The 288,358-nt window shown below is 33.4% G+C and overlaps 2 protein-coding genes across 2 annotated transcripts; one reads left to right on the plus strand and one right to left on the minus strand.

The window, feature by feature from the left end:
- Window positions 1-11,415: 11,415 nt before the first annotated feature.
- Window positions 11,416-125,351, minus strand: LOC124365792 (neuroligin-4, Y-linked-like). The gene is given in 10 exon segments (XM_046821813.1): window positions 11,416-13,233; window positions 13,235-13,539; window positions 14,120-14,238; window positions 14,690-14,841; window positions 18,581-19,323; window positions 24,884-25,084; window positions 28,094-28,249; window positions 30,157-30,516; window positions 33,955-34,132; window positions 125,238-125,351. Coding segments are annotated over 9 exon segments (2,694 nt in total). The 5' UTR covers window positions 34,022-34,132; window positions 125,238-125,351; the 3' UTR covers window positions 11,416-12,642.
- A 29,305-nt stretch (window positions 125,352-154,656) lies between these two features.
- On the plus strand, window positions 154,657-159,946 carry LOC124366518. Its single transcript, XM_046823106.1, has 3 exons — window positions 154,657-154,775; window positions 157,726-157,832; window positions 159,538-159,946. The coding sequence occupies exons 2-3, from the start codon at window positions 157,740-157,742 to the stop codon at window positions 159,892-159,894; spliced, it is 450 nt and encodes a 149-aa protein (XP_046679062.1). The 5' UTR covers window positions 154,657-154,775; window positions 157,726-157,739; the 3' UTR covers window positions 159,895-159,946.
- The last annotated feature ends 128,412 nt before the right edge of the window (window positions 159,947-288,358 follow it).

Raw genomic sequence — 288,358 nt, forward strand, 5'->3', positions numbered from 1 at the left:
GGATCATAGAACTAGACTTAGTGTGTTATTATTTGTCGTACAGATTATGAACAAGAATTTTAGTTTAAGGTTGAACCCTTTCTCCCTGGGGGGAAGCGTATTACAAATTCATGGGGTCCTCACACCTCATGGGAGAGTCAGCCGGCGGCCCGCTCACTCTCTAACTCACTTTGTTCAAAGTCAAGATCTCCCAGGACACTACTAAGCTCTCATGTTCAACACTAAGTTAATCTTCGGCACAGTTAATTTATTCTAACGACAGTTTGTAGCCTAATCTTAAACTCACTTGTTTACATTATAGTTCCCATCTTAACACTTTTTTATATCTAGGTCATGGATGTTCACTAGGTAGATGTATAAACTCATAGATACTATAGGAATTTGTAGGTAACGTTCAAAAGAAATAGTTCATACTTTATCATTCATTTAGTTCATGGGTTTTTATACACTCTTAGATATTACAGGAATTTGGGGTATAATTTGAAACTGTCTGTAGTATAAGGAAAAAATTACAGTGTGTATTACTATATTTAAATTCAATTATGTAACAATATAAAGGTCCCTTCTTTGACATGCACAATCTCTACATTAGCCAAATAATAATACAGTGTATTCAAGGTAATCATTCTAAATCTAAATAAATCCTCTACTTTTGTCACCATAACGTGTTTTTAAATATATTTTGTAGTAATAAATAGTATACGTTTACTTGCAAACAAATCCATGAAATATATAAAATGCCTTAAACATTCAGAAAACCACTAAGATATTGCGTATACTATTCACATTCACACATTTTTATTTAAGCGTTACATATCCTAGGCTAGAATGAGAGCATAAGGAATGTTACAATTCCTCATAGATTGATCAGAGACATTGTTAATTTGCAAGACACAAATTAATATAAGTGGTTCGCAGCCCAAGTTAGTTAAAAATAAGTGATCCTTGTCTTGGTGGTCACAGGGTTTATAAATCATAATCGATTGCTTACACAGAAGATCACGTGTTCTTAGATAGCAGTAAACTACACTAGCAGTAGGATTCACACAGAACCTCAATAATCTGTTCCTCCCAAAATGAAAATTTTTAATTCAACAGGATACTTATGCAGAATTCCAGGTGGCAGTTAAAAATTCAAATAAATTGGTGCATTCTTTGTTCAAAATGCAATGAAAAGTTTGAAAGTTAAACAGGATTTTCCCCATTTATTATCGTTATATTTTACAAAATTGTTTAACGCTGCGTTTCAAAGATTATATCTGCTCTAATCTTCAGGGGAAAAACCCTGGACATAAAAAAATAAAAATATAGCAACAGTGTGCCCATCAAAGTCAAAGTAATTAAGTAGTATATTCATCCTACAGCATAAAGTCCACACTGGAGAGAATGGACCCAAGCGATGTCGCTGCAAAGGAGCCAAGAGTGCAAACATCAGTTCACACCCGAACTGATGAAAGTGAAGCTATGCCGAAGAACTCCTGGTCAGTATTTCGTGTGATATCGCGCGCGTCTTCTATAACAATAGGGGTTAAGCGTTTTATTACCTGAAGAAGAGTAAACATGGTAAAAGATAATTGGATTTCAATTCTCTTAACATAGTATTATACTTTTTGTAACATATAAATATAGCAAATGCCCAAAAAATATTATTATTTCAAAAATTTTAATTTTTTCACCATCATGCAAAATACTTGTAACCCTAAAGAGTGTCCCTATTTTAGAGACAATTGTATTTAATAAATATTAAAATCATAAATCATACAGCCGGCTGTAACAGTAAACTAACAATTAATTTAATTTTGCTGTGTAAATAGAAATAAGACATAATCTATACACTTCTTTTACATCCTTTAATCCATAAAGTTATAACTGGCAGTTGACTGCAACTTATTACGATGACAATGAGATATTACTTCATATAATAAAGCCAAAGATTGTTCATATGTTACCTGTCCCGTTTACTATACATACCCTATTAAATTTAGCCAACATATTCCCTATAACATAAACACTCAACATTTACTATAATATGATAGCGGTTCAACTAATGCACGCAATTACAAATTTAGCACCAATATGTGTATGTTACTCGGAGGAACCAAAGTGGACATTAATAGATTGCAGCTGCCGCACCGCAAGTTCAACACCGTCATCCTTACATCCTTACCACTAATATCCCTCTGTGGTGTGCAGCACATGTGTGTGTGTCTCTGCAATGTCCATGGTTGAATTTGATTTACTTTACCAACTGTATCGTGTATTAATGGCAAGCAATCAGAGCAAATATTACAATACCTTTCGTGTAGAGATTATTACGATAAAGTACAGTAAGGGGCTTTTAATTACATGCTAAATAATAAGGCACGTAATAGTTTCATGATATATAATTACATAATAGTATTATATAACGTTAGTTTTGTAATTCCTGATAGTATTATATACTGTTGTAAAAATACCTGATATCATACACGCACTTGTATCGTTGTAATATCAATGATACAGTAAACTTCCTCTAGCACTTCTATTGCCATATATAATGAAACTTTAGGGCAATAAAACCAATTTCTTTGGATTAATTTCAATCCACAGGCCAGCCGTAAAATTTTAATATAAGACCTGTTAAACTAAGGAATCCAAATTTTAAATTTCAGTTTGACAGCGTGCAAATACCCGGGAACTGAAGTTCCGAGACGCCAACCATATTTTTTCTCCTTCTTGGAGAAAAAAGAGTGCTCGACACAACATGTATCATTTCTCACCGAACTTCATTATCCTAGGAGTAATCTGAAAAAAGGTGCAGCCTTTGATGATATTAAAATTACGATAAAATTTAAAACAGAAGAAAAAGACGTGTTGCATATGTTATAATCACAGAAGGTATCTTTGACTTTCTAAGAAGTCTATTTTGAAGAAATGTACAGTCGCGACAGTAAATGATGCCATCATTGTGTGCTTTTAGTGTGAGAGATCCATTCAACGGGGCTTTGGTTTAAGTGCGCAAGGTACTTTATCTGTAGCGAAACCTTTTTGTAACATATACACATTTATTACACAATTCATAAACTGGTCCACCTAGTCATTAGTTTACAATGATTGTAATAGCATTTTTAAATAATTTCCATAATATTCGACAGATGAAGCTTGGGTGAATTGCTCGGCTTGTCATCCGTACCTTAAAGAATTTGGAACCACTTTTCAATATAGTTGCGATATTCTGATCAACATAAAAAACACAAATTTCTTTTTAACAGTCACGCTTATAAAATTTTCTTATTGCTTATAAAACTGATTTTACTCTTGATACATAATATCACCAGAATAAATAAACGTTATATTTTTGTAAATGTTATTAATATTGTACTAATTTAAAATTTCTAATCGCAGAATACGATATATATTTTTATTATTTTCTACAATTCTCAAAGAAAATTAATGGAATTAATACCGATAAGCACCGACAAGAAATGATTTTTGTTATAATTTTGGAATACGTAGATTCCAGGCAACATGATCACAGATGGTTGCAATGGAGGCATTACATTTAGAAAATCGTACACTAACAGAGCCAATTTAAGCGATCATATATCTAGGTACTTAAATTGTGGTGAGAGCAGCTCAGATCACTGCCCTCCCCACATATCTCTAAGTGTTCACGGTGGTTTCATTACACAGCAGTATCATACAGCTTCACTTTCTCTTCGGTATGATTCACGCATGTTTAAATTAGACAATAAGGAAAAATTTATTGAATCATATTTATCAAATTTGACTGTAACTAAATATAAAATGTTTTATGCCTACTTGGGTTATGTAGATATAATTCTTGATCATTCCATTTTAACTTATCATGGTTCGGACCAATATATCTTTACAAGTACTTGTAGGAGCTCGCCTTCGATGCGAAATGTATGTAACTATAAAGGTTAAATTAATAATTTACAAGGATTAATCTGAGCTAACTTATTAGTTATGACAAGGAGAGTAACCCTAAGATAGCATTCAAAATTATGTGAAAAGTGAACACCTGGAATAATACAGATTTCATGTACAAGGCTTTTAAGCGTAACAACAAATTGAATCCTTCCATAAACAGTGTACCACTTCCTTCAGCTTAACCATTTTACAAGCATAAGCAGATCTTTAGGACTCTGTATGCCTATAAAGTAGAACATCATTATGAATGAAGGAAAATGTAGTCATACTAATTCAGCATTGAAATAATTCTCTTAGTGTTTTTTTTTTAGTTACTGTTATTGCAAGTATTTGAAATTGACACATATTCTTGTGTCTATATTCAGTTTAGCTCCAGTGCACCTTCCTCTTAGTTCAGCGTCTGGAATCTGACACTGTGACAGACTTGACTCATGGAGTCTAGAGTCATGTTCACCGGAGGACACGAAAAAAAATCAGCGAGAAGAAGCTTAAGATGAACTCATCACTATTTTGACTTAGAAACATCCGGACTACAAAATTACACTAAATCTTGGTTAGATGGAAACTCTCTTTGTCTCATCACCTGAACATCGTAAATTTATAAATAAAGAGGTAAATTATTTTCATAACGACGCATATTTAATATAAAAGGTTACCCTTCATTCAACCCTAAAACGCACATTACAGTTATCCAAGGCTTCGTTCAAGGGGTAGTAATGTTATAGCAATAACTTCGTCTCTTAATGGCTGTGCGTTTGTGAAAAGGGAGAAAAATTCATTTCTGTCTGTCCGTTTTTCTAGTGTATGTCTGTTCGCAAGATATCTTTAAAAACGAACTGACCGATGGAATTTTCTATAAAGCTTCTTTTTTATATGAGAAACACTGAGTACGATTATGGTGCATGACACTCCTTGAGATGTAGCTGAACGATATTATACATTAACACATATTAACACGTGTAGTCTAAATAATTACCCTTGAATAATAACATCATTGTATAGTGACTTAGTGTGTTAACGTTTATTATACAAATACTATAATATGATATGAAGCAGAATTTAATGAAAGATATTTGAATGTATCATTCAGCTAAATATCTCAGAAAATAATTTATCTGTTACTTAAACGTATATTTATTCATAAATGAGTTCTATAATATTGAGTGGCCTTTTAAACATCATTCTGCCCGTCCTCACCTTTTTCGAGCTATTGGTCCATGTAAGGATTTTTTAATACAGCATAAGTAGGAGAGTCGATACAATACAAGGGCGTTGGAACTAATCAAATGTCGTGCAGTATCAGAGATAATTGAATCCAGCGCTATATCTAACACAGATATAATGTCTGACCTTAGACCAAAGGCACTTAGATCAAAGGACCGACGCCTTAGGCGATGCTGCCTTCGGCTCTCCCACTTCGATGGATTGTAATGATTCAGTAGCCTATCAGTACCAGAGCTTCTCCCGTCACTCTGCACCTCTGTTATATTCTCCTCCTGTCAAACTTCATTTCTAAACATTCTAAACGCAAACGCGTTTGATGATAAAAATAGTCTAATAATAATCAGATAGGGTCCAAATTGGAGTGTTAGGAAAAAATTTTAGTTTAAAATAAATACTCCAATCAATACAGGAGTGTTAAATTAGTACTATGATCTCCTTTGTAAATGTTTGTGTTAGTAAATAATACACATATCGTAAATTATTAAATTGCTATAAAATATGTATTATTACTAACTTGGTTTCTAAGGTAAGAGTGCCCCACACAATTGTCGCGCAGAATGCCCCATTAATTTTTCGTTAAAGTCTTTAAAACTACAGCTCATTTCATCTGAATACACAGACAGGCAATAATTCAGACATTCCACCTCCCCTAGCGGCATTCAAAAGAGAAAAGAAGACAATGTCACTCAGCCAAATTCCATGTTTTTACTTTCACCATTACAAAACGCATTATTGTTTATGTAGAAATTAAGTTCCATGCAACATTTTGTATTCTACAAATTAAAACTTTCTCACAATATCGTTATTCATAATGCACTAGCACGCTGTTCTGTTTGTTTTGTTTTTACTGTATCCTACGCATCCAGTCACCAAAAGAGTATGTAGAATTTGTTGGAGTAGTTAGGCTACTTGTTCTAAAATGCTTAACGTTAAAATGTATTTATTCTCTATTTTCTCAATGCAATTATACTTACCCATACGACGAATGTAAAACTTGTCACTAACGCTCAGACATATCACAAGTGGTTGCATGATCCATCATCGATATCAGAGTTGGCTATGTAGAAGTGAAGACTCAAGCTAAATTTAAAGTCTTGAAGTCGGTTAGTTTTCTTGATGTTTTGTAGACAAACAGCCAGACGCTCATCCAATAATCCGCCTGATTGGGATAATGACCCACGCTCAGTGCTAAGTTTTCAAATTGTAACAAAATTAAAGTTATAAACTTCTATTCACTCGCTGGTTTCACTGACAATACATTGTGTTCTAAATGTGAAGAAATTCGGGAAGTTCTATTTTCCAAGATTGGAACAGACGATGGAGGCTATGACAGCAATAAGTTACCACCTCCCCACCCGACCTCCTTCTTCCATCATCCATTTCCCACCCCCTCCCCATCACCAACACTCACCACACTCTCGGATATTACAAGGTCTTCACTCATATCCATATCTGCTCAACTTGCCTCTTCCATCCCCCTCTCCCATAACCTTCCTGAGAATCATATTTTGTACTACCTCTCAGCAGTAGTGTTATACTCGTACATTTTAATTGACTCAGTTTGATAACCAAATATATCAGTTATTGGTATAAGCGCTGAAAGTTACTATTTATTCCGTTATTTACAAACCGTATTATGATAACTATATATTTCTTATTTTAAATAATAACAAATTGTAAAGGGCTCAAATAAATCACTTACTGTGTCTAAATCTTTATTATGTTGTTAGCTGGTTTGTAAATAAAAACTTGAAATTATAGAATGATCTTTCCTAAATGACTGTATTGGTCTTCTTAGAGCAAATACTATTAGTATTAACATTTACAAAAGTCTATGAGCGAGTAGTGTACAACCAATTTGCCTCTTATCTAGAATCTAATAGTTTATTTGACAAGGAACAGCATGGTTTCCGATCTGGCAAGTCTGTGATTACAGCTGCAACTGATTTTGTGCAGTCAATAATTGAAAATATTGATAAAAAGAAAAAAGTGGCTGCCATTTTCCTTGACCTGAGCCGAGCATTTGACAGTGTCTCACATCCTAAATTACTACAGATTTTGGAAAACCTCAATATTGATAAAAAAACAGCTGCTTGGTTCAAATCTTATTTAACAAACCGCAAGCAATATGTTGAGATAACAAAGCAAAATGGAAAACAAATCAACAAAATCCAATCAAGACAACAGTTCATAAAATATGGCGTCCCCCAAGGTTCCATTTTAGGCCCTTTGCTGTTTGTTTGCTATCTGAAGGGATTGCCCAGTGTGGTCATGGGAAACGGGCAAATTTGTTTATATGCAGATGACACTAATCTTCTTGTAACAGAGGACAATATAAAACAGCTTGAATTATCATCTTTTCTTAATATTTCCAATCTTATTCAAAATATGGCCCAAAAAAATTTATTAGTCAATTATGAAAAAACACACCTTATGCAATTTTTCACAAAACAAAATTCAAATAAAGAGACCAACCTTAAAATCCTAATAGAGAATCATGAACTGGATCAAACAGACAGCACAAAATTTCTAGGGTTGACGATTGACAAAAATTTAGACTGGACAAACCACGTAAATAGAATTTCATCCAAAATATCATCTGGATTATTTGCTCTGAGAAGAATGTCAAAGCTGAGCAATCTCAAAACATTGAAAACAATTTATTATTCACTCATTCATTCTCACATAAACTTTGGAATTAGCCTATACGGGGGGACAGTCAAAGCAAATCTCAATAGAATTCTGAAATTACAAAAACAGGCTGTCAGGATCATGTTAAATCTTAGATGGAGAGACTCAGTTAAAATTTATTTTGCTCAGCTACAAATTCCAACAGTATTTGCCTTATATATTACTGCCACAATCTTAAATGCAAAAGAATGTATTGAAATATCAGATTATCCTACTCAAAAATACAATACCAGGAATTCCAGATATAGAATAATTGGGCATCATAATCTTGAGTTCTATAAAAAAAGCCCAACCTACGTGGGACTAAAATTTCTTCAAAGATTACCTTGCCACATTAGATCGGAACAAACCTTGCCAAAATTTAAGAAAAAATTAACAAGTTACCTGACAGCAAAGGCACTTTACTCAATAGATGAATTTTTATGAATCAGAGGGCCCATTAGTTAGTTCATTAATTTGAAGCTTATTTTTAATAATTTAAAGTTCTCTTTAATTTGTAATATGAACTTGCAGAAATATAATGTTTATAGATTAACCATTATATATTATGTATGGCTATTTTAAATTGGAAAATATACCCAGAATTCTAATTTGTTAATGTAAAGATTAGTCAATTATATTGTATATACAATGCTGACACTATTCATGTATAAAATGTATACAAATATGAATAAAGAGATTCTTATCTTATCTTATCTTATCTTACAAATGTTATCTTACATCAAATAATACTATAATAATTTTTACTACAGCAATGAAATAATTATTTTTTGTAATGTCTAAGGTGAAATTAAGTTTCAAATTTATTTAAATATTTGTTTTTATTTCAAATTTATAAAAAAGCATAAGTTTAACATTATATATATGTTTGATCTTATTAAATGTTCAAAAACATATAATTCAAAGTAAATTACACGTTGCTGTTACGGAATAAAACTGTATAATTTCCAGGTTAAATATAAATTAGACATATTTTAGAAATATTCAATAAGATGGAACATGTTTGCCACTACTAAAATGATTTAAGAAAAAACAGTGTAGTTTGGGAGCCAAATGTAAGTACGGGAGGATGTTGAATAACTGTAACAGAAAGTACCGCTATACCACGAAGGTTTATATAGGTAATATATCCCTCTTATAATATACTATCATTCACTTCTGAATTCTCCCCACTTTTCTACACCTGTAGCTCTTGCTTATATTAAGTTGATTTACTGAACACATAATGTTTCTAATCATTTAATGTACGTCGGTAGTTTCCTGTATTTTAACATAGTTTATTGCCATCTTTCATTGATTCCCCACTACATGCTCATCACATAACACCTGTCACGACTAAATAGTTTGCATTGTACTTGTTTAATCTACATATAAAAACACAATATTTCTGATGACAACATTATGAATATGATATACTTATGAACCAAGTATAATATTTGAGCTTAGAAATTCTAATAACCTTCAATGTCGTGCACTCTGTAAGTGTTTGGCCACACCAATTATTAATAAAGAAGCTCCAGTTCAATACTATTCGTATTTAATTTTATATAGCAATTAGGAGATAAGCCTTGTTTTATAACCCAAAAACGCATCCTTTGTTGTAGAATATAAAAACCAGAAAGTGTAGATCATCTAAAATGTTAATTCCATTAGTCTTCACTATTTTTGGCTGAGCGTTATCAAAGTCTATCGCTTGAGGGGTTGAAAAATTGTCATATCGGTAGAGTTTGTCCAAATGATATTCCTAAAACGAACTGACCAATATATTGGAAATTCTTTACTATGCAACTTTTAGTTTGCTGTTGGTTTATGTTACTCAATGGATTTTGGCTGAGCGTTAGCTAACTTTTTTTAAACTTATTGGTCTTATGGGAACCATGATGGCAATGAGAAAATCAAACACTAAACAAAGTGAGTAAAATCATATGAAATTTTAGCATTTGACATTGTAACATATACCGCTTAATTAAATGAGCTGTAGACTCGAAATTGTGCAGGCAACTTGTGTAGCGTACTCGCACCTTATTTACCTCTGTTAGAGGTATTTTGGAGAACCTGCAAGTTCTCTGGGCATTTCATATAACATTACTTGTGTTTAGCTTCTTCTGTTACACAAATATTGCTATCTTCTACTAAGATTGTCCAGTCCCTCATGAGATTCTAAGTGGCTCATTTTCCAAAACTATTATATTGTAGTAACCATCTAGTAAAATGTATGAAAATATATATATAAAACAACAAACATTTATCCTCTTGTAGAGTTTTTTGAAAGAGGTGTGGATTGTTAATACCACAAAATGACATAAAAAATGTAGAGAAATCCTAATTAATGGAAATGCTTATCTGACTTCAACTAAATCTAAATTTTTTTAATGTGCGCTATTAATTTAACGCGTCCAACCATTAAAATTTGAATCTAAAAAGTTCTTTAGATCTTTACTATACAACATATCTCATTTAACTAGCTTTAATATAAAAGGTCTTTCCCTAGACAACATTTAAACATGTTTCAAAAACTCATGAATTATAAACTCAGTATATACTAATAACAACGTATGTATATCATAAATCACAATTTAAGGAAAATATCTCCACGAAATATCGAAGAGAATTCTACCCTAAAACACTTTCTATATACGATTAATTTAATACTGAGGGAAAAAATTCACCATCTTTTTAAATCCAATTCTCCAATGAATAATTTTTAACACTTACATCTATTGATATGAGGTAAGAAATAAAACCACTCAACAATAATAAATCATTTATTTTCATATTTACAAGTTTTACACCAGTTGGGTTGCAACAAGATAGGAGGAAACTGACTATAATAAACATTTAAGAAGCAATAAAAACCATACATTAGAATAGAACTATTCCTTGACGATTTAAAATTTAATTAATCATAATAGTTATGTTTTCACGTAATTAGCTAAGCATAAATTTCTAATGATGATAGCAAAAATATTCCAGTTACATAGTGTAGCGGTTCAGCGATTATCGCCAGAATATCAAGTAAGCAACGTCGAGCGTGGCTGCTGCTTGGGTGGGTGACCGCTGAGCGATCCTGTCCTTGCAAGCAGTCCACCTTCCCGGCTATTGGCGGTGGTTCAGAATTCACCATTACGCCGTTGTCCCCCATGCTGTGTTAGAGAGAGCTTCTTATCCCTAACTCCATTTGGTAAAAAAATTATTACGATATTAAAATTTGGATTTTATTCCCGGACATCCTCTACAATGAATTCTTTCCATAAGCTTAGCTCCAGATGTAAATCTTTATAAAGGGTGTTTTTTTTAAACAGGTATGAATGCTAAAGGGAAAAACCTGGTATCTGTTATTATAATGGAAAATTCTTATTTTTACGTTGGGCTTTGAACTTTAGTGATCTTTAGTACATCTTACATTACACTTAAAAACAATGTACATTTTGAGCTAAGCTTACGTAAAATATTTCACCGAACGTCTTGTTGACCATCCTTCATTGGATGTGAAGAGTCAATGAAGGATAATAATGGGATAAAAATAAGGATAATAATAAGGATAAAAATGCCCTTAATAAATATTTCATAAGTCCAATATTCATTTACTAAGTTTAACTTTCACAACTTGTGCCAAAATAATAAATAATAATGATATACCATCTAGAACAGGACCTACATTTTAAATGTTTCAAACTTTAAACTAGCATAACTTTTTAAAGAGTGAACCCTTTGAGGTTGGAATTATGGCATTATACTCTACTACCAAAGACTTTTAATTTGATGTATTTACCCAAAAGATTTCGTTTAAGATTTCCTTCTGACTCATTGCGGGCCATCCCCCTGACAAAACAAATATATGGTAGTTATTTCAAAAAGAACATTTATAGGTGCAGTAATGATGTACCAAGTTTTATTAATTTACCTGTAATCTATCTGGAATGATCAAATCCGTGCGAAACATTTTAGACTCTGTATAGTTTTCTTCAAAGTAATACAAATCTGTGACCTTATAATTTAGGTTATTTGTTATTTATGTTTATGAAATACTGAAGTACCACTACCACAAAACAAGGATATGTTCAATGCAATGGGCAACAATGTCTCAATAAGTAGTCCTTAATTGTGAACAAGTATGTATTATAGGGCATTTTGCAAAATTCCTTTTTTTCATTTTCTCACATCAGTCTTTTTGTAAACAAGGACTAGCATCATCCTCAAGAATAGACCAAAATATAATATGCTGGTCTTTTTACAGGGAATATAGCTCTTAGCCAATTACGGTTCATAAAATAAATATAGAACAGACATTTTTAGAAAAAAAAACAAAGAAAATATTTTATAGTTGTAGAGTTTATTTACAGCAGTCAAGTTGCTAACCAGTTACGTTAAAAATTAATAGACATGAAATTCATAGTGATGTTATATTATTTTAAAAGAAATCACCTATATGAATAATAACAATTAACAAGTACCACATACAACAAAATAGAATATTAAATGTGGAGTTTTATTGAGTATCTGTTTGTGTGTTTTTTACTTGTATTTATTCAACGAGTTTGATTTAGTTCAAATGAAATAAGATTACTTTACAATGTCGATAACAAACGGAATACGTGACATGAGCACCGTACAATTGTAATAATAGCTTCACTATGTTAACCATAAGAAGAACTACATAGTCAAGGTACTTGTTACATATGAGTATGTAAATTGACGAGTATTATATAAAATGTGTATAAATAAAACACAGTTGTAACAAAATAGTTGAGTTATTTACAAGATATATGGGAGGTCGGCAACTGTCTGCCACCACTATCCGATCATTTCACTGATAGCAGCCGCCGGTACCTTGATGGTATTGACGGTGTTGCTGGCCAAGCTGCTGGGAGGGTTCACGGAGGACGAGGTCTCCGGGATACTTCTACCCTTGGGTGGAGGAGTTTTCGGGAGTGGAACGGAGCCGTTCGGAGGGCCCACCAGATCCATGCTATTCTTGAAGGTCGTGTTACGGGGCAGAGTGGAAGAGAGGTTAGGGTGGACGTTGGAGGCCACGGAGGGTTTCACCAGATGCAACCTGGCGAGCGATTTGCTCCCCGGGGAACTAGTCCTGGGGAGCGTCCCGTCGGCGAATATGATGGTCGAAGCGTCCCTTTCGATGTCAACGATGACACTGGCAGAGGAAGCGTGATGGAACTTCCCCAGTGAGTCGAAGTTGCCGTAGCTCCTCTGCTTCTGCAAGGATTTTATTTCTAGTTTCGTCCTGTCACGCTGATAGTAGACGCCGGCGAAGATGAGGACGTTGAGGATGAGGAGAGAGCAGCCGATGGCGATGGTCACGTTGAAGGCGGTGGAGTACGCCGCGTACCCGGCAGCCTCCATGTGGGTCACCGTCTCCGAGGAGTTTCCCGGGTACGGCGGGGTCGTGACGGACCACCACGCTGACACAGGTGGTCGCTATCGGCACAGCGGTGGTCATCGGGAGAACGACCTCCGCCACCGTCAGGTTGCCGCGGCTCCTGATGTCCTGCAGGCGGCTCAGAGGGTCGGGCCGTACCACGCCGTCGTACAACCTCGGATCCTCGTGGTCCCGGAAGAGGTTGTGACGGGCCACCACGTCCTCCATGCCAGCCCTGTGGAGCTCGGGAACAAGCCTCAACCACACGGATAGTTGGTGGGCTCGGTAGTGGTTCTTGACTCTGGGCTTCATACCTGGACACCACACAATATGTTGATCAGGAGAAAACATGAAAAAGTTTTAAGAACAGGAAGTTTCAAAAATCTTTATGTTTTCAATAGTTTATCTTGATCAGTGCCTTGGCACACAATGCTCAGGGATTGTTGGCCCTTTTAGTGGATATACTTATAATGTAATATAATGCAGCTTTATGATCCCTTATATAATCCTATTTCAGACTGAAGTAGGCATATATTAGGTACCCCTGCAGTGCTGCCAAGTAAACCATTCTATAGAGTTAAAGTTAGACCGGGTCTTTAGAGACCCTGTAACACCAATTGGCATCTATGCAGTGTTACCGATCATTGAAATCTTTAAAATTAAAATTATAACGGATCTACTCTAGACTCTGCCGAAGTAACTGGCATTTCTGCATCGTTGTCGAGTACGAATGACAGGTTTCAGAGTGTTGGTTGAAACGGTTCTAGATAATATTCTATCAAAGTATCTCAGCAGTGTTCCCAAGTGTGAAATCTCCAGAAGTAAAGTAGGTCTGTTGTACTATTTGATATATTAGAGTCTTGAACATAAAGAAAACATGAACTTTAGACTTACTTATCTCCAAGTACTTTTGATGGACAGGATCGTACTCATCCCACGTGATCGTGCGAAACCGGTTCTTCTCTTTGGAGACGGCAAGCGTCACTTCCTGTTTATGGAAAGCGTTTGGGCTCCTAGAAACAAATTTTAGTATAAAGTAGATATCCTCCTTGCCTTAAAGTTAAAATGGATGGTCAGACATGAATATTCATAGATTACAAAATATTAAATTCGTCTGACAACAGTTCACTTAAGTTCACAAGATTATAAGCAGTATTTGTAATACTCAGCCTGGTGAGAGGCGGTTTCTGAGTGGCTCCTAAGCCCTAGCGACGGATAAGTCTTAGTAATAGATAACACAGCTTCCATGACCTGTGACCTGGCTATCACTATCACTGGCTATGTCACTTGTCACATTTCCAATGAGAATTTTCTTATTTTTCTGAAGACAATGCCTCTCTAGAGCTACTATTACAAAGACTAAATTTACAATACCAGGTGGTTTTAACATGCTTATACGTGGACTAAAGTACACTGTCCTTAATGTATTATGCATTACCAACTGAACCATAACTAAGAACTGACCCGCTCCGGACGAAGTTGCTCAGGTAGATGATGACGGACTCGGACAGTGCCACCTCGGTCTTGGTGTAGTTCTTGGGGAAGTGAGAGAAGCCGTCCACCAGCGGCGCGCCGAAGAAGTAGGGCAACTCTTCACCATGCGCCGTGCCCAGCTTCTGCAGAAGAGTCTTACACAGTTTTATTACAAGGGTGTCCGAAGCTGATATAAAAGTGCTACAGCAAGGTCTACATATTGAGACAGTATGGTACTAGTGTATATAAAGGTATAAAAAACTCTTTCGAACTATTGAAAATTGTTTCATCAGTTGCAAAATAGTTGATCGTTAATACGGGTTGAACTATTTTTAGGAATTCATAAACTTATGTCTTACACGATATTTAGTTGGAGGAAACATCTTCACCAAGGTTGCTTTCACATTTCTAATGACTTTAAGACTAAGTTCTATCTAATATTCGCTTCTGAGTCAAATAGTGAAACAACTCAGAGAGTAGTAAAATAACTTACATTTAATTTATTAACAAAGTTTACTAAACAAAAGCAATAAATTTGTATATTGGGTTTATAGTTAAACTTAATAAAACCTAATAATTTTTTTTTGACGTGACAACGTCTTAAATTAGGTTGCGGCTCGGAGTCACTCATGAAAAAGTGTAACGCCCGGTAACGTTACGATGCCCATCCAGTGGGTCCGCCGCACGGGATCCGCACGGGATAAAGCAGATAACTGTGGGTCCGCCGCACGGGATAAAGCAGATAACTATGTTTATTCGTGAAAATGTGGAGTGCTTAGATTCGTCATTTACAACAACTACAACAATAAAGGTAAATAATTGTACACTGATATTTCATTATCGTAAACTATGATTGATTGATTAATTGTTAGATTGACACAAAAGTTGAGAAACTGAGTTTATAGGTTATGTCATACTATTGACAAATGTTGATAGTGTTAAGTAAATTATTAGTTTAAATCACTCTGCAATCAATCATAATTCAGTCGATTGAGAAGAAACAGCGCGTATTGCTAGTCAAACATTTAAAATAACAAATTATAACCTCTAACCTGTCATAACAGTGCGACCAAACAAACGAACTAAACCGACCAATCACCACGCGCGGAGTTAGAATTTAACTGTGTTTAGCAAGAATTTCAAATTCTAATTTTAGTAAATGTTTTATTCAACTTTACCATTTACAATAACAAATTTTAATTAATTTCAAATTATGTACAATGTTTTAGTAAACAAAATATATTTCTATAGTTAAAATTTGTGCAATTCTTATTTTCATTCAATTCCTTGTTCCTATTGTGCAATTTAATAATATTCATATCAATAAATATTCTACCGAGAAAAAGACGTTGTCACGTAAAATCTTCGCCCGTAAAACCGAATTTACAGGCAACCATAATTTTTTTTTTTTTCAAAAAAATTGCGTACGAATGTCTGTTTGGACAATACTTAGGAAAAACTTTGAGCTGTAAAACCAACTGTGCACATCAAAGTCTTCAAATTAGAAAAACCGCTAGTAACCCATAGGATCTTATGGACTTTCTCTGTAAAATTTTATGTAAAGAATTATGTTATAACGTATGATTGTAAATTATATAAAAAATTGTAAATATATAATGACTGTATTTTAAGCACATGTGAAGCATATGTGAAGTGTTAAAAAGATTTTTTTACAATGAAGGTTCTCTACCACCAAATGATAATAGTAAAAGGATATTTAAATTTAATTTGCTATAAATCTAAGGTGACCACTTGTTTTTATTGTGACATTTAAGAGTGTAAAAAGTTAAAAAAGATTAAGTTCAGGTTATTGCAAAAGACGAATACACTTTATAAAGAATGAAATTTAAACTTAGTTATGAGTAACAATAAAAGTACTAATTTATAAATAAAATGATAGCTCTTAAATTAAAAACGTCTAAATAAAATATTGAAGAATGTTACTGACACAGAGGGACAGAATGAATTTTAAAGTTCATGTAAATGTTTTTAATTAGATCAATTACACGGATAAACGTCCAGCAAAACTTTATTTCATTTCACCTCTAAGAGACGGCAAAATCATCAATACAGGAGGAGGGTAGGAGGGTTGTGGTGGGAAGATGGAGAGAGAAGGAAGGCTCAGAACGCTTATTGGGCACTTTAATTAACTAGACAGAGGATCTCTACATTGGTGACATTCATTACACTAACTGGATAGCGGCTGCCCGGTCCGTCCCTAACACTCTACACTCTACACTGTTGTGAGATTAGAGTGTTTTATCCTTGCAAACCAAGAGCTCATTATTTGGAGTAAGGCTGTGAAAATATATCATCCTGCGTGTCACGCTGAAATTTTTGCTCGTTTTGTTACATTTCTTACCCCTTCCTCCTGGTCTCATCTGTAATATTACTTAAAACTCTGATGTAAATATACTCACTTTAAATTAAATGGTAAGAGTCCTTTTAGCTCGCATGAAATAAGTAAGTAAATTTTGTAACCATGACGCTTATTAGACAAATATTTGTTTCGAAATTGTTATTGTTCATCGAATAAATTTAGTATTTTTTAATACTTGCATGTACTGTATATCTCAGAAACAGTACGTTTGAGATACAACCCGTTTTGATAGTTAAAAGTGTAGGAAATATATGCATTCCAAACACGTATCGGGTTTTCTCTTGGGTAATAAAAAAAGGAGTTGCGAATTTAAAAATCAAACTTAGCCGTCATACTTATATCGTACATTTTTGGAGGTTGTTTTCGAACTAAAGGGGTCATGTTCGGTGAAGTTATGTAGAAAATACCCTTAAGTGCTTGTATGACAACAATTGCAATAGGCCGTCATGTATACTTTATCCTTATAAAATTAGTACAACTCCTATGTTATAAAACGTACACTAAATACAACAGATCTAATTTCAGTGAGGAGTGGAAATGACAGCGGCTTTACATGTTTAAAGATAACGGCAGCAGCTTTGATGTTCTTATATTATATACTTTTTCGAATACAAATGTACTCGATTAAAAATAAGTGTTAGATAATCTGTATTTGAATACAGATTACCGATGCAGATATTTGAATACAGAATTTTTGTTGAAGAGGTTAAATTTTCCCGAATTAAGTTTGGATGTAAATCGAAATTAGGTATCAGCGTCATCCAGAAGAATGAACATACTTAAAACGATGAATTTCAGGCGTCACGATATTCTTACGATATCCGCCGTTCCCGCTGCACTGCGCCCTTAGCCTCTATCTTTTCGTCAAAACGATAACTTTAGATATAAGGGACCTCAAGGCCTTAAAATTATTACATAGTTTAATCTTCGTCTAAAGGAGGAACTCTATCAGTTTTAAGATGGAAATTTGGTAACGGAAGCTAAAAAACATTACTATATTTTGTATTTTGGTTAACCATGATGGCAACAAGAAAACCGCACAATAAATGAATTTGTACAAAAATTGGTAAAATCACTTACTATTTTATTATGTCACTTAGTAATACTACTATTTTTAGGCAGATATTACTTCAGTGGCTGATGGATTTGACCTAATCAAAACTCCATCAAAAATTAAAAAATCATATTTATTCATACAAGTTGTGTCAAAAGTGCTCATAAATGTAAAACAAAGAGAAATTTATTTTTAGTTATATCTGAAAAAGGTAGACTGGTAAAAGGGAAGAATACGTACATGGATCATCTTAGTTGTATATTGCACTCTCTTTGCTTTCATTAACGATTAGACATGCATAAACTTATAAATACAGTATATTATCACTCAGTATTATTTCTGTATATATATATATATATATATATATATATATATATATACATATATATATATATATATATATATATATATATGTATAATACTGTGTTTTAACGTACTATAAACGTACCTGAGGGTAGTCCCCATCCTTGGTCTGGTAGTCGAAGACGTAGAAGAAGGACCTCGTGGTCGAGTGGTGCTCCCCGACTGAAGCAGGAGGCTTACTGAGGAGGTCTCCAGTGAGCACCAGGGGGGCGACGTACTGAGCATCCGACAGTGCTGCTACAGTGGCGTCCCTAGTGTTGATGGGGTGAACTACAGTGCGTTCCCAGTCCGTGTACTCATTCACCACCGTGGAGAGAATCTCGGAGAGATGGTAGGTGTACGCGTTCCGCACATAAGTCCTGAGGATCTTGTCTCTCCTCTCACTTCCAAACCCGGATTTGATGTCGGCGGAAGGGAATCTAGCAAGTGACTCTCCTGTGACCACCCCTAACATCAAATCGTACTTGTTCCTCCCGAAGAGGTTCTCACCGCGCTTATAGTTGAAGACTGAGGTACCCGTCAGCCCTGGGAAGTCCGGGAGGTAGTTGATGAGCAGCTCTTCCCTGAAGTCGGTCCGGATGACGACGCCGTCCACGCTCGGCCCGAAGGCGCTCAGGTAGGAGGGGGCACTCGTGTCGGCCTTAAGTAGCTCCTGGAGAGGAACGTCTCTGAGGCAGTCCACGATGTCTTCGTTGTCCCTGAGCAGATCCTCGGGCACGGAGCAGTTCACTTGGCGAGCCAGCCGTACGGCGAAGTAGACAGGATCTTCCACCAGAGCCCAACTGCTCAACGCCGACCCTGACAGCAGGATCGCTCGGTGGAACAGCCCTGAAAGACCAGACGTACAATTAAAGAACTCCTTTTGACTAATAGTGACTAACAGTGAATTTATAATAATAATCACAATATAGTTTCGATGTTGATTATCGATTTAAGGAATTCAGAGGTCTTAAAGTACAAATTGAAAGATATAGAATGTGAGGATTGGAAGCATAAATAATACAAATTTATCTTGGTTGCTTAAAGGTAACTACAATTACTCTCCATGGTTCTCCCTTTAGCCCCACAATATTTATTATTATGCTCAATAGGCTCAATACTAATCCAAGTGCTCTAGGTGGGGACTCAGATAGTCTATTCATCCATAACTTTTGGAGGGAGAGGGGTTGGTTAAATAATAAGTTTTATGGGTACTAATTGTGTGTGTGTGTGTGTGTGCGTGCGCGTGCGTGCGTGCGTGCGTGCGTGTGTCTGTGTGAGTGTGAGTGTGTGCATAAGCGCACGCGTTTCGGATTTGTGGTTCGGTGGCCTGGGGGCCAGGTTGTTGGATGTTGCGGGTAAGGTTGATTAGGGTGAGGGTGGCTAGAAGGTGCCTCAAGAATAAATGTCTTGGGCTGGCCATCTGTCCTGTGTTAACTCGCCTGCCTACATCCACCAATAAGAATGTCAATTGATTGCGTCACTTTTATAACTTCATGGTGTATTTTCGTCTTAACAACAATGATCTTCACTTTTCATCATCAGTGATTTTGTTCAATTCTGGAAATACATGTTTTAACTGTTTTTTATTAAAAAAATGTTGGATCAACATTATATTTTTCCTAAGAAACTTTATTTTAATACATAGGGCACATTCTTTCTGGCACAGACGTGGTGAACCTATATAAGGATGTAATTTTTATAATATATATATATATTATATTAGCACTCAAAACCTCCTCTTTTCTAACTTATAGTTGAGATAAAAACTGCAAAAATTTAAATCTAATCGAACTGCTGGGACAAACGGCGAATAATCCATGAATAAAGGCCATTAAATAACATCACCAGAAAGAACTACAGGATTGAGAATAAACATACCGCAAGAATAAACATGAACAGCACTTCCACTAACCTCTAGAGGCAGGCTGCGAGTGGCGGTTATCTACAAAACCAACAATAAACAAGACTGCGCGGCGGTAGTACGAGATAATATTCCACTATCTCGAATATACTTCATAGGCTGTGTATTTTCCTGCAGCTCCGACATCCGATCAGACTACTACTATATCACAAAATTTCTTCTTTAAGTGTCAACTAGTAGTTACCCATGGTTTTGTACGATATTTTCAAAATCGATGGACGTAATAATTTTTGTGTAAGCACTTATTATGTAATATGGAGCCCTGTACGTTACAAACAGAAGTAGGGATTTCGTAGTAAGTATCTCAGTGCCCATGGTCATGAGATTCAAAAGTTATTAAAAAAGTCTATTTCTGATCAACAACCTTTCTGGTGCTGTAATTAGTTCTTATTTCTTTCTCCGATTAAAAAAATATTTACGTAAGCTTACAAAAAATAGAAAAGCAGTTCTTATAACGGGCTTTGAATTTTTTTTATTTAAATGGTACGTTTCGTTATTATTAAATGTTTATTTTTTTTAATATTATGAGGCACTAAATTATTTGACATAAAACGTTGTATGTTTCTATTATTTCTATACATATTTTTGTTATATTTTTTCCCTTTTATATATTAAAATTATCAATGACTTCTAAATATTAATCTAACAAATATTTATACATGTTATTTGCCATCATTTTTTTGTTTTTATTATTTGGTCAGTATCGTTTTCACTACAATTTGTATTTTCAAAATATATGCTTGATTTTCATGAAACTCTAAAAGTGAAATTATAGGTTTATGATAACTGAAATATGAAATAACAATTCTGGAAAACATTTTGTTACACATTTTTTTAACACGCCATCTATTATTGTTCCATATCTCGTTTTTCTCATTTTTTTAAATTTTTGTTTGAAATAGTTCATTTCATTTAATTTTTCTTTTAAAAATTCAATTAATGCTTTTGAGGTTTCTCACCAAAACTTGCATTAAAACCTGTTTTTTAAATATTTTACGTTTTAACTAAATATTAAATAAGGACCAATTTAATTGAGTAAAGGTTATAGGTATAATCAACAGAAAAACTCTTCTTCCAGGATTAAATTACACTACAGCTTTGTTATCTATAAAGATCTAATCAATTTATTTTTAATCGTTTAAACATTCACCCAAAGCCTACCAAAAGAATTAGTGACTTCAACAAAGGAATAACGAAACTCACTGATATACAAATGGCCGCCATAGTCGCGCCCCTACCGGCTACAGAGCGAACAAGCGTGATGTTTGACGTGACGCGAAACGAAAGTGCCCCCCCCCCCCCCCGTGCAAAACATACATCCACCAGTATGTATCCACCAAAAGAAGTAGTCACTTCAAAAGATTATTTCTGTTACTAACCACCTACTTGCATTGTTAGTGTTTTGCTTCCCTTATTTAAAAGAGGACAGGAAAATCCTTCAAACTAAATTCAGGCATCATTTCAAAGTAATCGTTTTTAACAAAATTGCGTGATAGGGGTCTTGTTACTTATCGGACTGTAAGAATGGCTCATCGAGTCTGGTCATACACCCGTGTTCCTTTAAGCTACAGTAAAAATGTAAAACACAATTTACAAGGAGCCAATCACTCGTATACATCCTATCTGCTTGTTTTTATTAACATCGGTTATCTACTTTGGTTATTACATTAAAAATATAAAATAAAAATACTTAGGTACATTATATTTTTAATATGGTTTAGTTCTCTAAAGGTCCTTGCTTCGACTGGCATACAAAAAGAGTCTAGACAAGCATGTACCTTTAAAATGTATTGAAATTATATCAGTTATATTAAACAAGGATCAACATTAATAGATACCAAGCAGAATCCAGTTATAAGTAGTTTCACACGAATCCTAACTGTAAATTTCTGTCTTAAGGTGAAATAAAGTACGGTTGATGGGTATTTCACCTCGTAAAAGTAAAAATGCTGAAGGGTATAAGAGTTACAAGGGAGCGGTGTAAAACACAGGAGTTGTGATAGGACTGCCCTTGGTGAAGTGCCAACTGTTCTTGTACAGGACATTTGTTTTCTTTTCCTCTCTTCACATCATTCAATAGGATTTTCCTTACGATAAATGCATTTTGTGCAAAAAATATTTAACGCAAAATAGAATTAACATAATTGAAGTTAACTAACTTTTAAGATAACTCTATGTGTATTCTTTAAAAATAATAATATTCAAATAAAGTTATTTAATAAAAAATGAATTTTTAATTCACAAAACATGTTCATTGATTAATATGGTATTGCCATCTTTTAGTAACAGTTATTTCAACTAAAATATAAATACAAAAATACACAGGTAAAACATTAATGTTAATTTTTTTAACATATACATTTACTCTAATATTCTGTTTTATATAACTCCTTTTTTAAATATACAGCTTTGGATTGAAATGCTTTATTAAAACATGAAGAGCACAGATAAAGTGAAAGATTTTGAATCATGACTCTTCATTTTCACTAAATTAATTGGATTTACATTGATACTGTCCAGTTGAGAGGCTCTATAAAATATATGGCCATCGAGATAGTAAAATTGGAATTAAGAATTTAGAACAAATTTGGAAAAAAATGTTTAACGAATAAAGTATTTGGTATATCTGGGGATGGGTGTCAGTAAGACTGTCATTCTCCATATGGACAGACGATTTATTTATTGTCTCAAAGGTTACTTGATTCCATTTCCTAGTAGTCTCACATGAACCGAGAATCACAGCACGGAGCGGCTCGGCTCTCGGTCACATAACCGAGCCAATCAGATTGCCAGCGCGGGCTCTGGGGGTTTTCCAATCATTGGCTCTTGTTACACAATCACCGATATCGAACATGACGGTCAAACACCGCGCGGCGGAATGGCAGTTTTCATTATTGGCGAATCGCGTGAAATCAACTGTTGGTATGTCCCCAGTAATTATTTTCGACGGATTTCGTTATGTGCGGAATGAATTTAAAACTTTTCAGAGTGAAGATCTGTAAAGGAATTCCATTAATGAACAATTTTGTTTATATTTAACGTTCCTGAGTTTAGGAATGTTTCATCGTTTATTGATTTCCATTATAGGCTGAGCTAACGCGAAATCACACAATTGTTCCTTTGTTGCAACATAAACTGCAGAGAACTCATTAACAATATTTAGACGAATATCAATATAAAATTTATACTACCAGTATACACATTACTTTATATTGTAAAAAGAACATAGTCGAAATTTCTATCTTAAAATTAAATTGAAGAGGGTAAAATATAATTAATTATACTTTTCCTCACAAGTAGTAATACTGATATTATATTGCACGATTGATATATCAACCATTTAGCTGTTCTGTTATTTACGCTGTATATCACAATTCATCGTAAATTATAATGCTTTATGTAACTTTTAAACCAGTATAACTGAAGGGCGCCAATATATAAACTAAGTCTTGCCTAGGAGCTTAATGTTTAATATTTTATGAAAATCCCTTATAGCTATAATAAAAATTTTTACTGAATTTTTGCAATATTGATACGAGTACTCGAAAAAGTATTAGCTGGATTAAATAAAATTGTGTAGTTTATTGGAACAATAAACAAACACAAAACAATACAAAAATATACCAATCAATAACATGAATTAAAAAAATTGAATTTCTTATATACGTATTAAAATTAGATGATTATTAATTATAAATTTGAAAATATCCCTCTCACAGATACAACCACCCATAAATAAATTTGGAGGTGAAATTATTTATGTATTTCAATATTTAATTCTTCTTAAAATACAAGTATAATATAATTTGTTCATCTTTTACTAATAAATGTTTTCAAGTCAGGCTGCGTAGTTAGACAAATGAGGATGAGGGTTGGTTTATTCCTAAATTCTCTTTCAGTGAAGTACATCGATTTCAGAAAAAAAACCTTTTGGTATAACTATTTTCCACTTGTTGTAAAAATTACGTTATAAATCTATTTTTTTATTCTACACTTATTATTTCAAGTAGTATGGTTTGTTAAAAAGTTATAAGTTTCAAGAATTGAAATGTAGTAAAAATCTCCAATAATTAAAAATGATTATGACCTACAAAGTGCGGCAATGGACTGCGACTCAAATTTATAATTCTTTCCTGACTGGTAAAAAAGGAATAGGTGTTGGCTTCTGTGCAGTGACGTCGCTCGGATTCTTTCTCTCCAGTCTGGCTTTGTGTTGTTCCTCTACAAGTCAGCCATCAAATATAAATTTGGGTGGTTATCAAACTTTTTATTTTATGCGTTTTTTATTTATTAGGATTTACACCTCAAGAAGAGTGTTGATTTCAATCCTCAAAATGTAGTGTTATATCTTTTGTGACACACAACGATGGAAAATGTCCGGAACCCTACTATCCTCTAAAATCATCCATCGCCAATAGCTCATTTTGAACAAATAACTGTATTATAAAATGAACTGTAAACCGTCCTACGTGAAATCTGACTTGCCTGGCATGACTGTGGGAGAGATGATGAGGAAGTTGATGCAGGCGGCGCCGGTGCTGTGGCCGGCCAGAGTCACGTTCCTGGGGTCCCCGCCGAAGAGTGCGATGTTCTGTTGCACCCAATGTAGAGCTGCTACCTGGTCCATCAGTCCATAGTTCGCCACCCGAGGACTCGCGTTGGGCGCCACGTTCGCGTTCAGAAACCCTGCAAGAGAATAAAATGTTACCTTCCATAGTTACTTTCACCTTAGAAGTAAATATTCTTGTTCTTATTATTATTATTATTATAAACAAACAAATATTATAACATTTAAACGTAAATGTGTGTTTCGCTGATATACAATGTTTTAATCGATTTCAAAACCGCTGTAAAACCAATTGGAAATTAAAACAATAAGAAAGTTTTGCGTGATTTCCTCCTTTTCATGGTATGGTCACGCTACAATATTTTACATAAACAGACGCTTAACTGTTTTTATAATAATATATATTATTTATTCTGCAGTTAGTTCAGAAATATATAGTATTTAGAGCTTTCTATTTCCACTTTCAATTAGGTGGATCAAGAGTTTTGAGTTTAGGCAGCAACAGTAGCCTAATTTGAGTTGATGTAGTTTCCATTCCACCGTTAAACGTCATCAAATGTTATTTTTACAAGAATGAGGTCTATGATGTTTCATTTATGTGTCGATTTCTGTATGATTGATTGTCCACCTGTACGCTGGAGATCTCAAAAATGGGATGACCTATTGAATCTGTATGGCCTCTCAAATACAGGCTGTCTAGCTTTTGACGAAGAAGATATACGAATCGATAGATTAGAGAACAAAGAAAGTATCGATACACGTGTGGCTCCTGTTATGTAATATAAAATAGCGTAAAAGCAAGAAAAAGGTGAAATAAATACCTCGAAAATACTCTCTCACAAGAGTATGCACAATGTAAAGGGAACATGTCCAACAGAAGCACTCAGGGGAGTTAATCCCTTAGACGCAAATCCTATTGTGAAAGGGCATCTTTTCCTTCAACATCTCTAAGCCCTTTTATAGTTTTCTTGGTAAAAGAATGTACATCTTTTATCCAAACATTTGGAATTCAAATTATATTAATAATAAATACATCCTTTAACATTGTTTCACATGCATGCTTTTTATCTTTCCTAGTTTATGCCATCTCCTGTTTTAGTTTATATAACATGGAATATTTAAATAATGGATTTATGGAATAAATATGGTATGTCTTGTGGATTGATTAGAGGTTTTTAAAATATAATCATAATATAGTATAACAGATTTTTAAAATCAATACTATCAAAATGCCGCAATGAGTATACATCGCAACTGAATTAAAATTAAAATGTTTAAACACAAATGACTCATACACTTATTTACGCCGGATATACCGTGAAAACGTTCTTATATTACCTGAATATGGTGCTATTTCTAGAAGAGAAAGATGTTTTCAGTTGTAATCCGATTTATGGTGGGTGGATATTAGTCCGACTTGCAAGAAATCGTTCTTGCTCAAACTTCAATTCAGCTTGAGCTTCAAGTTCCTGACAATATTAACAGAACATGGAACACTATTTAAACCGTATACATTCTTACGTACGCTTCAACTAATGGCAGTCTGTTATTGAATTATTACCATAAACGGTTTCTTAAACGAATAATTAAATCAGGTAAATAGCACTTGTTGGGCGAATCGGCAATTTAGAGGCTCAATGTAGCATTTACAAATTGATAGTTCAACTTGTACAGGATATTTTAAAACGTTTAAAGAAATTTTTTTCAATTAAGTTTCTAATAAAATCATATGAGGATGACAGAGTTCAAAATAATATGTATAGATAAATCGAAGGATGATTGTAATTTTCAAATATTCAAAGATCGTTTGAACAACGCGTATCATGAACAAATTTACTTGGATGAATTGAAGCCTTTTCAATGAGGTGTTCAATAACACTCACTATTCAGGAGTGACAGGAGTGGAAGTGTGGGGGAAGTGAACTCGAAATTTCCAGGATCATGGAATGTGAAGCGTCGTTAAACGGTGTTAATGAGCACTTTAGTTTTCACTGATTAGTATTCGTTTATAGAGCAAACCATTCAAGACTGGTGAGGCTTGACACTGAAGTGGAGGTTGACAAATCCTATGTTTAAATATGAGCTAATTCAACAAAATGGATTTCAAAATTCAATGGAAAGATTTCCTTGTACTTTTATATGGGATCATAGCATTAGATTTAGTGTTTTATTAGTTGTCGTACAGTTATCGAAGAATTTTAGTTTAAGGTTGAACCCTTTCTCCTCTGGCGAGGGGGCGAGTGGTGGACATGTGTGTGTATTATACATTCATAGAGTCCTCACACCTCATGGGAGAGTCAGCCGGCGGCAGCTCACTCTCAAACTCACTTTGTTCAAAGTCAAGGTCTGTCATCGCACTACTAAGCTCTTGCGTAGCTAATCTCTTCTTATAACAGTTTGTAGCCTAATAGAAACTCACTTTTTAAGATCACAGTTAACACCTTAGTATTCGTTTATTTCAAAGTTATTTGTTTTCAATAGGTCTAATACAGTAGGTTCTTACATTCTTATACATTAAGTAACGTTAGAAACTATTAATATTACGAGAATAAAATTCGAAAAGGAATATATTATCACTTGTGAATTAATAAAGAAGAGTACAAATTCTATCATCCTAATAATCATAACAAATATCATCCTCATAGAAGACCTCTCTTTAACATGCATGTTCTATGTAAAAGCTAAATAATAATACAGTTGTATAATTTTCAATTCAAGGTAATCATACAAAAATGTAATCCTCTACGTTTGTGAGCATAATGTGTATTACTTGAGGATTAGTAGTACAAAATAGTATGAGTTTATTTACGATGAAAAATACCAAATGCCACAAGTCATTCAGGGATCTTCATGCAATTGAATCTACACATATCCTGAACTAGCATGAGTGCTGGAAGAAAATTGCGTAAACAACTTAAAATACGTGGTTAGTAGCCTAAGGTAATTAGTCATATTTGACTCGATAGCCACTGGCCATTAATTCTACTGATTTACTGAAATCATCGAAGATCACCTGATCGTAGATAGCATCAAACTTCACAGGATACACAGTCACTTTTCACATAATTAATAAAAAAAATATATCAGTTCCTTCAAAGAAGGAAAATTTAAATTGGGACGAAACTTACCCAGAATCCCCAAGCGATAGTTGATGGTGACCACCACCAGGTCAGAATAGCTCGTGAGGACGCTGCCGTCGTAGGGAGTTGCAGAGTTCCAGTCGAAGGACTCGCCATGCACGAAGATCAGCACGGGGTAGCGGACGGTCTTGTCTCGCGGTACAGCTTTAAACAATAAAATATGCTTGATACTTAAATACTGCATCTTTGACAAGACTACCTGAGTAGATTGCGTCATATGACTTCATTAATAAATACTTTTTAAAATAAAACTCTAGGCAAGATGGCGGTACCACATGAGAGTTGAGTCCCTTCCTCCACCTAACAGCAAAAACACTCATCAAGAGAGTAGAATGATTAGGAGAATAACCATAATTTAATTTTGACTTCATATGCAATTTTCTGCAAACATTGAACGGCCACAAGCATTTTCTTAAACATCCTGAGTGCCAGCACTGGGAAACAGTCTCTTGCCTTACTAAGCCGGCAGTAGATTAGGTCCCTGTTGATTAAACCAGATCGTACTAGTGTGAGTACGTTTTATATTGGAAAGAGTCTAAGTTCTCTCTTATATAAACCAGTCTCTAAATAATGTAGGTCTGGATCCTGTCTCTGAAAAATTGGAGCTTATTGATCCAGATAATCGGCGGATTTAAATTATACAGAGTATTTTCTTCTGAGGAAGAAGCATAGCCCCACAGCCCGCCGCGTGACCCCAGAGCAACAGTCCATATCTAAGTTGACTAAACAAACAAGGCAAAGTAGATCGTGACCAAATTTATCTCAGATAGCATGTTTCTAAGATATATTAAGAGGAAGGTTATTCTCGCGAGCTTTTTGCAGGAATTATTGATGTGGCCACTCCACGTCAGCTTTGCATCTAGAGTAAAGCCTAGTTTTTTTACGCAAACTTTGGTATCTACATTTAGTTTCAGGCTGCATATCATAAGTTGGGGTTTTTATTTTTTAAGGCAGAGCTTATTTGCAGAGAATCAGTCCACTGCCTCTTCAAAGACAGCATTCGCAAGGCTAATAGATTCTTCTGGTGTCTTACCCCTGCGAAAAAAATGTAGAGTCGTCCGCAAACAACCCCCTCTCAGACCTAGATCATTTATTAGGATGAGAAAAAAGTAATGGTCCTAATATTGATCTTTGTGGAACACCATACTTCACAGGTAGAGGTGAAGATGTTTACTCCTCCCACTGTGAGAACCTGCATTCTATTCTAGAGGTAGGACTTTCTAAGATGTACCCTGCCACTGATTCCAGATCTGCCCAGTTATTTTAATAGGAGTTTATGCGAGACGCAGTAAAAAGCCTTTCTTAAATCAGCCAGAGTACTTTACCTCTAAAAAGTAAGCATAATGCAGTAAAACACTCAAACGTTAGGTTTAAAAAAATTAAAAATACGTAATTTAGTATTAATGGAATCATATTACAAAATAATATTGTAATGCCCTTCAGTATTTTACTCAACATCGTGTTAGTTGTGTTTGCACACCTAACCGTACATTTAAATATTCGTATCAATTAAAGAAAAATCTTTGAGTGATGAAGCGTTCATTTTTATTTCAATCTTATTAGGTCGTAGAAAAACTAAATGATAATACGATTCAAGAACATTGTCATCGTTATATAACAAAAATAAATAGTTTTATTGTAGCAAACTATCATAATTATTATGTTATACTTTTTAAAACCACTACCCTTCATGTTTGAAATGGTCGTAATTTCCAAGTGGCCACCGCATATCATAACTGTACATCCTTAGCTCAATTTGTTTCTACGAAAAGTAAGTTTCTTTGATTTGCAATATTTTGCATTAAGAATAAAAATATATATATATATATATATATATATATAATTATCAGTTTCTTCCTTGTATTTTTATTTTTTGTATGATAGTAAACAATAGAAATATTAATTTATTACTATATGGGGGTAACGTATAGAAACATTCCTTTGAAATTAAGTTTAATCATTGATAGAGGCTTTAGTCTACCATAAGCCAGAAAAACATCAGTGACATTCTTCCGGTGAAGCCTTTAAATTCCATTTTCTGAGATAATTACCTTGTATAGGGGCAAATATATTGAGGTAGAGGCAATCCTCACTCTGGTTCCCCAGGAGGGGTATCAGTCTCTTCAGGGAGTCCAAACGACCGCGGGGCATCCTCTCCAGGGCTGCCGTCTCATTAGTGAGGTCGGGGAGACGCTGGGGGCAGGCCGGTCCGGGCGTCGTGGAGAGTCGAACGCCGTCCCAGGGCATCGCGGCGCGGGTAGGGGCGAACCTGTTGGAGCCTACGGGCGGTGTCGCGTACGGCACCCCCAGGAACACCTCTATTGGCTTCAGGCTTCGAGCAGGGTTCATGGTCCTCACGAATCCTTGGAGCTTGCCGTACCGCGTTTGTACGATCCTGGTCAGAGTGTTTCCTAAAAAGGAGGATTCTTTAATAGACGTCTAGCAAAAAAAGCTCTCCCTGACTTTGAAAATAGAAACTCAATTCATTTCTTGGATAGCGAGTTTGAAAACATACAATGCTTCCTTTAAATTCATGATGAGAATTATTTGATTCCGGAAAAGCGAACCACTGTGTTGTAGTATCCTAAGTCAGTGGAAGAGATCAGAGATATGGTAATAGTTATTTACGTTACTGGGAGTAAAGTGTTTTAACGTTAACCATATCTTCTATTCTTGTAAAACTTGTACTTTATACTTCAACATAAATTGGTTTACATTAATGCCTATTAAGTGCGGAAAACCACAGTTTAAAAATAATCAATGCTCTAATTCCATCTATTATATGGCGCTCAGAAATATATTTTGAAAACGTGCGTATCAATTAAATAAGCTCAAGTATTGCCAAATAGTCAATTAATTTGAATTTCATCCAACAAAATCATAAAATTAATTAAGTACATTCATGACGCATGTTTCATATTAAAATTTAAAATGCTTGGTATTTGAAAAATTTTATAAAAATAAACAAAACCAAATATTATAATTTTAAGATATTTCCTTAAATTTTTATGCTTCTTTAAATTTTTACTGCAACTTACAATAAATTATATAAATCGTGAGAAATTAACAACGATTTCAACATGCCTGAGAGTCACATAATGTGCTTTATTTAGACCAAGTGGTGTTTCATTGTGTAAACTCACATTAGTACTGAAATAAAATAATAAATGTACTACTGAAGTCCTTTCAAGATTCTTCAACGAAATAAAGTAAGTATTATTGTTATAATGCAATCAATGGTACATGCAATTTAACAAGGCAGTACACAAAATTACGTGCAAGATTTTAAGTATATAACTCATTTTAATCTTCATGGTTAACATGTTCTACAAACAGATGGGCAATCATGAAGAAAATAAATATGTATATTTACAAGGCAGAAAAAATAGTAATTGTGTTAGTCTACTGCGTGATGAGCTTCAATGACGCATCAGCAAATGAAGTTGCACGCAAATTTGTATCTAGTTCAACATATTTTTCCAAATGATAAATTCACATTTTTTTCGTTGTTAGTTTTCGTAGCAGTGGTTAAATGATAAAAGTCTACACATTAAGTCAACAAAAGATGGTGTTCTATGTGTTGGGTTAGTTAACGGTATATATTTTACTACAGTATGTCGCATGTTACAATCTCATATGATTCTACTTAGTTTATTGACAACAAAATTTTATTCTGTGATTTTTTCATTGCTATCACAGTTACGCATAAGACCAATATACAAATGTTTACTAATGCTAAACCAGATTTCATGGAGTGGCACACGCCATCATCGAACTTGGTGTTGCCCATAAAAAAGAAACTTCATGAAAAATGTCAAGTCTTCAGGTGAGTTCACTTCGAGATATCTTGCAGACAGATAGACAGACAGACAGACGGATATAAACATTTTCGAATCCTTAAAGTGATAGACTTTGATAACAAATTAGTCAAATAAATCAATAAATTAGTCAATATTTCTTTAAAACGATATGATTATCAATTTATGGAAACCCACAAAGAAGATTAATTCCATATCTGCTTATCTGGTTCAAGATCATCAAAGAGAAAGACAAGTCAAGTGAGGTCACTTGATTTGAGTGATATTATTTCCAATTCCTACGAATCATCTATGTCATATAAACGCAATTTTATTGACCCGACCTGAAAAACATACTCAGAACCCAAACCCGTATGTTATAACGTATTGTATTTTCCACACCAATTGCTTTCATGGGCCAGTGAACCTAAGACTTATTGTGGACTCAGCCCTTTATAATTTTTAATTTGCTATTCAATGCAGAGAGCATGCGTTCAGGATTGCAATATAAATATAACCTGTCAATTTAACAACTATCAAAATTGTTATCTTATTAAGTACATTTTAATTAGACGACTCACAGAATGATTAGCAAAAAATAAATCTGAACTTATACATCTCATTGCGATACGTAACTAGGATTATCCAACAGGATTCGTTAGTGTTGTGCTAAATCATGTCAATAATAGTATGAGGCCTGACCGTCGCTGAGCTATAATAAACTGTTTAAATGAGACAATCCTACGTTTAATTGTTCTGTTTTATATTTTCCGAATGATACTAACGACCATTGCATGTTTTACTAGCTACACCACTTACTCTAAAAAAAACCGCCAATAAAACGATTGTGTAAATTTTAATGAAATCATCCTGAAAATATATTTCTTTTCTTCCTACCCAACATCATATTTTCTAATTTATTTAGATGGTACCATTTAACCCCTTCTATATTCTGTTCCTGAACCTCTGATATTCACAGCTTTCTTTATAGTACTTTAACTGCCTTAACTAAGCGTTACAGTTCTCTATATAGAGTAATAATATTAACTTTAATTTCTACCTAATTCTGTTAATTAAGTTAGAGTAATTGTAGTTTGTCTGTGTTAATTTTTATCGATTTTTAATAAAGTATTTATGTACATACCATTTAGATACATTCTCTAAAAGAAAATTGAAACTGATTTAAGTCAATACGCATAGAACTGTGAACATTGTAATCAGATCGACAGAAAACAGCTAATGAGAAGGATATGAAATTTTGCTGTAAATGTGTCAATTATTAATGATAGAATCGCTTATGTGACATTCATGACATTTTTTATTTGTAAAAAAAATTTAGTTTCCTCAGTATTTTATTTATATAAACATCTTATATGTTCGTTTAAATTTCATCTTAGCGGAGTTTTCTTAAAGGCTGATTACTGTAAATCTCAAAATAAATTAACTCATTGAATACTGATCGCACTACTTCCCACTTAAAGGTAATGTTTACATCCTGTAAGAGTAACCACTTTTAAACGAACTTCATGATCAAGAGTCCAAGGATAATCTGGCTATTACACTCTGAGTAAGACTCTTAGCAGATACGTACGGTCTTTAGTATGTCTGTGTAAGATCGTTTAAGGAGGTCTGCTCAGACCTTTAGCAGACCTGTGTACGGTCTTTAGGAGGTCTGCGTAAGATCTTTAACAGGTCTGTATAAGACCTTTATGAGGTATGTGTAGAACCTTCAGCAGATATGTGTAAAATCTTTAGCTGGTCTTTGTAAGACTTTTAGCATATAAGCGTAAGACCCCTAGCAAGTATGTGTAAGATCTTTAGCAGGTCTGTGGTAGATCTTTATCAGGGTTGTGTGTAAGATCTTCAAGAAGTATGTGTAGAATCTTTAGCAGGTTATGTGTCAGATCTTTAGCATGTCTGTGTAGAACCTTTAGCAGATGTAAGTCCCTCAGGAGATCTACAAAAGATATGCAAGTTAACTTTGACTTTCCCTTTATAGGTCTTGAAGGGTTTTCTTAGGAGTTCCCACACTGTTACTTATAGAAATAATACCTCCGGTGCAGGAGTCGACTAGGAGCAGAAGGACGGGCAGCCACAGCAGCCGCTCACTCCTCACCATGGCGGCTCATGTCGGCGGTGCTCACGGCAGAGAGGCGGGGGCGGGGGTGGCTCTGGGGGCGGCGCGTGGTGCATCACAGCCCGCCAGCTTCCGCCTCTGTCTCACCCACATCTGTAACATAGAACCATGTAGGTGTTTAATGCTTACAGATATAGTTAACCAAGAACAAGGTAAAAATGTCTTCACAATACCCGTATGTGAGTTGTTGGAAGTCTGAATCCGATAGCCTCATTATATATGTCGTATGTTGGTTCATAAAACCAACACCAAGCATCAGGAACTTAGCCGGCGAGGGAGTTCAAGGGGTCCGGACCCCCTCAATTTTCAATAATTGTTTTATAAATGATTATTATTATTTAAATAACTTCAGTATTACTGACATGTACTGCTGAAAGATCGTCCTCAACACAGATACGGGTCAAGAATTTTTTTAAGGAACAAAATGGTGCCTTTACTTTCTGTCCACTTTGGGAAAATATCAGTTGTCTTGATCTCCCCCCCCCCCTACTTTTTTCCTGGCTACGTTATTGTTGAACATGGCGGTGCGGCAGTTACTTTACTGCGACCAAGTGTGAGGGCTAGTCCCTAATACGTACCTACCTTCACTAACCGCTTTGGACGTGAGAGAAAACAATAATAAGGTCAGTATCATTGTAATAATCAACGGTCATGCAGGCAGGAATGTAATTTTATAGAACTGAAAATGATAGATTGAATGAGAAATGGAAAATTTCAAAATCGAAGCTCTCGTAGTGTCATTTGCAAGGTCTTCATAGTACTGATTGATATCTTAATACCATCAACCAATGAAAGATTGGTGAAGGTAGATCCCTGTAGGGTTGGTCGGAGGAGATTGATATATTCAAAGCTTCATACAATGACCTTAATTAAGTCTTGCCGAATACAACTCCCACTTAACTCGATTTAATTTCGAATAGCTTTTAAAGGTATTTATTCGCTAATAAGTTTTGTATGTACCAAAAGGTATTGAACAATATAATTATAACAATATGTTATATGATCTTATTCACATAAGCAGACAAGCACGAAAACGTGTTTACTTCAACATTTAGCAAACATTAATCTAAAAGAATTTCAGCCATTTGTAAAAAATTACTGATTATTGAGTAAAAAAACTGAAAACTCTTATATGTGACTAAAACAGCACATACATATGTATTTATACCAGTTTATTTGACAGTTTTCTTCTTTGTTGTACTATAATATTCATATACCGTAATCTTAAAAGTTAAGGAAGATACTATTATTTGCTTTTTAGAGTGCTATTGTGTTCACTTGAATTGTTTCTGGAAAATTTTAGTCGCACTGTGTAAAGATACAATTTCTGAAGAAAGAAATAATATAAAATGTACTTGAATATTCCACAAGGAGTGGTAGGCATTTAAAGCAGAATTATGTGATATCTTACAATAGGGCCCGAAGAAAATCATTAAAGAGTAGGATCTAAGCCCTTTGTAGTATATATATACAAAATTAGTAGAGTAAATTATACGAATTTATTTTTGACAAAAATGAGTTCAAAACCGTTATTAAAAATTCTAATTTCTGAATCCATATTTAATGTTAAAAAGTAGATTTTCCTTGAGTCTTGAAAGAACGAAAACATGTCACTCCCTGAATCTTTAAATCGTGGATACACTGTAAAAATGTAACTTTTGTTCTTCTCTTTTGTTATTTTTATTTGAGCCTGATTACAAAATATCCCAAAGTTTGTATGTTATAAGCCTTTCATTCCTAATAAAGAAATCAGAAGAGATTCTTTTGTATTTGATCGATGTATTGGTATGTTTGCGCTTAAATATAAAAAGATAATAACGTTACAGCAAAATTAGTACTAACAATGAAATATGGTCACAAAAACCTTTCTGGCAAAAAACTCATTATTCTGATTCAATGGTTTTTTTAAGCAAGTAAAATTCCAAATAAAAAATAATTTTGCCAGTAAAATATCGATTGCACCACTGATTTTAATGTTTTGGATTGGTGTTTTATACATCTACACTCATCCTATTAATCATAATCTTCTTACATGTGTACATTTGATGTGTCCATCATGGGATAAAATTGAATTTAATCGCACTTCCATTTAACTTGATTATGTTATGTTATGTATGTTCACTCACTGCAATGTTTTCTCCGCTAATTCGTTTCACTAATGGATGTCAAATAAACTTCATTACACAGGTGGTAAGTTTTGCAACAAATTTGCTCTTTTAATTTTATAACTACATATAGTACTCTTCGTTCTTAACAGTGCAACGTTCTGATAAGTCTATTAGACTTTGCATTTTCTACTCATTTACCTTTGATAATATTTTACCCTAAATTTAGCGCATCGACGTCAATTTCTTATATAGGGTACGTTTCGCTTCAGAATTTACGAAAATTAGGTTCTATTTTTTGTTAGCTTTCTTCTCTCGGTCTATTTTGCGGAGGTAAATTTGTGGCTTGGAAATTATTTTTAATGTTCAATTTTGGTACTTTGGGATTATACCGACCACACCCAGACATGAATCGTTATTTAACATTTTGCTTCTACTGATTACTAGATTAGCGTAGAAGACTATTTCGTCAGTATAAAACAGGAATTGTCTTATCGCAAACCCCTCCCCATCCTCAGACAGAGGTCAAAGTCGAGCGTCTAGTAGATAACGTGATTGCAGAGCCTCGCCGCCCGTTCAGCTGGTGCATCGCTTTGTTGTACTTTCGTGTTTTACCTCTACATTTCTCCAAACACAAAAATTTAACAAAAACAAACATTTACCAAACTAAACTCTTTATTAAAAAAACACTCAAAACTTGTTTTTATTCTTGATCACATTCCGCCACCCAAAATGCGAGTGCCTCCGGCCATCAGCGCGGGCTTCGACAGCACCTTCGGTGCTGCCCCGCGCTGATGTCGACGAAAGAAAAACATCCCTCGAGATAGTACCTATCAGTAAAATATCAAATTCTAGAGGGGCTAATCAGAAATATAAATTGAATTGAAATGGAAAGGCAATTATGTACCGTGCAAATCACGTGATGCCGCGCGGCCTGCCGTAATCAGGATTCTCGAGAAAGATAAGATAACAGCGACAACAATACCGATCACAATACCTGGAAATGCTTGTAAGTTTGTAATTTTGTAATTGAAGAGTTGTTTTTTTCGTTCTATCATGTTTGTTTCTATAAATTTCTATTTTTGTGTTCTTCATACTGGTGTGGTCGGTATAATCCCAAAGTACCTCAATTTTTTTAATAAATGATATAAAGAAATTACTTTTTATAAAGAAAGTGGCATTTTTCTTACTTTACAACATTAAACTTATATACAAATAAAAGACAATTCAACCGGAGTTACAACTCAAGTATTGCTGAGATTTACAATTTTATCTTCAACAACTTTTTTGGACCTACTTACAAAATGACAGATCAAGATATAACTTAATGTTTATGAATGTAGTTTGACTTAGAAAGACTAAATACATTTTTCTAATTTATATTAAAAAAGTAAATTAAACTGTAATTTAAATCTTGAAATAATTATATTAATTTGATTAATATATTGTTTTTTGGAAAATAAGATTGATAAACAATAACCACTGAGGCTTGACTTGCGATACGGATAGAGGGGACCCTAATATGTAATTAAATAGAAAATTAAACATTACTATTAGAAAATTTAATTACGTATTACGAGGTCATTTAATATTATTAAACACTTGTATCATGCTATACTTACATTACCATCAGCGATAAAGTGCAATTAAAACATTAAAATTTAATTTACTAAGCAGAATTTAATGTTTCCGGAAAGAGAAGATTGCATAACGAATTATGTACTTCCTCTAAGTACTCAAAAACCACAAACTTAGCTGGAATTGGGTCTTTATATCGTTCGTGAAATTAGCACAAACGTTTTAAAACCACAGTGGTCGAGGCTGAGGCGAGAAACACCTATAAAACACTTTAACACCGCCTCTTGCAGTAGCCCATAAAGCACCTCTTGTAAGTTGAGTCGTTACCTAAAACTCGCACTTAATTACTTTAACTAGTAGCAAAACTAAAGCCATTAACACAACTACACAGAACTACGCTCACACTGCCTCGTTTAGTTGGTCAACTTGTTTAGTTAGGTACTTTGAATCTAGTTGTGGTCCTAATGAAGTCAATGGGCATGATTTTATTGTTCCTATTGTATTGTATGTATTTATTTAAACAAACAATCACTCCACTGCGAAAACTACTTAATACTAGTGCACATTTCAAAAGCTTAAATGTATACTTGTATTGGAGAGGTTTAAACGTTAAATTAAATTGTATAATTTTTAAAAGAATTCACTGTGGAATAAAAACAATGTACGAGTCAATAATTTTGAAAAACTACTGTTCGATGTTTGTACATAATAAAACATAGATTAGCGTTTTGGCCTTTTTAGGTTCATAGACTAAATGTTATAATTAAAAAGATTTTTACAATAAAAAGTTTGTCGCTCTCGCTCGATTTATCAATGAAGAAAAATATTTATATTGAGAACAAAATTTCGATATGTATTGATAATATTAACTACGGTATTGACATATATTCTATAAAATCTACAAACATAAAACCTTGATTTTCTTATTCATAAATAAGGTTGGAATAAATGCTGTTACAGACAACTAAATATTTTATCAACATTATAGAAACTCGTGCAAAAATGAGTTATTATTTATTTTATTTTCTAACGAACTTACCATTATATGATTGTCAGTGGAGAAATTTTTTCCATAAAAGTAACTGAGATACCATAAAAAGTACAACTACATGAACAAAGATATTGCGGGTCTCTTAAAAAGTGGTAAAAACTATCTAGCAGATTGTCAGTTGAGGTAGGTAAATCTTTTTTGCGAAATTATACTTAAACTAAGCAACAAAGAAATGGATTTTCCACCAACTCTTAACAATTTTCTTAAAAATGTCCCTTATTATTTTATTTGACATTTGTTGGATTCAATGACACAAGGAAGGCTCCTATTTCCTTCTACTATAAACATATACAAATTTTAGACTTATTGCAGCGATATTCTTTCCCATATAAACTACAGTCTTTATTTCACCACATTAGCCTACTAATAGTAATACACTCACCGACACAAAATGACCGACAAAAATGTCGGTCTTATCTGCGACTCCGTTTTTTGCAGCTTCGAGCAGTTGATGGCCTTGTTTGGTCGACCTACGATTTTAGTTATTTCTTGTCGTTTGAATATCTGCCATCTACGTTAGTCCTGTGGAATATATTTTAGACGTTTTATTGACTGTTGGTACTAATCTATATTCCTTTAGTGTAGCAGGTTATTTTGTAAAATAATACTGCGTATATTCTTAATAGTTCCGGTCCCTTTCAATCCTGCATCGTTGAGAATACGTTCAATATTATGAAACTGTAAAAGAAACTATAAAGGGTATGATTAACTCTTACCAATGTTTTGTAATAATCGGTAAAATTATAAGACAGTCTAATACAATTTTGAGAGGAGATTTACTCGTTTGTCATTCAAGAAAGAACAGCTATAACATCACAGTGCCCATTAATATGCTTGGTAATAATAAACTAAGACAATGGCATATGAAAAGAAAAACTGCAAAACGTAACGAAATACGAGTTAGTTATCGTAGTTATCGCACAGACGGGCTGCCCTTTGAACCTTTAACTGAAAAAATAAACAAGGCTTTTCCTTGGACAACGAGGAACCACTTGTTAAGTTTCAAGTCTCTATGACTTTTCTATCAAGAGTTTAGAACGGACAGACGGAGAGGTTGCCCGTCCACATTTTGAACCCGAAGTCAACACACTTCTTCTTTGGTCAAGCAATACCAAGTTTAAATAAAGTATCTCTACCTTTCAATCAAAAGTTTGAATAAGGCTTAGTAGGGTCCTGAAAAAGTATTAACGTGAACCTAACGCCACAGGCAATCCGTTCACGACTGCAGTATCCCGAATATTGAGATGTCCCGACCACTCCACAAGTACGGTGCAGCCGTAGTGAGACATTGCAGAGAGGTGTTAATACGGACCTTGTACAGTACAGTATAAACTTGACCTGCTTGTTCCGTGTGCCCTTGATTACTCCGCCTCCACTGTTTCAGTTGCAACTTCCGGCCGCTCGGAATAATTGGATTAGTTAGAAATTATATTTATACGCGAGAGACCCAATTAAACCTTAGCTGAAATTAAAGTTTACTAATGTAATCTTATTTTGATGGTAGTTTTAGTTATAATCAAATCTATGGTAATAAAATCAGAGCCGAATATATCGTAGTGTTAATATAACTATAAAAATGTTTGATAGTTCAGACCATAATAATCAGGAGAGAGAGGTACACGAATACATAAAGTGTTCTGACAATTGAAGTTGCATATTCAAAAGGGGGTTCTTGTTATGCTAGGCACCTTTTTATGATCATACAAAACGTTTTATGAGAAGACGGTACAAATCCATTTGACATTTTTTACTAACCTTCTCGGGAATCGAAACTGTGACTTCTGGATTGGAAAGCCACAGCCTTACCTCATCGCTATGACTAAATATGGAGACTTTTAATGAACCAGGTCAGTTAAGATTTACGTTAACATAGATATTTTTAACGGTTAAGTTCTCGTCGTACTACATTGACTCCTCATGGTGTAGTTCTCTGTTATGCTCTTTCTAATTTCATTTAGGCTGCATAATTAGTATTATATATTCGTATTATCTGATTTAATATTCTCTTATATTATTTATTACGTACGCAAATATTGGCCTAGGGTATTATCGATATATGACATGTTCGCGTAACATTACTTGTATGGAGACACCTAGTGATTGGCGGATCTATGAGAAGAGCACTGAAATTAAAAATGAAAATTGTATAAAATTAACTAATTTATTAAAAAATAAATTAGGGGGTTTAAGGCTAAGTTTTAACTCGTAGTTCTATCAATTGGGACTAATTAAAATGTGTATTCAAATTCAGATTTAATCGGAGTTTTCCGATCTCCCGGTGTAGTGGGCCCCTCAATCAAATTCACCCCTCCCCTCCAAAATTAAGTCCTAGTTACGCCACTGCAACTGAAACGCATTGTAGCCTTAAGTTTTAAAACACATAACAAAGTTACAGCAAGAGATTGAAATGACACGAAACTCTGTCTGTGCCTACAGTATTGTACCATGGTATGAAAGCAATATCATACTTTACATTTGCAATAGGTTATTTTTTATTGAGACCTTTCTTGGCCAGTTGTATATAGTAGAGGATTCTAGTTGTCTGGAAAATACTTTCAAAAACGTTAAACATTTTACTTTTTCCAATAACCGAATCAGACACTAATTCGCTTAAATGCAAAGCAAATTGCCCAAGTTGCAATACGTGTAAATAGTTATGTATAATATACAAGTGAATCACTTAACGAAATCATAAGGAACACATCAGGATGGATGCCAAGCGTAAATTTCAAAATCAAAAATTGGCTTTCCCGGTGTACGTTTATACTATATGTAAGCTTTTAAACTCATGTTACGCACTTTAAATTTGTTTAGATTCATATTCAGAAAATAAGAAAATATAAAAATTTTCCACCCCACCAATAACTGAAGGCACTTTCAATGCATCTTAAAGTAATAATTTATTTATATTATTTAGTTTTAATAAATTAAATTCCATTTATATTTATAAAGCTTGGATATAAACCACTAAGCACATGTCATTTTTAGAATTTGCATATGTGCCCTTTAAATATACACTGTTAATAACAATATTTAATCATCAACCATTTTCATTGGGCCTGATTTAAATATTTTTTTAAATAAACTTTTAAAAACTTTATTTTTTCATATCAAGGCATAGTTATCTTAAAAAACTAGGACTATATTTTTTCACTTCAGGACATACCTACTAAATCATCTAAAAAAACACAAAATATGTTCTGCAGGCTAGTATCGGTTACATTTCTCCCTTAAAATTTCGGTGCTGAAATAGTGTCTTCAATATTAATAATTCTTAATATAGAAGACATATATTTAAGCATAAATAACCAATAACGGTTTTATTATGCTTAAAGATTTTTGTCAACATTTCGTTAAATTTATGAAATACAACCTTAATATCCATAATATTGAATGTAAAAATCTCGAATTTTACAAATGGAGACGTACGTATGAGGGCGGACGGAGACTTGGGTGTACGCGAGGGATTCGGATCCAATTTTAGCAACCCTGTTTACGATATACTTCCGCCCATATTGTATTTGACGATGTTTGCCAGCTTCTATCGCATCATCCTGCTCCTTCATATCCTTTTAGCACAGCTACCCCTCTATTGGCGGTTTCCTAATATAATTCAATGAGTGAGTTTCCGTTCCTCCTGTTTTATCATCTAGGGATATTATTGATCATTCCTACGACTAAAGTTTCTGAACAACACTTACTTCTCTTTATTAAACCAACATCCTTTATCTTCTACTAGTTTTATTGAGTTTCATTGTTTTGTGTAAGCCGACACAAACATCTGAGAAATATTTCAAAAAAAGGAAACCGATATATGGAGATTTATATTTTTCAAATAAAATCGATTCCAGCTGAAACAATAACAGTTACAGAGACGAAACTTGGTTGATGCATCATAACCAATTATCTGTTAAATTAAAAATACTAAGATAATATGTGGCTCAGCGTTAGCAAAGCTAACCATTCGAAGGCTGGAAAATTAAATTTATCTATATATGTCTCTCTGTTACACGATATCTTTAAAACAAACTGATGATAGCAACGAACAAATCGAGAACTAAAATCTTTTTACAAACTGAGTTAAGTCATGTGACATGTAAACATGTGACTGAATCAAATTGTAGCCTAAATAACTATAGACTGAGCTATAGAATTAAACTATACACGTCACCAAAATATTGTTATGCGACATGTGGTATGTCGTTTTCCTACCTTACACATTTTAAAATATAAATTATATGGAATGCTTAAAACTAGGCTAGATGTCAAAACATTTTTCGAGACAGTTATAAGAAGATAAAGTCGTTCAGATAAAAAGTTACCGGACGGTTATCGAGTACTTTATATTAATTTATACAATCAAAACATACTCACATGTATCGTAAAAAAATTTAAGAAATCATTTTTCTACAGATAACGTTACAAAAATAAAACAGCTCTTTTGTGAATCTTTGAAAAGAAGGATTTTGAACGTAATGACGTATACTGCGTGTTCACTAAAGCTTATAAACGCAGGTTCAGTTACCTCGACCTATGAAAAGTTCGTATTGCTCACAAATTTATACGTAATTCACCATATGTCCAGATAAAAGCAGGTTTTTAGTATCTGGCGAGTTTGAATATGAAATCATTATAATCTTTTCCAGGAAGTTCCTTTGTAAATAACTTTACATAATTTTTTCAGTGGTTCAAAGTACTCATACCTTTGATTATATTAGTTACGCAGTACAATCAAAGGCCATACAATGTCGCATTTACGGAATCCAAGAACTACTGAAATAGGTTGTTACTGAACATTTTTTCTATTTCCAAGTAAGAAGACCAAAACTAAAGACTTAATAAAAAATACTTAAATATTTGCTTTAAAGAAGCTATGAAGATGTCGAGGTTTAAAAATTTGAACTATTTCAAGAATTTTCAAGAGTGGAACCCAAAATTATTTCTTAGCCAGATACTTCAAGCAGGATTTAAAATGGTTAAAGCAAAATCCAATGTGTCACTTACATATAGGTAATCCAATGTATGCCTAGGAGTAGTACATCACTAATTTTTGGGCGAAGGGATAATTTTATCGATATTACTAATCTACAGTAGAAGTTGATGGTTGTAAATGGGAAACAATTCTAAAGTTCTTTAGAAGCCTAAACGAAAGAACAATCGTCCATTGTCTTTGATTAGTATAAACTGAAACATATCCATCCTTTTACCATGACAATATGGCGTCCACAATATCTTCTCACGATCATTGTAATAAATAAATATTGACAGCAGGTGGCCTTAATAGCTCACATTTACCCATACTTAAGGTTCGGTGGTAGAGAGGACTTTATAGTCCTAACTTCGCCTCTAATAAAGACACATCTACAGTAGAAGTTGATGGTTGTAAATGGGTAACGCGTCTTAAGTTCTTTAGAAGCCTAAACGAAAGAACAATCGTCCATTGTTTTTGATTAGTATAAACTGAAACATATCCATCCTTTTACCATGACAATAATGGTGTCCACTATATCTTCTCACGATGATTATAATAAATAAATATTGACAGCAGGTGGCCTTAATAGCTCACATTTACCCATACTTAAGGTTCGGTGGTAGAGAGGACTTTATAGTCCTAACTTCGGCTCTAATAAAGACATTTTTCATTTCATTCCATTCACTTAATATCTCGTTACTCTGGAAGCCACGGAGAAATCCTTATAGCAGTATTATCAGTAGTAAAATTACTCTTAAACATAAGAACATCCTGTGCAAAACAATGTTATATAAATTCGTTTGATAGTACTAAATATTTTGTTATTATCAACAGTGACTGGTATTTCCGCTTCATAACTATATATTATAATGTGAGAATCTGTTCAGCAAACAAAATGTAGCTTCACAAGAAGGAGAGATTCAAATAACAAATTTTGAATCGCCAAACCTCTCCTTCGCATTATATTGCAGTTGTCCACCACCGCACTCCAAGCCCAGACAACAATAGCTACGCTTTCCGGATCTTTGTACAACTTTGATCCTTGTCCTCCTCAAAATACATTCGATAAAAGTCATCCTTACAAGTTATTCTTGTTGAAACACGTCTATTGACATCTTTACAACCCATCGTTCACTCCAATGGCCATTCTTCCTCGTGGTTCAAATGACTTAAAAATGAAGGATGCGTCATATTATAATAACATATAATGAGTAAAGTTCAAGGACATTTAATATTATATTTTTACATTTTTATCGTGTCATACTCACAGTACCATCAGCAATAGAGTACAATTAAAACATTACAATGCAATTTACTAAGCAAATGTCAATCTCTCAGAAAGTGGAAGACAGTATCACTAATTATTTACGTCATCCGCGTAATTAATAGAGCACTAACTTAACTAGCATAATATCTTTATACCGGTCGGGAAATAAGCACGGATGTTTTTAACCAGAGTGGTCGAGGTTGAGGCGAGAAACACCTATAAAACACTTTAACACCGCCTCTTGCAGTAGCCCATAAAGCACCTCTTGTAAGTTGAGTCGTTACCTAAAACTCGCACTTAATTACTTTAACTAGTAGAAAAACTAAAGCCATTAACACAACTACACAGAACTACGCTCACACTGCCTCGTTTAGTTGGTCAACTTGTTTAATTAGGTACTTTGAATCCAGTTGTGGTCCTGATGAAGTCAATGAGCATGAATCTATTGCTTATACTGTATTTATTTCTTTAAATGAAGAACCTCTCGACAGAGAAAAGTTACCTAACACTAGTGCACACCTGAAAAACAATAAAACATAATTGTGTACTAGTATTGATGACTTTGATTGTTTAATCTTTGGTAAAACATTTGAAGTATTAATCACATTTTTAATAATTATTATAATTTGTTGCAAGATACACTCTCTGTACAAGTCAATATAGTTGATAACGTACCGTTGGTTTATAAGTATACATATACTTAAATGTGTTAAAACTTTTAGAATTAGTTATATCGTTTAGAACATGTTAGAAATAAAAATAAAATGCCGCTCACGATCGATTTATCAATGTTGATCAAGTAAAGAAAACGGAGTGACAACGTAATTTCTATATGTATTCATAATAGTGAGCATGTAGCTACTGGCATATTTAATATGCAATCTAAGTAAATCCTTCATAAATCTCATTATTCATCGATAATGTTGGAATAAATTCTGTCGCAGATTACAAAAAATTTAATTAATAAAGATAATGCTGTTGGGTGTTGTTGCAGTCCAATTCTAAACAGAAACTTTTGCGATAATATAAAGGTTAGTTTGTTTTATTTTCTGACAGACATGCCATTATATTATTATCGAAGAGGAAATGTTCCCCTTATAAATAAACAATTGCATTAGACACACCTGCAACTCAATAACGCCAATCAGTGAATGCTAGAATTCCCCTCCCAATGTAACTTCTGTAACTAAAGGAAACCTTCATATAACGTTTTCTCTTTTATTATTGTTGTTTTAGATTTGTTGCAGCATTATTGTCCACCATATAAACTGAAGTCTCCACTTCACCACTTTACCAATAGTAATCCACTCACCGATATAAAATAACCGACTAAAATGTCGGTCACGTCTGTGACTCTTTCTTACAGCTTGGAACAGTTAATGGTCTTGTTTTGGCGACCTACAAATTTGGTTAGTGTTTATCGTTTGAATATCTGTCATCTTCGTGAGAATCTCTTAATCACTTAGCATAATTGTTTGACTATTATTACTAGCCTATATTCCTTTCGTGTGATCCGTTTTCTTGTAAAAATAAGATTGTGCATGTTCGTACCATATCAACTCCCTCTGGATCCTCCATTGTAGTAACTCCATAAAGTAATATAGTAATATAAACTATAGTGGGTAAGATTACACCAAGGCTTGCACAGTGTTAAAAATATTTTAATATTAAATCTTATTTATTATTAAAATTAGAACATTTATCACGTTGCAGTACCAAATGATGTGCTCTTTAATTATAATCACAAGGTAATAAAGACACAAAAGTGTATCAAAACATAACACAGAACGTAACGTAACAATTATTGCACAGGTGGACTGCTCTTTGACCTTTTGATAAAACAAAATCCAATACGGCTTTTTTAGACCAAGATAAATCCACGTGCCAAGTTTCAACTCTAATTTGATCTTTCTGTCAAGAGCTATTTTACAGATAAAAACAGATAGGCTTGGTTAGGCCCTTAAAAATTTATTAAATAAACCTAAAGGCGCTGGCAACTGGAATATCCCTAAAATTAAAATGTTCCGGCCACTCCACAAGAGCGGTGCAGCCGTAATGGGACACTGCAGATGGTGTTAATGTGGCCCTTGTACAATATAAACTTGACCTGCCTGTTCCAAGTGCCCTTTTTTACTTCGCTACCTCTGTTAGTTGCGGTGTTTCAATTACAACTTCCGACCACTCCACAAGTGTGATGCAGCCGTAATGGCACACTGGAGATGGTGTTAATGTGGCTCTTGTACAATATAAACTTTACCTGCCTGTTCCAAGTGCCTTTGTTTACTTCGCTAACGCTGTTAGTTGCGGTGTTTCAATTACAACTTCCGACCACTCCACAAGTGTGGTGCAACCGTAATGGCACACTGCAGATAGTGTTAATGTAGCCCTTGTACAATATAAACTTGACCTGCCTGCTCCAAGTGCCCTTGTTTACTCTGCTGCCGCTGTTAGTTGCGGTGCTTCAATTACAACTTCCGGGCGCTCGGATTAATTTTGCGTAGGAAATTATATTTCTGTGCGAGAGACCCAATTAACGCTGACTAAAATTATGTTTGCGTCATTTTGTGTTAACAGAAGGTTTAGTTTTCAAATCTAATTTAATCACGTTAGAACTAACAACCTATCGCGATGTTAATGCCAATATTAAGATGATGGTTCACACTGTATTGATTAGGGGTTGAGGCACGCGGTGAATAATATCTTTCTTACAAGCGCGGGCTTTTTATGCTAGGGTTAGATTAATCAATAATTCTAAACTTTTAACGTGTATGCTACAGAAATCCATTTAGATTTTCTATTAAGGTTCTCGGGAGTCGAATCCGTGATACGTGAGTTAGGAAACCATAACCCACATTGGTGTTTTTAATTTTCCACATTCTTTTTTTAGTAATAATGTGCTTAATATAGTAAATATTGATCGCACGTTTTGAAGAATTTGCTGAATGCATATTATGTCTAGGTAAGTATTACCTTATTAAATATTCGCATACTGTAAGTAAAAGTCGCACATGTAAGGTAATATTGACATATGTATGAAGTTTTTGCGTAGCAGTAATTGTATGGTGATGCCTTATCAGTGCAAATACTTTAAAGGCTTCCTCACGACTAATTTAGGTCACGATTTTTCACATTAAACTTTGAGTGTTGCAAAAGCGGCTCCAATAAAGTCAGTTTTCAATTTTGAAATCCCCAAATAAGAGGCTTACTATGCATTAAAAGATTTGTGAACAATTTCGTAGAATGTTTCTTACGTTATTAGTGTCCATAGTATTAGATCTAAAAATCTTATGGAGGGATAATAAGACTGGAGACGCATATACAAGAGCGGACGGAAACGTGAGTGTACGCGAGGGATTCGGATCCAATTTTAGCTACCCTGTTTACGATATCCTTCCACCCATATTGTATTTGACGATGTTTGCCAGCTTCTTTCGCATTATCCTGCTCCTTCATATCATTTTAGCATAGTCACCCCTCTATTGGCGGTTTCGTTATATCATTCAATTAGACAGCTTCTATTTCTTATTTCCTGTGAGTTTTATTTCAAAATTAATTCTTCCGTGAAAGCCGGCACAAAAATCTGGAAGAAAAGTTAAGAAAAGGAAATCAATGGGAAATTACTTTTCCTCCAATAAAATCACTTTTAGTAAAAGCAATAACAGTTTGAGAGACAAAACCTGATTGATTCATCTAAAACAATTACCCGTGAAATAAAAAAATACCTAGTTAAAAATTGGCTGAGCAGTAGTGAAGCCTATCATTCGTATAGCTGGAAAAATGTCTGCCTGTCTATCACAACGTGTCTCGAAAACAAAATAGTTTCTAATATATATATATATATATATATATATATATATATATATATATATATATATATATATATTCACTTCGGGTGTATAAAAAGCAGAATTGCTCTACTATATCAATATTAGACTTCTTGATATAAAGTTGCTTTAATATTTCGGCTTTTACCGTTTTCAAAAAGGTATAATAAAAAATAACAACACAGCAACAAAATTTTGTAAATTTTTTAATATAACTATATATATATATATACTATATATAAATTCGTTCAGTGGTTCGTTCGCCTTAACGTAGGATTCAATCGGTCTTTGCCTTTGATTAGAAGTCGCTTAAATATATAGAACCATATGTTATCAATGGCAGAGATATTGTCTACTATATCTTCTCACAATGGTTGTAGCAAATTAATCTTGGTAGGAGGTGACCTCATAGCTCATCCTTACCAAAACTTAATATTATGTCCCTCCAAAAACAACGCTGGAAATCTTATAGAATTAAATGCAGTGATAGCTTTCATCTCAGAAGAATAAAAATATCAGATAGATAATTAAATGCTGTGTAAATAATATTATATAAATTTGATTAGTATTGCTAAATATGTTGTTACTTTATTACCAAAAAATGTGGCATTTCCGCATCAAAGAAACTGTCCAGTTGATTGAGTGACAAAATAGCGTAAAATGGACTTCACAAGAAGGAGAACCCAAATAATATATTCCGATTCTCCAACCCCCCCCCCCCCATCACAATATATTGCCGTTGTCCAACACCGCACACCGAGTCCAGACAATTGTTACGTTTACCGGTTCTTTATAAAACGTGGTGCCTGTCAAACTTTTCTGATCCTTGCCCTTCACACAATACATTCTATAAAAGACACACTTACACGTCATTCTTGTGAAACAGGTCTATTAACTTACTTACATGTGATCATTCACTCGAATGTCCATCCCGTTTCATGGTTCATAGCAATTCAACTTGTGCCATATTACAATCACAACTTCGGATGAATTTTGGTATTTACTCTAACAGAATATAATTTATTTACTTACAGTTACTTTTCTTAAATAAATGGACGAGAAGGGAACACCTGGAGCCCTGGTGGAGGTCTATTTACGAAATACCTATGTGAGTGCCAGGGTGGGGGCAAATACAAATGTACTAATATAATTTGACTCAAATAACTCATAAAAATGTCTAAAGGTAAAGAGTACGCTTTAGGTGGTAAATATGATTTTAATTTTCTTCTTAGGATGCAGTTTTATCATATGTTTAGCACACGTTAGAAATCCATGGTTATGATTATTCGCAGCACAATTTTTAACTCCAATTCAGGAAGATAAAAGTCACTCACAAGAGTTTTAAAGTCACTACGATGATGGATGAGCAAAGCCTATGACTCGAATTGTTATAAGCATTTCATTTCCGTATGTCACTTTGTCTGTACACACGATATATAGAAAACGAACCTACTTATAGATTTTAAATTCTAAGCATTAATCCTTAAAAAAAACTTGAAAATGTGACACATTGACACATGTAGTCTAACTATTACAATACATACGCTATTTATTTAAAGTTTATTTTTCGTATTCAAAAATTAATCCCTAATTATCGCAAAGTGATAAGATAGCTCTATAAGCTTTCAACTGTAAACTTTACACTTTGCATACAATTTATTTTTACTTAGTGAAAGATTAGTTCAATGATATTACATGTCCAACCATAGAACTTGGCTGAGTGTTTTGAAACCCATCACTTAGTAGGCTAACTACATTTCTTTTTTGTTTGTTTGGGGTTGTAAAAATGCTTTTACCGTATTATTGTCTGTCGTTCTTTCTGTCAGATCTCATCGAAGTCTTTCACATATTTCCTTGAGGGATATTTCGTCAACATAGAATAATTCGGTTTGAGCAACAGTTGAATTTGAGTTTTATAAATCCATGGTTTTACTTCACAGAGTTGTTCATGACATCATTACATTTACATCATTAACCGGTTTTTGTAATACAACTGTAACATAATATATACAGATATGATATTTACTTAAATAAAAATAGATTGCTCCTATACCTTGTGCTAGTCTAAACTCTTTTTACAGTCATTGACTCTGGATAAATTCAATTATTAATTTGTGTGAAGACTAATTACCACAGACTCTTAACGCTATTCGTACTCAGGTTTTTTGTATTTGAATTAGGAACAATTCATAATTCAAAACGGTAATAGTTTATACAGGATGAGTCAGAGATATGGTAAAATATTTTAAGACGTGATTGTACAGCTAAATATAAGAATAAAATGTTATATAAAAGTGGGTCCGGAAACGCTCCATTATTGAGTAATTTTTGGCGAAAGATTCTGCTTTGTTTTCAGTTCACCTGATGAAATTAAGTGAATCTGAAATATTTTGTCATTACCTTTTAACTCAAATAAGGTGGATTTATAAGGAAAATCACCTGAAAAATCAAATAAAACCACTCTAGAGGTTGTAGTGTAAACATTTTTTGAGAAACAGTACAAAATATACTATATATCACATTTGCCAAAACTCTAATAACAAAAATACCGTCTTAAATGTTTGATGTGCAATTACATTGTTAAATGAACAATAAACAAATTGTTTTTCCTAATACAGATTGCAGAGAATTTAATTATGAAAACAACCATAATAAGCAAAGGTAACTAAATGTGTAAAAAAGTTATGAAATTGATTCCTCACGTATTAAACTACACAGCAAACTTTTGCTGCTTTTATAATAAGGAATGAGTAGCTAATCGCTTTAAGTCTCACAGGAAGATTAAAGATGATGCTCAAAATGACCTCCGTTATTCAAAATGCACGCGTTCAGACGTCTTCTCATCGAGTTTCGGACACGTTCAAAAACTCCAGGTGTCTGCTTAATGGTTTCTATTCCATTAGAAATGTTTAATCGGAGTTCTTCAATGGTATCTATTGGGGAAGAGTAAACTAATGTTTTTAAATGTTCCCAAAGGTAAAGGTCCAAAGGATTTAAGTCCGGTGATCTTGCTGGCTATGAAACTGGTCCACCTCGGCCATCTTTTTTTATTTTAGCTCTAAAATCACGTCTTAAAATATTTTACCATATTTCTGATTCACTCTGTATATCTGGCCATGAATAAGCAATTAAGAGCTGAGGTAACTAAACACTTTTCAAATAAGTTGACTCAGTTCAATATTTTAAGGCCTCGATAAACAAAACCCCTTGAACAAGGTAAATTTTGCACATATTTCTAAAACTACAACAGTCCAAAATCTTTGAATATCCATATAGAGATATTATTATTCATTCATACAAACAAAAATCTAATTTTAAAAATAAACAGAGCTAAACAGTTTTGTTTCACATATCCTTAGTATTTCGAGATAAATCCTGTACATTATTAACCTTTCGCTCTCTCAAGATTAATTTTAAAGGAGTAGTTACTTTTACCAACTGTTCATGATAAAATTAGACTTAAAACTTTAAACTTATTTGATTCATACTTAGTTGATAGCATGACTGCATTAACTTAACATCATAAACTGGAATATTAGGCGTCCTGGAGTCGCATGCAATGTTAATATCAACGAACTGGAATGAAAGCACGTTGAGGAGATTTAAGATCGATTAAATAATTATTATTACGGCATGGCATGCGACTTATTTTTACGTTTACTGTTACATCTGCCAAAGGCAAACTCTCCCTCAGAATGGCTTGGTATCTAATTTTTTATGATAATTGGTTCATTAAGAACACAAGTTATACCGAAGAAGTTTTTGTGTTGTTGTAAACGAAAAACAATCCCAAACACCATGGTGCTTTTTCGCTTAGTATAATACTTCAATATAATTTTATCTAATGATATATTATTGGCATTATTTAAGTTTTTATTCTTTAATTAAAACATCTTAAAGACATTTTAATTTGGAGTTACTTATTTTTAACTTAGTTATTTCATTACATATTTAGGACCAGAAAAGTCCTTCTTAATGTTGCATTATGTTCCCAGGCAGGTGTTTATTACAGACTTGCCGTTATGTAATTGGCGATCTATTTTTCCGTCTGTGATATAATGGTCCTAGAGTATTCACATTTGGTACATAGGTTCTTCTTGAAAGAGGTATTATCAGGAATAGAAGTTCTCAAAATAAATATACTTCTCTCAAGGAAGAACTCTATTTATGTTGAGGTTGAAAGGTCAAAAGCCAAGCCTTCAGTGAGATAAATCTTGATATAATGGGCCTAGAGACTAAGACTTGGTTATTTGGTCCTCTAGGTACGTGGAATGATTCTATTTATTTTAGGGTTAAAAGGGTAGACCGCTCATTGGCCTATAATATCTGCTTTTATAACTATATGCATTTACACAGACAAACTGTGTGAATATTAACACTTGTCTTCCAAATTTTTGTGCAGGCTTTCATAGAGGAAGTAATTTTAAAATACAATTTACAGGAAATAAGAAATGGAATCTCTGTCATTGAAGGAAATAAGGAAACCGCCGATAGAAGGATAGCTATGCTAAACGGATATGAAGGAGCAGGATGATGCGATAGAAGCTGGCAAACATCGTCAAATACAATATGGGCGGAAGGATATCGTAAACAGGATAGCTAAAATTGGATCCCAATCCATCGCGTACACTCAAGTCTCCGTCCGCCCTTGTATGTGCGTCTCCAGTCTTATTAGCCCTGAGAGATTTGTATATCTAATATTATGGACACTAATAATGTAGGAAAAATTCCACAAAAAATTGTCCACAAATCGTTTTAAGCAGACTAAGCCTCTTATGTGCGAATTTAAAAATAGCTTGATTGGTGCCGCTTTTGCAACACTCAAAGTTTAAGGGGAAAATGGTTTTAATTCCTCACATTAGTTGTGAGGAAATAAAAGTCATATTCATTTCTTTTTACGTTAACTCTGCTTTGATAATATAAAATTAATAGCTTTTAAAGTATTTCCACTTATAAGGCATCACCATACAAATACTGTTACGCAAACACGTCAAGTATATGTCAATATTACCTTACCTGTGCGTCTTTTATCAGTAGTATAAGAGAATATTTAATCAGGTCGTACTTACCTAGACATAATATGCATTTTTCAGCTTATACAGATTTGCATAGAGGCTGACATAATGAATAACTTGGACAAACTCCAGTCCCAAGTTTACCCACTCAAAATCTACCAGTTTAGCGATAGTGCGGTCAACATAGTGCGATAGGAACATTATTGCTAACATGGACAATGAAAAAAAAACCAATTTAGATTGCGGTTTTATAACCCAAGAGTAACGGGTTCAACTCCTAGAAGGTCAGTAAACAATTCTGAATGGAATTGATTTCTATAGTACTCGCGTAGAATTACTAAATAAACTACGCCTAGCGTAGAAAACAAAAGTTTGTAAAATTGTACCTCACTTTGTAAGAAAGGTACATTTCACCGACACGATTTGACAAATATAATTTCAGCCAGCTTTAATTGGGTTTCTCGCACGGGGATATAATTTCCAACGCAAATTAATCCGAGCTGCCGGAAGTTGTAATTGAAACACCGCAAGTAACAGCGGTAGTGGAGTAAACAAGAGCACTTGGGACAAGAAATTCAAGTTTATACTGTACAAGGGTCACATTACCACCATCTGCAGTGTCCCATTACTGTTGCACCGTACTTGTGGAGTGGTCGGAAGTTGTAATTGAAACACCCCAAGTAACAGCGGTAGCGGAGTAAACAAGAGCACTTGGGACAAGAAAGTCAAGTTTATACTGTACAAGGGTCACATTACCACCATCTGCAGTGTCCCATTACTGTTGCACCGTACTTGTGGAGTGGTCGGAAGTTGTAAATGAAACACCCCAAGTAACAGCGGTAGCAGAGTAAACAAGGACACTCGGGACAAGAAAGTCAAGTTTATACTGTACAAGGGTCACATTACCACCATGTGCAGTGTCCCATTACGGCTGCACTGCACTTGTGGAGTGGCCGGAAGTTGTAATTGAAACAACGCAAGTAACAGCGGTAGCAAAGTAAACAAGGCCACTTGGGACAAGCAGGTTAAGTTTATACTGTACAAGAGTCACATTACCACCATCTGCAGTGTCCCATTACGGCTGCACCGTACTTGTGGAGTGGTCGGAAGTTGTAATTGAAACACCCCAAGTAACAGCGGTAGCGGAGTAAAAAAGGGCACTTGGGACAAGCAGGTCAAGTTTATACAGTACACAGGTCACATTAACACCATCTACAGTGTCCCATTACGGTTGCACCGTACTTGTGGAGTGGTCGGAAGTTGTAATTGAAACACCCCAAGTAACAGCGGTAGCGGAGTAAAAAAGGGCACTTGGGACAAGCAGGTCAAGTTTATACAGTACACAGGTCACATTAACACCATCTACAGTGTCCCATTACGGTTGCACCGTACTTGTGGAGTGGTCGGAAGTTGTAATTGAAACACCCCAAGTAACAGCGGTAGCGGAGTAAAAAAGGGCACTTGGGACAAGCAGGTCAAGTTTATACAGTACACAGGTCACATTAACACCATCTACAGTGTCCCATTACGGTTGCACCGTACTTGTGGAGTGGTCGGAAATTGTAATTGAAACACCCCAAGTAACAGCGGTAGCGGAGTAAACAAAAGCACTTGGGACAAGCAGGTTAATTTTATACTGTACACAGGTCACATTAACACCATCTACAGTGTCCCATTACGGTTGCACCGTACTTGTGGAGTGGTCGGAAGTTGTAATTAAAACACCCCAAGTAACAGCGTTATCGGAGTAAACAAGAGCACTTGGGACAAGCAGCTCAAGTTGATACAGTACACAGGTCACATTAACACCATCTACAGTGTCCCATTACGGTTGCACCGTACTTGTGGAGTGGTCGGAACATTTCACTTTTTGGGATACTGTGGCCCCTTTAGGTTTATTTTAAAAATTGGTAAGGCCTAACCAACCCTTGTTCAAATTGTTCTGTTAACCGTCTGTTTGTATCTCTGTAGTAACTCTTAACAGCAAGATCAAAGAGAGTTGAAACTTGGCACGTGGATTTATCTTGGTCTAAAGCCGTATTAAATTTTGTTTTGCCAAAATGTCAAAGAGTAGTACATCAATCAATGTGATAATTGTTTGGTACGTTCTGTGTTATGTTTATATACACCTTTGTGTCCTTATTACCTTGTGATTGTAATTAAAAAGCATACCAATTGATACTGTAACATGATAAATGTTCTATTCTTATTAAATAATGAGATTTTATATTAAAATATTTTTTATCGTTGTACTTAATTCATTAAAATCTTACCTATTATATTTTCTATTACTATTTCATTTTATAGAGTTTATTTTTACCGATGGAGGATCCAGAGGGAGTTGATATAGTAAGAACTTGCGCCATCTTATTTTTTAATGAAAACCGAGTATATCAGTGGAATATAGGCTAGTATTAACAGTCAATACAATTTTAAAAAATATCCTAAAGGGCTTCTAACGCAGATGACAGATATTCGAACCTCAAACAATAACTGAGTTTGTAGTCGACAAAACAAGAGCATTAACTGTTCCAAGCTGTAAGAAACAGAGTCGCATACGTGACCGACATTTTAGTCGGTTATATTATATCGGTGAGTGGATTACTATTGGTAAAGTGGTGAAGTGGAGACTGCAGTTTATATGGTGGACAATAATGCTGCAACAAAAGTAAAATAACAAGTATAAGAGAAAACGTTACTTGGAGCCCTCTTTAGTTGCAGAGCCTGTCAGTTATATTGAGTGGGGTAATTCTAGCATTCACTGATTGGCGCTATTGAGTTCTAGGTATGTCTAGTGCAATCGTTTATTTATAAGGGGAAAATGTTACCTTCGATAATCATATAGTGACGTGTCTGTAAGAAAATAAAACAAATTAATCTTCATTGTAACGCATAAGTTTACGTTTTGAAATGTTCTGCAACAACACCCTACAGTGTTATTTTTATCGATGAAATATGTTTGCCATCTGCGACAACATCCCTTCAAATATTATCAATGAATAAGGAGATTTAGGTGGGATTTACCTGAATATTATATATGCCAGTAGATACATGATCACTATTATAAATACATATAGAAATTATTTTGTCAATAAACTGTCCTTACTTGATGTACATTGATAAATCGATCGTGAGTGTCATTTTCTTCTTATTTCAAACATGTTCTAAATGATAAAATTAACTCTATAAGTTTTTAAAATATTTAAATTTATGTATAATTACTAAACACGGTAAGTTTTCAACTGTATTGAGTAGTACAGAGTTTGTATCTGCAACAAATTACGATAATTATTAAATATTTTACCAAACATGAAGATTAGCCTAAGCAAATAAACTCATCAATACAACTACGCAATTATGTGTTCTTGTTCTTCAAATATGCACTAGTATTACGTAACTTTTCTGTGTCGAGTGGTTCTTCATTTAAAGAAATAAAACACAGTATAAACAAAACATTTATGCTCATCGACTTCATCACTTCATTACTTTTTATGGTCTCTCAGGTACTTATATGAAAAATTTCTCATTGACAATCATATAATAGTAAGTTCGTTAGAAAATAAAACAAATAATAACTCATTTTTGCACGAGTTTCGATAATGTTTATAAAATATTTAGTCGTGTTTTTACTGCATTTATTCCAAGCTTATTTATGAATAAGAAAATCAAGGTGTTATGTTTGTAGATTTTATAGAATGTATACTAATTTTTTGCACGAGATTTGATAATGTTGATAAAATATTTTAGTCGTGTGTGACTACATTTATTCCAACCTTATTTATGAATACAAAATCAAGGTTTTATATTTGTAGATTTTATAGAATATATGTAAATGTTTAATATTATCAATACATATCGAAATTTTGTTCTCAATATACATATTTTTCTTCATTGATAAATCGAGCGAGAGCTACAAACTTTTTATTGTAAAAATCTTTTTTACTATAACATTTAGTCTATGAACCTAAAAAGGCCAAAAACGCTAATATATGTTTTTATTATGTACCAAAATCGAACAGTAGTTTTTCAAAATTATTGACTCGTACATTGTTTTTATTCCACACTGAATTCTGTTAAAAATTATACAATTTAATTTAACGCTTAAACCTCTCCAATACAACTATACATTAAGCTATTGAAATGTGCACTAGTATTAAGTAGTATTCACAGTGGAGTGATTGTTTGTTTAAATAAAATACATAAAAATATAATAGGAACAATAAAATCATGCCCATTGACTTCATTAGGACCACAAATGGATTCAAAGTAAATAACGAAACAAGTTGACCAACTAAACGAGGCAGTGTGAGCGTAGTTTTGTGTAGTTGTGTTAATGGCTTTAGTTTTGCTACTAGTTTAATTAATACATAAATAAATTACACGACCGGTATAAAGACACAATTTTACCTAGGATAGCGCTTTTTAAATACTTAAATGAAATAGATAATCCACGATACAGGCTCTCATTGCCGGGAACAAAAACACTTAATTGTTTAATTACATTGAGATGTTTTAATTGTACTTTATTTTTGATGGTACTGTGAATATGAAACGATTAAAAAGTGGTAAATTATAACCAATTGTCTAATTGTAAGTGTTTATATTTATATTTCAATGAGATATTTAGGGGCTCTCTCGAGCGCCTAATAGGCCAAATTCAGCTCCTGTGGTTGCTCATTTATCATTATTGATTTTTTATTGTACCAAAGAACGTGATGCTTTTAAAAATAAAAAATATTGTTCAAGCAAATTTTGCAGTCATCATTGTAAGTAATAATGCCAGACTATTATATGAATTCTATGTAAGCTCTTTGTAATAGGTCTGGAGATACGAAATCTCTAGGTATTCAAACTGCCTGCGTCAGTTAGATTCCTGTGTATAGCCGTCAAATAATGTACTGTATATCTGAAGTGACGATGGTATTGATATTAAAATATTACTGTACAATAAGAGCAGTATTTATACGGCACGGATTCCAGGTTTAAACGTTACTTAGTTATTAGTTCAACGTAACTTGTTAATAATTATGTACCAAGTTTGGTAATAGATCCTTTACATACCTTGAAGTTTTATTTCAGTTAAACCTACTTCAGGAACGTTTGAAGCGTTAAATAATATTTACACAACATATTTATCATATGCATTTCCTAATTAAACTAATGTGAAATATCTGCGTTCAAACGCAAAATTTGAAATATCTGCGTTACAGTTGGAATTACACTGATTAGCGTAAACATATAGTTAGTGTATACCTACAGGTATATTGCAGCATGTAATTAAGATATGGTATTAACCCTGTAGGTGGATTAAATTGTAGTGAAACTGTGTAAGGCATCTTCACCTAAACTACATGAAGCTAAACTATTCTTTAATACTTCCATACTTAATGAAGTTATACTATAGTTGAAAAATATGTAAAAAGATAGTTCTGTGTTATTGAATTGAAATTCATCGGATATATTGTTGACCTCCTCTATGGTCTATTTGTATAGGAACTTATTGCTTTTGAATTTTAATGGGATTATATAAATGTATTTCTAATGTGGTAAAATAAAAATACACTGTTACAACAATATAAAAACTGCACCTTTAACAACATGGATGGTGTAATCCATTTTAGGGTTGGAAAATATTTTATGCTAAATTTATAAACTAACTTATGCTAATTTATGTTAAATAATGCCTGAAATATAAAGGAATTAGAAGAATTTTTTTAATGTAAGATATAATGTCAGTAAACTATAGGTATTTATATCTCTTGAATAGCTGGAAAACCGTCTGCCTGTCTGTCACAAGATATCTCTAAAACAAATTGACCTATAGATTTGAAATTTTATAATAAGTTTAATTTCTAAAAAGATAACTTCAAGTTTGTTGATGGTGTATGTCACTCAATTTTAGAGGTATAGTGAGTGACCATGATGACAACAAAAAATTGTATTATAAATAATCTTTTAAAAAAAACTAATTAAAATCCTGTGACATGCTAACATGTGAAATAGCACAAAATTTAGCGCAACTAACTATGGAACTGTAGAATAGAAATACATACTTTAGCGAAGTTTGTTTTGCATCACGTGGTTTTGCATTCTCCTACTGTACTTTATTTAAAAATAGAAGTGGCATAAATAGCTAAAACTAGGCTTAGTATTACAAAACTTTAATGCACTGAGAGAAAGGTTAAGTCTTTCATATAATAATTGATCAGACGATAATAAAGTACTGTACATGAATGCTTACAATACCAAAATACTATAATGTATCTCAAAACAATTTATGGTAACATCTTTCTACAAATAACGGTTTAAAATCAAAAAATCGGTTAATAAGCAGTTGTTTGACAAATATTTGAAAAGAAGAATATTCTCAACATAATGACATGTACTTTACGTCTACTAAAGCTTCGATATTATTACATTCTTTTCAAAGTAGTAACCTTTTTTAAAATACTGTATATAAACTGGTTCAGGGGTTATGAAGTTTTTTTCAAAGCTTTGATTGTATAAGTTACGCAAGTACGTGGGATGTTCAATAAAGACTGACAGTACTCTTTCAACACCTTTAATACAAAAGTTTAGACTGTAACACTTGTATCTCCTTCTAAGTAGTCGCCATTTAAAGCGACACATTTGTTCCACCGCCTCTGCCACACCTCGAAGCCTTCCTTATACAGAACCTTCAAAATCGCCTCTAAAGTCTTAATAGCAGCAGTATCAGTTGGAAATCGCCGGCCTTCGAGCTCCTTTTTGGCCTGAGGATACAGAAAAAAATCGTTTGGAACCAATTCAGGGCTGTAGGGTGGATGTGGCAGAGTTTTGATTCAATCTTTAACTAGAAACTGAAGCACAGTATTGGCAACATGAAGACGAGCATTGCCGAGATGCGGTTTCCAGCGTCCAACGAGGTCCAGCTGCTTTTTTGGGATGTAATATTTGATTAGTTGCTTCAACTTCAATACTAAAATGTAGTAATCCCCATCAATTGTCTGACCCAGTGTTACTGTATGGGTGTACACCATACCACGATAATCAATTGCCAATGGCGCAGTGTAGTGGGTACGGCGGTTATCGCAAGATAACCAGATCAAGCAACGCCGAGCGTGGCTGCTGCTTGGACGGGTGACCGCTGAGCGATCCTGTCCTTGCAAGCGGCCCGCCTGCCCGGCCATTGGTGGTGGTTCGGAAGTCACCTTTAAGCCGTTGGTCCCCAGGTTAAGTGTTAGAGAGGGCTTCTTAGCCCTAACTTCGCCTGGTAAAATAAGACATTCTTTACTTTACTTTTTATTTTTACTTTATAATCAAAGAACGTAATCACCATTGCCTTTGTAGGAGACATTTAAACATGGCGTTTTTTGCAACGGTCCACCTTTACCCACCCACTCTGTACTCTGTTTTTTTGTTGCAGGATCATAAAAGTAAATCCAACTTTCATCAGCAGTAATAATATTTTTAAATCATGCATCACCTTCTCGACGCATGCAATGTAAGCAAAGTTGGAAAACTTCAAAGCGATTTTGTTTCTGAACTGGGATTAACATACGTGGTATCCAACGAGCACAGACACGTGACGTATTCAAATGATCATGCATGAGTGTATGGACACTGCTGATTGATATATCGAGCATTATAGCAAGCTATATAATAGTCAAATGTGGGTCAGTATGAATAATAACACCCCCAGGGTTGATGGTTTCTTCCGTAAGGGCAGAAACAGGGGCGCCAGATCCACCTTCCAACTCACATGAATCCCGTATATTTTTAGTCTTTATGCCACCTAACACAGGTTCTTTAACTCATTACATCAATACCAAAAGCTATTTTAAAGTCACTTTAAGTATCTGTAGCACTTTTCGCCAGTTTTACACAAAGTTTTATCGCATATCTTTGCTCACGAAAACCAGCCATAGTAAATTTATAGGCCAAAATCTGCAACTGTTTATTAATCGGTTGACATGACAACAAAAATACGCAATAATGTTAACAGCTTATTTGGTTGTTGCTAATACTTCAATTTTTCATACCAACTTGAAAAAAGAATTATTGTACTTTGTTTGTTTACATGTACGCGACTGTCTTTATTGAGCACCCCTCGTACAATACAAAGTCATATATAACAACTTTGTAGTTAGGCATACGAGCTATATCGAAATAGGTTGTTATAGATCAAGATTTTTATTTTTTAACTACTTCTAAATGTTGTATTTTTAGTGTAACCACCGGTGGAAAAATTGAAGAGGAGCTGAAAAAGAAGAGGAATACAACATTAATTGTTCCTTCCACCATTTGCCTTAAAACTTTGCGAAAGTTTTACTGCTTAGTACTAACACAGTTAATACAAAATATGGTATAAATCTATATCTTTGCATTAGGACGTGGAAATTAGTATTGCTTCCTTAAGCTTGGTACATATAACACAATAGTTATTTGTTTACAAGATCTTCAGTCCAAAATTTAGATATAAAATATGAAACAAAGACTTCATCACAAGTAAACTAACTATTACTGTTTAATCAACGGATGGAGGACCCTTGCTTTTTACGTCTTTAATTGCAGTTTTTGTCGGGTAAGACCCAATAAAAACTGTCTTTCATTAGTTTGGGAAACAACAAGGTTTCAAGTGGACTTTCATTCCTAAACTTTGACCCTCTTCAGAATAATGTATATGGAGAAAATCATGACCCATTTTTCCTACATTTGCTATCCTACATTTGCTACGACCCCCAACATCTATTTTTAGAGAAGCTGGAAGATCTCGGGGTTAAAGAGACCTGGACTAAATCACGATTCTACATGAGTGGTTTACAAAACTATCAAAATCTAAGAGATGCTCTAAATATAACTTGAAGTAGAATGGTTACAACAAAATCCTATCTTTAGTTTACATCTGCGCAACCCAATATAAGTCTAAGAGGCAGATAACTAATATTCAGACAAAGAGATCATAGATATTATAGATCTTACTGGACATGTACTTACTGGGGAGGATGATGATTTGAGCAGGGTTTTTAATTTTTAAGTATTCTTGCAAGCCTTGACGTAGGATTCAACAGGTTTTTGCCTTTGATTAACAGGCGCTTAAATATATACAGCCATATTTTATCAATGGCAGAGATGGCATCCACTATATATTTTCGGGAATGTTGTAACAATGAAATCTTCGCATGAGGTGACCTAATAGATCACTCTTAACAAAATAACAAAACGTGAGATTATGTTACTCCAGAAGCCACGCTGAAATTATTATAAGATTAACTACAGTTATAAAGTTACAAAAATTTATTGGTGGTGCTAAATATGTTGGTATTAACAACAGTGACTGGATTTGTTATTAACAACAATGAATGGCATTTCCGCTTCATAAATATAGATTATAAGACAGCTTGTGGAGAAAGAAACTGTTCACTTGATTGAGCGACAAAACGTAGCGTGAAAATGGATTTCACAAGAAGGATAACTCCACATAATACATATACAGTATTCTGAATCGCCAAACCAACACTTCACAATATATTACAGTTGTCCATCATCGCATCTCGTGTCCAGACAACAATTGCTACGCTTTCCGGCTCTTTGTATAACTTGGTGCTGTCAAACTTTAGTGATTCTTGTCCTTCACACAATACATTCTATAGAAGACATCCTTACAATTTATTCTTGTTGAAACAGGTCTATTTACACACCATCAGACACTCGAATACCCATTTCCACCTCAAGGTTCATAGCAACTTGATTTTGTGAACTTTGCCATATTTTAATTGCAAGTTCGGACGAATATTTGTCTTCAATCTTAATCCAATAATCAAAACAAATTAATCAAATTCTTAAATAAATGGCAGCTCCTGAAGTCTTAGCGGTATATTTACGAAATACTTATGTAAATGCCTGGGGGAGGACTATATACAAATATATTTACTCAAATAGCTCATAAAATTATCCAAAGGTAAAATGTATGTTGTGGATGCTAAAAATGATGTTCATGTTCCTTGTTGGATGCAACCCTATCGGATGTTCAGCAGACTGTAGAAATCCATGGCGTTGATTATTGGCCGCAAATTTCTAAACCCCAACAAAGGAAAATTAAATCACTCGCAAGAGTTTTAAGGTCGCTACGGTGATGGATGAGCGTGAGCAAACACTTTTCGTAGTGTAAGAAGAATTTCATTTATGTCTGTCTCTCCGTCTGTCCGCACGATATTTCGAATGCGAACTTTTGACATATAGACTCTAAATTGTGCGAGAAGCATAATTTCCCCATATGAGGAACACTGAGTTCAATGAACGTGCATGCCACACTCCATGGGATTTATCTTACGGGAAATCATGATGGTGATGAAATAGCAGAATAAATAAAATTGTTTACATTCATTCTTAAGCAATTTTAAAATGTGAGATAGTGACATAACTAGTCTAACTATTGCATGTGGATTTGTAGAATTTAAAAATAAATTCCTACTATCACAAAAATGACAATGTGTTATATCAAAATAATTTTGAAGGAGTAGTTACTTTTACCAACTACTCATGGAAAAATACGAATAAAAAATAAAATTACAAAATTAAAATTGATTCAGATTAGAATAGCATGTCTGCATTAACTTAACATCATAAAACTGGAACATTGAGCTTGCAGAAACGACATGCAATGTTAATATCACCGAACTGGAATAAATCCATGTAGATGAAATTTAAGATCGACTAAAGAATTATTATTACGACAGAAAATGCGATGTAGTTATACATTTACTTTTACATTGTCAAAGGCAAACTTTCACTCAGAATGTCATTGCATCTAATTTTTAAATGATATTTTTTTCATTTCGAACAAAAACTGTACCGTTGAATTTTTGTGATGTTTCCGTTGCAAACGTAAAAATAATCGCAATCATCAATGTACTTTTTACGTATAGTATTATCCTTCAGTATAATCTTGTCTAAAGTTGTATATTATTTAAGTTTAATACGTTTTTTTTTTCTTGAATTAAAACATATTGGAGGTATACAATTATAATTTTTCAGTTACTCATTTTAACGTAGATATCTCATAACAATAGCTATTTAGGACCAGACAAGTCCTTCTTAATGTTGTTTAAGCACCCTGGCAGGTAATTTATTAAGATCTTGCCGTTGTCTGAATGGCGCTCTATATTTTCGTCTGTGATATAATATGTCCTAGAGTGTTTTCACATTTGGTACAAAGGTTTCTTCTCATTGGAAGAGGTATTTTTAGAAATAGAAGTTCTCAAAATAAATAGAGTTCTCAAAATAGATAGACTTCTCTCAAGGAAGAACTCTAAACAACAAAAAATTTTTATGTTGAGGTAAAAAGGTCAAAGGTCAAATCCGTCCGTCGGGCAGTGCGATAACTCTTCATAGAATGGGACTAGAGCCTAAAACTTCGCTCATATTATGTCCTCTAGTTATATGGAACGTCTCTATTCATTTTAGGACCAAAAAGTTAGATCGTCTATTAGCCTACCCGTAGCTGTATTTATAAGTGTGGGTATGTACACAGATGTACGGCGTGAATAATAACAATTTTGCCCATCGTTCACTGACATTATATCTAACATAAAAAACATTCTTATATTTTTATTTGTTATTCAACAAGTTTTATTAAACGTCTATAAATTAGCATAACATATGCTTGAACCCCAAAATAAATTACATCATCTTTATGCTGTTTAAGGTACAATATCTATTTTGTCTTAACAGTGTATTTGTAATTTTAAACAAGTAAAAATACATTTATATCATCCTAATTAAAATTCAAATACGAGAATTTCCACAAACAAAGAGACCATGAAAAGAGGTCAACAATATATCCGATTAAATTATGTTTCAATACACAGACAATGATTTTTTTGCATTGGATAACTTCAACTATAGTAAAACCACATTAAAGAATGGTAAGAAAAGAAAATACTTTAGTATAATATATTTAGTGTTGAAGATGCTTTACAATGAGTTTCACATCATTTTATTCCACCCATAGGGTTAATACCATATCTTAATTACATTTGCAATATACCCTGCAGGTGTACACAAACTATATGTATGAATGGGGGGGGGGGGGGGGGGGAGGGGAACACGCTGATCAGTGTAATTCCATTACATGTTGACACAACAACTACACAGATATTTCACATTGAGTTTTAATTAGGAAATCTATATGATAAATATGTATTGTAAATATTATTTAACCCTTCCCCACTTTGCTAAAGTAGTTTTAACTGAAATAAAATTTCATCACTTCCATTTGAATAATCTATTAATAAGCTTGGTACACGCTAATTATATAACAGTTTACGTTGAACTAATTAACTAATATTAGAGATGTAGCTCTAAATTTGTATGTTGATAAATATGTATAACACAATATGTATAAACACTTTTAAAAACTTTTATTTTCATACTATGTACATTTCGAAATCTTGGATTTCATCTTCATACTAAGCGATAAAAACAAATATCTAACACAAATCATTTATTATTACAGAAATTTTGATGATATAATATGTCTATTCAAAGGAAATGAAGAGACAAATAGACATGTTCAAAAACTACTTAAAACCAAATCCATCATAATCTAAATTTTACCATTTGAAAATTGAAGAAAATAATGCAATAAACTACCCTTGATTTGACTATAACCAAGGCGGGGGGGGATCAACAGAAAGCACAAATTTCAAAATTTACAGAAAACCGACATACACAGATTTAGTTATTCCTTCCTCCGTCGAATCACCCACATCACCAAAAAATGGCCGCATTCAAATCAATGATCGACAGATTACACAAAATTCCTATGAAAACTGAAGATTTTTATAAAGAATTAAACATTATTAAATACATCGCCCAAAATAATTGGATATAAACCAAGCATGATTGATGTATTATCGAAGAACTACTCAAAGAAAGAAAATAAGAAGATAAGAAGAAAGAGACATCAAATACATTCAATCAGACTACCTTGGTAAACATTGTCACAAAATTAACAAATCATTTTAATAAACAAAGATATCAATAGGCTTTCTAAAACCTCAAAAAACCTCGGACTTTTAATCAAGAACAAAAGCTAATTCAACAGAACCAAAATCAAAATTCAAAATTCAACAGTAGTGGAGTATACAAATTAAATTGCAACGATTGTCAATCCCACAATATTGGACAAACAAACCGCCGATCCTTCAAAATTATATTTAATGAACACGTTTAATGAAAAGCATTGAAAACACCATCAAATTCAAAAAATATGCAGACTATTTAAATAACACCGGCCATACATACACTAACATCGAAAACAATCTTGAACTTTTTACACACAAGCAAAACAAGTCGCTTATTATGTACTTTAGAACATTTTTTGAAATTTACAAAAGTTTCCAAAACTAATCATAATATATTATTAAATGACAAATATTTATCTAATACAAAAACTTATTATTCCATAGACTTTTAAACAATATAAATTGATCAAACATGAAATTAAATACAACAAATTTAGCCACCAAGGTAAAGAAAAAAACACATGAAAATTGGTTTTAATAATTTATTTTCATAATTAACTTAACCTTAGTACCTGAATATGAAATCCCAGATTTTGAAATGCACATATTATGAAAAATAAAAGTTTTTAAAAACAGTGTTAAAAGGTTTATACATATTGTGTTATACATAATTAACTAAGTAACCGTTTAACCTGGAATCCGTGCCGTATAAAAACTGCTCTAATTGTACAGGAATATTTTGATATCAATACCTTCCTCGATTTCAGATATACTTTTAATGACGGCTTTACACCAGGAATCTAACTGACGCAGGCAGTGGAATACGTACAGATTTCCCATCTCCAGACATGTTACGAAGAGCTTAGATAGAATTCATATAACAGTCTGGCACTATTACTGACAATGTCGATTACAAAATTTGCTTGAACAATATTTTTTTATTTTAAAAACATCACGTTCTTTTGATACAATTTTAAAACATCAATAATGGTAAATGAGAAACCACAGGAGCCGAGTTTGGCCTGTGAGGCGCACGAGAGAGTCCACTAATATTTATTTAAATATAGACATAAACACTACAATTAGACAATTGTTATAATTTACCACTTTTATCGTGTCATATTCACAGTACCATCAACAATAAAGTACAATTAAAACATTTCAATCTAATTAACCAAGTAAGTGTTTTTGCTCCCGGCAATGAGAGCCTGTATCGTGGATTATCTACTTCATCTAAGTATTTAAAAGCACTATCCTAGGTAAAATTGTGTCTTTATAACGGTCGGGTAATAAGCACGGATGTTTTTAACCACAGTGGTCGAGGTTGAGGCGAGAAACACCTATAAAACACTTTAACACCGCCTCTTGCAGTAGCCCATAAAGCACCTCTTGTAAGTTGAGTCGTTACCTAAAACTCGCACTTAATTACTTTAACTAGTAGCAAAACTAAAGCCATTAACACAACTACACAGAACTACGCTCACACTGCCTCGTTTAGTTGGTCAACTTGTTTAATTAGTTACTTTTAATCCAGTTGTGGTCCTGATGAAGTCAATGAGCATAAATCTGAATTGTAATTATTTATTTAAATGAAAATCCACTTCACAGAGTAAAATTACCCAACACATGTGCACAGTTTATTGGCAACTATATTTGTATTGTGTAGAGTTTAAATGTATGTTTAGCTAAATTTGTTAAGTTATATTACACAACCTTTAATCGTTTTTATAATTTATCTTACAATAAAAACTGTGTAGTAGTAAATGAGATTGAAAAAGTATGTAGTTACACAATAACACAAAGTATTACTCAACAATTTAGAAATATGTGCAATTAATCATATCGATAGAAAATTATTAAAATAAAATGTCATTTTCTGTTAATTTATCAATAACGATCAAGTAAAAAAAGTCATATTGACAACATATTGTATTTATATGTATTGATATCATTGACTAGTAAGCTAAAAAAGCGTTTTATTCATGGATCAGGTTTGGATAATTAATGCTGTCCCAGAAGAACACATATATCTATATTATATGTGTAACCAGTCACAGTACTGTAACCAGTCACAGTACGTCTAATCTCTGAACATGCTTTCTCAAACACTATACAGAGATTCCTTAGACTAAGATAAAACTACCCATCAAGTTTCAAGTCTCTATGACCCTTTCATCAACAGCCCGAAATACCCATGTTGGGTATTGTTGTTCCTTTGATAACGGAAGCTTGTACCAGAAAAAGAAATTTTATTTATTTATTTTCTGACTAGCTCATTTCAAAAATAAATGAGTCCCATGTAAAAAAAGTGTGGGCGACTATAAAATGTACTTCAAGTTAGCAAGGATAATGTGGGGATCTCAAAACATTAGAATACCAGGAGCTGGCAATCCCAGGTGGAGATTGTTCAGTCCTCCTTGCAAAATTTTACTTACCCTAAGCCAGAATGAAGTAGATTTTTAATAGATCACTAACTCTTTTGATCACTTTGAAAATCGAGAACGTCTGTCTTCGTAATAGACACATCGTCATCAAGAACCAATAATTCCAATCAGTGAATGCAAAGTCCCATGATTCTATGACCTCCCTGAATGACTCCATGTAAAGTTTAAAGGTTTATATGCAGTGATACTCTCCCGTACAAAAACTACAGTCTACATTTCACCACTTTACCAATAGTAATCCTCTTACCTACATAAAATGACCAACTAAAATGTTGGTCACGTCTGTGACTCCGTTTCTTACAGCTGCGAACAGTTTATTGTTTTTTTGCCAACATACAAATGTCGGTATTGTGTTGGCGTTGGGTTACTTATTCCTTTAAAATATATTTTAAATAATATATGGACTTTTAATACTAGCCTATATTCCATTTAGTTAACAGATTTCTTGAAAAATAAGATTGGTCATGTTCGTAACTTCGTAATACATTAGCTCCTTTTCAATGATCCATCGTTAAACTGAATTCCTAACAATAAAAGAATCTATAATAGGTATGATTGTCCAGTGGGATGTATTTATAATATTGGGCAGAATATAATTTAAATCAAGCAAATTATGAAAAATATTTAAAAACTGACTCTCATTTATCATATCTAAGAACCAATTTATATGCTTTTTAAAATAGTCCGACTCAAATTTGTATCTAAAAACTCACAGAACATGAATCCGTTAACGCACGGATGGATTGCTCTTTGACCTTTTGACCAAGAAGTAGGCGAACGTACATGCTAAGTTTTAAGTCCCTACGATCTTTCAGTTAAAATTTATCGCATATATGGGTAACCAGTCATAGTACGTCTAATCTCTGAACATGCTTTCTCAAAAACTATACAGAGATTCCTTAGACTAAGATAAAACTACCCATCAAGTTTCAAGTCTCTATGACCCTTTCATCAACAGTTATTGCGCAGATATAAATGAATGGAGAGAGAAATAATTTGAAGAAGGCCCGGTCAGGCCCTTAAAAATTGTTAAAGTAAACCAAAAAGCACTTACAACTGCAGTATCCCAAAAAGTGAAATGTTCCGACCACTCCACAAGTGCGGTGCAGCCGTAATGGGGCACTGCAGATGGTGTTAATGTGACCCTTGTACAGTATAAACTTGACCTGCTTGTCCCAAGTGCCCTTGTTTACTCCGCTACCGCTGTTACTTGCGGTGTTTCAATTACAACTTCCGGCCGCTCGGATTAATTTGCGTTGGAAATTATATTTCTGTTCGAGAGACCCAATTAACGCTGACTCAAATTAACTTTATGTCATCTGGGTTTCATAGCAGTTTTAGATTTTAAATCTAAGTAAATCAAATCAGAGCTGAACCTATCGTTGTGTTAATATTACTATTAACATGTCTGATAGTACAGGTAAGCGGTAAAGATGCCGTACTTTGAAAAAATCCAATCATCCAGCATGTAGTGCATTTGCTCGTCTTGAAAAACAAGCCCGATCTACAGGATCTTTGGCTCCTGACCTTTCTCCTTTGGATTTTTTCTGTGGGGAGCCATAAAGGATAAGGTGTACCGCACGCCCCCTACAACTCCCGAAGACATTCGTGTAAGGATACGCAACGAGTGCAGCTCAATTGGCGAAGACGTTTTAATCAGGGTACAAAGAGTGCATGTGCAACGACTCAGAAAGTGAATTGAGACAGAAGGGCAGCACTTCGAACATTTGATTTGAACTTGTAAAGTTACTAAGCTATTAGAACTGGTCCTTTGATTTGGTATTGTATTAAATTATAATAATAATTTATAATTTATAATAATAAATTATAATAAGTATTATAATAAAAAACCATTACAATAATAATTTTTTAAATGTGTTCAATAAAATATGTATTCTTTAAATGTGTTTTTTTAACTGCGATCTATCTAAGTCGCTGCTTCTGAAATATTTTTTTATCTCAAATCTTTTTTTACTAAACATTTAGCCGAAAAGTTAAATGAATATCAAAGCAAAACGATTAATGCTCAGCGTAAAATATATCTAATATCAAAACACATACAAACTACACACATAACAAAACACTGAAAACACATAAAACTAACATAGATTAAACGTGCTTTAAGTGTTCATGCCACTGATGATGAAAACTTCCAGTCCACGTAGCTCCTGAACCATTAGAGATATAGAAAAACTCTCAATTTCAAAAATGTCTTATTTTTTAGATTAAAATCTAAAAACAACATAAAATACAGGGTGTTCCATAAAATATTTTAAAGTTGGCCACAATATTGAAAAATGGTGGCCATTTTCAAGAAATTAGAAAGTATATTCCTGAGTGAACCTTTTGAGCAAGTTTCAAATTTAAAGTGTGGTGCTACGTCGTGTAATTAAAAAGTTAGCTATTGGATCACTTTAAAAAAACACACCCGGTATATATACTCTGGGGATATTGGTCAGCATTTCACCCTAGAAATTTGGGACAAGCGTGACTTACCATTGTTATTTTTTCAATTAGGGAAATTCACAAATAGAGGTTTTATTATGCTTAAAATATTTATATACTATTTCTTTAATTTATACCATACATTCTTAATAGCCATAACATTGGATCTACAAATCTCTCAGGGGTAATAAGACTGGAGACGCACATACAAGAGCGGACGGAGACTTGAGTGTACGCGAGGGATTCGGATCCAATTTTATCAACCCTGTTTACGATATCCTTCCGCCCATATTGTATTTGACGATGTTCGCCAGCGTCTATCGCATCATCCTGCTCCTTCATATCCGTTTTGCATAGCCATCCTTCTATTGGAAGTTCCCTTATATAATTCAATGAATGAGATTTCGTTCTTCGTGTTTTATAGTCTAGTGAAGACCTAAAGCTAGGCTAAATATAAAACATTTTACGATTCAGTTACAAGAACGATACAATCCTTCAGGTGATGACTGACCAGACGATAATCGAGTACTGTATATGAATTTCTACTACCGTAACACACAAATATGCATCGTAATACAAATCGAGGTGCATTTTTTCTACATACCACAATTTCTAAATTTACCTTACTTATTTCAGAAATATTTCATAGGAAGGATTTTCAACGCAATTACGTATACTTCGCGTCCATTAAAGCTTATTTAAAATATGTAGATTTAGTTATAATTCGGGGATAATTTTTTCAGTGTTACTAATCTATAGCGGAAGTTGATGGTTTGGAATTGGAGACGCTTTGTTAGGTTCTTTGCAAGTCTAAACGAAAGGAACAACCGTACCTTGTGCTTGATTAGCACACGCTAAAACTGATAAAGCCCATCTTTTTTTCTTTGATCGAAATTATGTCCAGAATATCTTCTCACGATGATTGCAAATATGAAATCTTGACAGGAGGTGACTGTAATAGCTCACCTTTACCCATACTTTGTATCCTGTTACTTCAGATTCCACGCATAAAAAGAATTAACGGAAGTGATATCTTTCCTCTTATGTGAATAAAACTACTTTGAGAAAGAACATACTTTGTAAAACGATAATATAACTATGTTTGTAGCACTACATATTTTTTGATTAACAGTTATTTAGTGATACGTTTGCTTGGTATAAATATTAAGACAAGAAACTGTTCAGTCGATTGAGAGACAAAATATTGCCTGAAAATGGACTTCACAAGAAAGAGAATTCCGAATAATATATTCCGAATCGCCAAACCTCCCCTTCGCAATATATTGCAGTTGTCCACCACCGCACACCGAGTCCAGACAACAATTGCTACGCTTGTGCTCCACTTTGTACAACTTGGAGCTGTCAAACTTTGCTGATCCTTGTCATCCACACAATACATTCTATAAAAGACATCCTTACAAGTCATTCTTGTTGAAACAGGTCTATTGACATCCTTACACCTCATAATTCACTCGAGTGGCCATTCGTCCCCATGCTACGTAGCACTTCAACATGTACCCTGTGCCATATTATAATCTGAGGAATGTGGGTCTTCTCTCTGTCAGAATATAAATTTCTTACAATTACTTGTGTCTAACAAATACGAGTGGATGAGAAGACAGCTCCTGAATCACTGATAGTCCATTTACGAGTCATTTATGTGAATTTTCGGAAGAAGGAAATATAGATTTATTTACTTAAATAACTTACGTAAATGTCCAAAGGTGAAGAGTACACTGTAGATGTTGAAATTGATGTTCATGTTCATCATGGGATGCGACTCCATCAGATGTTTATCAGACAGTAAACCTCCGCGGCTGTGATTGCTGCAGCACCATTCCCACTCCCAACCCAGGAAATTGAAATCCCTCACAAGAATTTAAACTCACTTCATTGTTAGCTGAGCATATCACTAGAGGAGATAGTAGAAACTCATTTCTGTATGTCTTTCTATATTTTTACCAGCACGATATATCGAAAAAGAACTAACTTATAGGCTTGAAATTATGCGCAGTGCTTCATCTGTGTATGGGGAACATTAAGTTTGATTATAGTGCCTAACTTGGGATTCAGCTAATCAATGTTGGTAGTAGTCTTATGGGTAACCATCAAGCCAACGAGAAAATAAGAGAATAAACATTTTTTTTTAACAAAATCAGTAGATTTATACTATATTTTAACATGTGATGTATAAACATATGTAACCGAACTTCCCCACACAAACAATTATTAGTCCCTTAATGTTTATAATTTATACACCAATATGAAACCCAACTTAATTTTAAGAAATCTTCAACTTTTGCACATTTTTTCAAATTAACATGAATGAGTTATATGATGTTGCATTTACAACCATAGAATTTTTTTAACGTTATTGAAACCTATTACGTATTAGGGTGATCCATTTTGTTTTACCCGGGGTTGTAAAAATGGTTTTTTCTCTATGGTAGTCTGTCGTTCTATATGTCAGTTATGATATGAACTATATAGACTTTATATTGAACCTCATCAAAGCCTGATATGTGATACGAGATGTGACCTTGCCTGCCCTTGAAAGATCTATTTAAGTTTGGAATAACTCCTTTTAAACAACAATTAAAGTGATATTTTAAACCACCATCGTGCCTTCACCTTCATCTTGCCTTCACACCTGTGCACTATGATCGTGTACATGAATAGCCAATTTTTTTTAACTGTTACATAGTATATACAAATACACTATGTACTTAACATAAATACAGAATATATCGCTTCCTAATTCTTATTATTGACAGCTATTTACACTCCTTTATTTAAGAAAAATGATTAATTGTGAACTGATCTAAATTAGGTAAATAATTACCTCAGGCCATTTACGCTATTCATAAACATATTTATTTTATTATAAGTACAGAATTCATAATGCTAACCTTTCCTACTTCCAGCCATGAATAAATATTTAAGGACAAGGATAATTAAAATTCAATAATAGGTTGATTCAGACTCAATGTTTAAGATCTAAATAAACATAAACCCTTACTAAAATGGAAAACTTTACACATATTCATAAAAACCGCAACCATCAAAAGTCTTTGAATGTACATAAAGAGTTACCTGCACTTTTTATTCAAACTAAAATATTCACAGAAAAAATAAACATAGCTCGAAATTAGTGTAATACATGTCCTTGGTGTCCCAAAATAAATCAACACTTTTTACCCTTCGCCCTCTCAAGTCATTTTAAAAGTGTATTTTATTTAAAGAACTCCTCGTTATATAATTTAACTTAAAACATAAACGTTGTTGAAGGAGATAAAGATAGCTTGCTGATATTGACTCAACATTATAAATTTTGAGCGTGTAGGAATCGCGTGCAATGTTAATATCAACGAACTGGAATAAAACCACGTTGAAGAGATTTTAAGATCGATTAACGAATTATTATTAATACAGTACACGCGACGTAGTTACACATTTATTGTTACATATGTCAAAGAAAAATATTCACTCAGAATATCTTGTTATCTGGTATATATTCATTCTGATCATAAGGTAGTAGTAAACAGGATTTTTCCGGACATTTGCCATTGTTCAGTGAAACAAAAAATCAGTAACACTACATTTCGAGATCTGCAATCTTCAGGTAAATAACTAACCTAATACATAATTACAAACTAGGTTACAATAATCAAATCATAGCAAAGCGTTGTGGTACGCCTAAGTCAGGAATCACAATCACCATGTTGTGTGTCAACTTCACTTACTCTAAAAACATGCACTTAATAAAAAACACCAATCATTAAAACTGAATTACAGAATACAGGTCACACAATACGTCTGCATTCGTCTACCAACCACCTACGATTGACTAGAGGCTAATAGCAAATGGCAATCGTCACGGCAGAAAAAAATTAACTGAAAAAATAAACTTCAAACAAAGAGGTAGTAGTCGTTTTTCGTGCAATAAATTACTACATTGTATTCTTGTTAAAGTACTCTTAATGGCATTAATGACTTTTCATAAAACCAAAATATGTGTTACATTAATAGAATTTAAATTTGGATTCATTAATTTCTAACGTAGCTGTCAAATATTAGTTTCATGAAAATTGTTACGTTCCTTCTGCTACTCTTTCAAATTTTCATTATCCAAAATTATCAAATTCAATCAAAATTATTCATCACCGAAATCATAATTTCGTATAGAAGACTCGTGGTCTTTATGTAAAGTCTACAATTTTAAATGAAACAGTCCCCTACAAATATTCATATACCAAACGTGTACACATATAAATACGAATTCCGATCAAAATACAAAACCACATGTTCAAATATTGGACGAATATAACAATGACTTTATTTGGCATAATTGAAAGCCTATCTGAAGTTCCGAGTAACATGACAAGCGAAGGAGGGTTTCTCCTACTTTTTCCTCAGTTTTAGGGTTTGCTGTATGAAAAAGTACACACTAAATAATGAACTGTGTTAATTTTGCATTACAAACTATATCTAGGTCTTATAAACCGAAGTAACAAATATACATATAATACAGTCTTGAAGTTTCATCGGTGAATTTTTAATACAGATCTTACATTAACTAACTGTATTCAATCATTTAACTTATTCCTGAGTAAACACGAAGGAGAGTTTGGTATTGCATTGTACAAAAAAGTTGAAGAAGGAAAGTATGATCAGTTTTAGATTAAAACTCCGGTCGGTACCGTATAAAAACCGAGGCAATTAAGATAGCTGTATCAGGATGTAACATTTACCTTCTCGTCTCTTCCCATTACCCCTCACCCTCCCACCACTCGTTGCTCCTTCCCTCCTGCATCCTGGCCCTACATTCACCTTAACTAATACTCAGATACAACCACCTAAACGTACCTTGCTGCACAGTACAGTGTTTCATTTGCCATATAAACACTAAATATTTTACACGGATGCAAGAGTTTTAGTTATAATTTTCTTGTACCGACGACTAAACACAAATTTCATCTTGAAAAAACTTGATAGCTTTAATATTAGTGGAGGTTGCCAAAGCTTATTTATCTTAATAAAAAGTAATTAAGTATGAAAAAGTATCCTATTTTGATTTTTTACAAGACGTTTTCAGGGATGGAAACTAAGTACATATAATGATACTTACTTGCGCATTAAAAATAATTATGGAAAAATAATAAAAACTACATGAGACCTTTGTAACTGATAGAGCAATTACCACTCTGTCTCAGAACAACATATTGTGTAAGTATATATACCTTATACCTTCAACGCCACTTTAATTAACCGGATGACTTCAAAATATGCAAAAGTTCACGTAATAAGCCTGAAACTCAATAGTAAACTTAAATATTTTATTTTACAATCTAAAAAGAAAAACACTCTTTTCAACTAATGTCAAAAATTTACATAAATATCTGGGTTTTAATGTATAACATCACCAATTAAAGGATCAAGAAAAAGATTATGAATCATGGTCAATAAATTTTAACACTCTTAGCTATGTCCTGTAGAACCTGGATATTTGATATTGCTTAAAGACTAGAAAAAAATCACTATTTTTGGTAGTGAAAGGGTTAAAATTCAAATTTGTTTAGTGTATAAGCTCAAAATAGTTTAAACAACTGCTTTTCATATTTCATGATATAATACTCACTGTAGGTTTATAATCAAAATAACGTTATAACATTTTTTTCTTTCTGGTTCTTTTCTGATTTGTAAATGGTGGCATTTAAATGAGGAAATCTAATTTAACAAACATAATAAGCCATTTTAAATGTGTTAATAAATATATCAATTACTGTTCAATGGCAGTAACTTATAAACATTAGTTTTACGTGAATATCTAGAAAAGTTATTTATCGCTAATAATTAATTATCTAAAAATTCCAACAATAATATTAGTCTTTTTTGGATTAATTTATAAAGAAAAAACGATACATTTTCGAGAAATGTCATTATTTAAAGAGGAACGTCCAAAATACCCATTGATTAAATGTTATTATTTGATCACAACAAGAATCCATGACCTCTACGATCCATTTGACCTCTATGATCCTTGGTTACGCTGTTACAGCCTTACCTCTACAGTAGAGATCTCAAAAGTTTGAAAATCTATGATATATTCAATATATCTCAGTTAAGTCATCTATAAAAAATGATAAGTTCCACGTAGGTAAAATTTAAAGCCTCTCCTTCTTGTTCAAGAATTTGAACAAGAAAAGCTGATTCAGATCTATAATTAATCCTCCCACTCATGCAGTAATTATGCCATACTGTTACCAACTTGTGGAACACGTTAGCAACCAAAGGTTACTGAAGCAGTGTACGCTTTGTCAGCCAACATCAGACACTGCATCGCTCGGTAGTCATAGTGTTAATTGCTCAATAACCCATTTAATCCTGTATCTTTTGTTGCTTTAGTGCTTACAATAAACCACATCTCACCATAATATGTAGGGTTACTAACTAGATTGATCGAATTTTTTTGGAAGAAAGTTTATCTGATATTGTATTTTCTTTGTTCGTAAACAAATTTGATCAATCTGAGAAAGTGCAAAAGATGTGTGGAATTTAACGTTACAGGAATGTGGGATGGATTCCAAACCTGCAAGTGAAAATGTTTTGGTAGTTTATTTCGCTTGGAGATAGGAAGAGACCACAGACATGACTAATGGTCATAACATAGGATGTACAGCACATGACTAATGATCATTAAATGGATGTACAGCACATGACTAATGATCATAAAATAAGATGTACAGCACATGACTAATGATCATAAAATAGGATGTACAGCACATGACTAATGATCATAATATAGGATGTACAGCACATGACTAATGATCATAAACTAGGATGTACAGCACATGACTAATGATCATAAAATAGGATGTACAGCACATGACTAATGATCATAAATTAGGAAGTACAGCACATGACTAATGATCATAAATTAGGATGTACAGCACATGACTAATGATCATAAACTAGGATGTACAGCACATGACTAATGGTCATAAAATATGATGTACAGCACATGACTAATGATCATAAAATAAGATGTACAGCACATGACTAATGATCATAAAATAGGATGTACAGCATATGACTAATGATCATAAAATAGGATGTACAGCACATGACTAATGATCATAAAATAGGATGTACAGCACATGACTAATGATCATAAAATAGGATGTACAGCACATGACTAATGATCATAAAATAGGATGTACAGCACATGACTAATGATCATAAATCAGGATGTACAACACATGAATAATGATCATAAAATATGATGTACAGCACATGAAATCTTTCATTTAAAAGGGAATTCGATATTACCATGATATTCTATATATTTGCATCCATTTGTGAGCTTCTCCAAACTGAAAGATATTGTTTGGGTACTACGAAAAGCTCTCCTGTGCCCAACCTGGACATAATTAGGCCATGGAGTACTCCAGTAATGAGTATGTTAATGGGTATGACATAAGTTCCTTATAACGTAAGCTGTATATAACTACATTAATTAGATAGAAAAATATTAATAGAATTAATTTCAATTCTTTCGTAGAAATAAATTCTAAATAACTGCCCAAATAAAGTAACTTTCAACATCACTTGAGCCTAAAATAAAGCGTAAAGGGAATTTCACTAACGTATCACCACTTTATAAGTATTTTTAATGTTCCTAACAGTGTCCTTAGCGACTGGAAGTTTCAAGAGTTGGGGTTAAAGTTACTGAGGTCTTTGCTTCAGTATAAGTAATGGAGCTATAAACTTGGTACAAACGCACTTCACCACTAAGAAGTTCCTTAAGTTTAACAAGATCTATCTCAAATGCTTCGATGAAGTTTATGGTTCTATTAGTAACATTTCAACATCAGGATAAATGTTTTAATTATTGTTTAATAACTTTACCTAAATAGATCGTCAAAATTATACATTAAACAGGAATACATTACAAGTAGGAATTTATAAAATAACATAAAATACGAATATAAGCTTTTCTAAATAAAAAAGCAGTTGTTTATAATTGTCAGCAATTATCCATAAAACATGTACTACTCTGCCTATATGAAATTGGTTACTATAGGAATATTTAAAGCACTTTTTTATAAAAAATGCAGCTATATTTGTTCATCCACAAAAGAGCTCAGAAATTAAATTGCCCTTCTCAAGATTACCCTATGTCAATATAGCCTAAGCTTTGCAGTGTTATTGATTGTCATGAGACTACAAGGGACTTATAAATCTCCCTCTGCTAACGAGTCTACATAGCTTGGGTACAGAAAAAGTGTTCAAAGATGGAGGTGGGACCGTTGAACGTTTCGTTTGGAATTACTGAAAATAAAGAAGACATAAGTCTCACTAGAACACTGTCCATACCGCGATCTCACGTCTCGTCAACACTAACGATTTGTTTTGACTACCCAGAGTGTATACCTCAGTGAGACGGTTAGTTTTGTATTACACAAAATATAGGACACTGAATTTTGCTCAAATATTTTTATTCTTAAAAATTGTGTAGTGATTGGCTCAGTTTTTATCTTTTGTGCCTTCTAAAACAACACAAGTTATTTTATGTGTAACGTTTTTTCATCGGTAATAATACACAATATTACATACAACTTTTCAGCAAGTTTCCTGAAGATAAAATGTATACGTTGCTCTAAGTAATGTTCAATTAGTGTTACAAAACAATGCCTCAGTAAAATAGCAATAGCACGAGGGAAAATTAGTTACACAAATAAATACATAAACTAAAATGTGAACAATAGTCCATTTAATCTGACATCCGAATAGTTTCCCCGCTTTGTTTCAGCTGCTACAATAATTAACACGCTATAAACCCCTGAACTGTAACCAATTAAAATAAACCGCGGCCAATTTTTTCGCACGTAGCTAACTAAAAACACATTGGTCTGTCACAAAATTGCGGGAGGCGGTCAGTGCTACTGGATCAGTAATAATGTTTGTGTAAACCTTTATTACACAACTTGAATATTAACTTTAAAATATTAAACATTCATTCTTGTTTGTTTAGTGAGCCGGCTTTTTGTTAATCCTCAGTGATACCTACCAACATTTTAATTATTATTCGAATTTCAATAGGGGTGAATTTCGTAAGTCTGTAGAAATTTGTACGGAACTGCTTTGCTGATATACTTGTATCAAATGTTTAATTTTACTCATTAAATGTTTTTAAATTAACTTTTACAATGTGTTGGTTGAAATATGATATGAATTATATATAATCTGCTACATAAAACACATAAACCTTTTATTACTGTGTTTAAAAATGATTTACGCAGTCACACTGTTAACTACGTTTTCATTGTTAACGATTTAAACTTTAATTTTCTTGTGGAAAGAAGTATAACACAATAATATAAACTTACCATATCACATATAATGGACTATAATCTGGGATAAATACTCCCAAGTGAATAACAGGTTGGTCAAAATGTACGTATCTGTGAAAAGAAGAGAGAATGGAAAATATTGATAAATGCATGGTGAATATTTTAAAGAGTACAGAAATAAGCGAAATTCAGACACTCGAATATTAAAAACAGTTGGTACTGCAGCCGTTTGAAAACAATTAAGGTAATTTAAAAAATCAGGAGCCTTATAAATTAAATTCCAAGATTACAATGTTATTAAAATTATTATTAATAAATAATAAGAATCAATAACTTTTTGATAGAACTTTTGACAAATAAAAATTTGTCTTAACAAATATTAATTTATTTAGGACCCGTATCTGAACAAGACGTATTAAAAGTGATACGTGATTTGAAAACGGAAAATCAACTGAAATTCTCAGAGCTAGATCACAAACTATTAAGAAACATGGCAACAAAATTGTTCATAAATAGACTTTAAAATATTTTAATTTATATTTTGAGAAGGGTGTTATTTCAAAAAAGAAGAAATAACCCGTCCTTACAGCAGAAACATAAAAATTTAATAGCGCAACTCTAGGCCAAAATCTCTATTATCACCGTTCTTCAAGATAATTAAGACATTAATTAAGCAACAACTAACATATTTTCTAGAAAAAAATATTTTGGTGCCATTTAGTTTATTATTCTAAAGGCTTGCCATAAATGCAGTGTAAGAACCTTTAATTTATATGGAAAAGGGTTGAAACAGTATTAATTGTGAAAAGAAAGTTATTTGTCTATTCTTAGATATTACTAAAACATTTAACATTGTGCGTCATTTTACTTAAAAATATATAAATCTGTAGACTGATGGGGAGATTTATAAATGGTTTAACAGTTGCATACAAAGAAAGAAACAATATGTATTAACCCTTAAGTTAATGGAATTGTTATTAAAATAAGAAAAATTAAATATGGACTACCGTAGGGTTCAGTATTAAGGGTACTATTTTTTATCAATATAAATTACATTTGTAATGCCAAGTTGCATGGGAAGGTCACATAATATGCTAATGATATTTGCCTTCTATGTACCAGCAATAATTATAGAACTGATATAGAAACGGATAAGGATACACTTGTACATGCTATACATTAGTGATTCACCAAAAACAATATTGTTTGATTTTTTACAAAAAAAAAAACCCTTATTGTAACAAACTTCATTCTGCTAAGAGAAGTTAAATTTACAAACAAAATTGTTTCAAAATGCGTAGAATGTGTATGTAGTAGTAAAAAGAGCTGTGGAATATGAAGACCTGTAGATAGCATAAAATATTCAGGAGCACATTGAGATAGGGAGCTTACGTGCAAATCCCTCATATATATTCTCAAACAAACACTTGAATTTTATACAACTCTTCTTCTTTTTTATTATGTGTAACGACAAGCCACTAAGAATGTTGCACATTAAAATGGCATTCCTAAATATCTAAAACAGTAACATATACAATGATATACCCAATAACCATCATACCACCAAGAGATATGTTTGTTTACAAAGGTTAAAACTTGTTTTATTCCTGTAGCAGAATAAATGGAGTGTTCTAGCTTAAGACTTTTAACTTTTATTATTAAGAATGTATAACTTAATACCAAGTAATATTCACAAAGCAACTACCATGATATATTTAAAGCAAAATTAAAATCATGGCTTCTTTAGAGAATTAGGACAGCATATTGTAGGAAATATATATATATATTTATATATATATATATTTGTATTGTTCTGTATATGCTTTTTATATTATACGTATGTTGGCCGAGCATTAGCGAAGCCTATTACTCACTTTGTTTGAGTAATCATTTGAATAATATATGTCTGTAGTCGGCGCGAAATGGCCTATAGACTTGAAATGTTGCATGAAGCTTAATTTATATATGAGGAACACTAAGTTTTGTAATAGTGCATGTCACTCCATGGGATTTGGCTAAACGTTATAGAATATTTTTACTTTGGTCTTATGACTAAGAATGGTGTAGGCAAAGAAAAAACAGAACGAATAGATTTGTTAAAAAAGTGTATAAAATTATATGATACTTGATGTCAGCACAATCTTACGATGTAGTACCCTGGCTAACTTAAAGGAACGTTTATTTGAACACTGCTATACGAGTAAAACATCAATATTATAATATTATTTCACTTATAAGATTTCAAGATTATGAAGTTTCTAATTTTTTTAAGTGTTACGATTATATTGACAGTTATCGTTCATTCTCTATTTTGAAAATTACAATATAAAAAGTTCACTTGAAGTGTTACTCAAAAACTGAAGAAATATCCGACATAGCAATGTATAGAGAATAAATCTTTCAAAATTCCTGATTGATTTTAATGTTTTTTTGACGTGACAACGTCTTAAATTAGGTTGCGGCTCGGAGTCACTCATGAAAAAGTGTAACGCCCGGTAACGTTACGATGCCCGTCCAGTGGGTCCGCCGCACGGGATCCGCACGGGATAAAGCAGATAACTGTGGGTCCGCCGCACGGGATAAAGCAGATAACTATGTTTATTCGTGAAAATGTGGAGTGCTTAGATTCGTCATTTACAACAACTACAACAATAAAGGTAAATAATTGTACACTGATATTTCATTATCGTAAACTATGATTGATTGATTAATTGTTAGATTGACACAAAAGTTGAGAAACTGAGTTTTATAGGTTATGTCGTACTATTGACAAATGTTGATAGTGTTAAGTAAATTATTAGTTTAAATCACTCTACCATCAATCGTAATTCAGTCGATTGAGAAGAAACAGCGCGTATTGCTAGTCAAACATTTAAAATAACAAATTATAACCTCTAACTTGTCATAACAGTGCGACCAAACAAACGAACTAAACCGACCAATCACCACGCGCGGAGTTAGAATTTAACTGTGTTTAGCAAGAATTTCAAATTCTAATTTTAGTAAATGTTTTATTCAACTTTACCATTTACAATAACAAATTTTAATTAATTTCAAATTATGTACAATGTTTTAGTAAACAAAATATATTTCTATAGTTAAAATTTGTGCAGTTCTTATTTTCATTCAATTCCTTGTTCCTATTGTGCAATTTAATAATATTCATATCAATAAATATTCTACCGAGAAAAAGACGTTGTCACGTAAAATCTTCGCCCGTAAAAACCGACTTTACAGGCAACCATAATTTTTACATTAAGGAAGAACTTCATTAAGTTTATTTTTAACTAAAGGAGAAGCCGATCGTCTTTTATTCCTTTTAATTTTCTATATAGGTGGTGGGAGTGGTGAAGCAATAATGGTAGCCGTGGTTTATACTTTTTGAGTTACTGTTATTTTGTTACAAACTTAAATAACAAAATGTGACTATATCATGTGGAAATATATCTCGAGAAAGATTTCATCCCTACACTCTGAATATTTTATAAAACTTCGTTTCTACATAGACAAGAATGAGTTCTATGACTGATCCATGTCCATTGTTCAACCACGGAATTCCACAATGGAATTTGGAATTTGTTCCACGAAGATTAAAGGTTTTTTTTTTTCAATAATATATTCCTTAACTTGAATTATTATTACTTGAAGTTAATAATATCCACCTTTTAAACATAACAAAATTACACTTTCACTTATTATCTGGTTTTATAATAGTTTTAACATAGTTAGTTAAATTTTTTATATTTTTACTATAAAAAAATGAAAAATGTGTGTGTTAATTATTATGTATATTTAAGGTGAAGAATATAAAAAACTATGTTTTATGTATAAGATTTTTCGTTACTTGTTATAAACATACATAGAAGTTAAGATTTGCTCTGAAGCTTTGCATTGGAGGTATTTTTATTTCTTAAAAGGGTGTATTTTTCATTGTACTCTTATCATTCTATAATTTTGTTACATGCATTCTTTTTTTGCATACTTCATCTTAAATTCAATGTTCCGCAATGATAAAATATTTATATTGTAATTGTAAATTATTTGAGGAATGAATATTGAAATATTATTTTTCATTTAATGTATAGAATTTTATAACTTCTTCACTGCAAAGCTTTTATATTTAATATCCTTTCCAAATCACACTATCTGAGGTATGAAATATTTGTTTGAAATTAATAATATAAATTTAATTATGAATAATTAACTAGTCAATACCAGGCTAAGCATTAGCAACAAAACATAAGTAACTTTCTGTTCATAGGACATCCCGAGATTCTGGCCTATCACTCAGAGGAATATCTCTAGAGAGAAACTTAAAGTATAGACTGGAACTATAGCAAAAAAATCAATTTCAACATTGTGAACGTCGAGTTAACATTTATTGTAAAATTGCAAGATAAGTTTATGCATTTCTTGGAACTACTTAGTGGTAGGTCTAGCTGGAGAAAAAGATCGGATTTCATACAGAGCAGACTGCACGAGGTAAAGGCTCCGTATGAATAAGTTACATCCGTTACTCCTGAGCTTTAGTCCATCAATCAATCACACCTTACAGGATACGTGTAGTTTAACACCTTAGGGGCTCCTTACATCATATCAATCATTATTACCTGTTCATCATTCATCCTTCCTGGAAATTCTCAAAAAACGTGCAATAATCTTATTTGTCTGCTATGCTATATTATATTTTCCTGTAACTGTTTATAATTACAAATTGGGAGTACGCTGCACTAAACGTCTAGTAACAGGCTTGGCTGAGGTTGTATGCAAGATTTTAAGTTTGATAATATACACCTGCAAGTGAACTTGTGTTAATATTTGTTTCAAATTACTAAAATTAAAACACATTCTTCTTATGAATGTTGAATTAAGCTTTACTTCTTCTTCGTCCTCACCGACCACTCAGAGGAACATTACTGAAGATATGTCCAGATTCCAGGAGTCAAGTCTGTGACAGCGTCAGAATCCAGAGTCCAGACGCTGCACCAAGAGGAAGTTGAACTGAAGTTAAATTCAGAATTCATATTTCATAAACCATTCCTTCCATAGCTACATTCTTCCTTTAAATCATTTATAAATATCATCTTTAATTTGTAACTCTTTGTAACAGTTACTGCAGGAAAGTATGCATATAGAACGTAAGAGAACCTTCTAAAACATAGCAAATGTACGTCCAATTAAACATATTTTACGCAGGAGGAAGTATAAATTATTGTACTAGTAGTAGATGAAATAAAATAAAAGTTTGTGTCGTGATTATTAAATAAATAAGAACTTCACGTAATGAACACTAATGATGGATAAAGTTCGAACAAACATTTCGTAATTAATCCGCTGGCGGGGATATCGCTACGTCACCTTATAAACAATACAACACAAACTAAATAGCTAGATTTCTGTTTTGGTTTGTACGTTCAGGTGTAAACAAATTTTAATAAACTAATAATCTATTATTTACTCTCCCTTTCGCATACAATTTCATTATGAAAAACAGTAACATCCTGATTCTTATTATATGTCGTTCCAAAATAATCCTAAAATAAGTGATAGTCACTGAAATATATTCCAATTTATTCATCCATCTTAGGTTGAAGTATAAAGATAAATCCCTAAAGCTGGAATTTTATTCTGAAATTTATCAATTTTCTCCCTGATTTTCATTATATATTATTAAATATTTTATGCCATTGTGGGGAAATCTACAGGGAAACTAAAGTATTTAACTTTTTAGTTAACACACTTTTGACGTAATGAATGGTGACATTAATTTTAATTCAGCTGATTAAAATCTCAATCAAACTAACCCAGATACATTAAAGCTTTTGCGTTTAACATGGCATTTGACGGACGAATAACAAAAAATATTTACTACCACTTGTTTAAATGTGTATCAAATGTAATGATTTGAAAAATTGAAATGATGATGACTTTGAAATATGGTTAAATACTCATGCACTATCTGGTATTTAAGCCAAAGAGGGAGTTTTCAAGACCAGTTAAAAGTAGTCCAGAGGAATTTTTGAAATAGGTATAGGTGTATATGTTAACCAAGAACCCTAAGAATGTCCTTGTAATATTTCAGTACAATCGGTCAAGGTGATTGAGTAACTGACACAGACACACACTCACACACACACACACACACACACACACACACACACACACACACACACACACACACACACACGCACACACACACACACACACACAAATACGCTATTAAATTTGTATATAAAATTGTAGATAAATAGCATAAACCATCTAATAACTGTCCGATAAGATGATCCTTCCGTTTGAGCGTATCTGATATCCGTTAGTTCATATTCTCGAAGGTAAGTTGACCCAGCACATTTAACATTTTCGGGATTAATTTATAAAACAATTAATAACGTCAAAAAATACCTAAAAAAATTAACATATCACATGTTTAAATATCATATAATTGTACTTAGATAATAGACATATGTAAAACTAAATGTTAAAATTGTCTGTAACGCTCAGCCCATTGAGTGACATGCACCATCATCAAACTACGGTTACCTGCTCAGAAATCTAGCTTCGTGCAATGTCAAGTCTAACGTCAGTTCGTTTTAGAGATAACGTGCGGTTGGAGAGAAGTGAAAATTTTCCATGCCCTTGAAACCTCCACTTTGCTAACGCTTACACAATTAACTAAATTTTAATCTTTAACGACCGATTATGTAATAGAGAAGCGCAAGTTAAACAGTTTTATAACTTAGTTCTAAGATCATAAATATTTATAACTTCCGCAAATGTTTCGCTTTACCGGCTCAGCTCAAGCCGAGGTGGAAATAACGAGGCTGTTAGGAAAGGCGGGTAATTTGGGAGTAAAGACGCGCTGCGCTGCTTCTTCTTATTCTCCCGAGGCCTGGGAGTATTCTTGGAAGAGAAATCTGCGATTCGCTGAGGTAACTTTATCTCATGTGTTGGTAACATCAAAGATTCATCTAGGTTCCTCTATCTCCTTGCTGTCCTATCCCTTCTACAACATACTATATTAAACACGATGTTTACATCGAGTACTTCAAATTTATATACATATTCAAGAGTTATAGTTTCTACACAATGCATATTGATACATTATTGATATTTCACTATCCGGTAGTTTTTGTACGATTAAAAGTATAAAGCAACAAAATATTTGTAAATATAAGCTGCGATTTAAAGTTTCTGATGTTATAATATTACACAAAACAAGATATATTTTTAAAATTACTCATAAGTACGTATAGACTCCATTTGTTATCATCTACAATTACGAGAGAATATTTTAAACCTCTCACAATGATCTCCATGTATTTTTAAACGTAAGAATTTTTATTCCTAAATTAAATTTAGTTTTTTCAATAAAAAGCTTAACATCGTGTACAACAATATTAATTTACTTGTTTCCAAAGAATACAGTATTCAATAGATAGTTAAATATTTCGATCATAATCGTCTTATATAACTAGCACAGCTGGAGTTCTTTACTATCTAGTCAGTAAGCAAAGTGTAGTGAAATCTTCCGCCAAGAAAGAAAGTTACACTGTCCTTCAGCCTAGAATGTGTTTAATGAGTGTAAATGAACTGTCCAAAACCGCCGAAAATATTCTACCAGAATCGAAAACTGTTGTAAATGGGATACTTAAGTACGCCCATAAGCCACCTATGTTAAATTGTATAACTTTATGTTCCTTTTCTGAAGGAACTGCTTTACATATCTCAATGAAACTTTTACCACTTATACAATCTATTACTATAAACAACCACTACCACTTTTAAACTTTTTTATAAAAAAATAAATGTGTTATGACATTTCTAAATTTCTACATTTTTAATATATTTTTTTACTATAAAATATATTTTTTTTTACCCATTTACAAACTTAGAGTTTCAAATTTGCTAGGGGTTGTGTGTATATACATACATCATATATAAAAAATTCCATAAAGACTGGGCAAATGGTTCCTGAGAAAAAGGAACATTTGTATGAAAAATGTCAACTTTCGGGAAATCGCAAAAACATTAGCCTACTATAAAAATTACTTATTCTCAGAAAATTCCGGCTTCATAATCTGGCTCCTTTTCATTTTCCTCATCCAGCAGCTTCTTTCTTATCATTCTAGTCCTCTTCCTGGCTTGTTTTTTCTCTTCTTTAGCTGCTATTTCAGATTTTTGGATTCGGTTGATATCAACGGCGCGGAGAGTTTTTGCACAGTTTTTACCTACTTTGATACTAATGCCCTCCAAAACCTGAAGTCTACCTTTATTTCCCTCATGGAATGTTACCACAGCATCGAGTGTTCCAAATTTTAAGGAACAATTTCCATACTTTACTAATCACGATTCACAATACTGAGTTGTTTGTAAACAAAACAAAATACAAAAATAACCAAATGAAAACTGTCAAATAAACAAAGTAATAGCAGGTTAGCCAACACAACAATACGATAAACATTAGCAGCACAGTTGTGTGTATGTATATAATAGTGCACTTGCACACTGGATTATTCAACCTCGCATGGCAACTATTACAGTGCTATTTTATTCCTGCTGACAGCGATCAGTTATTTTATAAAAATGTTTATTGTTACCAATCAACGCCCAAATATGCATGTATTATATATCACTAGACTTGGAAAACTCCATAGTTTAAGAAAAAAATATATAAACATTTTTGATTTTTTTATGATTTAGGCGTACATCTCCCCTCCAGTTGTCATGAAATGTTTAATGAATATTGTAAAGTAATACGTAAAGCATATTTTACATTAAAAATATCAATACATTATGTTTGTAATTGATTTCATTGAGAAGTAAATATATTTCTAATAATTTTAATTTATTATTAAAAGGCAGATTTTTCGAAACACTCCAATATACGTTATAGCCATCTTAGTAATCAATGACTAGATATATTCGCAGTGTTGGATAACTATTTCAGAAGAACTTTTTACCTTTTAAAAAGAAGAGATTACGGAAAATATTTAATTAAGTAGATGTGACTTTGCTTTAAAACTATGTTGAGTAGTTTTCATCACGTTTATCTGCTTTTTGCCTATTGAATAGTATAATTTTTACTATTATTTATTTGTTTTGTTCCTATTCTGCATTTTCTGTTTTAATATCCTTATATTTCAATAGCTTCTAAGTTACATAATATCCTGGTTTTAATGCCAGCCTTTGAAACACTTTTGTTTTTGATACTCCACATAGGCTACATTAAAACATAATACAGCAACTGAAACTCCAAGAATTATAATGTATAGGCTTGAAAAAGTCTTTTAAAAAGGCAAGAATAAAAAAACTCTCTTTTGGATATAGGGCCCTTCTGGGAAACACAGTTATAGAAGTTGTGTGTTACTTAAATCATTGCATAAAGGTATAAGTTCGGCAATAACTGTCTCAGGTAATGGGTTTATGGTAGTATGTGTCTAAATTTTGTTAAGTATAGGTTCATTGCATTTACACTAACTTTTTAGTTTTCGGGGACAAAAACAGTATTGCTGCTGTTGGGCTCGTACTTAGAAAAAATAATGCAAGCGTTGCGTCCATTTTAGTGGGATGGATTGTGCTGAATAGTTTGTATCTTAGCAACAGATGTAATCCAGCAGCGAAATGTTTGGCTCAATACAGTAGTTTCACGTGGTCCTTTACCGGCACATAATACAGGTAGTCTAGATGTGCTTGGTTAACATCATATATTATAGATGGTACATGTTGTATTTTAATACAATATTAACAAAAGCATTGCCTGAGAGGATGGTTAGTATCGATTACCTCCTCGATTTACAGCAGTGAAAGTTTATTTCCTCAAGGGACTTTCCTTTGTCCAGGACGCTCGCCTTGAATCCTTTGACATTGCTCAGTGTCGTGTGAACTTCAACTTACCAAGAAGTCCTGTAACTGTTAAAGGATTGTTTTATAAATGTCCTGTGATCTTTATAAAACTGCTGTATATTAAATCCTTTAAAACCCACACACTTTACTCAAAATACAACTGAGCGCGAGACAAGTTTATCAAAGATTACATCATAAAAGTAATATTTTATGTATTATATGTCTGTTTGGGTTTTGAAATGTTGTTGAATTCTAGAGTAATTAATGATAGTTATGCTTTATTGTTTCAATAAACGTTAACTCCTCATCTATATAAAATAAGTATATTATCTCAAATTGTTGTGGTATTAAGTTTTTTCACAGTGAAGTGATTTCTATACAGTGGCACAGCTTTATCTAAGGTTAACATGATAAATCAAATGCTCTTTACTGAAGCGGAAATGCCTTAATGTTCTTAAAAATACATTGGCGTATATAAGGAATCTAGCGGCCCCCGACCAATATTTGAAAGAGAAACATTAATACTGCACACAGTATTATGTTTTAGCTAAGTTCAACCATTACCCAGAAGAATGTTCCCAAGCCACTATTTTCGAAGGATATTTTATACTTACTAAACAACTCTGTGTGTCACCCCTCCACTCATCGAAATAATTTTCTTTATACGCCACTGTAAAAAATTTATTTTTTGTATCATACCAACTTATATTGTGTTTTTTATATATCTTTATGGAGGGGGTTTTATTCATCTCAGATAAGGATGTTTGTTAAGTGATACTTTCAGTTTTATCAAACCCTGATTAGAAATCAATTCACTTCCGTGTTGTATTTACAGTAGTAGTTTTAATCGTTATTCAATTCAATTGTGAACAGCACACAGTAAAATATTATGGCCAAATAAAATCAGAAAAAACTATTTTTATGGAAACTTTTTTGCAAATTCTTAACTGAAACAAGTGTTGTCTATACAATATAACGGTGAATCCAGAACTGGCCTAAAATAACGCCTCCCTTACTGCCCGGTTCGTTGCCATTACAATGTAAACCTTTAGGTTCAGTCAAAGTTTTTAGTCATAAGCTTAATTTTTATTATTTTCAGTGTTATTATATTTTATGCTGAAGCCCAAACACAAATTCACCAAAGATAGACCAATAAAGTTAAAATAAATTGTATAATTCTGTTTAACTGTTTAAACGCTAATGTTATTTGAAAACGTTGAAAAGTGAGATTAATGAAGTATACTAATTCTCTTGTAAGTCTACATTTATATTAAGAAAAGCCTTTTTCTTTTTAAAATACTCATTTAAATTTTAAATTTCATGTTATGATAGCTCTGAGTGTTATCTATCAAGGTTTTTGTAATTAGTAACAGTGACTGGTATTTGCGCTTCAAATGTATATATTTAAATATACGAAACTATTTATCAAAGTGAGCGACAAGAGGTAGAGTGAAAATAGACTTCACGAGAAGAGAACTCCAAATAATATATTCCAAACCGCCAAACCTCCCCTTCGCTACGTATTACAGTTGTCAACCACCGCACACCGAGTCCAGACAACAATTCACACTCTTTACACAACTTGGTGCTGTCTAAGTTTGCAACTATAAAAGACATCCTTATATTCATTCTTGTTGGAACAGATTTATTGAAATATTTAGACCTTACAGTTCATTCAAAAGGCCTTTCCTCCTATGGTTCATAGAACTTCAACATGCAACCATATTATAATCACAAGTTCAGAGGAATTTGGGTCTTCGCACAATCAGAATATAATTGTCTTATAATTACTTCCATTAAATAAATAAACGAGATGGCTGATTCTGAAGCCCTGTTGGGCCATTTACAAGATATGTATGCGAATGCCTGAAAGAACTTAGTACACATGTATTTATTCAAATAACTTATATAAAAGATGAAGAGCATGCTGTTGATGATAAACTTGTTTCTCATGTTCCTTGTAGAATGCGGCTCTATCGGGAGTTTATCAGACGGTATAAATCCACAGCTATGATTAATGCAGCCCCACTCTCACCACAATTTAGGAAATTGAAATTAAACAAAAATTTTAAGAGATAGATCTACTCTCTGTATATTGCTTTGCAAAATGTTTCTCAGTTATTAAGCAACATTTCAAGTGAAATTTTATACATTACTTCCGGCTCAGCTCAATCAGAATACAGGTAGATTTCACATGTGGCCGTGAACTCTAAGTATCAATTTGAAGATTAAATAATAGTTTAGATGTTTAATTTTCAAAACAGTGATTGGACAATAACTGTCAATATTGCCAATTCCATATAATCGTAACACTTTCAAACATTTAGAAACTCCATAATCTTGAAACATTATAAGACGTATATTATTATAAGCGTCATTTGTAACGGTTGAAGTGTTTACTTCTATAACGTTAAAAAGCCACCATCTTGAACCGTATAGTCCTTATTAACTTGTTTAGAAACCATTTCTTTTAAAAAATTTGAAGGAACTTGTCACCATAAAGGTTAAGGTAATAAGTCAAAGAATTAAGGTGGTTTACAATTACCTAGTATATTTATATAATTTACCTTTTTGTAACTGTAATTAAAAGTGCTCTAAATAACATTTTTGCTCGAAAGAGAATAGCCGCAATTTTGTGAAATGTTTTAGTTAAGTAAGTCTAAGGAACTCATCCAAGCTACGTAAAAGTACAGATTTCATATTTTTCTCTTCAGTTGATTTTAGTTGGGCTGATTAGAGAATTGACCAAATTTCCTACGTTATACGTCTAAATTTGTTGTTTAGACGTATAACGTAGACAATTTCAGTGCAGTTTCTTAATCTATTACACCACTGATTTTAATGTAATCAAATGCTGTTTTATACCTTACCAATAATCCTATTAATTATATTCTTCTTTTATATGGACAATCGACGAGTCCATCATGTGATGAAACTGAATGTAATTATGTTACTTTTAAACTTGTTTATATTTCCACTCAATATAATGTTTTATCAACTAATTCGTTTTACTAATTAGGGTCCAAAAAAACTTAATATCAGAGGGATAAAGTTTGTTAAAAGTTTATTTTTGTATTTTTTAATTACGTATAAGTTCACTTCGATTTGTCCACTATAATGATTCTAACTGACCTATTAAATGTCGTATCTATAGACCAAAAATGAAGATCTTTAATATCATTTATTGATATTTAATATTTAAATACATTGAGTTTAACTACTATGATAAGTACAAAATATAATTAAACCATATTTATTATTTTGAAATCATTAGATTATTTTTTATTTTATTGAAAATTAAGACTGATAAGCCGAGTTTTGCCTAAGATACGCACAGCGGAGTACCATGATATCAATTTTAATAGAGAGCGTACACAATATAGTACATAGCACTAACTTAACTCGAATTGTGTTTTTATACCAGTCGGAAAATAGGCAGGGACGTTTTTAACAACAGTGATAGAGGCCGAGGCAAGAAACACCTATAAAACACTTTAACACCGCCTCTTGCAGTAGTCCATAAAGCACCTCTTGTAAGTTGAGTCGTTACCTAAAACTCGCACTTAATTACTTTAACTAGTAGCAAAACTAAAGCCATTAACACAACTACACAGAACTACGCTCACACTGCCTCGTTTAGTTGGTCCACTTGTTTAATTAGGTACTTTGAATCCATTTGTGGTCCTGATAAAATAAATGTGTCGAGTTCTTAAAAATTGTTAAATAAAACATAACGCCATTGCCAGTTCTTTCACTATTGCATTATCCCGAAAAGAGAAATGATCCTACCACTCCACAAATACGGTGCAGCCGTTATGGGAGACTGCAGATGGTGTTAATGTAACCCTTGTACAGAATAAACATGACGCGATTGTGTCAAGTACCCTTGTTTACCCCGCTACTGCTGTTAATTGCGGTGTTTCATTGCATCTTCCGGCCACTCCATAAGTACGGTGCAACAGAGATGGGATACTGCAGATAATGTTAATGTGGGCCTTGTACAGAATAAACTTGACCTGCTTGTTCCACGTGCCCTTTTTAACTCCGCTACTGCTGTTACTTGCGGTGTTTCAATTGAAACTTCCGGCCGCTCCATAAGTACGGTGCAGCCGTAATGGGACACTGCAGAGGGTTGGTAATGTGACCCTTGTACAGTATAAACTTGATCTGCTTGTCCCAAGTGTCCTTGTTTACTCCTCTACCGCTGTTACTTGTGGTGTTTCAATTGCATCTTCCGGCCGCTCCATAAGTACGGTGCAGCAGTAATGGGACACTGCAGGGGGTGTTAATGTGACCCTTGTACAGAATAAACTTGATCTGCTTGTCCCAAGTGTCCTTGTTTACTCCTCTACCGCTGTTACTTGTGGTGTTTCAATTGCATCTTCCGGCCCCTCCATAAGTACGGTGCAGCCGTAATGGGGCACTGCAGAGGGTTGGTAATGTGACCCTTGTACAGTATAAACTTGATCTGCTTGTCCCAAGTGTCCTTGTTTACTCCTCTACCGCTGTTACTTGTGGTGTTTCAATTGAAACTTCCGACCGCTCCATAAGTACGGTGCAGCCGTAATGGGACACTGCAGATGGTGTTAATGCGACCCTTGTACAGTATAATTTGACCTGCTGGTCCCAAGTGCCCTTGTTAACTCCGCTACTGCTGTTACTTGTGGTGTTTCAATTGAAACTTCCGGCCGCTCCATAAGTACGGTGCAGCAGTAATGGGACACTGCAGGGGGTGTTAATGTGACCCTTGTACAGAATAAACTTGACCTACTTGTCCCAAGTACCCTTGTTAACTCCGCTACTGCTGTTACTTGCGGTGTTTCATTGCATCTTCCGGCCACTCCATAAGTACGGTGCAACAGTAATGGGACACTGTAGAGCGGTGTTAATGTGGCTATTGTATAGTATAAACTTGACCTGCTTGTCCCAAGTGCCCTTGTTAACTCCGCTACTGCTGTTACTTAGAGGTGTTTCATTGCATCTACCGGCTACTCCATAAGTACGGTGCAATAGTAATGGGACACTGTAGAGCGGTGTTAATGTGGCTATTGTATAGTATAAACTTGACCTGCTTGTCCCAAGTGCCCTTGTTAACTCCGCTACTGCTGTTTCTTAGAGGTGTTTCATTGCATCTTCCGGCCACTCCATAAGTACGGTGCAACAGTAATGGGACACTGTAGAGCGGTGTTAATGTGACCCTTGTACAGTACAAACTTGACCTGCTTGTCCCAAGTGCCCTTGTTAACTCCGCTACTGCTGTTACTTAGAGGTGTTTCATTGCATCTTCCGGCCACTCCATAAGTACGGTGCAATAGTAATGGGACACTGTAGAGCGGTGTTAATGTGACCCTTGTACAGTACAAACTTGACCTGCTTGTCCCAAGTGCCCTTGTTAACTCCGCTACTGCTGTTTCTTAGAGGTGTTTCATTGCATCTTCCGGCCACTCCATAAGTACGGTGCAACAGTAATGGGACACTGTAGAGCGGTGTTAATGTGGCTATTGTATAGTATAAACTCGATTTTGCGTAACTTTGAGATCGCCAAAGTGGTGAAATTTGAGTGTGAGACTTTGGGGAGTACAGTTTTTTCAATTAATTCACTCTTACAGTTTCTTTCTTTTTCCATTTTGGCTATATAATGCATTATGTCTTGTAAATATGATAATAAATGACGCAAGAATAATAAAAGATAATAAAAGGAACCCCCCAAGAGCCTTAAACTAAAAAAACGTATAGTAGCAACCCAAATTATTAAAAAAATGTTTCGCTTTTAGTTAGGCCCACTACCAGATTATGGTAAATAAAATATGGTAAATTACACTATATTTTAGTTTTTATACACGTGTTACGCACTTTAAGCTCTTTAAAATACACATCAAGAAAATAAGAAAATATTAATTTGTTTCATCTCACAAATATATCTCAAGGTATTAACAAGGTTTACGAAAACGTTAAAAAAATAAAGGATATATATTATGTTTATCAATGTTGATAGAGATAAAATTATATTTTATTATTGAAATGTAATTTCCAAGAGTAATAATATATTTCATATATGTAATTTTCATAAATGTATTGTGCTCATTATGCTTATGAATATTTGTGAACTATTTCATTGAGTTCTTCCCATACATTTTTAATAGCCATAATATTAGATCTACAAATCTCTCAGGGGTAATAAGACTGGAGACGCACATACAAGGGCAGACGAAGGCTTGAGTGTACGCGAGGGATTCGGATCCAATTTTAGCTATCCTGTTTACAATATCCTTCCGCCCATATTGTATTTGACGATGTTTGCCAGCTTCTATCGCATTATCCTGCTCCTTCATATCCTTTTAGACTATCCCTCCTAGCTATCCCTCTATTGGCCTATAATTCAATGAGTGAGATCCCATTCCTCCTGTTTTATTATGTAGTGTAGATATTCCTACAACCCAAGTTGCTGAATGCACTTACTTCTCTTCATCAAATATAAATCTTGTATCTCCAACTAGTTTTACTTGAAATCTTCTTTTTTGTATAAGCACAGAAATCTGGAAAACAAATTCAAAAAGGAAACAACAAAGAAAGATTACTATTTTTGAAATAACACCAATTCCTGTGGAAACAATTACAGTCCACTAGATTCTAGAACCATCAGTCGAAAGAATAGAATATTTTAATTTCTGTCTCTATGTATGTTAAAACATATCTAGAAAACGAAATTGACCTATAGACTTGAAATGTTGCATGAAACCTTATTTATACATAGGCAAGAATGAGTTCTATGATGTTGAATTTCTAACCATTGAATTTGGTAAGCGTTATTTAAATCTATCACCTATTAAGGTGACTCAATTTTTCTTTTATTTGCCGGGGGTTGCAAAAATGTCTTTTCTTCATGGTTGTCTATTTTTCAGTTACGATATGTAAAATAGAGTTTACATTGAGCCTCATCGAAGCCTATTACACAACACAAGATGGGGTCTGACCCTACCTCCTAAATTGATAGATCGGTCTGCTTTTCTACAGACTGCCTTGACGGATCTATCGCCACTATAAAATAACTGGTTTTGAGCAACAATTGAAATTACATGTTACAAAACCTTCACAGAGCTCTGCACGGCATTATTACGCTATGGTTGTGTATATTAATAGCCAGTGTTTTTTATTCGGTAGCATTATTTATACAAATGTACTAAAAATTAATTTAAATACAGAATAATAGCTTTCTATAAATTGTGCTGCGCACTTCTTTACAGCCAAAATATTCAGGCAAAATTTAATTATAAACGGATCTAACATAGCTATAAACTGATTACCTGAGTGCCTTAACGCAATTTATACTCAGATATTTAATTGTGGATAAGGACAATTCACAATTATTCATATTGCTAATTTTTCATACTTCGGGCTTTGGATAAGTATTAAAGACCAAGGGTAACTAAAAAGGTTCAAATAAACAATAAATTATAATCTCAAGTAAAGATTTAAAGGTCTCAAATATCTTAACGCCTTATGGAATGTAAAGTTTTACATACATTCATAACAATTCAAGCATCAACAGTCTTTGAATTAACATTTGCCATTATTTGTACACTCTCTTACAAAAACTGTATACTTGGAAAAATAAACAGAACTGAAAATTAGTGTATAACAAGTCGTTAATACTCTGAATAAATTACTGTACGTTGGCCCTTCACTCTCTCAAAATTTATTTTAAAGGTGACCTACTTTAACGAACACCTCGTGATAAGATTAAACTTAATACTTATACGTTGATGATTTAGATAAGAGAAGCATGCCCACATTAACTTAACATCATACAACTGGTATAATGAGCTTGCAAAAGTCGCGTGTAATGGTAATATCAACGAGCTGGAATAAAAGCACGTTGAGGAGATTTAAGATCGATTAACGAATTATTACTATGGCAGGACATGCGACGTAGCCACACATTTACTGTTTCATACGTCAAAGGCAAATTTTCAATCAGAGAATCTTGGTATCTAATTTTTTAATGATGGTTCAATACGAACATAAGATAATAGTAGTTTTTACGTGTAGTATATTACTACATTGTATTCTCGTTAAAGTACTCTTATTGACATTCATAACGTTTTTTCTTAAACCAAAATACTTGTTAGAAGTATGGAATTTCAATTTGGAGTAATTACCTTTTAACGTAGCTGTCTAATATTAGGTTAATGACAATTGTTAAGTTACTTATGATTCTCATTGCATTGCTTAATAAGTGGAATATACATGTTTAATTTCATCAAAACTGTCCATCATTGAAATTATAATTTAGTATAGAAGACACGTATTCTTCACGTAAAGTCCACAATTTTATTTTAAATGAAACAGCCACGTATTCATGGACCAAACGTGTACACATATACATAAGAAACTCCATATAAGATCCACTTAAGAACATATTTTAACATATTGGACTAATATAAGAATGACAATTTGGCGTAATTTCAAGCCTATCAGAAGTTCCAAATACACGACTAGCAAAGAAAGGTTTGTCTTCATTTTCCTTCCGTTTTAGGGCATCTTTAAAGTATGATAAAGCACTCACTAACTGAAACTGGTTAATTTTGCGATATGAAGAGTATCTATATCTTCTAAACGGAAGTAACAAAATAAATAATACACTCTTGAAGCTTCATCAGTGAATCGTTAATACAGATTTTACCTTAACTACTATTATTCAATTATTAAACTTAATCCTGGTGAAACACGAAGCAGAGTTTGTTATAATATCGAACATATACAGTAAACTTGAAAAAGAAAGGTATGATCAGTTTTAGATTAAACCTGAGGTCGGTGCTGTAAAAAAACAGAGGCAATTAAGATAGCTGTATCAGGATGTAACGTTTACCTTCTCGTCTCTTCCCATTACTCCCTCACCATCCCCCCACTCTTGCTCCTTCCCTCCTGCATCCTGGCCCTACATTCAACTTAACTAATACTCAGATCCAGCCACCACAACTATCTTGCTGTACAGTTCAGTGTTTCATTTGCCATTTGATCACTAAATATTTCAAAAGGATTTTCAGATAATAAGCCAGTTAAACAGTTTATGAATCATGGTAAACATATTGTAAAAACCAGTACTGTTAAACTATGACCTGCAGAACTTGGATATTTAATATTTTCCGAGGAGTAGAAAAAACACTTTACTGTTCAATGGCAGTAACTTTAATAAATGATTTTTATGTAAATATCTAGTATTTATATTAATAATTAATTATCCAACGATTAAAAAATTAATATTAGATTTTTTTAGTTATTTCTAAAACAAAATCGTTACATTTTTAATGAATTTCATTAAATATAGGGATCTGGCCAAAAAGCCTTATTAATTAATTGGTATTATTTTCTCAGAACTCGAATCCAAGACCTCTACGATACATTTGACGTCTATGATCCATCAAGTCCATAGTCGGAGCTTACCCTGCATAAAAGAGATCGGAAAGTTTTGAAAATCAATTATATTTGCAATGTTTAAATGTTTTAGAGATGAAATTTAATATTACGAAGAAATTTCATACATTAAAATTAAAGTATGCGGCTCTCCAACTGAAAGAAGTTATCCAATGACAAACCTGGACGTATTTTAAGGCAATGGAAGAATACTCCAGTTAGTTGGTTCATGAGTATGATGAACCAGATTGAAACAAAATATAAGAGTATCTATTCAGGAGCCAATAAAGAGCTGACTTTATACAGCAACAATCCAGTGGCGTAAATAAAATATTATTTTAGTTGGACTTGATACATCATGTGGTCAAGAAGTTTAATACTTTAAAAAATATAGAGGCTATGAAACCTCCCACTGAAATTTTTGTTACTTAAGACCTTATAAATTTGTTTTACCTTAAGAACTACGGGTGCAATTTTAATGTATGACCATAAAAATTTTGGGACACTTGAGCCCCCTTTATATACGCCAATGCAACAAATTATACTAAATCTTTTAGAAGAGTATGAATTGTTTAAGATATAAGATCCTTAAAAAGTAAGCTATTAGGATCTAAATTAATTAAATATTAAAAGATTAACAAAGGTAAATTTGAATTCTTTAGTGGAAACTCCTTTAGATACCTGTCCAAATAAAATACTTCTCAAAATATCTAGAGCCTAAAATAAAGCGTAGAGAAAATGTCAACAACGTATTTTCTCTTTCACAAGTCTTTTTAATCTTCCTAACAGTGTCCTTAACAACTGGAAGTTTTAAGAGTGAGGGATAAAGTTACTGAGGTCTTTGCTTCAATATAAGTAATGGAGCTATGAACTTGGAGGGCAAACGCAATTTGCAACTAAGAAGTTCCTTAAGTTGAACAAAACCCTTCTCAAATACCTCCATGGGTTTTCTGGACCAATTAATAACATTTTAACATCGTAATTAATTTTTTTAATTATTTATTGATAGTAAATGTATATGAACAGATCACCGAACTTCTATATTAAAACAGGAATACATAACAAGTATGAAATTATAAAATAACATAATATAAGCTTATTTAAATAAACAATTCTCGAAACACAACATCTTTCTTAACTTATAGTGATAAAATTGGGTTTACAGTTATGTAATTATTTACAAGAAACTTTATTATTTTGCCGTTGTGGAACTGCTTACTGTACGAATATTTGAAGCAGTGTATGATAAAAAGCTGAAGCTATATTTCTTATTCCACAAAAGATCTCTTACGTGACCAAACTGTAAAACCTCACTATATAAGATGTTAGAACGAAAATTAATTTGGGCGTACTCAATATTAAACTATGTCGATATATCCTAAATTTTTCATACTTTTGATAGCCATGACCGATGACCACATTTGGAACTACCATTAACGGAACCAAGTGCATTACTAGCGAATTCTGTTGCTAGTTATACTTACTAACTTTCACGACATCTGAGTTTTGATTGTCTATGGTTTTAGTATGATGTTATTATTTACTCTTCATTTTGTTGAAATATATTTATAGTTACACATTGCACTAGTGATTGGATTAATCTTTATCACTTATGCGTTCAGTGATAACCCAAGTTGTAATGTTCCGTAAAACATTGTTTTCAACAATAATGATACACAATATGTCATACAACCCTTCATCAAATATTTTATCAATATAAAATGTATACGTTACTCTAAGAAATGTTTTATAACTATCAAAAAACAATGGGTACGTAAAATAGCAACACCAATGAATACAATACCTATACCATTAATTTTATCTCATACATCAATTTTAGAATCAGATACATAACCTAAAATGTGACGGTTCCACCGTACAAAATAGACCGTTTAACCTCACGCCCGGATAGATTCCTCGCTTTGTTTCAGCTGCTACAATAATTAACACGCTATAAACCCTCGAACTGTAACCAATTAAAATAAACGGCGGCCAATTTTGTCGCACGTAGCTAACTAAAAACACATCGGTCTACCACAAAATTGCGGGAGGCGGTCAGTGCTACTGTATCAGTAATATTGTTTGTGTTAACTTTTATAACATGACGGGCATTTGAAATATTGAACTATCATTCTCGTTAGTTTAGTAACCCGCTTTTATTTATGCTCCTTTGATATCTGCCAAAATTATATTTAAAATAGTATATTGGTATATCTGTCAACAAATGAATTCTGTTAACATTTTTACCAATTCAAGGCATCTGAATACAGAAACTAAAAAACACCGATATACTCCACTTAAGACTACTATTAATACTAACAAGTCAATTTACCCATAAGTATAACTAAATATTATAATGCTGTTTCCTCAACAGACAAATCTATAACTTTTCATCCTTGTAGGCTGTATCCCACTAGTATCCCACTATGGCCTATGCTAGTGTGATGTGTGATTGTGATTCTCGTACTTGTGATTTATGTTCAGGAATTGCGTCCTGTGCAGTGACAACGCCTAGACCGAACGCTAAGCAGCTTTTGGGTATGTTTTAATCCTTTTCTTTCCCTTTTTACGTCTTTCTGTTCTTTATATTTGCATGTATCAATACATCCCCCACCTGACGAAGAGGATAGATTCCAATCCTCGAAACGTTGCGTTATACCTTTTTTAACTTAAAACTATGGCAAATGTCCGAATTCCTGTTATACTTTTAATATAAATTAAATACGGGGTCTCATTGGGTACAGTATCGGGGGCAGTACTCTTTATATATAATATACATGACCTTTGTAATGCCAAGATGCATGGCAAGGTCACATCATATGCTAATGATACTTGGAGTGATATAGAAACGGGCATGGATACAGATTTACATGCTATACAATAGTGCTTCACGGAAAGTAATATGCTTTTAAGTTCTGGAAAAAACAAATTACAAAAACTTTATTTTACGCGGAGAAGTTCAAAATGCATGTGTATGTAGTAGTAAAAGTTTTAACATAAGCTGTCCAAAGTTAAGACCTGTAGATAGCATCATCAAATATTTAGATGTACATTAGGATAAGGAGCTTACATGCACATCTCCCGTATATATTCTCAAACAAACACTTGAATTTTCCCCGACTCTTCTTTTTCAGTGTATGTAACGATGAGCCACTGAGAAGTTTATATATTTCTTTGGTGAACATTCGGTTGGATTATGCAGTTTATTGCTGTAGATGAACTAACATACCTGCAAATCTACAACGGTACAGACGTAGCATATTATTATCGCACCTGAAAATCATACCGCCAAGACACGTGTTTGTTTATAAAGATTACAAATATTTTAGTCCTCTAGGAGAATATTACAGACTGAAATGAATACAGAACAAAACTACACAGTGCAACTTTTTAGCCAAAGCCTTTTAACACTTACTTAACTAATACTTTTAACTATTTTGTATTAAAAATACATTGCATAATACCAATTAATAATCACCAAACAAATACTAACATATATTTAGCAAAATATTGAAATTATGGCTTCTGTAGGGAAATCGAAAATTTTGTTGTTTTCTTTACATCAATAACAAATATACATATTTATATATTTTTATGTAGTGATGCTTATATTATATTATATCACTACATATATATATATATATATATATATATATACTACACAAACACAATACATACACACACACATATTATATACATATATTATTATTTTATTAGCTGACCTTTATGGAAGCCTATCAGTCGTGGCACTGGAATAATCGCATATCGGTATGTACAGGTATTTAGGTCCCCACGAAATTACCTATATACTTTAAATTTAGGATGACGCTTTATTTATATATTATGAGGAATACAGAGTTCGATGATGGTGCATTGATTTCCGTGGTATTTGGCTCAACGTTAGCGAACATTTTTACTTTAGTCCATAAGTTAAAAATGGGGGGTGAAGTTGTTCGCGTCCGTAGCTTGCTACACGTGCTCCCTGGGTAACGCTAAACGAACAGCAATTTTTGGTAGCTGGACCGTCACTCTTGTGATCTCCCAGTTATGGCAGCTATCGAAGACCAAACAAACGGTCCTTCTCAGGGCCAAACAAATACTGATTTTTAAATATTGGCTCTCTTTTAAATATATGTTATTTTAACGCCGAGGGTCTGAGCAGATCTAAATGTGAGTGCCTAAGCAAAATTATGATAAAGAACAACGTCGATGTCCCAGCACTCCAGGAGACTCACATTGAGAATTCTAACACCTGTGCAAGAGGCAATATCCCTGGATATACACTGGTAGAAGCCATTGGCACAGAAAAATACGGAGTGGCAACTTATGTTAGGCAGGGCATCGATGATGTTCCCCGATTTACAAGAGCTGTGATGACGATATTTTTGTACTGGGTGGTGAAAGTGTCAGAAAACAACTATAGTAAATGTCTACAAACCACATAATAGACAATGGTTCTGACACAGTACTTCCCATATTTGGACACCCCGTCCTTTACATTGGGGACTTTACAGTCATCACAGCTCGTGGGGATACTCATCGGATGACGACAATGGTACGAGTTTAACTAGTTGGGCTGAAAATAACAACTTAATATTAATACATGATGCCAAAGACGCCCACACTTTTTATTCAGCCGCTGGCGTCGTGGTTATACTCCAGACCTATGTTTTTGCTCTTGTGCCGCTCTCTTAAGCCTTTAGCAGTTGGGAGGAAAGTTCTTGGTGCCTTTCCTCATTCTCAGCATAGGCCTGTGCTTATTTCAGTCGGAATCAAGATTCCTCTTGTAAGACCCTTCCCTCGGCCTCGCTGGAATTTTAACAAAGCTGATTGGGAAAGTCTTTACATCTAGACTTGATGATGGCATCAGGTTCATCCCTCCCACGATAAGAAACTATGACCGGTTCACAAAGCTAGTCCCTGGCTACTGCTAAACTGTGCATTCCACGAGGATTTCGAAAGAGCTATGTGCCAGGTTGGAGTCAAGAGTGTGAGGACCTTTACAGTGAGTTCAATGACACCGGGAACACAGAAAACAGCTGATCGGCTGCTACAATCTCTTGACAAAGCAGAAGAGAAAAGTGGGTACACACAATGGAAAATCTTAACTTCACCCATAGTAGCCGTAAAGCTTGGTCCCTCTTGAGAAAGCTCTCCACCGGCAAGCCTTCGACGAACAGTTCTTTGTCACATCCGAAACCCTGTGCAATAGCAAAGCGTATTGTTGCTTTGTCCAAGTCAGTTCGCCACCCATCTGACAAGCTGGTTAACTACAAGTTAAACGAATTTAAAAGCAGTCGGCAAGCTCCGTTGGAAATATCGAGAGCATTTGAACTTGATGAAATTGAAGTGGCCATCTCCGCTCTGTCAGTTTGGGAAGGCAGCCGGTATCGATAATGTCTTCCCAGAATTCCTAAAGTACTCAGGAATCAAAGTTAAATACTGGCTTCTTACAGTGTTCAACGAAATACTGGCTACAGGTAACCTGCCTGCAGCATTTAAAAGATCTAAAATAATCGCAGTTTTGAAGCCCAACAAAGACCCAGAGCGTATTGAGAGCTATAGGCCCATAGCCCTGTTGAGTGTGTGTTATAAGCTGCTGGAGAGGTTGATCTATAATAGAATATTTCCCATTCTCAATGCCAGCATTCCTATAGATCAAGCTGGCTTTAGACCTGGTCGTAACTGCTGTGACCAGGTGCTTGCGCTAACAACTTTTATTGAGAATGGTTTTGAAAGGAGAGCAAAAACCTCTACAGCCTTTATAGACCTTACTGCAGCTTACGACACTGTCTGGAGAAAAGGCCTTTTAGTAAAGCTCTATAATCTAATTCCTTGCCCCTTTCCTTCTGCGGCTTCTTAATTTCAATGATTAGCGACAGGCTTATAAAAAGTATGCCTTGGCCGTGAGGAAAGTTCTTTCAGGCAACTTAAAAACGGCCTTCCACAGGGCTCAGTACTTGCTCTTTTGTTGTTCAACGTGTACTCTGCCGACATCCCAACAACGTTATCCAGAAAGTTTATTTATGCGGATGATATTGCCTTAGCCTACCAACATAATGACATAAAGAAAACAGAACAGGCACTCACTGATGATCTTTCAGTCCTCGCAGATTATTTTAGAGCCTGGAAGCAAAATCCAAATCCTAATAAAACTGAAGTATCATGTTTCCACCTAATAACAGACTGGCGAACTACAAGTTAAATATAACTCTTGATGGTGTCAAATTGAAACATAATGAACATCCGCAGTATCTGGGAGTTACCTTAGACCGATCTCTCACTTTTAAAAGTCACCTTCAAAAGACAGCAGCAAAGCTGAAAACAAGGGCTAATATAGTACAGCATCTTGCTGGATCAACTTGGGGAGCCAACGCTAAAGTACTGCGTACCACTTCTTTGTCCCTTGTGTACTCCGCTGCTGAATATTGTGCTCCTGTGTGGCTTAATAGTGCACATGTGCGAGAGGTCGATGTCGTTCTTAATAGGGCCATGAGGACAATTACTGGAACTCTCATGGCAACACCAAACACCTTGGCTCCCAGTGCTGAGCAATATAGCACCACCTGAGATTAGACGCAAAGAGGCTCTTCTGAGAGAGTTCAATAAGATCGTGTCCATCCCGAATTGCCCGTTACGCGCGACCTTCCTCAGCAAGATAGCCGGCTCAAATCACGCAAGCCATCACTACGAACAGCATCCCAGTTGATAGAGGAGAACTTTACGCCTAATGCTAACTGGGCGTCATCCTGGGAATCATTCGATGGACGGAACAAGTTCTTGATATCCGATCCTACGAAAGCAGCGGGTGGCTTGGAAATTCCTCGAAAGGAATGGGTTTTATTGAATCGTTTTCGAACTGGGGTTGGGAGAAGCAATCACTGGAAATTCAAGTGGGGTGTTTACTGACGACCAGACGTGTGATTGTGGCGCAAACTCTCAGACAATTGAGCACATTGTAAACGACTGCCCTTTGCGATTGTTTTCTGGTGGTCTGGCTGGTCTGAGTGGTTTAGAAGATGGGTCTCTAAACTGGCTCAGTCATTTGGATTTAGCTTTGTGACGGGAGATTTTAATATTATTTTTAATTTATGACTCAAGAACTTTTTTCTTACGTACTTTTTAATAATTGTAATTTTTAATTTATTTATTTATGGATAGCTGCCTTTGTCCCCCATACGTATATATATATATATATATATATATATATATATATATATATATATATATATATATATATAGTCCATAAGTAACCATCATGTACGCAAATTAAAAACAGAATAAACAAGAAGTAAAAAGAAATATAATATATTGGAAGCGATGTGAAAATTCGGTCATAATATTTACCTTTAGCGCGCTTTTAATTTGTGATACCTTGCTAGCTTGAAGGAACATTTATTTAAACACTACTATACGGTAAAACCTGATTTACATAACAAAAATGAATGTATCGTATGGCAATATATCTAGAGAAATATTGCATCTGTACACTTTAACTTTGGATCGAACTTCGATTCTAAATAGACAAGAATGAGTAATGGAATTAAGAAGTTCATAAATTAAAATTAAAGGTTTTTAAGTAATATATCCGTCACTTATAATTATTATTACGTAAAGCTAAGCATAATAAGCATTACACTTTGACTTTTACTTACAGGTTTTTATATAAAAGTTGTAAAATAAATAATTACGTAGGTAATATTTTTACTATAGCTTATTACTATGTATACCTAAGGTGTGGAATACTAATAACCTAGTATGTGTAAATTATAAGTTTGTTTCGCCACTTGTTATAACTGTACACAGAAGGTAAGACCTGTTCTCAGAAGAGTATTTGCCTCATAAGTATTTATATTTCTCAAAAGAGTTTATCTTTCATTCTACCCTTAACTTTCTATAAGTTTGTACATGGTATGCTTCTATTTTATGTTCTATACTGCACGTGGCATATGTCTTACAGTATTTAGTACAATGTAAACCCAGTATATTGTAAAATTATTGTACATTATTAAATAAATATATAAAAATATTATTTTCTTTTCAATTGTAAATATTTTTATAGCGTCGTTACTCTATGTTTGATATACTATCCTAACCACCCTGTATGAGATATAAAATATTTGCTTACGAGTAATAATATAATAAAAGTACTCATAAATAATTAACTAGCCAATATCATTGGGTATATAAGAGATGGTTGATAATTCGTTGGTTAAGCGTTGGCGAATATTCCTAGCTGTCCGTCCACAAGATAATCCCAAATACACGATATACGTGTTATTATTCAGCTTCAGTATTTAGTTCATTAGATTGTCACTGAAATTAATTAAACCACGATTGGTAAAACAGCCTTAGTTCTGATTAAGTGTAAAAATTGTAAGACATGTTTATGTATTTCTTGTAACTACATACTTCCTGATGGGTCTAGCTGGGGTAAAATATCGGATTTCATACAGAGCAGACTGCACGAGGTAAAGGCTCCGTATGAATAAGTTACATCCGTTACTCCTGAGCTTTAGTCCATCAATCAATCACACCTTACAGGATACGTGTAGTTTAACACCTTAGGGGCTCCTTACATCATATCAATCATTATTAGCTGCTCATCATTCATCCTTCTTGGAAATTCTCAAAAACCTGCAATAATCTAATTTGTCTGCTATGGTATGCAACATTTTCCATTAATCGATTACTATTACAATGTTGGAATATGCTACACCACGTGTCTAAACAACAGGTTTCGAGGAACATTACTAAAGAAATGTCCAGATTTGAGCAGTCAAGTCTACGTCAGCGTCAGAATCCAGAGTCCAGACGCTGCACTAAGAGGAAGGTGAACTATAACTAACTTAACATTCAAATAGAATACACCATTCCCACCACAGCTGCATTCTTCATTTAAATAATTTATAAATATAGTCTTTAATTTAGTATATCGTTTTAAACTTTACTGAATGAAAGCATGCTTATAGAACGTAATAATTTAACTTCTAATATACAGCAGCGTTTACGTCCAATAAAAAAATACACAAGAAGAAGTATAATTAATTATACTAGTAAATGGAATACACTAAAAAATTTATTTCATTACTTTCTAAGGGAAATTAAAATTCATGGAATAAGTATTGATAATTGATCTGACTTCATTATTGAAGTAGTAGCTTTTAATTAGCACATGTCATGATGTTTCCGATATGTCGAGTTTGAGAGAAACATTCCCTAATTAATCCGCTGGCGGGGATATAAGCACTGTATCACCCTATCAACAACACACACACAGTGGTGTGATATATTTTTTAGTTTGTATATCTAGATGTAAAAACTCATATTAATACTATACAATTATTATTCGCTAACGCCAATTAACTAATTTCAATCTTTAGAATAGAATAGAATAGAAAAACTCTCTTTATTGCAGGAATATACAAACTCAATTTCAAATTGAAATCAAACAAATAACATATAATTAAACCAGTTCATAAATAAACAATAATTACTTACACCTAACAACAATTACTACTAAAATATATACTATAAATAAAAAAACCCGCAAAAGGTAGCCCTTACAGGCATAAAGCCCAATTATAAGGGAACCCCATGCTAAGGTTTACCTCCCCGGTAAAACGAAAATTAAATAAAATCGTTATATCAAATTGAAGAAACAACAACTTTCATAATAAATTTAATATATATGTAAAAGAGTCTGCACAAACTACAAATAATAGTGGTAAAATTAACACAAACTGTTAATTTTACCACTATTATATCTAGATGTAAAAACTCATATTAATACTATACAATTATTATTCGCTAACGCCAATTAACTAATTGTAATCTTTAGAATAGAATAGAATAGAAAACTCTCTTTATTGCAGGAATATACAAACTCAATTTCAAATGAAATCAAACAAATAACAAATGATTAAAACAGTTCATAAATAAACAATAATTACTTAAAACTAACAATAATTACTACTAAAATATATACTATAAATATGTAAATTCCCGCAAAATGTAGCCCTTATAGGCATAAAGCCCAATTATAAGGGAACCCTATGCTAAGGTTTACCTCCCCGGTAAAACGAAAATTAAATAAAATCCTTATATCAAATTGAAGAAACAACAACTTTCATAATAAAATTTAATATCTATGTAAAAGAGTCTGCCAAACTACAAATAATAGTGGTAAAATTAACACAAACTTATTGCTTTTATCATAAAAAAAAAATTATATACATATATTATAATATAGTACTTAATTTTATATTAACAATTTATATAAATGTGCCATTATATTGTATTTTAAATATACTAGAGCTACATAACATTTATAAGAATTGCGAAATAATATTAAAACATTTTCTCTTAAAATCTAATAGTTTTTAAAGATATATCTAAACTATTGGCAACATTGTTTATCAAATTAAATGCCGTCAACATTGGTGAAGTGGCATTCCCCACCGTTCTAGCATACTCCACGTAGAGCAACCTACTTGCTCGGCCTCCTCGTCTCGGCACATGCCACGGCACACACGCCAGCAGCTCGGGGTCATCCACGGACCCAGACATGACACCCTTAAGAAAAACAAGGCTTGCGACCTTTCTCCTTACATCCAAACGATGGAACTTAAACATCTATCTCTAAGAGCTCAGCATATCTGACTGTGTAAATAGGATAAATACGGAATCCAAATACCTTAAAATACATAGTTCTTAAAAAACGTTTCTGAACTTTAAAGACTGGTTTAAAAAAAATAGAATCACAATTAATCAGGTTTATTACACAAATCTAAGATCATAAATACTTATAACTTCCGCAAATGTTTCACTTTACCGGCTCAGCTCAAGCCGAGGTGGAAAGTAACGAGGCTGTTAGGAAAGGCGGGTAATTTGGGAGTAAAGACGCGCTGCGCTGCTTCTTACTCTCCCGAGACCTGGGAGTATTCTTGGAAGAGAAATCTGCGATTCGCTGAGGTAACTTTATCTCATGTGTTGGTAACATCAAAGATTCATCTAGTCTTCCCTCCAACTGCTTGCTCGCATTTACAATGTACTTTATTAAACGCAACTTGTATGCAGAGTATTTCATATATTATATGTCATAATTTGTAAAAAAAATATTTAGATTGATGTTAATTTTTTCATTTGATTTATATAATAAAATTACAACCAGAGAATATAGCAACACAATAATTGTAATGTACTACAATTGATCATGTTAAAAGAATCAGTGATTTGTCACATTTTACATTTTTTGCTGAATGAAATACAACTTAAATTACTGCAACGTTCGTATGGATTCCACTTGTCAGCATTTACAATTCTGAGAACTTTTTTAACCCTTTCATTATAACCTTCGACGGTAAGTAACAGTATAATTTTACAGTCTAGCAAATAGCTTAGGTAAGGCAGTAGAAAGACGTTCAACACATAATGTAAGTGTGTAAGTGTATGTTGGAAAATACGTGTTACATTTAAACAATTTTAAATTCTATTTTTAATTATTTTATAAAAGCAACATTTTTCTATTAATTGGAAATTATTATTCAAACGATGATAATCTTAAAAGTACTACGTATTACCTGAATAATCATTGTTCAGAAAACTCATAGTTTTTCAATAGATGGCTCAGAAGAAGATTGAATCTCAGTTTGAAAAAACAAGGTTACTGAATTCAGACATTAAGTACAGACCTTTGCCTACCATAGTTAAAAATCATGTTTATCTTGATTTTGACCCTCGAGTAGCCACCTCCTCATCACTGTACTTTTTGTGTTTGTTCCTCTACTGCCTTTTCTGTTTTAATACCCCTAATTTTAACACACTATCTAGGTTTTAATGTCATCATTAGAACGAGATTTGTTTTAAAAAAAACCTTAATTAATATTTCATTAAGCATCTCCTACACAAAGAATTAAAAGTTTTATACTTAGAAATTTTAGGTCTTTCAAAAATGCAAGCATTAAAAAACCCTCATTTGCATTTTGTCTCCTTCCGTAAATCTTAGTTCTAGGAATTCTATGTTAGTCAAACTATTGTATATAGGTATAGTTTTTGGATGATTGGCTTAGGTAATGAGTTATACTTGTATGTATCTAAAATTATTGTTAAGTACAGTTTTGATACAGTCGCACAAACTTTTTGTTTTTTTTTTCAGACAAAGAGTAAAATTTGGCTGGTCGGGTCGTACCAAAACGGATGTAAGTCTCCCATCCGATTTTATTGACCTTCTGGATAGATTTTTTAACGTAGCAAAAAACACACCCTGGGTGTAACAGTGAAAGGGATATCCCATTATAGTAGACTCGTGTTGTCCTTTAACGTCACAGTTACATGTTGCACTTCAATACCATACTGACAAAAAAATTGCCTGTGAGGATAGATAGTATCGAATACTTGTTTGAACTACCACAGTGAAAATTTATTTCCTCAAGAGATTATCCTTTGTCCAGGACGCTCGCTGTGTATCCTTTGACATTGCTCAGTGCCGTGTGTGCTTCACCTTGTCAAGAAGTCCTGTAGCTGTTAAAGGATTGTGTTATAAACGTCATGTGACGTTTATAAAACTGCTGTGTTAAAGTCTTTGAGTCCTACTTCCTTTAATCAAATATCAACTGAGCGTGAGCAAGTTAATCAAAGTTTTAATGAGAGAAGTGACAACGATTACATTATAAAAGCTTATATTTTACGTCCCGTATTTTTATGTGGCTTTTAAAACGTTTTTAGTGTCTAGAATAATTCATGATCTGTTTATACTTAATTGAGTCAATAAACGTTATAGACAAAAACTACTCATCTACATAAAATAAGTATTCTATTCACAAATAGTTGTTGGGTTAAGTGATGTTACAGTATAGTGATTGCTTTATAGTGACAATGATTAAAATTTAAATGTTCAAAAAGAATAGAGGAACCTAAAATTTTCGTTCTTCAGGCTGCGTTGAAGAAATATCGTTTACTTGAAATACATAGGTAATAGGATGACAAGATGCAACACGATTGACTCTTAAGATGAACATGGGATAGAGACCCGAAGTAATTCCACCTGTAATATCTGAGGTTCTGGTAATCATATTACACCATGTCTAGTGTATGGCTGTTTCAAGAAGCCCTACTCGATATACCTGTAAGGTGTTAAGATGTGAGACCCAATCTCATCAAAATTGGAGTGATCAGAATCAAGACTAGTCTAAGGTGTACGATGAGATATCGATATTTCTAGGTTAAACATTACTTGCGAGACATATTTTCATTACTAGCAATTTTAAAAGTCTATTACACACAAATTGACGGCTATTACATTATTTATATAGGGGTTTATCCAAAAATTATTCAAAAGTAATATTTTGAAAGTAAATTTAGAATTTTGAAAGTTAAAAATGTAAACTCCATCATGTAATATTCACTTGAACAATTGAATCCTCCCGATCAGAATAAAACGTTTAATCATACACCAACCCGTCTGGTTATAAATCGATTTGTAGCTTTAATAATTGGCAATACAATACAATAAGTTGACGCTACTTGATCATTGTAGTCCTTTTTTTATCTCATCGATACCTCCAAATATTGAGGAGTAATCAACGTAATTAGGATCAAATACTCATATCTGCCTCTGGGAGAACAGAGGAATAACCAAATACATCTCTATGTCTTAAGTGTTTGTTCTGAGCTTTGTTTTTGCTAAGTGCTTATAAGAATTTGTCCAATTATTGAATAGGATAATCATAAGTTAGAAAGATGGCCTATAAACCTAAACTGAAAATAGCTGGGCAATATCTCTTCGAAGAATTTGCATCAGTCTCATCCATATTGTTATTTATAACACTTGTATAGTTGAATCATCTTGATTAATTGAAATTGAATCGTTGTGATAAATTTGTTTCCAACAGTCTCAGCTGATAAGAGATGTATTACCGTGTATATGGGTCACACATAATTTTAATAGCGCACACCCGAAATGAAACAAGTTGTACTCCCTAATAAATTATGCACAAAAGCATAGAAAGACTTTCTTCATCCAAGAAGTTTGCAAAGGATTGTTGAGTCTCCACACATCCTTTTGTAAAAAAAGAAAAATCATATTATGCGTTATTATTAAAGTTATTGGAAACATAAGCTGCAAAAAAGCAAGCTGCTAAATAAGTGACCTACAAAACCCTTTTGTAATTACAAACCTTATATGAAGTTTTGCTTCAACGTCAAAGAGGGTATAACATGTCAAAATTTCTTCTATTTTTCCCAACATGTCCCCAACAAAAATAGCTAAGACAGGAGAAATGTATTTGAAAGAGAAGAAAAATTGGGAGCAACACTGAATGAACTGAATAACACTAAGAGCAGACTTGTAAAAGAACATAGTATATGCTAAAGAATGTAAGGTTTGGTTTTTATTTCTCCGTACCTATTCAACTCTATAAGTTTGACACTGTAAAATAACAAAGGAGAATTTGAACCAATGAGATCTCTGAAACCCATTCATAAATAACAAAAGCTGATTGCCAAAGGCTCATACGCTTGGATAGTCCTGCCGGCCGACGTTCAGAAGGGAATACCGCTGCCGGAGTTGGCGTGCATACCATGCAATACACTCACACAATGGTACAATACAATCATACTGCTCTGGTCTGATCGTAATAGATTTTGCGGCAGCCTCAACCTCATTAATTCCCGTCAGGGCTTGGACAAACCCATTGTATGACAATTATCACTGTGTAAACCACGTCACTGAATATTATGTTATTCAAACACAGTTGTAAATCACTTATATTCTGTACTGAATATTGTGTTGTCCGAGTTGAGTTGATTTACATTTCATATTCTGATGAAGGAAATTAGTTTGCACATTGTATTGTACCATTACTGCCTTCGTGAGAGTATATATTTATTAAAAGCTAGCGTCCTCTAAAATATGATTAGGCGCAAGTACATTTTCTTTCCTTTTAGTTAATTTTAAGAAAGTATCTTAGTAAATACTTTACAATTTATAACTCCTGTATTAAAATATGAAAATTAACTAAATAATAAGTACAATATATAAGTGTACAAAATATATCATACGGTTTACATTAATATTTCTACTGTTTTGTTCCAATTATAACACATTTTTTCCCAGATAATAGGAAAGTTATGAGGTTAAATGCAACATTTAAACTTGCAGCACAAAGTGAACTTCATGTCTTTATGCATGTCTTTATAACTCACTATATTGCTCATCAAGTTTCTGTGTAGTTTGCATCATTTTATATTCTCTTTCACTTATGTTTATGTGGTGTTTACTAAATAAAATTCTGTTAAACCGACATAACTATGATGGGATATTGGTTGTTACGTCTGCTGTTTTGCGTGAAAGACAATAACATTAGCAGTTGTCTTGAATAACTTATACTGACATCTTTTAGTGCTAGGTGACAATGAAGAATTTTATCAGGTAATATTGTACTTGTCAATGTAGGAACTGCCCAGTTTATAAGAATGAACTGTAGATCAATATTATAATTGGCCGTTATTTTTCAAAACTTTATTTATATAACAGGATTTCGGAAATTTGCCATCGTTATAGGTTATGAAAGGTATAAAACAACGTTTCGAGTATTGGAATCTATCCTCTTCATCAGGTGGGGAAAATACTAGTACATTAGTAACGAACAGTATGTATAATTGTATGTATTAGGTCTTACCTCACCTCATATATATATATATATATATATATATATATATATATATATATATATGTATATATATATATATATATATAAAATTGCTATGTATATGTATTTACTTTTCATTGTAGAAGGTTTATATGCTATGTCCATTGATGTAACTCACCACCTGGCGATGCTGCTAAATATAAATTTAACAAAGCGCCTGCACATTATAAACTGCAATTACGAGATGGTTACGTATATAAAATAGCATAACATAATTCGAAGGCGCTACGTTTTGATGTATATTTTTCTTTAAATAGGAATTTCTTATTGAACTTCAAGATTAGGTGATAGATCACTTTATAATAAAGTGCATGTACATGTACAATGGCTATAAACATACACTTTTGACAAGTTTTCGTGATCGTGGCAACAAGGTAAACTCTAAATTGGAGTTGTAAATATAATTCACTTGAACCAGAAGTGCTCGTACACGGGCAAAGCTTACGAAAAGTGTGCGAAGCCGTGGGAAACAGCTAGTTTTATATAAAAGACAAAGTTGCTATCTAACTTTTGCTATAACTTTGAAGACTGTGATAAAACCCAGCATGTTTAAGTAACTCCCCTACATGATTGTATTTCGCAACGTTGAACTGAAAGTATCACTTATTCATACTGATGCATGTAAACCACTTAGGCTCCAGTGCTGGAGAAGCACTACTGATGCGACTCGCTCCAGCCCATGTTACGACAGGCCATTCAAGAAAATTATCCCCCGCTCCGGAATAACGGTAAAAGCTTGAAGAGGCTTATAAGAAGCCATCTTGGAAATATTCCAAGTTACAGATTCTATTTATAACCTTGAGACTCTTGGCGGTTTTCCCAACACACTGCGTATTTGGGGAAAAATGGCTAGGGGCTTGCATTTATAAAGCTGTAAACGGAGGGCCGTTTAAAAATAAATTTTAATATATTATACGGGTACTATGCTGTAAACTTAGTTTACCAAAATGTAAAAAGTGTTGTAAATATATATGGAATACAACTGTTTTGTTAACAGTATAACGTTAAAACTTTTTTATATAAACTGGATGTCGTAAGAGAGTACTATACTTAAGAAAATTTTATTTTTTGAACTTTTAATTAAAAAATCTGAAACGTAGTATCAGTAAAAATAAAATAAACTACTATTTTAAATATGTTTAGTTTGAAATATATTTATGTGCATCTTTTGCACTAAATTAAGTAATTGGTTAAGTTATCCTGGTCTTCTCAATACTGAACATATCATTTTTGTGAAGTTATACCACTAGGTTACATGACAAAAAGGTCTATATAATTTACTGCCATGACAATCTCTTATTTAGATTAGCCTCCAGACTTCTTGTCGACAATATGGTCACCTCAATATCCTGGTGATGTGAGGAGTAACGTATCCTCTTGATGAAGTTATATATCCGGTTAAATAAATTACTTAGAAAACTTAATCTACTAATAAACTTCTTCAATAAACATCTATCAACCCTCTGGCCGACTCAATATCCTTTTGAACTTCATCTTCTAACAAACGCAATGAACTAAAAGTATTGTCCTAGCTGACTTCTTGTTCAAAGTATATGTTTTGATATATGAACCCTCTATGAAAATTAACTCCTTAATGTAAGATCACTAAAGGCACAGAGAAAATAAACTCACACCAAGAGAATTGTTACTAAATGAAATTTCGGATTGGGAAAATTTTGTTCACACATATTTGAATTCTGTCGTTAGCGGAGGTGTAGGCAAATCTCAAGTGTTCAAAATCAAGACTGCTCGTCAGCCAAAAACTGCAGATTTCTTTGGTGGTGCCTAAGGTATCTTATTCTACAGTGACGATATCATGGTGTGAGCATTTTACATATATCACTGAAATACTCAGTATCCAAGTAACTGTATTTACAGAAAATCGCCGGTTCGTAATTATATACAAGATACCCTATTGGAAACTATTATGTCACTACACAAAAGGTAACTGAGAAATATCTCTGACCGCTTTGCCGGATAATCTTGATTCACTGTACTGGCTTGTGTCCTCGGATTCTGCTGTCAGAATATTTAAACAACAAAAAACACAGGTAACAGCATGTTTCTTTTTAGATGCTACTTTATCTCACCATGCTTGTTTCATTATTGGGACCGTATATTGAGACTTTTTCGAAAGCAAAGGAAGTCATCCCCAACTCAAACAATTTAGATTATTTATTCTACAACATTTGATATGCCCTATACTTTTTAGTCTCTGTGCATATCCAACCCCACAGTTCTGAATTCTTTATGAATATTCTGATTCAGTTATAAAATATATGTAGTTCGGTATAAACTCGAATATTATGAGTCTGTAATTATATCACATTTTAAAGCGGTTTTGGCTCCCGGTCTTCAAATATTTTCAACTGAGAAACTGAAGATAAAGTACTTTTCGTTTATAACGACGTCATTTTGCACTTTGATCTAGATCGTTTGTTCCGAGTCGGATATGTGATGTCTCGTTGGAAAACTATAGAGGAGCTCTGCAACCCAAGGTATGAATCAGCTCCTTGGGACATCTAATAGTGACGTCATTGCAATTATCTACTAGGATACGACAGTTTTGGATGTTTGGTCAGGAGCAGTGTATGAAATGAATATTTAATATAGTCATCGTTATATCATGCTGACTAATTTAAATCTGATTTATATAGTTAGTATTTGATAATAAAATTATTTTTAATTAATTAAAAGAATTTTTACGTTATATTGTTGTAATACAGTGTCTTCCCAATTACAGCTCCTTCGGAAATAGTCCATAAATTCGTTATAAAAAAACTCTCCTTAAACTCAGAAACTCCTAAATATAAATTTTCCCACACTCCTATGTTTGAAGTTTTTTTTAAAGGATGGAAAGATTGTGAAGGAAACATGATTTTTCCAGATATTTTCCATCGTTCAGTTATACAAAAAATCAGTAACACTACGTATAGAGATCTTCAAACTGATCTCTTCTTCAGGTAAATGACTATCGTAACATATAATTAGAAATTAGGTTAAAATAAACAAATCATACCAGAGCGTTATGACACGCCTAAGTCAGGAATCACAACCGCCGTGTTGTGTGTCAACTTAACTAACTCTAAAACATTCACTTAATACAATCTAACCACAACACTAATTGTTAAAACTGAAGTACAGAATACAGGGAGAAATAGATTTCCAGTAGCCGACCAACCACCTACAACTCAATTATTGAAGGACGGTTGCAATATTACTAAAATTATTTTTTTTTTTATAATCAGATTTAAAATTTAATCTTAAAAGTTATAATCGAAAATTCTTATACGGATTCTCTGGAAATTTGTACACACATTCCAAATTTGCAACCTTAGGACAGTGGTCTTTAAGTTAAAATATTCAATGCAAATATTAACAATTTTTTAATATTCACAACTTATAACGCAATGAAACCTGTGTTATCATGTTACTTTGTAGATACTAACTAAGAATGGTTTTGCTCAACGAATTTAGATGTCCAAAAGATTGGTCTTGAAATGTAGACGTTCCAATCTCGTAGGAGTTCAGAAGACGGTAGTATCATCCACTGGCTTGTCACGGAAGATTGTTTATGACTTTGTAAATGACACTGGGGTAAAAAGCCTGCAAAGAAACTGGAAACAAAAGTAGTCTACAAGATGTCGAAACTTAATAAAAAATAGTTAGAGCCTTTTGAAAAAACTGATTGTTTAAATAATTTTGTAATATATGACCTAAGAACATTAGATTTTATTGGAGATATTCACACTTAGAAATGTAATTTACACCAAATCAGTCGATACATCAACAGCATCTTTGCTGGTGAACCAAACTTAAAGTTCCATCTTGTATAAGGATTTAAAGAAACTGTTCAGGCAAAGATGCCATTCTTTTTATTTTAACACAATAAAAAGTATAACAACCCAACAAAATTAAACTTTACTGGGTATTAACCAACGACTGTGCAGTACATCTGCACAACAAATTTGTTTTATTTAGTGACGACATATTCATACATGCATATTGACATTTTCAGGATCCCACGCCTTGACTTCTGATTCCCAGTTTTTATACTGAAAATCTAACCCACGTTCTCCTATACAACACATAGGAGAACAGTAATACCTTACAGTTACTTGGAAATGTCGGAATCGATATGAAGCTAGTAGAACGAGCGTGCACAATGTCACACAATAAAGCCCTACCCTACCCCCATCGACATCCATGTTCGTACATTTTATTTCACAGCGCTCTTTCAATTTCAGTTGAAAGAACCAACGAGATCCCTTGCCTCTAAATTGGCGGAGCGAATGTAATCTACTAACATAGACGTACTAAAGAACTCCACCGGTTTTTCTCTCCACTCAGTATATATTGAATCGTGTATAAATATTATATTAAAATATAATGTATAGGGCATTAACAAAAGGGTGTAAAACATTTATGTAACTAATATTACCCATTACCTTAAAAAAATCCTATAACACGTAGAAATGTGTATTTTCAGCCACTAACCACCATTTCATATTCTTTATAACAAATTTATTTCTCTAGAACTAGTAAGGGTATATCAAATTTTGCACGCATATAGTTTTAAGACTTAAAAATTTTAGTGTAATTAAATAGTATTAAAAAATTGCGCCAACTGAAAATTTATAACTCAAGTAACATAAACAACAGTAAGTTTATAAACATGAACAATTTACCAACTATTTTGTAATGGAAACAGGAATTTTCCGGACATTTGCCATCGTTCAGTGAAACAATAAATCAGTAACACTACGTTTCGTTTCTCGTTTCGGGGTCGTAGGTGGTTAGTAGACGAATGCAGACGTATTGTTACCTGCATTCTGTAGTTCAGTTTTAATGATTAGTGTTGTGTATGGGCTTTTATTAAGTGCATGTTTTTAGAGTTAGTGAAGTTGACAAACAACATGGTGGTTGTGATTCCTGACTTAGGCGTGCCACATCGCTTTGGTAGATTTGTTTATTTTAACCTAGTTTGTAATTATGTATTAGGTTAGTTCTTTATCTGAAGAAGAGATCAGATTGCAGATATCGAAACGTAGTGTTACTGAGTTCTTGTTTCACTTGAACGATGGCAAATGTCCGGAAAAATCCTGTTTCCTTCACAATCCTTCCATCGCCAAAAATAACCTTGAAACAAAGTATTTTGTAACGTTTATAACAATACCAACGGTGCTTTTTCAATTAAATCTGTCAGCGCAGAAGCGAGCACGACCACTTTAAAGGTACGCTTGCACAAGCCGGGAGCAACAATCAGATGATGCCTCTCAACTGTGATACGTTTGCATATGTTTACTATAGGAATATTTTCGTTGTGTAACACACCTGAAGAGATAAATGTTGCACCGCGGGTCTCTTTCTCAAAGACAAACTTAATCCGAGTTGTATACTACCTGAAAGGTCTTAATGGTGCAAAATCATCTGCATGAGACAAACAAATTGTGTAAAACTCCAGAAATATTAAAGTTATTTGAGAGATACACACACACACACACACACACACACACACACACACACACACACACACACACACACACACACACACACACACACACACACACACACACATATATATATATATATAAATCATTTTACTTAAGTATGAAATGTTAAGCCTTTTTATGTAAGGATTCCTTATTTGTTCTGAGAGTTTTTATTGAAAAGGAAACAGTATATTTCGGATATTTTCCATCGTTAATTGATACAACAAATCAGTAACACTACTTTTCGCAAACTGCAATCTGATCTCTTCCTCAGGTGAATAACTAAAACCTAACACATGACCACAATTTTGGTTAAAGTAGGCAAATCTTACGAGAGGGTTGTGACACGTATAACTCAGGAAATGTTGCACCATTAGTTCTTGTTTGTTTCCTTCACAATCCTTCCATCGTCAAAAACATACTTCAGGCTAAGAGTTTTGATATTTGGTATCTTTAGCTTGTAGTTGCTTATTAAATCACTTCAGGGTTGGCTATCATTTTTTAGCGTACACAAATGTTTGTGTGAATAAGTATTCGAATCCGAGTCTGTGAAGTTTTGGACAATATAATCTCAGCTACTAGAGTCAGGGGTAGTATAGCAAACACTGTGATTATCTCGAGATAACCGAATCAAGCGACGTCGAGAGTGGCTCCTGCTTGGATGGGTGTTAGCTGAGCGACGCTGACCTTGCAAGCAGCCCGCCTGCCCAGCCGTTGGCGATCTCGAAGTCACCTTTAAGCCGTTGGTCGTCGAGTAGTGTTAAAGATACATTATTATTCTTAAACATAAGACAAATTAAAATAAGACGTTATAATTTTAAGCCTTCACGAATGACTCATATACAAATAATGTCCGTTTAAATAGTAAATCGTTCTTTTAAAATTAAATATAACTAATTGTAAGTGAAATTCTGCATGGTTTTAAATTTCCATATGGAGCAACGAAATTAACAATGGAAATCAGGTTGTTCTATAACTGTAAGTTTGTAATTGTTTTAAGTCTGTACAATCCATAAAACCCTTGTAGCCATAGACTAATTATTTATAAATAACTCTCTAAGCAAATATTATCGAAAAATAAACGAGTATTTTAAGACGACAAAGGACATTGTAAGTTTCAAAACAAGAACGAACAACTAGACGCCTTTACTGCATTGTTCATTTGTTTTTCTACTATAATGAGACTGCTCTCTCTAATGTCTAATTAATCATAGGAACAACAAACTTTCAATACTTGACGGATTTTTCACAACTTAAGCATGGAGTTCTAGCTAAGTACAGTAATCAGATAAGACGTTCTGCCTATTAAGAAAACATGCGATTCCTAATACTTTGCACTACCGATTATTTTAACTTTCGTTTAGGATTCTTTTTCTTATTATAAGATTTGGAATATCTTCTTAATATTCAAGGATCTATGCGCAATGAAGCCCTAGCTGTTCATAATTTCTGTGGAAACTTACCATCCTTAACCAAGTATCCAAAAATGAAAACACAGCAAACACAGACCATTCGAAAAGTGTTCCGCAACCTCGTCTTGCTCATTTCGTAGGGTACACACTACATTTGTTCTCAGATAACCATGTAATTTAGCCCACTTTACAAGAAGATAAACATATTTTCACCACAATGGCCTATATATAACATTATTTCGGGAGTGACAAGAAGTACAAGACATGGTTCAAAACTAGGGTCTCGGTAATCTTCCCCTGGGAATTCGTTGAACTTAAAGATCTTATAAATGTGTTCTAGGCTAAAAAAACTAATGAGTCCAACTTTAATGGTAGTCTTTCAAAATGTCTATGGCACCTTGAGAACCCCAAACTCCTCCACTCTTATATACACCTCTGCCATCAGATCTGTAAGGCAAGGTGAGTAAAGAACAATCTTACTCATTCAAAATGCAGGCAATACTCTCTGTCGTATAGTTTATCCAGAGTTAACATTTATTGGTTATATCCTTTTTGGACACATTGGACAAATTAGTTAGGTATTCTTGCATGCGTCAAATCTAAAATCGACCAATGAGATTTACCCAGAGTTATCCAGAGTTAATCCAGTTTGTTACAGCTCTAATTGTTATCCAGAGCAGTTTAAGTCCTGCCATCTTCAGTGCTGAGGCTAAGCTTGCCCAAATTCCTTCATTTTCCAACACCATTTTATGGTTCTGAACTCAAAAATGGGTAGTGGTATTTATTTTACCTATAAATCCACAAATTATCTCAGAACTATCGCAGATATGTTTTTGCCGACACACAGGACGTCTTCAAAACCGCCTGAATTTTGGTGAAGATTTGTGTAATCTTGCCTCTAAATTGCAGCAAAAACGTTAATACTTAATTTTGTTGGAAACCATGAAAGAACTATATGTACATTATCTAGGTTGATTTAATTTATTTGTAGTTACTCTAAGATTCTCTTGGTAGTCTTAGTCTCTAACCCAGAACCTATTATTAGATTATTTCAGGCTAGGTTTTTACGATTATTTATTCACATGTGAAAAATAGTTTCGCTTACATTGAGTCTCAAACGCCAGACCCCGCGGCGATAGGCTTTTGCTCTAACCACTCAGCTATCAGATACATACGGCTTGAAGCTCTAATATTACAATCCTAATACTCTAAATAAACAACTATCTGAACACATCATTTCGTATTAAAAATCTTAACATCGTTAAGAGTGTATAAAACTACTACTTTAGTTTTCTATTATTTGTTAGTAAAGTTGGTAAATGTACGGTATTAATGCTTTTCAGAATAAAGGATAGTTTACTTATTAGTCTAAGGAATAGGGAATATTTTTTTTTACATTGCTCAGAGACTAAAAACTGAATCTCACATCATTTTAATTTGAATAATAATGTTTATATGATATCCGACAATTATTGTTACGATTATTAAATTATTAAAGTATTATACTTTAGAACTAACGTCGACTTAATGTATGTAATAATCCAATAACTTCGTAATACTTAATGATTACTTGCAACAGACATAAATGGCTGTAGATATAGATTAAATTGATTTCCCATTATGTAGAAATTGCGTGGATTTAATATGTTCTGGGTATTTATCCCATCAGCTGGCTTGATTGATAGGGGGCACGAGCAATCAATCATTTACCTATTTACCTTACAGCGTTCAACTGACAATAGAGGCTTCGTTCCACTATTAATTATTTTTAAACTCGTTGTTGAGCTAAAACTGGATGCAAAAATATTTGTTTTTAGTTGGAACCTAAAAGCATCGGAAACATATAACATTATATAATAGAGTATTAAATAAAAACCAACGAGGAAGCTCCCAAGTATTACCTTATACAATGTTAATTTGGTTTAATTATTCCAAATTTGTATTAAATTTGAATGCTTACCGATAATAATTGATCTTAAATATAAAATAACAAAACATTTAATGAAATGGGTCACTTTTGGAGTTCCGCATAGTGAAACTTTTACTTTTCTAAAATTTCAGGAAGTTTAATTTTTTTCACTATAATCCCTTTATAGAGGATTGATTAAACCTATTAAGAGGAGAACGCGTTGCCGTAATGGGCTAAAAGTCACTCTTAACACTCATCGCCCAAACTTTTCATAACATCGATAACGTCACAAACTTGTTTCTAACACAGGCCGAACCACGTCTACCATTAAAATGCTCTGTCAGAAGTTCCACTTACGTGCAAATAAGAGGTTAATCCATCGAAAGCCTGACAGGAACACTGGGTGTGCAACCACTCACTCACACACGCACACGCGCGGTCACGTCCCGACTGAGTTGCCGTCACCCACCACGTCTCTGGCGGGACTGAGGGATATCCACCCTGTGCGCACGCGGGCACGATCAATAGGGCCGCCCTACCCGAGCCCTATTTATATTCTAATCGTCCCTTTAACCGGCCGTTATCCGGACAAGGTATTACCGCATTAACCGAAGAGGTTACAACCGCACATTAGCAGTCGGTCTTCCGGTTTCGAGTTCACTTTATCGCGTTGTAAAGTCCGCAATGACCCACCTGCCAACACCCCGTTTCCGGTTTCTCCAATAAAGCATCGTCACTTTAATAAAGATTTTATGCAAGCTTTATGTTGATACTTCGATCTGAGTCGATTGAAAAATTTACGCCTCTAATAAACGCTTAACACCTCCTTTATCGGTTGTAAGGTGGATGTTATATCGGTTATTCCAAGCTGTTACGCAGGTAGTAAAGCTGATGGAAATTGTTTTCATTAATTTTACGATGCCTGAGTTTTCATAACAATTTCCCGGTGATGTAAGTGTTATTTTTACGATATTCACCAAAGCAGACGATAAAAAATTGTTCTTTTATTACAATCGTATCTCTATCCACTTAACTTCATAACAGTAGCATTGACCGAATTACAGGTTTCAATACTAAATAATAGTTTTTTTCTGTTGATTTGTATTTGGGAAATTATTTTTATTTATAACTCTGTAAATAGTAGTCCCTGAATACAAAATTGTATAAAAAATACCATTTTTATCACTGAACGTAAAATTACAGGCATTAAAAAAGAGCGATATATGGCTTTTTTACAATCAAGCCATCAACGGTTGAAGAAAAAAAGTGAAATATTTAAAGTACGTACATCACCTTTTACATGATTATAACAATATGTATTTACTGTGTTGTGGAGTTCCTTAATTTTAGGGGTGGTGGGATAGTGGTTCTTATAGGTGCTCGTTGAGTTTTTTTTTTTTGGGAGGGGGGCTTTGCCTTCGGGCCTATTATTTGCGGTTGATAGTCCAAAAATAGGCTTACGTGGAATTTTCCATGGCGATGGGCTTTCTCGGTTGCCTAATCTTTGAGAAGCTACAGTGCAGATGTTTCGAGCGTTTTTCCTTGGTCCTAACAAATTCCTAGATGGTTGTTAGTCCAGTTGAACGACAGATGACTGCGTTACTGGAACTATGGGAAGCCCGAGAGAAGACTGATTGTCTTGTTTTGGAAGGACTACAACAAGACTTTGTCGACGGTACAGTAGCAGGAATCCATGCAGGAGAAGGATAAATGGACTGTAGGTCCGCGTCTTAAAACTGTCAGGTCCATTTCAGAGACTGAGACCCATTGTCCGACTCTTTGAAACTACGGAAACTTCGTGAGAAGACTAAGTGTTTTGCTTTGGAAGGATACCAACATCTTCATTGTCGACAGTGGGAGTAGCAGGAATCCATGCAGGAGAAGGATAAATGGACTGTAGGTCCGCGTCTTAAAACTGTCAGGGCCATTTCAGACACTGAGACCCACTGTCCGACTCCTTTAAACTACGGAAACTTCGTGAGAAGACTAAGTGTTTTGCTTTGGAAGGATTCCAACATCTTCATTGTCGACAGTGGAGGAGCAGGAATCCATGCAGGAGAAGGATAAATGGGCTGTAGAACCGCGTCTTAAAACTGTCAAGGCCATTTTGGTCTCTGGCACCCAATGTCCAACTCACAGGTTATTTTGACAAGGGGTTGACAAGGGATCGTACTAACAATTTTGTACTTGAAAGGGTGTTTTTATACCTATAGTTTTGAGCAAAATAATAAATATCAAATGACTTTTACATTAATGGCATGCAAAATCGTTGCAGTGGACACCTTCTTCAACTTACCAGCATTACTTTGTTTCAAATACTAATTCTACTTATGAGTTTGTTAGTTTAGATTGTAATCACTCCTGAAAAATGTATTGGTAATGTGATACAATTTATCAGTACTCATGATAGTAAAGCAAAATGCCAATACCATTTAGGAATATTTGTAATATTTTACTTGTAGCAACGGTCATTATGTTTAGTTACACAGGTCTAATACTCAATTCTTTCAAAAACCCTAATTAATGGTGCTTGATAAAATAGTTTTCAGGTATATTCTGCCAATATTATTAATAATATTAAACAGTAAATTTATGTATTGATAGACTACTATAAGTAAATAGTATTACCGATTAATGAAAAGATTGTTTTGAAATTACTGTTACTTCAACAAAAGGTTGCAGTACACAACATCACTTAAATATAACAGGAAGGCTTGAAAGTTGCATGAAAAATTTCAAATATATAACTCATTTTATTCTCGAGATGTCCAGTGGACGTAGCGCAGATAATAATGCATTAGTGAAGTTTTTACTCCCCCCTGGCATATAAACAAAATAGCGTCGGCCTACTGAGTGATAAGCTTCAATCACGCTCAGCCAAATTCAAAGGATGGACATGCACCATTAAATAATTCACTCTTGACTATATTGAAGTTGAGTTTCATGCAAAATTTAATGTTTGATGACAGATGAAATATTTATCGAGATATCTTGCCACATGATACATTCATTTATATACTTTTCTACTAGGTTAGATTGCATAGCAATGTTATAACAACGTAAGAGCTAGGGAGGGTTCTAGTACGCAAGACTGCACTGAAGTTAATTATTGTCACCAACTTTTAACATTGACTTTCACTCTATTATTTTTCTTTTACTCTATGAATAACAATTTTATAAGTTATAATCTCATATGATTGTACTCAGTTTGTTTTTTACATTTATTTCTTAATTATGGTATTTTTTGACATTATGGCTACCCACAATAACGATGTAAATATATTCACTAACTTCATCCAAATCCCATGGAGTGACATGCACCATCATCTAACATGGTTTCCTTTATATAAATAAAGTTTTAAGTCAGATAATATTCAAGATATCTTACCGATGGAGAGACTGAAATTATATTTTTCCAGTTCCTCGAGTTATTTGTTTACATTCAGCCAATTATACCAGCATTACATATCATTATATTATTATAATTTACGTATCGCGTTATCTGCTACGGAACACTTCATTTACAAATAAATAGTTTAGAATTGTTATGCTTACGCTACATAATTACATCGTAATATTTACAACAATTATAATATCAAGATTAGATTTTCAAAATTTTACTACATAGTTGATTCAATACTAATGAGAAAAAACTTTTCTTACCTGCGAGAGAATACCTTACTCTGCCATCTATGATTTAGTGTACAATTAAATTATAATAAAACAAATAAATCTGAAAATATGCACTAGTTGCCATTTTGAATCCGAATTTGAATTAGTGTATGCATTTAAGTTGTTTTATCATTTATGACCTCACACTTTTTGTATAAATTTATATTATATTACTGATTTCAAATCTGAATTCCATTTGACTAAAATAGCTATTGCAATAGGATATAGTTTTTACTGTTTTAGACAAATATCTTATGACATGATGTCCTATATAATAGCTAAAATTGTATTCTGCGACACCCTGAAATTATAGGCTACCCTAAAATATCGTTAGGCAACTTTAAGGCTATTATAAAATGTTTCTTTTTTCTGCTGTATAGAAAAATATTTTAGAAGTACTATCAGAAGTGCTTTTATTCAGTATCAAAGAAAACATACACTCGTTTCACTTAGGCACTGTTAACTATAAAAAAACTATCTGATGTGTTTAATTATTGTGCTTCTCACTCACAATATAATGGCACAAATTTTAAATTAAAAATGTTCTAATAGATGTAATTAGGATTTTTCAGACATTTGCCATCGTTAAGAGAAAAAACAAATCTGAAACACTACGTTTCGAGATTTACTATCTGATCTCTTCATTAGATAACATAATATAACAACGCTCTGGTATGACTTGATCATTTTAACATAGCCTGTAATTATGTGTTAGGTTAGTTATTTACCTGAAGAAGAGGTCAGATTGCAGATCTCGAAACGTAGTGTTACTGATTTTGTTTGTATCACTGAACGATGGCAAATGTCTGTAAAAATTCTGCTTCAATCACAATCTTTCTATCGTCAAAAACAAACTTCAAACAAAAAGTATGTAATTAGTTTTATTTGTAATTTATTAACTTGGACTGTTATAGATTGCATGTTTCAGAACATAGATTAGATCAGGAGCCAAAAATGTATTCAATCATATTCAAGTTGTAAATCGAAAGTTAACTCATATTTTAGGTTAATTTTTATATACAGTTCCACTTTCATTCGTAAATGCTAAATAAACATGTATAACTAATTCAAAAATAATAGTTTCATATGTGGGATCATTATTAATTTTCAAAACTGTATAAAATAAAAATTGTTGATACTGAAGGCTTGTTATTTTACTAAACATAGAAATAGTTTATAACACAAACTAGAAAGTTTATTTAATCGTATTATATTTCTATTACAAATTTAGTTAGTAATAATCTTTAGCTCCTGTTAGACATTTTAGTACTTGTGTGTGTGTGTATTTATTTTATATAATTCATTTCTTTGTAGACCGAGAAGTTTTGTTTAGTTTTTGGTTTACATATAGAACGCCACCAATATAGTAATAAAATTATTGGTTTCGCATTCTGAAACGTTATTAAGGAAATAGAATAGATTGAATTTTTTATTATTTTGTGTTGCAATTTTGTAGTTTGTGTTTTTATAAACCGTTTTGTTGTTCAGTTTTGTTATATAAAAATTGTTACATCCCTTATTATTAATATATTTTGATGGATTATATAACTGATGTTACAGCGAATTTGATTCATTTTTTAAATAACGAAATGGCCGCAGAGATCGCAGCAATATTTTATTTATTGTGAAAAAATAAAAAAAAGTTAAACACATTTCACAATTAAGGCAAATTAAGTATGAATTTACAACAATATGATTGTAACTATATATTATACTGACTTCTTTGTGTTTGGAAAACGCATTGCAAGTATTAATTCAACTCTTGGATTGAATCCTGAAAAAAAACCATTACGAAATATCGTAACAGTCTTTTTAAGAGTGGCGTAATTCACAAATTCAGATATTTAATCATATAGTCATATTCAAATAAATAGATCAACTAATAAGTCACGTAGTGACAGTATTTCGTATACGAAATTTAAAACTCGTAATCAATTTATTTTTAACGGTTAGCGTAACATTAAGGTAAATTGATGGATGGATTTAAACTGGTTGACTTATATTTGTGGTGTAAAGTAAGGTATTCACAAAATACAGGGACACTAAAACTGCAATCCAGTCATTGCTATATGTTTAGCTTGTAGTTATATTTTAACTATCGCATTTTTGTCATTGTACGACGAATTACGTACGCGTACGCTTGAAACCAATCCCACCAACATTACAACGTATAACAATGACACCATAGAAAACTCTTGATTAAATGGCATTCCAGTATATGTCGATACAGTCATTAGAATATGTCATTTTCGGCTTCCGAAACCCGAATTTCATTAATCCAAAGTCAAACATGTCAGAATTCTGAACCCGAATAGCGAAAAACGCTCCTGTGCATGTCTATAAAATATGCTATGCCGTCAATTTAAAAATTTCATAAGATACTAGTACTTATCATGTTTAGGTAGATTTGCTATACACAATCAGAATATTGCTGTTCATGATCGCCATAACTTTACCGGACAGGACACTTAGTGCCTTTAATTACTTATAAGTATTGTGATTCACACTCATAATATATTTTTAATAAAATTCACAACTCCATTATATATAAACCAAGAGAAAAGGCAAAATTTTTCTGGAATACCTACAGCAATTCTAAAACATTTTATAGTGAACAAATTATTTTTACCTCAAAAAGTTTTGTAGATATCGTTTACGTGTCAATGCCATAAGAAAGTTCCGATTACCAAGAACTGGCTGAAACAATTTAAATCTTGTAAATAAATGTATATCTCGGTTAAATTTGTTGGTTAGGTTTTGCCATTTTGTTTCTTTATGGTGGAGTTTACATATTTAACAAAATTCACAGACCCGTTATGTTTAAATTTAGATAAAAAACTGTATCATGAAATATGAAACTTTTATGTTTACAAACATTAGGCCTACCGCCGTAATGTTTGTATGTTTTTTTTTATTTTTAAGCATTGACAACCCCATGTGGAATCAATTTCAACCCTTTGTAACCACCCGATGATGGAACATTCATTCCGAAACATTTAGTGGAAATTATGGGTTATGTTCCTATCAGGGTTCGATGGATTAGAACTGTTCTGATAATATTTTAGTTTATTATACAGTGCAGTGCTATAGACCATGCATTTTGGTGCAGTACCAGTTTTAAAAAATAAATCAAAACCGGGTTATATTATAATGATAGTAGTAATTGGTTCAATTAGGTATTAGTTCCAAGGAAAACGTCTTTCAGGCCATGCTTTAATGACAACTTGTGACTGATTCAAGAGAGAATATCTAAAGAGCGTTGCAATTGATAGAATCAAAACCGTCTTCTAATGAGAGAAGCAATTAATTTAGTTCAACTCCAGTTCAAATTATAGTTTTAGTTGCATCTAGTTTACCTTTCGACAAGAATTGTAATTGATTCAATTTAGTCATATTCAAGTGACAGTGCAATGCATGCAATCAGGTTATTCAGTTCTTATTCAATGAATACTATTTTATGTAGGTTTGACGGATCCAATTAAGGCAATATTCTAATGAGAGTTTTAATTGATGCAACTCGTGTCAAATTAAAAAGTAAAGTTATGATGAAATCTGTTTCCAGTTGTATTAATGGTTATTCAGGTCGTGTTTTAATGAAATTTGTATTGAAAACAATTCAGGCCATCATAAAATCAGAGTCGCATTGAAACAAATTAAGATCACTCGCTTATTGTTTAGTTATATTATTAGGTTTTAACCTGTGCAATTCAGATAATATTTTTAATGAGAGCAATAGTTAATGGAATTAAAGTCAAGTTAAAATTAGAGTTCGAATGCAGTCACGTTTCCTGTAATTACATGGAATTACATTTAATGCATATTTAGGTCAAGTTTCAGTTCGGTTTATTGTATCTATTGAATTCGAGTCATCTTCCAATGAGAGTTGCAATTGGTGAATTTTAGGTATCTTAATTATTACTCATATTAAATTCTATAATTATTTTTGAGAGTTGTAATTCAGCTAATTTTATAACAAAAGCTGTTTTAATTGTTTCAAATTAGGTCAGTTCAAATTAGATTTGTAACAACCTATGGCAACCTATGTTATTTTAATATTATGTTCCAATTTCATTTGTAATTAACGGGTGTTTACTCTACCCGTAATGTAAAACAGTGTACAATAAGAATTCCTAAAGTGAACAAAGAAATGTTTAGGCATTCCTTCCAATACCTTGCTCCTAAATATTTTAATCAACCACCAATGTATTTTAGGACTTGCAATCCATTTAAAACAAATTGTGCTAAATTTTAGCTGGCTTTTGTTGCAGGAAGATGTTAAGTTTTAAATTATGTCCTCAGATAAAATATAGTTCAGTTAACATGAATTTGTATATTTACATATTATTATATTTATATATTTGTTATTTCATTATTTATTTGTTACATAGGTTAAATGATATATTGTTGATTTGGTACGGTTATTTTTATTGTTGAAATGTTATTGTAGTTGTTAAGATTTTCTTGTTGTTATTGAAGTGTTACTGGTAGTTTAATTGTTGTTATTCTGCGTTGAGTTATTAATATAATGAATACCGACATATATATATATTGTACATGATCTACAGTAAAATGAGTTAGTGCACTCAGTAACAAGAAGGAAGGAAAAGTTAGAATTTGATTAGCTTACCCACTAATAGGTTAGTTACACACAACACAATACTTGTATAACTTGTATTAATTACCACACAATCACAACTATTAGTTTTCAGAACACAGCCGCTTGTGGCAGTTTCAACAAAATATAGGAAAAGACAATGTGGATAGGATAGTAAATTGTAAATGGATTGTTTAGTATTTATTTCTGCTGAATTGTGTCACTGAGTATGCAGAATAATGCCGGCTAATGCATGACTGAGCCCGGCACAGTTTAGACATACCTCTGTCAGAGAGCAAAACTGAACTTAGCTCTCTGAACAGTTTGGGTAACCAATGAAAATAAAATCACTGTTGGCCGACGTTATTCACCAATATTTGGGTATCCATACAAACCTATCAGCTCTGGTTCATGTCAGTAGTATTAAAAAATCAATAAATAAACAGAAAACACCACAATTGGAGGTTCAATTTTAAATAATTATTTAAGTTTCTGGACTCTAGATTAAGTGTATTAATATTATTATTAAATTACATAACTGGTCACACTACTAGTAATAGTGGTCAGTAAATTCCGAAAAAAATTATTATGAATTATACTTTGTAAATTATTGATGGAATAAACAATAATTATTATTAATTATGAAAATTATTATTATTATTTGTTTAGCTCGAGTCATTTTCAAACTATCGTTGTAATTGATGTGAAAAGGTCACTCAATTGTTACTAAATTATAATATTATTTCGGGTACAGTTTAGGAAATCATATAATAAAATCAATCGTAATTGAAGCAATTCAGGTCAAGTTCAATTGTTTTTTGGCAATCTAAATCATGTTCCCAAAAGACTTTCAATTGATGAGTGTTTGCAATGAGTGTTGCAATTAATGCATATTCAGATTGTGTTTCAATTAAATTTTAAATTTATGTAATTCATAACATTTTCTAATGACGGTCACTACTTATTCAAATCATGTCAAGTTCACTTTAGACATTTAATTCTAATCTAGGTCATTTTTAGAAGGAGCTGGTAATAGCATATGTTCAGTCATATTCCAGTGTAGGTGTGTTTTAGTTTTGATCACACAAAGATTGTGAGGGATTAATTTCAGGTTACCTTCACCGAGTAACTGTGTAAGGTAAACAGTATTCTAACTAGAGTAGTGAATGATGTAAATTAGTTCAAATTTCAATGAGAGTTGTAACTGACGCGATTCATTTCCAGTTGCAGTTGAGAACTGTAATATCCTGCAAGTAGTTTGGAGTTAGTGGAATGTAAATTGACTCCATGTTCCAACAAAGCACAGCTTAATTTAATTTCAGAACCGGATTATAGCTAGGAGTAGTTGTTTCAGTTGTAACTAAATCTTTTAGAATGTCCGAGATCAATTTAGAGTAGTTGTATAGATAGAGACGAATATACATCAAGATTTGTAATATATTTGGAATTCAGACAGCAATTTACTTTAGTGCCAAAGCCATGTCGCTGAATAACTTACGATGAATAATATGTTCAAACCTATTTTCTCTACTAAGACATAAAAATTATAAAAACACTACAGAACTGAACTAAAAATATAAAGTAGATTTAAGCTATTACCAGAGTGTTAGCGAAGCTCATAACTCGAGTTATTGGACAAATGCAATTTCTGTCTGTATACCTGTCTGTCTGTCTGCGGTATTTTTCAGAAACAAACTGACAACCTATAGACTTGATTTCGCTTGAAGCCTTTATACATTAGGAACTCTGACTTCAATAATGATACATATAAACCTATAGGTTTAGCTGAGCTTTATCGAATATTATGTTTACTCTGGTCTTATGATAACCATGATGGCAACGAGAAAATAGCAGAATAAATGAATGTGTAAATAAACTGAGCACAAACCATGCTGGGGGTAGTAAAAAATTTGCTATCTGTGTGATTATCTGCCTGTACAGTAGAGTCCCGTTAATCCGACCTAATTGGGACCGAGCCCTATTCGGATTATGTGATTGTTCGGATTAGCCAGAATTACAGAAAAATACGGTTTTAAACTTGAGAATGGGTCTATTTTGTTATAGAATTTATCAACATTGTTTATTAAAACATGTTTTCTGACTGTTGCATTGTATTTCTTGACAAATAAACGTGTTTGCGAATACTAAGCACATTTACCGTATTTAGTGTGAGAGTTTTATTGTTAAGCAATGTGAGCGTACTGGATATTGTACGGGTCCACGCGTTCAATAGTTGTACGAACTACGCGTCATCCAATAGACTCTCTTTAATGCGACAAAAGACAATAACTGAATTTATGTCTTTTAACAATTAATATTGTACTCAATAATAATATCAGTACTGTACGTCCAATTTTTGTTTGATTTCACTTCTTAACACAGTAATTTAACTCATACTTAACCTATAAGTTTCAATTTGGTACTGTATTTAACTTCATTATTTATGTACTGTACCGTACACAATTTGTCTTAATAAAATACTGTATGTCTATTTAATTAAAGTTTTCTTTGTTTATGTACGAAATGATGCACCCATTTTCATTTCTTAAGTAATTAGTTCCTATAACTGTTCATTATCGTTATAAATAATTCCTCCTGGACCTGTTCGGATTAACCGACGTTTCGGATTACACGTGTTCGGATTAGCGGGACTCCACTGTATGTTCAAACTCAACAATGAAATAGGCTATACACTTCTAACTCTGCATGTTATCTCACGTGAAGCGTGTTGAGCGACAGGTGGTGTGACGCAATCCTACCTTGATTATTATCAAAGCACTTTCTTTGGTGTCATTTGTTGAAAGATACAAAAGTGGAATGTCCAATAGTCAAATTTATTAAATGAATTGAGATTTCCATTTAAAACGCTTGCTCATCTTTAGGAAAGATTGTAATTTTCGACATAAATTACAAACAAAGTATTTCCCTTTTTCTGACTCTGTATCAATAGATTGCAATATATGTCTTAGGGGTTTCTACACAAGAAGTTTATGTTCGTACAACTAGACTAGTGTTTTGAAGGTTTTCAATAAACGCAAATAATTTTATGCAGCAGCACAATAAAATTGTTCGTAAAAACATAAATACATAACAAATTACAAATGTATAACACAATGAAAATTGCATATATTAAAGCTAAATAAAATTACAGTCAGCTACTTCTCTCAAGGTTTCATGTTTCAATCCGAAATTTAATTAGTCCAAAATTATACTAAATGGAACGGAAGGTTAAAATTGTACATTATAAGGAAATAATATGGAATCCGAACCACGAAAATATGGAATAGGTAAGGGAGCGTGGGGTAGGGACAAGAAGGCGAAGAAAAGACAAAGGATAACCTCACCACCTTTAGGGGTGTGGTGTGGTTTAGTGAGATTATTCGTCAAGGGAGAAAGTTGGAACTTGCTCTAGTTGGTCCAGGTCATCAGTTATAAGCTTGAGCTTCTTACTTACAGCAGTTTCAGTTGCTAAACATGACTTGGATATGTTAATCAACACAAATTGTTTTGTTTTTAGTTTTCTAACTTATTGTCTTAAGGTTTTTGACACATGAAGAAGAGGATGGATTGTAATCTTCATGATTCGTTCCATTTTTGTTCTTCCTTTGTTGGAAAACGCCCCGAAAAGTTATTGTCCTTAAAAATCATTCATATGCAACGAAACAATGTAAACAAAGCAAGAACTAGGTTAAATTTCTAGCTTAAGATGAGGTTATAGTATTTATAGATTAACCCTTAATAGCCTAGATTGTGAAGTGAGAGTACGATATAAGGGCGTTTTACTGTGCATGCTAATTGCTACGCAAGGCTATTAAGTAATAAGAAATGTATGTATATTCTAGCTAGTATAAAATACAACGCTATGGATATTATTGTATTAGATCTTACGAGTACAATATACCTCTTTTAGGAATAATAAAATCATTAAATATCTCAGATATTTTTCTACGCATTAATAAATCTTGAGTGTAATTGTCCATCTGAAAGAAAAATATTCTTCACTATTTGGTACAATAAAAAAAACAATATTTTATTACTGCTCTGAAGCAAATACATCGACTGGAACGTTTTAAACATGCAGGGGTAAACGTGTGAGCTCAACCTATAAAAGCGGTGTAAACTACAGTTTTATCTCAGTTTTTTTTTTTAAAACAGCATGTTAGCTTGTGTTGCGTATATATCCACTTTTTTACGATCAAACATCGTGTCGGGGATTTTGTTTGTTCTGCAAACACGTGAACACACGTGGATACACAATAAATACATAAATCCAATCTGCGATATAGTATGTCGTCGTGGCTGGCGGTGGTTACCGGTAAACTTGCATATGTGTTTATTACATGCTTCAGAACGTTGGGTTGTTATAATGGCGCCATGTCCCTAACTTTATTCTGCTACAGTGCTTATAGTTGAACTTCTCACTGGTGCTATGAACAAATTGTGAGCATTTCGTGGTAAAAACGTACTTTTGAACAAAACAAAACTCAGTAAATAAGTAGCGCCGTATAAACTAAGAAGCGTTGTAACGTTAAGTCACACGAATCAAAGGATAATAGAATTGCGGAAAATCTTTTCCAAAGGAATAGAATATCTGGAGGATCGTGGGCTATTATTTCATTGAAAAGTACCTTCATTACATGATATCCATGCAATTTGTGCAGTATTAACAACTAAAGAACACGTCAAAACATGTAACGCATCCTAAAAAAGAGGATCTAAATCAAGTATAGCGAGTTGGAAAAACACTTTCAGTGATTATTCCAGCCTCGTGTGAACTACCACAACGACCACTAAAACGTTTAAGATCTAATGATAATTTAAGGGATGAACTTCCTTAAATTATCATTTATCAGCGTTATTCTCACCATTCCTTCTATTTTCCCTCGTATATCTCTTATTCTCTAGTTTATTACTCCAGCTATCTCTAAAATTGTATAACTACAATCAGTAAAATTCAGTAGGTACTTGTGATTTTTTATAGGTGCTTAACCTATATTTCACCAAATAATCTTGTAATAATGAATGTTTTCTATAGCGATGCTAAAAATAATAGTAAATAATAAAGAATTATAGTAGAAAATGTTTTCATGAGTCAAGAAGTTACAGATAGAATGCAGCACGTCTAACTAAATGTTTCGTTGATAAAATGGTAGTAATAAAATAAAATATTTTAAAATATTAATTATGATCCTTTGTACGTATTTTTTTACAACTTTATTGCCTTGCACTCTTAATATTTCGTTAATAATAATACTAAAAAGTAAATAAAACCAAATAACTATTCAGTCATACAGTTTTCATACGGTTCTTTTATCTTCTATCTATTAGTTTCGTTCAGTTACTAAACTACCTAGAATCGTTCATATTGTTCTATTTAACCATTTTATCCTAATATGGCTTGTAAACATCCGAGGAACATCTATTTACAAGTATAGCTAGTAATTGTATTTTTCCTATCTCCACTTTCAAAGTGTACGGCGATCCCTGGCTACGTACTCTCCAAATACGGTCGCATCAACACGACAACGCGCAAACAATATAGTACATTATTTAAAAATATTATTCTATGTGTATTTACTGTAGAACTGTCTAAAACGCTGGCCGAGCAGAGTGACGGGAGTAAGAGGTTTACTCGTGACAAGATACAGCAAAGTCCGAAGTAAGCCTTGACATGGAACGTGCTCTAAGTAGGACGTTGGCTCAATACATTTTCTACGTGACTATACGGTATAGTCAGGTTCTCACAAAGTTGTGCCTTTATCTTTATTCAAAGGCTGTAGTATCATCGTTTTGTAAAGTAAAATGCGGGCAGTCGTGTAGTATATTGTATAGTAGCATATACATAGTAGGCTTTATCCAAAATAACAATAATATCATTCATTTTATTGGATTATATTCGCAACACTCACACACTGTTTTTCAAAATCTTCATTAAAACATGATATTTTACAATATATCAAGGGGAGCAAAAACTAAATATCTCTTTTTCTATGTATTTTTCCTTCCCATCCAATATTTTAAAATTTAGCTTGTAACCATCAAGGGAAATATATTTACAAGTTCAGCCAGTAATTTGGTTTGTCCCTCCCCCCCTCTCCAAGTGTACGGGGAATCCCTGGAATGGACGCTCCAAACACGACACCGCACAACAATGACGTCATAGGCAACTCCTAATTAGGCATTCAGTATTACTGACAGTCATTAGAATGTCATTCACGACTTCCTAATCACAAAATTTCATAATCGAAAGACAAAAATGTCGGAATCTTGGAGTTGGAAGCGAAATGTTAGCAGGTATAGATATCTATATACAGATTCCATTGCATTCATTTGGACATTTTGAAAGACTTCAGTACTAATCATTTTTAGGTAGATTTTTTTCATACAAAATCAGCCTAATGCAATTGTCATGGTAGAGTTAAAAGAAAATTTCCCTCTTACTTCACCGAACATTATCTCCAGAGCTCCAAATAACCCTATTTAAAGGGGTGTATATGCATACTACATAAACTAGCTTTTGGAAACGATAAATGTCTCAAAGCAGAAATTATCTATGACATGATTTAAGAATATCTATGATCTAAGATATCTCAGCTCATTTCTTTGCCCACCTTGGTCCACTATTACGTTTCAATATGGCGGCCGTTCATACTGTAATAACATTTACAACTCTATTATTTATGAACCTAGAGGAAAAATCCAAAACTATTCTGAAATGTTTAAACCAATTCCAAAACATTTTGTAATAAACAATTTTGTTCATATCTTAACCAGTTTTTTATATATCGTTTACGTTTTTAATCGCATAAGAAACTTTTTTGTTAGTCAAGAACTGGCTGAAATAAATTGAAGATTGCTTAAAATAAATATATCTCATAAATACTTCAGACAGGTTTCACTGGCAAGATTGATATGCCATTTCGTTTCTTTATGGTTTCCTGTTAAAAAATAAAAAAGATTCATAGACATTTATTAATAAACTTAAACACTTCTCTGGAATGTGTATACAAACTTTAGGCCTATGTAATGTTTGTTTGTCGAATGCTGCTATTTATTTTGTCCCTATTTACTTTAATCTTTGACAACCCTTTTTGGTGCACTTTTTACAACTTTTCAACTACCTTTGGATTGAATTTTCGTTCCGAAACATTTATTGTAAATCTACAACATTTGGAATGGTACTGGCAAATTATCGTACCCTATATTAGTTTATTAAACAGTTCCAGGACTATAGGCTGTAAAATTTAATTTGCTCAATTGGTATTAATGTTGTCATGAATATTGTTATATCTGACGACACTGCTGTCGATTTAAATTTTCCTGATGCAGTACAATGACATCGTGAATCATTAAGAGTAGCTTTTTATAATAGAATCCCCCCCCCCCACCCCCCCCCCCCCCCACCCCCCCCCCCCCCCACCCCCCCCCCCCCCCACCCCCCCCCCCCCCCACCCCCCCCCCCCCCCACCCCCCCACAATCTTGGTTATTTACACTTTACCTTGAGCAGGACTCTTATTGCAAAATTAAATTTTTATTTTGTCAACACTATATTCTAGTCTCAGCTTAAAAGAAAAAAAAAAGCTACTTACTGCTCACAATTGTTTATTATAATTTCTATTTGAACATTGCTCACGCATATGTATGCATGGTTTATGGTTACTGTCACAACACTACCATACTTTACCACTGACAGTTTACATGTAGTATGTGCTCATAATGTTTCCAGAGCCTCTGCTACATTATAGCTGAATTTAGCACAACAATAACCTTAAATTGTTGTTTATTATTTAATAAAAACTTGTCTTGTTTACGTTTTTCCATAATAACAGTGTATTTTATTTTCTCAAAACAAAACTATATTATAGGCCTATACGAGCCTACTCTACTTATTGCATTATTATTGAGTTTTTACCTCAAAAAACTAAACAATTGGTACCTGAAGATGAAATCAATGATTTCGAAATGTACATAGTAACAAAAATAAAAGTTTACAAAAAGTGTTAAAAGGTTTATTTATATTGTATCATAAATATTTTTGAATTGTGTTTCATTGTATTATATTGTTTAGATACTTCTTATTTCTTGGGGAAAATACTTCAGAGGAAAATAATTTAGTTTCTATTTTTATCACTGTCTCAATTCAAGAGGACAATATTTTGTTTACTTTTCACCTTTGAAGTTTTACTCAAATTTATTAATTTTTACAAACACTTTTCAACATGGCGATGTCTCTTAAAGTGGCCATTGCAAAGCGAGAACACCTCTTTTTCTCAGATACAAAGTATCTATGATTTAACTAAGAAGACTTCCGATCCAAATATACTTCAGCAGTTGCTTGTCAGAGCTAAATCTATTCAGAGACTTTAGACAGGAATTTTCAGCAATATTAGACTTGTGCCACGAGTTGGAATTAAAAGCAGATGCCGACTATACACCTAACTATTCCGCAATTAGCGAGCGTGGACGAGTTAGTTGATTACGTCTCTGCTAACGTGCTTATGATTGAGACCAAGAGACAAGCTAAAGCTAATAAAAGCGAAACTATTCCGCCTGCCTCCCCTCAAGTCAACGTCCGGCTACCGAAATTGGAATTAAAAACTTTTGACGGAGCTTGCCTTGGACTTCTGTACGTTCATCAACGTTTATGAACAAGCCGTACACAACAATGCGCACTTAAGCGATGTAATGAAATTTCAATATCTCTTGAGCGTGCTTTCAGGCGAACCACTCTCTCTGATAAAGTCGCTAAATATAACTGAGCAAAATTATGCAATCGCTTATCAGCTGCTGAAGGATCGCTACCATAATACTAGGCGTCTACTCACACTTACATTTGAATCAAATATTTAGACCTTCCTGTCATCTCCAGCACATCTGTGAAGAATATCCGTTCTTTCCTTAAATCTTTTTCACGAACATACGCAATCACTTAAAGCGTTAAACAATGACATCACTAGTAACAACCCACTTCTCTCAGCCTTGTTATTACGCAAGATTGATAATCGGATGGTCACACGCCTAGAACAGTTTCGAAAAAAAGGAAGAGCTTCATACTTTACCCTCGGTTGAACAAATAATTGAGTTTCTCAACCTGGAATGTAGCCACATTGAGGACAGTAGTCTACATGACAATATTGTGGACCCCAAGAACGCTTCAAGTTCTTATCTTGGGTCAAAACCCAGATTTGATAAACCCAAATCGTCTCTTAAAAACGTGAGCTTGTTAGCGGCTTCCTCTCCACCCTCCTCGGCCTATAAACAAGGCCCATCATGTTTTTATTGCCATCAGAGCGGTCATAAAATTTATGGCTGTCCCAGCTTCGGCCAAAAGACACCTCAAGAACGGCACGGGATTATTAAAACAGCACAACCGCTGTTCTTCTTGTTTGGGGACGCACAGATTAAGTGAATGTCAGTCTAAATTCACGTGTCGAACATGTCGTGGTCGTCATCATACCTTGCTACACTTCACTGATCGGCCAACACGGTCCAGTGTTAGTACGTCGGACCGCGTTCGTCCCGTTGTGGAGAACGGGCCGTGACGGCGGCCGGCCTGCAACACCTACACCTGCTGGTCCGCCCTCCGCCTGCGACCACAGCGCTCTCACTCCTAGCCCGGCCGAACACACCACACTACACGCTCATGGCACACTGCATCAAGACCTCGCCCCTAGTACCACGGTTCTTCTGGGTACTTCTCTTGTCAAGCTCACCGCCTCTAACGGACAAGCTTATGTCTTTCGTGCCTTAATTGATTCAGGAAGCATGCTAAATTTTATTAGCGAGAAAGCCTCCCAACTGTTGGGTACACAGCGCCGTCCGGCCACTATTAATGTCGCCGGCCTTTCTCAAACCTCTGCTCACACACGCGGATTTTTAACTCTGGGCGTGGAAACTCTTGCTGGCCACCCAGTTGCCGCCCCGCCACTCGTTCCACATATTGCCACAAATCACTGTAGACCTCCCACGAGTACAAATATCTCAGGAGGTTCATGAATAAGGTTAAAAATATTATACTGGCTGATCCAACCTTCCACCTCCCTGGTGGCATTGACAGTGCTTATTGGTGGAGCGCTATTTCCACATATTCTTACTCACGAGACCTACTCTCTTGGTTTCAATTTACCTCACGCCCTGGGCACCTGTTTTGGTTTCGTGCTGATGGGGACGGCTCCCTGCACACCACTGATGCAGTCTGTCTCTACTATGGCTGTCTCTCTTCTCTCGACTGCTGAGGTGGACCTCCACGCCTCTCTGCAGCGTTTCTGGACACAAGAGGAACTGCCTGCTCCCAGTAAAAGGTCTGCAGAGGAAACTCAATGCGAGGAATATTTTTCTACCACGCACTCCAGGGACCGTGAGGGTCGATATATGGTCCGCCTCCCTTTCAAGAACACCAGTACTCATCTGGGAAGTTCCAAAGTTCATGCTGAAAGTAGACTCTATTCACTCGAGCGCAAGCTCCACGCTCCCACTAATGTGGAGTATTATAATTTATATTCTGATTTTATACATGAATATCTCTCTCTAGGGCCATATGCAGGGCTGCCCTACTCCTGACTTAAGCACTCCCCACTACTTTCTGCCACACCACGGTGTTTTTAAGGCACAAAGTAGCACCACCAAACTACGCGTCGTTTTTGACGCCAGTGCCAAAACCAGTTCCGGACTCTCTCTCAACGACACTCTGTTGACCGGACCTAAACTGCAAAATAATATTTGTGACATTCTCCTGCGCTTCCGCCTTCAGAACGTAGTGTTCTCTTGTGACATCAGACAGATGTACCGCCAAATCAAGGTGCATCCTGACGATCAACATTTCCAACTGATCTTATGGCGTACGTGATCACCCCACCGACTTGATGTCCACGTTCAAGCTCACGACAGTTACCTACGGCCTGAACTGTTCACCCTACTTGGCCATCAAAACGCTACATCAATTGGCAGAAGACGAAGGTCACCGCTACCCCCATGCTGCTGAGATTCTCAAGCACCAGAGCTACGTCGACGACCTGATCTGCGGAGCTGAGACTGAAGAACTCGCCGCTGAACTTCAAGATCAACTCATTAAACTCCTTCGGCTCGGTGGCTTTGAGCTCCGGAAGTGGGTCTCGAACTCTCCGAGACTTCTGCAACACCTTCCTGAAGATCATCGGGAAATCCCAGTTTTTCTGCAACCCTCTCAGGAGCCTCATTTCTCTATTTTGGGCCTAAAATGGACCCCTCTGACTGACACTTTTACGTTTAACTTTAATTTTTCTTGTGAAAACCCCACTAAGCGTAAAGTGTTAAGTCTCATTTCTCAAGTCTATGACCCCTGTGGTTTTTTGGCGCCTTGTATAATGCTCGCAAAAAATATTATGCAACTCTTATGGATTTCTGGCATAGATTGGGATGATTCGCTCCCTCCAGAAATATACCAAAAATGGCACGCCTTTTTATTTGAACTTAAGCACGTTGCTACTATTACAATTCCTCGTGCTATCCCCTACTCTGCTGCTACTCACTGGGACTTGCACGGTTTCTCTGACGCCTCAGAACTAGGCTATGCTGCTGTAGTCTACATCTCCGCTCTACACCTCCAATGACACGGATGCACGTAAGCCAAGTTATGGCTAAAACTCGCGTCGCTCCTCTCAAAAAGAGTGACGCTGCCCCGACTGGAAACTATGCGCAGCTCATCTCCTGGCCCAACTTGTGAAATATTGTGTTACTCAATTAGCTCCCACCCGCAAGTTTGGTTCTATTGTTTGCTGGTGCGACTCTACTGTGACCCTCGCGTGGATCAAAACACCTTCTTATCGCCTCAAAACCTATGTGGCTAATCGTGTGGCGCAAACTCAAGAGCTTGTGGCTGTGGATTGCTGGCGCTACATACCCAGTGCTTCCAATCCTGCTGCTGACTGCGCCTCCCGTGGAATCCTTCCCTCTCAATTGGTGGATCATCCCCTTTGGTGGCATGGACCCGACTGGTTGCGTCTCCCCTCCTCGACCTGGCCAGATACTGATTCCAGCCTGGACTCGGTCTCTCTGGAGGAGCTAGGGGAGCTGAAGCATTCCACTCCTGTCACAGCCTTGGCCACAGCACCGCCTACGTGGGACCTCCTCATCCAGTACTCTTCCTGGAGGAAATTGCTGCACGTGATGGCCTACGTCTTGCGTTTTATCCACAACTGTCGTTCACCAAACCGCCACTTCGGACCTCTCTCCAAGACAGAACGGGGCTCCGCCCAGCTGCGAATTTTCAAGACCGTGCAAGAGGAAGCTTTCACTGAAGATCTGGCTCTACTGCGGGACCGAAAGACGTGTTCTACCAGACTTCAACGCCTCGCCCCATTCCAGGGTCCGGATGGACTTCTCCGCGTCGGCGGCAGACTGCGCCACGCTGACCTCCCGCCGAACATGTCTCACCCGTGCATCCTGCCCAAGAAGCACCCTGTCGTGGACCTCCTCATTGACCATGTCCATGTCAAATATCTCCAGACTCTTCAGCAGCGCCTCAAGTGGAGCACTTCCTTCCGCAACCTCCAACCTGGAGACCTCGTCCTGGTGCATCAGGATACTCCCGCTCTCTCTTGGCCCCTTGCACGGGTCACTGATGTCACTCCAGGACAAGATGGTACAGTTCGAGTGGTACATCTCAAGACCTCAAGTGGAACTCTCACTCGTCCAGCAGTGAAGGTGTTTCTTTTACCTCATCTCTATAATTAATTAACTGTCTCTCTACCACCGCCTATAACCTTTGTAATTTGAGCCTATATTGCTCTTTCTCTCATTGAATCCCAAGGTGATTCAAGGCGGCCGGTATGTTAAGTATTATTGCGTAAATAACTTGTTTTTTTTATTGCCTTATATGAAAAAGGCTACTTTCATTGAATAATAGTTATGTATATATTGTTGGTGCAACTTATACTCTATATTTGCCTTATTTTATTAAACTGTATATTACTACATTAATCCTATATCTCTTTCTGCGGCCTAGTGCCTACAATACCATTCCTTACTGGATTAAAATATTCATGTACAGTGACAGACCAATGAACCATTGTTTCCCGAATCAGCTGTTTACTGTACACTCACCAACCAATCACAACGGTTGACTTATCAATTGACCACCTTGCAAGCGACGGCACGCTTGCTCATTATACTCTCGGTCCCGCCTGGGGCACTTATGTACTCTCTAGCCACTGCTTACCATACTTACTCTCTCCCCCATGTGTTACTCTCTTATTTAAATATTAGTTTATTTCTATTTGTTGTACATTTACATTAACATTAAAGTCAGTGCTCTGGATTGGCAATCTCTACCAGAACGTCTCTGCTCCCGGACACACCCGCGGGTCTACCGTGCTCTACAGGACTGGCCACAGTGTTATAAAACTATTCGTTTGCGGTCGTACTGTGCGTGAGTGAATCCGTGAAGGACATCTTCCGTCTTCACGCCTGCCTACAAGACAGCAGCCTATTTCCAACACTTACTGATCACAACCTGGCCCTCAACAACAGCAGACTACGGTTAGGTACCTCTCATGAAAATAAAGGTAACTGTTTATTTTATACACTTTATTTGAATATGCACTGTTCATAAACTCATTATGTGTAACCTGGTGAACTCTTGTTAAAATCAGTGTGTTCGGCGTCTTCACTGCCTAGTGTGAAGTGGTCCTTCTTAATCGAGCCTCTAAAATATTATCTAACGGTTCTCATAACCAAATTCCATTCTTTTCAACAGTATTACATTGAAATACATTTTAGTACATTTTTTCCATTTTATGTGTGTGAACAATGTTTTGATTCTTAACACTTTACAAACAGAAAGAGGTCATCTTATATTGTAGCTACGGATATTTCCTGTGCGAACATTCATGGATAAATTTACTTCCTAAACTTTGATCTTTTATTATGATAAGTTTGTAATATTCCCTTACAGTCATTATTAATTTTTTATAATTTTAAAATTGACTGAGTGAAAAGATTGTATTGTACTTTCAAAATATGCCTGTTGCATTTTCATTATGTTTGGAGACATTTATTAACATCCCCTTTCTTGTGTGATTTTTAAAGGTTTTCGTTAGTGGATTATAAATCTGTTTTCAATACGCCCAATTCAGGTGAAATCGATTATACCATACACTCCAATAATTTGTTATAACATTCAAATTTAAGTCCATTCTGTTAAGTTCATAACAAAGCACAAACTAGTCATTGGTCACATGTAACACATTTAACCTCAAACAAGATGTTTAACATGTGCAGTACATCATTAATTAGACACGTATACACTTTGCTGTATTGTACACAAGAACATAGTACCTCACAGTGACTGACACAAGGCATTGTTTCGGTCCACATTGTACTAATGTCCTGCCCACAACTGCTGTTGACACATTCATCACACCCTAGAAATTAGCGTATCTCTAAAGGCAATTAAAATATCGTGTGGAGAGAGAATTAATTACAGCTGCTTGGCGGTATTAAACAGATGAAAGTTGGCTTTGGCGCCGAGGCGCGAAATTGTTTATCTGTCCGATACAATATAAACAGCAATACATCAAACAAGCGCTAATTCTATTTTCTGTATTTTGTATGATGTTCATGACAGTACATTTGTTTTTTTATTAATGATAATCGTACTGAATGGTGATTGCATTGCTTTGTTTCCTTCCTAATCAACGAAGTTTCCAAAACCATTAGTTCTACAAAAACTTTAATTAATTATTCCTCCCTGATAATTAATCGATGTTACAGTTTCATGTGCGCTCATGTTCCAACTAAGTAGCACAGTTCTCATCATACTATGACAGAATTACTTTATTTATATATACATAATGTTTACAAACAGTAATTATGATCGAGTCAGTATATATAGTTTTGACAAATGCTTGAAATAATTACACAATTTTATATACTCCAAAACATACGTAACAATTAAATTTAAACATAATTAAAAAGTTTGAAAGACAAATATCCTACCAAATTTTGAAATCTGCATCGTTATAAGTTATTGATACATCAAGCATGAGTTGTATCGATTTAAAAAAACGACACTCTAGCTAACGAGATGAAAGAAAGTTCTTTTTTTTATGCAACATGTTATAATCTTTGTAAAATAGGCCTGCACGTACAGGCCAGCACATTCATATTTAGAGTCAATCGTTAGTTTAAGTTACTTAGACGTTTGTTTACGTTTAACAGTCTTGAAAGAAAACTTTATAGTAACCTGCAACTTTAAAAAAATAACAGCTTGTTAGTTTATAAGAATTTAAATTTAGTTTACAATTTTAACTAAGTCAAATTTGGTTTTAAAACCCGATGTGCACGCTTCCTTTCCTTGTGGCTTGTGCCTGGAAAATTATATTGTACCGCATTTACCTTTTATTTGGTAAAAAAAATATTTCACAACGTCGATATTATAAATTATGTATCGATATCGTGATAATTTAAAAGAAAAATAAAAGAACAGAATGAACGAATTGTTTGTAGTTAAAAAGTAATTTTTAAATACAAATGGTTATGTATGACTAGGAACGATTCAGTAGCTCCATAACTAAGGCATTATGGATAGGATATGACGTACCATCCTTCTTATTTCCAGTTCACCTTCCTCTTAAAGCAGCATCTAGAATATGACTCTGTGACAAACTTGACTCATGGAATTTGGAGTCGTGTTCGTTTGAAAATATAAAAGAAATTGACGAGGAAGAAGCCGAAATTAAATCTTTACATCGTTTCGCCTTCTGAGACACCTAGAATGCAAATTAATTATAGTTGATGTTACCCATGTAATGTAGTGTAATGAGAGTCCGGTTTTATCGTACATTAATTAAGGGGATATTTACCCTCAATTTCTTTCACTAGAGACGGTTTCAAAAGATTTAAGTTACTAATATTTGAGCATATTATCTTGTAGCTTATCATTCTGGGAGCTTAAAATACGAAAAAATTGATTAAGGCAAAACGATGAGGGAGCTAGGAATGAAAATTAGGTGCAGATGTGTGGCTGTTCTGGAGGATTGAATATTAAATGTTTTACATAGTACAAAATAGGTAAGAACAATAATAGGAATCAATTTAGTTTAAATATTTTAAAGTTTAGGATGGGCTATCTCTCACTAATGAAATTGTTTAAGTAATGAAATTTTTCATGTTGAGCAAGTTACATCTCTCTGTCTTCTAAATATTTATATAGGTATTGAATTAAGCCGTTTACTGAAAACTCTAACGAATTCTTATATCCGTCTTCTACTCAACATTATTTATTTTTTAAATTATCTGCCAATATAAAACGTTAACGTAAGAGATCTTACTAGAGGGTGTGTTTATGGAAGGTAAATGGCCATAAGGTTACAGCAGAATATAATCGTAAACGTATAAACGTAACGATAAAAAGTAGAGATTTTCACATAACGCAACTTATGGTGACATTATTTGATTCATGTGAATGTTGAGTTCGGCTCCAATCTACCTTCCTTTTAGCGACTGAATTAATCATTTCCACTATAAATATGTTATGTGTACAAAAATCGGTTTTCTCCACAGTGCTCAGAGATCGTGTCTATCCCATGGTATATCACTCAACTGTATACGTGATGAGACAATGAGACTACCGCTTCGGCTACTTATAGGTGTCTCTAAAGTCGAAACGATGTAAATTTTTCGTTTTGATCTCCTTCATCACCGAATGTTTTGGATTTATTCAGACGAACTTGACTCCTTATTCCAGGAATCGGTGACGGCGTCAGATTCCAGACGCTTCACTAAGAGCTGAACTGGGGTTAAACACATATAAAGTGTGCGTGATTTACTGTTAAAAATTATTAAAAAAAGATTGAGCAAGAAAATCTTAATGATTGTATAAAATTAAAACTATTCAAGCACCCATCCTAAAACCAAAGAATACTTAAAATATCCTAAGTTTTATCCTTAGAACAAAATTGTTTATCAAATAAATCTTCTTTTAAAAAAACGCAAATTTTTTATTTATTATAATTGATTTATTTTCATTAAACACCGTATTGAAATAGCTGACTCTAATTAGTACTAATGTATGTACTTGTTTATCAATAATTCAGTTCTTAATGTATATTACATAATTTGTTGTTAGTATTTTCGACTGCAGTGCCCAGTCCAGTAACGACCTGTTCCCACACTCACAAATTACCATAGAGATGGCTTTGGTGGCGTGATTAAGCCAGGCTTAACTGCTGCTGAATACCCCATAAACTGCTTGTAAAATCTGGTAATCACGTGCTCGTATACGAGCCTGCTAGGGTCCTTTTTACGATGATAATTAGCATGATATTATTTCATCCCTAAGTATAATTAGGCATGGGGATGGCTCGACCGTGCTAATTTCCAAATTTTAATCAAGGTTCAACAACTGATCAAGGTTCAAATCTCTCTCACTTCTTCCTATACTAAGACGTCAAATTTTGAATCTCAGTTGCAGATTCAAATCCTCTCTGTGACGGTAAACACGGTATCAGTTACATCGACCTTGTATTGCATCGAATTTCCACTTATCCTGTTTGATAATATCCTCGCACAAGCCAGTGGCTAGTGATGGAAGAATCGAATACTTGAAGGAATCGAATACTTCAAAGAATCGAATACTCGGAAGAATCAAATACTTGACAGAATCGAATACTTGGAAGAATCGAATACGATGTATTCAAAAGCATCCTTGTATTCGAATGTTATTCGAATACAATTATTCGAATACTTTATCCGTGTTGGGCATTTCTAAGAGACAAGCCTAGACTTACTTCCTTCCCATAATCCATTATTTCTTGATCTGCCAAAAAGGTGGGAAACTCCTTTGCCTTTTGGTGCCTCCTACAAACATGTCTTACCCATGATTTATGAACTTCAGAAAAAAATGTGTTTACCTGCTACTTCAGTTCCGTCTGAAAGATTCTTTTCTACTGCTGGTATTGTCACCAATGATCGTAGAAATAGATTTAAGCCAAAAACCTCAATCATATTTTGTTTTGTATTTTGTACACAACAACATTAAATAAACATTCATTTTTTCCTTTATTGTTTACAATTGTATCTATTGCTAATTGAGTATTTGTAAAATTATACATTTTGTCAATATATATTCATCTAAAACCCTCCAATGAGTACTTGTAAATGAATACGAAATACGAATACAGCTCATGAATATTTTATTTGAATACTATTAGTCCAAGCGAATGAATACTGTAGATTTGAATTAATTTCTTTCAGAAAAATTTTATTCGTTTCAAAACTATTCGAATATGTGAATACCCGGGCTGTAGTTGAATAATATTCGATTATGCATTCGATTCTCCCGTATCAACATTATTGTTTTTCTTCTTTGATTGAACTAATGTTACGAATTAAACAAAAAACTAACATTTCTACAGATATTTGCGAGGGATAGTAAATTACCTCAATGAAACCCCACTACGATATTGAACTGGTAACCAATAACTCTAACTCACGTATGCAAGACCTCTCTTTTTATTCCAAAACAGGATGTTTCTTTATCTCTGTTTCACAATATTTCTTATTTTGGAGTATAACTGAATAACAAGCTGTTTCCTTTATTAATATGCTTTTAAATATATGTCTATTTTTATTGAAAAGACTGCATATTGTATTGTATAAATCAGTCAGGTGGTAACACGCAAATAATCACATTATACTCTTCAACTAATATAAATTAATTTTTACAAGAGTAGAACACGCAAACTAGTCCGATAGGAACTATTACATGTTAACATTATTCTTCGAAATTCCTGGATATGAAGCGTCTAGAGCAGCCTACACTAAAATAGACCAATGGCATTAGAATCAGTGTTGCCATATCGCTGCTGACAATCAGCTTTTCCCTGATTTTTATACTGATCGGTAATTTTCATACAAGTAAGACTGGCAACAGTATTACACGCGTGGTGTAGAAGAGGGGGGGGGGAATTAACTCGTAATAACATTGAAACAACTCAATAAGTGAGTGTAAATGTAATAAATATAGAATTATCAAAGGTTGTTATCAAATAAGATCTATTGAGGTACTATACTTCTATTCTTTGTATTTGAAAAACATTTGAAATCCTTGTTTATTGAAAATAACGTATGTTATTGATCCACTGTACGTATTTTACACAGCAGTCGAAGTGTTCCATGAAAATCGTGTATTGTAGTACAATAAATTACAAGTTGACACTTTATAGCAACATGTGTTCATAAGATAACTACTTATATCGCCTGTACGATAAATTGCAGAACCGTATCTTTAACTTTCTGTAAAATTCAAAGTAATTGAGGTAATTAAAAATAAAATATGATCTGTTAAAAGCAACTCATTAGTTCAAACCCTCACGCGTATACTTCGTCTGTACCCTAAATATAAAAAAAAACTTCAAAGAACAGCTTTACCATGTAACAATCCTAAATTTAATTAAAAACACAAAAAATGCTCATCATAGTTTAATAGTTTTTACGCTTTAAAATGTTTTATTATTAACTAGCTGATTCCCACGGCTTCGCACGCGTTTCGTAAGCTTTGCCCGCGTATGTGCACTTCTGGTACGAGTGATTTAATTTCCCAACGCCGATGAAGAGTTTTCCTTGTTGCCACGATCAAGAAAGTATGTGTATCTACTTTGCACACATCTATTGTACACGTATCTTTACTTTATTATAAAGTAGTCTAACACTCAAGCTTTAAGTTCAACCAGAAATTTATCTTAAAGAGAAATTCCCATCATAACTTAGCGCATTCAAATAGTATTTGGTTTTATAATATACGTAACTGTCACGTAATTGCAGTTTATAATGTGCAGGCGCTTTAAAGACTATTATCTTTTGCTCGCCAAGGGGGCGAGTTACATCAATGGGGATAGCATATAAACCTTCTCCGTGGAAAAATACATATACATACAAATTTTTATAATGATTGGTCTAGTAGTTTACGATTCCATGAAGGACGAACATACAAACATTCATTTATATATATATATATATATATATATATATATATTATTTGTAGTATATTACTTTATAATTAACACAAAGTGTTTTTAAAACATTGGCACTATATTTCGGTGAAAACCGTCTTCAGGTGCAAAAATTGTATAAAATATAAAAATATAAAAGAAAACAGTACAAACGAAAGTAAATAAACAGTGAATAAGTAATAATAATAAATACAGATGACATGAACTAAACAATTGTTCCATATGTTGATTTCAAATTTAGACGTTTTTGGCTAAGTTATCTGATGTTGAGTCCATGTGGAATTTTTCTCTTTAAAACCAATTGGTGTGCTTGTTCTAATGTTCTGAGGTAAATTGGGTTTGAATTTGTATGTACTTGCCGAATAGGTTTGACTGAATATGTATTTTCAAAAGTTTCATTGTGATTTATACCATGAGTCACGACAGTTTTCTTTAAATCTTGGTGTTTATAATCAAATCGGTGTCCTGTCATTCTTGTCCTCAAGGTATTTGTTGTTGAGCCAATATAATCTGCTGGACATTTTTTACATTGAATTTGGTAAATCACATTTTTAGATTCACAAGACAAGTTGCCGATGATAGGATATGTCTTGCGTGTTTTGCTACTAGTGAATTTTGAAGAATTTGGTAACATTTTACAAATCAAACATCTTGGTTTATTACTGTGGCTCAGCCACAGAACGCAAAATTCCAAATTTTAAACTAAATTTCCAATTTAATGGCCCATATTGGGGTTGTGGAGTTTGTGGTTTAGGGGTTCTGGAGATCATCTTCGGCGAAGTTATCCATAAATTTGAGGTCTTGCCATGAGGAACATAAAATTGCAATAGGCTGATTTGTATACAAGTCATACCCAACAATAGACACGTAAAACTTAGGCGGCTCTTTCCTAAATTTTCCTTATCTAGTTTCGTGGTTGGCGACTCCAATGAGGCGTCGTTTCTGATAGGTCTGCAGTTCGACAGTTTTGATGACGTTTTTCGATACAACCATGAGAGGTGCGGCTAACCTAACTTAACCTAACCATTATATGAGGTCAGCCAAGCAACCTAATAGTAAGTCCTCAAAAACCCTTCAGTCGGATGACACATACTGAAGGACATTAGGGCAATAACTTTCGAATTGAATAAGTCATTTGAGACATTTTTATCGGTATCGATTTTTATTTCGGTTTTGATTGTTCTGCAAGCGATAATTCACAAATAAGCACATAATGATAACGTTAGTTAATTAAGTATTGTTCCCGTAATTAAAAGTTGATTAAAGTCACGCTACATAACTTTTATTTGACACGTTATCAATGGTTGCTCATTCTTCTCAACAGAAACAGCGGAACACAAATGTTACGGTACATAAATATTATTTGACACGTTATCAATGGTTGCTCATTCTTCTTAACAGAAACAGCGGAACACAAATGTTACGGTACATAAATATTATTTGACACGTTATCAATGGTTGCTCATTCTTCTCAACAGAAACAGCGGAACACAAATGTTACGGTACATAAATATTATTTGACAGGTTATTACTTTGGTTTCTGATTCTTCCCACTCGAGAAGAACCTTCCCACACCTCAGAGCAACATTCAACACTGCAAGTTCAACTAGACAACATCTTTTCCATTTTACTGGACCCAGGTAAGTGGAATAAGTTTTTACATTGTAGTATACCAAATGATTGTAAAGGGCATTTTCATTTTATTCTTTTTATTAACTCTTTTGATTCAAGCTGCTTTTTAAGTACCCTCTAAATATCCATCAAAATGTACTGTAAGGGATCTGATAGGAATCCCTGCACTATTTTATCCATTTTGCAGACTCACATAGATGTATTTATTTTCACCAACTTTTAACACATTTTAAAGATATAAATTACTTTTCGTTCATCATAAAATATTCTTAATTATAAGAATTGCTGGGAAAATTTTAATTCTCATGAATTGACGTTACGTAAAATTGAAAGTGTGCAACTACGTCCAATTTCATTAAGTGATATCAAAAAATAAGTCAAAGATACAATTTTCTATTAATGTACATGTTTTTCAACATAAGCAAGGTTTCTTAATTTAACTTAAAGTAAAAAGAGTACTCTAAGGAATATAATTTTATGTTTAATGTAAACTATAATACAAAATTAAAATCTGTAAGCGACTCGATATTTAAGTGTTTGATTGTAAAAATATAAATAGTTTAAAATGCTTAAAATCAAAAGATTTAAGTCATGCAAAAAGAACTCTCTATTTTATAGATTCTAGGTACTCAATGCTATTAAGACTTTAAAAATTTTCCATTGATTCAGCCAAGACGGATAGTGCGTATAAAATACATGTATATATACATATATATATATATACATATATATATATATATATATATATATATATATATATATATATATATATATATATATATAATACTAGGCAGAGAGAGATTAAAATTAATATAATACGAATAATATTATATAAAATGATGATAGTGTCTCTCTGTGTGTTTGTATGTGTGTACTCAATCACGTAAGAACTACTTGACCGATTGTACTAAAATTTTACATGGTCATTCTTAGGGTGCCTGGTTAACTCAATCGTATATTTCTATTTCAAAAATTCCTCTGAACTACGCCCCACTGGTTTTGAAAACTACTTTCTTGGTTTAATCAGAAAATAGTACATGTATCTTTAATTACGTATCAGATTCAAAAATAATAAATATAGTATAATGTTTTATACATATTTAAACCGGTAGTAGTAAATGTTTGTTGTTCTTCATCTATCAAAGTCAGTTACACTTTACAAATGAGTTGTTACGTGCAGAACCTATTCTTTGTCTGAATTATTTTTATTGACGATTTATTCAACTATTGTTGTATTATTATTACTATTGAACTATCAAATACTATTTCATTAAATGATCATTTTATTATCTCATTAGTGAGTTAACTGAAAAGCTAAGGACTAAGGTCTGCCTTTAGGGTTAGGATTTCACCACACTGGCTTAAATCAGTTATATTGGGACAGAAACCCTGTGAGCTATTTAATAAAATATCGTGACATATTGGAGAGAGATTAGAGAAATTTCAGAGTTACTTATAAAAACCATTTTCCTCTCTAACTTCAGAAACCCTTTCTTAAACGTAAGTATAAAGTGGATTGAGGTTCATGCCAGTGACTATCGCTTATCTCAGGACTGTTTGGAATGAATTTAAAAAAGAATTTGAAAATGTTGCCTATATTTAATTTTTTCAAAACGCATTTAACTAAAAACAACAGAATATTTTTAATAAAAATTAAATAAAAGATTACTTTACTTATATTTCAGTTATGTGGGTATGATGATGTGTTCATGGAACACGAAAGGCCTCACAAAAATAAAATATCATAATTATTGGAGTGTTTGTTCATAAATTAAGTACTTGATTCCAATAAGGAAAGCTGGTAGAATGTAGTTTATTATTTATTAAATCTTTTTTGGACTTATGAAGCACGTAGCATACGTGTCAAAGCCAGGCCTAGATTCAATATTTATAGTATAATGTTATAAGCTCTTCGTCACCTTTAAGAATTAATTTAAATGAAAATGGAAAATACGCTACTTACTATAAGTTTTAAATAAGCGCAAATTAAAAAAATGTATACAAAGTGACTACTACTCGTATTCAAGAAATCTTGAAAGTTGAAAAATATGTTTTAAAGTTTGGTAGTTTAAGCCCAGATGGATTTAGCAGAGCAATCTTGCAATCTTACCCGTGTTTATAAAAAAGAAAAATATCTGCCTATCATTTTCAAAATTTCCCCGTCCTAAACTGTGTCATCCAGTTATCTTATAACTTCAGATTTACAATTTTAATAAGTAGAGTTAAGCTCCAGGTCACCTACTTTGCAACGTCTGGAACCTGAAGGTCACTGACTCCTGGAATTGAGAGAAATGTTTGTCTCAAGTTCATTTTGGGCTTCTTCGACACCGCCATTTTTGGATCTCTTGAGTCAAACATGAATCTAAATTCCAGGAGTCAAGTCTGTGATACCGTCAGATTCCAGACGATGCACTGAGAGGAAGGTGAACTTGAGCTAAACTCAACATTCAGATTGAACCAATCCTGCCAACCATATACTATATCTGTATCTGTATTCTTTCCGCTTTTTTCTGAAATGTCAGATTTTAACCCATGGGCCTTTAAGTTGTTAAAAAAAATACCAAACATCAAGGACGAAGACAAAAGATAGCAAATGCTTTTAAGCTTTTTTGGTTGGACCGACTGGATCGGAAAATATATTGCTCCCCGCTTCGACCGATTACTTTGAGTGACAGGTGTGAAAATTGAACTTTCTAAACGGTTTCTTCATACTTATTGACACAAAAAAGTATTGGTGAGTGAGAAATGAGTACTTATGGGCAACTATTCTATTGGAGTTTTATGTTGGTACGCCTAAGACATTCAAAATCACAATTCTGGGAAACACAGAAACGATATTGATACAGACACTTTATAATGGATGTATTCTTGGGTATATTTTAGAAACCATTGACGATTCAGTGTCAGTTGCAGTGTAATTTTCTGTATGTTAAATGCTGTCATGTGTTTTTATTTCAGAAAACTGTTCAAACATGTGGATTGTTGTACCTTTGGCAATATCGATAATCGCTGCTGGGTCGGGATATTTGGAAACAGTGGACGCCCAGCAGTACTGGAACTATCAGGTAAATCCTAATAATATGTTCCAGTATATTTTGACTATATTACGAGCCGTACGATTAATATTGTGGCCATTTGGCTTTATTATTTATTAGTAATATAAAGAGATCTGAATAAACAATTTGAATTCTGGTGATATCTCAAAAATAAATCCTCTATACTTATGCAAAATAAACAATATATGTCAGGTTTAAGTGCATTTAAAGAACAGTTGTTTTTGATTGGTTTTTATGTATCATACTATAGTAAACAAACTTATACAGTTATGAATAATTCCCATGACCTAGTTAAACGGTTATTTGTACTTAAATCCATATTAGGAACTGGAATCCTGTGAAAGTCTTTTTCAAGGGGCCACAATGTAGGTACTGGAATGTACATTCCAGGGTAAAAAGAGTGTGGGAAAATATTTTCTATTCAGAAACAAATAAAGTTTAAACTTAACCCGTGAGGAACCAATGTATATAGTTTCAATTACTATTAATAGTTATCGTATAAACGGGCAGATGGAAAGATAGAATATTTTTGGATCTTTTGACTCCAAAATTATACGAGGATTTGCTTGGAATCTAAGGAACACAAGTACCAGATTTAAAATGTCTTGGATCTTTCTATCAAGAGATATCGAACAGACAAACGGGCAAGTGGAGATATACATAACCCCTTCTAATTATCCCTTTCAATTTAAAAGCCTACAATTCGCAGGCAAACTCGGTTTTTCTAAGATGGTGAATGAAGTTCAAGGGCTTGTTAAAAATAGCGACAGTGGATTTAGGGAACCCGTATTTTTCCGTTTAGGAAGGGTTGATTCAATTAAAATTGAGTTAAGCTCAAGTTCACCTTAGTTTTATAGCAGCGTCTGGTATCTGCCGCTGTCTCAGACTTGACTCCTGGAATCTGGAGTCATGTTCGTTTGAAGATATCCAAAGAAGGTTGACAACGAAAAGCTTAAAACGAAACACTTACATCGTTTCCTTTTGTACCTGACGAGACTATGACGAGACTACCACTTCACCTATTTATAGGTGTCTCTGATGTCGAAACGATGTAAATGTTTCGTTTTGAGTTTCTTCGATTCCAGGAGTCAAGTCTGAGACAGTGTCACATACCTGACGCTACAATAAAAAGAAGGCGAACGGGAACTAAACTTATAATTCAACACAGTAATATTTGAGACTTAAAAAACTAGACGAAACAAGTTTATATTTTAATCGCGTAGTAAAGTACGGCTATTCAGCTAGTAAGTAATACTCCCATTTTCCATCACTTTCGAATTACCTGTAATCAAAAACCTAATTTGAATTGTTACGAGCATTTTAAAACATAAAAGGCAAATATAGTTATGCGATTTCCAACGAAAAGGTTTTGATTTAAAATGTTGCAGAGGAAAAACATGGTTCTTGGGTTCGGTATGAGTTAATTAATTATGTCTACATTTTAATCTCCATTTCCAGTTATCCCTTAACGTTGGTGGTAATAGTTATTTATATATTTAACATCTCCAATATATTACATTTTAAAAATCAAATCAATAAAATATCAAATAATATTTTATTGCATTTTACAACTTTACATTGCATTGCAAGGCAATGAGCTGTGTCCAAGGAACGGCAAAAATCAAGTAGATCAAATCATAAATATATATTTGACCAATCATTGTTAGTTTAATACTTCATTATAGCAACATGTAACATCCTGTTTTGTACGCAGGATTATCCTGAGAGTCCCTCCTACAACACCTGGAGTGCTCCAACTGGGAATCAAGAGCATGGGTTGCTACAAATGGTTTCCAAACTGTGTCCCAACTGCGTACAATCGGGTGGAATAGATGAGGTCTCCGGCATTCCAGGTTTAAGAAATGCCATTGAATATTCATATTACAACACGATAAAGCCATCCATAAATGAAATGTTTTACAAATACGGAATCGATAGAGGAGCCACGTACAGATACGCTGACAGTCTGTGTAACAATAATTCACAAATGATATCATTCCTACCCGGTAATGACGTGGTGAACATGCTTTGCTCTGATATTCATGAGACGGTGCAACAAGAAAATTTGTAATTCTACTATATTGGTGTTTGCTGATGCTGGGTTTCGCAAATTATAAATGATTAGCTCATATAGAATTTAAACATTATGCTTGTTTGTATTTCCTTCTCCCATCATTTAATAATAGGTATACGATATTAGCGTGATCCAGAAAAGTAAAATCTCCAATTCCGAGAAAATGTATGCGTCAACAGCTGTATTTAAGACTTTGAAACGTTATATTTTGTATCATTTGTTTTATTTGAAATATTTGATTTTGACATTTTAACCTTGAACAATTTAAAATTGTAATAACTTAAGCATATAATGCTAAAAAGCTTTTTAATTGGTTTAACAACTTAAACAATTTGGTGATACTGTTGAGGGCAAAGTGTGGGCTCCTCATTAATAAATGATTTTCTAAGGGTGTAATAAACGTTTAGAGTTTAAAGTATACTAGTCAGTATACAACCCGTTTATTAGAGATGGTACCTATTACGCTGTACTCGTATGATCGTCTAGTCGTGGAAGGTTGTCATTTTATCCGGTCTGAGAGAAGCAGATAGTGGGAAGAGAGATTGGCTGTGGAAGGTTAGCTGTAATGAAGCCGGAGGTTGACTCATGAAATAATGAGGACACAGCCAAGGTCAGAAAACTGAGGGCTGTAGTCACATGAGGGCCGGCGCACTTTATCTCGATGCGCTGTTGATGGCATGTGTTAAGAAATAAGCTTAAGGATTTATGATACTGGAACTATTTTAATGTAAGAAATTTGCTTAGCTGAGCGTTAGTGAAGCCTATCACTCATGGCCTAAAAAAATCCAACTGTATATACAAAATTGAAATTTTGCACGAAGTTTCATTTATATATTAGCAACTCTGAGTTCTATAATTGTGCATGTCACTCCATGGGATTAGGCTGAGCGTTATCAAATATTTTTCCATTGATCTTATGTGTAACCATTATGATAAAAATAAAATATATTCATTTGTCAACAAACAGTACAATCTCATGAGATTCATACAAGGGGTATTTTTTTTATAGAGTGTAAAGAAAAAATAGTGGATTAGAAAGTCAGTAATATGTGACGCAAGTAAGTTATATTTATGGAATTAAACTGAAATGAAAATGTTTTAGTAGAATATTTTAATATTGTAACTCTTAATGTCCCAGATATTAAAGTGAGAGCACCACAATTATTTGAACATACTGTGCATAATGCTGTGTACATAGAGGCTAATTATAATTAGATGAGGTTGGCATTCTAGGATTGCTAGTCAGCCAACATTCGGTACGAGCATTATGCTCGAGGAAATTAGTATTAGATATTTGAAAGATTCCAAAGTTATAGTTTTAAAAATAAAAGGGGAAATACCTCTTGAACTTTGAGATAATAATGAGCAGGTAATTTTAAATGAATGAACAAGATCCGATGAAAAAGGAAAACACGGACTTATTTCTCTGATAATATTGATTCAAAGTAACATTATAAATATTTATGAAATTAGATGAGGGCAGAATATTAATTCTATGTTGGCATGGGCACCTTTAGGTAATCTACATTATAAACATAGTTTCATCTCTTTACATCACGTGAAATGAATATACTCTATTCTATTCTACTCATAATATTTTTAACTCAAAGTTTATGATTCTCGGGAAACTGTTTTACGTAGTACAAGTCAAAAACAACTCACTCGTGTTCAGCCATTACGTACCTTAAAGACTATAATATATTGATTATTAGTTCCATTTATTAGACACTAGGGCCTACAGACATGGTGGTAACAGGCACATTCACTTGCAAGCTAAGCAGTCCTTGATAGTCTTTGATATTCATTGTAAGAAATCTCAAATATTACTTGTTCAATGTTTGTTATTGCGGCAAACCTTCCAACGTGGCTGACGTTGTAAATCTCCATCAAACGCAAGGTTGGCCAAGAAGTATCCTTAAGGAATAATCGTCTTCTTTGCGACTCACCTTAAATCAATGTACCTGGTTAGATCTCAATACAAACGTATTCTGGAAACCTTACATTTACATTTGACTGCTGAATAGCCCCAAGCGTGCCAAACTCTGTGAATATAATCGGGTGAAACTAAAATGATCGTACTCAATCACTTTTCAGAGTACAAGGGAATTTGCAACATCTAAAGAAAATGTAAAAAAACTCAAAACCATCCATTTCCCCCCAGGAGGGTTCACTTCTGGCAGGTTGAACCCTCAGTGGGCACAGCAAAAAACCGATGTGTCACTTAAATCTGGGCAACCTTAAGGATGTCTAGGAGCGGCACATCACTAACCGCAGATGTTGAGGTTCTGGGCGCAAGGGTAATACGATAGGTCTAGTCTACTGCGGGAGATGACTGTTGGAGTTGGTGGGGTTTGTTCTATATGAATTAAAGCTTCTTTCCAGCCTAGACATAAGGGTGTGCCACCCCCTGCCTGCTATATCTAGAGAAGCTGGTTCAGACCTGGCGTCCTCTTAATTATTGGAGGGGACATGACTTGAGATTAGTGCTCTAAACTCTACCTCATGCATCTCGATATGAGGTGACCCCTACCCCCAACCTTACCCATCCAAAAAATCCTGTCACTCCGGAAGCAGCGCAAAGGACCCTATAGGGCTAAGTGAAATTTTCTAAGCTTCTTGCCCTAAGACAACAATACAAGCCATCCCTTCCCTAGCAGTTATAGTCATTTTGGTTTTTTGCAAGCAGTATTACATCTACAAATAATACAGCCTTTTGAATTTGAGTCAATTTTGCAGGCCCGCTAAAACGGGAGCGACTCATAAACAAGTTTTTCTTCCGGGATTTAGAGCATAATTACTACCAAACTTCCAAACACAATTACTAAATCCAAATTTTCTCACCGCCTTTTTATTCCATTCTATCCTGAAAGCTTATGATCTTTATCACTTATACAGATTCAGATGCTGCACTAAGAGGAAGTCAATTTTTCTACATGAACGTCTTACATATTTTCAATGTTCATGCTACATCCAGGAGATTTGGATATTTCTTTTTAAACGTAAATGTCTGCCATTCACTTTATTGATTTGGGCGCCTATGTTATCACCACCGTTGGAACCGATTCTTTTCAGTTTCGTTCTGTACAACTAAACGGAATACGTTAAAATTTCTGGCTGCGACAGCGCACCTGGAGTGGCCCTCGCGCTTACTGGGGGAACAATACACTTTTTATACAGTCTAGTAGGCATACACCCAGAATAGGTAAAATCTGAAATATATGAATTGGTATGGCTTGCTGCCAAGAAGTGTTGTTACTGGTTCAGTTAAACATATGTTTGTGCTGTCATATTACAATTTTTACACAGAATAATCACATTTAACAGACTCTTACATATTACATAACTTTAGAGACCAAGATGGATTTTTTGCTGCTTTAGAGACAAGTGGTGCGTAGTCTAGAGTGAGTTTTAAAATAAAAATAGCCTTATGTTCATCCCAAGGGCCGTAAAAATGTCCATGTAAAATTTCATTATAACCGATTGAATAGTGAACGCGTGAAACCAAAAACAAAAAAAAACAATCAAATATAATGTTATTAGCATACAAGTGGTTCGATAGAGGTTCACTAATATAATGTTATATATACTTAGTTTTAAGTATAATTTGAATGAAATAATTGTGAAGTACATCTTTGATAATGTTTGCAAAGATCTGCTGAAGACGGTCGTACCCATTTGTACATTCTACAGAAAGACCTTTCAGCGGAAATGAACTGGGAATAAGGAAGCGGAAATTGTGTATGCAATTTCCTGCAATGTCTAACTGTTGGAGGTTGATAAAGGAACTGCGTACTTCAGTACCTGTATTGTGCTGTTGTCAATTTGTAGTGAATGAACACAATCGGATACATGTTACATTGTGGTGTAACTCAGTTTCGTGGTTATAAATTGTATTAACTATCTCAACCCTTACAAGGAAAGCAAAGCCTCGTTTCTTAATGCCGGTGACATTTATCCTCAGAATTTCATTTCATAGAAGTATTTATATTTTAAATTTGTCTTTTTTACTCAACTAAATACTCTTACTATTTTCTTATACTCTAGTATATAGATATAGAAGAATGTAACAGACAATATGTAAATTGAACATCAATTTGGAATTGGTGTTTAAAAATTATGCATTTATTATTGACCAAAAGAAAATGTAATGTATGTATAAAATTAAAATGCTTTAACTATGAGAATATCTGTTTTCTGTATAAACTTGATCGCATGTAAATTATATAATTATTACAATCATTATGAATACTCAAAGGTTCTCTTTTCAGAACAAGCGTGTGCCTGCATTTCTATCTTCATATAGTTCCTAGTTAATTTACTATCAAAGTTAATAATATAGGATTAAGTAGTACCGTGGATACCTTAAGGTTATAATCTAATGTCGTAAAACCAAATAGGAGTTTTAAAAGTATAGCTAGCAGTTTCAGAGATGTTAAAATGTTGTGGTTTGTAACTGCAAAAATAAACAACTTTTAATCTGATCGTAATTTTATGTTAGTTAAGGAGGAACCTGTATATATATTAAATTTTTACTTAAACATTTTACAACTGATTTAATAATTCAAAAGTTAGTTCCATTTGAAATATTTACATTAAAAACGTGTTTGCTCTATTACGTCTGTGGAGATGATAGTAAAAAACTGCAAATAATTTTGATTTTCAAGCATAACTAATCTGAAAACCTTTTCCGATTGTAATGTGGAAAAGAGAAGGTAAGATTATATAAACACACAAGGACGGTCTATTTCAATATTGCTATGAGTTAATGGGCACCGAAATTAAGTTTGGAATATTGACACTAGACCTTGAATAATATATTGAAATTTTGGAAATGGTCTTTTGTCAGCTATAAAATATTATTTTGAATGTCATATAGGAGTATATCTACTATAAAGGTTAGAAATTCATGTTCAGTTAATATAAAGCTGGTCTTACTGTATTTAGAACTCTACTAATTGCGTGTGAAATAAATAAAAAACACAATGCTTTTTAGCATCAAATTCATGAAATAACTATGCAATTTGTTAAAAATCACTTCATATTCAAATTGTTACGGACTTCTAACAAGTAGCATTGGATGGTAAGCTGACCATAAGTTATTTAAAGTTAGTTTATTATACAAAGATCCATTTCGATTTAAACCTTCTCGCTGTTGTTGATCCTCAACTTCATGAATTCAACTATCGAGAAACCTTCCCTAGATGTCCTTCGTGTTAAAGAGAAATGCCTTCACCTCCAAAGTTCCATCCTTGTCTCAGTTCCAACGCTTCGGGGATTCAACAGGAAGTCACTAGATACTTTCTCCCTGATGCGAGACTCTGAAGTAAGCAATAAAAACTAGGATTACTACTCATATCTGCAGGTCCTTTACAATTATTGAATTCGGGAGGAATTCCGTCTTGGTACACCAACTCGGAAAGCTTCGACCTGTGCCGGGAATCGTCGTGGGGAAGCCACACATTGATGACATTACACTACTGATTTGACTATCACAAGAGCAGATCAGAAACTGTTGTATATTACTACATTTCTGCTATGCAACTGGTATATACAATCATGTAATACGCGCACCTATGTCTAGAGGGATTAGTTTAGCCCGCCGGTTAGGATGCTTTTTGACCTCAAAATCAATTACATTCTTCCTTAAATGAAGAGGAATCTGCCTACGTGCCGTTTCAAGTCCTTTGGACCTTTTTATCAAGCATAATTTCACATGCTTGTATACGGAAAGACATACAGACATATGGATGGTCATTTGTCCGATTGATCTTAAAATCAATAGGATTTTCCACTGTACGAAGAAGATCCTATGCACCAAGGTCCAAGTTTGTAGGACCGTCCTATCAAGAGTTATCGCAGATAAATGTATACGGACAGATTTACAGTCATGGGGACAGCCTTTTTTCATGTGAACCATAAAATCAGTAGGGATCTTCATTGAATGAAGATATCCTATGTAGCAAGGTCCAAGTTTGTAGGACCGTTATATCAAGAGTTATCGCAGATAAATGTATACGGAAAGATTTACAGTCATGGGGACAGCCTTTTTTCATGTGATCCTAAAATCAGTAGCGATCTTCATTGAATGAAGATCTCCTATGTACCAAGGTCCAAGTTTGTAGGACCGTTCTATCAAGAGTTATCGCAGATAAATGTATACGGAAAGATTTACAGTCATGGGGACAGCCTTTTTTCATGTGATCCTAAAATCAGTAGGGATCTTCATCGAATGAAGATCTCCTATGTAGCAAGGTCCAAGTTTGTAGGACCGTTATATCAAGAGTTATCGCAGATAAATGTATACGGAAAGATTTACAGTCATGGGGACAGCCTTTTTTCATGTGATCCTAAAATCAGTAGGGATCTTCATTGAATGAAGATCTCCTATGTACCAAGGTCCAAGTTTGTAGGACCGTTCTATTAAGAGTTATCGCAGATAAATGTATACGGAAAGATTTACAGTCATGGGGACAGCCTTTTTTATGTGATCCTAAAATCAGTAGGGATCTTCATTGAATGAAGATCTCCTATGTACCAAGGTCCAAGTTTGTAGGACCGTTCTATCAAGAGTTATCGCAGATAAATGTATACGGAAAGATTTACAGTCATGGGGACAGCCTTTTTTCATGTGATCCTAAAATCAGTAGGGATCTTCATTGAATGAAGATCTCCTATGTACCAAGGTCCAAGTTTGTAGGACCGTTCTATCAAGAGTTATCGCAGATAAATGTATACGGAAAGATTTACAGTCATGGGGACAGCTATTTTTCCTTTGATCCTAAAATCAGTAGGGATCTTCATTGAATGAAGATCTCCTATGCACCAAGGTCCAAGTTTGTAGGACCGTTATATCGAGAGTTATCGCAGATAAATGTATACGGAAAGATATACAGTCATGGGGACAGCCGTTTTTACTGTGATCCTAAAATCAGTAGGGATCTTCATTGAACCAAGATATGCTATGGACCAAGGTCCAAGTTTCGAGGATCGTTCTATGGGGAGTCCCTGTCTATTCCTTAATTTCTGATATTTAGAAAACTTGGTACTTAATGCTTTCCTTTTAGCTATATTATACAGGCTTACATTCTATTGGCTTTGAATATACCAATGCCAATATTTATGCTACATTATTATTGCTGAAAACCACCAGTTCGCAATACACAAACAAAACAACTGTAGGAAAACTGTAGTAATATTAATAACTCTGTTTGTCAATATGAACTTTGTACAGGCTTTGTACACAAAGCTTGCACAAAGGAACAAAAAGTTGATTAATATTTCGTGTATATTATTTTGATAAAAGTGTGCTCTCTGTTGATTTTTCAACGATAAGGTGCATACTTTGTTCAGTTTATACTTGTATAAAAATTAATTAATTCGTACGTTAGAAATTAACCTATTATTTGTACCCTCAAAAAATTAAACAAATTGCATAGTTAAATGAATTACAACACTGATTATAAACATTATTATTTAATATTTGTTTTTTTCACGTAAATTCAGAACTTAAAAACAACTGGTACTGTTGTCACAGCCTTATTTTTTACAGTAAAAAAACTAATTGTTAAATTTCATTTATATAACGTACAAGCACAAACCATCCTAAATAATTGTTTATTTAATACGTTAAAAAACTTAGATGTTTTACTTTGATAACGTTACGGAACAAATATAAAGTTAGAAACAAAAAGGCAGTGTTATATCTTAAGTTAACTAAGATACCACCGCACACCAGGCAAGACAGATGGAAGTAACTCCTATCTGTCAACAATAATTGCTGTAGTTAGACACACCTGGGTGTCCAGTGCTGCCAGCTTGTGCAACTCACATTATGTGGTGTGACTGCCAGTAAGTATGTCAGTAAATTAACTTACCGCAGACTTTTAGTGCTTCCAACATTAAAATGGATTTGGTCACTTTCATTTTCTTTGTTATAATTTAAAGTAAAAAAAGGTAATGTCTTATGTTACCGGGCGAAGTTAAGGCTACGAAGTCCTCTCTATCACTTAAGTGCTTGAAGGTAGCTTTCGAAACACCACCAACGGCCGGGCAGGCGGGCTGCTTGCAAGGACAGGATCGCTCAGCGGTCACCCATCCAAGCAGCAGCCACGATAGACGTTGCTTGATTCGCGATAACCGCTGTAAACTCTACGCTGCGCCATTGGTATAGTTTGATTCCTTTTATAAATTGTACCTTGGTCGTCTACATTTTACATGGTTTCTTCTTATACATTTATACTAGCGTCTTGCTCTGTGACATTTGAAAAAAAAAACGCTCAAATATTTGAGACATATAATTTTCTACAACAAATTTGCATACACGATTTGATGCTGTGAGTTTCTTTTTCTTTTATGGGTATATACATGTAGAATTACTTTTTTTTTTGTAGAATCATCCGAACTTTAATTAAGTATAGTAAACCACCAATAAACACCTAAGTTCCGTAATACAGTAATTTTAGAACTATAATTGATAGATGTATTTCAGTGTGATAAATTGAAGCTTGTTGTTGTTCGGCGTTAATTCGCTGAGAGTTAGCGAAATCTCACCCGTGGGGCTGAAAAACGTTCATCTCTGTCTGTCTGTCTGCCCGCACGATATCTAAAAAACGAACAAACCTATAGACATTATGCATTTATAAATGAGTAACACTGAGTTAGATTAAGGTGGATACGCTCCATGGGATTTGGCTGAGCGTTTACGAATACGTTGCGATCGTGGTTACGCGTAAAACCAATATAAAGAGCACGCTAACGCTCAGCCAAATCTTATAGAGCGAAATGCACCTCACCTCGATGTTTCTCATATATAAATGAAAGTTCATGCAAAATTTCAAGGTTATACTCGTAGGTAAGTTTATTCTGGAGACAAATAAATAAAGAGACAAACAAATAATAACTTTCAGCTCCAAAAGTGATAGGCTTCGCTAACGCTCAGCCAATATATTAGAACGGTTTTTTAGAAATAGAACTTTCTTACGCACCAAGTAATAACATAAGAGATGAAATGAAACCGCTAAAGTTTGCAGAACCCTAGAGAAAAGGAGGAATCAACTATTAAAATATGAAGGAACATTCTTTGTTTGAATGTTATTTTTTACGATGGAAGGATGTGAAGGAAACAGGATTTTTCCGGACATTTGCCATCGTTCAGTGAAACGATGAAATCAATAACACTACGTTTCGAGATCTGCAATCTGATCTCTTCTTCAGGCAAAGGACTAACCTAATACATAATTACAAACTAGGTTAAAATAAACGAATCATACCAAAGCGTTGTGGCACGCCTAAGTCAGGAATCACAACCACCACGTTGTTTGCCAACTTCACTAAATTTAAAACATGCACTTAATAAAAAACTATACACAACACTAATCATTCAAACTGAACTACAGAATACAGGTCACAATACGTCTGCATTCGTCGACCAACCAGCTACGACTGTTTCCGGACATGTATTTAAATGAACCTTTTTTTATTATTTTGATGGGAGGAAACCACCTGAGAAGTTTGTCGGGTTACTCGTGGGACACCCTGTATACTCGTATTTATCTAGTAAGCGATGTAGCAGGTATGATTGAAATAATGGTGTCACCATAACCAAAAACAGTATTACCACTGTTTACACTACCTCTACTGTGAACCTAACAGACTCTGAGTCAACTTTAAATGTTCAAATACAAATTATTAGTTCAATTTCCAGTAAAAGTTTATCAAACGGAACCTCCCCTTTGTATCGCACAGTTTCCCAGGTAAATATTGACAGACACGCAATGTGAAACTGCAGAGGAAAATTGTTATTGAATCCAATCTTAATACTGATATTTTTGGAATATTAATTATTAAACTTCAGGATTTATAAACTAATTAATCTTATATTAATCCAATAGATGATGCATTGAATGTTAAATTGTTAGTTTTTTTCAATAGTGGAAGAAATAAAATAATGTTTGTTTACACGAACATTTCATTATAATTTAAGGTTGATTTTTTTATTATTTGGTAAGATTTGTTTATTTTAATCTAGTTTGTAATTATGTATTAGGTTAGTTCTTTACCTGAAGAAGAAATCAGATTGCAGATCTGGAAACGTAGTGTTACTGATTTCTTGTTTCACTGAGCGATGGCAAATATCCGGAAAAAATCCTGTTTCCTTCATGAAGGACAAACTCGATTTACTAAAAGCTTGAAAATATTTGGCCGTTGCAAAATATATAAAGCAAACTGTCAGGGATCCTTGATAAGTGACATTTCTTTCGCTCTAGGTGAAATGTAGTAAAGGTATTTTTGAAGGGCTTTCACTAATTGGTAATTCTATTCAAAAAGACTGAAGACATTCTTTCCTATTACCGTGGGTAATGTAAAATGTATTTATTTGTTGTATATTGCAGTAATACTAGTTGTTGGCTGAGTTTACATACAGAAATACACCATAAATAGGCTAATATGACACTCTAAAGTAAGTAAGTTCAAGGTAATTTCGGTAGTTTTCCGTGATCCTTATTAAAAAACTTACTATAATAAATCAATTGTGATAAATGCAATTGGGTTTTTATATACTAAAAAATCACATTTCGTCAATAATTGTTTTACATAATATATTACATAACCATATCAACTATTGTAAATAAATATTTCTGTTTCATTACCTAGGCTGTTTAAATTGCACTCTGAAATCTGGCATCTTTCATCACTACTAATTAACATTACAATGATTATATGATGAAGAATTAGAAATACAAAAACAACCGATTGATTAACTTAGGTCTGAGAGAACAGCAATTGATAATAACTTGGTATTGGTTTTAATGTGTTAAGTGAACATTGATTACTTGTTAGATTAGTAGTAAAACTGCTAAGTGATATATGTTCTATCGCCGGGAAATGCAGTCAAAAAAGAGCACTGAGTCAACTAAATTTTTATGAAAATTCAAAAATATATAAAGTATAAACATTTTTAAAATATGTTGGCATAATTTACCAAAGGGTTTTATGGGGTTAACGAAAACTTGACACGATCATTTTACGATCCCTACTTACATAAACAATGTTCTGGCTGTGTTATAAAGTCCCGGAACGGAACTGTTTTTAATGTTTTAATTATTGATCTACCTGGAATTTTTAATCTATTTTAGGAGCTGCTCTCTTAAGAAGTTGTAAAAACTCTTAATTGGGAAGATATTTAATGCTGTCTATAATGCTAAAACATTATTGAAGTGGATTTTATGTTAGGAAGTGATATGAGGAAAATAAAAGGCCTAAACGTTGTTCATATTAGTTGAAACTCAGTCGTTTCATCAAGCCAGCCAAAGCAATTTTTTTTAGCAAAGTTTTAAATTTGGTGTTATTTTGTGCTCGCGTTGTGTTCAGTTTCATAGCAAAGTCATAAATACGTTTATTATCAATAAAATAGATTACTTTACAAGAATATTCACTTATAGATATAGGGAACGATATGTTATTAAATAATTCCCTAATTAAGAAATTAAAGATATATAATTAGTCAAAATAATAGTATTGTATTTACAGAGAGAGGATGATAACTCTATATAATAATGACCAAGACAAAACAGGTGGTCTATATCTTTTACAATATTAAAAATAAATTATATTTTTAAATCAGCTGACACTACATGAGCCCCCTAGGGAGACTGGAAGTCAAGGATGAAGCCGTAAACGCACATTGCGACCAAATCTGGTAGCGTACTCTGGTGTTGCGTTGTCCGGATCTGCAGCAGGTTTACCGATGCCCTCCGGTGTGTGGGCGCTTCTTGGTTGAGGCTGTGGGAAAGGGTCAGGTAGGATGTAAGCAGGCTTCACTCTGTCAATGCTTACTTTAGAGCTTCTATCTGCGATCTGGATGGTCATAGTTTTGTCGTCACGGCTGAGCACTTTGTGAGGTCCGCTGTAGGAAGGTTGCAGGGCTCGGCGCACAGTATCGTCACGTAAGAAAACATGAGTGCATGTTGATAATTCCTGGAAGACAAATGTCTGAGGTTTGCTGTGAGCTAAGCCAGAGACAGGTTGAAGGCGAGATGTTTGACGTTGCAGCCTGACAACAAGGTCAGAGATGTCTTCACTGCGTCCCAACCCCGGAGGGCTGGCAAGGAGTGATCCAGGTAGACGTAAGGGTTCTCCGTATACTAGTTCAGCAGAGGACGTTGTTAAATCTTCTCTGTATACGTTTCGGATACCAAGCAGGACTAGAGGGAGGGCTTGGAGCCAGCTTGATTCCGGGTGACAGATGATGGCTGCTTTTAGATGACGGTGAAAACGTTCGACCATACCATTGGGTTGTGGGTGATAACTGGTGGTCCGTAGACGTTCAATCCCAAATGTAGAGTTGAGACGTTTGAAAAGTCCAGATTCGAATTGACGACCTTGATCCGTTGTGATACGTTCTGGGCATCCAAAACGGGATATCCAACAGTTCACCAAAGCTTCGGCGACTTCCTCAGCAGTGATTTGCTGAAGTGGGTGAACTTCTGGCCATCTGGTAAACCTGTCAATAACGGTCAAACAGTATCGGTACGGGCCAGCTGGTGGGAGTCGTCCAATTATGTCTACATGAATGTGACGAAAACGAGCAGATGGTGGATTGACTGTTCCAAGTGGACTGTGAACGTGGCGTGAAACTTTGGCACGTTGGCAGAGCTGACAAGTTCGGGCCCAAGTGCGGCAATCTCGCTGAATATTAAGCCAAACAAAACGTTGTGATATGAGGCGAGCTGAAGCTTTGATGCCGGGATGACTTAAGTTGTGTAGAGAGTCAAAAACCAGTCGTCTGAGAGGAGCAGGTACAAATGGTCGGAGTGAAGGATTAGAAGTGTCACAGAAGAGGTCAACGTTTGAACCAGGGACTGTGATTCTCTTGAGCTTCAATGCTGTGTCACGGTTCAAAAGATCTTGAAGTTCAGTGTCCTCTCGTTGAGCCTGCGAAAGAGTACAGTGGTCGACAGTTGTGATTCCTGAAACGGCATCGACACGTGAGAAAGTATCGGCAACGATGTTTGCAGATCCAGATATGTGCTGGATTTCAGTAGTGAATTGGGCAATAAATGATAGTTGATTGACTTGAACAGGAGGAAGTTTATCTTTTCTCTGTTGGAAAGCAAATGTCAATGGTTTATGATCAGTGAATATAGTACAACGTTGAGCTTCTAAAATGTGTCTAAAATGATGTACTGATGAGTAGACGGCATAGAGTTCACGGTAGTAGGCGGGCCACTCTATTTGTCTTGCAGTAAGTTTTTGAGAAAAGAAAGCAAGTGGTTGCCATTCATTCTTGACGAGTTGTTGAAGGCATGCCCCAACAGATGAGGTGCTGGCGTCAGTGAAAAGTCCGAGTGGAGCGTTTGGGTCAGGGTGATTGAGCAGAGTTGCTTGAGAGAGATTCTCCTTGCAATTGATGAAGGCCTGTTCTAACTCGGTGGTCCAGGTTATCTTCTGATTTCCTTTTAGGCCTGCAAGAGCAGAGTGAAGTGGTGCTTGGTGTTGAGATGCAGAAGGAATGAATCTTCTATAAAAATTAATCATGCCCAGAAAACGACGTAGTCCATTGGCAGTTTCCGGGCGAGCGAAGTTCTGAAGAGCGGTGATACGATCGGGAAGAGGTCTAGTACCACTGGCAGATACTTCGTAGCCTAGAAAGGTAACTATTGGAACTCCAAGGACACATTTTTTAGCGTTGACAAGGATTCCATAGTCTGTGAGTCTTTGAAAAAGGATACGGAGGTGATCTTGATGTTGTTCGGGTGTTTGTGAGAAAATAAGTATGTCATCAATGTATGGGAAACAAAAATCAAGTCCTGAAACCACTGCGTCGATAAATCTCTGAAATGTCTGCCCAGCATTTCTGAGTCCAAACCCCATGAAGGGAAATTCGAACAAACCGAAAGGTGTGGTTATGGCCGTCTTAGGGATGTCGTCAGGGTTTACTGGTATTTGGGTGTAAGCTTTTACTAGATCAATGACCGAAAATGTTGTGCACCCACGAATTTGATGATTGAAGTCATGAATGTGACGTACCGGATAGCTGTCAGGAATGGTTCTAGCGTTTAGAGCACGGTAGTCACTGCACGGTCGCCAACCATCAGTCTTCTTAGGAACTAAGTGCAGAGGAGACGACCAAGGTCCATCAGAGCGTCGGGCAATCCCCTCTTGGGCCATACTATCGAATTCGGCTTTGGCGATTTTAAGGCGATCAGGTGCAAGACGGCGAGGTCGGCAAGAGATTGGAGGGCCAGGCGTCGTCTTGATGAAGTGTAATGTATTGTGCTTCACCTCACGAGGTGTTCCAGCCGGACGAGTGAGGGTAGGAAACTCAGCAAGCACAGCGTGGAATAGAGAAGACTCGGTGAGGGTCTTCACACTAGGAACAGAGGCATCAGAAGTTTGACATCTTACTGTTAAATTAGTTGTTGAGTCAATCAAGCGTTGATTGCGACAGTCAGGAAGAAGTCCGTAGTGAGCAAGAAAATCAGATCTAGTTATGGGCATGGTGACATCAGCGATGATGAATTTCCGTGCAAAGATGCGTCGCAAACCTAGATTTAGACCAAAATTTCTAAAACCGTAGGTGTGAATTTGTGATGAGTTCGCTGCAACCAAGTCGTAGTCCACGCGTTGTGGTCTGTTTTGTAGTAGGTGACGTGGGTAGCAGCAGAGATCAGAACCAGTGTCTATGAGAAATTTAGTACCAGTAACCCGGTCACTGATGAGAAGGCGTCGTCCTCCAGTTGAGCAGCCAGTAGACGCCATTATTGACTGCTGTTGAGAAAATTTACAGGGCTTGATACATTTATTAGCTTTTTTACCATATTTAAAATGATACCAACATATATCGGAGGAGCTAGATAATGATTTAGACCCATCCTGGCCGTGTAAGTCTGAGCGAGACCCAGGATGATGAGCTAAGAGTGCTGTCTCGATCTGAGAAATCCTATCCGTCAATTCCTTTATGACCAAGGTGAGTTCTGAGTCAATATTTACAGTTTTACGGTTGAGAGAACACACTGTAGATGGCAAAGTAAATACACTTACATTCGGAGTTGCGGTGCTTTGAACTGTACTCAAAAGGAATTGATGGGCTTACCTCAAATATCATGTCAGCAACATGAGCTAGTTGCTCTAGTGACTGTTCTTGAGGTTGTGCCTGCAGTATTGCTTGGACTTGGCATGGTAGGCGAGTGATCCATAGTTGACGAATAATATCCTCATGTACTGGAGTGTTACCGGAAAGCGATGGTAGATGACGAAGGAATTGAGATGGTTTACGAGATCCCATTTCTTCCTCCGTCAGAATTTGTTTTAGTCGTTGATTGGTACTGAAAGAGAGCCTTTGGATAAGTTCGGTTTTGAGACGCGTGTAAGGGTTGGCTACAGGAGGAGCTTTAATTATATCCCTTACCTCATGAGCGTAGCGACCTTCTAGCTGACTTACCGCGTATGCAAATCTTGTATTCTCCTGTGTAACATGGGCGATGGTAAACTGAGCTTCGACTTGTGCAAACCATAGTTCCACATCTTCGGGCCAAAAGGGTGGAAGTTTGACACTTACCCAATTGACGACACGTTGGGGAGAGTCTGCAGTTTGTATATCAGGTTCCGCATGTTCATTGTCCTGGTTATCAGGATGATGAATCTTTTCAGCATTTTTTTCTTGCTGACCTTGAAGATGACGTTGCAGATCTTCAACTTGAGTCCACAAAATGTCGTTTTGCCTTTGCAAATCTTCCATTGAATGTGAATGAAAGCGGGTCTTGAATAATATGTCCTTTCCTTTTCGGGGTCACCAATATAGGGAATGATATGTTATTAAATAATTCCCTAATTAAGAAATTAAAGATATATAATTAGTCAAAATAATAGTATTGTATTTACAGAGAGAGGATGATAACTCTATATAATAATGACCAAGACAAAACAGGTGGTCTATATCTTTTACAATATTAAAAATAAATTATATTTTTAAATCAGCTGACACTACATAGATATTGTTGATCGGCTGTACAACAATATTTTTTATCATATGTTGTGGACAGACCAACTCATATAAAAATACATATATATATATATATATATATATATATATATATATATATATATATATATATATAATACAATTTCTCAAATTAAATAAAAACGGCAAAACAAATTTTTTTTCGGAATTCAAAATGATCATACAAATGGTTTCTTTTTTAATGCTCTATTTATAATAATCTTTAAAAATTAATTAATTACCGTTATAAAGTGGTATACATTTTTCATACACTGGCACCTGAAACCACAGGCTATAAGTATAGGACAGAAATCCATAGTTTGTGCAGGAATGTAACCTTGCAGGTCACGTCCATCTACGTAACTAAGAGCCCTGGTGTATTGTAGCCTTCAATGGTATCATGTTTCCATGAATTAATCCTATAAGATGGAACGTAAATTGTACAGCGTGTAGAAATTATAACTTTCTCAACAAAACTCAGATTTTGTACATAAGGATCTTATTAATATCTTTACTTAATTCGTCAGCCGGGTTGGTACGCCTTTAGTTTCATTATGGCCTCCATAAAATAAACAAAAACTCTCATATTCGCTATTTAAAAAACTTTAGAACAATAAAGTGCTCTTGAATGGTCATAATATGTAAAAATATTTTTGTTAGAAGCAATAAAAAAACTGTTTAAAGTTCGGGATATTAGGCGCATGCAAATCCCATGAGAATAAATTAATAATATTTCAGTTTACACAACATCTACATAATTATACAGACTGAGTCGGAAAGACTAATAGATCGTACGCTGCTAAAGTTCATAGAGAGTCGCTGTGATCAAACAGAAAGTGACTGTCTGTATTGTACGCCCCGGAGTTGCTGATCCACGAGAGTTGCGGTGATCAGCTAATGGATGTTTTCTGTTCCTCCAACAGGGAGCGCTGGTTTGTTTTCTCTTGTATCTCCCAATGGATTTTGTTTTAAGAACCACAGAGTTGATGTAATATCAATATTTCAGACTCAACTCTTAGAAATATTCAAAGTCAGTTAGTGAAATTTGTCATTTATTCTAGGTAGCAATATTTATTTGGTTTATTTTAACTAGATGTAAAATCTTTTCGTACTAACTATTCAAAGTACATTATATTTCAAACATTAGGTCATGAATGAATAATAAAAGTCATTAATATTGAAACGGTTCGGCTTAACATAATGAATATGGTAGTGTTCAGATCGATAGATGTTTCATGGTTCCAATCATGATTGAATCAAGTCATACGATTTTACATAAGCATGTGAGATTGATTGACCTTGAAACTTATATTGATGTGAACACTACTAAGCATACAATTTTCCGACTCACACAGTGACACATATTCTTGACATAGCTGCTGAAGAGATTCGAAAAGATTGGCTATGAAGAAGCTCTAAATGCCCTATTAGGTTCAAAATCAGACACCTAGACTAGAAGGTCAAGTGCAATATAGATAAATAATATATTTAAATTTGTATTCCCATTGTCTAATAAGTGCACAATTGGGTGCACTACGATGCTTTAGACAAGATACCAAAGGACGGTGCAGCAACCTAGTTTTCCAAAAATTACGTTGGGTGAGAAGGGATGGTTCTGTGTGAATATTGAGTTCAGCTCCTTTTCACCTTTTGATTAGTGTCTTCTTCAGATGGATGTGGACTCAAAATTTCAGGATTCAAGTTTGTGACAGTGTCAGATTTCAGACACTGCCCTAAGTGGAAGATGCAATTTTTGAAATACTTCTGGCTCTTTATTAAGAGCCATTTTCAATCCTCTAAATCACTTAACTCCCGGTGGTTACCCTGAGTGTTGCCCAGGACGGTTCACTTTTGGCTGGTATATACCTTCAAGTTGATCTACACTGGGTACAGAAAAACCCAATATATCAATGTTCACAAACCACAAATTTTGAGATATTAGTGTAAACAGGTGGTCTGCAGGTCTGGTCTATTGTGGAGGAGGACTGTTAATGTGCTTGGAGCTCCCTTAGTGTTAAATTTTGCAAGCCTCAGCATGAGGGTATACTATCCCATACTCGAATAGTCCACATTATCCTTGATTATGGTATATGTAACATGGGATCTCTACAGGAAGCAGAGGCTATCCCTAACCTTACCCATCTAGAATAACTTTTCAGTCCGGAAGAAAGCGCAACTAGAGGGTTCCTCCTCATCGAGTCCTAAGTATGTATTAAGTTAGTAATCCTCCTGAAGAAGTCATCAGATTGTAAATTCCGAAACGTAGCGTTATTACAACTGACAGTGCCAGATAATCAGTGATGGTTTAATGCAGTAAAGTAAGAGTAAAAACAGTAGTGTTAAAGTGTCCGTCCACAGAGCATATAATCTTTAATCCTTTTATTACTGTGGCAAAAAAAGGAAATATCTAAAAATAATAAAAGTGTTTTATACTTCAGTGGGCACAATGACTTAAATTAAAGAAAACCACAAATATGCATCGATGATAAAATGTACTATTATTTCAACACGTGCTATGGTAAAGGGACAGGAACAAAACTGGTTTTAATATTTCACTATACCATTTTCCAGTTATAACGATGAATTAAAATTGTATCTTCTAAATTTTTAATTCGATTACTAGAATAACATAACATTAAACGATTAACTAATAGAGGCAAAGGTGGTATTGTGGGCTACCATTTTGATTTTCCTTCATAAATACCTTCATTATAAACTAATCTTTCCGAAAAATGGAAACAATTAAACTTTATGATGTTTTAAATAAGTGTAACACAACAAATTTTGTTTAATAAAAAATATTTAATGTAGAAAAAAAATTTTTTTTCAAAATGACAAAATTTCAAAATTACAAGTTGTGGTGGTTAAATGGGCTACCAGTTAAAATGTCATAAAAATCAAACTACTCATTAGTCTAAACAGTATTACACAAACAGTAAGTCCATTTCTTATTTAAAAATGTAAATTTCTTAAAATAGTCTATAATCGGATTTCATTTTAGACTTTATTTGGTCTACAGAAAACGCAAATATAATGTTCGGTTTCGCAGCCAGCACACTCATTGTGCTAGCACACATTAAACATTGAACCCATAGTTCTCCTTTCCTATCATTTGAATATAACTCATCACAGAAAATACAGGGAGCGTCTTCACTTGTGGGGATTTCAACTCCAATTGGTAACTCTAAAACTGATTCTCCAGAATCTATTGATCCTTCCTCCGAGATAACTGTGCATGGTTCTAGGTTGAGCTTCCGCTTTACGGTCTGTGTTTTAGATCCTTGTTTCATCTTTCCATGATCACCTTGCTCTTGTTTTATAACTTTCTTTCTCCCTAAAACTGCATTACTTTCTTCCATTTTCCTCTTTTTATCTGCTTCGTTTTCTTCACGGATTTTCACCTTCCTTTGCTTATTAACTTCCTTTTCCTCACTTTTTCTCTTAGCTTCTTCCAAATTTAATTTATATGGTGACGATGTTATAACTGCTGCTTTTGCTGGTTTGGGTCCTTTATTTGTCAATTGTCTCTTGTTTTTTGGAAACAGGTAAAATGTCTCTTGGTGTACGAGGCATGACATGGATGACATGCCTGAAGGACCAGCTTCTGCTAGGTCTTTAGCACAGGGTGTGTTTGCTCTGGACTGCGCTAGATTTCTGAAGCTGTTGTGTGCTCCCAGTGGCTTGGGGTGCGGTCCCTGGGCCATTGATAATGTCCTCTTGAGGCGCAAGACATGGAGTGTTTATGGATTTCTTCCTGCCCTTATGAGCACGAAGAGTGTCTATGTCCAGCTCTTCCAATTTGAAGGACCAAAGTCCACATTTGAAAAGATGTTTCGGTTGCATGGATATATTCCACAAAATTCGAAACCATGGACGGCTATTTGACCACTTTGGCACCTTAGATAGGCTTTTCCAAACAGCTCAGCTGTGTTATATGGTCCGAGTGGTTTATCATTATGGAGCATCCATTGCCTAACATTTTCACTATAACGATGTTTGAGTGGAGACATGAATGATTTGTCTAGTGGCTGCATCATGTGAGAGGTATGGGGTGGTAAGCTAATTATTGTTATGTGGTTGCGCCTTGCAATATCTACGACATCAATATTCTTAGTGTGGGTGTTATGCCCATCAAGGATAAGAAGAACCGGACTTTCATTTGTAGGTTTAACTTTTTTGATGAAATGGTTTAACCACTCGGCGAATAAATTTCCTTGAATCCAACCAGATGGATGGGCTCTTCCTATGGAACCAGGAGGGGCACCTTTCATCAAGACATCTGTCATGTTTTTTCCTAGGAAAAATCATCAGTGGTGGAACAAATGTCCCACTGGCCCTCATACAACACACAACAGTCACAAGAGACCCTCTTTCGGCAGCACTTAAGGCACCAACTTGCCGTTTACCTTTAAGGCCCACAACTTTAGGTACCATACTCTGTTCGACGGATAAAACCGGTCTCATCCACATTAAATATGCGGTTGCACTTTCTTAACTCTGCCTCTAGGATATCAAAAAACCCATTAACAGCATCTTCATTGAAGCCATTAGCTCTAGAAAATGATGTAGTTTATAAATAATCTGTGTACTGCAACCAGTATAGAGAATTCTTGGTCCTTCAACACTAAATATTCTCATCTGATAATATTTGTAGACGAGAATGTAGCCTGGCAAATATTCTTTGTGGGAAGAGTCCAGACAACTGATATTTTTCCTGTAGTGGACAGAGAGTAAGACCTCATTTTATCCCTTTTAAAGTTCTTGACCCTTTTCCTGTTCGAGAGAGATCTTTCAGCAGTACATGTCCGTAATACTGAATTGTTTAAATAATAATAATCATTTACCAAAAAAAGTAATCGAAAACATTGGAAATTGTTGGAGGGGGGGGGGGTTCCGGACTTTTACAATCCCCTCGCTGGTTACGTCCTTGTTTGTAGACGTTGGGCATGTATGGATAAGAAAGACCATGGTAATCTTTATATTTATTGCGAGAGCTATATAAGTAAAAGCATACACCACATCTGCTTTATCTCTACTTGTGGCAAATTTACCATTCATAAATTATAAATCAGTTCGTCTGGAGATTTATTTTTTGATGCTATCTTTGCTAACTCGCATTTATAAACCCACATAAACCTATAAATTTTAATTTTAGTCAGTAGTCACTTACTATTGAGTTGAAAATTCGTCAATGGTAGATTTTTTATATTATATTTATTTTATTTTGATTTATTTTTTATTGACAAGTTAAAAGGAAATACATAGTTGTAAAACTCATATTAAAACGATTGGCTGAGAGCTATCAAAGCTGGAGAAGATTTCATGTCTGCCTCTCTCTCTTTCTGCCTGTTGGCAGGATAGTCCCTAAACGAACTGGCTTAAGAAGTAGAACATTCATTAAGAGTACAATGATATGAGATTTTAACGTGTTAAACATTTTTTTACTGTAGTGTAAAAAAAATATAATAAAATGGAAATAATGATTTAATTTCTACATAGAAAAGCATGTGTTCTATGGTGGTGGATAGCTAACAAAAAATGTTTACTGTGTGTAAGTTTTTAATTTATTTTCTGTAAGCATGTCTGTGTGACTCATCTCTCCGTTGGCCATCTCAAGAATGAGATGAGCTATAGAAGTTTTACATGAAACATATGCGAAGTCTTTTATATGACGTGAAACTTTGTGGTGTACCCCTACCTTGTATATGTATAAACATAGGTATAATTATTAATTGAGTGATGTCTATTAATTTTCATCCTATTATTTAGAACAAGGTAGATTACGCTAGACCATGTGTCGTGAAGTTGCATGCAAAGCTTCAAGTCCATAGCTCATCTCATTGTGATGTGGACAGCAAATAAGACAAAAAAGATGTTTTACAACCTCCAGGTAGGCAGAAGAGAAGTTTTGCCACCTTACTGAGTGATATGTTTCAATGACGCTCAGCCAAATCCCAAGGGTAGACATGCACGGTCATGAAACTCATTCATGCCAACCTAGAAATAACGCTTCATGCAATTTTAAAAGCATTGAAAATTAAAATTAAAACTTAATTTAAAGTGTATTTCAACAATCATAATTCAGTCCTTCAACTATCAACCTGCAACAAATTATTTAATGAACTAATATTATTATCTTTATTTTACAATAACCAAGTTTTTTCATTTAACAAGAAGATCTATTTCTACATTGCAATGTGCTACTGCCATTATATGTCGGAGAAGATCTCCTCTTCATTTCTTCACTTAGTTGATGTCTCACAGTTTATGTCATGAACTGAATGATAATCATCATCATTGACGTAGTGAAACTCGCTATCTGGAAATATACATTATGTACTTTAATCACTAATTCATAAAATAGACACGTTCTTATAATTTATTTCCAATTGAAAATTATTATTAAAACTTCAAAATTAAATGTAAGTAATTAAATACGGTTTCAATTACTTGATTTTGGGACACAAATAAAAAGCCATACTACGTAACAGTCTTCGCTGAGGTTGGATGCTCATTTCGTTAACAAAATGTCCAGCGGACATCATAGAGTGAAGAAGTTACATTACCCAGCCGATACAAGAACAATCCTAGAACTCAGTCTTGTCCATGTCGAAATGAAGTTTCATGCAATATTTAAATTCTAAGTTAAGTGTCATACCAGTGGTCAAGTTTTATAAGTTCTGATGAAGTAAGGAGGGCACTAAAATGCAAGCATGTGAGGAAATGCACTATCACCGATTTTTAACATTGTTGTTCCATTCTATTTTTATACTTCTTACCGTATGATTAACCTACACACACTAATACATCTATGCTAATATCTCTTATAATTGTACTCAGCTTGTTAAAAAATGTATTTATTCTGCCATTTTTCCGATGCCATCACAGTTACCCATAATACCAATTTAGATATATTTGCTAGTGCTAAGCCAAACCCAATGAAGGGACACGTTACCAAACTCAGTGTTGCTCATTTAGAAATGATATTTCATGCAAAATGTATATTCTGGAAGTCAGAGTTTACGAGCATGCAATGTTATTTTGCAGTCCCTCGAATGATAATCTTCGCTAACGCTCGCCAATTAATTATGTAAAAAGCTATCCCCATCTAAATGTTGAGCATGAGTAACGATGCGTTCTTACGCATGCCAGTATGTTTTAATTATCCAGTTGACGGCTAGGTCGGCCACGTTGTATGTTTTCTAAAGGCATTTGCAAGAAAATTTTAAAATATATACTACGTACAGTTTATGATCTCCTTAAGGACACAATATAAAATACTTACTAACATTAAATGTTTCATTAGCGTTTGCCAAGCATATTACTTGAGGGCTTGAACAATTTTTAATTTTTTCCGTCTGTCAATTAGTCTTTCCGCATCATGTTCAAGGAAAAAATTATTAACGATTTGAAATTTGCACGGAGGTTCATTACTGTTCAAGCAACATTTAGTTTGACAGTGAAGCATGTCAACCCGTGGGATTTGGCTGAGCACTAGTGAAAATTTTTACCTTGGTCTTGTGGGAAACAACTTTGGGAAAGATAAAATCGCCGAATAAATAAATTTGTTAATAATGCACAGAACTGTGGACATGAAATTTTGCATGAAACGTCAGATAAGCCTGTTACGCAACCCGTAGTGTGAAGTTCTACTGGTTTGTATAATTATACAGAGAAAATGCACTCTTGCTTTTATGCGTATATGCATATTGACCATTGAAATACTCAAACAATACGTGCATTAGGAATATTAACTCTAAATAAAAATACGTAGTTGATTCAAGTGACATACTTACAGAAGTGAGAAGAGAATTATCGACCGCAGACAAGTCCAGTGCTGTCAAGTCAGTAGATGTGTGAGCCAGCTCTAGTAGGAATACTTCCATCTGGAAGTACGAGTAGTTTTTGTGAACAAATTATAAAATTAGATGATATGAAAATAATGATATGAAATATGACATTATTAAAGAGGCAGAGTTAGGGCTATCAAGCCTTCTCTATCACTCAACCTGAAATATATTTTACATTTAAACCAGTTGACTTTATATTACTGCACCAAAATCTCTTAAATATTGAATAATTGTAGTTTACTTTTTCATATTATTTATGATTTGAAAATTGTAATCAATGAACTTTATTTGAACAACACTACAACTTTTGTATCTTATGATTCTTAGTATTTTTATAAGTGATTTAGTTTTGTGCTGTAATGTTTTGTGGTCCCAATCATTGTAAGGCGAATTTAGTCACTAAAAATCGAAAATAAAGTTTAGTTTTGTATTCCGTAAAATTATGCTACATTTTTTCTGAACGATTAGATGTCAAATACTTGACATTTACCTAACGTTAAATACTAATTTCAGGTTTAATATGACAATATAATGAAAGCGAGAACTTAATATGCAGGAATCGTGCCTATTTACTCTGCCTTTCATGAGCGTATTCAGAAACTTTACCTTTAGCAACTTTAGATATTATTTTCTCCCAAACTATTATTGAAATTTTTTAATATTCTTAACAAAATTGTATTTGATAATTTATGATCCTTATAAGTGATCTGCTGTCTTATCGCTAATACAGACACACTCATTAATGGCGGGTGATCCTCGCAAGTGATCTGCTCTCTTATCGCTATTACAGACACCCTCATTAATGGCGGATGATCGTCACAAGTGATCTGCTGTCTTATCGCTAATACAGATACCCTTATTAGTGGTGGATAATGCTTGCAAGTGATCTGCTGTCTTATCGCTAATACAGACACCCTTAATAATGGTGGGTAATGCTTACAAGTGATCTGCTGACTTATCGCTAATACAGACACCCTCATTAATGGCGGGTGATCGTCACAAGTGATCTGCTGTCTTATCGCTAATACAGACATCCTCATTAATGGCGAGTGATCCTCACAAGTGATCTGCTGTCTTATCGCTAATACAGACATCCTTAATAATGGTGGGTAATGCTTACAAGTGATCTGCTGACTTACCGCTAATACAGACACCCTCATTAATGGCGAGTGATCCTCACAAGTGATCTGCTGTCTTATCGGTAATACAGACATCCTCATTAATGGCGGGTGATCCTCACAAGTGATCTGCTGTCTTATCGCTAATACAGACACCCTTAATAATGGTGGGTAATGCTTACAAGTGATCTGCTGACTTACCGCTAATACAGACACCCTCATTAATGGCGAGTGATCCTCACAAGTGATCTGCTGTCTTATCGGTAATACAGACATCCTCATTAATGGCGGGTGATCCTCACAAGTGATCTGCTGTCTTATCGATAATACAGACACCCTCATTAATGGCGAGTTTTGCTTATAAGTGTTGTACTGTCTTTTTAAATGGGCTGCAATGAACTGATCAAAACTGCAAATTTTAACGTTGGATATTTTAACATTTGTAAATTTGCATAAAAACATTTATATTTTTATCCAAACATTGACCTTTAGTAGTTTAAATTTTAAAGTATTTATATACTTTAGCTTCTTATGAAGCTCCTATTGAACAAAAGGTTATTTTTACTTTCTATTCAGACACTCTGATCAAAGCAAAACGATCTCAACACGAAAAACATTTTAAATGTATTTAATTCATGCAAAAATTCCAAAACGTCTGAGGTCAGATTTGCAGTTAGGAATATTAAAAAGGACATATAGTGTGGTTTCTTACTGTTAAACTCCACAAGGAATTATAACAATTTCAGCTCTAATATTTCAGTCATGGCTAACATGCCAGTGTGACGAACACCTGTGATTGTTGTCAAATACAACCGATGTTAGATCCTTGTAGAACATTGTTTCTCTGATGTCTTACATGAACAGTTGTCTATACTAGTAATTATACTGATACTGACTCTAATAAGGATATAAAAGGTGAAATGGATAAATCTGAGCCATTTATTGGTGTAAGACATTTTAACTAACCTATAAATAGGACACTTAATAGGTATTTCGTACAATGTGAGCATGTTAAAATATATTTTTATCACCATTACAGACATTTATTTGGCTCCCAAAACTTGCTCTTTAGTTGATAAAAATGGATCCATGTTTGCTAGAGTAAAGTAATATTTGTCTAAAGTTCAAAGGTTGTAGCTCAAAAGGTTCGGTCTGTATTGTGTACACTCAGGGACAAACAGACGGTAACGTTGTTACAGGACACTCCAGACTTATCACCTATGGCTCGGGATACATTTATAGTTCCAGGCTCATTATGTACATTTGAATACGATTCAATCACAATAACATAAGTTTGTCAGGTATATAATGTCAAATACGATTAAGAAAGTTAATATTTGTATCCCCTTCAATAGAAAAGTTGTTACAGGACACTCCAGACTTATCACCTATGGCTCGGGATGCATTTATAGTTCCAGGCTCATTATGTACATTTGAATACGATTCAATCACAATAACATAAGTTTGTCAGGTATATAATGTCAAATACGATTAAGAAAGTTAATATTTGTATCCCCTTCAATAGAAAAGTTGTTACAGGACACTCCAGACTTATCACCTATGGCTGGGGATTAATTTATAGTTCCAGGCTCATTATGTACATTTGAATACGATTCAATCACAATAACATAAGTTTGTCAGGTATATAATGTCAAATACGATTAAGAAAGTTAATATTTGTATCCCCTTCAATAGAAAAGTTGTTACAGGACACTCCAGACTTATCACCTATGGCTGGGGATTAATTTATAGTTCCAGGCTCATTATGTACATTTGAATACGATTCAATCACAATAACATAAGTTTGTCAGGTATATAATGTCAAATACGATTAAGAAAGTTAATATTTGTATCCCCTTCAATAGAAAAGTTGTTACAGGACACTCCAGACTTATCACCTATGGCTCGGGATACATTTATAGTTCCAGGCTCATTATGTACATTTGAATACGATTCAATCACAATAACATAAGTCTGTCAGGTATATAATGTCAAATACGATTAAGAAAGTTAATATTTGTATCCCCTTCAATAGAAAAGTTGTTACAGGACACTCCAGACTTATCACCTATGGCTGGGGATTAATTTATAGTTCCAGGCTCATTATGTACATTTGAATACGATTCAATCACAATAACATAAGTTTGTCAGGTATATAATGTCAAATACGATTAAGAAAGTTAATATTTGTATCCCCTTCAATAGAAAAGTTGTTACAGGACACTCCAGACTTATCACCTATGGCTCGGGATACATTTATAGTTCCAGGCTCATTATGTACATTTGAATACGATTCAATCACAATAACATAAGTTTGTCAGGTATATAATGTCAAATACGATTAAGAAAGTTAATATTTGTATCCCCTTCAATAGAAAAGTTGTTACAGGACACTCCAGACTTATCACCTATGGCTGGGGATTAATTTATAGTTCCAGGCTCATTATGTACATTTGAATACGATTCAATCACAATAACATAAGTTTGTCAGGTATATAATGTCAAATACGATTAAGAAAGTTAATATTTGTATCCCCTTCAATAGAAAAGTTGTTACAGGACACTCCAGACTTATCACCTATGGCTGGGGATTAATTTATAGTTCCAGGCTCATTATGTACATTTGAATACGATTCAATCACAATAACATAAGTTTGTCAGGTATATAATGTCAAATACGATTACGAAAGTTAATATTTGTATCCCCTTCAATAGAAAAGGACTATGATTTTTAAAATCAACGATGGGTTTAATTATCGGAAACAGGATCGTTGGTGAAATGTACCACCTATTCAAAAATAACGTAAAGAACTTTGGTAGTCTACAATTCTTTTAAGTAATTTAGTTTGATTTAAAAAGCTTTGCATGTGAGATCAAAAAGAAGCAATTTAAATTGGGAAGCTTCGCCTTTGCAAACTGAATTGCAAGTTCATGGATGTGCAGTTCAACAAGCTATCAGTATACCTACAGTATAACCCAATTTCTCGGTGAGTGTTCTGGGAATTCTTGATAATGCATAAGTATGGCAATAATGAACAATCTTCTTTTAAAGAATGCTAGAAGGTTAATCTCTTTAAAGAAAGATTCATCTCTTAAAAACAATACAAGTGCACAAGGAAATAGTTTTTGGGGTGCTCAAGTGACAAGTACCTATTTTGGTTCTGTTAAGTCTAATTTAATTTTTTTCCATTGTTATTAACTTTAAGCATTAAATTAATTTTAAAAAGTACAAAACTACGAGTAAATGTTTTTATAAAAGGATGTCAAAAGGTCATAATTCACTCCCTTTTACATATGTAACTATATTAGTTATTATTTATTTTGAGACCCACTTTATAAATACCTAAAATGGAAACGAGTAGGTATATGATAGAGAAATAGACTAATAACTTTCAGTAAAACATTTTATTTCAACGATATAGAGATCAATTTTTCTTTATAAAATTGTGCAAACATGTATATTTCAAGTTTCTTATATTTTTTTGGAATATCATGAAAGTATCCTCAGATAATCAACCTTTGTGTTACGCTCTGTTTAGTACTTTTATCTGAAGAAATATAGAGAGGAGCGGTTTTATATTTACAAAGCAAAATAAAAAATATATAACAGCTGGCTTATTGACTACCATCTAAATTATAGCACCTAAGAACAACGGTAAAATCCAAACATAAATACAGCCACTTCCGAGTATAGCCGAAGGATTATTTTTAAGATATAAGAGATTGGCATCTAATCACATTTCACTTTTTAAATTGTTTATTATTTTTGTAACTCATTATGAAAATATTCAACGAAAACTAAAAAGCTTTTTTAAATTTTTAAATGAAAATCTCTCATAATTTTCTAAATAGTAACTTAACCTTTCATCTCTTCATTTTTTATTGTTAATGTTGGTCTTATGATTTAAACCTGAATGTCTTCTCTACATAAAGATCTAAAGTAGTTTTATTGATTAGGATGGCTAATTAAACTTAGACCGAGTTTTATCACGTTGCCAGTACGTGAGAATTGGTTTAGCGCTTGACCTTAGCAGTAAGGACGTGATCCTGCCCTGGGAGATATAACAGCTGGAAAGGGTCTAACAAACAAGTAAACCTGTTAACTAACGACATCAACACGTTAACTCACTGACGCTGTGCGGATTTTACGATTGACTTTCTACGTGCTTGAGACCTGTTGTCCGTAGTTTAGTATGCACAGCTTTATTAAAAAATGTAAAAAGAGCGTTTATATAATTTTTTATAACATTATGACTAACTACTACAAATAAAAAAAACCTGGTTGGTTTCAATTTTCATACTACAATATAACGATATTATATGTTGGTTTAAATATTTTTTCTTCTTATATTTTCCATATTGTATTTGTATATAGTTATTCCAGCTCTTCACACAGTTTTTTAATGTTTTGCCGAGAAATATATCATTCGGTACTAAACGTTTTGACACAGTTATAAGTGGCTAAATTACAAAACTCTGTAAGTGAAAATAATTGAGGTATAGTGTTTAAAGACAGAACATGTCAGTTTAAGATGTCTAATTTTGTGATATCACAGTTTAAGGAAAATAATTTTTCCTTGAATTTTGAGTTTAGCTTCAGTTCACCTTCCTTTCACTGCAGCGTCTGGCATCTGACACTGTCTCAGAGTTGACTCCTGGAATCTGGAGTCATGTTCCTCTGAAAAGATCCCAGGAATTTCGACGACGAAGAAACTCGAAACGAAACATATACATCATTTCGACATCAGAGACACCTATAAATAGGTGGAGTGATAGTCTCATTGTCTCATCAGATACACAATTGAGTGCACTACGATGTAATAAACACGATCTTTAAGTACGGTGGAGCTTCCGAGTTGTTTGCTTTGTAATAAAAGCAAAGTGAACTGGAGCTAAACTGAATAATTCCATTAAATCAATCCTTCCTACCATAGCTACGTTATGTATAGAATTTTCCCATTTTTTCTCCTACCTATATAGGCACAAAACACGTAATCGTTCCAAGGAAGTAAGCTTCAAATTGGTAATTTATTAATAATGGTTTTACTATATACTCTGCTATAATAACACCTCATTACATTGTCTGTATTAGGTTTTAGTCTGCATATATAAGAACTGCGATAGTTAACGAGTTCACAATTATCCCGCAATGTTATCTACTAGTTAAAAATGCGTACGCCCGTTACCTTGAAGCTGTACTTGATATATAAATACGTAAGAACAAAAATTATTATAAGTTACTTGAGACTTCTAAAACACAATAATCATAACAAACCTACAAATAACTATTCATTTTCCAAACTTTAAATGGCCGCCATATTGAAGCCATAAAAGATATTGAAACAAGTAAAAACGTTTTAACTATAAAATAATTATTGAAACATGTACTAACAATTTAAATATTTATTTCAGCCTATCGCACAGATTTTAATCTTATGCTGAGATATACTTCATTCGGTACTAAACGTTATGACACAATTAGAAGTGGCAAAAATTACTCAGTACCCAGTAAAAGTACTCAATTATTTCATTAGACAAAAAAGTTCCGACTAAGAACTTAGAGTTTGTAATATGACTTGTGGAACTTGTGGATAAGGTAATGCAGTTCCAGTTTTATCCAACAGAAATCCGTAAACTTCTCCAAATAAATTGTGTTTGTCTACTCTTCTAGTGGTTACCATGGTTCTAATATAAGATTAGTTTTTATATACTTTAATCTTCTTTACGTTCTTTTGAAATAAAATTTAAGTTTTTAATAAATTAACGAAACAGAGATTATTAAAACAATATATTTTTACTAGTGCTTAGCTGCTCTGTGATCTAATATAAATAAAACCTGAGATATAATATAAATAAAATTTATTAACTACGAATATAACTGTTTTTGAAGTAAATAGTGCTAAGAAAATATCTATGTTCTTGCCATAGATGTTGACATATTATTTCAATTTGTTGTGTACTCGTTGGTTCTTATATTAACTACATATAAGAACTAGCGATTGTATATTTCAACACAAATTCGACTTTCATAAACGATTTGAACTGTAAGAAACGAATAAATGACGTTTAAAGTATCAATTATTCCATAGCAAAAACGCAAAAATTATGTCATCTTGAGAGATGACATAATTATGTAATTTTTTCTACCAAATCCCATATTTTATTCAGTTGCTCTTTACAGTGTCGCCCTATATAAAATATTAAATTTTTAAAGATCAAAACTAACCAAGTAATATTTACCATGAACATGTAAGAAAACATGAGAGAAGGCTTTATCTATTACCAATAATCTTTTATCTATAGTAAATTGATATTTTCTGGACCTATTAGGACTTTTATAACGATAATATACTTTCCATGGGTTTGATCAGTTTTATTTTATTCCTGCCAATTACTAAACATCCCCAAATTACCATATCCCCGCCCCCTCTCGCGTTGTTTAAGCTTCATACAATAAATTTATCCATACAATGTTTTCTCGACAGCTCATATAATCTAAGGTATAAATTTATTTGAAGAAAACTATCTCTTTCCTTAGGTTTCAAACTTTTTCCGATCACCACTTGAGATTACATTGATCATTAGACCATTCCGAAAATACATGGTGTTGTTCTATATTTTAAAATTATTATTTCAACTTCTATTAAATCAGGTTAACTATAGTAAAACATACTGTGAGGTGTTTGTTACAACATGGAAGTGTCCCTACAACATGTAATTTATTTTTTAACGTTTTACCGCTTGTATATAATTTGTTCTTATTTGTTATGTAATTATTAACATTTTTTTCTTTAATTTCCTAGTTTTTTGTATCTTAAAATATTTTGAATACTGTCATATTTTAGTTACATACCATATTTTAGAACGTCAAAATCTAATAACTATTCAGAAATGTTAGTATAACAGCCTATTTCAAGATCGTAAACAATTAAGTAAATAAATAAATAATAAATACAAATGCCTTTATTACAAGCGATACTCAGTTTACACTGTTTTTCAGTACAACTCAAGTCAAGTACAATAAATATGTCCTAAGCTAATGAAATAGATAACTTACATGCACATAGAACATAATTACAAAAAAAGCATGAATTTACAAATCACAGAAAGAGCTATTTAGTCGTTTTTTAAAACTGCTAACTGAGTTTAAAGCTTTGACGTTACCGGGGAGACCATTGTACAACTTCGGACCGAAGTACGAAAATCCTTTCCTCCCTACTTCAAGCCTCACCCTAGGCAGGTGGAGGGTCCTGTTTTGTCGAGTTGCACGCTGAGAGACCTCATCCCGGTAAACGAGCTTTTCGCAGAGGTACTCCGGTTCTTTGAGCTTCAGAGTTTTGTGTATCATGCAGCCGGTGAGTATCCCGCACACGTCCTCCATGGGGAGCATGTTAACAGCAGTTCTGAAAGGGGTCACGTGATCACGACGCTTCAGTTGGAAAATGAAGCGGATTGCAGTGTTTTGCATCTTTTGTATTCAAGTGACATTTTCCCTTGAAATACTATTACCGTATGCAGGATAGCAGTACTGAAATACTGACAAAACCAACGACTGCATGAGACGAAGTTTTGTAGGCTCAGGTAAAAGATCTCTGAACCTATATAAACCTCTTAAACGACCAAGCGCTCGTTGAATGGCGTAAGTGACATGATGGGTAAAGGTGAGCTCACTGTCTCGCACAACACCCAGGGTCTTTACAGTGTTACATACAGCCAGGCTTTCTCCTTTAAGCCTGACAACTAAACCTTGGTCATCCATCATGTCAGTAACAGTTTGTGGTGCCACATGCAGGACATTACACTTGCCTACGTTCAGCTTCAACCCATTTTTCGCTGACCATACGGAGATTTGCTGAAGGTCAGTGTTTATGTTGTTGATAGCTAAATTTATCTTGCTGGGTTCGTAAGCCAAGTGCAGTTGACAGTCATCTGCATATAAATGAGCCGTGCAGCTTTGTATACTGTCTGTCATATCGGAAGTGTACAGATTGAAGAGAAGTGGACCCAGACAGGATCCTTGAGGGACACCTCGCTGCTTGAAGAGTGGCGAAGAAGTGTCACTTCCCAGCTTAGTGACTTGTTGCCTACTAGCCAAGTATGATTTGACCCATCTCACAGTATTATCGTCGAAGCCCATATAGCACATTTTGGCCAGCATCATCTCATGGTTGATCGAGTCAAAGGCCTGGGAGTAGTCTAGAAGTACAAGTGAGTTTTGCAGTCCACGATCTTTGGCTTGAAACATGTCACTGAACAAATTTGTCAGCGCTGAACAGGTACTGTTGTTTTTGCGAAACCCTGACTGCAATTTAGGAAGCAACTTATTATCTGCAATGTATTCATTCATTTGAGCGATAAACTATTTTTTCTAACACCTTTGACATTGCTGGCAAGATAGAAATTGGCCTCAAGTGTTGTACAGATGTAGGGTTGGTATTTTTGGGCAATGGTTGAATAACACTAAATTTCCAAGCATTGGGAAAAGTACCTGATCTAAAGCTTTCATTCAAAAGATGGGTGATTGCTTTAATTGCATATGGGCTAACAGCTTTTATCATTTGGATGGAGATCTCGTCCGTTCCAGTAGCGTGAGATTTTATTGCGTCAATAGCCCATCTTACGTTATCATCGGTAATAGTCTTGAATTTAAAATGTTTCTCCATTACCCCTTCTATTAGTTTCCAAGAATCTAACTAAATCCTTATCTACCTCCAACCCTGAGCCCATCTCAACAAAATATTTATTCATTTCATTAACCTCTAAGCTGTTTTGAAGAGATTCGCCTTATCAGGAACAATATCACACTTTCGAAGGCATCTCCAGAATTCCTTAGAAGACTTAGTACAAGTAAGGTTATCAGAGAAATAGTCTTTTTTAGCTTTCTAAATTAACTGGTTTAACCTGTTTCTAACAATTCTGTATTGATTCCAGTCACTTCTCTGTCTGGTTCTCCAATATTGATTTCTAAGTTAATTCTTACTCTTAGTGAGTTCTTTGTGTTGATCACTTCTCCAAGGGGCTTTCTTCTTTGTTACCCGTTTGCAGACAACTGGTGCATGTTCATCAAATATTTTCTTGTAAGGCACAAAAGAGCATATGTTTCCATCTTTAAGATCAAACGTGTTTTTTGCTTATGGAAAATATAGAATTATATAAAAACTGTAATTAATTCATAGGTTTTCCTATAGTTAGAACGTTTAAGTTGTTTACAAAGGAGTAAATTATAACTGTTTATATTATTTTACTTGTGTTATTTTAATAACTAATTAAAAACTTTAACAGATTATAGGGCTTAATACAATGTACATGTCAAACTAAAAAATTCCAGGGTAGAGCTCCGGATAAACATGCAAACGGAGCTATATATAGTACAATTAATTTATATATTCAAACTGACATAGTTATATAAAACTATTTTAAATCTCAGCTGGTATTAAATGTACGAGTAAAAATAAGTTTATAGTGAACTTACTTGGACCATGGTGCCAAAATTCCTGAATGAGATGGTGTCAAATTCCGCAAATTTCATTTTCTAAACGGAATTAATGTTTGTGAATATTGGTTATAAACTCGGTAAAAAAGTTTGTATGCGTTAATCCGATGTGTCTCGATTATACATGCCCAATTCAGTTTAGGATTTCCTCTTAAATTGGTTCAGTTCTCTCCGACTTTGTACATAACCTAGATTAACAAACTTATGACACTATTATACAGTACAATTTTTGTTAATGTTTGAACTATCTAACTTTATAAATGTATTATTAGAAGATTCTTTATGTAAGGAAAAGGAAGCTGATTTGTCGCATTGTAACGGATGTATCTCTGAGAAAACGCCCAGCTGTATCTCTGAGACAACGTCCAGCTGTATCACTGAGACAAGATCCAGCTGTATCTCTGATACAACGCCCAGCTGTATCTATGAGACAACGTCCAGCTGTATCTATGAGACAACGTCCAGCTGTATCTCTGAGACAACGCCCAGCTGTATCTCTGAGACAACGCCCAGCTGTATTTCTGAGATAAAGCTCAGCTGTATCTCTGCGACTACGTTCAGCTGTATCTCTGAGACAAAGTCCAGCTGTATCTCTGAAACAATGTCCAGCTGTATCTCTGAGACAACGCCCAGCTGTTTCGGAGATAACACCCAACTGTATCTCTGAGACACCGCTGAGCCGTATCTCTGAGCTAACGTCCAGCTGTATCTCTGAGACAACGTCTAGCTGTATCACTGAGACAACGTCCAGCTGTATCACTGAGACAACGCCCAGCTGTATGGAAGCTACAATGTTACACGTGACTCGACTTTGCAGTACCACCATTGGCAGTAACTACATGAGTATAATGAACAATTCTAATAAAAACTGGCAATTCGTTTTTCTTTCGAAATACAAAAAAATGTAGCAGTACATTATACAGAATATTGTAGTTTAACTTATCTTCTCAGTATAAACTAATTGAATACACGAATAAAGTACAAATAATACAAAAATACACAAACACTCCACAAACCTAAGATGATAGACGAGTTACTGAAACAGCTGAATTGTTTGGACAGCTGTACAATAATAACTTTATTGCAGGTAATACTTTCAGGTTTATTGCTTTTAGGTATTATTGAAGCAGTGTTGCCAACTCTCGATTTCAATAAACTAAAAGCATTTCCAATTGAGACTGTATTTTAAAAATATTGTTTCTCAACATATAATGTGTTGTAAAGTAAATGTTTTGTAACTATTCACTTGAATAAAAATAAAACACCATTCATTCGTTCAAAGAACGTTCATTTAATAAAAATATATTACATTTTCTATCTTATTTTTCGTACGTGTGGATTTCATAAGGCATTAATTTTGTAAGCTTTGTGTTTGTTTATTATTAGCCTATTTTACATAATCCCTCTTGGGAATTAAATTGCCTAAAAGTTGTGGTTAAAAAGTTTGCTTGTTTAATAAAAATGTTATGAAGTTAATGTATTTCAAATTTAAACAAAGCATGTTTCGAGAGACAGAATTTTGTTTGTTTTGTCTGATATCTCAGAAGTGGGAGGTCAACCTATATAACCTATACTGTGAATACTTTAGCCTACCTGAAACTTTAAATGTTCAACAAATTATTATTTCAATTTCTAGTAAAGGTTTCTCAAACGGAACCTCGCCTTTGAATCGCACAGTTTCCCAGGTAAATATTGGCAAACACGCAATATAAAACTGCCAGAGGAAAATTGTTGTTGAATTCAATCTCAATACTGAGATTTTTGAAATATTTATTATTAAATTTCAGGTTTGATAGTATAATTAATCTAATTTTAATCCAATAGTTAAGGCATTGAATATTAAAATAATATTTTTTTATGAATAGTGTAAGGAATAACAATGTTTGTTTACACGAACCTTTCATTACAATTTTTAATTAGAAGTATATTTTAAAACTATTTAATAACACCTACGATCACATAGAGGAAACTAATGTTTGTAGAATGGTATAATTTCATGATGAAATAGCGAAAATACATCCATAGCTCGTAAGAAATGCTACAGTTGGACCTGACCAAGCAATGAGTGAATAGACACAAAATATTTTATATATATAATATATATATATATATATATTATATATATATATATAAAACCATATGCCTAAATAATACATATAAACTTTAATCACCTAATAATTATTTAGAGGACCATGTTGTGACTGTGCATTTTTAATAGTCTAATTGTCTGTCCTGAATAGTCTCAATTGGAACGTGTAATATCTTAGATTTTCAGCTACAAATTATTATAGATTTGTATGCGATCATTATATGACGTGAGTTTTCAGCTATATGTTACACGTTTTATTTTAAACCGAAATGATTAACACACTTAATTGCATTGTAGACAAAACTGCTTTATAAACGTCGTTCTCCCTGCGTCTTATAAATGATGAACGTTGAAAGTCTGAACGTTGAATGATGAGGTCTTATAAAGTGTATTTGAAATTTATAAGGTGCCTGATCTTAAGCTAAATTTCTTTTAAATTATTATCACCTCATAGTTGTGAAGCTATTATTTATTAAATTATATATTTATATAGTATTTATTGTAATCGGTAATCAAAATAATTTTATTATTTGCTCCCTACCGAAATGATCCATTACAGTACAATATGTTTAACAGTTACATTTATTAAATTTTATAGGTGTAAAGTATTAAGGAATGAAAAATTAGTTGCTCAAATAAATATTCCTTACGAAAATTGTATATATTCTGCCTATTAAATATAATTTGTGTTAGAATTGTGTAATTAGCTAATACTTGTATATATTTTTAAGTACGTTATACTGATAATTTTATAAATCCTATCAGTGTTAACAGTAATGGAATTCATATTATTTTCACTGAACATGTTAAAACATGTAAGTAAGGATTTAAATTATTGAAGTTTAATAATAAATATATAGATTACATCAAGATTGTGATATATATACAGGTTGCCACCCAATAGAGTATAAAAAGAAAGAAAAAGCAATGAGAAAATTAGAAAAGGAAGACTTAAATTACGGGGTATTTGCGAAAAGGTTTTATATTACGGGCGGTATCTGTTCACAAATATATTTTACTGTTCTGTGGCGTGGAAATGATTCACATCTCTTCTCTCGCATTTATTCTCTGAAGTATTTCTTTTTATTTTGAAACTTTCAGAAGTTGTAGATTTAAATGTGTACTTTCCTTCGGTGCCATAATAGATGGAAGTATTTGTAATGTATTAATTGAAACTTAAATTGTATAATTAAAACGTCATTAGCTGAGCGTTAGCAAAAACCTATCGCTCGAGGGGTATGGAAATTCATGTCTGTCTGTTCGCAAGGTATATAGAGAAACACAAAAAATCTGGGAGACTACATATGTTACGTCATCCTTCATTTATATATATATATATATATATATATATATACTCTTCTAAGTACTTTCAAGTGTACACAAAAACAGAAACAAAAATGCAGTGCTCATGTTTAATTTTCGTGTTCACAGAACCCTTCATCAGAACACACTGAAATAAAACATATAAACAGAACCAAGAACAAAAGACATAACCAAAATAAAATTTTAACAAATAAATACCATAAACAACAAGATTCCAATCAGCTGTGTGTAGAATATTTGTAAATGTTTACATAGAACTAAAAATGTTTTGTTAAGAGAAAGGAAATGAGAATCATCTTAGGTTTAACCCATCTGGTTGCCTTGATTTTAAAATGAATTAATGTGCGAGTTCAACATTTCTTAAATTTACCAGATTGGTATTTTGATTGGGGTTTGGCTTTAAATGGTAAATTCCTTTTAGGCTGAAGCAATTTTGTAATTTATTTTGGTTGTGTTGAATCGCATGAGCAGATAATGGTTTCTCATAATTTTGATGAACAACATCAAATCGATGATTGATTATTCTCACTCTTAATGGAGTTATGGGTTTTCCAATATAGTCTTTGGGACAGAATTTACAGGTTAGTTGATAAATTACGTTTTTTGTAGTGCAATAATTGTTACCTTTAATAGGATATTCTTTTTCAGTTGTGCTACTTTTAAACGATTTAGAATTTATTAACATCTTACAAATGCCGCATCTTGGCTTGTTACAAGGATTGCACACGTTACATTTGATGTTATTACTTTTGGATTGCCCTCACACTTTAATTTCGGTCTAGAGAGAATGTTTTGTAAATTTGGAGGTAATATATATATATATATATATATAGTATATAATATATATATATATATATATATATATATATATAAAATATAAATCGTGTTTGATGATTGATGCCATCTTATGCTGTTAAGGTCAGCGTGACGATAATTGCTTTAAAATTTATTAATTCATTGGTGTTCTTTGGTCACCGTGGTTGTAACGGGAAAATTCGAAGAGAACAAATCAGTTGGTATACAAACTGAGTACAATCAATTTAACATATATTATAGCGACACATCTAGCCTAACTAACATTACATTCATATTTATCTCCAGTGCTTATTAACTAGAAACTACGTTTAATTTAAAACAAGTTTTCTTTAATTTATAATTATCTTATAAGTTTATTATTTTAAAAATAATTTAGTTTCCTTGTTTTATGTATTGTTTGTACTGTTATATACTTATCTCAGAAAAAAACTAAATATATGTATTTGCGGCTCTCAAATTATTTTGAAAAAAAGTAATAAGGCTATTCAGAAAATCCTAGTGAGAACTATAGTAATCTATTGCAATAACTTTTATACTCATGTTGATATCTATGTTCATGATACTTATACAATGATATTTTTCGTTTCTGTTTGCAGGTACACCCAATGAGTATCAGGTTTATTACACTCATTTTTTTCTGTAAACAATTAACAGACATTTTAATTGCTTTCGCCTGCCTTACATTGTTATCCTCTAAATTAGGCCGTATATCTTTCATCCTTAACTGGCAAACATGTAGCAGTTGGTAGGGTTTATAATGCAAACTCTAAAAATTTACGGATATTTTAGAGCAGCGTCCAGAGTAAATAAAGGTAAGCTCTGGCATAACTTCTTCTTTATGAGCAAAACGTGATTTTATTGTTGAATTGACTACATCACAATCGGGATTTGCATTATCTGGTATATTGAATATACAAATATATTTATTATTCATATAATTCACCGTCTTAAAATATCACTAAGCTAAGCTAAGTATCTATAGGCATTAAGGATGAAAAAGTTTTTAAATCAATTCATCACTATGGTATAGAATATTTTTATGAGTCCATCTAATTAAAAGACTATTGTAAAGAGATAAATTTGGCAATTGCTATTAGGTTTAATGAAATGAAATGAAATGAAATGAAATGAAATGAAATGAAATGAAAAATGAAATGAAAAATGTCTTTATTAGAGGCGAAGTTAGGACTATAAAGTCCTCTCTACCACTTAACCTCGTAAAAAATTTAAACTAACATACATATACATGTATAACTAAAAATAAAATCTATTTATTTACCTTATACATTAAAAGAATCTTAGCTTTAAAATAATAAAAAACAACATCTATAATTAATGTAACTTTATAAATATTTACAAAACTATAATAAGACATACACGCATGCATTCATTCAACTTGCATTCAGTTGCCTTAAGTAACACATTCCAAAGCCGCCAAACCGCTTATACCCCCTGAGCCCCCAGCATCAAGGCCCTGACCTCCGCCCCAAAGCGAGCGCGCTTATCAATGGCTCTGATGTTTATAGGTAAGGCATTCCACAATCGGCAGGCAGAAACTGTAAACGACTTACTAAAGGTAGTTGTTCGATGAATTGGTATAGATAATAAGGATGTACCCCTCCTTGTACTTCGTTCACTTATTTCAGACATAAATTGAAAGTTGTTTGAAAGATAACTGGGACAATTTGTATTTAAAAAAGCGTGCAACAGAATGAGTGAGTGATAGTCTCGAAGATCTTGTAATTTTAATATAGATAATTGTTTGAAGAAGGGCGTTACGTGATCATCACGTCTGAGATTAAAAATGAACCTAATGCAAAAGTTCTGAGCACGCTGGAGTTTATTTGAAAAGCTCCACAGTCATGTCATTAATGACTATGTCACAGTAGTTGAAGTGAGGCAGTACAAGAGTCTTTATCAGCATTATTTTAACCTGGTGTGGTAGATATGAAGCCAGCCGCTTGAGGCTGTGAACACCGGCAAAGACCCTATTACATATCAAAGAAGCCTGTTCAGTCCATCTTAAGTGTTTGTCAATAATAAGTCCTAGATTCTTTACTTTCTCAGAGTATTCTAGATCTTGGTCATTTAGTTTTAATTTGGGAGCCGTAGTAAAGTCAATTTTACGAACAAGCTTTGAATGACCTATCATAATACACTGAGTTTTTTCTACGTTTAATTTTAGTCCATGTTTCCAAGTCCAGTGAGTAACAGCGTCAATATCGGAATTCATGAGAGTTCACACAAGTTTGTATGTCCCTTATAGAAAAGTGGCGGTATATTTGTAAGTCATCTGCATATAAGTGAAAATTGGAATGAGTAATTTGAGTAGTAATGTCATTGATGTACAGTGAAAATAAAAGTGGCCCCAGGACTGAACCCTGCGGAACTCCACGAGTGACTGGTCTCCATCTCGACTGCTTCTCACCCGACCTGACACACTGGCGTCGTCCCGAAAGATAAGACTCAACCCACTTGACACTACCATCAGAGAAACCATCCTTCCTAAGTTTGATGAGGAGAAGGGGATAATAGACACAGTCAAAAGCCTTTGAAAAGTCGAAAAGGGTTAAAATGGTTACCTGACTCTTATCAATTCCAAGGCGTATATCATCAACTATTTTTAGAAGTGCAGTAGTAGTGCTGTGGTTGGAGCGGAAAACCAGATTGAAAATTTGATAAAATGTTATTACTTTCAAGGTATATTGAAAATTGCTGATGAACAATCCGCTCCAAACACTTTGATAAAGCAGGGAGTATACTTATTGGCCTGAATTGTGAAGGATTTTGTGGAGAGGAACATTTCTGAAGTGGGCGAACTAAAGCAGACTTCCATGTCAATGGGAACATTGAAGTAGCCAGAGATTTATTGAAAATAGCAGTGATAGTTGGAAGAGTAACTGGAAGAGTATCTTTTATTAACCTTATAGGAATGCCATCGGCCCCGACTGCGTTACTGGACATCCTTATAATAGACTTTAACACATCTGTCCTCTGTTACCGGAGTGAAAGAGAACTGAAACTCAGGTTTATCAAAAGTAGCACCTTCGAGCTCGGAGACATACTCCTGAGCCCCAGACTGATCAACAGGAATCTCAACAAAGAAGTTGTTGATATCATCGAGATTAAGGGAAACCGGGGAGTAAGTGTTAGGCTTGCCAACTCCAAGATCTTTCAGTTTTGACCATAAAATTCTGCTAGATTGTTTTTTAGACAGGGAAGAGTAGTAAAACCTGATCTTGGCATTTCTAATTTGTTGTTGCACATTGTTCCTTAATTTTTTATATACAGCCCAGTCATCACGTAACTTGGATCGCTTAGCCTTAAGGAAAGCTCTATCTCTTTGCTTCTGAAGGTGTCGAATAAATTCTGAGATCCATGGGGCAGGCTGTTTAGTTACTCTTTTTGAAACAAATGGAGCGTGTTTATCAAGAAGGCCATTCATTAATGAATTAAATTTTGATACCATAATGTCCACATTATCAGCCGATGTGACCTCATGCCATGGAGTTATAGAAGCATCGATAAGCAGGGAATAAAGATTGATATTTTTGTAGTTTCTATAAAACATAACTTTTGGTTCGATCTTGGGAGTTCTTAGTTTATAAGCAAGAAAAATAAGGTCATGTTTGGAAAGGCCAGGAGCAGGAAGTTGCCCGTGGTGCGCAACCAGGGTTTGGTCACAGACAGCAATGATATCAAGCCAGGTGTCGGCAGTCTCAGTGTGGTGAGTGGCTTGCAGAGGAAGTAGGGTCATGTTACACGAGTAAAAACATATTAGTTAAAAAAGTTTGGTCATAAGTAATTGGTCCAAGTAAATCAGTATTAAAATCTCCCATCACAATAACATGACTGTAGTGAGCCAAAAAACCCAGAAGATCATGTTCAAACTCAGCCATGTAGCCAGGTGAGGAGCTCTGTAAACAAACAGCAATTAAAATGTGTGTTCCATTAACACAGACGTCCAGAAACATGTATTCTGGCCGTCCATCTCTGGATGTATCGGATGATAGCAGGACAGAGACAAGGAAGTGTGACCTGACGTACACAGCTACCCCGCCACCACCTTTGTGCAGGCGATCATTTCTGTACAGGTTAAAACCTGGAAGCTCGACACTTCTGTCACTTAAGTGAGGTTTCAGCCAGGTTTCTGAAATTAGAATAATGTCAACAGGAGATGGTTGAAACATGGAACGAAATTCATCAATGTGGCCATAAAGAGATTGTGCATTGACATGAGCTGCCTTTAAGAAGTTTGAGAAAGGAGTGAGAGATTGGCAGAGAAGATCTGGGAGGGCTGACGGAAGCACGCGCTGGCTCGGGGCAGCACCGTCAGACGCCAGCACCACAACACGCCGCGAGGCCCCGCGGGCCGCGACCGACAGACCGTGGCTGCGTCACTGCATACAACCCTTTCATGCAACACACACACACATTTCCAACTTCACCGTGTAGTTTTAATTTACAAAACTTAAAACTAACATTATTCGAAAAAAAGGGCTATATATGACCACATAAGTAACATACAGTAACACAACATAGATCCATCAGCTCAAATAAATACAATCTAATGAACTAAAATAAACAAAACCATATCAATAATGCTAAAATAGTAGTATAAATAAATACACCACAGTTGACTTCCACTTACTTAAAAAAAAGAAACTCACAATATAAAAAAATCAATAACTAACCATTAGATATAAGTACCTAATATTATTTACAATTTACCACAAACTTGTATATATATTATGACTATTGATTGTTATGTGAGATTTAATAGAAAATATTATAGTTTTGTATAAAAAATTATTGTTCTGAATGTTTTAAAGAATAATATTGTGTAACGAAATAAAAGTCATATTTATGAAATAAATATATTATATAAATACAATATTTTATTATTCTAGTAAAACAGAAAATAGTAAATGGTGGAAATCTATTGCAAAAATATTATTTTACTGTAAACTTGGATAGAATAGCCTAATATAAATAAAAATTATTATACGATTTTATGAAGTACGTGTTTAGATAAACGGAATACTTAGACTATTTCATTAGTAGAAGTACTATTTAATAACAAAATAAAAATTTATATTAATAAAATAATATTGGAACTAAACATATAATATAGACTGATTATTAATTGTAGCATTTACAGAAAATTATTTGTATTATTAAACGAAATAGTTATATTATGATATTCCTTTTTAAAGTTTATTTGGAATAAATAAAATGTGTATATGTAAAATTAAATTATACTCATATTCTTAAAAAAAAAAAATAAAATAAGGTAATATTTATATAATAATTTTATGAACCAAAAGTAATAAAAGGAACAAAGAAATGAAAACTAAAAATAACTTGATAGATACAAACAAACGATTTACTTGGAGACTGTTGAGTTCGATGCGAGGTCCGCCAGCCGAGTACCAACACCTTTCCTGCCGCCCCGATCAACCCACAGAACACGACCATCCAGCGTCCAAGTGTTCCTCGGCCCGTGCTGAGCTACTGCCGCCCGGAACACCTCCATCCTGCGTGCGGTCAGATCTTCGCGGATGGTAACTCCTGAGCCCTTTAACTTCTTCTTCGAAGCATACACTTGCTGGCGCTGCCGGTAGGTGGTAAACCTCACAATAATAGGGCGAGGCAGCTGCTTCCCTTCACTGTTTTGCCTGGACTGTTGACCGATGCGATGACTCCGGTGAATCGCCGCATCGGACAAACTCCACTCCCAGCTTCTCCCGACACAACGTCGGACTACCAGCTTGTCCGTGTCTTCGCCCTTGGTCTCCTGTATGCCAAAGATTCTCAGGTTATCCCGCCTTTGATATTGTTTAGTTAGGAATAGGAAAGGTTACGTTAAGTTAGATTGGTACGGAGTTAAAATGTACATACAATTTTTCACTTACCAAAACGTTTCAAATTTTTAATCCTCATTTAAAATTATTAATTATTCCAATATCAGAGCTTGAAAAATATGAGTTCTAACGTTACATTTAAACTGCACTGACTCTAATAATGGAAAGTTACTTCCTCGGACTTCCACAACTATTAAATCTTACGTGAACCCAATAAAAGTAATTAGAACACGTGCTAGCAAGTGGTATCTTTTTAATATCGGAAACATATTAACGCTATCTTAGGTACAATTACGAACAATGCACAAAATTGGTAATTACACTGTCATAAGAAGCGTACTATACATGTTTGTGTATCCATTGTACTTTAATAAACAGTGGGGCAGGAATAAAAAAAAGAAAAACATCAGGTCCGAGCCACAGTTTAAAACAATGTTAAAGGCCAGGTTGTAAAGTTTAACTTGTTAAAAGATTAGTTCGAACTCCTAAAGAATTTCTGATACTAAAGCGGACAAAAAGACATAAGTTCTAAAATGTGATCGTCGTAATACATGCCGTCTATTAGGGTTGTATGTATCTATAGGTTAGGTTTATAGCGAACTGCATGAGACTAATGTAAATCAGTAAGTCTTACTTGTATTGTTTGGTTATAGTTGCTATGTAAAAATATTTGTAACATTAGCTACTTAGTTAAAAGCATAAATAAACCTATATTTTTAACTTTATAACATTGATTATAATTTTTAAGTTTTCCAACAACTTATCAGTTCTCTTATTTGAACAGTTATCACCATTTAAATTTTGTGTGGTTTCAATAAATAAATGTTTTGGTCCCTCATATTACGATTATTTTCTGTAAAACGTAGGCACATTTTATGCTAATATACCTTTACCGTACAGAACTGAAAAGAAAAAGTAGGGCCCAATTCTATATAAACTGAAATACCCGGAAGCTCAAGATCATGTCGTAAATCTACAAGAACCTCCATACAAAAACCAACAGTAAACATCTATTGTACATCAGATGAATTCATCTTCACTCCTGAATTCATGGCACACCTACACTGTGTAGGGCATGCTACATATACTGTGTCCCAAAGGTTCATTTTCATTAAGAAAGCTAAACGCTTTTAATTCCAAAATAAAAATTCTTCAGCCGGATGGCAACGCATAAACACTGTGTTTTGAAATAGAATTCTTATTCGGATACCACACCTTCTGTCCACTGTACACAAGCCACTTTACAAAAACTGCAAGTGTCAAATGCTAAGGTCCTGGAGAAAGTCTTATCACGAAGTGTTTGTGACAACGACCACACCACTCTTATGGACAGGACAATGGTGAGTCATTTGAACATCTCACAGATACATTTTCTCAATTATTGTAAAATGCTTGTATTAAAATTAACAAAATTAAACTACAAAATATGCATTATTTATTAAAAGTTTGTATTATTTTTTTTTTATGTAAAAGAGAGAGGAAGATCCTTTTTTTTAAGACTTATTTCCCCTTTATCACAAGCCTCCGGCTTGCATTACATGTTAGGTACTTTAGGGGTAAATACATTTTTAAATTTTAGAATTAATCAAAGAATATTTTGTGGATTATTTTAATTCTAGGAAGGTAAAAAAACTAGCGAATACACGCTATGGATTTATTTAAGCGTTCTGGTAAAACGTCTACAGACCTCGTTCAGTTTGTATAATCATGAAGCGGATCACGCTTCACAACCATGATTACTTATTCGACAAACGTTTCACTTTACAAAACAGCACATCCTTATAGCCCCGACTGTAGCTTGTAGATGTTTCATATCTCCTATTTTTCTTATTACCTGAGAGAATCCACTGTAACATTCTCAGTTTTGTGTATCTGTTAAATTAAAGAGAAACTTTTATTCAATAAAAAACCTAGCGTTTTAAACAATGGTATAGTATATACCCTTTTATGAGCACAAGAAAACATACCATATAATTTTAAAAGGCCTAGGTAGCCTCAGTTCTTTTAATAGATAACGACTACATCACATAATTTTTCAATATAGTTTTTTTTATATCATTCGATTATATTATAGTTTCTTTTGTACACGTTTATTATATAGGGTGTTTAAAAAAGAATACCACAACTTTAAAAATTTGTATTTAATGGAAGAAACATAATAGAACCTTATGTTATAAATCATTACAAAGAGTATTAAAACAAAATTTTTCACTCAAAACAATGTTCAGAGATGTTCAATAAAACCCCCTCCATACACTTGAGCAATATCAAACCCGATACTAAAAACTCTTTCCACACTCTCAATAGTATATCAAGCGTAACAGTTTGGATGGCTTTTGATATTTCTTGTTTCAAATCATCAATGGTGGTTGGGAGAGGTGGGCCGAAACACCATATCCTTAACATGCCCCCATAAGAAATAATCGCAGGGGGTAAGTTCAGGGCTTCTTGGAGGCCAGTGATGAAGAGCTCTGTTGCTGGCTGCATGGCGCCCGATCCATCGCCTCGGGTAGTTGACGTTCAGGTAGTCACGGGACAGATAAGTGCGAATGTGGTGGCGCTCCATCCTGCTGTAATATGAATTGGTTTGCTTCTTGTTCGAGCTGAGGGAACAGCCAATTCTCCAACATATCCAGATACTGTTAGTCCAGTTACAGTAGCACCTTCGAAGGAAAAAAGGGGACTAAAAACACATCTTTAATACTTAGGTTTCTGATTTGATAAATTGAGAAGCAGTTTATGACTTACAACAGTTGGAAAATAATTTTATATGAGCATTAATATTTACAAATTAACCGACTTTACCTCGTTTTGTAACAGTTTTTCATTACAGTTTAAAGCGTAAATGAATATAATGAGCAACTTTTCACAAAATGAATTATTTATATATTTTACTTATTGAAATAGGACATGAAAATATGTAAAGTTTATGTCCTATAAATTACCAATAGATACCCACATTTGATTAATGATTGGATTTGATCATTAACTGATGGGCTTTTAAGATTAAAAAAAATATTTCAACCTGTTTAAATTTTCTTCCGGACCGGGAAGATTTTATTAGTTCCTTTAAACTCACAAAACTCCTTAATTTTGTCTTTTTTGTGCTCAGCAGCATTTCTGATCAGTGGCTTCTCTTGTCTTTATAAAAACATATCAAGTTTATGACCTGTAATATCAAGTTATTCTGAGTCTATGATGATTAATTAGATGATTTGCCCAATGTATTCTTTGTTATCAAATTTACAATTAATTTAATAAAATTTACATCCTTAGAGTCTTAATTTATTTTGCTAATGATGGGGTGTGTTATATATATGTTAAACCGGTTTCGTTGCATTTATATTCTCTGGAGTGCTTATTGCGAGTGTTATTACCCGCAAACGTGGTTTATTGCACGGTCCATTTGTACTTAGGGTAATTTAGGTTGGATGAGTATATTTTTTGAAATTTGAAAAGTTTGGAAATATTACTCTAAATGCATTAGTAATAATATCACCTGCAGATCAAACTAAAAAATTAAGGGGACATTTTTTCACAATATTGTTATTTTTGTATTTTGCAGGAAATAATTATATAATACACGTTGGTTGTATTTTATAGTTGAAGCTACTTACTTGATATTTGGATTTATACTTGATTATTTGAAATTTGTCTGTTTTAATTTATATTTTTAACGTGATGTATAGTCTTTCAACGTAACTCAAGAAGTCCATACCCTTGCTGCATAGCTTCTTGGCTCGTATGGATAAACGTTGTGAAATAGACATTTTTAACACAGTTTTTTGAATGAGGCCTCTTTCGGAAAAATTCTAAGTATTAGAAAAGTAACAATTATATCAAAATGGATTCCATGTGAATTTCAAAGGAGAAAAATTAGAACATATGTTACAACTAATAGGATAAAAACTAAAACTAGTTATGTGTTTTAATATTACCAACGTTGGTGTCTGTTGAAAATGTTCAGTTAAATAAACAAATTCCAGTATGTTTATTAAAATTTACAGGATCCTAATATTTTTTTTCTTAAAATTCTAATGATACCTTTTCCAACGAAATCCGTCAGCACATAAGCGAGCATGACCGTATGCTGTCACAAGTCATAAAGAATGCTGTCATTATTGTCAGTCGAGATGCATAAGCTGTTTTGACGTATTATAAAGCATATACTTCCACTCATAATAATCTACGTTCGATCGAAGGGGTTATCGGTGCTGCTGAAGTAGAATTTGCCTGTTGATTTGATCAAGAAAATACGTAAATTATTCTCGAACGGCTTCTTCGGTGAAAAATTTGATTTTAAATTTCGATTTGAATTAAATCTTGGAATTAATGTTGTAAAATAAATTTATTGACTCAATAAATATAATTGCACTACTGTGACAGAACATTTTCTAGTTACGGATAATGAAAGAACGAGCACTTCAATCAGACCCTACTCATGTAACGGTTTTATACTACAAAACGGCAGCTCATCACAATCTGTGACTCACTCGCAGATGTTTTCACTGTTCCGCGACGTGGAAATGTTTCATATCTCCTTTTTTATATTTATTTCTGAGAGATTCATGTTTTTACTATTAGCTCTGAGATCTCCCATTTATTATTGTATCTGTTATATTTATTTAACATATTAATTAGATACGATGTTTTGTAACAAATATTCTTATTGGAATATAATCTATCATATTCCATATCCGTATTCAAAAAACATTCATTATACATTCAATGCCTAATAACCTTTTTTGATTGTATAGGGAGTCGTACACTTATAAACACATCTTAGACTTTCAGACCTAATAATAATGTATTGCAGGACGGTGGTAAAATGAAGCTATATGGGACGAATATAGCCTACGGACTCCTATAGCACTTATCTTAGAAAATATAGTCCTAACGTCCTGACCTTGACACTTATTCTCTGGTATCGTAGGACTTTCCCAATAATTAAAAAAATCTCTTAACTCAATGACCAAAATCTTGGATCCATGTATGCTAGTAACCACAAAGTGTTGGTACCTCAAACCCACTTAAAATAACCCAAAACTAATTATCTTGAACCCAAAATATTATAGAAGAAAATGAAAACTACTTCCTCCAAAACGTTATGCAAGTGTAACTTCACGATTGTATTTAGTAAACTAAAGAAAGAAATAAGAATTTGTATCTTAATAAAAACGTACTGCAGACTACAACTGCTTAACGGAAAATTGGTGTTTACATCACTCACACTTATACCGGAAGTGAATATTTACACCGCGATTACACAGGGAAGTGGGTACTTACATCACCACTTATACCGGAAAAAAGGGGGTTTTACACCACACCTAAAACCGGAAAGTAGATTACATACACCACACTTATACCGAAAGTGGATGTTTACACCACACTTATACCGGAAGTGGGTGTTTGAGTCAGCATAAAAAAGTTCAGTATAATATTTTTATAGTAACATTGCAATCGCTTTAGCCATGCTTGTAAGATGACTAAAGGACTTTAGAATTATCTTTGGTAATATCTCCTTATTTACACTTTTCACAATGCTACGTAAAAAAACTATTATTGTGCCGGACACATTTTTCCAGATTGTTGTATATATTTGCTTTACATCCATAAAGTTTTGCATTTGTATAATATAAGGAGGAAACCAGGATATTAATATGTCACATAAGATTTTGTATATAACTTTGATATGTGATCAAACATGAGAATACCACAGTTTGATCAATGAGATATACCAAATGCCACATCGCATCCTGAACAATGGCTTAGCAGCAATTGTCTCTGTGGCTTCAGAACAATAGCAGTTGCCTAGTCATGTGAAAATATTTAAATTTAAGTTAAAGTTATTTGCATCTCACAAACTTATAATGGCCATTGAAAGTATGAAAAATATAGGCGTGACTCATGGTTTTAGTAATGAGATATTGATGACGTCATTTTTCCAAGCTAAATTAAAACTTGCTTGTAATTACAGAGAGTTCATTAAACTTTAGGTTCAATCTTTAGTTCAGGTTATTTAGCGAAGATATTACGTTAGTTTTAAAGGTTAAGTTTGAGACTTGTTCCTAAGATTACGATATTCTGTCAAAACTTGTATTTGTATGACAGTTTTTACCTATTCTGGTTTTAGTATTTTTTGCTCAATAGCTGGTTTTTACGATTCCCGATCAAGAAAATATATAAATTCATACACCGGTCTGAGAAGCCTACATTCTGTAAAAAGACAAATAAGGTGGGATTTCATAAGAGTTTTTAAATTTATATTAAAAATTAGATAGTTGATTTGTTTTTATATCTTCATTACAGTACGGAACAAGTACTGCATTCTTAATATTTGCTTAAATGTTAAACTAAAATTACATATTAATAATACTTTTAATTTTACATTCTGTTTATTTTCTTACATTGTGTTCAAAAGTGGTTTGCAGAGAAGTTTTAAATAAGAAGTGTTGTTACTATTAAATCTACTATTACCTTTCAAACTATAATTGTAAAATAATTTTTAAAAATGAGTAAATTAATTACACATTTGGCTGTGCTGTCATAAAACAATGTTTAGACGAAACAGTTGATTTAGGCTTTAACAGGCCTTTTCACTTAGTATTTGTTTTCTGTAATGCAATTTCAGAAATAAAGTGGGGAGGTTTCGCTATTTGGGAGAATAATGGGCCAATGGGTCAGGAGTCTTCGAAAAATAGGCCTGTATGTTAACCAGAAAACCGTAATAATATCCATGTGTAATTTCAATACAATCGGTTTGAATAGTTTACGCGTGAAAGGATAACAAAACAAACAAACTCACTTTCGCTTTTATATTATTGGATAGGATGAAATAATTTGGTTGTCATTACATGGAGAGGAAAAAACTAACCAATAATAGAGAGCCCAATAGCAAGTTTATACCAATTTGTAAAATTTGACAAAGTACTATCATAATATTTTACTTATAAAAATACTAAAACAAATAAAATAAGTAGTCATAAAACCATGAGCTGTCACCAGAACCTACGGAATAGTATTTGAATTCAGTATGTATAAACGTCAAAAGGTCTATCCATGTATTTTTGAAAGACAGAAAGTGATTAAATTATGTGATATTGGAATCATTCACTATCAAAATAGAGGTTGCCCGAATGTGTTTTTGTTTGAAGTACCAGCACGAGAAATTCCACTTTTCCTCGTAAAGTCGTAAATAAGTCACTTCCTTGAGTCAAAAATACACTTAAGGTTATCTGCCAACACTGGAAGGTCTGAACACTGGAAATATACAACCTCCACAACCTCTGGTTTACTTTAAACCTCTCGAAGTAGTTTACGAAATTTAACATTTTTTTCACCTTGCAGTCCTTTATTTGAGGACCAATAGCGGAAGGAATGTTATAGCTAGGCTAGTATCTGACGAAATTGTTAGTGGAAAACGAATTGAAATACAAAAAAGCATTAGTGAAATTTTGCTCTATCTCCATCGTTTAGAAAATTGTATGTCAAGTCTAATATCTCTGTAACAAAACGTTAATAAACATAGACGTCCATTTAGACTATCATTTTGAAATATTATCTTGATACATGAAGTTACAAATAAAGCTCCATTCCTGTATGGACATGAATAAGTTCTATGGTGATGGTGATGCATGTACGTCAATGGACACAAATGGAATTTGACCAAGCGTCATTAAGTCCCTCCATACTGAATTATTAATCTGACACAATTTCTTTTTTGTCCGCTGGTGGAATGTACAAACTTCTGTCTGCTTTGATAATTTTTTACAAATATATTTATTTGTACATTATTACATTAGTTCGTTTACTAATAAGGACCAATGTTTATTAACGCTCAGCCGAAGTCATGGGAGTGGACACGTAACATAATCGATGTCGAGATAATCTTTAGAACCATGAAGTGCCCTGAAAACATTTTTGGTAATCTATTTTACATCTGTAGGTTAATTCATTGTCGATGTATCCTTGGGGAAACTGACAGAAATGAAATTATACCATTCTCTCACATTACTTGACGCATTGTCTCTTGAATGACATTTTCCTTAATGTTCCAGAAACACATTGTTATAGAAACACTCAGAATTCTAGGATCCTGAGGGTACTCAAATGGTGAGGGAAACAGAAATAATCCTAATCAAAATTATTAAAAATATTTCCAATACATAAATCCTAGCTACATATTTTAATTCATACAAATGATTATTGCAACAAGACATTTATATTTTTGTTTTTTATAATTAACACATTGGACAACTTTTGAAATGTGTGTAAACAAATTATCCATTTCTCTATTATTTACTGACCATCTGCTTATTTAAATATACCCTAAAATATTCCATATTATGCCATTATGTTGATTACATCATCATTTAGCAAATTAAAAGTGTAGAAGAAAAATAAAATGAAACCGAAGACAAAATTAGGGAAAGGAAGCACTTTAATCAGGATATTTGTAATAAGGGATTTACATTACAAAAGACATCTCATCACGATTTCTGCTTCACTTCAGAAATCGCTCCCTCCACTCTGTGGTTTTTATATCTCACTTTTCACATTTTTATTTCATGTTAATCCATATATTTATTAATATATTATAAAAGATTAATCATCTTTTGTCTAAAGAGAGAATTAATAACACTTTTCAGATTATTTCAAGGTAATAATAAAGTTTTATTTTTTAAAAGTTTCTTCTATTTCACTCGTCTATGAAAATGTATTAAAATAACAACATTTACTGACATAAACAGGTATGGCACTTTGTCTGGTCCGAAATTTTCTTTTTTTCAATTATTCCACTACATGTTTCGGAACGATAGGCACATGTTCAAGTGCATAAAAACGCGGAAGATAACACATAATAAACCACACAGATGTGATAAATACATATATACTTCAGGATACAGGCAAGCCAAGCCATGCTCAGATGCATAAAAACGTGAAATTCAACGAGACACAAGTAAAGATAACACATAATAAACACACGTATGTGATAAATACAATATTCACTATAAATGATACATCAGGCCTAGCGTACATCATGACAACGGAACCAAAACCGTCGCGTCGGTCGAAAGCGCTGACACTATATATATATATATATATATATATATATATTATATATATATATATATATATATATATATATATATATATTATATATATAGTTATATATTATACCATAAAACCATATACAACATAACCCCATTATAGAAGGGGGTAAATAGGAAAAGGTTTTAAGTTACATTGTTGTAAATCTTTTTAGTAAATAATTGTAATAAGTATCCTCTATCCAAGATACTGGTCATTATTCCTCTATGTACAGTAGTACCTGAGATTGTTCATGTTGTAGGGAACAATTGAGTACTATCAAAAACTAATATTGACATGGATGAAGGTGGTTACTGAACTTATCTATTACATACCTATATCTATTAAACAGCTGTTATGTCATTTATGTCATTCGTATTCATCATGCGTGTATCATAGATTGAATATCATTTTCTGTCAGTGGTAGGTTTTTGTTTATAAAAAGTTGGTCTATAGAGATTGATTGCATGGGTTCAAGAGGGTCGATGGTTAATGCAGAAAGCGGAAAGTATTGTAAAAGTTAGTGAAAGCGAATAAAATAGACTTAAACTTACTGAAAGTAATTCAAATATTACAATAATTACTAAATTACTATAAGCCTGTGTTATTGTAGTTCCAGACAAACACTCGTATTTTTTTCGGCCCTTACATTAGAAAAATTTAGTTTTTAAAATAATTTTTAAATTTCATTTCTTTATTTATAGGCAGAAATTGCAAAGAATCTTAAAGATTTATTCATTGGGCTAAAATTAAACATAAACAAGTTACACCACCTCAAGGTGTAATATCATCATACCAGATATTCATCAACGATTTGATATCTGGAAATTAATAAATGTAGTTATTAAACAATTTGTTTTACTGATGCTTCTCTGGTTATTTTTATCCTGTCAGGTTGGTCCTTCTTCATCGTACCACGTGACCACCAATCAGCGCTCGCTAGATTGGAAATTAGCGCTTCCTGTAATTAAACTGGAGGCAACGCTTGATAAGCTGCTGTCGCTTGAATTCCAAATGTTGATAATTTACCTGAGATTTGTTGAATTTCTCAAAAGTATGAATATTATTTATACAGTATTATTAAGAAGTAGTAGAAGAAGGAGGGATTAATTTATTAATTCAAGTACAAATACTAGGAACGGTCATAACTGTGATTACAAGTAAAATATAGTGTGCAATATCGTGTGTGTTATACTGAAAAAATCTCATAAAAATGTACAGTAAAAGATATATCAAATTATTTAAATTTGTTAATAAAATCATTTCCTGATCAAAAAACATTTCAGAAGATGTGATTATTTCAGTTAGACTGGAGTAAGTGCGGAACTATGTTTAAATGTTTGACAAGATGGGTTTAAGTGTCTCTCTTTTTAAATGGTAGAAGGAGTGAAAGATGTTCTAGAAAATTCAATAAATACTCTCTTGATGGAGTTTGGTTTAGGGTGGAAGAATACAAACGAAATTCTGAGGCTCATATTTAAGGCTTAAATGAGAACATATTTTCACTTGTGGAAAACAGAATGTCTAGCCCTTGGGGTGAGAGGGGTTAGGGAATAGTTATAGCCTCATAAAAGTACTGTAAACCTTCATCCTAGGGTTTTAAATTTGTATCACAATACTTCTTCATTGGTTGGACCCTCTATTATTCGATTTTAGATCCTTATTTTCTTTTTAAGAAGAGATGTCAGGAAAGGATCTAATACAAAAAAAATCTAGGGCTCTTGGCAAGTTTGGGGGTGAGTGGTCTTGTGGGGGCGAGATTCTCTTTAAAAATAATAAACTTCATTGAAACTAATAGTTTTTATTTTTTTTGGATTGCACGATTCAGTGATACATAAAGTAAGTAAAATTGTTCTTTTAAAGAGGGCCGTCACCAGAATCAGCACTTATTATTATTTATTTACTTATTTCCAACGGACATACTTCTCCATTTTTATATTCAAGATCCATATAATTAACTTATCACAACATAAATACACCACCTGTCCATTTACTTCTTAGACAGTTTACTTCCAAACTGGCTCGACCTTGGCTAATGTATTTTCTCAATTATTTCTGTTCTATATTTTGGGTTATAATATTTTATAATACCTAGTCCCACCCCCCCCCCCCCCCACCCCCCCCCCCCCCCACCCCCCCCCCCCCCCACCCCCCCCCCCCCCCACCCCCCCCCCCCCCCACCCCCCCCCCCCCCCAATTATAAATATTTGAGAAGTTTACTCATAATAGTTTTATCATGTATATTAATATCTTGAAATATTTTATCTGTAGACTTTAAATTTTGCAAACAGCTTTATTTCTGCATAGTCAAACATGAGCTATACCGTTAGTAATAGAACCTTACTGAGCGTCAATGAATTTTAAAACCCAGTAGGCTGACACAGTTTCTCTTTTGCCTGCCAAAACAATGTAAATATTTATTTTCTCTATTTGTTAGCAGGACATTATGAGAGGGAAATGAGCTATATTGATTTAAAATTTTGCCCGCAACAACGGCGAAGCCTGTCATGTTACACTTGGTAAAAGTAATCACAAACCTACTATTTGCAAATTTTTATTCATGTTGTGTATACACATTGCTATCTATTTAATCTGTATTTAAAAAATGTGTTACTCATCAATTAATTAAACTTGCTATGCTATTACCATTTGCTATTCTATCATTTACTCTTTAATGCAAAATTGTATATACATCTGTGATATAAATTGGCTGCTTGCCGTTGGAATAAATAAATACATATATATTCAAATATGTTTTACATAGATGTATACTAAATAATTAGTAATTTAGTTATGAAAATTTAAGTGATGTAATGGAATTAAGTTTTTATTATAGTACTTAAATATTTTGATATTGTATTAAATGTATCTACTCTTCACTCATGTAATACAACTTTACTATTGGAAATTGATATAAAACCTAATATTATTTATTATTGTTGTTATCAATAACGGGGGTTAAGAGTCATTTATAGCACGGTAATAGTTTAAATCTGATTAATTGTTCTTCTTTAAATCTAACTTGAATTAAAACAAGGTATTCGTGACAATTAGTAGATATATTAAATCAATCAGACTTGCAAACGACTTTGAAGTAGGGTGTACACTAAAACTAAAAGTAGAAAATTTAATTCGGAAATCATAAATTATCACATATAGTAATTATCATAGTTTTTTTGAGGTCTCTATGTAGGTTCTTGCTAGTTCTTTAGGATGTTCTGTCTAAAATAAATTTTATAGAGCGTACAAGTTAAAGTAACAAACTTTACAGCTGATACTGGGGATTTTTATAACACTACCCAGATTTCTCAAAAATAAGTACTTTTTTGGATTAATTTTAGGAGGTTAATAACTTCCAATTTTCTACATATTTGAAAACTAAAAAAATACTGACGTGCAATTACATGTCGCATTACCGTGTTTAATAAAATTTTTCTCTTCCCAAAAACTTTTAACTTTAAAGATTTTCAATATATTCTAATAAAAGTTTCCTACATTGTTGTACCTTTTTGTTGGCCTTTTTTCTTTCTTATAACTCTATCTGTAAATAGTCTTAATTTTTTCTACTGATATAAGTTTAGGACATCTTATCTGTCTCACCTGTATATCGTTTTGGCAATATAAGGCATAAGTATACTCATATTAGATACTAAAATCAGAGTAAATATATATATATATATATATATATATATATATATATATATATAATATACATATAAAACTAGGTAGTAATTTTTAAACACGTTGTATATAACTAGATTTTACTGATATAATTAAACTACAAAACTGTCTGTGTATTTGTTAATAAACTTTATACTTTATACAAGTACTTATTCAAAAACATTAACAGGTTGTAATATTATCATCATATACTACAAATTATGCTTTTAATAAGGTCATAAATCTCAAGAGAAAATTAGACAGAATATGTTACGCTACGAACCACATCAAGGGTCAGTACCACAATTTAAATTGAAATTAGGATTCTCTCAATCATATTTATTATTAGATCATTGTTATAATATAAGTTAAGCATTCTCGCTCAAAAATTAAGTAGCATTTATATAATATCCAAAATCATATACTACAGTTAAACAAAAGCCGATCAAGGTCAAAACAATAATATAGAGAAAAGGTTACGTGAAGGACCAGATCAAGGGTCACAAATTTAATATGAAGAGCGATTATCTAGACTAAGTTACTATTTATCTTGCTAATGGACTATAATCTCTGTATTTACTGCAAAACATGAATAAGCTTCTGTTTTGAATCTTTCTTACACGTTCGTATTTATATCACGTTTATATCTTAACAAAAGAATAAGCCATCTTCATTTATAATAAGGATCATTGTATATTAGACCCTCAATTAAATTTATTTGACGCCTTCCAGTAACGATTAAAGTTTCTAGAAGAGAAATGTGTGAACAGAAAATATAAAGTATGCAGATAATGGATAACAACAACACAAAGATCTTAGATCATGATCTTACAACCAATTACCTCAGTGGAGATGACACGTAGGCGTATAGCCAAAGGTGATAATTAGGCCAATAGAGCCCTATGGAAGCCTTACAGGTGCTGCCTTACGCTTTATGCCAAGCAGTATATCGGACATCCTTGATTACATCGAAAAGTGATGTTTTTATGAAAACAGGAACAATATCAGTAATTTAATCATCAAATGTATGGCTAACTATCAACTCAAGCCTTCAAAACCTTATGCCTGTCGTATTTTGATTATCTAGAAAACAATTCACTCTTATCATCTCAATGGATAATTCAACGACAGAACTCGATTATAAACCAATTTTTACAGAGATATACCATAAACATTAATTAAATATTATTTAAAAGAATAATATTAGTCGTTAATACAAAATTAATGTAATAATGTTTTGTATTTACTTTAGACTAAACACAATAATCGTGCCGAATATCAGATTTTCATCATTCTGGGTTGCAAAATCATAAACAAAAAATAAATAACATATACATATTAAGAGACGGTCAACAAATAAAGGTGTTCTGTAGTACATATTGTTTTATTTTTTAAAACACTATTGATGAAAGAGATGCATCCAAATATGAAGAAGAATTACATAAATATTTTTAAAAGAATAACGCACAACTGCTACAATCATAAAGCATACAAGTATACCTATTATGAGTCAAGCGTATTTCTATGGGATTATATATACCTTCGCTGTATCCAAGTAAGAAATAAAATTTAATTTTTATATCATATTTTTGACCTCAGAATACGAAGCATGGCTCTTGAAATTCTAACTGAAAAGAGATTATACACCAAACAAATAAACCTGTTCTCCAACGATATAAACATTGTAACTGACGCTGTGCTGCACGGATTTTACGATATACAATTTACGTGCTTGGGACTTGTCCCCGAAGTATCGCATGTATTATGTGCAGTAGGTTTAAAAATACTCAGTAATTGTGTTACTCTGTAACTTCTTAATATAATGTTTAAAACAGAATTTATATAGCAACTTTATATAGCATTACAATAACTATAACATAGTTGTTGTAAAAATTATTTTTGATTAAAACAAACCCCAATGGCTTTCTTACCGCAAGACTAATGTATAAAGCCGCTTCTGCTCGAAAGCGTATTACATTTTTTAACGTAAAGCGTATACAATATTGTTACTTCAGAGGCCCAATATTATTATCATTTAATGCCCACATACAATAATACCATTGCTGACCCCCGCACTAATATTCTCAGACTTCCCTGTACCTAGAGAGATTAAGTGATCCATAAGAAAATTAGTAATTGGTTATAGAGATCTCAGGTAAACCATTTAGTTCATCCTGCAGCTTCAGGTCTAAGAACACTTTTTATTTCAAAATTGTCCTCTTTCTCTTAACAAGTCGGAATTCGGGATATCATGACTCTTAATATTTTAATCTTGTAAACTACTCTCGGCAGTAAGAGCTCTCCTGGCTTTAAATTTCAAGGTCTCTGAAAGGATAATGTTCCGGATTTGGGATTAGTTAATTAACCTTTGAGTTGTTTTTTAATCTTGGAGATTCCTAATATTTGTAATGCTACGCTCTTGAGGGTCCAAGAATAGGAACTAGATGAGATAAACTCTATAACTTTGAGATTATTGGAATTCTCGGCCACTGGATGCTTCTAGTATCTAAAAGCTATCGGACTATTCAACGTCACAGGTCATAGAAGTGTCTAGCCTCTCGCAGCTACCCACCTCGGATATGTCAGTCTTAACAAATCCCCCTACTTTAAATTAATGATTGCTGCCTTCGCAGTCTTCCACACTCTACAGTCTATCAAAGAAATGTGGGCTGTAAGAAGAGATATGAGGGCTTATGAAGGAGGTTTTTCAGATGTGAGTTTACGTATCTTTCTTTAATTGAGAACTCAAATATGTAAGGACAACTTTACTATATAATACATAACCCAACTGTATTAGGAACATTAGAGCCTCCGTATTTTTAGAACGTATGAAGCTATAAGCATTATAAAATGCATGAAGTTTATTTTTAAACACTAAAATCGATGATGATGTATCTTATATTCCATGAGATTTGGTAGAGGGTGATCTCACGTTTTTACAAAGCCCCTGTAGTTAACCACCATGTTGATGATAAAATAACAGAATAAAACAATATTAAAATAAACTTAGTACATTAAATTGAGATAAGTAACGAATTTTTATTGATAGAGTAAAAATAAATTGCAAAGTGTAAAATCAATGTTAAATGTGATGACAATGTTCGATTTCAGCAGACTCTTAGTAGCAGTAAAAATATAAATCAAGATGGTCGTAAACCTTTTACACAATATACACGGATTGTAAGCATCAGACGCTTTCAAAAATAAAAAAAACAACACATCAGTAAAGTCTTATTTTGAGGCATCACATACTGTGAAATATTATATAGTGTTTGTAGTAACGAGAAAAATTTTACAGAACTAATAAGTTTTTTGGTTTTTGTATGAATGAAATAACGTACGATTAGGCGTACACCTAATCCTACAGAATAGTATGTTTGGCAACTTCCCGGAAGGGCCTTTTGTATCCGCCTACTGAGTACTAGGCATAACTGAAACAACAGCCAAATTGTACACTTGGACATGTATTATCATAAAACTCATTCTTTTCTTAGTGGAAACTAGGTTAATGCAAAACCTATAGTTCTATGATGGGACATGTCTAACCATGAAATTTGGGTGAGCATCATTGAAGCTGGCCTACTCAATTTCTCTTTAGAATTTTGAGAAGAGTTAAAAATGTATATTCAGTATCATGTGTGTACGTATTTATCTGGTACACTTAGAGGACATGTGAGAATAAAATTTGTGAAGAATAGAATCATAATATTGACCAAAGACTCAGGAAAATATTAATTTTTTATCTTACAATGAAATATATATATAAATAAAAAATGATATATATATAACCCTATTTCTTTTGAATAGGTAAAAGAACTTTTAGTTGTAAAAAGATTTATTACTACTACGAATGTTTGTCACATACACGTATTGTAAATAAATATACAAAAATATAATATTCCAGTAGAGTGAAAATTTCCCTGTAACTCAACTTTTAAAAACGACACGTCTCTGATGTGGTAATGTTATGGTGGAATCTCTCCGAGATAAATTACAAAGATGAGAAATGAAAACATTTCCAAGCCACAGGACAGTAGAAACATCTGAGAATGAGCAAGGGATTGGACGAGCTGTCGTTCTGTGATATGAAAAGTTTATTCCGAGTGGATATTATTTAACTGTTGGAATAACAATTATATCAATAGAAGTTTTGTTAACAGTACTATTCTCCAACACGCATGGACTAACTGAAACTTTGTGGATCTATTTCTGTCTAAGACTAATTAATTGGTCAGTCTACCATGTCTACCATCGTTGGCGAGAGTACTGTGTGTTTGATTCCAAATAATTAGTTGAATGGTGTAAATTACAATCGGAAATGGAAATTTTTATATCTATCAAAGAGATGTTCTTGAATATGCTCAGGAGAATATTACGTTTTCGATTTAAAACTCAATCCGTACTGGTACAAAAGGTGTTGTACTTAACGAAGAGTATCCAAACCGGTTCTGCCAATTAATAAGGTACAAAGTTATGTAACAGTATTGCTGTTATTTTTACATGATGAGTTAGACTTATATGTTTATATTAGTCTAAAATACAAGTTACAGCTCTACTGCCTTTTCAGATAACCACCCATTCCATGCCATTACTATGAAAATCATGTGTGATGTAAAAGGCTTTACTGAAGTTTGTATGAAAAACTTCAGGTCCATAGCTGCATGTGGTGGACTCTGCAATATGTTAAAATGTTATGTCGTTAGACTAAGTTTGTTCACAAAGTTTTGTCAACCATTATCAAGTTTATTGTACGTTTACCCGTAAGAACAATGTAAAAATGTTCAACATAAATTAAGCTTCATCCAAAATTTAAATTTATGGGTCTGTTCATTCTGGAGTTATGGTCTAGATAGACAGACAGACAGACCGAATGATATTTTTCCAGCCACTTCAGTGATAGGCTTTGCTGACGCTCAGATAGTAAAGAAGAACATATTAAAATCACTCCAAACTGCTGCAGACACTAGCAATAGGCTTTTTTGTTTCTACAAAGATATTCATTTCATGGAATCAGAATTCCTTAATTTCAAACCAATCAGAAGGCCTTTTAAGTTAAGTGCAATTATTTCGCCCGTTTCTCTGAAGAAATCAGTGTCTTCAACTCAATTAACATATTTAGTAAATATATCGTGAACATTCTAAGACACCTCTAGCTTGATGAAATTACTAACGTTATTATTTAAAAGAATCATTAAAAAACTACTAAATTTAGCTATTTCATGAACTAAGAAACTAACCATTGCATGTCTTTTTACTGAAACACGAAGGTCTCCCACACATCATTGTATTTACTTATTATTTACTTCCGAAAATTGCAGTCGGCTATTTTATAATATATGAATAATTGTAAGTATCTAAAAGTGTAATAAAAAGTAAATTGTAATAATAGATATCTTTAACACACACGAAAAATTTTCGTTCTATTCTTTCAATAATTGAGATATCTTGACACGTCATACCATTTTTATTTAAAAATTCAATGAAAATTAATTACGCGAAAATCTATAACAATAATAATTATTAAAACCTACGAAAGTTGATATTAGTTGTATCCTGCACCTTTATAGTACTATTGATAATTTATGCAATCTTTTAAAAACAGTATTATTCCAAAATCTAAATTTTATTATTTTACTTTTTTCTTTACTAATAATGCAGAACCGGTAAGCCCAAAGGTTCAGTTTCAGTGTAAATACCCTTGACTCCTAGTGAAATAATTTGATTTCTTTGCAGAGAGCCATGATTACATTCCAACAGCTCTACAGTAGACTTTAGCAGGAGTGCAACATTTCAAAGAGATACGACCTATATGCACACAACATTAGACAAATAGAGAAGTTTTTACCAATTACTTAAGATATACCATCAATAAAAGACAAAAACCAAAAATATTTGTCAATCCAAAATTCCAAAAACATATATTAAGTCAAAGCATATTTGTTAAAATAAATGCACGAGGCTTACAACTTAAATAATATAAAAAATAAGTAAACCAAATTACTTAATTCGAAAGTAATGTACTTGTCGATAAAACGCTTACTTCTTTGTTGATAGTGCCTCGTACCTCTTTGCGTGTTTTGCTCTACCAATTTCTTAGAAATGCAAACCATTGAAGTTAATCATTAAATAAGAGTATGTAGCGTTTTTAAAGCTACATTGGTTATTTTTTGAGTTAAAACTTAAATTAAATGAAAATTTTGGGAAAGAAATATTGGGTTTTAATTTTAAATTAGATTGTAAGAATTTAGGTTAAAAACGAATATGTAGTCCTTTGGCAAGTTACTACTGGTAGGTTTAAATTGTTAGGAAGGTGGTTCGCTGCCTTGAATTGATCAGAACTTGTCTTGTTACGGCCATTGTTCTCCTTGTTTGATACAGCTGGACCCATTAGAGAACACCACGGATGCCCATCAGATTTGCTTGGAAGGGGAAGTATATAATCGCCATCTCATAATTTTCGCCCTGCTTTGGGTAATTTCGGAATTAAGTTAATTACAGTGCGCCGTGTTTCTAATTTTTTCTAAGGGGATTTTGAGGTAAGCACCAAATTTATTTTACGTTATATTGAAATAGTCTTCTAGTTCTGATATAAAATTAATTTTGTTGTCTTTTTTTATAGGAAAACATTAAATTCATAGAAACTACAGAGCAATCTGCATAATTAATTCTCGATGAACAATAGAGCATACGAAAATCATACAAGTTGCATTTTGTTCAAACTTGCAAGAAAAGTGAATTAAAATTGAAATTTGTTAAAACTTTAATTGAGATTTGTAAATTTAGTAATTTATTAATATTTAATTGGAACTGTTTTATTGTGAAATGTTACTTGGTAATAAATTAAACTTTAATACTTGTTTGAGAGAGTTGTAATCTGAATTGCAGAAACTTGAAAGTTAAGGTACAATTAGTGGAAAGATAATTCTTGGTTTGAATGTTATTTTTGACGATGGAAGGATTGTGAAGGAAACACGATATTTCCGGACATTTTCCATCGTTCAGTGAAACAAGAAATCAGTAACACTACGTTTCGAGATGTGCAATCTGATCTCTTCTTCAGGTAAAGAACTAACCTAATACATGATTACAAAAAGGAAAGAGAAGTTTGATTTTTTCATTTCGACTTTTGAGTGAACTTAGAAGTGAACATTTTTATTTTAGTTATTTCCAAATGGGATTTGATTTTTTTTTACGTTATTATTTTATTTTTGAAGAGAGCTCTGATTTTTAGTTTGATATATTTGATTAATATTTTTATTTCTTGCCAAAGTAACTTTTTAATTTACTAAACGGTTTGTCAATTCTTTGTGGAAAATAGAGTGATGAAAATTCTGAAACACTGAACTTATTAATTTGCCAGTTTGAAATAAATACATTATTTTAATTTAGAACTGCGATTTTTATTTCATACAAACCAGATAATATTTAATAGTTAACAATTTTGTAATAAATTGTACTTAATATTCACTCGGAGCTTACTAATCTATAAATATTATATATCGTCTTGGATGTCTCATTGATAATTTAAATAATAATAATCTGGGATATTAATATCTACAATATAAGTCGTTATAGCCTATTACTGATATTGCTATGACAGTTTTCAATACCGACTTAAAATATCTATAATAATTTCACGTTTGTGCGATTCACACAGAAAAATTCATCAATTTAGTTTCAACTCCTTCCATATACTGAAATTGTCGTGCACTTTAGAAATTTTATTTCTTTCTGTAATTGTTAACAATTTCTTAAATGTTCCATTAGGCTGATATTTAGCGAAGACTATCACTCGTGGGGCTACACAAATGTTATTAATGTCTGTCTGTCCTCAGGGTATCTCGAAAACGAACCTATAGACTAAAAATTTTGCTTTTTTCCATATGAGGAACAATGAACTCTAGGATGGTGCATGTCACTTCATGGGACTTTGCTAAGCGTTAGAGAATACGTTTACATTGTTGTTATGGTTAACGATGTTGGAAACTATAAAATATTATAATAAATAAATGTGTAAACGAGCACAATACATGTATATTACATTTACATATTTAATATATTAACACATTTAATCTAACTATCCCAATATATACATAATTTCATAGTGTGTTCCTGTATATAATGTTATTATTTTAACACTTATATGAGCACACACTTACACCAATTAAATCAATTTAATGAACACAAATGTTAATGAATCGTGCATCAAGATATGTCTGAAAAGAGTTCTTTTGAAAATTTGGGTTCTATTAAGTTTGTCATGAAACGTCATTTCTATTAGTAAGAATTACATAATACAGTATTTATAAATTGCTTAAACTTCCTATTTGTATCATTCTCTGACTGTCTATCTCTGACTCTTAGTACATCTTCAGAATTAAATGAGCTCGTATATTTCATATTTTAGATGCAACATTGCAAAGCTTGTTATAGTGTAGCGTACACCTACCTTGTTAATATAATAAAACTATTTATTATTCTAATAAATTGTGTAAAACTTTTAATATAGGTTGTATTTACGTCTGAAGGCTTATAGCGGCATGAAAATCTCGGGATAATTCTCGGCAATATCAAGGCCTAATTAATCTTTCAAGATTTTGGGATCTGAACAAACAAATTATTGTAGTATAGCATAGCAAAAGAGAAAAATATTTGACTCTCTATTCATAGTCTTAACAAGCGTCTTTAGTTAGTTGTACGAGCTGGATACCTTCACGAATTATACTTATTTACTTTAATAACAAGAACTAATGGGTTATGCGTACTTAAAAAAAAAGAAATATAAACCTTACCATCGCTGACTATATATATATATATATATATAATATATATATATATATATATATATATATATATATGTTTGGAACCTCAGCACTTGCTGGTCCAGGAGCGTAAATCGTGCGTACCTTGTTGGTCATCGCGCCTCATGCTGGTCCGGGCCTTCAACGTGTTGGTCCGGACCCGCAAGTTACGAGGCTCTGTATAGAGCGTGTAACATCCTGGACCAAGAAGTGCTGCTTGCCTGTAAAGTTCATTTGATTGTACAGTAGCTCGCCTAGCGTGAGTATAACGAACTAAATACTCGAATGAGGGGAAATCCCCCACCATTCTCGGACCAAGATTTGCCGGGTTTCTGAACAGGGCATACTGTCGAACATTGAATAAAGTGCTTTTTCAAATCAAATCAGTCTTTATTGCCTTTTAACAGCATACAATATTGTATAGAAGCAGTCTGTATTAGCCAATGTATTAGCCTATCTACTCATTCACACACAATTATACATAAAAAAAGTTCCTCATCCAGACAAACATGCAATGACTGATCGGATCCTGTTAAAACATGTTTCGATTTTAATTTTATATTCACAGGCGGCTTTCCATGAACTCACATACCGTGTCAAAAGCACCTGACACCAATAGGCATTGAAGACGTTATTTAAATTTTTTTGTACTGCCAATTTTTTACGATCCTCAGAGAGCCTATTAATCAACCTAACACCAGCCTACGATGGCTAATTATGAGACGCCACCGTTCGATGTGGTTTGACTGCGATAGTTGTCCCTGCCTCTTGTCTCATACTGGTGAATGTTCCTTCCCTGAGCCAATGTGCTCTTTGATTTACAGAACACAGCCACCTCGAAGATGTAGAGGCAGGGCAAGGTCAGTAAACCAAGCTCCCGGAAGGCATCCCTGCACGACTCTCTCTCTTTAATTTTGAAAAGATTCGTACACAGTTTGTTGTTTGCACAGCTGCCCCAGAGTCTTACTCCATATGCAAGGTGCGGATAAACAAGGGCAAAATAAGCCATTCTCGGGGTGTCGTTGAGAACAGTGTTTTGCCAGATTCCTCAAAGCATACAAACCTGAAGTTACTCTGGAACAAACACTTTCAACATGATTGTCCCAGGTTAGACCTCGATCTAGGTACATCCCTAGGAATTTGATGGAGTCAGATTCCTCTAAGAGTTTGTCATCTACCAGGACAGCAGGTCGTGCACTACCTTCACGCTGTCTCAGACAAAAATCAATTGTGTTTGATTTTGAGCTGTTTGTTTTCAAATTGATTTCCGAAAAAATTGGATGCATGAATTCACTGTGACAAATAAATTAATTTCAAGCTTCTGCAAAGAGTTTGCAGTAACGCAGAGAGTCGTATCGTCAGCATATTGAATCACCTTTCCATTCTGGACCGATGAGTTTAAATTGTTAACGTAAATAGTAAAAAGCACTGGCCCATGGATCGATCCATGAGGGACGCCATTTGCCTTTTTCAATTTTCCTGACATGGCATTTGAGATCTGCACGCACTGGTCTCTATCCTTATGTAGGACGAGATCCACCCGTGTGGTAGACCCCGTATTCTTCATGTCGCTAACTGATGCATCAGTGTCAAAAGCCTTAGAAAGTTCAAGAAATATGCTGAGCACATTATCCCGTCTCTTAAAACCATCGACAACAATATCCACAAGACTTGAAACCGCATCAATTGTTGATTTGTTTTTATGGAAGCCGAATTTTTTCAGGACACAGTATGTCAAATCTTTCCAGAAAACTTTGTAGTTCATTCAAAAATGCCTTTTCAAAGATTTTGCTGAAAAATTGGCAAGATTGCGATTGGGCGGTAATTTTTGGTTTGATGAGTATCTTCTTTCTTAAAAGTCGGGGCAATTTTTGCTGTTTTCAAATCATCCAGGTAAACTCCAGATAGACATGAGGAGTTTACCACTTTTTTTAGTGGAGTCAAGATACGCTTGGAGCATTTTTTGACTAGCCACATGGACATACCACTGTTGTTACAAGATTTCTTTTAATTTATTTTTTGCACAATACCAGCCATCTCAGCCTCATCGACAAGGGTCAAGATCATAGACGATACCGGTTCTCTATCAAGGTTGCGGGAGAGGGTTTCAGTGAAGCACTCATCACACCAACCAACTGAGGCAAAATACTTGTTAAATTCGTCAGCAATTTTTTGAGGATCATCTATAAGTTGGTTTTCAACGAGCAGTAAACATTGTTTTGATTTTTGTATTGGATGTTCTCGTTTTAACGGATTAATTTTCCTTGCTGGTTTTGAAAAGTTCTCGGTATTCTTTAATAGTTTGTTTAATTCATAGGCTTTAGCAGCTTTTATAACTTTCTTATATATTCTTCTATAATTTTTGAAAAATCTTTGAAAATTTTCGTTGTTTGTAGTAATAAAAATTGAGTGATAAAATTTGAGTTTTTCACGAGATGTGAGAATACCTTGTGTAACCCAAGTATTCTTATATCGCTTACTGCGTACTTCAAATTTTCTGTAAGGACATGAAATATTTAAATAATAGAGAAAACGTTCATTAAAAACCAGTGTAAACTTTATTTGGACACTGAATGTTATTCAAAAAATTCCAACTTTCTCGCTTAAGGTGATAAATTAACTCGTTAATATTTTGAGGGTTTAGAGCTCTTTGGACCGTATTTTTTTGCAAGCCTAGTCACCGGATCAAGTCCATTAATCAATCTCCTGAGCGAAGTGATCAGAGAATGATGGCAGGATTGAACACGACAACGTCAACTTTCGGGATGTTGGTGATAACGTTGTCTATGGTTGTACTCGTCGTGGCACATACTCGTGTAGGAGAGTTCACTGACCAATTTAAACCAAAAGATTGAAGAATATCACGCAGCCGCCGAGTGTGGGGGTCGGGGTGGTCCAGTGCGTTTATATTTAAATCGCCAATTAAGAGAAATAGTTGATTGTTTGAAAACAAAAATTGGTTAGCAGGCTCTCTGGTTTTCCAAAAAAGGATGAAATAAAACTTCGGTTGTTGTTTGGACGGTATATTTCAACAATATTAACTTTTTCGGATGAATTTAAATTTATATTAATACCAGCAGCCTCAAAATCAAATTCTAGAGTATGAATTACTTAATTTTTTTTTCAAATTTCAAGGGGATTTTTACAAAGATTGCCACACCACCTCCCTTAAAATTGGAACGAAGGAAAATATGTGCCAATTCATAATTTTGCATTTTTTTAAATGCTGATCGGTTGTAAACAGTGTTCCGATATTACAATAATATCAAGTTTTCGGTCATCGCACATGAGGTCCAACTCTTCTAACTATTGGTAGCGGATTGAGCATTTATGTGAATAATTTTGAATTTAGAAATTTTATGAAAATTTTGAGTGGTTTCTGAAAACGTGTTCTGAATAAATATCGGGATCTGATACCCCTCTCTCATTTTACATTCGTCATAGGGTCTTCGTTTTTTTTTTTTTGACAGGAAAGCGTAATATTGTTTTCGTCAGGTTTTACAGGCGAAGTAGCTTTGATGAAGTGTCATGCTGCATGAGACGGTTCTGGGCAGGACTGGCGAGCGACTCACAGATATCAGCAGCAGCAGGTGAGGCAGCGGGCACTAGGCAGTGTTAGAGACAACTCAGGCGCAGCAGGCGGTCCGACAGCAGCAACCAAGCCCTCCACTATCGGTTCGACCAGCAGCTCTTTACCCGGCAATTGCAGATGCATGCCATCTGTGTGAACCAGTTTCTTCCGATATCATTGATATCGAGGAGCTTAAGGTTTGAGTGTCTCACGCATAGCTCCTCTATGTAGTAATTGGCGAGAATGGTCCATTGGTTCACAGGATGGCAAACGAACATATCGTGAAGATAAGGGATCATTGCCAAGATGACATCGGCCGAACTCAGTCGAACGGTGACTCTTTCTTCCAGGCGATTATAGATGTTGTGTGACTCACCGGCAGCGATGTCGTTGGTTCTGGCGAGCAGGATGAAGCAGCTAGAGGGAGGCGAGGGGCTGCTGGACGTTACATTCAGGAGTTTGGCCCCAGGCTTACATATGCTAGTCACTTTGGCAGCCGATGAGACGCGGCGCTACACAATGCGGGCCAGGAAACGGGTATTACTGTCACCCTCAATCACAACATTCCTGAAGGAAAGCAACTCTCTTTTAATTTTGCCTTTCAATTTTTCAATCAAATCACCCGTCGCCTGAGAATAGCCACAGGAACACCCCTGGACCTCCCTCTCGGCCCGTAGACATTCAATCTCTGCCTCGAGTACCTGAATAGTTGTCCTCAGATTGGTGACGAGGTCGCGAGTCTCGGAGCACTGTGAGACCTGACAGCAGGTGGTCACCGGTGGCTCGCACTGAACAGCGCAGTCTCTTACAGAAGCTCCCGCTGATACTCCGGACAGCGAAGATCTCGCAACAAAAATGTCATTTGTATACCGAAGAAGCCTTGTGTCCGATTCAATGGAATGATCGACAACCCTCATCAGATCGACATTGAGCTGCCTTATCTGCTCCTTTAATCTGCAGTTTGTTTGACGCAAGTTCGTCAGCATCAGAGGCTTCCGACGAGGCGACAGGCGTAGGCACTTCGAGTGAGTTTGTAGTAGAGAGCAGGTCAGGTTTTGTTGCAGCGACAGGGGTCGGTTTCTCTCCCGTAGACGCGTGGAACGCAGTAGTCTCGCCCGCCGGTGAACTGATCGATGTGGAGGATCTGGATGGAGTGGCGCTCAGCGCAGGGTCCGGGCCAGGCGTGGAGCAGGCAGGCGGCGAGTCAGATGCAGGCGGAGTAGGTGAAGCAGCGTCGGTCGCAGACCGAGTCCTGGACAGCGGTGACAAAAGCGAACGCATGGTGACTGGGTGTTCGCCGCTGTGTTTTTTATTGCAAACAGTCAGTGCCGTTATATTTGGATTAGTTTTAATCGATGCGCTGCAAATTTTTTCCGAGACATCGCCAAGATATGTCTCCATTTTTTAAAATTCTATGTTGTCTGTATTTAAAATTGTTAAAAAGAATACAGGGTTTCCTGGTTTTTTGTTTTTTCTATTGTAAATTGCATATTTTTGTCAATAATAAATTAATGAATAAATAAATAGATAAAATGAAAAGTCACGATTATTAAAAGAATCTAAGTAATAAATTTATAAGAAATAAAACTTATTAGATTAACAATAAAAACAGTTTCTCTACAGCAAAAAGGTGCTTCTGTCGGTGGGAATCGAAGCAATGTGTACTGAGATGCTGTGCCGCGACCCTACTGTTGCTGCCACGCAGGTAGACAAGATGTGGTAGTTTACTTCTTGTTCATACGGCTCGTCGCTCTGTGGTTGTGTCAAAAATGGAGTTGCACAGTTGTATTGCAAGTCTAACCTTGCTATTTTTTGCGGCTAGGTTTAGGGCTAAAACTTACAGATAAATAAACTATCCAACTCACTGTAAGGCGTTATTTATCGGTAACTTAAAAGTGTTCTTCAGTAACTAATTCTAACAAAACTTTGACGTAAAACCTTGCAAAATTTCGTCTATGCCAGTGCCGCGCTCGTGTGTACTTTCTTGACAGTATACTTTGATTATCAGTAGGATATTAATACGTACAGATTCGAAGACCCTGATTTTTCATTTTATAGAGCCTAAAAGTTAGTTTCGCTTTCAAAAATTATTTTTCAAAGTTTGATATTTCACTTTTCATTCTTCATGTACCAAAACGAGTTCAGGTACATTAAATCAGGTATGCTGATCGTCTGTTTTTAATTTTTTAACATTCACTCTATTCGTAAAAATTTGAGTGCGGAATTACTAAATATATACCTGTAAACTTATTTTATTTCAGTTTCCTTATTCTATACACCTATTGTTATATTCATACACGTTACAACCTTTTATCATATGTACATGTTAAAAATTTTATTTCTGATGATAAATAGGCAGTTTATTAACCATGTGAAATACCTTGGATAATTACTGGTTTCTCAGATCAATCTAGACCAGAAATTAGATGAGCTACCGTTTGTACACAGCTCAAGACAACCTTTCGACACTGCGTTGAAAACCCAATTTCAAATGGTCCTGACGTTTTATAACCAAAAAAATTAGTTCCTAAAAAATTTAGGTAATTACTGTCAAAAAATCAATCAAAATCAAAAATCAATTACTCGAAAAATTAAAATATGTGGGGAAATATTTCAAAAAGCCATGGATATAAACAAAGATAAAGAGAGGATTCCAATTAATTGATCATTTCAATCAAGGGTCAACGAAAGGTTAAAACTCTACGATGTAAAAGATGAAGCAGATTTATTCAAGAAATATTACGCGAACGTCGGGGACCACCTAGCCCGGTTTTTCCTGTAACCTGGGTCGTCACGAAAGATACTGAGTACCTGGTGGACGCTTACTTCCGGATAGAATCTATAACGGGCCCCGAACTCCAGCACGTATTCACGGATATGAAGGGCGGCTCGGCTCCCGGCAGTGATAACATTCTAGCTTAATTCTTTCAAATTTATTTGGCGTATTTAATTTTTCCCTTGCTTCATATAATAAATCAGAATAATAATGAGGGCATTTTCCCAATCACTTTCAAAGTTGGAAAAGTAATCCCGTTTTATAAAGGGTAAAGTAATGATCATGATTTTGGGCGGACTTCCCAAGTACGTTCATTATTAACAGTAAATATTCATTAAATTTATCTAGAGTAATGAATGTGATTGAATGATAACATATAAAATATATCTTCTTACTGGCCGTTCTTGTATATGTTTATTCTTTACGCCTCTGAAACTACTAAGTTACGTATTGACTTTTTACATTTCTTTCAGTGGCAATTCAAAATTTACCCAAAGAATTATATTGCTTGTTTTTTACGGTTTTTAACTATAGAATTATGGTATAAGAGCACAATCATATTTTTAAATTTTTGCTATGACCAATTTTAAAACGGCTGTTACCCATCCAAGCAGCTGCCACGCTCGGCGTTGCTTGATCCCGAACCGTTACACTGTGCCATTGGCAAGAGGAAATGTTCGCTGCCACAACTATAAAAAAACTAAGGTTCCTATGGGCTGATGAAACAAATCATAAGATTTAGTTACAAATACTGCTTTATCTAAACAGTGGTTTGCAAGAAGACCTATAACATTTCGTGAAAAAAAATATCCGTATTGCTTTATAGTACCTTGAGAATGAAATTATGTTCAGATCAAATATTTCCCCCGTATCTGAACTTCCTAGTTTAAATGAGGATAAATCACTATAATGGCCATAGTAGGATATTATTAGTATTTAGGAGAACATGATAATTTAGAAAACAAATTTTCCTAAACCAAGCATTTTTCAGACATAATATATTTGTATGTTAAACTTTTTTTATTTTAAACCCTAAATATATTTTAATGATAGGTGGATTTATTACCAAACAATACAAACTTGGAGATGAACTATTTTGATATATTTTAACGTTATGCTCTTTATAAGTATAATGTGTATTTTTGTGCATTCAATAAATTAAGGGAAATCAAGTTATATGAAATTAAAGTTTAGTTTATCTGATTTCTATACATATATTTCAATATATTTTAATTTTAGATTGTTTTGTTCAAACGGATTTATATAGTTAAAGGACGAAACAAACACGATAATAGCACTCAAGAATCAAGTACTTAATAAAACCAATATCCGTAAAAGATTTAAGGGTATCGTAGGGGTAACACGTTCCCGGTCAAAATTTGTTCAAAGGACTTTTATAATTACTTTCTTAGAAAGAGGGCTGTAGGGTGACTTGAGCAAATTAGCAGTTCTACATCAATGAACCGCAGTTTACAGAAGTTGATAATAATGAAGCAATGGGTATTTCCAAAATGGTCATTCCAATGTATGCCCGCTATATTTTTCACTAGACCATCGGATGTGTTTTGTTATGGGTGAGAGGCATTACGGTGCAGTAACCATATTAAATAAAACCAAAGTCGCAGTTATTTCCGGTGAACAATTCCCTTACGGGGAGATTTGTGTTCATGGAAGGTTTGTGAAATGGCCATATACTTATTTGATCTTTACATTCATGCAAACAATGTTTTGTATAAATAATTTACGGAGTGTTGAATGACTAGACTGTAGAAAACAAACAACACATGGGCGTTACAATAAATATATCTATTTAAGATATAAAAACATCCTCACTACATGCACAGCACATAGAACGCTATTACGTTTTATTTAATACTTACTTATGTTAACGAAAGTGATGTATTGCATTTCTCAGTCAACATAATTTGTTTTAGATAAAATATATGTTGAGCGAAACGTACAACTTTCCTATATGACTTCAACCCTTTGGTAGTGACTTAAAACACACAAAAAGTTACGTAATAACCCATGTAATTTATTTTATACCATCTTTTAATCAAATATTTACAAAAACCATTATTCCACAAACAACGTAAAGAAATATCATGTTAATCATAATATTATTGTTATCATAATATCTGACTTAAAGTTCGTATATTTTTATTTACTTAAGTTTTTATTTAAATAAAAGAACATATTTTATTTACATCAAATTCCACAAACAATATATAAATAATAGACTAATAATAACAAAATATTATCATAAAGTAAATGTGAAACTCTTAATGATATCAAAATGAACTCGAGAACTTTATGCAAACAGTAAGAAGTCTTTCCGATCAGATAACTTTTGAGTTTTGAGGCATAAATAATGTAGGACTTAAGTAAACAATTAAATGTTTATAAATTTGTAAGTTCAATTTTTTAATTTTTTATGTTATGTTATAAATTTTTAATTTTTATATAATTCTAGTTTCTATTTATGAAACTTTGTTCTGGACTTTTAAACGTGTATTAGTTGTGGAAAGCAATATAACTGCAATGATAAATTAATTAATAACAGAGAATTGAGATGCTATATCACGAAAAATATTCAAGTATTTAATTTAAAAAAAAACATATATCAGCCTATAGACTGAAATATACTACCGTAAGTCCCCCTGAGAGTATCATGGCCGGTGACGTCAAAACCGTAATTAAACAGAACAGAGAGAAATATTATGCTCATTTCACTCAACGGCGGTAACTGCTTTTCGAACAAATAAAGAAAGGTAAAAATTGTCGAGGCATTACGAGAATTAGGATTTAGATGAACAAAATGTATTATTGTTTTTAATAAAATAGTGTATTATAGTAATGGATTTGAGTAATGTATTCTAGTCCAGTAACGTACAGTAGATTTTACGTTATTCAGAAATGTACTATGTTCTCAATATTAAAAAAATCTTATGTTATCGAGATATCAAGGTTAAAATTTAATTTTTTTAGGATTTGAAAGGCCTTGCTAATTTTAAAATCAGTTGAGAAAACACCTTACATGTTTGAGAATAGTAAAAAAAGTCGAGTTAAGGAATAGACAAATACATGTTGTTTGACTAGAAGAAGACAAGAAGAAAGCTGGATTCAAACAATTCGATTTTGTAGAAATAAAATTAAATAAATATACTCGTATTATAATATGACAGTTAACAGATCCAGATTGAATCCTATAAGACTGACCTGTTTATCTATAAGTCTGGTCCAAAATCACAACACAGTAACTTTAAACTAATGTCACTTTTGACATAAATAGATAAGATTCTCGACAAATGTGTAAGAATTCAGTTACCGAGTTACCTAAAGCAATTTCACATTGTGGCTAACGAAAATTATGGTTTTAGAGAAGAAAAAAAGTACATCCGATGCTTTAATTGATGTTACTAAGTTAATTTCACATACATAAAAAACACGTTATAGTGACATTCCTAGACCAAGATAAGGTTTTTGATTCCGTTAATAGAAGAAATCTCATTAGAAAACTGGAAATTACTGTAGTTAAGAACAACTACGTGGAGTCTCTGCAGGAGTTATTCCAGTACATTTATCTTTTTGAAATTTCTGTAAGTCAAATGTATGTATGTATTGTTTGGAAACAAATAAATGAAATGTTTACTGGAATAAAGGTAATTCGAATTATATGTAGCCGAGCAGTCCAAGTTAGTATTATAGTTTTACTGTAGAAATTTCTTCTAGATCGTGCGAGATAAATTCGTTGAGTTTAAATTCTTACATCTCACGTTTATATCACGAAGATTAGTAACAATTTTCCAAGTTGCACTCAAAAGGGTCCCCACCTGTCAAAATCTACTCTATGTTAGTTAAAACTTCTTTAACTGTGAATAACTATTAGTTCTATTGGGCCATTAAATTGTAAGATGTAAAGTATCTCGAAGTTTTTTTTATCTATTAATTAAAAAAACTATTAAACAAAATTAGCTTCTTACAAAGTGATAAGTGAGCTTTGTTTAAATAGTTTCTAATAGTTTCGAAGACATATTAACGATTTACCGATTTTTCTAACGATCTAACATCAATATATCGAGAACACTCTAGTCCAATTTTTATTATGCATTGTTTTTCGTTAGTTTTTCTTACTAAAAACTATCACCTTTACTTTTTCAGCGTATCAACGTTCTAAGAAACTGAAAAATAAAATGCTAATTTGCTACGAAACAGATTTACGAAAATGTTGTATATTCCGTGCCTGGGGAGGAAATACACTATCATCTCAAAATCTATCTTATTGTCAGATCTCAGTTTGATGGCTAATAGTTTTGTCTAAAACTGTAAATACTAATATGACATTAGAGTCTGTGGCATAATTAGAATATTGAAATTAAAATTGTCAACAAACTAAATAGATTTTTTGTCCATTTGTATTGGTATACGAGCATTAACTTTTATGGTGGTTATTTCCTTATCGCTATAATATTTTTGTGTCACACTTTGTGTGTAGACCCTAAATTTAGACAATGGAGGTCAACCACTCACATACAAGGCGGCGGAAACACATACAATTATTGATTATTTGTCTAAAAATTTGTGCAGTTGTATTTACAGTAAATATATCCTTTATAATGCCTTCGTATTAATAGTATATCGGAGAAATTTTAACCCATATTGGTTAGAATGTAATTTAATTATACTTTATAATCTGTCCTGCTGTGATATTTGAAATTGCAGATTTGCCCTTAATTCAAAAATAGTTACCTTAGTGTGTCTTTCTCTCTATAAGGACTTCCTGATACTTGGACTCTTTGCAAGTCACGTTAGTCTGGGCAGGTAGTCCCCGCGGCGCTCGGAGTATCGATTTAAAATAGGACTCACAATGGTCAACCCAGGCGAGCCACACCGCCCGGTCCAGAAGGGCCGGTTTTGTCGTCGGCCTGTTGTAACTGACCAACAGCGCTTTGGCATTTTGGTTGATACAACCACAAACGCACTCTCATTAAAATTCAAACCATTGATATAAAAAGTACATGCACAATCAGCCACGTTGTTAGTCTACATTTCCACGAAATGAGATCAACCCGGCGATGCCTCAGTTTGAAACTACTGCTGCCACGTTTAGCTTTATAGTTTGTTTATCGTATGATGGTTGTTCCAGATCAGTATTTCAAGAACTCAAATTAATAGAATAGGCATTTCAAACTGGAAAAAGCCTTCCTCTTTTCGTTAATATGTTCAATAGACTGTAATGCATCTCATATGGAGGCTAATTTTAACATATCTACTGTCTTATTGAAATACGAGGCAATAAAAATAGTAGAGTAATAATAGAGTAAAATAGCTGGCAAACTTAACGCGGCTACTTCTTCAAAGGTCGCTTTCATCGGGTATCAATCCCTCTTTTAGAAAAAATATATTAAAGAGCCTTCAGTTTTGTCATGAATTTATATTTGCACCTAGATAACTTCATTGCTTTAAGAAGTAATGCTAGTTGGCTTCCGGCCACGCATCTGAGTCAGATTTTGCCATGGGGCCTTGCAGATTTTGCCTTGCATACCAATTGTATTTCTTAAGAGACCCTTACTAGTCGTATCCACATAGGTGACCAATCAATACAAGGATCTTATGAAACAGAATAAGGAGGAAATTCGGTACAGAGAAGAACGATTGTATTAGTAAACAATGCAGCGGTCACAGAGGAGAATTGATTTTGCGCTATTATTACTTCAAAGTTTTAGGTCCGGCAACGAATGCGCTAACACTACAACCAGGTCGGGCCACCGTACTCTGCTGCATTGATATCACATTGAAACCTTATGAAAAATAAATTCCCCTTAAACTATAACCAAAAAACCCCTTTACATATCAAAACCATGGTGTTTATATAATTTGCGGCGGTAGTCAGAATTTTAATGACGGTAAGTTTATGGCCGACCAAACTGATATAGCAAAGTGCACTGATGGTCATTCTTTACTGAACAGACGATAGCAAAGCCGCATCTTCCGATCATTTATGTATACAACTACTAGATAGATAACTGAGCAATTTAAAATTTGTTTTGCCGACTGGGATCTTTGGATCTACCAGACGACAATAAGACGGCAGCTGCAGTAATTACGTATGTTGTGATCGCCTCGTTTTTTTTGTACTTGCTCAGTCAGGTACGTAGTTATACTGAATGTATGCTTAATAATCATGTATATTTTTTACCCGGTCATAAAAGGTTTAAGAATCATGAACTGAGCATGAAGAATTAAAAATGATGAGCAAATCAAGAATAGATTCACTTCTTCTTGCTGTTTGACTCAAATGTCACATGTTTTAATGATACACTTGTCACATCCGCTCGCAAATTGTAGAAAATTCAATGCTATTCGAGGGTAGGCATAGTTGGTACTTTTATTCTAATAATTTTTAAAATATAGGAATTCACACATTGGTAAAATCTTTTAAACTATTTGTAAATAATGAGTTATTCAAAGTTTAATATTTAGTGTTAAAAACAATCGTTTTCACGGGGAAAATATTTATTTGAGATAACTAAATTTTAGTTATACACTATCCAAATACTACTACAAATCTCGATTACATTAAATATGTGCAAAAATGGAACTTGATAAAACAGAATTATTTACCTAACACGTAAATACAATCTTTTTTAAATCTAACGCATCCTTCCTAGTTTGGCAATTCATACAAACTGTGCAGGGTAAAATAAAATCACTAATTCCTCTAAAATAAAGAACGGTGAAAGAATTGCGAGATAAGTTTTTTCAATAAACCGAAATCAATCGAACATAATGTGAACACCTACCAACCACTCAGTAGCTATTCTCTCGTTATAACTATAAAGATATTGACGGTATCTAATGACCTCACTTCCATATTAAATTCCCGGAACTATGAAAGGGCTCTGTTCACACAGAAGATAAACTTAAACAATTGCAGTCCTTCCAGAAACCAGGCTTCTGAATCGTCCTATGCCGGCCCGAACCGAGGGGCAACTATTTATGCTCGGCGCAATCTAGCCAAATTTTTTCCCCCAGAAGTTTTAAGAATGGTCTACTATGGCCTAATCCATCTTCATTTTGCGTATGGAATAAGACTTTGGGGAAGTTGTGCAAAAAAACAAAATGGAGCGCGTCTTTAGACTTCAGAAAAAAGCTGTCAGAATCATTGAAAATTTGAATTACAGAGAGTTGTGTAGGGAATATTTCAGAGAGTTGAGATTGCTGGCTTTGCCCTGTCTCTATATTTTTTGAGGTGATCATGTACTGCAGATCAAGGTGCATCTTGATTCGTGGCAGGAAACAGTCATCAATATGACACTAGAGGCAGGGATAACTTTCGAACTCATCAACGCAGATTGACATTAGCGCAACATCTACCGCAAAAATTTGGTGTCAGATTAATCAACAGGCTCTCTGAAGAAATCAAAATTTCCAATAATCAAAATCGATTTAAAACGCGTCTCAATCTCCTTTTGGTGTCCAAGGCTTTCTACTCTGTTGATAAATTCATGATGAGCTACTGGGATATTTGAGAGTGCTGGATCTGAGGTCAATGCGATTGTGTCTTGAATGATCGTGTGAATTGTGAATATGAGGTTGCGTTAATGTGTAGATAAAATCGTGTAAATTTACTTTAACTATTGGCTATTGCGATACGATGTAAAAATTGTTAAAATAATCCAATAAAGAGATTATTATTATTATTTTATTAATATTTACAGGTGTGACAAAACGATTTTGTGAATTTTTGTGCTCTTAATTGTTTCAGCGATTCATCATAAACTCGTCAACAGAGTAAAATGCCTCTGGCACCAAAATAGTTTTGAACTGATCTTTAAATTTAGTTGATTAATACCTTCAGGGAAATACCTTTTTTTAGAGTAATATAGAGTAATATACATCCATGACCTTTTTTTTGTTTAATACCTTTTTATTAGTCCGAAACCAACTTGTGAAGGCAAATTTCTGAAAGCATTTCTTCTGTGTTGTTGGACTCGAAAGTTATCAAGTTACCTCTACTGCCATGATGGTGAAACCCCCCCTTCCAACAAAGCGCACTTTGATCTGGAGTAAAGGATCACCTTGAGAATATAGAAACAGGACAGAGTCAGTAACCCGACTTCCCTAAAAGCATCTCTGCATGACTCTGGCTCTCAAACCAAAAATCATTCTCACAGTTCTTTTTTGGAGAATGAAGACCCGTTCCAACTTGTGTTTTGCACAGCTACCCAGAGTTTAATTCCATACCCTAGATGAGGATAGATTAGACAAAAATATGCCGTTTTCAAGACTCCGATGGAGCAATACTGTGCCAAGTTGCGAAGAACAAAGATTTCTGATGCAATTTCTGAACAAGCGTGGTCGATGTGATTATATTAAGTCAAACCCCGATCAGCTACATATAAAGGAATTTCGTGTTTTGAGTTTTTATGGTTTACATGTTTTATACTGTAAAGTTCCATTAAATCTAGAATACAGTAAATGTTTTTTTGATAGTGCTAATATTGACAGTGTCCTGCACTGAGCGCCAAAGAAAAAATTTAACTTTTCCTGTAAAGTGACGAGATGTACAATATTTATTGAGACTTTTTTTTAAGGAAAAACTGGTAATAATGATTTATTAAAATGTCCTTAATAAAAAAGCAGCAAAGTATGGTATTGTTTTTGATGGGGAAGGATGGGATTGAATTTAAAACCTTTGATAAATGTTTTATAAAAATTAAATATAGAGTAATATGAAATAGTATTATATTGTTTACCGAGAATCGGCCGGCAAAGCAGATTCGGGACGACTCAGACGAATTTCCAGAGGTTCATATCGGTTTGCTTCCGGAGTGAAATACTCGTAGAATCATCAATTAAAGTCTATAGTTTTATATTTAAATACATCCATGACCTTTTTTATTGATACAAAAAAGCCAACGTAGTTCCTAAATCTGGCAATAATACTAAATATGATTGTATAAACCTCCCAAATTTTAAATTTACCGTTCTATAGATCTCCCCGAGATACAAACGGAAAGACACACATTTTTGCTTTAAAAGATTTAGTGATAGATTTTATTTAATGTAACACTGTTTATGTACAATTCAAAAATTTAGTTCAAACAAATTTAAAACCTTAGAAATTTATTAAATTAATGAATAGTGTTAGTGCCATTGGTTCATAATTAGTGAAGCCTGTAACTCGAGGGGCTGGAAAAACTTAATTTATGATTCTCTGTCTGTCTTTCCGAACGACATTCCGATAACTAAATGTGCTATTGGCTTGAAATTGTGCATGAAGCTTCATATCTATTTGAGGAACACCGAGTTTCATGATGGTCTGTGTCACTCTATAGAGTTTGGTTAGGCACTAACCAGAGAGTAGTAATAACACTAATATCTTTGTTTCGTATTGCGCAAAAAACTTGTATACAAAATTGTACACTATAGATTAATAATACCTCATTTTTTCTATTGAGCAATTATTTGTGCAGGATATTCATAAAATAAATAATAACTAAAGAAGAAGTTATCAACATACAAAATGTAAATATTTGTTTCGTGAATGCTTAGCTGTTAGCTGTGATATTTTTAGGAAAGTGGTAAATTTATTTAATTAACAATAAATTCAACATTTTCAAAAATAATATTTTGGCCTGACAAATTGCCCCCATGTGCATACTAGTATGTCTAAATTTATTTTAAATCATCAACACACTACAATGATTTTTTTATGCATCAAAGGAATTTTATATTGTGGAAAATTAGCATTTCTTTGTGAAACTCTTTATTTATTTTGCTCGCAAATACCACACAGTTAGAAAACATTTTATAATACTCTTTTTAATAATATGCATTGTTAAGATATTATAATTGCGTTATCGTCTTCAATTCAAGAGTATTGTCTTATTTAGCTGTTCTCTCTGGAGCGGTTCCCTGATATTTATAACTCCAGGCTATCGCTTTCTAGATAATAAACGCGCCACTCAGAACCGTTGGCCGTACATAATATCAACTTACATGATGTTCCATTCCAATTGGCTAATTAGATAGCAATATAATCAAAAATCTGTCATAAAGCAATCATTTTCCAAACTTCTGCCTATTATGAAAATTTACATTGGACTAAAATCCTAGTTACACTTAAAAAATAGAGATGCGTAGATATTAACTACTTCATCATTCAGCTAACGCACTTTTTCCTGTCTACAGTGTCATTTACATCGTAAAAAAAATTCAATACGCATGCGATAATTTTATGTAACGCTGTAGTAATGTATTGATTGACTTTACCTACCACGTTATTCATGAGAGGGCGCAATGAAAGCTGATTGAAAAGAGGAAGGAAATTACTTTGCTTGCTCTCAATCTGAAGTATAGGTAAGATTGCATCTTGAACCTAATGCATAGATGACCACTGCGGTGCTGGCTCGGTATATTCATCACTGCATGACAGATCAGGTTCTATTACTTCGGTGCTCAGTGCACAGTTTTCAGTTCTGCGATCAGAGCAAATAGTGCATTCAGTGCAGGTGCAGGACACCGAGGAAACTCGCTTCCAGTCTTCTGTCAAGAACAGGGGAGTGGGCGAGAGAGAGCGAGCAGTCGAATGACAAAGAATGAACATCCGCCCCGCTGACCAATATAGTACTCTTACTACCACTACGACGCGACAATTATAGTACTCTTGTCCGGCGTGCTGTGACCGTGGTCAGCACCTCCTGCACTTGGTCAGGGATTCATTCATGAGTTTTTCTAAAACACTTCAATAACTAACGCTCGCTCCCACTTAACTCTGTGTTGGCAGCCGATCCTTAAGGTTGACTTTTTGATTATTCCTAATGACTGCAATTTTGGGTATTAAAAAATTGTTTAGATTCATCTCATAACCAGAACTAAAAACTGTTAATGATAAATATATGAATTTAGTAGGTGCAAGTAGTCTGGCTGAAGAAAATGTCAGGAATTTATTTATAAAACATTTTTTTAACTATTTATATATTTTGTAAAAACATTTTAAAGCTATATTTATTCTTAACAAATTTAATTTTATCAAATCATTAAAATTAAGAAATTTCACGTCCTGAAGTTACTATTTATCTACGTACAGTACAAAATTCACTTTTTTGTCATCGGCATCGGCCGTTTAATGTGGACTTCATCACAAACACTTTCTCATTTACACATATATTAATCGTAAAAATCCTGTAATATTGCTGTATTCCTATATTATTAACTTATTCCCTTACGGACTTATATTGAGGTAATATGTGACAAGCTCGTATCTATGATTTGATGTAACTCATTATGTAGTGAGGAAATACTTCCTCTCGTGTTTAGTAACTTTAAATTAGTATATAGCGGTTTCTTGCAATAAGACGGAAACATTTATATGTTATTTGGAGAAAGGAATTCAAGTATGATCGTTGGATAACATGCAGTTAATTATAAACGAAATGGGTTCAGTGAAAGGTTAACATCAAAAGTTACAGTATGTATTTAACATTTAATGGTAAATAAGAAACAGTGTTGTGCATTGGTGTCCCGTAGCGTTTAAATGTTGACAGAGTTTAAATCCAATCAAATAGGTCTCAGTTCCTTATAGGACATATTTGGTTAGGGATCATAAGTACTATCAGACACAGAACTTTGTGACACACTTTTAAGAACGCCTTGCTTTAAGATTTATGCACCAGACTTAGTGCAAACAAATATTCTAAACTCTAGGACGGAATCAGTAATTTAACGCGATTTACTGAGTGTTTATCTATCGTATATACATAAAAGAGATTAGGAGCATTTGATAGCGATGCTTCCTTTCCTGGGAAGGAGCGGTGGATTTCCCATATGATATTTTTCTTATATGGAGTAATCTTCATTCGTTCATAACTGTTACAATATTTACTATATGTGCTCTATATAGGTTTATTTGGAAAATCTGCCATTTATTCTTGGATTGGTATCCGCAAAGCAATGTTAAGCGACCATCTATCTTATCGCTGATTGCCAGGTTTACATCTTAAGGAAATTCATTAAAGCTGAAATAATTTTACTATTTTCATTTCTCATTTTAAATACGTTAAACATTTTTTTTATTTTTATTAACATCATGTTATTAACCTTAATTATTAAGTAAAAATAACACAAATAGGACAATATTCGTATTGTTTTTGCTAACATTAACCATAACAAAAAACATATTACTTTGTAAGTGTTATTATTTTTCAGGAAAATTTTGATTTAATGAAAACAACTATATACGGAAAACTAAGGCGCGGCGTTGAAGTTTCAAAATCAAGCAACATTGGAAACCTCTTCTATATGTATCTCATAAGAGTATATTTAGCTGTTATTACTGTGTCGTGTAGTGTTTAAATCGATAGAAATATCTTGAATTCGTTTTCATGAATGTGAAAGGATTGGGGGGGAGGGCTTATTAGGCTAGACCCCCTTATCAAGTGCAATGCACATATGAGTAAAGCAGCCTTATTCGGCTTAAGCATTAGGTGCGTAAAACGTTGATATGTATTAAAAAATATATATATTTTTAAACCTTTTTATCGGTACTTTCACGCCATTCTCTATTTGGTGCGGTTCCCTAACACAAAGAAATTTATAATGATAATCATAAAATAATCAATGTGCAAAATTCGCACCTATAATATTTTACAACAGTTGACATTTAAGAGGCCTTTTAATTAACTATTTTTTGTAACTGTAGAGACGGAAAATGGAATGTTTAGCTATTTTATAGACCAGTAGGGCGTAGCCCGAAGATATTTTCGAAATAAGAATATGCATATATTCATCCAAGGAACCCTAAGAATGTCTAGGTAAAATTGCAGTACAATGGGTTAAATAGTTAAAGCGTGAAAGCAAAACAAACAAACCATTCCATTTATAATATTATTAATACCTTCATGTTATATCCAGGCCTAAAAATCATTGATAATAAGGATAATACGTTTTACCGTACGTGCTAGAAAAGTGGCTTGTGGGAATATTTTTATTTTATTCATAATAAAATTCTTAAATTATATTTGATTTAAATATATACATTTTTAAGATATGTGTAACTTTAAATAAGTAATTATTTATGAAAATAAATTTTTTCCTTTCCTAAAGTTCTAAATTACGTACAAAAATAAAATTTTGATATCCATCCATTTTTTTGGTCCTAATTTATGAACTTGACAAATATTTTCTACATTCAATGTATGTAGGTCTTAAAAGCCATTAATAATGCTTTATATCTACGAGAGTGGTCTAAAAAGTTTCCGACCTAACAAACATGACATAATTTGTGAAATAAAAAAATCAACATAGTCTCCTTGTCACTCTACACACTTCTATCAGCGATACCATCTCTGTAACCCGTAAAAATTGTACTCGGAATATTTCTCTGAAAAATAATTGTTCACGAAGGTGATTGCCTCTTCATTTGACGATCACATTGTCCTCCGAGCGCAATTTTGAGATGAAGGAACGAAAAGAATTCGCTTGGGATTGGATCTGGTAATACGGATGGTTAAGCAGTTAAACCCGTAATTCATGGATTTTCGCCATCATAACCGCTAAGGGACGAGAAGGTTCGTAGCCTTGGTGAAACATTATACTCTTTTTCTACAAATGTGGGCGTTTCTTTAAAAAAATGTCTACCTTTACCTTGTCAAGTAATGATGGATAGTATGCTTCTGTAATGGTTTTCCTTTTTGAAGCTAATCTATTAAATTAATTCTATTAATATCGCATAAACAGTCGTCATGTCTTTCCTAACCAAAGAAGCAGCATTTTTTCTTTTTTTGAGTCTGTTCCCCTTTTGTAATTTTTTCGGGTGTATAATGGTGTAGTCAAGTTTTATCTACAGTAATTAATCAGCGCATTTGAATTATTTTACCTAAACTGCGCCAGAAGAGCGTTGGAAATGTTCATCATCGAACCTTTATGGTCTAACGTGAGCAAACGCGACATTAAACGCGCGGACAGCTTTCTCATGCCTAAATGTTGATATATTTTTCACTTTAATTCGGTGGTCGTCTAGCACCATTTGGTTAACTCTGTCGATGATTTCATGGGTAGTTGCAGTTTTTGGACGTCCCGAGCGTTCATCGTCTCTCAAGATCTTATGGCTATTTTTAAATGAAGCAGCCCAAAATTTCCCTGAGGTAAATTATTGTGCAGTGTTTCCATACACAGAATCCAACTCATTTTTTTATTTAATAAGGCGTATTGCCTTTCAAACACAAATAGTTAATGGCAGCACGATAATCGTGTCCATATCACAAAAACACTCACATCAACTGACTCGACTGTTACATAAAAACGGCTCGTCGAAAATAGCTAAAACTTTTTTTAGTAACTGTCAACAGACGAAATTCAGTAGCTTTTGTTAACGAACCTTCCATCTTCACGTTCAGAAAGCTAACTTTTCAGACCACCCTCGTATACTATTAACTAACTCCGATATGTTTAATACATAATTATACAGAATTAGAATGTGAAAAGATGTATGTTGCTTTTATGTACCATCTTTTAATGCAGAGTATAACGAAGAGTTGGTTTTACCATCTGTGAATGTAGAGTGTGAACAGACCTTAGCTATATTTTATGGTTTAATATTATAGTATATGGAGATATGCTTGTGTAATACCTCATTGTGTAATACCAAAAATATTTCTTCCCAAATTCAGTAACTTTAAATTAGTGCTCAGTGGTTTCTTGCAATCAAACATTTAATATGTAATTTGAGGAAGTAAATTATTGTATGATTGTTAAATAAAATACAACCATAACCAGTATAGGCTAAAGTAGTGAAAGACTAACATCACATGTTACATTCGATATTTACAAATTAAAGGGCCAATAAAAAGGGGTAACATAAGAAACAGTATTGCGCATTGGCCTTCTGTATTCTTAAAATTTTTAAAGGTGCCAATGACCTAAAAATAGGCGAATTTAATAAAATAATAAAATTTGTGCGCACTTATAATTATAAAACGTTTAGGAAAAAGGAAAAAATTTTAAAACTTTACAATTAAGTGCAGTACCTGAGAACTAATAATATTTTACAAGATGAGCTCAAGATTTTGTCCACAATAAATTGACATGTTAAGACATTATTTGTATAAACTTGGTATAATGTTTATTTTTTAGCTTTTAGTGAATTTAACTCTCTTCAATATCACATAGTTATAATTCAATTTTTATGGCAGATTTATTATAAAATGTACAACTTTTATTTTTCATTTCATTCCGTATTTATAATTTTAGGAGATAAATATGTTGCTGGTTATCTTATAGTATAAATGGGTAGATGTAATTCAGCAGTTAGTATGGAATTAGTACGCCCTAATGTATACATTCCTGGTCCCTGATCATATTCGAAAATTAGTTTAATTAAAAATAATTCTTAGATTTAAGTTCATCATTGATGATTGGTGTATTATTTTTAAAATGATATTAAAGTAGAATGTTTACATTCCTTTCGTGTGTTATATGTGATATATGTGATGTAGGTGTTTAAAATTTTAAAATAAAAAATACTTTGAAGAGTGCTTTAAAGTTTATAATGTTCTGGCAAAATAAAGCTGTTATTTTATCTATTTCAATGCAATACTTTCGCTGATTTGCTGGCCACACAACTACCCAGCAATAATTGAGACGCTTGAGGCATAATATTCTCCGTGTGTAAACCAGCCACTGTCAATTAAATTTTATGTTAAATTCACTACAGAAACGCGACCCATTAACAAATTAAAAAATAGTATTATGACAAAAATGAACAGCATAGATACATTTTACTTACTTTAAAACATGCGCATTACCATATCTATTTATAATTGTAAATATAGAAATAGTTTAATGCGTATGATTTAGAAAATGTCATCCTATTGAAATATATGTTTAATATTATGAAATACAATAAATGTCTGTGGGTAATAAGAAGGCCACAGATCAGATGCAACAGCAATTTATGTTTTAATATTAATGATTATCCAAGATATTCTGTTACTTTCACCTAAGGTAATATTATTTATTACCTTAAAATGAAATAAAATATGTGAAATGAATGCTTTACAACTTGGAGTTTTACAAACGAAAGGCAAGTACAGGTCTTTTCAATATATTACAATCAAAAGGCAGATGCAGGTCCCTTCCCCTCTTTCTCCCACCACCAACCACACGACCCGCGGATCAACATGTACCGCTTAATTGTACGGTGTATAAAAAGGACCAACATGGACCGCTCATTACACGCGGACCAGCATGTGGACAAAAGTTTTTATATATTAAAAAATATTAGCATACATTTATCAAGCAAGTTATAAAACATAAATGTATGCTGAGAACAAATTCATAACACGGTTATATAAAGGTTTAAATAGGGGGCTTGATGGACCTGCATGGGTCGCTGTATAACACAGGACCATCAAGTGCCTTGTTTCCGTAAATAAATATATATATATATATATATATATATATATAGAGTCAGCGATGGTAAGGTTTATATTTTTTTGGACCCTAGTGATGCCTGTCACACTATGGCGTACTCCTACCTTGTCTTAAGAGTTTCTTAACCTTTCTTAGAATTTCTTATACAGATTTTGTTTCTAATACACAGTTAATATACAGAACTAAAAATTTAACACAAAAAAGACTATGTCAGGACAAAATAGAAATGTATAAAATGAAAGCTAATAAAACATCATCAGTTTATTAAACATCACAAAATACAAGAGAATTCATAGGAAAACCTGAATATATATATATCAGGTTTCTATATATATTTCTATATATATTCTATATATACATATATTCTATATGATATATTTATATATATATATTCTATATTCTATATGGTGTATTAGAACCAAAACCTGTATAAGAAATTCAAAGAAAGGTTAAGAAACTCTTAAGACAAGGTAGGAATACGTTATAGTGTGACAGGCATCACTGGGGTCCAAAGAAAAATTTTAAGTCTGTAGTTCATTTCATTATTGACAGATAAAACGACAAAAAGTCATACGGCGAAGAAATTGTTTCATCTCCCGGAAAAAATAAAGGGAAATTGTGTCATCCTACTTAGTAATAGGCCTAATCAACTCACAACCACATTCAAATGTTAGGCATGAAACGTTGAACTAATCATTGAACTGATTATTGTACATATGAAGTTTCAACCAAAATAATAAGTTAAACGTAAAGTTTTTCTCAGCCATGCGCAAAGTACCAAAATTAAAATAATGTTTTTTAATTGTTCTCCTTTTGTACAACTTCACAGTACAATGCATAACGTTTGCTCATAAATACTCTGTTGGGTATGGTTGAAGTATATATTTTATGTTGGTCTTTATGATCGGCTATAATGTATAATTACATAATAAATGTTACAAGTGCTTTATTCTTTTCAATAGAAATTTTGTTAAATATTACTCAATGGCCTCTAATGTAACTTTTATAAATCCTACATGAAATTTTATTTCACTGCGTTTGGGATGTGTTAAATAATATTTAAAAACTATAATAGATCATATTATGATCTATTATAGTTTTTATTAACTAAAACATTATTACTTTAGTATAACATTAGTTTTAGTGTACATATACAGGAACTAATTGTTTACTAACATTGCTTCTTACACTTGCAATTTAAGCTAGATGTATGAAGAGAAGTACTTTATTCGGATGATACTTGAGTATTGATTTGATTTATATTTTAATTCTCAAATGATATTGAAAACGAATACACAATATCTGAGTCAAGTAATGAAGTGATATTGGATTAAATATGAAATATTGACAAATACCCTCCAAAGCATATAATTACGTGCTTTGTATATTACACAACAAAGGCATTTTGTGTAGATCCGATAAACATGGAATCAAGTCGACGATAGAATCACGTTCGCTCGTAAACGAAAATCCTTTAGGCCAGAAAGCTTTTATTTATCATGTACACTGCTCTTTAACATCGAGAAACCTTTTGAGTGAAAGTGGACTTTTCGATTAACAATGTAAACTCTACCTATTGCACATGTTTTTTCCAGTTGGGGATGAATGATACAAAGTTCCACTCGATTCAGAGGATAACATTTAAAGAAGCCGAAAAGGCTTGGTGAAACCTGGTATTAGTTGGCAGAAAATAATAGAACATCCTTTCCTCTCCCTTTTTTTGAATGGTTGTAACAGAAAATTTGATAATAAATGTAATGAAAACAAGGATGTTGTATTGTTAACAATTTATTAAGGAAAGGAACGGTAAGATGCATATATAATATATTTTTATAACACCTTAAAGTACACCAGTGAGACTTTTAAATTGTAAATATAAGACATTGTAAGAATACAATTGCACAGTTTTCCAACCATATAATATTTAAGTAATATAATTTAAACTTTTTGTGCGACTTATCACTAAAGTTAATCTATAATGCCTCAAATAATGTAAACCAGTTTAATGTAAACATTCTTTGAACAAAGTTAATTATCAACAACAAATTCCAAATACAGTATTAAATGCAAGTACCAATAAATGAAATGCCAGTTCAAAACAACTTTAGTTCTAAATCAAATATACAAAATAACATAGGAATAATAAAAGAATGTATCATATTATATCTATCCATAGAATGGCATTAAAATACGTATGGCTTACTCTTCTGGTATGCATAGCATTTCAAATATTTTAGACAGAAAATACTGATGTGTACTGATGTGACACATAATATCCGGCTGATATTAACAATTTAAAAAACTGTCAATTTGTACCTTTTCAGTTTTATATTAGCTCCTCATAATTTTGTTTACAATTATCTGTAAACCCTTTTTTCAAGTATGCAAGAGTATGTAATTTATTTTTGTTTTATAATGTCGTATAAGACTGTTTAAATATAATTCTAAATTATAATTACTAATTATATACGCACTATTTAACTTGGAGTATTTAATATATCTACCATCACAGTAGTTAACGTCTGAGAAGTATATAACCTGCCATAATAATTTAAAGACTACAGATACAAATTAAAATATTGGTAATACAGATGAACCAACGCAATACATATCGTATATATCACAAAACTAAGAATTCTCATCAAGTCAACCAGCTATTTAACAATATGAGTTTGAGAACTTGCTTATATGTGAAGAAAATCAAAGCCATTCTTGGCAACATTACTGAAGGTTAAGAAATTATAAAATATTACAAGACATTTATGATAGAATGAGTTTAAAAACAAACCTAACAGACTGAACGCATGAGTTGAACCCTAGTAGACTACGTAGTTCTGTCAATCATTATATTTGACCGATAAGTTGTTGTGAACAATTTGGAAATGTGTTTCCGTGATTGTTCTAAAAAGCCGAGAAGTTCACGGTCTTCATTCATAAGAGATTATTAACTTCGTGCTGGAAGGGAAGGCGATCAAGCTTTAACTTTCTCCATGGGGATGGAACAATATTTTTATATAATAGTATGACTTTTTATCCGTCATTCCACAGGATTTGGCTGATCATATTTGCATTTTAAGAAACCATGAATACAACGGAGAAATAGCACAATAAATAAATTTGTAAACAAACTGAGTGCAAGTATGTGATGTTTTAACACTTAACTTTTATTATTAGATTAAAATATAATAACAAATTGGAAAATTAATATTATAAGTCTGCGACAAAACTTTATTTAACGCATCCTTACCTTTTAGTACATTCTATAGCTACAGTACTTTGTTATATAGACACTCTGTCAAGATACCTAACTTAATTAACAGTACAAATGTGTCACTTGGCATGATAAGTAGAGAAACATTTTATTTGTAGACATTGTACGGAACTTCACTTCTACATAGACAATTTCTATGGTAGCGTATGTCCAACCATAGATTTTAACTGAGCACCATTAAGCTTGTTACTAAGTAGGCTGACATAATTTCTCTTTATCTGTCTGGGAATGGACTACTATTTTGCATAGATTTATGTTTATATATCTAATCCGCAGGACATCTCAAGAATGAGATGAGTTATAGAATTATAATTTTGAATACAGCCTAAGCGAAGCCTGTTACGTAACACGTGGCATGGCACACAACTACCTTGTAAATAATTAGAGTTAACAAAATTTTAATTTAAACCGTTAAAATGAAGATTATATATCAATTTTCTTAGTGAAAAACTAGTGATCAATGGGACATTTCTGATACTAGCAAATGTACAAAAATCTCAGATTGGATTTCACCTACGTCACGTTTTGGTCAGTCCCATAAAAGTTGCACCACTATTCCCCTCACGTGCTGGTGTAGTTAGCTAACTGGTTTACTTGCTATAAACTTTCAGTTCTATCATTGGCTAATTGATTAATCGTATCAGTACTGTGATTCAATGTTGTTAGTTATCTTCTTAACTAACGGGATGTAACCTCTTGGCTGTGTGATTTACTACTTGACAGAATCAATTAACCTGTGGTTTAATATCGTCATATACGTATATCTCTGCTAATGTGAAAAACTATACTTGCTGATGCATATTAGCTAACTGTTTAATTAATTGTAAAATCTCAGCTTTTATAGATCTAACCTATAAATTAGTGAAGAGCATGTATTTGTTTATAACACAATTATATTTAAAGTACTTTATCCATGTTACTCACATTAAATTAAATGTAAAACCGTTGACTTGGTAGTATCAAGAGTTTAGATTAATTAGATGAGTACATTTACTTAAACTACCATTAAAACCCGTTTTAAAACTTAACAATGTCAACTACATGTGTCTTAATTTCCGTAAGAGTTTTGCTACTCATTGATTAGAATAAAATATATTACATACTTCATATCTGCTTATTAATTTAAGAAATGTGAACTTAAAAATAAAACAAAAACAGTTCCGTATTTTTTTAAATAATTATTGATTTAATATATTTTAGAGCATTTATTATGCAAGCACATACACATCAAGGAATTTACCTTTATACAAATGATGATTTAAACAAAAGCTTGCATCCCAATTTCGAACTTGGGTATGTCGACTACGGCATGGCAGCAAGTAGCTCATGCTTGTAGGACAACCTACACGACGTGCACTTAGGGACTTTGCTTATTACTTACCATATTGCATTTAAGTCAATACAAATTTTATAACATTAATCATATTTAAAATCACTTTTATAATGCAATAAATTTTAATATTGAACTGACCTTACTTATCCACATAAAATTCCCAAATCGAGTGTGTTTGGGATCTCAAAGGGAAGGTACTATTAGTTACAACACAAACTGCTTTTCCTAATCAATGCCAATAAACTGAGTTTAATGGGTGGAGTCCTTCGCTTATAAGTTCACATATTCGGCAATGCCCATAAATACCAATGGATCTGATTTACATTTTTAAGAAACAAGAAATGTAGTTACGTTTTACTCCTCTTACATAATAATAAATTTGGTTCTTTACAATAGAAAATTTATTTTCAATGTTTTTCCCAAAGGTTTCAGTTATAAAAAGAGCCAGATGTACCTTTGAGTCATACGTGGTCTGCACGTAACACGTATGACCACTTGGCTATAATGTGAGATTGGGACATGATTTCCAACATGATAAGCTACTATTGGGGCGTAAAACCATTTGATAATCTTCCTTTATATTTGAATTTGAGTATGGAAATATCATGAGCCAGTAGACAATATAAGTTCATCAATATAAAATTTCATCACTATATACTATTACAATGATTATATCCAATGTATAATTGTAATTTTTATCGAATACTGGTAATTGCATATAATAGGTGTTACTTCCAGAATTTTTATTTAAATTTTAAAAAGTATTTAATAGTTAAGAGTATATATTTTGAGAAATAAATATATCTAGTAAATAAAATATAATTAAAAATTTATTCGAAAAATTATTATTCCAATTCTAAAAATCTGTTGAAAGTTTTTTTTCTATCAGAACCGTATTATCATACAGATTATTTTAGTAGCTATAACGTTTGATAAGGAATATCCTATTAAAATTCAATATTAGAATTCCATTCACCTACACTTTCCTGCTTCAGTTTCAAATTACGTGTTTAAATTGGAAAGTGCACGAGTCAAAGGCAACCATTCTTTGATACACTTTCAATAGAAATTGAAATAATAATTGCCATTTGAATATTTAAAAGTTTATTCAACGTTTATTGGTTTCACAGTTTGAGTACGCAGTACTTTATGTATATTTCACCACCAATAACATCTTTTTTTTAGCATGTCATGTCAATTATATATGTATCCTATTATTTAAAAGATGTGTCAATAACTGGAACAGTGAATAAAATTAATTGAAATTAATATAACCTGTACATTGAATATAGTATGAGTGTCAGCGGAAACTTTTGAATCTGGAAATACTGCATTTTTATCTCCCCGTCTACCTGACGGTCTGTCCACACGTTATATCAACTAACCTATAGACTTTAAATTTCCCATAAAACTTAATTTCTAAATATGCGTCAATCACTTCTATGATGGTGATATGTCACTCAATAGGATTTGGCTGAGCGTTAGCAAACATATTTACATTCCCTTATGGACAACCATAATGGCCACGAGAAAATCGCAGACGCGTGGTACAAATAAAATGAAATAAAAGTATAATTCTAATAAAGTGGAAATTCAATGTTAATATTTGAAATCAGCGAACCCTTCTATAGTAGTACCCTGTTGTACTACCTCAAAATATTTTAAAAGACCTTATTATCTTAACTCAAATCCTAGCTCAATTCAAAGAACATAAATTTTAATTTATCAAGTAGCAAATATATCAAGAAATATCAGCAAATGATACTTTCATCGGTAGACGTTAAACTTTAGTTGAAACTATATTTGAGCATAGCAGAAAATTAGATCTATAACGGTGCATTTACAACATATAACTTGAATATGCAAGATTGAAGCATTTACCTAACTGACTCATTTTCCCTCTTACCTGCCGACGGACGTAAGACTTTCTTTTCTGTACGACTTCCGTTAATCTAGTTGTCATCAGGCAATCTCAATAATGAAATGAGCCTTATACTTGAAAATTTGCATGTAACCTCGTCTAAGACAGATAAGAAACTTATATGTGATGTTCTGATACCTTGCTTTTTATATAGAAAACGTGTTTCATTTAAAGCAGATGCAATATATTTAGTATCCATAAAATATAATTATCAATCTCATATAAACATTAATCAACATTTGCCGAAGCATTAATTCTCTTCATTTAAAAAAATCGAGTGTTAAGTTTTGTGAATTAAAAACAGAATTATTACTTACTTATATAAATTAAAGCTGAAGTTTCAAGAATATTTTTTATGCCAAGTAGACTACTGCGTCACGAGCGTCTCCCCGTAGAGCAGTACAGTCATTGTCAGTGATGGTACAGTCGGGTCACGTATGAAGCTGTTCTGGCTACTGTACATGTGGGTCTTATTTCAGCAATGGTTCCCTTAAAGAAACGCAAATCTGTTCTTAGCTAGCAAATATATTACGCTAGAATAATAAATAATCGTTAGACGTTTTATAGGAAATAATGTTAAAGAGAAAAGTAACAACTGTTCTGGAATGGTAATAACATTTCAAAAAAGGTTTGGTTATCAAAACTTGTTTTGTTCCTCAAGCGAGATACTTACTACATGTACTACCTATATGAAATAAATTTTAATAGTAGTAAAAAAAGCGAAAGTGACTTTGTTTGTTTGTTTTGCTGAATTACAATATTATGACCGAAGTTGGTTTCTCAGTCCTAAGTTTTTTCATTTATTATATTTATCACCGTAACATGGTATATTCTACTATAGCATCGGGACAAGCTATAAACAATGGAAAATAAAATACTGAGTGCCTGATAGGATGCCTACTTAAGCTTTAGATATATTATAACCATCATATTACATCATAAGTGCTCTAAAATAGTAGGTTACTGACTTTTATGTTAAACACTGCGTGTGAAGACGCAAATAATAGCTAGTTATTAATATTTATGTTTTCACAAAATCTACCTACTTCTTCCGGCTGAGCGGAAGATCTATCTATAAATATTGATTGAATTCTAAATCTTTTAATTAATCGATACATTTATTATTATTTTCCTTGCAAACTCCGTAAGAGATGAGAGCCGATTTGTATTCACCCACAACCTGATTTTTCTTGGAGTCTACTTTCCTTTGATTACAGAAAATTTAGAAATATATTTAAACGTGGAGCATAAGTTCATTTGCTGACATAACAGCTATGAATACGTGGTTGGCGTTTGTATGTTTTGTTTGAATATCTGCGTGTTCTGGTTATATAACTCAACATTTTTATAAATTCAATTTTATGTGCAAACATTTTTTAAATGTGCACCCAAGACTTTCAAAATTGATTCATTTGCCGTTGTACATATTTGCAGTAGCTGATGAAAAATACCTTACGTGTGAAGCCGCGAGTAACTGTTAGTAATGTAAAATTTAATAAGAAGTCCACTATTGTGACTAATAGATGTGTTCTAAAGATATTGCGATACTGAAATTGTGTCTCAGTTGTCCATCATACCTCACCACACAAACGATCAACCAGAGATCAACAACAGATATAGGCCTGGGAAATGCATTGTCTGGGAGAACAAAGTACAGGCTAAAATACTTCAATTCTATAAAAATAAAAAATGCAGAATCTTCAAAAGCGGGAATTCTTAAAACATCTCAGAAAACTATTATCCAAAAAGAATACTAGTCTAAAGATTACAAAACCACCTACTACTCATCATGTTTATGCAGTAACGTCATAAATTATTAATTTTATTACAATTTCAATTCAATTCCACTTCTCATTAATGAAATAAAAACAAACATTGCCATTGAGAGATACAATAGAAGAAGTGGATGAAGAGAATTATTGGCTACCTTTCCATTGTAGAAATGGAGGTTGATTAGATTGGTTTATTTTACCTCTAAGAGAGCAACGAGGGTTTTTACTTTGGTTTGGGTTTTGTACCTGCTTTCCTGATAATCAAAAAACAATAAATCAGATAAATATTTTACAAATTTTAAAACATGTCTGTATGTTAGATTTGTAGTATTGACAAAAGTATGTAATTGAACAATCTACGGTTTTATTTCTCTTGAGTGCATTTCTTCAAAAGTAATGTCTTTTAATTCTAAATATTTCATTCATAACATACTGAATAAATAATAGTATTACGAAATACAGTAACATTAGTTCGTCTGTTAAGTATAATGCTAGAAAAATTATAAGATATGCCCCAGTTTATTATTGATCACATAGAGACATATAGAGATGCTATATAGAGACGCTATTTTCTTCAAGCCTTATCCTGCAACAGTTAAATAATCTTGGAACCTAGAAATGCATCCAAGTACGGGAGCCTTTAAGAAAAGGTCTACCTTATCAATGACTTGTCCTTAACTATCAGTAGCAAAGGTTTCCTCGTTTACACACCACAAAATATACACAATCGAACCCTTTGATGGTTATAACTTTTGAAGTTACCTTACTGTAACGATATAACTCCAAACAGGAATGGATCATAATTATTTAAAAATAATAAACGAGATTTAACTTTTATTGAATCATAGATAAAGGAGGGAATTTTCAGCAGTGAAATTTTAATATTATATATTTAACACTTAATGTATTGTACTTTAACGTTCTATTACCTTGTCGCCATCTTAAGTTAAGATTTATATAGAAATTTAAATCAACTACGAAACAAATTTTATTAATTCACTAGCAGTTACACACGGCTTCGCACGCAGTTTTCTGTTGATAAACAGGAAACTGTATTCATTTATTCCTTTTTAATGACATTCTAAACACTCCTGAGGTAATTTATAGTAACTGAAAGCTATACTAATTTCCTGATCTACTTTAGATATAAGTTTAAAGAATAGTGTTTGGGGATCCGGAAGTTGTAGAGTAAAACAATTTTAATAAAATTAAATTTTCCCTCTAACATTTCATGGTATTTTATTGAATTTTTCCCGATGATTTAAGTAAATATATAAATATTTAATACGGTTTGGAGCAATCCTTAAGACGAAAACAATTTTAATTAAAGATGTAATGTTATTTTTGAATTGAAGTAAGCTTATTTTGCTTATTTTAGATATATTATGTTATAATTTTGTATATATATATATATATACAAAATTCTATTTCATTAAAATTTCTTGAATTTTAAATGCGGACTACTGAAATCATTAATGATGGTAAAAAGTGAAAATTTAATAATCATGTAATTATGTGTATAGTCTAACGTTAATAGCTTTCAACAATTGAAATAAAATGGAGTCAAAAATGTAAAATTTTATTCAATGTTCCTTAAAAATGTTACTTTCTCGCTTACACAAATATATGTGTATTTAATATTTACGAATACACTTTAACGTTAAAATTTCCAATTTAATTATTAATAACCTGGGAAAACATACTGCACTCTCATTCATAAATATGCCCTTCAATATGCGTTTTATCACTATTTATTTTTAACAACGTACCAATTGCAATATATTTTGTCTCCATTAGCGATGACATGCTGTAAATCCGAAGAGCTTCCACAATGTTACATTCAGCTGTCGTGTTGATGACTGATGACTAAATGACAGGACTTACATCTCCCAGTCCCTCGACAATCAGCTAATGTTTCTCTTCCCGTGTAACTTTTTAACGCATTTATGCAATGACGTCATATTTCTATACAGTTTCCAACATATCTATTTTTATCCCTTAAAATATTTCTGTTGTCAGAGAAATGAGTAATATTTTACCATAAATATTTGTCAAATATATAATTCTTTTAAGTACTAATTACTCTCAATTGTTTTTAAAATTTTTGAAGAGTAATTTTACTGCTAGAGGTCGTTTGCTTATTTTCAGCTGTTTTTAAGTTTATTTTAAGAAAAGTATGTGTTATATGTTGAATCACGAATCTTATAAAAGTATGTGGCATTAATTTGCAAGTAGAACAGATTTCCTCCTGTTAACATGTTAAGAATACGCCTCACTCTGTGTCACGTTACGGGCTTCGTTGAGGTTGCATGTAAAGCTTCCTCTCTTACGCAGGGTGAATAAAAAGTCAGGACCCACCCAACCCCTACATTTGTTCTAAAGTCTATATTAGGAGTAAGGTTAGATATGTTTATATTATTTCAAAATATAGATTCGATCAGTTTGGTTTTTAAGGTTAAGATTTGTTAAACCTAACAAAGTTTGATATTTCAACTCTTGAACGTACTAAATGTTACCAAATACAAACACAAAACCATAATTTACATGTCAAAACTAAATATTAGTTAAATTTTATGATCGAAAAAGTTTTAACTCCACTTCAACAGCACAAATATTGTGACACGTCCACTGTAAGAAACTGTTCAGAAATTCTATCTATACCCTTGAAGAGACACTACAGCTTTGGGTGGTAGTTAGATCCAATTAACGTGTTAATACGGATATATAACCTAATTTTAATTTATTTCATGTGTTTCTTATTTTACATATATTTTTTTATCACAAGACGTATTATTCCAATGGATACATTAGTGTCATTTCAATATGTAAAATATTTACTTCAAATAAACCTATATATGGCTACTGTGTCTATAAGGATTACATATTGATTACGCTTGGAAATAGGTTTATATAACATTAATTAATTTATATTTTGTATCTGTCCACTATATTAATATTTTTATTAGCCCTAACCACTGAACTTATAACGGTTGTTAGTGATGTTTAGGATTTCCAATTTAATTTACGTTCAGTGACTGGCTAATGTATTTTGTGTGTTTAAGAACAGGATCAAGATTAGAAATACGAATTCATAACTGACCAAATAATAATAGAGTATTAGATTCAATATTATTCAATAATTTACTTATTTTAAATGCATTACCGTCAAAAGATCGACTTGAATTGATTGAAAGGAATCCTTCCAATACAGTTTTCAGATAATTATGAGGAAGTAAAAGTAGAAATAAGGAAACAATAACAGGAAACCACAAACATGTCGGATACACCCATTCCGATATTGTTCAAATATAACAGATGAAAAAGTTGATATTAAAGCAAGAGTGCAATATTCGCCATCAAACAGACGTCAAGGGCAGAGATTGCTGCCAATCACTACGAGAGCCGTATTTTTGACGTCAAAGAAGAGTTATTAAGTGCTCGAAAATGTCAAAGTCATAAAAACAGTACTTCTTATCGGTTATATTACTTTTATTGAAATAAAAGCACCTTTTCAATATTTAATCTATTTACAAAATGTTTAGGCATTAAAATTTAAATGATGGATTATTTATATTTGGAAATAGGTAAATATATTTTGAAACATCAACACATACACATAATCCAATTTTGAATAAACTGATAACTGAACTTGAATAACATTTTGCAAATAAGAGCGAAATGTTACTGAAACCATTTATTAAGTACTGAAATAACCGCATTTATTATACATACTATACATGTCAAAGATAGTAATTCTTCTGTAAAGTATTAAACATGAAACTTGGGAAGCATGGTTAATGTTTATTTATGGTCGTATAAATAATCCATTTGCCAAGTAGCTTTATGTTTTCAAACATTTACTAACAGACATATAGTACTTAAACAAGTATTTTGGAAGTAAGCTTGTAAATATTAGTGAACGTAGGAGAATTTTATAACTAAATTTCGGTTCTTTTGAAATATGTGTAAATTTTCGATGTAGCTCCAGCTGAGTTTCCTCTTAGCGCCCCAACTGGAATCTAAGGTCATGTTCAACTTAAGATATCAAAAGATAGGTCGGCGATTAACATAACTCCGGATTTCAGGAGTCGGTGGCCGCGAAAGATTCCAGATGTAAGGGTACGCGCATAGTGAGGAGGTGAAGGTGGAGGTGTAGCTGGATGTGTAGGTGCAGGTGGAGGTACAGATGGAGGTAGCATCGTATAGTGCAGGAGGTTTTACCTCGCCGTCTAGCTCACCGCCTCGCAGCTCTTTCCCCTCCCCAAACACGCGTCAACACAAGCAGTCGAGTGTTGTTTCTATCCATTAATCACAGTGGTAGCTTTTTTGCCTATTGCAACAATTTTCTCTGTCAGTGATGATAAGTGAAGATAGTGATGATAGCGATGATATGTCTTCAGCATGTAAGTGGTGGCTTACGGGAACGTTAAGTAATCGAACATTTAGTGCACATCCTGTTAATCAAGTGCGACAGGAACTAGGTGAATATCATCATCTTTTTCATGAACTAAAAAATTATCCTGAGAAGTTTCAAAATTATTTGCGAATGACTCCTGAAACGTTTAAGTACATATGTGAAACCATTTCTCCAAAGTTGGAGAGTTGTACAAAATACTGCAACTTGCATGTTAACCCTATCGGTCCAAAAGAACAGCTTGTACTGACTATAAGGTAAGTTACAGTAACTTCTGCCTGCAATTGCACATGTTCTGTAAGTTAAAAAGTATATGCTTTGTTAAAGATAAACAGTGTAAATTTAAAATAAAAAATATATGTATTGAAGTAAAATCAATAAAATTGTGCCAGAAATAAATTTCATATATTCTTCTGTTATTTAATTCTCGAATATGTTTTTTGTATGTAAAAATGAGTTGGTAATAAGAAAGCAATTCCAGTTCATGAAAAATACAATTTATTGGTAAAATGATAGTAACTAACAGGGATCTTTTCAAAGTAAAATACAAACGAAAGATATTAATGTACGCTACATAAAAATGCTGCAAATGTTTGAAAATGTTATAATAGTAGGCCTAACATAATCTTAAAAAATGGTATTATTAAGTAAATTGCGCAAAGGAAAAATAGTAGTACTTATAAAAAACGTAAAGAACTATTAAACTGTCATTAATTTATCGCCAGCTGAACGGCATTACAAAGACATTTTTAAAAGTGAGTGTACTCGGGAACATATGTTTCGCCGCCATCCTGGTTGTAGTTCAATGGTGAAGTCACGTCGCGGACCAGCTGTGCGAAGGTGACTGGTGATGGTGATGCCATGGTACTAGGAGAGGAACTGTCGTAGGGACTGTAGCGATGAGAGCTTGTACTGTGGTCTACTGACGTAGGTCTAGTGACAGTTGATGTTGTTGAGAATGATGATGGTGGTTCGGGTGAGTATGCCATGTCAAAAAGAATTTCTTGAACTTTCATCCTGAACAACATTTTCTTTCTAGGATTCAGGTTTTTAACATGGGGTAGCAGTGAGTTGAAGAACCCAACATCCTCGTCATTTGCCCTGTCCTCACTTTTCTGTTGCTTTAACTTCAACTTTTCTTTCTCCAACTGCACTAATTCCCGTCCAATAGCTGCTTGTGTCGTGATTCTTTTTTTAAATCCTGTTCTTGTGATCAGGTCATTCGTATTAAATCTTGGTGGCATTGCAGGGCGTGATGCATGAGATTTCTGCTGCTGGCGTGATTCACTCTCCGGCGCCGGTACTATTGTCAGATTCTCTGTGTCCAACTGTGGATTGTCAGGTTCATCACATTCTTGGCCTATCTCGGTCACTTCTTCCGACTCCTCTTCGTTTAGGTCGTGGTCTGAGTCATCTGCTATTACATCTGCAAGGTTTCCTGTTGATTTGCGGGGCAAAAACTGGTCTTTGAGAAACGCCATGCTGTCGTAATATTTCCATGTGAGTGTTTCTGGTGCTGCAGCTCCAGACTTAATTGTTTTGGAAAATTGTTTTCTGAATTCTTGCCTCAAGTTCTTCCAAATTTGCTTCACAACTTTATCTGGAACAAAACACGAAAACGTAAACGACTAATATTTTTAATATTATGTTTTTGGTTATATTGTGTTCTTTGGTTGCAGGTACTTGGCAACTGGAAGCAGTTTTAAAACTCTTGGATTTTCATTTCGAATGGGAGACAATACAGTGGGCAAAATCGTTAAGAATGTGTGCAAACTGTTATGGGAGACGTTCCAACCAGAGCATATGCCAGTTCCAACTATTGAAGATTATGAGCAAGTTGCAAAAAGATTCTATGAGATTTGGAAATTCCCACACTGTATCGGAGCGTTGGACGGTAAACACTGTCGAATAAAATGCCCAGCGCATTCAGGGTCTATGTACTTCAATTATAAGAAGACTTTTTCAATTGTTCTACAGGGTGTTGCGGATGACCATTACAAGTTTATATTTATTGATGTTGGCGGTTTCGGCAAGCGATGGGGGAACCTTGAGGGCGTCAGATTTTGGAAGGTTGTTGGAACAAAACAAATTGTGTATTCCCGAAGAAAAGTGTTTGCCTGACAGCAATATAAAAGTTCCACACGTTTTTATTGCAGATGAAGCGTATCCCTTGCGCGAGAATCTCATGAAACCTTATTCGAAAAAAGCTCTTGGGGATGCAGAAGAAGTGTATAATAAACGGCTATCAAGTGCTAGAAAAACCATTGAGTGTGCCTTTGGCATTCTGTTTGCTAAGTGGCGGATATTAAGTGGTTACATTGAAACCTTGCCTGAGACTGCAGACGATATAATAAAGGCTGCATGCGTTTTACACAATATAATCATAAACAAAGACGGATACTGCGGTGTACATGAGTCAGAACTCCTGCCTTTCCCTACTGAACTGAACTTACAACCATTGGGTAGATCTGGAAATGCTACATCTAATCGAGCCAAAGAAGTTAGAAATAGTTTCAAGGAATATTTTGTAAACAATCCGTAATCAAGATAATACTTAGTTGCAACTGTGTGTCCTTGTTTATAGTTCATTAAAGATTTAATTCGCAAGTTTCTAATTTTTACCTTATTTCAAACCTTTTACTTACTAATGTTAGATAAAAAATATATTAATTAATTAGAAAGTCTGCTATGGATACTTTTACATTACACTTTAAACTGAATATCCCACATAAAACAGCAAAGCTGGTTTAAGTTTAAATTTAAAGTTTTTAGTTACCTGTAACTTTTAGTTCTTTCGCAATTTCCTTCCATTCCTTGTCCAGAACGTGACGATTGTGATGTTGCTTGTGTCTCTTGTCCCACAAGGCTGGACGATTTTGGACAGCAATAATAATATCTTCCTTCATTTCGGATAACAGGTTATCAAAAACTAACAGAAACCAACAAGCGGAACTAAACGTTGACTTGGGTGAAAGCAGACTGAAGGGAGTGGCGGGGTGTACCGGGAGAGGGGGTTGGGGGGTGCGTGGCCTTGAGTGGACCAATCACGTTAAAGCAGCGAGCAAAGCCGCGAGCTAGGCAGCGAGGTAAATCAAACTAGTTTGTTTTCGAAAAACATCCTGCTAGGCCTCCTTGTAAGTGGCGAGCTACACCTCTACCGCGACCTGCTCACCATGCGCGCACGCATTTAACCTAATGAAATTGTTTTACCTCGCCGTTAACGGCGACCTGCACCTACACCTACACCTCCACCTTCACCTCCTCACTATGCGCGTACCCTAAGAGGCACTAGTAAGAGGCACATGTAAGATCTCCAGCACTAAGAGGAGAAAGAACTGTAACCCATCCCTAAATTTAGATTGCATCAACCCCTCCCACCAGAGCTGCGCTTTGTGATAAAGTACTATATAAATAAAAAATACAAACAAACTAAACTGCTAAAATTGTGTTCATGAGAATTGCTCTATCTGACAGATAATTCTTTGAATCACACAATCGATAATAATTTGTGATTAGAGGTTAAAGGACGTCCAACGTACTTGGTAACTTAATTTTGGGTATACAGTTGCAATATTAGCTCCTAAAGTCTACCATTCCGAGCGTACCTAGGTTGAGTGTAGGGACTAATCCTGTTGTATTATATTTTGTAGTTAAAAACAATGTTTAGGATTTTTTTACCAGTGACATTATTTATTTGTAAGAGCTCTCTAGAATTATATACCATTAATAATTTTGTATAAGAAAAATATAAAAGGCTGCTTGTTTTTAACAAAATGTATTATTGGCACAAAATGCACTGAAATTTTAAAAATCCAATCTAATTGCCATACGAATTAGTCCAATTTTAGTTCAAATTAGTTCAAACTGCAGATATTGGAATTGGAATATAAAGAATACTTACAAATGTTTAAACATACGAAACTTATATTGATGTTTTATGTATTATCGCAGGTAAAAATTATAATCTATTTTTCAATCTGCTCGTCCAAAACATGCAATATTAAAGCACGTCAAATACACAAACTGCTGCCAGTCACGTAGAAAAAGACCGTATACGCAGTATTGGAATATACTGCAGGTTATTCACATCAAAGACAGTTTATTAATAAAACTTTCATGGTCAAGCACATATCCTCTACCAATCAGTGATTTATTTTGATATTAACTTTTATAAATAGTAACCAATTTGTGGTGCCATAGAGAAGAATTCAAATACTATCACATACTGAAGTTGTGCCAATCACTATGCAATAAATAATTTTTATGTGGCTCACACATGACTTTAAATGAGCTTAATAAATATATATATATATATATATATATATACACATATATATATATTAGGCTAATTTTATATATATATATACAGTATATATATATATATATATATATATATATATATATATATATATGTGTGTAAATAATCTAAATATTTTTATACATATGGATGTGTAGTTAAACGTACTATATAAATGCAATAGGCAAATTTTATAAACTTAAATGCGCTTTAAAATGAAGATGTTAAAATTACATAGCAGCGCTCCTGCGGCATAACAGAAAACATACATTTTTCCTTCATAAATATACACTGGAACCAGCGTATATTTTTTTAATGGCCTTATAATCTTAAATGGTTTAATTTGTATTTTAAAAAATTACCCCCATCTACATTAAAAATATCAATCGATTTAACTATTTCTATTATTGTTAAATTCCGAGGTATTTCCCGAAATATTTCAATACATGATACTATATCTAGGCATTTCAAAAATATTCCGTTATATTAGATATCATACGTCGATGTGATAGTCCTACACGATTATCTGTACAAAAACTTACCCAGACCGAAAGGCGAATGTCAGTGAGTAATTAATAAAAAGAGTTTCAATTTATTTAAATTTAATAAAGATTTATAAAATTACAAAATCGGGCAAAGTAAAATAGAATGGCCACCCTATATTTATTATGGAAATATATATTTTTAGGCCATCGAATGTGTAGTGAAGCCTTCAAAGCTTGAAATTTGACATTTTTTACTTTCTATTGTAACTTTATTTGTGATTACGTATTTTTCGTTACATCATGGAGATTTTACATTAAAATACATTTTACTTTAATGCTACTTAGTTTTATACTGATTGCTGTAGTAATATTTGTCTCAAAATAATTTTTCATATACACGGAATATCCTAGACTGTGTGGGCGCTCATAGCAATCAAATTAATTACGACTTCTACTTTAGATGTTACGTAAAGGTAATATGTTGAACTCAAGGTAAATCATAGTATCACATAACCCTCTCACTGACAGGTCTCCATTTTATAATGTTCATGTCAAAAAGTTGTCACTTAACTCGTATGTACCCATAGTTCCATTATTAGGGCAGCAGGGAAGTCCAGAAAGTAGCTGGTGTCTTGTAAAGTCCTCCATTTCTTGGGTTTATATGGGTTAATGTAGGGTGCGAAAATATGTTGAACGGGACATTTACATCACCCTCATTGTTTTTATATTAAGTGGAAGTGAAACAATCTAGATATAGTACTAACCATAGTATCAATGACTCAAATATAAAAATTAATAAATTTAACACAAGCAAAATTACGATAAAGCTGTTCTATAATACTCAATAGGCTAGAAACTCTAATATCAGTCTGTTGGTGTTTTATCTGTCTGTACACCCGTCATGTGTCAAAATGATATTTTAAGAAGGAGCTTTAGCTTTTTTGTGTGAAGCTTCAGTTCTATCTAGGGAACATCGATTTCACTAATTTTCAGTGTCAGTCCATGGGATTTCGGTTGAGAGTTGGTGGACTCTTTTGAATAGGTCTTATGGGTAACCATGACTGCAAGGAATAAATTTTATAATGAACAATGTTTTAAAAAGACTTGAATGAATGTGATGTAGCAGTATCACATGTTGTCTAACTACTACAACACATACAGTTTCATCATTTTTATTTTACATTGTTATTAAAACTCCACTATGAAACCCAGTTCAATGAAACAATTTCAATATATCAGTGAAATAAAATCTAAAGAAAGATTGTATATGTAGACTTTTAGTTACTCGTGAAACACCAAGTACGCTTGACGCGGTACATGATACTAGGTTTTGTATGAAACTAACTAAAGATCTCACAGCACTCAGTATGTAATATTGCAGGGATAATTTTAAACACCAAAACTACCGAATTGTCTAATAAATTTTGACTAAATATCGTATCTACTCACTGCTAGGGATTGGTTTAATTCGTTAACGAGTATTTGTCACTTTACAGAGTTAATGGACTCACTGCGTAAACTATTTCAAGAATTCAAATTTTTCAACAGGTTTCGAAGTGGTGGAAACCGGAAAATTTAGATGATATTTAATTGATGTTGAAGTAAATACAACATTTTTATTAATGGTGAAACTACGTCATTTACTTATTTTTTGTTGAATATGAAAAATTGTGTAAATTTCTTGGAAGTGGTATTGGTCTAATAGGCTGCACCTAAAACATCTGTACTACAACAAAATTATAAACATGCGACTAAATAAAAATACATTTTTTAAAAACAATATTTAAGATACGTTTTCTTCCCATCAACAAACATAACGGGCCAATGTATGTATAAAATAAAACGAAGTACTAAACGCAATCTCCAGAGCAAATAAAGTCGAAAGCAGTTTAGAGAATACTCGTTTTATGATCAAACGTGATCCCGTTGTGGGATTTACTTTTACTCGGACTGGGCTCACTTTATTGTACCCTAACAAATTACCTTATCGAAATAGCATTCAAACAGTAGATTTGTTTTAATAAAGCATATATTCAAAAAAGATCCTACAATTTTCTTGTAAAAGACATACTCAGAAACTATAATTAACGGGATAACGGTCAGCTTTAATTTAGTGTTCATAAAATAAAAAATATGCATACAAATGCTTTTGAGATAATCACTTTAATAAACAAAAAAATTCAAAGTATAATATTAACATTGAAATCGGACGTTAGAAGAATGTGACCTCTTTGAATATTAAAGTCAGTTCATTAAAACTTGTGTTGGATCAATTTCAGTTCTTAATTTGTCCTAGAGTACCGTACATTCGTCTTACAGAAGTTTCTGAAGCTACGAAATGTGTTTTCTTCCATTAAATATAACTATATAAATTCTTTATATTTGAGAAACTATTTCACGAATTCAAATTTTTCAACAGGTTTCGAAGTGGTGGAAACCGGAAAATTTAGATGATATTTAATTGATGTTGAAGTAAATATAACATTTTTATTAATGTTGCAACTATGTTATTTACTTATTTTTTGTCGAATATGAAAAATTTTGTAAATTTCTTGGAAGTGGTATTGGTATAATAGGCTGCACCTAAAACATCTGTACTACAACAAAATTATAAACATGCGACTAAATAAAATTACATTTTTTAAAAACAATATGTAAGATACGTTTCTTCCCATCAACAAACATAACGGGCCAATGTATGTATAAAATAAAACGAAGTACTAAACGCAATCTCCAGAGCAAATAAAGTCGAAAGCAGTTTAGAGAATACTCGTTTTATGATCAAACGTGATCCCGTTGTGGGATTTACTTTTACTCGGACTGGGCTCACTTTATTGTACCCTATCAAATTATCGTTATCGAAATACCATTCAAACAGTAGATTTGTTTTAATAAAGTAATAAAGTATATATTCAAAAAAGATCCTAAAATTTTCTTGTAAAAGACATACTCAGAAACTATAATTAACGGGATAATGGTCAGCTTTAATTTAGTATACATAAAATAAAAAATATGTATACAAATGTTTTTAAAATAATCACTTTAATAAACAAAAAATTCAAAGTATAATATTAACATTGAAATCGGACGTTAGAAGAATGTGACCTCTTTGAAAATTAAAGTCAGTTCATTAAAGCTTGTGTTGGATCAACTTCAATTCTTAACTTGTCCTGGAGTACCGTACATTCGTCTTACAGAAGTTTCTGAAGCTAAGAAACGTGTTTTCCTCCAATAAATATAACTACATAAATACTTTATGTTTGTGAATCAATGGGTAAAACTCGATTTATGTACGACTTATAGATCACTTCTGATAATGTGTCATAATAAGATACAAAGTAAAAATCTTTTAAGTGAGTACATTTAGATATTTAAATCTCATCCCATCCTAATCAAAATAAAAGAATGCTTTTTAATATCCCACTTTGGTGTTCCACAAATAAATATCTAAAATGTTTAACTATAGTAGTTTCAAATTATCAATTTAATACCAGTACAACATATATAGTCAAAGGTCATACAAGTAAATAAATGTGAAATGAAAATCTAATACTCACATATAGGTTCTTAATATGATAGCTTTCATGAAAACTATAAAACACACACACACACACACACACACAGACAAATTTGTATATATATATATATATATATATAAAACTCTCAACTGTATTTAAGTCATTTAGGGGCAAAAAAAATGTCTTGACTCTATATACATTTCGCAGGAATAAATATGTTACCTTCATACACTTTGATTCTTTTTTATAGAGCGGATAATTTATATTTCCTTAGTAAAATTAATAAATTGATTATATTTAATCGAATACGTAAATATGTCATGAATATTACAGTTTATATCATAACTGACTTACTTGTTGCTGCACTCACTGCTCTGAATCGGGAGGAATGCACACTTGGGATATTTTACAATCTTAGTCAACTTCTTTTACGACAATTGGAGGGTTGTGGTGTTATAGGAGTTTTAATTCAATTTGTTGACTCCTACCTCTCTGGTAGAACCCAATTTGTCGAGATAATGAATTATTTGAGCAAAGTATGTTCTAGATTTCTTCATATAATCTATGGCGTTCCCCAAAGCTGTATAATAGGCCCTCTCTTGTTTATGTAACTTATATCCAATACAATGATCACTTTGTGCAGTACTATGATGTTAAAATTGTTTTTGTGCAAGCAAATTTTATTCAATTACTTTAACTTGCTCTACACCTAGTACAATCTAGGTATGTGGTGCATCGGCACATGAGTTAACTACTTATTGTTGAAGATTAATTGTCTGTTAATTCCCGTAGACTATTAACTCAAAGTTCCTTTTGGCTTAATACTGATCCTTCGTTATCATGAATTGAATGATATTGTATCGCTCCATCGTAATGATTATTGTCATTCAAAATTGGTAATGTTTATAATTACTATATATTGAAACGGAAATCCGGAAGAGTTCTCTGTGCATGGTATATCAAGTGTACGCTGTTCCGAGTTAAATCGAAAAATTGTATTTATTTATATTAATTAATTTTTTTACAAATGATGTAGAGAAATAAGTAACGTTATTTATAAAAAATGATAAACAATTAACTGCTTTCTATTTCATAAAATTGTCTAATTGTAGGACATTATTTTATTATTACAAAGAACTGCCAGCGCTAAAACAAAATACCTCAAGTGTTATAATAATTAGTTACACATTATTTGGCATTTTGTTTACTGCAAAGAAACTTTGAAACTATTAACTTAGTAATTGTATCTAGAGCGGTACTTTTATTTATGTTTAAAATTAAACATTTCTAAGTTGAAAGTAAATTTGTTTCAAGTTAGATTGAAGTATAAGAGATTTTCAGCATTTTCATTTGTAATATTTAAAACTGTTTAATATTATAATTACCTATTTAGAATATTTTTCTTACATTAGGCATGAAAATGTATAGATCTATAATATTTTTACTCTATTTTTATTTCCTCTACTACTTTCAGATTACGTTATCTAGTCGCTGTCACATATTTCCTCCCATCTATCATCTTTATGAAACTTTAGATGCCTTTATCATTTCAATTAAGTTTTATTTTGCCTAACCTCTATTTCAAAACGGATGTGCATTATAATGTTCATATGTATACCAATATATCACCATCTGATATAAATGAATAAATTACGTATAATATATTGTACACAAGTTTAATTATAAAAAAGAATTAGTTTTTTTTTATTGGACCATTTTATTGTTAGTAAATTTAGTAGGTAATGCAACATTTCTTAAAATTTGTTGAGAATTCGTTGCAGTGTTAAACATCACCGCAAATGTTTAGTTGATCAAATACTTCTATTACAAACAATAAAAGAGTCTCCAATCACAAATGAACCATTTAACTTCTCTCTGTTACCCAAGCAAGTCGTGCTCTGCAGTTTAAGTATATCAGATGTAACTAATTAGATTACTCTACGTGCTTTTTAGTTTAATCTTTTAATTATGGACCCTAGTTGGTCCAAGTGTCTCTATTATCCAAATTACTTTAATTGAAGTTTGCTGTATATTTTTAATTTTATGTAGCAAGAAAGCGTTTATTGCTACTTTTATTGTTTAAATTCTCATCCATTGCATGTTTTCTAAAGTTTTAAAATTATTAAACCAGTTTCAAGTACAAATCTAAAGTAAATATTTTAATACTTCCAATGTACACATTAAATCTAAACATATTTCTTCCTTTATTCATCCGAAATAATGATTAATAACGGAGCATCATAATAGATCTCGATGATGGACAAACTAAGTGACAATATTGAGCCCGACCTTAATATTGTATCATTTGCAAGATATACTATATCGGAAATATTTAGCAGACATTTTGAAATTTAATCTTGGAGACAAGTAATATCTATGTGTCAGTTAAATATATTGTTCCCATTGAGAAGGTTATGGAAATATGAAAAAATGCCAGTTCACATAATAGGTTGACAGCAAAAAAATTTCAGAATCAAAGTGAATAAAGAAAAAATTGACTTATATATATACTACGACCATGCTACCTGTGAATATTAACTAAACGTGTTCGATCTATTTGTCTTTCATGTGTAGGTCATAAAAATATGTGACGTAGCTATACAAAATGTGTCCTATTGATCATCCCTTTTCATTATTTATCATTGACTTCTTATTTCATTTTTATTATTTGTATTTCAAACATTGTTGGTTCTAAACATTCCACGTTGTGGCCTACTGTTTCGTTACACAGCATATTAAAAGCTGTGCTGATGTTTAACATATTAGGATAATCAGTTAGACCCAAACACAAGTGCTGTGTTGTGTACAAGAACATGGACTCGTGTTGACCAACAAAGGCCATTGTGTGGTTCTACATTTTCCCGATGTCCTGCACACAACTGTCGCTGACACACAAAGTACGCATTCATCACCTACTGGAAACTAAAGTCGCTAAAGGCAATTAAAACGTAGAGAAACTAATTACAGCTGGCCGGCGGTATTAAAGATTAAAGGCGGCTTTGGCAGCGAGGCGCGAAATTGATTCTCTGTCAGATTCATTGCAAACAAAATTGTATCAAAACATCCAATCGTGATATTTATTTTAATTTGTAAGCTGTGATTCAAAGTTTAATTTTGTATTAATAAAGATAGTATTGACTGATGACAATGCGATTTGTTTCCGTCGCCAGTTGCATAGCGAAATAAATTTTTATTTCAATGTTAGCATAGTACCTAATTTGTTCCACTGTTTATCTCTTGTATTGTTCCATAGCGGTTTAGTTTACAAGTTCCTTTAAATATATAAGTTGCTTTTAGGTAATTTTAACTATAATTACAAAAAGTTGTTTTTATTAAAAGAAAAGAGTTGTTTTTATCACGTATTTTACTGACCAATTTAAGTTTTTGTTTCAGTATGTTCAATCAGGTTAATTATATAACTCTTGCTTTATGACAGATATTTATATTAAGATTGAGTCATGCCGATTTTAATATACGGTTGAAAGCAATGGGAAATTTTGTAGTAGGAGCTTGAAGAATAAATAATATTTGTAAACGTATATTGTTTATGTCCAACAAGAATCTAATGTGAATGCTGAGTTGCTGCAGTTGATATTCATTTTTGTGCAACGTCTGGAATCTGACTCTGTCACATTCATAATTACTGGGAGTCATGTTCCTCTGATGAAATTCGTCAACGGAGGAGATCAAAGCGAACCCTTTACATCGTTTCGACATCAGAGTCAATTAGACTACGAAATATAAAAAAAACTTTTTACATCGATCAGTAAGAAAACACGCTGCTGCTTTGAATATACCCCGAACCAGTATTCAACGCAATTTGAAACAAGATTTGAAATTACACCCGTACAAAATCCAGTTAGTACAGGCATTGAAAGGGACTGACTACCCGCTTCGGCTTAACTACGCAAACGAGATGCTTCGTAGTTTTAGAAATTTGAGGATAACCAAGGGAACACTGTGACAGTAAATTCCCAGCGTTACATAACAATGATTAATGATCATTTACAGCCGTTCTTGCAGACGTTACCTCGGGCTAACAGGCAAAGATTGTGGTTTCAACAGGACGGAGCTACGTGTCATACAGCAGGAAACTCCATGACTGCAATAAGGCAGCTGTTTCGTGGGAAAGTCATTTCCAGATTTGGTGACATCAACTTTCTTCCGAGAAGCCCAGACCTAACTCCACTGGACTTTTTTTGGGGAGTATCTAAAAAGTCGGGAGTACAACAACGCTCCTGCTACCCTCGGTCATCTGAAGCAAAATATTCGTGAGGAAATTGAAGACATCCCACCAGAACTCTGCCGTCGAGTTTTCGCAGATGTAAGGTTTCGTTTGGCGGAGTGCCGGCGCCGGAGGGGTCTACATCTGGATGATGTAATCTTTCACAAGTAATTTCCCTCAAGTGTAAAAACAATAGTGTAATCCTGGGATAATTGCTGTAAATAAAGCCATTTTTCTTTTTTTTCTTTTTCAAAGTGCATTCCTTTCTGGGACACCCAGTACTTCATTCACGGTTATGTTTTTTGTTAACATATTTCACTGAATTTAATAAAGTGGGAAAAGGTCGACACTTAGAGACATATTCTGAAACAAAATTAACCGCTGTAATGGAAATCCACTACCTTTGTGAAAGGGTGGCCAATAATCTTGACTCCCCGCTATAAGGTTTCTTTCTTTCATTCCTCGATTGAATTTTTCTTTATAAATATTTTACTAAATACAGGTAACTCCAGCTATTAACTGATTTTAAAGTGGTTTTACAATACAATATATGCGTCATTTTTGAAAATTATTACTTCGGACCATATTCAAATAAATGTTAAAATACATTCTATAATTTGCAGTTAATACTACGAGTTTATTTAAAAGATATGACAAATATTTTGAAACTTTGAATATAGAACAAAGATTTGCAGTATTCAAATAATTGGCCAAAACAATCTTACATTTTATCAAAGTATTACTAGAACACAATAGTACTTTTCTACTGCCTAAACTACTGAACCAAATGAGCTTAAATGTTACATGGACATTCTTAAAGCCCATGGGATGAATGTAGGCCTATTCATAGATAAACAATTCCTCAGGGATACGACCCAATGGTCAATAAAGTAGTGAAATATCTCATCTTAGTCTATAATGTTGTGAATTATTAATGAACTGAGGATGTTAAATGTAATCAACTGTTCCGTGTAAACTGTACCTTAGAAGTTTCTTAAAACATAAATAATTAAACATAAAATAAATAATTTCCTTTAAAATAGTATGCAATAACTAAGCTGCATGAAAGGTTTCTGGGCTGTGCTTTTGAACTTAAATACTAATTTCAGCACTACATATTCTAAAATATTTAAAGAAATTTTAAGTTTGTAAAGAAAAAAACACGTAAATAGTGTATTTTTAATGATCTTTTAACTGTTAATTTTTAGATAATATTAAGTATCAATTATAAAAACTAAATTACCTTCTCACTATTACTATAGATTTAAAGACTATTATAAAACCAATCTTAGTTGACTTTTAACAGAAGTAGACTTCTTTGATCTGTGTCATATATTTTCTTCATCGGGAAATAAAGCAAAATCAAATATAGGACAAAAAAGGAGAACGAAGTCAATTGCGACAGCTATTATACACATTTTGTGTATTTGTTGATCGTAGCAACAAAGCAAACTCTAAACTGGCATCGGAAGTATACTCTCGACTCGAACCAGCTGTGATACACGGGCAATGCATACTAAACAGCGTGGAAAGTAGCGGGAAAGTGCTAGCAATGCAGTTTTAAAAAAACTAATTATACATTAAAATACAGGATTTTCCGGATCTTTACCATACACCAAAAGTTTCTGATTCCTTGTATCACTGAACGATGGCAAATGTCCGGAAAAACCTGTTTCCTTAAAAATCCTTCCATCGGCAAAATAAAATATCAAAACAATTTAAAAGGCAATTATGACATCTATTTTTATTGACTTTTGGCTTAAGTAGGCATCTCAGAACTGTTTATATGTTTTTTTTTTTCTTTTTTTTCGGGAAAAAGGCAAAATCTACTGTGCAACAAAAAATAATTAGTCTAAAGTAATTAAAATTTTCAATAAATATACACTTTTTAACAAACTTACTTGATAGTGGCAACTCGAAATTGGCGTCGGAAATAAAATTCACACGAATCAAAAGTGCTGGTATATCCATCAGCACTGGAAGGTTCTTAACCTTCAAAATGGCTTTCGAAACTTATTAGTAACTGATATTAAATCTTTAGCATTGTTATCTGATATGTTCTACACGATTTTATGTTTGTATGTTATATTTAATACAGCATTAAAAATAATTTATACAAAACTAAACCTGTACAAATGACTAATCTTTAATTATTGCTACTAAAAATTTAATTATTACAAATTATTTTTGGGTAGCATTAGTTAAATGATTAATGCTTCAAAAATGATTTACTAAATTTAATTCCAGAATTGAAAGTGTAATGGTTGGAAAGTTAAACTGCCTAGAATTTATTGAAACACCTTTGTCTGAGGACAAGGGTCTAATTGAACAATTAAGCAAATGGGCTCGACTCTTTGTTCTTTGTAATTTTACACGCTTTTAATTTAAAAGTACCCGTTAAAATTCATTACTCCGTAAAGGAAATTCTATGGTTTTAGCATTTTTCTCCTGTGGAAATGAGTAAGTTATGTGGCATTGTTGTGATATATACCTGTATACGTACGGATTTTGCTCACAATACAATAGTCCTGTAATATAGTAACATTTTAAAAATTTTACAGAGTTAAGACAATAGTTAAAGTAAAGAAAGTATTTGACAAAAACTTTATAGAGTTAAGTGCAAAAGTTTGAGACCGATTTATTTCAAAATGTCCACTTGAACATTGGGTGACTTAATAGAAAATAAATTTTATTACTCACTGTTCCCAAAAAAGACCAGTGCAGGTCGTATTTTAATACATTGTAGATTATCGATTTTATAGAACAAACGACAACTAAATGTAACAGTAAAGAATATTAAGATGATACAAGAATAGAGGTAGTATACAATTTTATATTGTTGACAATTACTGGCCTAACATTCCATTACAGGCATTAATTATAAAGCCAATATTACGCACAAGAAAAAAAGAACGTTTCAAAGTAAATTAATTAAAGCTTTTTAGATATTCAATATCATTTGATCAATCACTAATTGAATTCTGTTGATATTTCCTCTTCGTCTATGAAGTATTACAAGGCAGTAGTACGCCACATTACGTGTCGCGTATCACGCTTCACTGAGGTTATATGCAAAATTTCATGTCTATAGTTTATCTAAGAGCTAGAGATCTTCTGTAGACATATATATATATATATATATGAAGAAATGAACGGGGTTTGTGTAATTAAATTTAGATTTATTCCAAGGTGTTATACCAGGTTGACATTTATAAATTTTGTTTACTTGTTATAACAGTTTCTTTATATTATAATCGTTTTGGCATAAAAGGTTGAGGTACTATAGATCAGATAATATTTATTAGAATAAATAAAATAGAAAAAAAAACGTTTCTTCTAATCACGACTTGAAAAAATATGAATTGGCTAACACCTTAGAGGAATCAAAAATAGAATAATTTTACGATAGAATTCATAACCTTGAAAGTGTGATGCAATCATTCACTAATATAAAAAATTGCAATTAGCAGATATGACCTCAGCGGTTGTGAGTAAAATAGAATCGATGAACTATTGCAATTACGTGCCAACAGTTAGTAACTAGAGAATATAAGTTATCAACTCATTTAACATATTTTATAATATTGGGTCAAGAAATAATTAAAAAAATAACTTTTCAATAGTTAATATTGGCTTTGCGTCCAATATTCCTGTATGGAGGTTGTATGGTGTAACTGTTATATCCTAATAAATATTCATAAATAAAGGAGTATGGTAGTATAAATCAAAGGTTAGGTGTGCTTTAATTTTTAAATTATTTTTTTAAGTCTCTTTTAAGCCTTTGCTATTGGCTATGCTGGCTTGTCTGGGTCACTTTGACTGTTATTTCTGTCTGATTGGACCTCCCCGAGATTTGAACCCGTGATCTCTCAGTTAGAGAGCAGTGACTGTATCCACTAGTCTACGGAGGAGGACAATTATGTTTTGTAATAGTTCACTCTCTCAATCTCAATTAAATGCATAATCTGTAATATAATTTCATGAAATACATGTTTACTTTTAATAAAATATAAAATCCTAAAAACCTATAGAGGTAAAAAAAAAACAATAAAACTGAAAGAGTGAAGTAAACCACTTTATAAAAGTAAGCGAAAGAGCTATGTGACCTCATTATCGAGTGAGACGCAGTTTATTAAAAGTTGTATAATGATTTACTGTGGCTTTAAATTTTTAGTACTTTATATTTGTTCTTCCAATAAGCATTTTACGTTTTTTGCTTATAAGGCAATGCTGAATGTTTTAATTCTGCAATATTTATACTTAAAACCATTATGTAAAGATCACATACTCTATATGTTTAATTATCATTTAGGTTTTTTACAATGTTACAGTGAAGAATCCTATACAAACTTCTTTAAGAATTACATTAAAACTTATTTAATTTTTAATGTTTCAGCCCTTGGATTGTGGTATTAAATGTTTAAATAGGTTTATTATTTAAATATATGTTACTTTTAGTTAGCATAAAAACAGTATTGTGCTTAAGTGTTTCGATGTCGAAATTAGCCAAATCAGTGCAAAATTATTAATATATTTCAGCGATACTGGTCATCATATTATCAAGTGAAAACAGATTAGGCAACGCTAGCACGGAATGGTAACTTTTAAAAACATTTGGTGAGGATAGGTATGAGACTAGTACCAACTTACTTCGTCACGACTGTTATTATCATTGTCTTTATCAGCATAGGTTAGTTCGGTCTGTATGCCCTTGTATCATAGTGACGATGTTTAGATTCTAGACGCTTACGTTGTTATACGTCTTGTTTCATGAATTACTATATGTAAATAGATGACATAGAGCAATAACACCTGCAAACAGAAGTTTTTAAGTTCCATGGCTTCTCTGTTCCGAAATAAAAGAAACATCATCGCGCAAACTGGGTCAAATTAATCATACTTTGCTTCAAATTAGACCGTTCTGAGAAGATCTTGTCGCAAAAAGGTCGATACCCACATGAGATCCGTTACTCAAAGTGATCATGTCACAAAGAGATCGGTTATCCTCAAGGAATCCGTCACTCAAGTGACTTTGACCTGAACTATAATATACAAAAATAACTATAAGTGTAGGATCTGGTGGATTTTACGTGGTTACCTGTTTGGGTTCAATTCGACTCTAGAGCTAAGGAAGTTTGTGTAGGTAAGAAAATACCTTTGCCATATCGTTGTGCATATTTGAGATAAAGTGAACTTCAATTAAAATAAGTTGGATGATAAAGACACTAGCGCCAACTTGGTTCCTTAATTAAGAAATACAACTAAAAAGCAGTACTGTAATCCAATTAATTACATCTGATATACTTAAACTGCAGAGCACGACTTGCTTGGGCTTACAGGGTTTATTTGGTTTATTTGTGACTGGAGACTCTTTTATTGTTTGAAATAGAAGTATTTATTTATGTAAGAGTCTGTGAACATTTTTTTAACAAATTTTAAGAAACGTTACATTACCAAAGGTTATATCAAAAAAATTATTTAAATTTAATATTCCTCCATTATTAAGATTTTTTAGGCTGTTGAATTATATAATAGATTTGGTTCATACATTTATTTTAGTTGGTGATATATTGATACACAAATAAGCATCAAAATACACATCCGTCTTTAAAAAACAGTTAAACGTTGTAGAACTAATAATAAAATTAAAATGATAAATGCAATTAAAAGTTTATAAAGAAGACAAGAGGGAGAAATTAAATGATAGACAGACTAGAGAAAGTAGTGAGACACTGCAGTAGATAGAGAAAGAATTATCCATAACTTTGCATATCTCAGGTACTTATATACAATCATGATGAGGTATTAATTAGTATATAAGCCCGTTTAAAATAATACAAATACAACAGTGAAAGAACTTATGATCAATATATTTATAAGTTATGAAACTAAGTGTATTCATAAGTTATCATAACTCTTGAGTTTTTATTTAACTTGCACCAATTTAATTTCAACCTAAAAATGTTTAATCTCAAACACAAATATAAGTACCTCTCCAGGTACAATTACCAAGTTATAAGCTGCAAAGTTGTATTATAGGTTTCTCTATAGTAAAATAAATGCCTAATAATTTGCAACGGGTTAATATACAACTTTAATAATATCTTTGGCATTATTATTTATTAGTTGCTGTGCATTGCTTACTTGGCTAACTCGTTAATAGATCAATTATATTTCAACTTATCTATATAAATATTGGTTATATAATTACTAGCGTACACTTGCAATAGCAACCTCACAGAACCCCTAGAGTTCTCCCTTTCAATTTATAGGAATATTTTGAATTAAACGCCATTAACTTTGAATGACAATGTTAGTTTATCACAACTCAATGATAAAATAGAATTAATGTCATTAAAGGAAGGACCAACGTCTTGCTCAATGCAACGATTGTCTGTAGGAAATACCCTACAATTTGTCTTCTGTGTAACTAGAAATTATCTCATGTGCCGGTGGGTTCCTCTTTGCAGAACTGCTGATGGGAAATGTGACGCTAGTAATATTACAACACCTAGCAAAGGAGCGTGATTTTCGAGATCTCTGACAGGTTTCTTTGATGAAAGTCGTGATCCTTATAAAGCCGTTAGTGGAACATAGGGTGATAAAAATGCAACAAGTATAGAGTATACATGTATGTATAAACCACCCCATGTATGCATGTATGTTTACCCAGCCCTATGCCATCCATCGGTTTTTTGTTCCCTTTGTTTAAAATGATGCTCCTCGATACCACAGAAAATGCCAACTTTTATTTAGTCAGTGCTCCACATTCCGTAGTGCGCATGTGTTATTTGTGCGCTTGGCTCGATTTCAGAAACATCTTTTTTTTATTCTATCCAATCTTGAGTATATCCCAGGGAGTTCAGGTGGTTTACCAATCTTGAGTATATCCCAGGGAGTTCAGGTGGTTTACCAATCACTTACAAATTTGAGTTCCAGTCTATTACCGCACTGTTTGGTTTTTAAGTAATTTTAGTTTTAGGGTGTTCTAAACCTGAATAAGGTTCACTTCAATCTTTGAAACGTACTGTTGTTTTTTTATATAACGATGACTAATGTCTGAATTCCTACTAGAGATTATATGCATGGTTAATACGTACAACTCTATGATAATACCTTTATATATTAAAATGAAATTCAATGTCCGTTATAAAGACTTCAACGGACTAAGTCATATGACTTAGTCCGTTATATGACTAAACTAAAATCATTTATCAGTTTAGCTAAACATACTAGAATCTTTCACTCATTTAAACCTTTAAATTTTTAATTCGCTATAGAGTATATAAAACATTAAATTATAGATATCACCTGTGAAATACTTGGCAGGGTTGGTTTCAGTAATCAAGCCCCATCTCCCAATATGGATTTAACGAGCCTTATAGCAACCCACACGAATATTAATCTGCACCCTTTGATTAATTTCTGCGGCATATACCCAATGCGTGGATGTGAACTAATTTTGGATCGTAGGTTAAACAGAAGATTCTTGGAGCAGTCAGAATTTGTTATTTAGATATAGCTAATAATAATCGAAAATTTTGAATTTAAATCTTCTATTTTGTGTGTAGCTTTTCCGTATGTTCAGGTCTTTTCTTAAGTTAAAACAATTTGATCCTAGGTTGATCATATATTTTGCTTATATTTACTGCGTTAATTTATCAGTATTAGTAACCTTTTCTTCAACCATTTCTTGATAATTTATCAAGAAAACCTTATTTAGTGTATGATATATGTCGTTATGATGTAAATAAACCTATTACATAAATCATTTAAATACAAATAATTGTTGTATGAGATGTATTTATCTGTATATCTCGCAGTAAAATTATTAAAGGTATTAGTTTATGTGAAATAAGAATTGAAAAATTACCTTTAAACAGCTAACATACATTTTGACAATATCTCTTATCATGACGCATTATCAGACACCGACATTAAGTTGTATACAATTCATACTATATATATTGTAACACAAATAAAAGAATTTATATTTTATTATTTAATAGAGAAAACCCTATTTTGTAGCTTCAGAAACTTCAGGCTGTTAGACGAATGTAAAATACTCCAGGACAAATTAAGAACAGAAGTTGATCCAACACAAGTTTTAATGAACTGAGTTTATTTTGCAAACAGGTCACATTCTTCTAAGATCCAATTTTAATGTTACCGGTATGTTTTCCATTTTGTTATTTACTGCAATGATTTCCTTATAAATATTTTCGTATGTACTTTTTACTTTCTTTCCATTAAAGTAAAGCTTAAATTCATCCTTTTTTATCCTTTCTCGTATCCTTTCACACGGATGACCTACGTACGCTGAGTTTTATCGAATAAATACATTTCTCCTTATCAAAACTTAATTTTATAAAGCAGTTTTAAATAATGATAAGTCGTCACAGTACAATAAGTAGATCCAGTTCAAGTGTAAGTAAATCCCACAACAGGATCACGTTTGATCGTAAAACGACTATCCTCTAAACCAGCTCTCGACTTTATTCTCTCTGGGATTAGCTCTAATATTTGATGTACTTTTTACATACATTAATCATTCTTGTGTGCTGATTTTCAATAATTAATTCTTTCTAGTCAAATTTTATATAAATATATCTGCGGTACAGTTATATTTGTGAATGTAGCACTCAAGACCAATAAAAGTTCAAATTATAACTATAAAACATAATTTCGTCGTTAATGAAAATGTTATATTTACTTGTACATGACGTGATAATTATTATCAGTACATTATTTAATGTTAATAATGACTATCGGTTTCTCGGTTCAAACCATCCCAAAACACTGTTGACAGAATCTACTTCTTGAAATAACTAAGGCTCACTGTACGAAACGTATCAATTTTGATTTATATTATGAAATACGTGAAAGGTACTAAATACCATCTGGCCAAAATGTGACAATAACCATCATTAAAATGTTTATTAATTAATACTGGCCAACGATCTCTATCACTTCTACCAATTAGTAGATACAGACGTTTAGTTTGAATGTATTATTCATAGTTATAGTTTTATCTATTATTCCCACATTGTTGTATACTACATCATACTGAGTACGGACGCAATATGGAAATCTTACGAGATGGAAAACAATACGTAAAGTTAAAAATAAGTTCATCACCATGAAGGATATTGGTATATATTGAATCTACTTCAATTGCACTAGGATAGATTTTCAGGAAGTACAACAATTATTGTGCCCTTGATATAAGATGGAAGCTCCTAGACAAATGTTTTTAGAACATCGTTTTTTTCAGTTGGACATCCATAACTCGAAACTATTCATCTTCCAGTTGGTGGTCTAATCGGTTTGTGGATTTTAGGTGAAGAGCAGAAAATTGGGGTTCTGGCAGTTGAAAGGTCTGTAAAATAGTGGCTTTCTTGTAAGGACCTCTTCTGAACCATGATACAACAGGATATTTCTGATTTAATTTTTATGTTTTTCTGTGGGATCATTAGTTCTTTCAAAATAAAATGCAGTTTCGTGTAACTGTCGTTCTGCTTCATCAATTTAATCACAAACGTACTTAATTTTAACCTTGTTTCTTTTATCTGCCGGAAAGAGCACAATATCTTTTTTTATTTCCTACCGTCTTAATCGTTACAAATTCACCTGGAGATATATTTTTGACTTAAGCAAAGAACAGGAAAACACGGGTGAATATGTTAGTTAGTATTAAACTAATACAATGTTGTACTGGGTGATTTGCAGTTAAAGCAGGTAGTTCTTAAAGCCAAAGATTTCTTTAACGATATGACATGTGAATAATAGTTGATAAATTACTGGGAAGGTTAATTTTGGTTGAAATAGTGATTGTTTCTCATTTTTCTTCAGAATATATTGTCTGGTACTAGTTGTGCATGTTGAAAATAAGAAGTTGGTGAAAACGTTAAACTTTTATCTAAGACAGATATTTATTATTTATTAGAAGAATACATTCAAAGGTTTTAAATTTTAGTTAAATAACTACTCGTACAGCTAGGTTCAGATAAAAGAATATTTGTTCGATTTGGTATATTATTATTGCTATTGTAAGACTAGACTTAAGAGAGTAAGGCTGTGTGTAATGGGTTATTATTTAGGTTACTTTCAGTAATACTAGAAGAATAGTAGTCATGTTAACGTCTCATCTAGAATAATATATAAATTTAGATTATGGTAGTTTTAGACTCTGGGAGATATAATAGGTAAAATGCAGAAAATATCCAGGATGGCGGTGATTGAAATAGTTACATTTCTAGGAACAGGGTAGCAGAGAGTCTACATCATTGATGACCCTACTATTTCAGAAATTGTACTTCGCTAATAAAGGCCTAATATGTACTCTGAAAATTCCATTGATACTAATAATTCAATCAAATTTTAAAAATAAAATACTCATATGACAAGATTTTTAGCAATATTAATAGCTAACTGATAACCTTAAGGTTCACAGTCTCTGAGAAAAAGGAAATTGTAATATTTTTAGGATATATATCAACAAAGTGAGTGATATTAAATAATTATCTATAATATACTATTATCTAATACTTATTCTTATAAGTTTCCTAAATTTTCAAATATTTTGATAATATTTACGCAAAAATATATATACAAAAAGTATATAATAAATATTGCCAAATTAAAAAAGCATTAATAAACTATATATCTGTACTTTACTGGAAATTTAGTGCGAAATCATATTTTGTGATTATATAATTTATTGGAATTATAACATAAATATTAAAAAATTGGTTACGTTTCTCTTAAAAACCGTTCAAGAAAGATGTATTTTATTTAGTTAAAGCGACGTTAGATGTAAATAAAACAAAAAATAATAACTTACCTAAGTAACAAGATTATTGCAACTTATTTAAATAAGTGAAAAAATTAATAAGACTTGGAGTTTTATCTTATTATCAAAATTTGGATAGTATAAATAAGTTGATTTATAAAAATCTGCGATGAAAATCAAGTATTGTTGAACTGATCGTTCATTAAGGCTCTAAATTAGTATTTCGAGTTTTAATAAATTTATTTATGCAGCATTATAAAACAAAAGCTCACCTCAACCTTTTCTGTGACGTTCAAGGCTTAACATGTACCCTGTCGTCTCGTCTGTCAAAGAGAGATCCTTTAGTTGATTATAACTAGCAGTATTCCTCACTGTAATGCCAAATACACGCCTATTCCCGTTGCAAGAAACGATTTGTTTCGTTTAGTAATAACAAATAGGAGATAAACTATACATTACCTAAAAATTTTCAAGCAAAGTTTCAATTCAATAGCTCACTTCATATTTTAGGTGTACTTTGTACCCAATGGACAAAACACATGGGATTGGGTACCACTGAGGACGTCGTAATTATTACTTGACTTTCTTTACTTATATGTTTATTAATGGCAAATAAACATAAAATCACCACTTCTAGTTGTTAAGAATAAAATAATGTATTGCCCCGTTGCTGCCAAATAGAGTGATTAAGAAATAAATTATGTCAGAGGCGTGGGCCTAATAGTTCCAATGGGAAATTTCTTACACTCTCAATTAATATTAAAAACTTTAACATTAACTTCCCTTCACGTTGTTATCGACTCGCAAGCGCGGGCGTCGGCATCTTGGCTGGACATTGCAGCTGTAGTCGAAAAAATTGAAGATTAGTAAACTAGAAGTCTAAAAAGGGAAGTTGAAATACGAACTTCGAAGTTACATCAGTGACTCGGTTGAAAAAAGAGACTCGCAGTTGAATCAAAGACTCGGTTGAATTCGCCTAAAACAAAATCACGACAGTATAGCCATTTATCGAGACAACTTAAGATTCATGACAACGTGGTCTCGTCAGAAGGACACCACCATACTATTATCCATATTAATCGGCCAAACAAAACATCAACCAAGATCTGTAATATTTATATATTTTCTTGATCTGCAAAAAGGCAAAATCAATTATGGAACAAAACATTGTATGAAAAAAGTAAATTTATTTTGTGATAAATATAAACTTTTTGACTTATTTTGTTAATCATGGAAACAAGGTAAACTCAACATTGGCATCAGATATATAAATCACTCGAAACCTACAGTTGTCATACTAGTAAAACGTCTACTAATTTGCGTCTGATGGAGCAGGTAAACTGCTAGCAGAGCAGACATAAGAGACAGTGTAGTCTAACTTTTACTTTACTTTAAAAGACTTCAAAGTTATTAAAGCTGAATTACTTGTCCTTTGGCAAAAATTGGCTTTCCCTAAGAATTCAGATATTCTTGGTAAAACCCCAAAAATCAGGTATAAAACAAATTATTTTTACATCTATTTAAACTATAATAACCATAAATAATATATATACACTGTAAAACGTTGTTTCTTGTTTATGGGAAAGAGGTAAACTCAACATTTGCGTCGGCAATACAAGTTCGCTCAAGCCAGAAGTGCTCATACAGGTCCAAAACCTACAAACTTGCGTTCGAAGCCACGTAAAACTGGAACTTTACATAGTTCATATGTACGAGTTTGTATATAAATTCATGTATATATAACGTACACGATATTAGTCAAGACCCCCAAAAAATACACACACACACACAAAATATACAACAATTATATAGTAAAAGACTGCAATACGTTTTCTAACACATACAATTGTTAAGGTAGAAGTAACCTAAACTATTTGTATATATTATTTTAAAAGTTGTTGAAGAGATAAGCGAGTTCAAGAATACATTATAATAGAAAGTATGAATAAAAGTGTTTTAGTATGATTGACTGAAATAAGAGTACATTTGTTTGTTTGAGGACCACACGTTTCTTCTTTGTTTGAAGGTTATTACGTTTCTTGCTCCGAACTGGAAATGGAAAACCACACTTGGATGTCCAAAGCGTTAGTACAAGACATTTTTATACACATCAGAACGTTAACAAGGTTTTCAGTTTAAACAGCCGCGGAAGTTTCTGAATAGACGAGAGCTGAGCTGTTGTAGAACTGCACTTGACCTTAGCACCTTGAATTATTGATTTTAAACCTTCACTCAGTTCCTGAAGGACAAACATTTATCAATACTACTGACTTGCGTTACTTTGTAAACTAGGTCAAAGAGTAAGGAAAAACGTGCCAAAATCTATCGTTTAACAAAAAACATAAATGTTGTTCTCCAGGAAGGCAATGGACCATCTCATTCCGCGTTATCTATCAAGAGGTTTTTAGCCAGGTATAGCATCCCAAAACATCCACCTAATTCACCAGATCTTGCACCATGTGACTTCTAACTTTTCCATAAATTGACAACTGCAGTAAACGTGATAATATGTGAGTCTGTAGAGGCTGTAAAAGAGAAAGTAACACGAGTCCTGAAGGAGCTGACAGAATATGACTTCCAGCACTGTTTCCAACGATGGAAAATTCGCATTTAGGGATAGAGTAGGATGTAAAAGGAATATTGAAGATGTCAATAAGTGATTATTTATAAAATATAAATAAATGTTTTACAGCAGTCTCGTTATTTAATAGCCACACCTCGTACATAACAATAACACGTATAGAAATGTATAAGATTTTGTCACTATATTTCTGATGTGTATACATGTATACGTCGCCAATATATATTAACAATACAATTAAAACTGAATTAACTGTAACTCACACAAAATATCAGCTCAGGTAATAGCAAACTATTTAGTTCACCAGTTTTATATTTTACATAATACAGTAATCAAAGTAATTTCTTTTAACAGTTATTAGCGTAACTCTACATCAAATTTTGTACTAATACTGCGTTGTATATCAGACGATCCACTCGTATTTTCTTCTCGCCTTTAATGTCGTCCAAGTTACGTCATGAACTGAATGAAGATCATCATCATTGAGATAAAGAAACTGGCTACCTAAAACATGCAATGGACCTGTAATTCTTGAAATATATAAGTTTGTAAGTCTCTTATGCTTTATTTACACGTAAGGATTTATTATCTACACTTTATTATTCAATATGAAAAAATCAAGCACGGATGCAACGAACTAACCCTTAGACACAAATTATTATCAACAATTGTGTCATTCAAATATTAAAACTTTCACCAGTTCAATTTATTTTATTGTTGTTTGTAGCATTATATTTTAAACCACACAATACAAAACCACACCTATCGTAACTATAGTGGAAAGGTATGATTCAATGTAAATGTTTGGTTCACCTCTAGTTCATCTTTCTCTTAGTCCATCGTCTGTAATGTAGTGCTGTCACAGACTTTACTCCGGAATCTGAGTCATGTTCGTCTGATATACAAAAAAGGTCGGCAACTAAGAGGCTTAAAATTAACTCTTTTTACATCGTTTTGACATCAG

Source organism: Homalodisca vitripennis, chromosome 7 (genome assembly GCF_021130785.1).
Source record: "Homalodisca vitripennis isolate AUS2020 chromosome 7, UT_GWSS_2.1, whole genome shotgun sequence".
Classification (NCBI taxonomy): Eukaryota; Metazoa; Arthropoda; class Insecta; order Hemiptera; family Cicadellidae; genus Homalodisca; species Homalodisca vitripennis.

Excerpts from the sequence above, each read along its gene's own strand:
- LOC124366518 (XM_046823106.1), top strand. The coding sequence starts at position 157,740 with ATGTGGATTGTTGTACCTTTGGCAATATCGATAATCGCTGCTGGGTCG. Across the intron at positions 157,833-159,537 it reads AGCAGTACTGGAACTATCAG|GATTATCCTGAGAGTCCCTC; the intron begins GTAAATCCTAAT and ends TTTTGTACGCAG.